Source organism: Narcine bancroftii, chromosome 10, assembly GCF_036971445.1.
Source record: "Narcine bancroftii isolate sNarBan1 chromosome 10, sNarBan1.hap1, whole genome shotgun sequence".
Classification (NCBI taxonomy): domain Eukaryota; kingdom Metazoa; phylum Chordata; class Chondrichthyes; order Torpediniformes; family Narcinidae; genus Narcine; species Narcine bancroftii.
Genome location: NC_091478.1, coordinates 26,046,741 through 26,290,533, shown reverse-complemented (window position 1 = coordinate 26,290,533; position 243,793 = coordinate 26,046,741). Strand labels below are relative to the sequence as shown.

The window sequence follows — 243,793 nt, the reverse complement described above, 5'->3', positions numbered from 1 at the left end:
CGGCGGTCCTCCTCGGACAGGTAAGGCCTTCACCTTCTTCTTCCGACATCCTTTCTTCTTCTCTTCTTCCCGTTGCTTTTGACTTTTCTTTTTTCGCTGCCATTTTCTCCACACCTTTATTTTCACTTTATTTTGATTTTTGTGTTTGTGCCTTCTTTTTTTCACTGTCTTTATTTTACTTTTCTGGAGAGGGCTGGAGTTCCCCGACCGGCCACTACTCCATCACGTGACTCCTCCCCGCAACAAAGTAGGTTAAGGAGAGATTTAATTGAGGCACTTGAAAATCAGAATCAGAATTTATTATCGTGAACATGTCACAAAATTCATTGCTTCATGGCAGCACCACAGTGGAAACATTGCTATAAAGTACATTTCAAAAATAACTGAATAGTGCAAGAAAATAAAAGAACGTGAGGTCTTGTCTGTAGTTCATTGTCCATTTGGGAATCTGATGGCAGAGGGGAAGAAGCTGTCTTTGTGCCACTGAATGTTCATCTTCAGGTTCCTGTACCCTTTTTCCCAATGGTAGCAGAGTGAAGAGGGCATGGTCCTTTTTTAAAAATTTTTTAATTTTTCACACTATGAACCATATTAACCAAAATACACACAAACATTTTCCTCTTGAATTTCCACAGTGTCATTTTCTCCCCTTTTTTCCCCCTCCCTTCCCTCCCTCCTTCCCACCCCTCTCCCTACCCACTAAACGTTCAACATATACAATACAATAAACCCATTAAACAATGTCATCACACAATGAAAATAAACAAGAAAATTGTGTCATCTACTTTTACACACTGGGTCAGTTCATTTCGTCTTCTTCTCATTCTATCATTTTAGGGGGTGGAGGTCCGCGATAGGCCCTCTCTGTTGTGTTACATATATGGTTCCCAAATTTGTTCAAATACTGTGACTTTATTTTTTAAATTATATATTATTTTTTCCAATGGAATACATTTATTCATTTCTATGTTACCATTGCTGTATTCTCAGTCTCTCTTCTGATTTCCAGGTTGACATTATACATTTTTTTGCTACAGCTAAGGCTATCATAATAAATCTTTTTTGTGCTTCATCCAATTTGAGGCCTAATTCTTTACTTCTTATATTACTTAGAAGAAAGATCTCTGGATTTTTTGGTATGTTACTTTTTGTGATTTTATTAAATACCTGATTTAGATCTTCCCAAAATTTTTCCACTTTCTCACATGCCCAAATTGCATGTACTGTTGTTCCCATTTCTTTCTTACAGCGAAAACATCTATCTGATACTGTTGGGACCCATTTATTTAACTTTTGGGGCATGGTGTATAGCCTGTGTAACCAATGATATTTTTATCATGCGTAACCTTGTGTTTATTGTATTTCTCATAGTTCCGGAGCATAGCTTTTCCCATTTTTCATTTTTTATCTTTACGTTTAGATCTTGTTCCCACTTTTATTTGGGTTTACAGCTTATTTCATCACTCTCTTTCTCTTGCAGTTTGATGTACATGTTTGTTATAAATCTTTTAATTATCATTGTGTCTGTAATTACATATTCAAAGCTGCTTCCTTCTGGTAACCTCAGCCTGCTTCCCAATTTGTCTTTCAAGTAGGTTTTCAGTTGGTGGTATGCAAACATTGTACCATGAGTTATACCACATTTGTACTTCATTTGTTCAAAAGATAATAAATTATTTCCCAAAAAACTATTTTCAATTCTTTTGATCCCTTTTCCATTCTCTAAAGAAAAGGTTATCTATTGTGAAAGGGATTAGTTGATTTTACGTCAATAATAATTTTGGTAGTTGGTAATTTGTTTTATTCCTTTCTACGTGAATCTTCTTCCAAATGTTGAGCAGATGGTGCAGTACTGGTGAACTTCTAAGTTGCACCAGTTTTTTATCCCACTTATAAAATATATGTTCTTGTACCTTCTCCCCTATTTTATCTAGCTCTAACCTGGTCCAATCTGGTTTTTCCCTTGTTTGATAAAAATCTGATAGATATCTTAATTGTGCTGCTCTATAATAATTCTTAAAGTTTGGTAGCTGTAAGCCCCCTTGTTTGTACCATTCTGTTAATTTATCTAGTGCTATCCTCGGTTTCCCCCCTTTCCATAAGAATTTCCTTATTATTTTCTTTAGCTCATTGAAGAATTTCTCTGTTAAGGGAATTGGTAACGATTGAAATAGGTATTGTATCCTTGGGAAGATATTCATTTTAATGCAATTTACCCTTCCTATCAGTGTTAGTGGTAAATCTTTCCAATGTTCTAAGTCATCTTGTAATTTCTTCATTAATGCTGATAATTTAATTTGTATAGATGGCTTAGATTATTATCTAGTCTAATACCTAGGTATTGGTTTGCTTGTGTTTGCCATTTAAATGGTGATTCTTTCTTAAACTTTGTGAAATCTGCATTATTAATTGGCATCATTTCACTTTTATTTGCGTTGATCTTGTACCCCGATACTTCTCCATATTCCTTCAATTTTTATGTAATTCTTTTATTGATAATTCTGGTTCTGTTAAGTATACTATGATGTCATCTGCAAATAGACTGATTTTATATTCCTTGTCTTTTATTTTTATCCCTTTTATTTTATTTTCTGTTCTTATCAGTTCTGCCAAAGGTTCTTTAGCTAAACCAAACAGTAAGGGAGATAGTGGAAATCCCTGCCTAGTTGACCTGCTTAATTTAAATTGGTTCGATATATATCCATTTATTGTCACCTTCGCCAATGGTCCCTTATATAATGCTTTAATCCAATTAATGTATTTCTCTGGTAGGTTGAACCTCTGTAGTTCTTTGAATAAATAATTCCATTCTACCCTGTCAAAGGCTTTCTCTGCATCTAAAGCAACCGCCACTGTTGGCGTCTTATTTCCTTGTACTAAGATTAAGTTAATGAACTTACAGATATTGTCAGTTGTTTGTCTTTTCTTAATAAATCCAGTTTGATCTAGTTTTACTATTTTTGGTACACAGTCGGCCAATCTGTTGCTAATAGTTTTGATATTATCTTATAATCTGAGTTAAGTAGAGATATTGGTCTATAAGATGCTGGTGTTAGTGGATCTTTCCCCGTCTTTGGTATTACTGTAATTATTGCTGTTTTACATGAATCTGGCTTGTTTTGTGTTTCTTCAATCTGGTTCATTACTTCCAGGAGAGGAGGAATTAATAAGTCTTTAAATGTTTTATAGAATTCTATTGGGTGTCTGTCCTCTCCAGGCATTTTATTGTTCGGTAGCTTTTTTAATATATCCTGTACTTCCTCTATTTCAAATGGTTTTATCAATTTGTTTTGCTCCTCTTGCAATTTCGGTAGTTCAATTTTAGCTAGAAACTCATCTATTTTGTCTTCTTTCCCTTCATTCTCAGTTCGGTATAATTGCTTGTAGAATTTCTTGAAGTTTTCATTGATCTCTGTTGGGTTATATGTAATTTGTTTGTCCTTTTTCCTTGATGCCAATACCGTTCTTTTAGCTTGTTCTGTTTTAAGCTGCCAAGCTAGTATTTTGTGCGTTTTTTCTCCTAGCTCATAATACTTCTGCTTTGTCTTCATTATGTTCTTCTCCACCTTATACCTTTGTAGTGTTTCATATTTTATTTTTTTGTCCGCCAAGAGGGCATGGTCCTGAGCATAGAGGCTGCATTCTTAAGACACCACCTCTTGTAGATGTCCTCGATGGAGTGAAATTGGTGCCCGTGATGTCAAAGGCTGAGTTAACTCTCTGGAGCCTTTTCCTGTCCTGTGCATACAGATAGTGATGCAACGAGACAGAATATTCTCCACAGCACACTAAAGATTCACCAGAGATTTTGGTGGACCAATGATAAGGGTAGGAGATAGACCTTTATACTGCAAGCTTTGAAAGCCTTCCTCGCTATTCATTATGCCTCCAATTTTTGTGTCATCTGCAAACTTGGTGATGCAATGTACCATATTTTATCACCCAGATTGTTGAGATAGATCAGCCATTCTCAACAGGGTGGGGGGGCACAGAGCCCCCCAGGGGCTGCAGCTCATTCAAGGGGGGGGGGGGGGCAGGGACTAAAATCATAAAAATACTTATTATTTTTTTATTATGTAGTCTGTAGAAGAGAAATATAGAGAAAACCAACAGCACTTGATTGCTTCACAGGGAAAGGGGCCCATAAACTTTGAGCAGAGTTCTAAGAGGACCATAGCCAAAAAAAAGGTTGAGAGTGCCTGGGGTAGGCAGTCAGAATTTTTTTCCCCCAGGCCTCACACACAAGAAGACATGTTTTTAAGGTGAGGGGGAGGAATTTTAAGGGAGATTTAAATTTAAAATTTAAACATAAAGCACAGTAACAGGCCATTTCGGCCCACGAGGATGTGGAGCCCAATTGACACTAGGGGGCGCCAATATAAACTTTCGTGATTTTTTGGTCAGTTACTTGAAGTTGCCAATTGCTTGAATTCTGGATAATGAGGATTTTATTGTATTAAGAAATAGAGTACAGAGAGTCATTTTTGCAGCCGTTAAATCATTCTCACTCCCCGCAGGATGAAGCTGTTCCTCAGCCTGATATTGCTGGCTCTGATACTCCTGCATCTCTTTCCCAATGAGGGCAGCTGAAAGATGTGTGCGGGGTGGAAGGGGTCCTCAATGATCTTGCGCCCCCTCTTCAGACATTGATGTGGGAGAGGGAGACTCCAGTGAGACCTTAGTTGGGCATGAGAACCACCAGGTGCTGGAATCTCGAGCAAACAACGAACTGCTGGAGAGACTCGACTGTTGAGCAGCACCCATGGGTTCAAAGGGTCAGTTAACATTTCGGGTGGGGATCTGAAGTGGGGCAGAGAGAGAGCAAGGATATAGAGGGTTGGAAGAGGGAGGGGCTTGGGAGGGGCAAAAAGGAGATAAATTTAGACATACAGCTCAGTTACAGACCCATTCAGCCCACGAGCTTGTGCTGCCCAGTTACACCCAAATGACCTACAACTACCAGTACGTTTCGAAAGGTGGGAAGAAACCGGACCACTGGAGGAAACCCACGCAGCCATGTGGAGAACATACAAACTCCTTATAGACAGCACCAGATTCAAACCCCGGTTCCAGTTGCAGGTGCTGTAACAGCGTTACACTTACTGATCGTGGATAGAACGAGAGGAAAATAATGGTGGTGCTACAACAGCAGCACTGTTGCTCGTGCAGATACAGTAAAGTGGGGAGCCGAGGCTAAGTGCCTCAGGGTCCAATCACCCGGTATTAATGTTAACAGCTTCATACAGGCTGGTAAAATGAGCTTATGGTTTTTTTAAATTAAAATCCTGTAACTGCAGGGTCTGTGCCCAAGATGACGGCTGCAAGGGGTTGCAGACTCCAGAGGAGCTCCCTATGGAAGGCAGAGAGGGAAGGAGAGAGGAAGATGTGTGTGGTTGTGGGATCCTGTTTTAAGTGCTGTAAATTTTGAAGGATAATATGTTGGATGGGGAGACTGGTGGGGTGATAGGTGAGGATAAGGGGGATTTTATGTTTGTTCTGTCTAGGGGCAGAGGGGGCCAGGGCAGACGAGTGGGAAATGGAGGAGATGCAGGTGAGGGCTGAGTTGATGGTGGTGGAGGGGAATCTGCATTTGTGGAAGAAGGCAGACATTTCAGAAGATCTCGACTGGAAGTCCTCATCTTGGAACAGATGCGGTGGAGACAGAGAAGTTGAGAGAAGAGGATAGAATCCTTGTAGGGGACAGGGTGTGAGGAAGTGTAGTCAAGGTAGTTGTGGAAGTTAGAGAGTATATGTTGGTGGAAAGCTTATCTCCCAAGATGGAGAGAGTGTTGTCAGAGATGGACCAGGTGAATTTGAGTTTGGGTGGAAGTTGGTCGTGAGTGAAAGAAGTTGACAAGCTCATCACAGGTGCAGCCCCAATGTAGTCATCAATATGCTGGAGGAAGAGTTGAGGGGTTTTGCCTGTGTAGGCTTGCAGTTCCACAAAGCCCACAAACAGACAGGCATAGCTGGGACCCATGTGGGTACCCATGGCCATTCCTTTGATTTGGAGGAAATGAGATGAGTTAAAGGAAAAGTTGTTTAGAATGAGGACAACTTCTGCCAGGCAGAGGAAGGTTGTGTTAGAGGGTGACAGGTTGGGTCTCTGGTCCAGAAAGAAGTGGAGTGCTTTAAGACCTTCTGTATGGGTGACAGAGGTATAAAGGGATTGGACATCTATCGTGAAGATGAGGCGGTCCGGTACAGGGAATCTGAAGTCATTGAAGAGATGGAGGGCATGTGAGGTATCGCAGATGTAGGTGGGGAGGGATTGGACCAGGAGAGAAATGATAGAGATCATTCTGCAACGAACTATTCGGTGGAAACATTATGAGTTTGGACTTATTTTGAAGCCTATTTTGAAGTTTATCATATTTGAATTTCAAATACCTACCCATACCTGTATGTTTAAATTTGCCAAGTTCTCCCATTCTCTCATCTCCTCAGATGGTTGGGTTTGTGTATCTTGGGTAAAAGGTAGAAGCAAGCAGTGTGGGCATGGGAGACAATGAGGTTGGTGACCAGAGGTGATATGGTTGAAGATAGTGTTGGAGACAGTGGGTTGTGCTGTGGTGGGATCCTGTGGGATGGGTAGGTAGGACGAGGTGTCTGAGAGTAGGAGGTGTCCTCTTACCTACCCCTCCCTTGAAGAAGGGCTCAAGCCTGAAGTGTCAGTTATGTATTTTCACCTTTGCTATCTAAAAGACACTGACCTGATGAGTTTCTCCAGCATTGCGTTTTTAAATCCACTCAGTGATTTCTATTGATACCAAACAGAAAAACATTATCTATATCACTGAGACTTCAGCACTGAATGACCATGACAAGTGGCTCTTTTGGATTAAATGGTGAAATAGCCAGATGGCAAGGGACTTGGGAGTCCTCACGCAGGATCACCTGAAGGTAAACTTACATATTAAGATGATGGTGAAGGCGGCAAATGCAATGCTGGCATTCATTTCAAAAGGAAGAGAATATAGGAGCAGGGATGTGATGGGAGGCTTTATAAGGCCTCATGGAGGATTGTGAGCAATTTTGAAGAGAAAATGTGCTGAAGTTGGAGAGGGTTCAGAGGAGATTCACAAGGATGATTCCGGTAATGATATGAGGAGTGTTTGACAGCTCTTCGCCTGTATTCATTGGAATTTGGAGAAATGAGGTGGGGGTGGGGGGAGGATCTCATTAAAACAATTCAAATGTTAAAAGTCATGGACAGAGTAGGTGTAGAAAGGTTGTTTCCCGTGGTGGGAGAGTCTAGGACAATAGGGCACAACTTCAGGATTGAAGCGCACTTAGAACAATGTTATGGAGAAATTTCTTCAGCCAGAGGGTGTTGAATCTGTGGAATTTGTTGCCACAGATGGTTGTGGAGACCAAGTCATTGGGTGCATTCAAGGCAGAGATTGATAGGTTCTTGATAAGCCAGGACATCAAAGGTTATGAGGAGAAGGCTGGGCAGTGGGGCTAAGTGGGAAAATGGATCAGCTCATGATTAAATAGCGGGGCAGATTCAAAACGCTAAATAACCTTCTTCTGCTCCTATGTCTTACGAAGCCATCTCTTTCCTTCTCAGCTGTATGAAGAAGATGCATTTGCATTATTTTAAAAAGCAAAAGAGACTATCGATACCTAGCCAATATTTAAGCCTCCTCAGCCAATGTCACGGAAACACATCAAGTAGTCGTTATCACGTTGATATTATAGGGGATTGCTGTGCACAATCGGATGTAAAATGCCTTGAAATATTCTGGGACTGTGAAAGGGGTACAGCAAAAACTGAAATCTTTGACCCTTTTTTATTTTGTAGGTACATTCTGCAACGAACTATTCGGTGGAAACATTATGAGTTTGGACTTATTTTGAAGCCTATTTTGAAGTTTATCATATTTGAATTTCAGGAATAGAGGTCTTTAAAAAATATATGTTATTAAAAAGTAGTACCTACCCATACCTGTATGTTTAAATTTGCCAAGTTCTCCCATTCTCTCAGTTCCTGGTCCAGGACACTGCTTAAAATCTCTGAATAAATAAGTCTTGGATTCATCAGCAGTCTGGCAGTGGTTTGGGTTGGAAAAATCTTTATAAATCTAACAAAACTTGTCAAGCCCCTTCCTTTCATTAAATTAAATTCGAAATAAATGCTAACAAGTGAAAACTGGCTTTGATGCCACGCACAAAGATGGCGTCGGAAGGGTATTTAAACCCCCCCCCCTTGTGAATTTTTATTTTAAAAATACGACTTTACAAAAACGAAACTGGCCACATTTCATCATTTATTTCCATATTTTCACGTTTTATTTTTAAATAGTTTAAAGCGTTGCCCCTCACAAGGATGGTGGGCTGCGGTAGCCCGCTCGGTATCCAAGGTGGTTGCCCCGGGTAACGGAGCCAGGGAGCGAGTGAGCCAATGAGGGTGTGACTTATTGGGGAGTGCTACCTGTGAAGAGGACATGTCTGACTCAGGCAGGGCCTGGGAGCGGAACAATCATCAATATAAAGGTGACTCCTTGCAATATCCACAGGCTGCTCAGGGCTTCAAGGTGAGTAGGCACCTTATAAACATTTCATGCATTTTATTGTCTAAATATGAAATGCCAGTGCGGATGGGGAGCTTTTGGGATGTATTCGCCTTGTCGGCTCCAACTGGAGAAACTCTTATTTATTTATCATGTATTTTTTTATATAAAGGAGTATTTTACTTGATCATTCTTTCAATGGGACGTTAAACCAGAGGGTTTGCCTGCCCTCTTGTGCCGACGGAAAAGATCCCAGCCACCATAACTCTAGGGCAGTATTCAGGAGAAGAGCAGGACACAGTTTAACTGCTTGATGAAAGCTTCGTTTATCTGTGACCTGCCCAGTTTAGGAGAGGGCTTCTCAATCTTTCTTTCCCCCTGAAGTAATCCCTTACTAACCACAGAGCACCTATGGTGGGGGTCCTTTGAGGATAGAGGCTGCTTTCTTAAGACATTGTCTTTTGTAGATGTTCTCGATGGAGTGAAGACTGGTGCCCGTGATGTTGCTGGCTGAGTTCACAACTCCCTGGAGCTTTTTTCCTGTCCTGTGCATTGGCACCTCCATACAAGGCAGTGATGCAAGCAGACAGAATGGTCTCCACAAAGACTTCCCCAACTGATTGGATTGCAGGGTGCACATCCAAATGACCCTCATTTTTCTGCAGTGAAATTATTGGCAGGTGCTGTAGAGACTGTTTCTGAGTGTCTCCTAAACAAGAGGCAGCACAGTTGGCGAGGCAGTTAGTGTGATACCTTTACAGCACCAGTGATTGGGTCTGGGCTGGGGTTCAAGTCTGTCTGTAAGGATATAGTCTCCCTGTGTCTGCATGGGTTTTCACCATTCAAAAAAAGGAATGGGGGTGTAGGTTAATGGGGTGTAAACTGAGTGGCACGGACTCATGGGCCAAAATGGCCTGTTAATGTCTAAATTAAAATTAAGAAAATAGGTGCATATAAATGATAATGATTTGCCTGGTGTCACAGTACCTTCCACAGTTTATCGTACATTACTGATAAACCTTCTCCCCGTTGTGAACACGGTGTCACAGTATCTGCCTCAGTTCTCCGTACATCACCATTAAACCTCTCCCCACTGTGAACATGGTGTCACTTTATCTGCCACAGTTTATTTTACATAACCCTTAAACCTTATTCCCATTGTGAACCTGGTGTCACAGTATGCCTCAGTCTACTGTATATCACCGTTAAACCTTCTCCCCACTGTGAACCTGGTCTAACAGTATCTGCCACATGTCTTCCATTGTTGATTTTTTGTATAAACTAGAAAATTAAGTTTCAAATCTGATAAATTGAGTAATCACTGGGCACAACAACAGATCATGATTAAGGGCGATTGACTTGAACTGTTAGGACTGCTTCTCCACAGATGTATCTCCAGCATTTTTAAAAATATATTAGATCATGAGGTTCATTGTGGAACATGATACATCCTGACTGAACAAAGAGATCCTAGAAGGACTCAACTGGTCCGCATCCATGAACAGAAATGGTTAGCCTCTTTGTTTCTCCCTATGGATGCTGTTTGACCTGCTGAGATCCACTGGATTTTTTTTTTGGCTCAAGATTCCAGAATCTGCAGTTCTTGTGCAAACAAAGAATTGCTAGAGGAACCCAGCCAGTCAGACAGCAGTCATGAGTAGAAATGGCCATTCAATGTTTTGCGTTAGGAGTGGACTCTCTATCAAGCAAAGGGAAGGAGGTTGATATCACGTATATAAAGTGGGGGGGGGGGGGGGGGGGGAGGGTTGGTTTGGTGGAAGAAGCAGAAGTCCAGAGGTGGAAGCGTGTAGGACTGAAAGTGTGAGTATCCTCAGCATTTTGTTGTTTCTACCTCAGGTAGTGGGAGAGACCACTGGGGCTGGAGGAGAGAAAAGTAAATGCAGGAGTGGGTAGAGGTGGAAATCATGGAACTAAATGGGGTGGGCATTACCTAAAATTAGAAAAGAAATTAAGACAGCTCGGACAAGAAAAAGCTTTGGAAGGTTGTTAACTTGGCCGGTGACATCACGGGCACCAGTCTTCACTCCATCAAGGAGATTTACAAGAAGTGGTATTTTAAGAAAGCAGCCTCTATCATCAAGGACCCCCACCACCCAGGCCATGCCCTCTTCACACTGCTACCATCTGGGAAAAAAGGTACAGGAGCCTGAAGACGAGCCCACAGTGGCTCAAAGACCGGTTCTTCCCCTCCGTCATCAGATTTCTGAATGGACGATGAACCATAGACGCGACCTTACGTTGTCTTTTTCTTCTACTATTTTTATTTTTTTTAGGTGGTTTATATAAATGTTTGCACTGTTGGTGCTGCTGCAAAGCAACGAATGTTCTGACAATAAATTCTGAAAAGCTTTAAGGCTGTCCTATCAAGTGTTGTTCCTCAAATTTACATTTAACCTCACCCTGACAGTGGAGACCAAGTTTTAGTGTTTTCTGGCTGCTCTTGTGCTTCCCTGATACATTCTGACTGTTTTCTTTGAAATTGCAACGCAAGAAATGTTCCCAGGATGCAGGGTGCTCATGAACAATTGGTTATGCCTTTTATTCAGTGTTGCGGATAAAAGCTCCCTCGAGTGACTGATGGATAGAACTGCAGTATTTAATTTCATTGTCTGAAGAATTGTGTAATGTCCAATAATCCCCAGTGAGTTTCTTAAAGAGACCTAAATTCTTCAGTTAAACCATGGACTATCACTCAACTGTTTCACTGCAGATCCTTCCCTTATCCCATTGCGAGATCTTTGCCTGACTTTGGCCTTTGAATTTCTCTATCTCCTTTTCTGTTTTGCACAGTTATTTGTATTGCTAATTTTCTAAATGCAACCAGTATTGGTCATGTTGCTGAATAAGTAACCCAGAGAACATCGTTCAAATCTAATAGTAATAGTTTGAGAATGTTGTGAAACCTGAAAGTCTGCAGATTCTGTGATTGTAGTAAAAACCCACAAATACTGAGGAACTCAGCAGGTCATGCAGTGTTGGGCTCAGGTCTGAAACCTTTGCCTCCTATGCTGTGGGACCTGCTGAGTTCCTTCAGCATTTCGATGTTTGAGAATTGTGGCTAGTTTAAAAAGAAACCTAGAACTTTACAAACCTAAGTAAAACACAAAAGTCTGCAGACACCGAGATTGAAGCGAAAACACAAAGCTGGAGAAACTGAGCAGGTCAAACATTTATCTTGATGAAGGGCTCAACATCAACGTTGGTTATGTATCTTTATCTTTGCTATATAAAGTACACTGTTTGACCTGCTGGTTTCTCCAACTTAAACCTGCTGTAGTGGCATTGATGGGTCATTGCAATAATCCACCTGCCTTCCAGCAACATTTAATCTGGCTGCAGCAAAGCATCGATAATCTGGTACCTGATTGATTGGAAATCCAGATGAACTGCAAGAGTGTACAATGTGGCCAGGACTAGTCTGGTTTGATACTGGAGCTGAGATTGTGGTCTGAGACACCAGGGGTCAGGAATGTGAGGAGGGTTTGTGGCTAGAGTGGGACGATTTGTATACTTCCACTCGCTTTAAATGTATTGGGAAATGTATTATACTGCTGTGTGACATGTAAAATTTATGTTTGGAGATGAGTAATGAATTTATTGTCATACATTGTACAATGTTCATATACACTGAAATTTACATTGACTACAAAAACTATAAAAGCATACAATAGTTTCCCCCCCCCCACCCCCCATCCATGGGGGATATGTTCCAAGACCCCCAGTGGATGCCTGAGACTGAGGATAGTACAGAACCTTATTTGTATACTTTGTTTTTCCTATATATATATACCTGTAGAACCATCGAATGCTACAGCACAGAAAACAGGCATTTCGGCCCTCTAGTCTGTGTGATAAAGTTTAATTTATCAATTGGGTACAATAATAGATTAATAACAATAACTAATAACAAAATAGAACAATTATAGCAATATTAAAAATGGAGGGTTTTTCTTATTTTCTTATTTCTAGAGAAAACCAGACTATAGTAGATAATGAATAATGGACACATTATAGAATAGGATGAAGATTTTTAGTCCTCGTTATTATTTATGTTTAACCTCAGAATCTGAGGTTTTGACCAAGATATGTTTCCTGATAATGATGGTTTACATTTTTATTACAATTTATATGTTATGTATATACAAGGAATTGAATTATGTAATCAGTTAGAAATTATATATAAAGGGTTCAATTAAAATCAACAAAAATATTTTAAAAAGAAAAAGAAAGGGGAAGAAAGGGTTAATTGAACACAAGCACTGCAATACTGCGACCAGTTGATCTGATAACCAAGACGGCTATTAAGTGACTATCGGGCAGGTACCGTATACAGCGTGGACCAAGGGATGATTCATGACCTGAGTGGGACAGCGCAAGATATCGACACGCTACTCAGAATGGTGCGCAATTTAAAACTTATGAATTGGTAATTTCTGGAATTTTCCATTTATTATTTTCATGTCGAGGTTGACCATGGGTAACTGAAACTGCAGAAAGCAAAACTGTGGTTAAGGGGGGACCACTATATTTTGAATTAAATGAAAAGTAATTAATTAAAAATAATAGGCAATATTCACAATTGTCACAAGGTGATCAAAAACAAGTGGCGATACAATGGTGCTTCTGGTGTCGGAGTATTTTGTGGTTAGTATAGTAAAGGGAGGTTCAAGAGCCTGATAGCCATTAGAAAGAAATTGTTCTTGAACCTAGAGTTACTGGACTTTAATAAGATCTAATGTATTAATCCAATAATAATGGAATGATGTCTAATGGTCAGGAAAATTTGTAAGTCTGGCTCCAAAGCTATGAGCATGCTGTATTATCAGAGTTTCATTGCAAAGCTTTTACTGGATAAAACCGCTGGACATCACGTGGGAAAGAAATTGGAGAACAGTTGATGTCTGGCCACAAATGGACACAATAGGACAGGTGTCCAAAATCCAGCTGTATCCTGGCCTCTTATGGGAGCACCAATAGTTCTGAACAGAAATCCCTCTAAAATTGACGTGGAATGCTGCCATTAGAGAGCAGCAGCAATCATCGAGGGCCACACCACCTGTTTCACTGCTGCCATCACATCACCAGCTTCAGGAACAGCTACTACCCCTCCACCATCAAACTCAATCAGGGGCTCATTTAAGGACTCTTACTTTTGCATTTTATTGTTTTGTTTCTCTCTGCATTGCACAGTCAATTGGCTTACATTTCTTTTTGTTTCCGTGTGTTCATTAAGTACAGTTTTTTTTTTGCACTATGTTAATTATGCCTCACCTGCAGGAAGAATCTCAGGGTGGTATGTGATGTCATGTATGTATTCTGACAATAAATCTGAACTTTGGACAAAGGATTAGAATTTCAATTGCAAGTTGAAGGAAAAAAATGGGCCATGTGACAAAATTGTAGTGGGGAGATGGCAAAGAATTGAATTTTGTGTCCAAGAAGTGGAAGGTAAAGGAAATCCAGGTTCTGCAAGATGCCAGTGCAGAGATCTGAGTTGTATGGCTAGAGGGTTTCCTCACATCCTACCTCTTTCCACTGGAATGATATGTGTACTATTAAGAGGCTGGAGGCGAATCCACAGACAGTTGGTGACTCTGAAGGGACTCTCTTTTGGTTCACTTTCTCCTGTTGTTGGGGATGCCGGGTTCTTGGCAACTCTTTCTGTGCCTTGCGGTGGATAAAAGTTAAACATGTATGTACATTTTTAATGTATTATGTGACAATCAAAGGAACCTTAAAGTGTTAATGATGGGCAATGAATGTTTGCCCAGCCAATGAAGGTATTAAAAAAAGGTGGTTTAGTGATCGGAATAGAGAGGTTTTATTTTAATAGTTCATACTAGCATCAAACAATGTCATCAGGTGTAGAAAAACTACTACTGACCCAGTTGATATGATGGGTTCCATGGTCTCTTCCTCAATCACGACTGTATCACGGCAGAGATACCCAGATGATGGACCTTGAGCTCAGTTACTCACTGGAACAATTGTTGTGTTTTTTTCCGTTAGATTCGAGCATGACACTGATCAAAGGAAGCTTCACCTATTCCAGTGGCGAAGAGTATCATGGCGAGTGGAAAGAAGGCAAGTTATTCTCTCTGCAGAGATTTACTTTCACTACATCTTGTGACAAACTTCAGGCTGTTGGTTTTCATTGAATAGCTCGTACTGTGCTCCCATCAACCCAAACACCTCTGTATTAATGCATTCTTTCAAACTAGTCGTGCATCCTGAGGCTGATGAGACTTTATTGTAAATAAAGTGCAATATATAGGTACACTTAAATTTTTGCTGCAGCTACACAGGTATGTAAAATACAGGTACTCCCTGACTTACGAACTTAATTGGGACCAAAGAATCAGTTGTATCTCAAAATGATGGGAAGTCAGAAATTTGCCACACATGTAGAGTACCGAAGTCTTAAAATAAACATTTTAATCAAATGTTGTACTTGACAAATTCTAACAGGGATACAGAGCATGTAAGAGCCAAACTGTGCATACTTACTTTGTTAGTTGGTGTCCTGGAGCCCATAGGCTGGATGCGGCCAAATTGATTCTTGTGCGCATGCGCGAGTCGTTGGTTGGTGCATGCATGGTGGATTTGCACATTGGAGTTCGGTTGGTGCATGGGCGAGAGTTAAGCCCAGTGGAATTTAGAAAATGTAAGTGATGAGATGAGAGATTATTGTCATATACACAAGTACAATGTACAGATACACCAAAATTCTTGTTTGCTGCTGCCAACCAGGTACATAAGATCCTCTATAAAATGAAGGGCCAAAGTGATAGGGACTTGAGGCTGTACTGATATCCACAGGCCAAAAGGCAATGAGATGGACTCCATCTTATGGAGGTAGGTAGAAGATGAAGGTAACTTTTATATATGCAATACCTTTCATGTTGTTCCAAAGGCTAGAAAAATGTTATTATAGTTGCAATGCAGGAAGCATGGTAGTCAACTTGCACAGAGGAAACACCTGTAAATTAGGCCCAAATTATCTGTTTATAATGTAGGATAAGGGTCAAATATTTGGGACAAATGTTTCTATTCTATTGCAATAACTCCATCATAATTTGTATCTATTTGATGTTTAGCATCTCTGCCTCATTGTGCTGGCGACTCGGGTCTAGTTCTGACCTCTGAGGCTATCTCTGTGCATGTTGTCCTTGTGATCGTGTGGCTTGTTGCCTACCACATAGCAGCTTGCCAAGTTGATTAGCCACTGTAGTGAGTACATGGGTGGAAAATAAAATAGAATTAATGTTGGGTTAGTGTCAATGGATAAATTTTTTGAATATTTTATTTAAAATTTTTCCATAGATGTAATTAACAAACCATTATACAAAACAATAAATGGTTAAATTTAAGAAATTTTCATTTATTACATAATAGTTATAATTCCTCCTCCTGCCCCCCCACCCCCAAAAAGAAAAAAAAACTAAAAGAAAGAGTATCATGGACTGCTCAGAGTATTGGTTTCCAACACACTGGACTCTAATAAAGTTTAGATAATCGATTTAGGAAAGAAGATTGACGCAGGTCTTAAGAGGCTGGAAGAATAGAACTACATATTTATATCTAAAATTTGCATATACAGGCTCCAAATGTGCAAAAATATACCATATTTATTTCTCAAATTATATGTAAGGATAGCTCCCATTCTTGCCAGACTAGGTTAATGTGTGAACTCAGTGGGCTCACCTACTCTCTTAGCTAAATTAGTAATAGGCCCCCTGCTACAGCAGTTCATACTGTTCTAGAGATCCAGGTTTCATCCTGACCTTGTGTACAGTTAGTTAAAAACAAAAATGGAATTAACAGTAAATTCACATAACACTCATTGGATGGGGGGGGGGGGGGGGATAGGTGGAATCTTATGGAGACATAACATTATGAAATGAGATGGAAGCAAGGAGGTTATTTCCACTGGCAGGTGAGAATAAAACTAGGGGATAGAGCCTCAAAATTTAGGAAAGTTAATTTAAGACATGACTTGGATTGCTTCTCCCAGAAAATAGTGAATCTGGAATTCTCTGTGCAAGGAAGCAGTAGAAGGTAAAAGCACAATGTGGAGAAACTCAGCAGGTCAAACAGTGTGCTTTATATAACATAACCAATGTTTCAGACTTCAGCTCTTCATATTGGAGAGGCATCAGTAGAGGGTACCTTATTGAATGTATTTAATGCAGATTTTTGGAGAACAGGGATTGAGGGCCATGGGTAACAGGTGAGTAAGTGGAGCTGAGTCTATGGCCAAATCAGCCACAATCTTAATGGATGATGGAGCAGGCTTAACAGGCCAGATGGCTGACTACTCCGATATCTTGTCCTCTTATAAGTGAGTGAGTGAGTGAGTGATGTTGATGAGGATTTGATGGACGAAAGGGTCTCTTTCCATGCTTTTGTCTCCATGAATTCAAGTGAGGGGTTCTTTGTGTGCCACTTGCCTTTTCTGCGGGTATAGTTCATCCTCATTCCTACAAGAATCTCTGGATAAGGGTGGTGGATGTTAAAAAGCACTCTGCAGCTGGCAATAAACCTTTGGCTCCCTTTTCACTCCTGACCTGTGCCTTGTAGTTGGATGGAGCAGGGCAGAAAGGTCTGGAATCTGATTATTTGACCTTGCGTGTTGTTCTGGCGCAGGACTGGGGCTTGAGGGTTGGAAATTCCTGGACTGCATGAGATCTCTCATCTGGCGATTCTCCAGTCTGGGGAACTTTTCTAAAGGAGTCATGCTCACTGATCTTTTGCCTCCCTCCCATCAGGTCGACGACAGGGGATCGGGCAGCTGAGGTTTGCAGATGGCAGCAGCTACGTTGGTCAGTTTGAAAATGGCCTGTTCAGTGGCCGTGGGACACTGACCTTCTCAGATGGTTCAAGGTAAACCAAGAGTCTGAGCTGCCTGTGTTTTTCCCCATCCTCTACCAATCCTATCCGCTTGCTCCTTGGGTAGAAGACTTCATCAAATCCTTCTGTTTGCTTCTGCCAAAAAAAAAGGAATATCTAGATTTTACATTTCCTTTTCAAGATGTCAAGATATACCAAAGCCAATGAAGTACTTTCTGAAGCTTGTGCATCAATTTAACAGGGAGATGAACACAAATACAGCAAGTTTCTTCAAATTACAGTGTGACAGTGCCTAGCTCTTTCCCTTTTCAGTGCTGCTTGAGTGAAGTGTATTTGCTGCGACTTTGAGGAGAAATTTTAATCTAAAATTTTTTAAATTTAGACATACCGAACGGTAACAGGCCCTTTTGGCCCATGAGCCCGTGCCACCCAATTGACCTACAATCCCTGGTACGTTTTGAACGGTGGGAGGAAACCAGAGCACCCGTTGGAAACCAATCAGACACAGGGAGAACGTACAAACTCTTTACAGACAGTGCTGGATTCGAACCCCAGTCCTGATAGCTGGTGCTGTAACAGCATTGGGCTGACCACTTTGCTAACTGTGCTGCTCCTCTTGCCCTCCAGAATAGTAGCCCTGAGATCATACATGGTCCTCACTTTAACATTGGGTTTAAGAACTAGTGCGCAGTTCAAGAGTACAACTGCTGAAGGGTCTCAGGCAGCATCCATGGAGGGAAATGAGCAGTCTACATTTTAGGTCAAAACTCTGCTTTAGACCTGAGAAAAGGGAAAGAAGATGAGCAGTATGAAAGAGTAAGTGCTAGAAGAGTTTATCATATACACAAGTACAGTTGCTCTGAAATTCTTACCCTCTGCATCCACGCTGGTACATGGGATACACCAACGACAATAGTATACATTAAACTGCTACAATATGCATGAGGCAAAAAATTAAAAGAATAGATGAATGTTCGCAGTTAAAGTTGGTGCAAAAAAAAAAAGGTGATGATTAAATCGTCCGGACATGTCTTATGATGGCCCTGGAGTTGTTTATGCTGGGGGAATACTACGGAGAGGTTCAAGACCCCCTTGGAGCTGTTTGAAATAAACTGCTGCACCTCAGGTTTCTTTACCTTCTGCTGAAGGTAGCAGCAAGAAGAGCTTGTTGCCTGGGAAGAGAGATCAGTAGATGAGTTGTGGATTGATGAGGAGTGAAGGATGATGGACAGATGGAATTTGATGGGGTGAAGTAGGGAGTTGAAGATACGTGGAAACTTCTATATACTCCACTTAATCAGTGGCTTCTTGCTCAGTTATAGATACAGATCTCTGCAATGTTTTTGAGGTAATTGTGGGTGACAGGGAAGGAGCAGGTAACCTGCAATTCTTCACAATCACCCTATAAACATTGCAGAGATCTAAAATGTTTATGGAGTAATAGAGGGGCTAAGTGGAGTTGACTCATCAACCATAATCTTATTGAATGGTGGGGTTAGCCTCGAAAGGCCAGGTGGCTGACTCCTGCTCCTGTTTCTTGTGTTCTTATGAACTGTGAGATGCATTCAGAGAGAGCTAGATGAGTGAATGGGAGAGAAAGGATTAGCTTCCAGTGCTCCCGCAAGTCTCTACAGCCATACAGACACCTGTTCGATTCAACAGCAAGCCAAGCTCCAGATCCAAACCTCTGATACGATTAGGAATAGATCTCCACCACCTTGCACACTCAACCTGTTGTTCCTCCATCTCTCCTCAGGTATGAAGGGGAGTTTGTCCAGGGGAAATTTCAAGGAGTTGGGATCTTCACTCGATGCGATGGGATGAAGTTTGAAGGAGAGTTCAAAAATGGACGTGTGGAAGGATATGGTAAGGAGTAATCTATTGGATGATCCTGGGTGTATTAAGAAAAGTTTTGACTGAGACTCGGTCTAGATTGGCTGAAATTGGCTAAAGACTGACTCTCTCAGTGCAGACTGGTTTCTGGTTGGTTCATTGGATTTTTTTTTTTGATACATTGATCCAATTCAGCTTATTGCCTTTGGGACTCATTTTTTGTAAGAGCTTGTGATATCCTGTGACTAACAATTAAATTTTCTGAGTGAATCGTAGTTCTGCCTGTTCAACTTTAATGGGTGTGCAGTGGGATCCTGGTCCGGGGTTGGGGGGGGGGGGGGGGTGGTTTGGTGGTGGTGGAATGGGAAGTGGCGGACTTGATTTGCAAAAGGAAATTGTTCAAATCTTCAAAACTATGGACTCTGGAGGAACCCTAGCAGAAAGGACCATAATGATAGAGCATGCTTGAGGGGCAGAGTGGTCTCAAGCAGAGGGTGAGCAGATGAAGTGAATAATATGGGGGGGGGGGGTGGGGGGAGGGGAAAGGACACCTTTAAGAACATCTAAGTCCAGCATCTCTAGGTTCAAGAACAATTTACAACAGCTATTGGGGTCTTGAACCTCCACTGGTGAAACTATTCATGGGCTGCTCTCACACCACATCAGGAATGGTCAGCACTATTGTAATGTGCCTTTTTTGTTCTTTTGCTATGGTAATTGTGAATATTTATTAACTATCTTGCATTTGTATTTATCTCTTTTTAATTTCGTTTAATATTCATTGTTGTAATTTTAATGAAGTACGTGTTTGGCTACTGCGTCAAAAATCTGGCTCATTTGTACATTGTACAATGTGTATGACAATAATTTCATATTTAAACAAGCCAGTCAGTCGTGAAGTTACAACATGCTTACTGTTTCAAGGCATGGCAGAATACTCACAAAACTCATGGTGAAGGAAATCCTGATGAAGATAGAGGGATGACTGGCTAACAGAAAACTATGTTGACAAGAATAGGGTGGGTTGACAAGATGTAATCAGCTATTGCCACAGGTTGGAAGTGTAGGAGGGAATGTGGTCAGTCAGCTTGGCAGTGAACTAATTGGATGGTGGAGCTGACTCATGGAGCTGAATTGGCCCCTGCTTCTTATTTGTACATTTGTAAGGAGCTGTAAATGCATGTTTGTACATTTTTAAACCTGAGGTCAAGTTTTTTATTAAGTGGATTGTTTTCTGATATCAATGCAGAATGCATATAATCATACAACTACAGAACACTCCAGCACAGGTACAAGCCTTTTGCCCTTCTAGTCCAAGCTGAACAATTATTCTACCTAGTCCCATTGACCTACATCTGGACCATAGCCCTCCATACCCCTCCCAACCATGTACCTGTCCAAATTTTTCTTAAATGTTAAAATTGAGCCCGCATTCACCACTTCAGCTGGCAGCTCACTCCACATTCTCGCTACTCGCTGAGTGAGGGAAGTTTCCCCAAATGTTCCCCTGAAACATTTAATCTTTCCCCCTTAACCTTTGTCCTCTGGTTCTTGTCTCACCCAACCTCGGTGGAAAAAGCCAGCTTGCATTTATCCTATCTTTACCCCTCAATTTTTAATAACTATCAAATCTCCCAGATTCCTCTGTTCTACTGCAGTTCCCTACTATTCTATTCCATCTGCCATTTTGCAGCCTGTTTTTTCAGCAGGTCCAGATCCCACTACATGCTTTGAATGCCTTTCTTGCTGTCCACTGCACAGCCAATCTTGGTGTCATCTGCACATTTGCTGATCCAATTTATCACATCATCCAGATTGTTGAAATAGATGACAGCCAACAATGGACCCAATACTGATCTTTGAGGCCTACCACTAGTCACAAGCCACTAGTCACAAGCCTCTAGTCTGAGAGAAAACCTTCTCTACCACTCTCTGGCTTCGACAAAGATGATGTCTAATCCAATTTGCATCACGTCCTGAATACCGAGCAACTGAATATTTTTGACCAACCTCCTATACAGGCACTTGTCAAAAGCCTTGCTAAAGTGCACGTGGACAACATCTGGGGTGACACAGTTAGTGTAGCGGCTAGCGCAACACAGTTACAGCGCCAGCAACTTGGGTTTGAATCCGGCGCTGACTGTAAGTATTTGTGTTTTCCCGGTGATCTGTGTTTGTGTTCCCCGGGTGCTATGGTTTCCTCCCACTCTTCAAAACATACAGGAGTTGTAGGTTAATTGGGTGGCACGGGTTTCATTGGCTGGAAGGGCCTACCATGCTGTATGTCTAAATTTAAAACCTCTATTCTTTCCCTCATCAACTTTCCAGGTAACTCCTCAAAAAAAAAACTCCACACTCGTCCTGTTCAGTGTCAGTCTATCCAAATGCTTATGCGTCTGTTCTCTTAGAATAACTATTCGGTATAGGTTTGAGGAGCTGAATGACCTAAAACTGCAGAATTTTAACCATTCTGCACTATTGCAAAATTGCTTTTTTTGCACTTGACTGAATATTTATTACCTATCTTTCTTTTGTATTTCTTGTCTCTTTTTTTAATTCAAGTAGGTCTACTATTGTAGTTTCCTTTTTTTAAACACAGTACCTGTTCAGTGAGAATTTTGGTGCATGTGTACATTGTACAATGTATATGACAATAAACTCATGATCATTATAATTTTGCACCTTTAACCTTGCACCTGGTCTTAAGTTGGGTGTTTTTTTTTTCTCCCAGGGCTGCTAATGTTCCCTGATGGGTCCCATGGTCACCCGAGGAATGAGGGCATCTTTGAGAACAACAGGTTGTTCAAACGGGAGAAGTGTCAAGCTGTGATTCAGAGAGCACAGGCAAGCGCGAAAAGTGCCCGGGGTCTCTCCCTTTAACTGATGCTCCACCTGTAACATTGGTGTTGTGCTTGCTGTGGCTGCCGGGGAGAAAGCAACAAGACTGGGTTCGAGTTGCGAGTTGTTGAATTCAAACTTGTGGTAATGCTGTGCTCTTTTTTAAATTTTTCTTGCCCCTCTTTCCCATTTTCTTGAACCCATTCACTAACAGTTCTACCACCTCTGGTTATAATTTCGTGGGCAGTCCTGTCACAATGAGCAGGGCAGTGTTTTGATTGGCTTCATAATTTGGAGCTACCGTTTTAGGAAGTTGTCCAATGAAAATCACACCTTCCATCCAGGAGATCGTGCTTTTGGTGGTTGAGGGCACAGAGGGGGTAGTTTTGTGCTCCACCTGCGTTGTCCTCTCGTGCATATGGCAAGAACTTCAGCCCAAAGACAGAAGTCTGGCGGGTGGGAGCCTTGGTGACAAATAGTGATTTGACAAAATGAGTACCTCACTTGAGGTTTCCCTCAAATTCATCAAACCTCTTCAGTGTTCATGCTGTATCTAGGACCTGATCCCATTCACACAAGCTTTTACGTGAATTAGTTGAGCACTTTGACTGCTAATGCTGAGGCCTTGATCTTGTGGGTTGATCAACTTCTCCCCCAGCCCCACCACCCTCCCTGCAAAATAAAATTTGAATAAGATGCGCAAGAATATTTTGATGGCTTCCACTGGTGACGCAATCAGTAAGCTGAGGGAAATAAGGATTAATTTATACAGCAAGTTGTAGTTTGGAATTCTCTGGCTGAAATGCTTGAAGCGGATTCCATGCTCCCTTTCAACTGGATAAATACTTGTAAATGTAAAGCATTTGCAAGGCTACAGAGAAAATGTGGTCCTGCAGTTTGTGGGGATACAGGGAATGATCTGGGCTGGGTGTAGCTCTATTATTCTGCAGAGAAGTAACACCGAATTGATGCCTCAGCCCTGATGCTCTTCATTGATTTTTATGATCAGTCTTTGAAAGATCTGGTGTTTAGGAGGTTGGGTAGAATAGGCATGTGATGTCATCATTGTTGGGGCAAGGACTTCACCCTGTTTAGTCTTGGACACAAGTGACTGCCGATGCTGGAATCTGGACCCAAACAATCGGGCAGAGCCGCTCAGCATGTCGAGCAGCACCTGTGGGAGAAAATGGTCAACAATTCTGGGCGGAATCCTTTTGTCGCAGTTCAACTTCACTCAGTGAAGGATTTTATGACTCAAAACATTGACCATCCTTTTTTCCCCCCACTGTTGTTGCTTTACCCACCGAGTGTCCCTGTCCCATGTTTAACCCATTTTTGAGTTCATTTGGTTCTGTCATTCCAGTACACCAACTCCTTATTGCTAATGTAGCAGCAGTGTCTGGATAGCTCTTCAATAATCTTTGAGGTTTTAGCTGGGTGCAGGTGAGTTGTTTCCCTTGGTTGTAATGCCTTGATTTTCCAAATTCCACCTCTTTATAACCTGATTGTTTTTATACACGCAGCCCAATACACCCAGTCTGTCCCACCTCTCTAAAATCATAGAATACAACAGCACAGGCCCTTCTACTATTATTCTGTCAAGTCGCACCAATATGCATGCAGACTACACCACTCCATCCATGTACCAATACAGCTGGCAGCTCGTTCCCACACTCCCACCACCCTTTGCGCAAAGAAGTTCTCCTAAGGCTCCTTTTAAACTCCCCCCTCCCCCCCTTTCATCCTTAACCCTTGACCTCTAGTTTTTAATCTCTCCTATCTAACCCATCATAATTTTGCCTACCTCTGTCAAATCTCCCCTTATTCTTCAACACTTCAGCGAAGTCCTAACCTGTTAAACCTTTCCCTTTAATTCAGATTTTCTAGTCCTGGCAAGATCCTTGTAAATTTTCTCTGCACTCTTTCAATCTTATTGATATTCTTCCTGTAGTTGGGTGACCAGTTGCAATTGGGCGAGGATTCTGAGCCCAGCACTTCTGGCATTGTGACTTTTCCTCTAGTCTGGTTCTCTGCACAGTATTGCACCCAGCAGCCCAGTAGAACCTGTCTCTCCCCTGCCCCTCTCCATTATAAATTCACTGTCAATTTTTGTTGCCCTTTGGGTCTTTTTTGTTGCTGGCATTCGCGTGTTGTCGCCATTGGAATAATTATCAGGAATCAAATGTCTATGTTTAGCATGACTCGCTGGAGCTAGCAAGGCTTTCAGCCAAATTGGTGTAAAATCAAAGGTTGTCTTGCTGTGAGCAAGTGTTATTGTGCAAGTATGCTTTTGATTTATTGCAGTATTTGAGCAATGCTGGGAAGCCATTGGATGTTGAACAAGGCTGAGTATTATATCCGATAAAACATGCAGTATTGATGATAAGAATCAACTGGCCCTTTCCCCAGAAGCCTCTCAGTGATTAACCAATTTTTTACTCCATTGAGTATCAAATCTACCCCCAACCTCCCCTAATGGAAAATATTGAAAATTGAGCTGGCAGTTTACCTCCCATGGATCATGTGAATTTGCCCACTTCAGGCCTCTGCAGCTTCCAGTATTATGAAGAGGACAAAATCAGTCAAGTGTAGCATTCTGACTACAGTTAAACTCAAGCTAAGATTTTGCATTTAGAGGCCAATGACTGTATTTCCTGTGTCTTATTCATTGTGTGTGTTTGTGATAATCAAACTTGTCAGCTTTACTAGTCTTTAAGAAAAATGCCTTGATTCCCAGTGAGCAGCCAACATTTGGGCTGCTGCTCTAGACCAGATGGTGTGGGAGAGGGCTGCCAGATCTATTGCTCACTTCATTTCTGTGAAGGAGAGGGCTTGAAGCCAGGTTTGTACCAGTCCCTGGGCTTGAATTCAAATTTTGATCTCATTGAGTAGCTAGTTGTTCGTTTTTACCCACCCCGCACACCAATCGCACTCCCATGTTTCAAGTGGAGACATCAGTTTCCAATTTATCTTTCTTTTTCTGTCTTGAGCAGAGGAAGCAAATTGAAGTCCAACTACATTTAGTAGGTGTAGATTGACATTCAGATAGAATGTAATGGGAGCAGGAGTCTGCCATCTAGCCTGTCAAGTCTATGCCATAATTCAATAAGATCATAGCTGGTCTGGCTGTGGACTCAGTTCCACATAACCCTCAATTCCCGTTCTTCAAAACTCTAAAATATTATCTACCTGTGTCTTAAGTGTACAAATGAAGCAGTCTCTACAACAACCGTGCTTTACCCTTTTTCAGCTATGGCTCTCTCTTAGCTCTCTCAAAGTTTTGGGCCCCCTTTATGAAGCAGTCTAGTTGGCTTCTCTCCTACCCCCTATACACCTTGCACCCTCGTACCATTAAGTTCTGTTTGTGCCTCACCCCCATAAATGTGCTATGAATGGCTGTTCTACAGCTTCATTTGCAGAGAATTACAGTCATTAAACTATAGGGCAGCACGGATAGCATAGCAGTTAGCACAAAGCTATTACAGTGATAGTGACCCAGGTTTGAATCTGATGCTGTCTGTAAGGAGTTTCCTCCAGGTGTTCCGGTTTCCTCCCACTCTCCAAAAACTTGCTGGGTGCTTGGATGGCATGGGCTTGTGGGCCAGAAGGGCCTGTAACTGTGCTCTATGTCTAAATTGTAAAAAAAAATTAAAAAACCCTACAGCCCAGAAACAGGACCTTCAGCCCTTCTAGTCTGTGCTGACCTATTATTCTGTCTAATCCCACTTTCTGGGAGAAGCATTTCCTTCTCATCTGTCTCAAGTCAACATCCCTGAATGTTGTTGTATCTCGTTCTAGTCTTGCCTGCCAGTGGAAACCTCCAATTTCATTTCCTGAAACCACCTGTAAAGCTGGTTGATTTTTCACAACAGGCCGGTGGTCGCTTGGCTGCCATTACAATGAGCAGCTTTTGTTTCTATATTTATTTAATTACTGTGATGAGATTTAAAACATTGCCTCCAGATCAATAGTTCAGATCTTACGATGTTGATCCACTGATAGCTCATCAAATGTGCCACAATTCTTTTTCTCATTCTGATGTAGAACAAACTTCGTGATCAGTCTGGGAATGGTGTGATTGGAGCATGGAAGAGTAACTGTGGCAATCTAATTTTATTGGCATTAGCGTAGCAGTTAGCACAGTGCTATTTCAATGCCAGTGACTGGAGTTCAAATTTCGCACTGTCTGTAAGGAGTCTGAACGTTCTCCCTGTGTCTGCATGGGTTTCCTCTGGTGTCTTCCCACCCTTGTATTTCAAAAACTTACCAGGGTTGTAGGTCATTTGGGTGTAATTGGGTGGCATGGGGTTGTGGGCCAAAAAGGCTGGTTACCATGCTGTATATGTAAATTTTTACAAATAATTTAAAAGGGAGTCTGATGCCTTAACTAGAGAAGTGCCCGTTGGCTCATTGTTTTGATGAGCGAGGAATATGTGCAAAAGAGAGAGGAAGTTCAAAAAGCACCATCTCTCGAATGTAAACCAGCCAGCGGCATTTTTTTTTTGAAGCGGGCTTCTTTTAAATGTGAATATTATAAGCTGAAATTGGTAAAGTATTTAATTTATGGTAAATTTGTTTTGCCTTCTGTTGTTTGTGCCTTTTTGTTTTGCCTTTTGATGCAGTGAAATGTAAAACCAGGGACTGAATGTGTTAGATTAACTTCTTCAGGAAAATGTATTTGGAGATGAAATGTGAGTGCTTGGTGGGCAGTGCAGTGCAGAGGGAGGGGCTTGGGTAGCTTGGACCTTGGGTTCTCAGTGCTCCACACTGGGTCTTGTTCATCTCATCTCAAGGCACGTTGTTTATTTATCAATAGCGATCGATTGATGTGCTTGATCAGAAGTTCCACTATAATTGTGTCATGGGTTCTCATGGTTTGTTCAAATAAGTAGTATGTACCATTGTGGTATCCCTGTGAAAGACCTTTTTGTGTCACAGAAAACCCAGTCAGTGGATGATGATAAGACCATCTCTTGTTCAAGTGACCATCCAAATCTTATTGGCTGATTGTGACTTGAACTCTTCTCCTTTTGCTGGTGTCATTATCGATATGTCAGCTATTTTTCTGTCGGCAGATCCTCTGGGTTTAATCTGTGTCTGCCATTACTTGGCTGACCCGATCTGCTGACAGTCTTGGTACCTGTTTGAATTGGGTAGTTATCCAGTATCCTTCCCATCAAATTCAACTGTGACTCTCACCCAATTCCAATAATTTTCTTTCTATTTTCATTTGCTCTCTAATACTTAATATTTCATGCCATCTCATCACTTAATATTTCACATTCCCTCCGCTTTTCGTTCTGTGCCCATAACTTCATTCTCACTCCTTGCATGTTAATTTAGGTATCTCATCACTTCCTCAACTTGTAGCTTTCTCAAGAGCTGAAGGAAGCTCAGTAGAATAATTATCATTGTGTTGCTGTAATTATCCACATGATATTTTTGGTAATTGTTCTAAAAGGGCTAGATTCCTTTGCGCGTTTCCAATTGCTGCTTTAACCCTGGTGTTCTAATGCAATGTAAAACAGGCAGGGAAATTCATTAACCATGACTGTCAAACTAAATCCAAAAATGTCGGTCAAGGTGAAACATGGTGCTTTCTCATTACTTGGCTATTTATTTTTCTGCCTTCAGTATCTGTGAAGAGTTGTGGATTTCTTGCACATGTAACTAATAAGGGGCAATTGTATCCCGGAAATGTATTAATGTCGCATTCTTACATGGGCTGCCTTTTTGATAAGTCTTATTTTTCAAGTGCGATTAAATATTTGTTGTAATTACAAATTGGTTTGTTCAAATAATGCAATAAATGTGGGCTCTATTACTAATTAGTTTCCTCCTCTTGCTGATGTTTTCTGCTTGTGAACGTTATCCTACAAGAGGTGAGATGCTGTTGAAATTTGTTGTTTTTGGAGCAGTTGGTTGAAGCCATCAAAGGTATGATGGAGAAATTTGCCTGCCTCTACACTTGGCCACAGACCAATCCTTGGGCATAAATAATGAGGGAGAGAGCACAGTAAAAATCTCTTCACACACCCTGGGAGATGATGCCCAACTCCTTCCTCTGGACTCTCTCCACAAGAACTACCAGGACTCTGTTACATGAAGAAACTGTTCACTTGATGCCAGGGTGCAGTGTAGCACAGGAACCACATGTCTGTGCCAAACATCATGCCCAAATTAAACTAAAACTCTGTAGTTTGCACTTGATAGATATCCTTCCATCCCCTTCATAATCATGTACCTTGAAGCCTCTTATTGTATTTGCTTCCACCACTACTCCTGGCATCCCTCCCAAGTTCATCAGTGGAAGGAGAGATGGAGATGGAGATGGGAGAATTTTTATAAATAATTTTTGCCTGAGAATAAAATGCTTTGCAAAAATTCATGAAATGTTTGGTAAGTATTTGACAATTTTATTTGGGCAACAGAATGAGAGAAAGTGGACCTCTGTGTGCGGAGGGGGGAAGACTATATAGGATAGATAAACTGAATCAAAAGCTTGACCGTGTCACTACAGTGGACCTCATGGAGTCATTACCTCACCATGCCAGAGCCCCAGATTCCTTCCTGACCTTGGATCCTGTCATTGTTTGCACATTCTCCCTGTGGCCACATGCATTTCCCTGGCTGCTCTGGTTTCCTCTCACATCCCAAGGTTAGCTACTGCAAATGGAACTTGATGTGCTTGTGAGTGATAGAATTGGAGGGGGGGGGGGGGGGGCATGAGTTGATGGGAAGGAAGGAAAATTGAAAAAATAAAATGGATTAATGTAGCATTGGTATAAATGGATTGATGATCAGGATAGACTCGATGGGCCAAAGAGCAGAGCAAATGGAATGCATTGTTTATGTAGCACTCGATAAGATCTTCTGGTTCAGTACCATTTTTTTTCCACTCACCCTATATATCCACTGATTCCCCAAAACATTTATATTTAAAAAAAAAAAAAAAAATTCCTGTCTCAAATATACTCAGCAACTGAACTTGATTCATGAGTTTTCTTCACCCTAGATGCCTGGTCTTTTGTTCTGGGACTGTTGCCTCTAGATACTCTAGCCAGCAGAAACTACACACCTACACCTACCCTACCAAGTCTCTAAACTTTTTTTTCTGTGTACAATATTCTCAGACCTTCCTTTTCGTCCCAGGAACCAATCTGGTGAACCTAAATTACTTTCCTACCCAAAGAGTGATTAAAATGGCTAATTCTCACACAATGGAAGCCTAGGCCACAAAATAGCTTAATTTCAGGGGAAGATGGGCGTGGTAGAAATCAAATGAGTAGATAGCTTAGTTCTTCGGAATAAATATCTCAAGTCCTGGGATAAACATGTTGATGTGATGGTCAAAAAAGCACACTAAAACCTCTACTTCCTCAGAAGACTGAAGTTTGGCATTTCTCCCCCCCCCCCCTCCCCCCCCCCCTCATTGAATTGACTTCCTTAGAGGCACCTTTGAAAGCACCTTAAAAGCAGACTTGCTGGGTGCATCACAGTGTGGGATGGGAGCTGCTCCCCTTGTGGTTGGAAGAAACTGCAAAATGGTGAATGCAATTCAGAACTTAACACCAACTTCCCTCCCCTCCACAGAATCCGTCTATACCTGCAGTCCAGGCAAGGTGGCCAGCATACCGAAGGATCCATCACACCCCAGGCACATTCTGTTCTCCCCTCAGGGAGAAGACCCAAGAGTGTAAAGGCTTAAATACAATTTCTTCCCCACAGCCATCAGGCTCCTGAATGAAGCCCACGACAGTGCTCTTGTGCTGCCCTTGCTTGGTGCTGATTGATCTTTTCATTGTAGTTATATACTCTGTACTCTTAACACATCTGTATGAATGTTAGAGACTGCCTTCTTGCAGAAGAACTCCCATTGTACTCGATGTTTTGTGACAAATGAACTGAAACCTATTTGAGGAGAAAAATGAACTTGTGGGGAGAATAACCTCTCAGATCAGCGTTGAATGATGTGTTTCAAAGCTGGAAAAAATAATTTCCCTTCAAACTATTCCTAGTTTGAATACAATTCTCTCTAAATCAGCTATTCTCAAGCTTTTTATTTCCAGCTATCCCCTCCACACAACCAGGACTCTGTAGAAAGTTTGTAGTTATCTTCTTCTCCCCCCCCCCCCCCTCCCCCACTTCCCTGTGAAGCAGCGAAATTTTGGTTTCTTCCAGCTACATTAAAAAAAACATAAATCTTTGCTAAGTGAAGCAAAACCAGGCTTTTATTTAAATGTTCTGTAGCCCCTACGGGGGACCTTAGTGCCCCCCCCCCTTGGAAAATGGCTACTCTAAATCACAAGAACCAAAGTTCTCGCCCGTCACTGTGGGGAAGGTTACAGCCACCCATTTGACGTGAAGTTTCTGCGTAATTCAGTTCTCTCCGCTTCCGTCAGGGGTAGAAGTGGAGCGCGACAGGATCCTCCGAAATATCCAAACCATTCCATTGCCTCCTTGAGTGCAGCAATCCCGAACTTGCGCGTAACCTGCAGGAAATGAGAATGTCTGCTGAGAGGCACCTTGGCAATGAACTCCCAGCTGAAGTTGTTGGACTGGTTTTTGGTCTCTTTTGCATTCTTTCTCAGGAGGCTAGAAATGATTGCACTCACCCTCTCCAATCACCACTCTGCATGGATGCAGTTTGGATGGTGAAGCACCCCAATGATGTTGGCGGGGAGCTCCAGGATTTAGACTCGGCAATGCTGAAGGATCAGCAATTGGTGTCGAGGTAGACTGACGACCAAATTGGAGAACTTTCAGGGGATGGGGGTAGAGTCCCAATCATTGGGACAGCAGTTAGTGCAATGCTGTGTGATCCTGCACTGTGTAAGGAATTTGTATGTTCTCCCCATGTCTGTCTGGGCTGCTTCTGGGTGTTCCAGATTCCTGTCGCTGTTCGAAATGTACCGTTTCAGGTTAATTGAGTGTCATTGGGCGGCATGGACTCGTGGGCCAAAAGGGCCTGCTACCGTGCTGTATGTCTAAAATGTTTTTAAAAATCTGCTGCCGTGAACTTTTTTGTTGCTAGGTGATCATGGGTGGGGAAGTGCCATCAAAAAAGCCTTGAAGCTTTCAGTAATGCGTGCTATAAAGGTTACACACAGCATGTGGGGGTGGATGAAGTGCCAAGCGTTGTGTTCTGGAGCTGCTTGTGCCTGTTGGAGATGCACCTATCCAGGTAAATGCACACTCTTGGAGATGGTGGCACGGGTCTGGGGAGGCAGGAAGCCATAGGTAACCTCTGGTGATAACAATTGAACGAATGCTTAATTTGTCACCCTTCAGAAGCTTCATTTTGCAAGCAGCACAGTGCAATAGCAACATAAATGGGCATTGATAAGAACAGTGTGGGGAGTAGGATCACATCAAATAATGTATAAAACCGTGTAGGGAATAATAGTTATCAAAGAAAGTGCATGCCTTTTTCTTGCGAGAGATAAATTCAACAGTCAAAGTTGGCTATGTGAGCTGATCCTTCCAGCCAGTCACCTATTTTCAAACAGCTGTCACTGTCAGAGAGCAGGACATGCTGAGAACACTGTTTTGCCTTGGCAAGTTCCTGCAGACCACAAAGATTGCGATCAGCAGTCATTTGCTCTACTGATACCAGTTGGGGGGGGGGGGGTAACTCATCAGTCAAGGGCAGCTCTGTTAGCACACCGGTTAGCAGTCCAGCAACACTGGTTCAAATCCAGCACTCTCTGCAAGGAGTTTGTACATTCTCCCCATGTCTGTGTGGGTTTCCTCCGGGTGCTCCAGTTTATTCCCACCCTTCAAAACATATGGGAGTTGAGGATTAATTGGTTGCCCTGTGGGCTGCAAGGCCTGTTACTGTGCTGAATGTCTAAATTTAAAATCTGGTGGAGGAACAGAGGGACCTTGGGGTTCAAATCCATACGTCTCTCAAGGCTGCCGTGCAGGTTGATAGGATAGTTAAAATGTATGGGATGTTGGGCTTCATTAATAGGGGGATTGAGTTCAAGAATTGAGAGGTCATGTTGAAATTCCACAAATATCTTGGAGTATTGTGTTCAGGTCTGGTTGCCTCACTCTAGGAAGGATGTGGAAGCTATCGAGAGAGCACAGAGGAGATTTCCCAGATATTACCTGGATTAGAAATTAGTCTTATGAGGCAAGGACTTTTCTCTTTGGAGCAAAGAAGGAGATGAGAGGAGACTTAAAGGTCTACAAGATTCTGTGAGGCATAGATAAGGTGGACAGCCAGCACCTTTTTCTCAGAGCAGGAATAGCCAACACCAGAGGACATCTCTACAAAGTGAAAGGAGAGAAGTTTAGGGAAGACATCAGGGATAAGTTAGTTTTTTTTAAACAGAGTTGCGGGTGCCTGGAATGCCTTGCCAGGGAGGCTGGAACATTAGGAGCATTTTAGAGACTCTTGGGCACATGGATGGAAGAAAATTAGAAGGTTTTAGTATATTTTTGGTAGGCATGTATAGGTCAGCACAACATTGAAGGCTGAAGGGTCCGTACTGTGCTGTAATGTTCTATGTAATCACTTGTTGTTAAACAAGGTCCTGTGTGAGAGTTTTAGCAATGAATGGCAGCACCAATGTCACTGCAGCATTCTCTCAGTGCTCAGCCATTGTGGCCAGGAGCGAGACAAGAGCCTGCAGTCTTTGAATTCAAAAGAGACCACTGCATTCTGAAACACTGGGATAGAAGATTGGAGCTGTACTAACTGCTGCGTTGGGCTCAATCAGCCGGCACTGCAGTTCACGAGCATCCGCCCACTGTCCTTCCAGGCACAGATTCTCCAGGTTACACAGGGGCTGTCCCAGCACGTTGGCCAATGCACACACACCACCCACAGCACCTGGACAGACAGAAGCAAGTTAGAGGTGAGAACAAAACTGCATTTGTACATTGCCACACATAACCAAAGGACATGTAGCTCAACAGTAAAATCCCTGGTATCCAGGACCTATGGGGATTGGTAAATGGCAGATAAGAGAGTTTTCTGGTTGCTTGAGGCTCACTATTACAATGCCTAACCTGCATTAAGAATAAACAGTTTAAAAGACAAAAATACTATACTGTACTTGCACTGAACAATCTTTACTTGCATGTTATCCAGAATTCAAGCAACCGGCAACCTCAAGCAACTGAGTAAAGTATATTAACTTTAAAGCATTTTACTTTATTTTCAGTTACATTCTTTGAAAACATTTAATCGTCGCTACATCTGCAGGTTCCTCCCCTCCACGGAGCTGCCTGAAAGATGAACAATAACATTATAGATAATTAACCCTCCCTCCCCCCAAGTTTACAGATAAATCCTCATTAATATATTAAATCCTCATTAATCCTCATTAATACTAATAAAGATAAAGACTTACTAAACAGGGATAGGGAGACACTTTGGGAGAGTCACCCTAAAAGCAAACGCATCAACCAGCTCTTCATCCTGGGTGCTGCAATTTTATTCAAACACAACTTTACCAACATCTGCTACAAGCAAAGTATGGCCAAGGCTTCCCTCTTCAAAGGTTTGTGTTACACCAGAGAACATTTACTTTTACAATTTTAAACTTTATTTATTCTTATTCATTTTAGATATTTATTTATTTACTTTACTCAGTTGCTTGAGGTTGCCGGTTGGTTGAATTCTGGATAACCGTGGTTTAACTGTATACTTTCAAGGGATGTAGTATCAGATGAAGCATTGAACATAGCCCAGTCTTTCCCTCAAGTGCATACCAAATAGAGCAGCGATTCCAGTTTTAAGTCTGATGCAGTTCCAATGTTTCTTATTTAAATCTTTCAAATCTTTAAACCGCCCCCCCCCCCCCACCAATCCCCAGTGGTCTCCATCCCCCATGTCTCTCCACCTCTCAGCCCACGATGTTATTTGTATATATAAAACTCTTATCTATAAAATCCCATCTCTATCTTCCGCAAACTTTACCCCACTCACCTTAAACAGATGTCCTCTTTATTGTCCATTGCCATTCTGGGGATAAACGTTTCAGTGTCCACGCCTCATAATTTTCTACACCTCTTAAGGATGCCATCACCTCTTGTCCCATTCCTTTTTGTACTTCATTTCCCCCATCCCTACTTTAGTCTCAATAAAGGATCTCAACTCAAACCACTGACTGGCTTTTTCTCTCCATGGATGCTGTTTGACTGGTTGAGATCCTCCAGCTTCTCTGTGCTAGATCACCCCAGTGTGCTGGCCAATGTTTGTTCATGGAGGGGGAGGGGAATGCATAGCCAAAAAAAAGGTAGAGAATGGATGACCTTGAGACATAAAATTCCAGAATACACTCACTTGTGCAAACTACTATATATATCTATATCGATATAGATATCTATAGATATAGATATCGATATCGCTATATATATATATATACACTCGTGCAATAGTTGAGTTTTGGAAACCAATTTTTGGGTCAAATTTAGGGGGTCGACTTTTACACGGGTCATACTTTTGATATGTAGTTTCTGTGTCATTCAAGGCATCAGGAGGTGGTACATCCATGGTTGGGGCATAGGGAGCTCAGATTGGTGGGCAGTCGAGGCAGTGGGAGCTCAGATGGTCGGTCGGCTGGGACGAGGATCTGTGGTCAGGGCATCAGGAGCTCAGATGGGCCGGCAGTTGAGGCAGTGGGAGATCAGTTGGGCAGATGGCTGGGATGAGGATCTGCAATCGAAGCAATGGGAGCTTGGATGGGATAGCAGCCGGGGTCTCGAGAGGTCAGGTGGGTGGACGGCTGGACAAGTGTCCATGATCGGAGTGTTGGGCTGTCGACTTTTACACAGGATGGACTATTAGACGCATACATATGGTAGTTGTAGGTGGACTGGTCATTTGGCTTTAGTGACTTGAGCCGTAAAAAGAACCAAACTGCAGCAGGTGCGGGAATCTTGAGCAAACAGAGATATTGGAGGGATAGCAAATGCATCCAAAAATGGTAGCTGTATTGGGGGATTTTAACCTGCATATTGATCAGTCAAATCATGTGGTGGAAGAATTCATGGAATGCATCACTTAGTTTTTAGTCAAGATAGATAAATGACATTTCAACCCTTTGTCAAGCTATGAGCAAAAAGCAAGCAGGCGCATAAATAATAAGGTTGGGGAGAACCACAGGCCAACAGCCAAGAGACCGTACCTGGAGTTGGATAGGAGGGAAAGGGAGAGAAAAGCTGAGAACTGATCGGCAGAATGGGTTAGCTCATTGTTGGCCTTCACCTGTGATCTCCCAGCCTCCATTCCCCACTTACCCATTGCGTAAGAGGCAAGGAGATATCCTGCTGATCCGGCCAACACCTGGAAATCCTGCTTCTTGGTTTTGTGAATAATCTGAGCGATTCTTGTGATCTGAAGAAAGGGCAGAGTTAACAATCCAGGGACAAGGGACCGCAGGTGTTGGAATTGAGAGCAAAACACAAACTGCTGGAGCAACTCCGCATCTGTGGGGGGAAGTGGGTAGTCGAAGTTCTGGGTTGAAGCTTTGCTTCAGGACTGAGAAAGGATGGAAGGATAGGCAATGTTGAAGAGAACTGAAGGGGTCAGTAGGTGATATGTAGACCAGGGACGGGTGAAGGATGACACAGATGGGGGGGTGAAAGAAAGTAGAAAGGGAGGGCAGATGGAGCTAGAGGTGGGGAGGGGAGAATGAAAGATGGGAAGGGGGTGGGGGAAACAGGTGTTTTAAAAAAAAAATATATAATGTTCGAACACAAAAGGGAGGGATGAAGGCAGGTGGGAACAAAGGGGGAAGGGATGCAGTGGGATGTTGGAAAGAAGGGTGTGTGTGAGACAGCCTAGGTGGACAAAGAAGGATCTAAAGAGATGCGTGTACGTGAAAGCAGCAAGTTCAGCATTCATGCCATTAGGATTATAGACTGCTCAGGTGGATTAAGGGCTGAGCTTGGTGCAAATGTGCTGCAGGATGGCACAATCCTATTGAGGTACCAGAGACCTGAGTTCGAATCGGACATTGTCTGCAAGGAGTTTGTACATTCTCCCAGTATCTGCACAAGTTCCTCTGGTTTCCTCCCACCATCCAAAATGTAAAGGGTTTGTAGGTTAATTGGGGTATTTGAGCAGCATGGGCTCGTGGGCTGGAAGGGCCTGTTTCTGAGCTGTAACTCTAAATTAAATCAAATTTTTAAAAAATAAGGAGAAGATGGCAGACAAGTGTGAGGTGTTGAACTCTGGGATGTCAAATGCAAAAGGTTTAGTTAATGGCAGGAACCCTGAGAGGAACATTACTGTAAGAAGGATCTTGGGATGCAAGTCCAGAGCTCCCTGATATTGACAACATAGTGGATAGGATAGTAAAGAAGCCATATGGCAAACTTGCCTTTATCATTTTGGGCATTGAGTACAAATGTTGGGAAGTAATTTAATTTTTAAAAATTTAGACATACATCATGGTAACAGGCCCTTCCAGCCCATGATCCTGTGCCACCCAATTAACTTACAATCCCTTTATGTTTCAAAAGGTGGGAGGAAACCCATGCAGACACAGGGAGACCGTACAAACTCCTCACTGACAGCGCCGAATGCGATCCCTAGATACTGGCGCTGTAACAGTGTTGCGCTGACCACTACTCGAACTATGCACCTTTATATTGCAGCTTTATGAAACTTTGGTCAGATGGCATTCAGAGTAGTACGAGCAATTCTGGACACTGCATTTTAGGAAGCATGTGGAGGCTTTGGAGTGGGTTCTGAAGAGGTTCAATAGGATGTTGCATGGACTGGAGAGCATTAGCTACAAGGAGAGGTTGGACAGAGATGGATTGTTTTGTCTGGAGAGCGGAAGCGGAGGGATGATCTGATGGTGGCTTATAACATCATAAGGGTAGATACTTTGTCTCCCAGGGTGGAAAAGGCCATCTAGAGGGCATAGACTCAAGGTGAATGTGATGGTGGGTGGGGGAGGAAACAGTTTAAAGAAAATTTTACAAGGTTTTTAATAAAACAACAGCAGTGGGTTCCTGGAATGCAATGCCAGGAGAGGAGGTGATGAAAGCAGATGTTGGGAGCATTGAGACACTGATGTGTGAGCAGGCAGGGAATGGAGGATTCCACACCAAGTGCAGGCAGATAGGATTAGATTGGTGCCACTGTAATCCTGCTTTTTATCCCAGAGCAGATGAACTGTGAGTTCAGGCTTCTGTATAGAAAATATAAAGCACTGAAAGCAAGGTTGGGCAACTTTTTAAAATATTTATTTACCACTTTTGCAATGACCATAGAACCTGACAGCACAGAATACGGCCATTCAGCCCTTCTAGTCTGTGCCAAACTATAATTCTACCTTGTCCCACTGATCTGCATCCAGACTATATCCCTCCTATCCATGAACATGTCCAAATTTTACTTAAATGTTAAAATTGAGCCCTCATTCACCACTTCAGCTGGCAACTCATTCCAAACTCCCACCACTCTCTGTATGAAGAAGTTCCCCCTAAAGTTTTCCCCTTTCACCCTTAACCCATGTCTTCTGGTTTGTATCTCAACTCCCCTCAGTGAGGGAGAAAAGCATGCTTGCATTTACTCTATCTATGCCCAAAACTGGATAAATTTATGTATAGGATGGGTTTGGAGCAGCCATTCTCAACCTTTTTTGGCTATGACCCCCCCCCCCCCTTAGAACTCTGCTTAAAGTTTATGGGCTCCCTTCCCTGTGAAGCAGTCAGGTTGGTTTCTTCCATACTTCCCTCTTACTGACTACATAAAACATTAAAGATATTTTATGATTTCAGTCTGTGCCCCCCCCCCCTTAAATGTCCTGTGGCCCCCAGGGGGGCTGTATGGCTGCCATTGAGAATGGTTGGTTTGGAGTGATATGGGCCAAATGCAAGCATGAGTGTAGGAGGAATATTTTGGTTGGCATAGGCAGGTTGGGCCAAAGGGCCTGTTTCTATTGCCATGTGACTCTATGTGGAGAAGATGTAGTGGGTCAGGCACAAGGAGGTGAAGGGTTAGGATCAGAGTTAACAGGAAGCAAGAGAGACAATGGCAACTTACATCACCACCACTATCCTTCAGGCCGATGATGTTGGGATGCTGGGAGAGAGTCATGATGGCGTCAACTGGCAGATCCAAAGCAGTGTTTCCTGGCACACTGTACAGCACCACTGGTACAGGGGAGGAATCCGCTACCTGAATTTCAAATGTTTCAAATCAGAGTCTACCAAGGTGCTTTGCGTGTCCCAGCTCCCACACCAGCAGGGTGATGTATGGATGTCAGACCTTGGCACTTCGATGTACTCAACCGGCCTCTCCCTACTCCCGCCCTTTTTTCATTACCAATTTCCCACCGGCCCAACTCGTCCCCTGGGCAACACCCCTCCCTCTGAGCCACCAATGTCGGTGAAAATGCCAGGTATTGGGTCAGGCAGTGAGGACGATGGGGGGGGGGGCATGAAACGAGAGTGGGGGATGGAACAGAAGAAGGTTGAGAGTGATCGACGAACCCAGAATTTGGATCAGTCATTAAAGTACCAGAAGGGGGTTGGGTGGGTGGGAGGGAGAAAGGAGCAGCATTAGCCTATCCTTTAGGTGGGAGTTGGTTTCACGTATGGGGGGAGGGCAGCCTGAGGGGGGGGTAGGGGTGGAGATGTGGGCGGAGGTCCCACAGAGGGCGGAGGTCCCGCGGAGGGTATGAGGGAAGGGTTGTATCATGGAGTAAGAAGAGGGGAATAGGGAAGGCGCAGAGGGGGTTCCTGGGGAGGGGATTCTCATCTCATTGCGAATAGTCGAGCAAGCCTGTACCGATGCTGAGGGGAATCCCCTAGTTGGTGCGTCGACCTCGGGCAGGGGCCGCCAAACTGATGTGTTGGCCTCAGGCAGGAGGCAGGGCTAGGGTCACGGGCCAGTGTGTTGGCCTCAGGCAGGGTCCGCCAAGCTGGTGTGTTGGTCCAGGGAAGAGTTACGGCTGCAGGCTGGTGTGTTGGTTTTGGGCAGGGGCCATTACCTGGGTGTAATGGTGGACAAAGGCCGCGCTGCTCATCTGTCCCCTGTAGTAGCATGGAGTGATGACCAGAGCCGCATTGGCCCCTACCTCCGCCATTCTGTGTGTCATCGCCACAGTGGCGTCCGTGGCTGTGGAGGGGGGAGGGAGGGTGGGAAGAGAGATGGTCACTTAGCTAGAATAACAGTTCACCATCCCTCCCAACCAAGGCCACAGTTCCCACATGGGCTGGTGGGTCATGAGAAGAACCCAGTGAACAACAGGAGCAAACCCCACTGGGCAGATCTAAGTGAAATGGTGGGACTGTTCCTGACCTGACTGTGTGACCAGTCCTCACTGTGCGCCGTCACAGATCAAGCTACCAATGAGGTCCCAACAGGACATCAGACAGGGAGGTGTGAGCACATGGAGTTGGGCATGGACTGAGTAGATGTAGAAAGGTTGTTTCCCGTGGTGGGAGAGTTTAGGACAAGAAGGAACAACTTCAGGGTTGAAGGGTGTCTGCTCAGAACAGAAAAGTGAAGGTATTTCTTTCAGCAGTGGATGATGAATCTGTGGAATTTGTTGCCATGGGTGGCTGTGGAGGCCAGGTCATTGGGTGTATTTAAGGCAGAGATTGATAGGTTCTTGATTAGCCAGGGTATCAAGGTTATGGGGAGAAGGGTTGCATGCAGGCTGCTAGGCAAGCACATGGATGAAAGAACAATTGAGGGAGGGAGGGTTTAGTCTTTGTTTAGGTAGGAATGTACAGTTTTGCACAACTTGGAGGACTGAAGGACCTGTGCTGTGCTGTAGTGTTCTATGTTCTCAGGCCAGGCAGTGGGCTGAGTAGGGAAAATAGATCACCTTATGATAAATGGCAGAGCAGACTTGAGGGGCTGAATGGCCTATTTCTACTCCTATGTCTTATGGTCTCATATTTTATATTTATTGCCTTTTTTCTTTCATTGTTTTAATTATACTTAAATTATTAAATTGTTTATGCGCTTGAGAAGTTGCAGCAAGTACAACTCTCTGCATTTGTACATTGTCCTGGTGTCCATCACAATAAACTCTTCATTCATTGGAAAGATTTTCGTTGCATCTTTCACACATGACAATAAATAAATTAAGAAAAGAAGCACGTGAGAGACTGCAGATGCTAGAATCAGGAGCCACGAACGTTTTGCTGGAGGAACTCAGTGGGCCAAGCAGCATTCGTGGGAGTAAAGGGATAAATGACGTTTTGGGTCGGAACCCTTCCTCAAGGCTGAGTCTGGGGAAGGGGTTGGACGGAGGTTGGGTGAGGCAGGGAAGGGAGAAGGGTGATGGACAGATAGAGAGGTGCAGGCCATTGATTGGCAGGGGGAAGAGGCTAGAGAACAAAAAAGGGGTCAGCTGGAGAAAGGCAAGTTGCACACTGTGGGCTTCAAGATGTCTGGAGGAAGAGGGGTGACAAGTGGTGGCTGCGTGTTGGAAGTTGACAAGCAGAGAGACAAATAAAACATGGGGCACATTGGAGTGGTTTTCCCTTGCTGTTCATCAGGAGCGTCTACTCACATTCGCATCCAGATCCAGCCACCAGCAGCATCTCCTGAGGGAGTGCCTGCCTCACCTTGCGGACAACCTCAACGCGCTCGTCGCCAGTAAGGTAGACAAACTCTCCATTGGAGCCCTGCACAACTAATCCTGCAACCAGAGAGAGCTCAGTCATTTGATGTCTTTTAGATTTTGGACAAACCTCAGAACCAGCCCTCATCAAGGGGTCAGCAGTGGAGCGGGTAAGGAACTTCAAATTCCTGGGTGTCAACATCTCTGGGGATTTGTCCTGGGGCCTCCATGTCGATGCAATCACAAAGAAGGCTCGGCAGTGGCTATACTTCATGAGGAGTTTTGGCACGTCACCAAAGACTTGCAAATTCTACAGGGGTACTGTGGAGAGCATTCTGACTGGTTCCATCACTGGTACGGAGGTGCCAAAACACAGGACAGGAACAGGCTACAGAGAGTTTTGAACTCGGCCAGTGCCATCACAGCCACCAGTCTTCACTCCATTAAGGACATCTATAAGAGGCGGTGTCTCAAGAAAGCAGCCTCTATCCTCAAGGACCCCCTTCATCCAGGCCATGCCCTCTTCACTCTGCTACCAACAGGAGCCTGAAGATGAACACTCAACAGTACAGAAACAGCTTCTTCCCCTCCGTCATCAGATTTCCTCACACTTCTACCTCACATTTTTCCTCTTCCTTAATTGTTAATTTTTTATTCATAATGTAATTTATAGCAATTTTACACCTGTAACTCACGATACTGCTGCCACAAAACAAAATGTTGTGATACGTTCATGAAAATAAACCTGATTCAGATTCTGACACTTTAGATGTGAAAGCACCATCGTACACAAGCTAATCAATTCTTGCACCGTGGAACGTTTCGGAAGAAAGAGCAAGAGACAGTTTTGGCCAAGTAATGCACAGTGACGTTGAAGAGCAAACATACCTGGGTGTATGTGTGCACACGCGCTTGAGTGACAGGACATGTTGAGAGACCAGTTCATGAATTATATATAGGACCCATGAATTCATAAAATAAAGACAAGAAAGTTACGTTGAACTTTTAAAAACACTGGTTACACCACAACTGGACTATTTCTAGTCCACCTTCATAAGAAAGAATGGGCCCTAAATCAGGCACAGAAAAGAAATGGCTGACCAATCAGCTCCACTTTTACCCACCTGTTTCCTGGAACAAGTGGAGGGCAAGAAAAATAGAGGGTTATGCGTGTGGTGGTGAAGGATTAAATTGTTGTGGAGTATGTTTATATAGGTGGGCACCACATCATGAGCTGAATGTCATGTACTGTGATGTCATCCTCTATAACTCTTAATTCACCAACTGAGGAAAATATTATCCATCTCGGTCTTAAATTCATGTAATGAGGCAGCCTCTACTGCTTCCACAGATTCACCACTCTCGGGGAGAAGCAGTTCCTCCTCATCCCTCCTAAACAACTCCCCTGAATCTTAAGGCAATGTCCCCTAGTTCTCGTCTCACCTGATTTCAGATTTATTGTCAGAGTATATACATAACATAACATACAACCCTGAGATTTTTTTTTCCAGGCATGGCAGAATTGCCACTAATTTGTAGTACCAAAAAAACTGAACACAACTCACACATGTAAACAAATAAAGAACTGTAAACAGATAACGAATGTAAAAAACTGACTGTGCAATACAGAGAGAACAAAAAAAAATCATTAAAGTGCACAAGTAAGAGTCCTTAACTGAGTGCCTGATTGAATTTGTTGTTGAGGAGTCTGATGGTGGAGGGGGAGCAGCTGTTCCTGAACCTGGTCGTGTGAGTCTTGTCAGGAACAAGTCATGAAATTTGGCGATTTTTGACAGCCTCACAGTTATACATTCATTTTATGTCCATCTTACTACATCACTATAAGAGAGAAAAAAATAATAGTGTAAGAGAGTATGGCAGTGCCTTTGGTTCTCGATTATTCAGGAATCTGATGGCAGCGGGGAAGAAGCTGTCCTTGTGCCGTTGAGTGCTCGTCTTTAGGCTCCTGTAGCTTTATCCCATGGTAGCAAATTGAAGAGGGCATGGCCTGGGTGGTGGGGGTCTTTGAGGAAGGAGGGTGCTTTTTTAAGACACCGCCTCATGTAGATGTCCTCGATGGAGTCAAGTCTGGTGCCTGTGATGTCGCAGGCCAAGTTAACAACCGTCTGGAGTTTATTCCTATCCTGAGAGTTGTCCAGTCGGAATACTCTCCACGTTACACCTGTAGAAGTTTACAAGAGTCTCTACACCACCTCCAAAGCCAGTCTATCCTTTCTGAAGTAAGGAGACCGGATTAAGTGAGTCCATTCAAAGGACAGGAGATTCCTGCAGCTGTTGCCATGGAAGAAAAGCCCAAGGTTGTTGGTAATAAATTAACCACAGGTAAGTCAAGGACAAAATTCAGCCAGTCCAAAGTTCAAAGGACATATGTGTAAACAGAAGGCATGATGCCAACGATCTATTAATGTGTAACGGGATGGAAGACACGGCAATTTACGGAACTGGTCTTATTTCCCTCTCTGGCTGAACACTGATTGTAACCCAGGCACCACAGTAGTTAATCTCAATATACCTTGGATCTGGAGCCATCCCCTGCCTTCCGACCTCAGGTGGACAGAATGAATGTGGATCATTGTCAAAGATACAGCAATGGGGGTTGTTCTGTGAACAGCCCAGCTAGACATCCCATACAGTTTTACCGGAGTGAGGCTCATTCAGGAGTTTGATAACAGGAGGAAATAAACTGTCCTTGAAACTGGTGGGGAGTGATTTCACACTTCAGTCTTCTTCCTGTCGGGAGGAGGGTGAAGAGAGTGCAGCCGGGGTGGGATAGGCCTTAATACATTGGCTGCTTTTCCAAGGCAGTGGGAGTTATAGACGGAGCCGATGGAAGGAAAGGGGTGTGTGGATGTGTGACGATCGATGGAGGGGACAGGTGTGTGTATGACAGAGTCGATGGAGGGAAGGGGGTTGTGTGATAGAATCAATGGAGGAGAGTGTGTGTGTGATGGGGTCTATGGAGGGGAGGGGTTTGTGTGTGTGTGTTTCCTGTGGTCTTGGGCAGAGCAGTTCCCATTTCATGCAGTGAAGCACCCTGACAGGGTGCTTTCAAAACACCATTGATTCAGGAAGGACAGACACCAAGGCAAGCCAGAGGTCAGAAATTTAATGAGAAATGTTTGTACATATTTTGGTTGACATGATTCACAGTGTGAAAAATAAAAAATGTAAAAAAAAGCCAGAGGTCAGAGTGGGCAAGTGGAGATCTCAGAAAGTTCCAGGACTTCAGAGCTGAAAAGGGAAGCCCACGGGGAGGAGGGGGTGGGGTCAGAAGCGAGCAGTAGGAGTTGGAACAGAGGCACGGATCTGATAGAAGAGGCAAAGTCAGGGTCAGGGCAGTTGCCACAAACTGAGGAAAGGGACAGGGTCATTGGTGCAAGTTTTAGGAAGACGAGAGAATCCAACCTCCTTCCCCTTTGTGGGCGCCCACCCACATCTCCTGCTGCCTGGGAAAGGTAGCCAACACACAAAGGACCCATCAGACCCTGGACAATCTCTCTTCACCACCTCGTGGAAAAAGATTCACAAGAATAAGATCATGCACCATCAGATTCCAGGACCATTTATTTCCTGCTGTTATCAGACTCCTGAATGAACCCCAAAAGAATGAGTATTGCTCACCCTCCATCCCAATCTCTCACCGTAATTACACCTCTTACTTGTGTATATCACCTGTGTACGAGATATTTAACTGCGCTGCTGCCAGAGTAGCCTATATGTCTACATCTTGCTACACAGTACGATAAATTTGAACTGCCAGGATGGGCCGAATGGCTTTCTGGCTCTACGGCTGGCAAAGCGTGTTGGGGGGGGGGGGGTTACTGTTTACTGTTAAAGAACAAAGACTGGTTAAAGACAATGTACCTCGGAAAGGGATATCGCCCAGCTTTCGAACGTTGTTTTCCAGATGCCTGTAATCCACGCCGCCTGTCTGGTTGAAAGGGGTGATTATAGGAGGGTAAATGCCAGCCAGGTCCAGTCTGCGGCTAGGGCTACTGCCCCTGCCCTCATTCAGGCTCCGAGCAAACAGCCACCGGCCCAAACGCCTGCAGAGAGAAGGATTCCTGCAAAACATAGCTGCAATTTCTGTTCTGCACAGGTTCGTCTCACTCTCACTGACCCGGAACCCCCCCCCTTTCTACCAATTATTCTGACGAGTTTCGGGGGTGGGGTGGGGGAAGCGACAAAATACGGTTTAAAATATCTTTCCCACAAAAGTTAAAGAACTTCTTTAAAAGTTGGAAAAGTTTGGCCGGTGAACAGGGGCGAACTTTGGGCGGCTCCGCTGCGCCGCCCGGTGGCCTGCGGGGGAAGCGCCGCTCCATGTCCGGGTCTTCATTGCATCGAACTGGTGTTCTACTGCGTTCCTGTGGCTTTGGACGTCGAGATGTGGCCAGAATTGAGGTCATGAGTTGCATGGTAGAGAACTAGCACGGATACCATGGACCGAATGGCCTCCCTTCTCTGCTCTTTGTGACCAACGCAGTCGTCAACTTTATTTATCGTTCATGCCTTGGTCGCACAGTAAAGACTAGATATCGTTTCTCCAGGACCACAGATCATATGTATATAAATATAAGTTAGAATAGAATATTAAAATTTTAAGGTCCACTGTACACTATCCACATGTATTCTGGGAATTCATGAGCCTGATGGCTTGGGGGAGAAGGTGTTGCCCATTCTGGATTTAAGGGCCCCTAGTGCTAGGTACCTCCTACCAGATGGCAGAAGGGAGAACATTTACATTGGGGTGTGTGGAGTTCTTCACAAAGCTTATTTCCTCCCCCACCTCTCTGGTACATTTATGAAGGGTGGGAGGAAACCTACACAGACACAGGGAGAATGTACAAATTCCTCGCAGACAGCGCAGGACTCAAAACTCTGGTTCAGCCCCGACCTCTGGTGCTGTTAAGGTGTTGCGCTAACCGCTACACCAACTGTGCTGCCCATTGATAAGAGAGTGTGATCATCTAATTTATGCTATTGTAGTTTGGGTGGCTGCAGCAAGTAAGAATTTCAGGTCATCTATACGTTGTAATTATGTGTATGAAAATAAACACATTATTTACTGGAGCCCCCTTAGGAAGCCTATTCAGGCTCTACGTTGCATGGACACTATGTATTTGAAATGTGTGTAGTCTGGAGCAGCCACTCTCAAGCTTTTACTGGCTATGTTCCCCCTTAGTTTATGGGCCCCCCCCCTCCTTCCCTGTGAAGCAGTCAGGTTTAGTTGGTTTCTTCCATACTTCTCTGACTGACCACATGCAAAACATAAAGATGTTACCAACGTTTTTGTTTTTTTTTTAACTAGACTTACAGCATCTTCCCTTCAGTCTTTGATCTTCAGTTATTTCAACCTTTGTCAGTGTGGCTCCATGAGGAACTCCAGTGTTTGACAGCCATTCTCTACCTTCCTTTTGGCTATCACCCCCTGAGGACTCTGCTCACCTTCCCCATGAAGCAGTCAAGTTTACATAGAACACTACAGCACAGTACAGGCCCTTTGGCCCTCGATGTTATGCTGACCCACATATCCCTTTCTGAGGTACATTGTCTTTAATCAAAAGGTACTAAACCCTCTCAACCTCGTAACCCTCTATTTTCTTTCATCCATGTGCCTGTCTAAGAGACTCTTAAATGTCCCTAATGTTTCAGCCTCCATCACAACCCCTGGCAAGGCATTCCAGACACCCACAACACTCTGTATAAAAAAAACCTTACCCCTGATGTCTTCCCTAAACTTCCCTCCCTTCACTTTGTACATAATGTCCTCAGGTATTTGCCCTGGGCAACAGGTGCTGGCTGTCCACCTGATCTAAGCCTCTCATAATCTTGTGGACTTTAGTTGGTTTCTTCTTTAAAAAAAATTTTAAAAATTTGTTACGTGAGGTGAAAAATAAAAAGGCTTTTACTTAAATGCACTGTGGTCCACTTGAGGGGGGGAGGAGTCTGGAGAACCCCCAATGAAAATGGCTGGATTCTAGAGAGTGGTCAGTAGTTGAAGAAAGTGCAAGAGCAGACAACGAAGAAGCAGTCACAGGTTTATTTTATAAAGCAGCAACATGCGTGTGTCGAATTCATAACCAAGATGGAGTTTATGCTCTGGAATTAGAACTTGTAGACTCAGGATCAGGTCAGACCTTGCGGGGTGAAAGGACAAGACATTTTGTCACTGAATTCTCCACCAGGACCCATAGATGAACTGTTGTTGAATGTATTCAGAGCTGAACTAGATCCATTTTGGTCACTAGGGGAAGGAGAGGTTCTGAGTCTCCATTGGGGTTGAGGATGAGTCATGATCTTAATGCATGTTAAGTAGATTCAAGGGATAACATGGCCATCTCCTTATGTGCTCAACCTCAGGAAAGTGGCTCACATTATGGAACTTATCTTTGTAATTTAATCTATTGATAGTATTTTGGGCAATTGGCTGCGTTCTAATATTAACTGTCAAAGCCTCACCTACTTTTGATGTTACAGCCATTTATTCACCACCACTGTATAATTATGGAGTTGTGCAGCCAAGAGACAGGCCCTTTGGCCCAAATCTGTGTTGTCTATCAACCACCTATTTACTCCCATCCCATTTTAATTCTCCCCTTTCCTCATTTTCTCCCCCCACCCACACATTGGGGGCATTTCACCCGTCAACCCGCATGTCTTTGGGATGAGGGAGGACACTGGAGCAACCTGGCTGGGGAGGGGTAGCCTATGTGGTCACGGGGTGGAATGTGCAAACCCCACACAGACGGTGTCAGGGCCACAGCCAGGTTCTTGAGGCGGCAGTTCTGCCAGTTATAACACTTTGCAGCTTTATGCCAGACTTTCAATTGTTCTTGAGAGCATTCATATTTTTTTCTGGGTCCCTTGAAATTGCCCACCCTAGAACCCTTGCAAATTTTACCAAATCCATCAGCATAGACTGAACATATGGACCAATAGGTTTCTGTCCAATGGCAGAGTCCAATGCAAGGGCAACATTATGTGTGAGGTGTTATCATTAGGGAAAAATAAGATTCAGTACACAGTCCAAGTTTTTCTTTGGCTAAATTATTCCAAAAACATTTTGCTAACAAATGCTAATTTGCAGAAGCAAGTGCGTCTTTTGTTTCAAGCTGCCACTGCTGTACCAGGTCCATCGGAGTCTTCCCCTCCTAAATAAAAGAAACCCAAATGTCAGTAATCCAGGAACAGGATGAGGCCATTCTGCCCCACAAAGAACAAGACCATTCTGCCCCACAAAGACACAGGTCAGCACGGTTAGTGTAGCAATTTGCGCAACGTTATTACAGCGCCAGCGATCGGGGTTCGAATCTGACGCTGTCTGTAAGGGTTTGTACATTTTCCCCGTGCCGGCACAGGGTTCCTCTGGGTGCCCTGGTTCCCTCTTACTTCTCAAAATACACGGAGGTGTTGAAAGTTAATTGAGTGTATTTGGGCGGCGCAGGCTTATGGGCTGGAATGGCCTGTTACCGTCCTGTGTGTCTATATTCTAAAACAATTAAAAAGAATGAGAGGGGATTTCATCGAGACATATAAAGAATTGACAGGTCCAGACAGGTTGATGCAGGAAGAAGGTTCCCAATGTTAGAGAAGTTCAGAACAAGGGGCTTACAGTCTATTGAGAAGGGGGAAGCCATTTAGAACTGAGGAGAAACTTCTTCATTCAGAGAGTGGTGAACATGTGGAACTCCCAACCACAAAAAGTTGTCGAGGCCAGTTCATTAGATAAATTCAAAAGGAAGTGGCTCTATTGACTAAAGGGGCGGCATGGTTGGCGTCATGGTTAATGCAATGCAGTTACAGCGCCAGCGATCGGGACCTGGGTTCGAATCCCACGCTGTCTGTAAGGATTTTGTACGTTCTCCCTGTGTCAGCATGGGTTTTCCCCGGGGGCTTTGGTTTCCTCCCACCATTTGAAACGTACCAGGGGTGTAGGTCAATGGGTGTAAATTGGACGTCATGGAAATGGCCTAATACCATGATGTATGTCTAAATTTAAAGGGGTCAAGACATACGGTCGTGAAGTCATGTGATCAGCAATGCTTGTATTGAATGTTGGTGCATCCTGAAAGGGATGAATGGCCTTTTCTTGCAGCTAATTTCTCAGATTCTATGAAACCTGTTTCACTAATCCAAACAGCAATGATTAATCAATGGCCGACCCTCATCGACACTCCTTTTGCCCATTTCCCCTAATACCTCTTGAATGGATCTCACACTGGTAAAAGGGGATGCCCTTGTTCTGTTTAACTCCAGTCTTCTCCATACCCTGCACGCTGTGACTACTGCACCCTGCACTCTGTGTGCATGAATCGCAAAAGGTTGGTTTGCAGGTGCAATGGGTATTCAAGAAGGCAAATGAAATGTAAAGGGATTGAATTTAAGAACAGGAGCAGCTGTACAAGGTACTGGTGAGGCTGCGCCTGGAGTACTGTGTGCAGTTCTGGTCTCCTTATTTGAGAAAGCATAGACTGGCTTTGGAGGGATTGCAGAAGAGGTTCACCAGGTTGGTTCCAGAGATGATGAGGAGACTAGGATTGAGTTGCTTGGAAATGATCCCATTGTAGTTCAGACAGATGAGTGTGGTGTCTTATAGAAGCATATAAAATCATGAAATTAATGGATCATGTTGAAATAGAGAGATTATTTTCACTGGCAGGTGAGACTAGAACCAGGGGACATAACCTTATGATTCAGGGAAGTGGATTTAATTCATTGATCATCTGACTACCAGACAAAATAATGTTTTTCCAGACCACGGGGCACACACACACACACACACACACACACACACACACACACACACACACACACACACACACACACACACACACACACACACACACACACACACACACACACACATCATGTCACCATGTACCATGTAATAATCGCATACATATTTAGGATACAGATAAGGAGGAACTGCTTCTCCCAGGGAGGGGTGAATCAGTAGAATTCTCTGCCCAAGAGAGCAGTCAAGGCTGCCACACTGAATGTATTTAAAACACAGATTTCTGAAGAATAGGGGAATTGAAAGTTATGGGAAACAGGCAGGTAAGTGGAGCTGAGCCCACAGCCAGATCAGCTGTGATCTTATTGAATGGCGGAGCAGGCTCAATAGGCCAGATGGCCAACTCCTGCTCCTAGTTCTCATGTTCTTAGGCTGTGATCCTTGGTCCTGAATTCCCTTGGCATCAGGAACATCCTTCAAACACCTAAACTATCCTGTAAGAATTGTGTAGATATCCATGAAATCCATTCTCAATCTCCTCAATTAGTGCAGCAGTTAGCTCATGGCCGTTACAGCGGCAGCGATCGGAACCGGAGATCTAATCATGTTGCTGCCTGTGAGGAGTTTGTATGTTCTCCCTGTGTCTGCGTGGGTTTTCTCCGGGGGCTCCGGTTTCCTCACACTGTTTGAAACATACTGGGGATTGTAGGTTAATGGGTGTATTTGGGCGGCACGGTCTTGTGGGCTGAAATGGCATGTTACCGTGTTGCATGTCTAAATTAAAATTAAATTATATACAAGCCACATTGACCCATTTTCGGCAGGCTTCAGACCTGCTGCCCAGGTGAAGGTCTCAGCATCATGGTTCTCCCACCCTCCTTTTCCCATTTCCATCGCTCGATGTCATCTAAACATGTCCCCTCCTGTCCAACCTCTCTAGCGGTTATCTCCCCCACAGGTTGTTCAAAACTTCTCAGAAACACTTGCCTCATTTTTGGTCCTCAAATCAGCCCCTTGTAAAATGAGCAGTCTGGTTATCTTGTAGCGGCTTAGGCGGACGGCATCATGGAGGGGTGTGTCGCCTTCCTGTGGAATGAAGCCCAAACGGCCATCAGAACCTTTCTTCCACCCCAGTCTGTTCCCCAGGCCTTTAGTGGGGCTTAGGGTTAGACCTGCTCCACACCCATCTCCCAGCAGCTTTCCCTATCCCAGAACAAGGAATTCAGTATGCCAGGCAGCATCCAGGTCAGGGTGGAAAGGATCAGGCAGTGTTTGGCTTCAGGACAACCCCCCCCCCCTTTCCCACTGACCCCAGTGAGGGAGATTTCAGACCCTAGCTATCCCGCTCAATGCAGGATAAAGATGGCAGTGTATAGTCGGGAGGCCCATCACTCTGTGTGTAAAGCTTTTCACTTGCACATCTCCTTCAGGGTGGTCATTCCCAACAGGGACCACAACACATTCAAGTAAAGCCTCACTTTCTTTTCATCTCCTGTAAAATAAATATTTTACAATATTTTTATGTCATCGGTAGGAGGGAAGTACAGAAAAAACCAACTGAATGACTGCTTCACAGGGAAGGGGGCTCATAAGCTTTGAGAAGAATCCTAAAGGGGGCCATAGCTGAAAAAAGAGTTGAGAATGGATGGTCTCGTGTGTGACGCTTTTACCCTAAGGAAACAATTCTGCCTGTCCACCCAAGCAAATGGCTCTCGTATTGTAAATTCTACCCCCAATCTCCAACAATCTGGAGAAAACAGTCACACAGGTACAATGATAACATAAGCAACAGATGAGTGGCGGAGGAACTCAGCGGGTCAGGCAGCATCTGTGGAAGGGAATTGACAGTCAACGTGTTTTGCCAGAAACCTTCATCAGGGCTGGGAAGGAAGAGGGCAGAAGCCCGAAAGATGGGGAGGCCAGGAGCATGAGCTGGCAATGAGAGGTGAATACAGGTGAAGAAGATGAGAGGGGGAAGACATGGGAATCACACAGGAGGCCAGGAAGTGATAGGAGGAAGAGGCAGAGGGCTGAGGAAGGAAAACAGTAGACCAGTGAGCTAGAGGAAGAAAGATGTGGGTGACAGGCAGGCTGGGGATGAGCAAAAGAAGGAGGCATGTGGACAGGGCGATCAGGGAAAGCAAGGCAGAGGTGGGGGAAGGAGTGAAGTTTGATTCTCCTGAATCTTGAGGCTATGTTCCAGTCCTACCCACCGGTGGAAAGCACCTCCCTGCTGCTCTCTTTAAAATCACTACCAAGAGGAGCAAAGACAGTTCCTTCCCCACAGCCATCAGGCTCCTGAATGAACCCCACAACAGTACCCTCACACTGCCCTTGGATCTTCCTTTTTATTGTAATCCGACTCTCTTTAAATTGTGCTCTTTATATGAATATTAAAGCTAACCTGCTGCAGACTGCTCATAGAAGAACCCTCCTTACGACCAGGTGACAATGAAACTTCGACATTTTAGCATAAGGCATGGCTAAGGGGAAAACAGAGTTTTCTTTTTGTGACTCTGCTCTTGTTCTTCTACTGTGTGAATGTTAGGGTCGACTGGTTAGACTGCTCGCAGAAGAACCCATCTCAGTGTAACTGGGAATAGACAGACAAATAAGCCTATGTGGAGCCTGGGGAAGATGGTGAAGCCATAGCAATTCTGATGCAGGGAGAGGACGTTGACCTTACCCGATCCTTGGCGTTGATCTCGATGCCACAGGTGATGAGATATTCTACGCACTCGACATGGCCGGTCCGTGTAGCCACATGTAATGGGGTACTCAGCAGCTGTAATCCAGAGGAATTCCCAGCTTAAACAGAGAGGTTAAGTGTTCCCACTATAATCATGCACAGCCCATTTGTGCCATTGTACCTATGCTAGCTCTTTGGAAACAGCATTCCCATTGGTATGTGAGTGGGAAGGAAAGATTGAGAATCACTGCTCTAGACCCAATTGTTATTGAAATATTTTGCTTGAGAAAAATTGTCATTGGCCCATTTCCTTTGGAGCTATGAAACTATGTACATAACGAGTCAATTAGGTACGATTAAAACAGTGATTTTCAAACTTTTTCTTCCCATCTACATACCACCTTAAGCACAAAGTACCTATGGCATAGGGAATACTTAAAGTGGTACGTGAGTGGAAAGAAAAAGGTTGAGAACCACTGGTTTAACCCTTGTCTGGGTTTGTGAATTCATCGTGGAAGAAAATAGCCACATTGTGAGTAAAGAGGCTTGAAGATATAATGTTTAAAAGCACTTTATAGTTATTTCTGAAATGAGAATTTAAGACCTTTAAGTAAGACTGGGTTAAACAAAGTGGATGTTTTCTTCCACAATGAATTCACAAACAAATGTGGTTTTCCTCTTCCACGATGAAGTCACAAACCAGACAAAGGTTAAATGAAGTGGCCACACAAAAATAGACCCAGTAGAAATCTGTCTTCTTTTCCAAAGAGACAGCAAAATGGTCTTCCTTATTTCAAATGCCACTGATTCTGTGTTCCCTTTTCCCAGGAGTAACACACAACAGCACCAATTCTAGTTACTGTAACTCAACCCTCTCTTTTACAAGGTTTCAACCCCTGTATGTCACAGAGTTTTGACTTCTGTACTATCCAAACTGAACCCTTCAAAAACTGAACTCAAAATATCTGAGTTTGGTAATATATTTCTCCAAATCATGTGACTGGTATATCATCACCGATGTGAGTCCCAATTCTTGGAAACCACATGACTATCAGTTTTATTTCTACCAAAATTCTACTCCTTTTTCAAAACCATTCCATATCCATAACAATCTCTGTCCTCATCTCTGTTCAAGAGGCTTAAGCGGCTTTGATTAAAAACAGATGCCTCCTTCATCATTTCTTGAATAATGAAGACTGACTTGAAATCCATTAGCTCTGTCTGTCCAAGACGCTGCGACTCCGAGAATGAACACTCTTCTCTGAGTATAATGATGTATCTATAAATGTGCTGTGACCTGTGTGTGACCCTGCAAACCCACAGCTAACTTACTAAGAATAAAGATACAATATTTTAACTCTATAATTTTCTTCACTAAGACATTTTATAAAAGAAATAGAGTTTAAAACCTTAAATTAAAGATTACCATAAAACCGTTACACCACGCAGTGTCTCCATAGATGTTGTGAAGACTTGCAAGGGGACTAGCAGACGGATGGATGTGTGGGTTTAGCATTCACACTGACCGTCGACAACCCAGGAGTTCAGCTTCAGTCCTCACTGGCCTCACACCTGTTACTGGGGACATCTGAAAAGATTCCCCAGGATGTCACCGGGTCAGGAGGCCTTGAATGATGAGGGACTGTGACTTTATTCTCTGGAGAGTTGGAGGTTGAGGGGTGATCTTATAGAGGTTTCTAAAATCAGGAGGGACACGGAGACAGTGAACAGTGACAGTCCTTTCCCAAGCGTAGGGGAGTCTAGAGGGCATAGATTTACTATGAGAGGGGTCAAACCTAAAGGGGACTGGAAGTGCACATAAAAGTTAGATCACAGCTCAGGTATGTGTGTATGTGCATGTATTTGTATGTGTATGTGCATGTATTTGTGTGTGTGTGAGAAAGAGGGATTGGGTGGTTGTGTGTTATATGTATGTGTGAGTGCGTGTGGATGTGTGATGTGTGTGTGCATGCATGTGCATGTACATGTGTGTGCTCATGTGTGTGTGTATGTGTGTGTGCACATATGCGCATGTGTCTGCACGTGTGTGTATGTGTGAGAAATTTGCATTTGCATGTGTGTTCTGTGTGTGTTACCTTTGACCTTCAGACCCACAGCACATACCATGTGGCCCTTTGACCTCTGGTGGTCAGCGGAGATCTCACCTTGTCATGGACATTCAGGGAGGCTCCCTTCTCCTGTAGGATCTTCAACACCTCCAGCCTTCCTCCTCGGCAAGCCCAGTGTACGGCTGTGCAGTCGAGCTGGAAGGAAAGGAGGGTTATCACTCACCAAGCTCAGCCCCTGGGTGGGTGGGAGCCTCGTCTGACAGAGTTGTCAAGGGGGTGGGGGTGGAAATAAAATCATGCAGATGCTGGAAATCTGAAATAAGAACCAAAATGGTAGAAATACTCAGCAGGTCAGGCAGCATCCAAGGAGAGAGAAGCAGTTAATGATTTCTAAATACTTACAAACGGTCTCAGACTTGAGTTCGAGTTTCTCTCTCCATGGACACTGCTTCCCCCGCTGAGTGATTCCACCATTTTCTCTTTTCATTGCAGCAGTCTGTTTGTGTGTGTGTGTGTGTGTGTTTTTGCATGTGTGTGTGTGCATGCGTGCATGTATGCGTGCGTGTGTGTGTGCATGCGTGTGCGTGCATGTGTGTTTGTGTGTTTGTGTGTATGTGCATGTGTGCATGTGCGTGTGTATGCATGTGTGCACATTTGTGTGTGTGTGTGTGTTTGTGAGAATGTGTCTGTATATGTCTGTGTATGATTGTGTGTGTGTTTGTGTGTGTGTATGTGTCTGTGTATGAGTGTGTGTGTCTGATAGTGAGTTTGCGTGTGTGTGTGTGAAAGAGAGAGAGGGTGTGTATGTGGAGCTGGGTTGCAATTGAGCCACAGTTTATTTTTGAACATTAACAACTGATAAAGGGTTTATTTCACACAAACATGATAAATTGTTACCTCATCCTTTATCATGCCCAATTAACACCTTCTGTAGGCCTGGATTCCTCCCCCAGCTGGCACTGTCTGAATTCTGAGACTTTCTGCTTCTGGTTTATTCTGCTTATTCCTTGAAGAAGGGCTCAGGCCTGAAACGTTGACAATATATCTTTGTCTCCTATGGATGCTAAAGGACCGGCTGAGTTCCTCCAGCTTTTCAGTGTGTTTTTACTACATCACAATATCTGCAGACTTTTGTGATTCATTAGGCTCATAAGGGCCACCCAGAAGGAGGTGAGTGGTCCAGTGAGTTTTCTAATTAACTACAAGCAGGATCTCTGAGTGCTGGAGTGGGTACAGAGTTCTCCTCGGGCCAGAGAAGATTCCGTTGAGTTCCTCAAATCATTACCACTCTGTATCTAACTGTATTGTATCAGGAGGGTTGAACTCAGATCAGTGAAAGGTCAAGATGGAATGGGGAAGGATTTCCTCTGCATTGAGTTTGTGATTTGGAATGATATGTCCAAATGAATGATGAAGAGGCATCAACGACTCAATGGGCAAAATAATCTCCTTCTAGTTCAGTAGATCTGTTCCTGCTCTGGGAGTCTGTGTGATGGGTCAGGGTAGAGGGAGCTTCACTCTGTATCTAACCTGTGCTATCCCTCCTCTGGGAATGTGTGATGGGACAGTGTAGGGAAGAGACACTCACCCTGTCTCTGAAGTCAACCGTTGCCCCTCCTTCCAGAAGCTTGATGACTATTTCAGTGTGACCTTCCAGCGAGGCTCTATGCAGAGCTGTCCGCTTAAACTGAAGGGAGAAATTAAACATTAACAAGGCACATATAGTTAGAGACATCACACAACACCAGAGTAAACTGTAACGGAGACAACCTCTGAGTGTGGAGCAGTATATTGTGGTTGCAGAATAACCCCAGGGCCCAAAGCAACACTGACGGGGACCAATCCCCAGCCTGACCTTGTCTTAGTAGCAATTGCCTCTGTAAAGATATAGCTATTTAATTAATCTTACATGGATGTAGATTTCAGTAACATTGAGGTTTATTTGTCGGTGAGGAAAAAAAATGGCTGGTTTCGGACCCAGTGAGAGCAGGGAATGGAGACACAGCGCTGCTTTTCAGGGTACGATTAAAACAGTGGCTGGGGGCTGGGGCTTCTCCCTGGAGTGTTAGAGGCTAACGTTTCCTTCAGTTTGAGGGAGGTTTATAAAATCATGAGGGCCACATTGAATGGTGAGTCTTTTCCCCAGGATAGGGGTGTCTAAAACTAAAGGGCACGGGTTTGAGATTAGGAAAGATTTTAATGGGGGTCGAGAGCAACAGGGTAATGGGGATATGGTATGAGGTGCCAGAGGAAGTGGTGGGAACAATTACTGTACATTAATTGTGGGATATTTGGTTAGGTAGGTAGATAGGAAAGGTTTGGAGGGATATATGCAGAATGCAGGCACATGGTAATATGGATAAGATGGACCACGGGGCTGATCCCCTCAAAAACTAAGCGTGGCACAGTTAGCGTAACATTATTACTGCGCCAGTGACTTGGCTTCGAATCCGGTCGGTAAGGGAGTTTGTACGTTCTCATTGAGTTCTGTGTGAGTTTCCTCCCAACCCCCATCCAAAAGCCGTATGGGGTCAGTAGGTTAATGAGTCACATGGTTGCGTTTGAGTGGTGCGGACTTGTGGGCTGGAAGAGGCTGTATCTCTAAATCAGTGGTTCTCAACCTTTTTTGATCCAAGGCCCACCTGACTTCCGGCCTCACACGCCCTGGCCCACTAGTGGCAATGACTGAGCAATACTTTCAAGTCAAAGGGAGTTCTGTAAGAAACACATCTTTTATCTTATTTAACGTATTTATTTAACATTTTTAAAGAACAAAAAGCTCTGTAAGCCTACACTGAACATAAAAACTTCGGTCAAAATCAAAGCTCGAGCCTCTTTAATGAGAGCCCTGTTCCTGAAGTTTCTTCACCAGTTTTCAAAGTATAATTGTTGTTCTTTCTCAGTGTTTTAATTTAATTAGTCACATTTTTAGTTGTTTTTCGTGGTTTGTCTGTGTTTTAACTATGAATCAGTGGCAAATTGCTCGCCACCCCACCCAAGAACCAAGACACGAGCTCAGATCCACCCTGACCTCAGTGGGTTGGGAAGTCTTCACGGACCACATGGAAACACGCCCTGGCACACCTGTAGTCCATGGCCCACTGGTTGGGAACCACTGCTCTAAATTACCAAGTTCCTTGGAATTCATTTAACCAGGGACCTATCGTGAACCCTCAACATCTCACTTGTCAGGAAGGTGCAACAAGCAACTGCACTTCCTGAGAAAACTGAAGTGAGTAAGGCTACCAACCACCATCATGTCAACCTCCTACAGGAGCTCTGTCAAGAGTGTCCTAGCTGGCAGCATCACAGTGTGGTATGGTTGCTGCAGAGAAATCTTTGGCTTGGCTTCGCGGACGAAAATTTATGGAGGGGGTAAAAGTCCACGTCAGCTGCAGGCTCGTTTGTGGCTGACAAGTCCGATGCGGGACAGGCAGACACGGTTGCAGCGGCTGCAGGGGAAAATTGGTTGGTTGGGGTTGGGTGTTGGGTTTTTCCTCCTTTGCCTTTTGTCAGTGAGGTGGGCTCTGCGGTCTTCTTCAAAGGAGGTTGCTGCCTGCCAAACTGTGAGGCGCCAAGATGCACGGTTTGAGGCGATATCAGCCCACTGGCGGTGGTCAAAGTGGCAGGCACCAAGAGATTTCTTTAGGCAGTCCTTGTACCTTTTCTTTGGTGCACCTCTGTCACGGTGGCCAGTGGAGAGCTCGCCATATAACACGATCTTGGGAAGGCGATGGTCCTCCATTCTAGAGACGTGACCCACCCAGCGCAGCTGGATCTTCAGCAGCGTGGACTCGATGCTGTCGACCTCTGCCATCTCGAGTACTTCGACATTAGGGATGAGAGCGCTCCAATGGATGTTGAGGATGGAGCGGAGACAATGCTGGTGGAAGCGTTCTAGGAGCCGTAGGTGATGCCGGTAGAGGACCCATGATTCGGAGCCGAACAGGAGTGTGGTTATGACAACGGCTCTGTATACGCTTATCTTTGTGAGGTTTTTCAGTTGGTTGTTTTTCCAGACTCTTTTGTGTAGTCTTCCAAAGGCGCTATTTGCCTTGGCGAGTCTGTTGTCTATCTCATTGTCGATCCTTGCATCTTATGAAATGGTGCAGCCGAGATAGGTAAACTGGTTGACCGTTTTGAGTTTTGTGTGCCCGATGGAGATGTGGGGGGGCTGGTAGTCATGGTGGGGAGCTGGCTGATGGAGTACCTCAGTTTTCTTCAGGCTGACTTCCAGGCCAAACATTTTGGCAGTTTCCGCAAAGCAGGACGTCAAGCGCTGAAGAGCTGGCTCTGAATGGGCAACTAAAGCGGCATCGTCTGCAATGAGTAGTTCACGGACAAGTTTCTCTTGTGTCTTGGTGTGAGCTTGCAGGCGCCTCAGATTGAAGAGACTGCCATCCGTGCGGTACCGGATGTAAACAGCGTCTTCATTGTTGGGGTCTTTCATGGCTTGGTTCAGCATCATGCTGAAGAAGATTGAAAAGAGGGTTGGTGCGAGAACACAGCCTTGCTTCACGCCATTGTTAATGGAGAAGGGTTCAGAGAGCTCATTGCTGTATCTGACCCGACCTTGTTGGTTTTCGTGCAGTTGGATAATCATGTTGAGGAACTTTGGGGGACAGATCAGAGGTTAATCCACAGGACCATAAAAGTGGCAGAGAAGACTAATGGAGTCTCCCTCCCCTCCCCACCTCCCCCCATCGATGTGATCATTTCAGCAAATCCTGTCAGAGAAGAGATACTGGAGGATCAGAGCCAGTACCACCAGGCTGAGGAACAGCTTCTTCCCACGGGCAGTGAGAAGGCTGAACAACCAAAGGAACTGCTCACACTAAGCACTCAAGATTTGCATATTCATGAAATGTATCTATTTATTTATTTGTATTGATGAAATTCTTGTCCTGCATATGTACTGTTTGTCTGTATGTGTTATGTACAGTTATGTGTCTGCATGTTTTGCACTGAGGACCAGAGAACACTGTTTCGTCGGGTTGTACTTGTGTAATCAGATGCCAATCAACTTGACTTGATCTGAAATTTTAAAAAAACAGTACGACATTTGCACTTTGCTCTTGTGTGGGACCTTGCTGTATCATGGGGGTGGGATATATCGAAACAGGAGGGACCAAGTCTGTGAGAGAGAGGGGGAGAGAGTGAGAGAGAGAGTAGCCATCACTCACCTCATCACAGGCATCTGACGTTCCACCATCCGCCAGAAACTTCTCAATGATCTTGATTTTACCCCGGACCGCAGCCAGCAGGAAATCCTGGACTTCAATTGGACCACTCTGAAGGCAGAGGATAATTCTCACCAGCGATACAAATCATTTACCATGGTAGTGCCACTGCCTCACAGCCTCAGAGATCTGGGTTTGATCCCAACCTCCAGCGCTGCATGTGTGGAGTTAGCACGTTCCTGCCGTGACCACGTAAGTTTCCCTCTGTGTGATCTAGTTTCCTCCCACACCCCATAGAGGAATTTTGAATGTTGAAAGGCCAGAACGGAGAAGGTGTGGCGAAGTAGTTTCTCGTGGTAGGAGAGTTGAGGTCAAGAGGGCACAATTTCAGGAATGAAGGTCCCAAACAAAAAATGGGGAGGGATTTCTTTAGCCAGAGAGTGGTGAACCTCTGGTTTTTGCTACCACGGGATGCTGTGGAGACCTGGTCATTTAAGGGAGGGATTGATAGGTACGTGAATAGCCATGGTATGGGGAGAAGGCAGGGGAGCGCGGCTGAGTGGGAGATGGGATCAGCTCATGATAGAATGGCAGAGTGGATCAGATGGGCTGAATGGCCTACTTCTGCTCCTATATCTTATGATCATAAACCATTGAACATTACAGCAAAAAAAACCAGACTTCAGCCATTCTCGTCTGTGCCGAACTATTATTCTCTCTAGCCCCACTGACCTGCGCCCGGACCATATCCCTCCATTCTCCTCCCATCCATGTACCTGTCCAAATTTTTCTTAAATGTTAAAATTGAGCCTGCATTCACTACTTCAGCTGGCAGCTCGTTCCACACTCCTACCACTCTCTGTGTGAAGAAGTACCCCCTAAACTTTTCCCCTTTCACCCTTATCCATGTCCTCTAGTTTGCATCTCATCTACATTTACTCTGTCTGTACCCCTCATAATTTTAAATACCTTTATCAAATCTTCCCTCATTCTTGTACCTTCCAGAGAATAAAGTCCTAACATGTTTAATCTTTCCCTATAACTCAGTTACTCAAGTTCCGGCAACATCCCAGTAAATCTCTGCACTCTTTCAATCTTTTTGACATCTTTCCTGTAGTTTCTTCCTGGAGCATAGAATACTGAGGAGGGACGTTATTGGGGTTTATAAAATCGTGAGGGGCATAGATAAGATAAAGAGACTTTTTCTCAGGGTCAGGGAATCTAAAACTAGAGGGATTGTTTCAAAGTGAGGGGAAGAAATTTAAAAGGGGAACTGAGAGGCACCTTCTTCAGACAGGGTGGTGGGTGTGTGGAACAAGCTTATGGAGGAAGAGTGGAGGTGGGGACAAATAGATGGGAAAAGTTTAGAGGATTTAAAAGTTTGGAAGGTTTTAGGTTTAGGTCCGAACACAAGCAAATAGAGCTTGCTTTGGTAGACAAGGTTGGCACAGTAAATTTGGGCAGATGGGCCTGTTTCTACGAAGCAGAAGCCTACAAGTCTATATGTTGACTTGTTTTGGAAGGACAAGTTGGGGTTGAGGTAGATTTTTATTCCGAAGTACCCTGTCTGACCTTGACATTGAAGAACAATCAACATCTTGCTCGCTATCAGGTTGCAAGTCGGATCCTTTCTCTTCTTCTTTGGCTTGGCTTCGCGGACGAAGATTTATGGAGGGGTAATGTCCACGTCAGCTGCAGGCTCGTTTGTGGCTGACAAGTCCGATGTGGGACAGGCAGACACGGTTGCAGCGGTTGCAAGGGAAAATTGGTTGGTTAGGGTTGGGTGGTGGGTTTTTCCTCCTTTGGATCCTTTCTCTACGCTGACTTAATTCACTGAAGTAGTTATACTGGGCCTTGGATATATTTCTTGCATGATGCACTTACAATTTCATCGTCCTCCTTCTCAGGTTCGGGAGGTGGAACCTTCTTCCTCTCCTTCCTTTTCTTTCGAAGTTCTATCAGATTTTGGATGCCCCCCAGACTGATGATTTCTTGGCGCAGGTCCCTTGAAGTCTTCCTCACTCTTTCTTCACCCTGAGGTTTTTAGACAACATCAAAAGGAAAGGTGAGAGTGCACGAGGCTATTGATTTGATATATGCCTGGGAATGGGGAAGGGTTTTTAATAAGGGGTGGGTGGGAGCTGTTTGAGGGAGCAGAGTGAGAGAAAGAGAGCGTGAAGATGGGATGGGGGAGTGATAGAGAGGGACAGTAAAAAGGTCAAGAAGGAGGAGAGGAATGGTAGGAGAGGGAGAGAATGAGAGAACCAGGGAAAGAGAGAGAGACAGACTCCTCTCCCTCACAGTCTGACTTCCACTTTCATTCAGACACCTTCTCTCTCTCTCTCTCCCCCCGCTCACATGCTAACACCTTTCCTCATACACACTCTATCCCGCTCCCTCAAATTTTCTTTCTCCCTCATTCTCTCTCACATTCTCTCCCTCACACATTAGTACTTTTTACACAACCACTTCATTCTGGGATTTTTTTATGCTAAGCTTGCTGTGTAAAAAGCACCGACTCAGAATGGGGTGGTCGTTCCAGTCCCAGCTTTTTTCCGCCAGCAGAGGGCAGTAACAGCAATCCTGCATTCTGGCAGCATGAGGGGAAAAAATGTGTTTGTGTACAGTACCATATTTTGTTTAGTGTATTTACGGGTAAGCATTTAAAGTTTGGACAAAACATGCAAGTAGGACAACAGGAAAAATCTTTTTAATACTAATACTGCTGTCCCACTCTCTTCCGGTGGCCTGTAATTATACAGCAAAGGTAAAAGGCAGAGTCGATCTGACTGACTGTGAGTAATTCACTAGGGAATAGCTGAATGGGAGAAAACTGGGTCTAACATGCCAACAAATACACTATGTTATTCGTGACATGAGAAGCCGACACCGATGCTGTTGCATTACATGTCCCACCTCTTTTGCACCCGGATTGCGGCTTGCTGTGTAAAATGACACATTGATCTGGCATTATGACAGATTTGTTTGGTTCACTGTAAATGACCAAAGCCGGGTTTCTTTATGGCAATATTGCGGAATTTCTGTGTAAAAATTCCTATTGATTTGCCTGCTGACATTTCCAAAGTCAATTTAATTGTTCCCTAATTTAATCTGTGTCTGCTGTGTCTGCTCCTGTAATTACTTCTGTAACTCAGGGCTGTGGTGGAGCCTTCAGAACAGAAGACTAGCTGGAATGGTGACCCAGTGTGCAGTGCAGCTCCTGTCAGGTTTGGGTTCGATCCTGATCTCCGGAACTGCCTGTGTGAGTTTCCCTGTGACCCGGAGGGGTCTCTGAAGACACCTCTGCAAATTATACTCAGTTTGTGGGTGAACCATCGAGAGAACGATGCCTCATTCACCAGGCTGTTGTTCGTTGGCTTCAGCTCGGCGTTCAACAAATTCATACCTCAGAGGCCAGTGGATAGACTGTCCTTGCTGGGACTTGGTGCCCCTCTCTGCATCTGGATCCTGGGCTTTTTAATGGAAAGATCACAGCCTGTCTGGGTTGGCAGCAAAACCTCAAGCACTGGCACACCTCAGTTCGCTATTGTTCATGCTGTTGACTCATGTCTGTACTGCCACTTTCAGGTCCAATAGAATCAAGTGTGTGGGTGACACCACGGTAGTTGGCCTCATCAGCAACAACCTGAGTCCCAATATGGACAAGACAAAGAAGATGATTGTGGACGTCAGGAGGACGAAGGACCACTCCCCACTATATATCAACGGCTCAGTTGTAGAGATAGTGGGGAGAACTAAGTTCTTATCCTGGAAACACAACATCACCTCATTAGTCAGGAAGGTGCAGCAGCAGGAGAGCAAGACTACCGGCCACCATCCTAACAATGTTCCACTGGAGCCATGATAGTATGTCCTGGCTGGCTGCATCACAGTGTGGTGGTGTAATAACTGCAAAGCATCAGATCAGAAATCAGTATGAAGGGTGATTAAAACTGCTGAGAAGATCCCTGGGGTTCCCTCTATCGACAATAACTGCAGGGAGCGGTGTTTAAAGAGGGCTTGGAGAATAGTTGAGGACCCTTATCATCCAACCCGCAGTATCTGCGGGACACTAGCTTCAAGGAAGAGGTACAGGAGTATAAAACCAGGACGGTCTGGCTGGGAAACAGCTTCTTCCCGCAGGTGGTGAAACTGTTGAACAATCCTAGAAACAATTATTTTTAGGTTTATTTGCTTTGGATCCCTACTTATACATATCGTTTGTGTGTAGGGAGTACTGTGTGCGCATTATGATCTGGAGATACATGGTTTCATCAGGTTGTATATGTATGCATACCATAAATGTTGGCTGCCTTATGGCAGGCAGAAGGCAATTTTGTGTAATATTCTCTACTATGACATAACAATGAATGAATCTTGAGGATCTGGAGAGGGTGGGGAATTGATGGGAAAATCTGAAGATTGGGTGCAGGGAAGTCAATGGGAGTGGGGGGTAGGAGGTTGGCATTGACTCCATGAATTCCCCTCAATGTCAGGGAATATGAGGCAGGGCTGCGAGGGGATGCTGTTCCCACCATGGGCAGGGGCAGGCTGACAGGTGTAGAGTGACTGAAAGTGAAGGTCAGTGAATAAATCTCTGTGTGACAGCAGCTGCGGAACAGAGTTTTCCCAGACAGCCAAGCGTTGTGGATGAGACGACACCAGCGTGATTTAATCGCAGTTGCCAAGGTTACCGGTTGATCCCTGTGACATTCACACTGTGAAGGTGAGGCTAATATTGACTGTGAAGCTGTTGTGGTCACGGAGTTACTGCTGGAGTTATCCACAGGTTGGATCAGGGCCTGATGGTGGGGTGACAATCTCTCCTAGGCATGTCCATCAGTGCACCCCTATATGGTGGTGAAGTAGAACACCCCTCGCTTCCTCCTCTTCATCCCCTCCCCTTCCCCTCATCCCTCTTTCTTCATCCCGTCCTTCTCATTCTCATTCCCTCATTCCTTCCATCCCTCCTCCTCCTCATCCCTTCCCCCTTCCTCCTCAACCCTCCTTCCTCATCCCCATCCTCCTCATCCCCTCCTCCTCCAACATCCCCTCCTTCCTACCCACTCCCTCAATTACTCCTCATTCCCTCTTCCTCCTCCCCTCTTCCTCCTCCTCCTCCTCCTCCTCCTCCCTCTTCTTCCTCTCCACAGTAGTCCCTCAGGATTGAGGATAACTTGCTTCCATCCCATCCTGTGGATGGATGAGGATAAGTGGGGATGGGAGGGACTGGTGGGGGTGGGTGGGGGGGTGAGGATGGATGGGGATGTGAGGGGGTGGGTGGGGGATGGGTTGGGGTGAGTGGAGGCAGGTGGGGACGGGAAGAGGTGGGTGGGATGAGAGGGAATGGGTGGGGACAGGTGGGGAGGTGGGGATGGGTGGGGAAGGGTGCGGATGGGTGGGGATGTGAGGGGGTAGGTGGGGACAGGTGGGGAGGTGGGGATGGGTGAAGTGTGGACAATGAGGGGACGGGTGTGGATGGATGGGGAAGATGGGGACGGGTGGGGGGTGAGGATGGGTGGAGACAGGTGGGGATGGGAGGGAATGAGTGGGGATGGGTTGGGACAGGAGGTGGTGAATGGACAGTTGGTTACACAGCCCGCTTCTCCTGGTGCTTATACCACCCCTCCTTTGCTCTCATTTCGGGGTTCTCTATCCTCCCCCAAATGCTCTTCCCCTGTCCATCAGCTATGTTTCCACATGGCAGAGTTGGCAACAAGAGACTAGGGAGTGACCTGGCCTGTCCCACAGAACGAGTGGAATGTAATTGAGACCTCAGTACCCTCTGGGCCATAAGCTGTTGTTGTGTGTGGTTTGGGCCGAGAGCTGGCTGTTGTGTGTGGTCTAGGCCATGACAGTCACCCCCGAACCCATCCTGGAGCCAGATCAGGAGGGGAAAGCAGTCCCGTGACTCAGCCTGTAGTAACAGTGCCACATAACTAACTGTAGAGACATGAGACACAGTGATTTACAGTTTTGGAACAGTGTTTACCACTCACTACAGTGATTCCTTATTATGACACAATCGTGGTTCACTCTGTTGTGAAGTGGTACCAATTTAGAAGGAGTCTGAAGGATCCCCTCCTGCCCCAGTGAAACCCCTGGAGTCCTGGTGAAAGAACTCCCACAGTGCGGTTGGGGAAGAGGTCATGGGGGACATGTGTTCCCAAACAGGATGATGTACAACCTGGGGTGGTCTGCGTCCTTTTCAGTGAGGTCATGGGTGTGAGAGGTGCTGACAGAATGACATGGGTGAGGACAGCTGTAGACAGCTCACACTGTGGGGATGTTGCAGAGGAAGGGAGGAGAGAGGAAGTGAAAAGAGGGAGGGAGAAGGGTGGGAGGGAGGGAGGGAGAAAGGAAGATGGGTGGGAGGGACAGAGGGAGTGAAGGGAGGGAGAAAGGGAGGGATGGGGATGGAGGGAGGGAGGGAGGGAGGGAAGGAGGGAAGGATAAGAGGGTCAGAGGGAGGGAGAAAGGATAAGAAGAAAGGAAGGAAGGAGGGAGAGGGAGGGATCAAGGGATGGTGGGAGGCAGGAGGGGGAGGAGGGAAAGCAGAAGGTGAGGGACAGAGGGGAAGGGAGGGAAGGTTGCAATAGAGAAAGGAAGAGATGTTGAGTGTCCACAGCGATCAGGCTGATTTGAGGGGAATACTGTCACGTAGCTGAGCAGTGGATGGTGGACAATCTCTGGACTGCAGGGCTAAGGGAGACACTGACACCAGCACTGATTACATGAGTCATGGTTTTGATTTGCTTTCTGATCCTTGTTCCCCAGAGAGGGCTCAGGGTGCATCCGAGCCTGCCTGACCAACTGTTACCTTCACTGCCAGAACTCTGCTGCCTTTAGCAGCCTCTCGGTACTTCTCCTTCTTCAGATCATCTGTGTCCATTTCAGTGCTGACCGTCTTACAGCCCTGGGGCTTCTGCTGAGAGTGTGGAGAGAACCAAAGATTGGTTAGGATGCCTCAGTTTCAGTCCCAGTCATGGAATCATGGGATTCACAGAGCACAGAACAGGCCCTTCAGCCCATCTCATCTGTGCCCATCATTGGTATTCTGGGCTAATCCCATTGACCTTGAGGTTAAGAGCCTCCAAAACCCTTTCTCTCCATACATCTGTCCTCATGCCTTTAGAAAAGTGTTTTTCAAAATGCTCCCCTAAACTCATATTCCACCTTAAGTAATCCTTATGGCATCGGTGCTCTGTGATTAGTTAGGGATTGCTTAAGGTGGTACATGAGTGGGAAGGGAAGGTTGAGAACCATTGCTCTAGACCCAATTGTTACTGAAATATTTTGCAAGAGAAAAATTGTCATTGGCCCATTTCCTTTGGAGCTGTGAAACCGTGCACATAACGAGTCAATTAGGTACGATTAAAACAGTGGTTTTGAGGTTTTCTAACTTTTTCTTTCCACTCACATATCACCTTAAGTAATCACAGAGCACCGATAGCATAGGGATTACTTAAGGTGGAATGTGGGTTTAGGGGGACAGTTTGAAAACCGCTGATTTAGAACATTCCTTCGTTTCTTCTGACACGTCATTCCAGATTTGTAATGTTAGAATCGTAGAACAGAGAGAGATAGAGAGACCACACAGCCCATCATGATTCATGCCAATCAAACGGATGAGCGGATCATCCAACACAAAGAGGCCTGGGTATTTGGGAGTAAAAACGTGAAGCTGGAGAAACTCAGCAGGTCAAACAGTGCACATTATAGAGCAAAGATAAAGATACAGAACCAATGTTTCGGGCTTGAGCCCTTCATCAGGTGTGGGCAAAATGTGGGGGGAGGGGCAGGGGGTAGGAGCACAGTCCCACAGGCTGCAGGTAATAGGTGGATAAGAGAGGGAGGGCACAGCAGCAAATGGGGTGGGGATATGGCTCCGTGAATAGAGAGGGAAGGGGGTGGAGAGCTGGAGGAAAGAGGGAAAGGGAAGAGAGGGAGAACGGGGAGTGGGCTAGCTGAAACCAGATAAGTCGATGTTAATGTCATCCAGTTGGAGAGTGCTCAGATGGAAAATTAAATATCACTCCTCCAATTTATGGGTGGTCTACGAATGACAGCGCACGAGGCCATGGACAGACATGTCAGCATGGGAGTGGGGTGCAAAATTGAAATGGTTGGCCACTGGGAGATCTTTTTCACTGATGCAGACAGAGTGAAAGTGCTCAGCGAAGCGATCTCCCAGCCTGCACCCAGTCTCTCCGATGTAGAACGATGTGGGTGGTCTGGGAGTCCCTGTGCACGGTTGACTACAGGTACAGCAAGTCATTACAAAAGCTAACGACATTGTTTACTTCAAGGGGACTAGATACAGAAGTGGGGAGATTATGCTTCAGTTACATGGGGCTTTTGTGAGTCCACATCTGGAGTCTCTTCATTTTCAGAAAGGATGTCCAGTGTATTGGGAGCAGGCAAGGAAGGTTCACCAGAGGGGTGGGAATGCCTTACATTCGTACGGACCATACTTGGAGGCACAGGAAAGACTCCTGAGTGCTGGAACCTGCAACTATGCAAGGAAATAAAATCACAGTAAGGTAAATAGTTGCAGTCTTTATCCCAGGCTAGAGCTATCGAAAGCTTAGAGGGAATTTACCGTGAGAGAGGAATTATTTAAAAAAGACGAGGAGCAGGTTTTTTCGCACAGAGGGTGGTTGGGTATGGCAACAAGCTGCCAGTGGAAGTGGAAGAGGCCGGTACCATGGTGAACTTTAAGAGACATTTGGTCAGCTCCATGATTGATAGGTTTAGAAGGAGACAGGCGGAGGGGACTATCTCAATCAACATATTTGGGCTGAAGGGACAGTTTCCATGCAGTAGAACTCTACGGTATATATGAAAGAAAGTAAAGCACAAAAATCTGCAGACACCGTGATTGAAGTAAAAACCAACGCTGGAGAAACTCAGCAGGTCTACAGTGTCCTTTATATAGCAAAGATAAAGGTACATAACCAATGTTTCAGGCTTGAGCCCTTCATCAAAGATACATAACCAATTTGAATTTGGGCGCCTGCCTACGTTTTGCTCATATCTTGATGAAGGGCCAAAGCCCAAAGCTTTGATTATGTATCTTTATCTTTGTTTATATAAAGACAAAGATCTTTATTTTTGCTATATTTAGCAACTCATGAGAATTCTTATTCTCATGGAAGAATGAGAGGACTCTTAATTAAAGCAGACAAGATCTGGAGCAGTGGTTCACACACTGACCACCTTCGGAACTTTACTTACCCCCATACAAGCCCAAGGTTCACTAATGAGGGGGAACTTCAGCCTGCCCCCAGACCCCCAACCAGATTTTTGTTTTCTTTTAGAGGGAACATTGCTGGAGGAGGCTTTTTTGTCAACTTGGTTAGTGTATCAGTTTGCACAACTCTGTTGCAGCGCCAGAGACCGTGGCTAGAATACATCGCTGTCTGTAATGAGTTTGTACATTCTCCCTGTGTCTACATGGGTTTCCTCTGTGTGCTTCGATTTCCTCCCATCCTCCAAAAATGTCTGGGATGTGCAGGTTGGGGTATTTGGGCGGCGCGGGCTCGTGGACCAGGAGGGCCTGTTACCGCGCTGTATGACTAAATTTAAAACATTTAAAATTTAAAACTTACAACCTTGTTTTGTATATTACTTGTTTATCCCATCAGTGTACTGACTGGTTACACCACAGCCTGGTTTGGGAATTTGACCACTCGAGAACGCAGAAGGTTCCAGAAGGTAGCTAACACACCCAGATCCTTCATGAGCTCTGACCTCCCATCCATTGCATCATCTATGTGAGGCGCTGCCTCAAGAAGGCAGCCAATGAACTTGGCCCAGATGAAGAAATGGCCCTGGGGATGAATCTCGGCCCGGATAGAGTGGCCAGGGATGGCCCTGATGGGCCAGCAGTTGGGTTGGAGGAACAGTCCTCTGCCTTGTTTGCCATAGGGACGTTAGGACCTCGAGTAGTCCCGTGCCTGAGAAAGCCTAAGCCAGCACTCATAGTCCAAAAACCCTAGGGTCCGACGATGGAGTGCTCAGCTCTCACTTCAAAAATACAGAGGTGTTGTTCTATACTTTCACAATTTCAAATGAGTAAAGGGAAAAATGACCCTCACTCTTAATATTACATCATTCTATATAAAAATAATTAGTTTCCCCACCAAAAAAAAAAGGCAGCCAACATCATAAAGTTCTCCCATCACCCTGGTTGCAACCTCTTCTCACTGCTGCCTTTGAACAGAAGACAATGAAACCTGAAGACTAGCACCTCTAGGTTCAAGAACAGTTTTTATCCAACAGCTCTCAGGCTCTTGAACCCCCTCTTGTTACACTAAACAAGGACTGATCTCACACCACAAAAGGATTCTCTGCATTATTTCTAAGTCACTTTGTTTGCACTGGGATTATTGTGAAGTACCTGTTTGGATGCAGCAGTAAGAATTTCAGTTACATTGTACATTGTGTATGACAATAAACATTTGTCTTTGCCATGAGACTGTGGACCTCCTATAATAAACTCATGGACTGCCATGGGACCGCAGACCATTGCTGTAGAAATAGTGGTTGAGAGAGTTCTTTACAGGGAGGTGAAGAGAATGTAACAAAGAAGATACATGAAGGTAGAGCGGTGGATGTATTGTGTATGGATTTCAGTGAGGCACATGACAAGGTTCTCCATGAAAGGCTCATTCGGAAAGAAAGGAGGCATGGAATTCAAGGAGACCTTGCTTTGTGAATATAGAACTGGCTTTCCCACAGGGGGCAGAGGGTGGTTGTAGATGGTTTGTGCTCAGCATAGAGGTCAGTGACCAATGGTGTTCCACAGGCATCTGTTCTGGAACCCCTCCTCTGTGATTTTTATAAATTACCCAAATGAATAAGTGGAAGGGTGGGATAGTAAGTTTGTGGGTGACATGGAAGTTGGTGGTGTTGTGGATATTCTGGAGGGTTGGCAAAGCTTATAGAGGGACATTGACGAGACGAAGAGCTGGGCTGAGAAGTGACAGATGGAGTTTAACCCAGAAAAGTGTGAATTTCGGTAAGTCAAATTTGAAGGCAGAATACGATATTAATGGGAAGTCTCTGAGAAGTGTGGAAGAACTGAGAGATCTTGGGGTCCATGTCCACAGGACACTCAAAGCTGCTGCACTGGTGGCTAGTGTTGTTAAGAAGGCGAATGGTGCATTGGGGTTCATTAACTGTAGGGTCGAATTCAAGAGCTGTGAGATAATGTTTCAGCTAAACAACACCTGGCTTAGATCCCACTGGAATATTGTGTTCAGTTCTGGTCACCTCACTCCAGGAAAGATGTGGATACTATAGAGAGGGTGCAAAGGAAATTTACAAGGAAGTTGCATGGATTAGAGTGTGCCTTATGAGGTTAGATTGAGTGAACGATCTTTTCTCTTTTGAATGATGGAGGTTGAGAGGGTGACCTGATAGAGGTGTACAAGACGATGAGAGGCATTGATCATGTGGACAGTCAGAAGCTTTGCGCCAGGGACTGAAATGGTAAACACGAGGGGGTGTAGTTTTAAAATGTTTGGGAATAATCACAGGGGGGATGTAAGAGGCAAATTCTTCACACAGCGAGTGGTGGGGGCATGGAATGTGCTGCCAGCAATGGTGGTGGAGGCAGGGACAATATGATCTTTTAAGAGACTATAAGATGGGAGATGGAACTGAGAAAAGTGGAGTGTCATGTAGTAGAGAAATTCTAGGCAGTTGTTAGAGTACATTATGTTGTCACAACACTGTGGGCTGAAGGGCCTGTACTGTGCTGGAGATTTCTGTTTTATGTTCTTCCTCTTGTGAGGGAGTCCAGAATGATAACTTGTTTATTGTAATACACATTGTACATATCCACAGAAATTCTTACTTGCTGCAGCCAAACAGGTTCTTCATGAAAAAAACAATGAAATTAAATAATATATACAAAAAATAAATAAGTAATAAATATTCACAGTTTCCATAATGCAGGGAAAAAAGTGGTATTACAACAGTGCAACGTTTTTGTGGGGTCAGATATTTTGTGATTGTACAGAGGGTAACAGACCCTACAAGACAGTGACCACGGCAGTGGACTAGCGAGGTGCTCAGACCACAGCGGTGGACCAACAAGGGGCTCAGAGGATAACGGACCGTACAGGATGGTGACCACGGCAGTGGATCAGCGAGGGGCTCAGACCACAGTGGTGGGCCAATGAGGGGCTCAGAGGGTAATGGGCCCTACAGGACGATTACCACGGCAGTGGACCAGCGAGGGGCTCAGACCACAGCGGTAGACCAATGAGGGGCTCAGAGGGTAACAGACCCTACAGGACAGTGACCATGGCAGTAGACCAGCAAGGGGTTCAGACCACAGCGGTGGACCAGCAAGGGGCTCAGACCACGGCAGTGGACCAGCGAGGGGCTCAGGGGTAATGGACCCTACAGGACGGTGACCATGGTGGTGGATCAGCGAGGGGCTCAGACCATGGCAGTGGACCAGCATTGGACTCAGACTGTACCAGCGAGGGGCTCAGACCACGGCAGTGGACCAGCGAAGGGTTCAGAGGGTGACAGACCCTACAGGATGGTAACCACGGCAGTGGACCAGCGAGGGGCTCAGACCACAACAGTGGACCAGCGAGAGGCTCAGAGGGTGACAGACCCTACAGGACGGTGACCACGGCAGTGGACTAGCGAGGGGCTCAGTGGCTGAGAGACCAACACAGGTCGCTGGTGACTTCCTGTTGAGGGACCTGCATGGGTTGTGGGCTGCTGGAGACTAGCTCCTGGGAACCAGGTATCGGAGCTGGGATTTGAGAGGGAGGGGAAGAAGGCTTCCTGATTGCATTGTATGTTTGGATCTGGAGCTTGAGTTGCTGATGGATCAAACCAGAGTCTGGTGCACCGGAGGCAAATCCACGGACACTCAGTGACTCTGAAGGGACTCTCCTTTGCTTCACTTTCTCTCGGACTGTAAATGGTGCCAGGTGACACTAATGGTGACTTTCTGTCTGCCTTACGCTGGCAGAAAGTAATTTCATGTAATATTACGTTCTGTACTATTACATAACAATATTACATGTTCTGTACTGTTACATGACAATAAAAGAATCTTGATTCGAGTGCGGGGAGTTTCAAGAGCCTAAATGCTGTTGAAAAAATACACTGAGTGTCCAAGGATTCGCCTCCAGCCCCTCCCACAACCTCAGCACTGCACTGACTCCTGTTCAATCCATCGGCGACTCAAGCTCCAGATCCAAACCTCTGACATGATCAGGAAGCCTTCAGCGCCCGAGGCCCTTTGGCAGCCCTTCTTGCCCTCAGCACCCCCTCAAATCCTGACTTCAATACCTGGTTCCCATGAGGCAGTCTCCAACAGGCCACAGCCCGTGTGGATTCTTACTTTTGTATCTGCTTCCATCACTATCCTTGCCATCCCATTCCAGGCACCTACTGCCCTCTGTATAAAATACTTATTCTACACATAAACTTCCTCTCAAAGGCATGTCCTCTAACAGGTGATATTTTTACCCTGGGGCAAAGACTGACTGTGCGCCCTAACAGCACTTCTCATGATTTTATAAATCTCTCTCAGGTCTCCCCTCAGTCTCCGATGCCCTAGAGATGGCAACCCAAGTTTATCTGGCCTCTCCCCATAGTTCATACCCTCTTATCCAGGCGACATCGTGGGACACCACTTCCAAATACCCAACACCCTTTCTATAATGAGATAACAATGGAATTGCACTCAGTATTCCACAATACTTTAATGCACAGTTAGAAAGATTAAAGTTGGGGAAGGGATGAGAGGAGTGTGAAATGTTACTGAGGGTAGACAGGGAATGCAGAGCTGATGTTATAACCTAATTAGCCTCGATGCTGGAACTGGCTAGAGGGTCTGAATGGCCTGACCCCTGTTCCTAAAACCTACCTTCCTCGCTGTGTCAGCCGATCAAGTCCAACAAGAAAGTCTGCAGACACTGGGGTCAATGCAACACACAAACGTTCTGGAGAAACTCAGCAGGTCACACAGCATCCATATGGAGTAAAGCATCACCAACATTTCGGGCCTGGGCCTTTTGGTCAGGTATAAGAAAAAAAAACAAATAAGAAAAAGAAACATTTTTCTTATACCCGACGAAGGGCTCAGTCCCAAAACGTTGGTTCTGCTTTACTTCCCATAGATGCTGTGTGACCTACTGAGTTTCTCCAGCATGTTTGTGTGTTGCAGCCTATTGAATCTGTTCTGTATTTGCTCAAACCTTGAAGAAGGGCTCAGGCCCGAAACATCGGTTATCTATCTTTACCTCCTACGGACGCTGCGAGACCTGCTGAGTTCCTCCAGCATTTCTGTGTGTTTTTACTACAATCACAGCGTCTGCAGTCTTCCATGTTTCACTCTGTGGAGAAGGATATCCAATTAGTCTTAGTACCCCTCCCCATTACAGACCAGACATTTCCTTGCTCACAGAATGTTCTGGATATTCCGGCTGCATGTTCAACATTACCTGTTCAGCTTTCTCCAAGCTTTCCTTTCGTTCCAGCTGATTGATCAGTGAACTGATTTCCATGTCTCCTTCCATGCTTGTCCCTTTCTCAGTCTGTGCTGCAACCGCCTGGCTCCGTTGGCCTGCTTTATAGCCGTGGACTGTTGGCGCTGGGGAGGAGAGGAGAAGGGGTTGGGGGTGGCACGGCTGGGAGCGTGCAAGAGGGGACGCGGGCAGGAGGCTTTGCCTGACCGTCACGCTGCCCGACAGGTGGGCCCTGACAAAGCGTGGGACAGGGTTTGGCACCGTCACTGCTGGTCAGAATGGGGAGGAGAGGGCCAACTTTAGTAACCGGCGCTGATGTGCTGGGAATGCAATGGCTTAGAGGTCATTCAGCCATGGCGAGGTGTATGTGATTTTGCATCAAAAGGACACACACAATGAGCCCTTGTAAATCATGGAATTAGCCCAGACAGGCAGATGACACAAAGGTCCAGGCATGTGGAATATGAGTGACTGATGTTAAGCGATCGGAATGGGAGGAGGAATGTGGAGATTACAGTTTAATTTGTCGAGCTTGTGCCCTGACAGAGAGTCGACTCTAAACTCTCCACAGCTGCTTGCCCACCCTCGCTTTAATTGAATCAGAATTCATTGACATGAACATGTCATGAAATTCGTTGCTTTTGTAGCAACGTAAAAATGAACAAATTGCTGGAAATTACCATATATACTTGTGTCATCGTCGGATTTATGGTCCACTTTTTTGGGCCAAATTTGGGGGGGGGGGGGGGGGATGGTTGACTTTTACATGGGCCACACTTTTGACCGTGGTAAGTACCTCCGTTGTTCAAGGCGTCTGGAGCACAGATGGCTGGGACCGGGTGTTAAGTCCATGCCGGGATGTCGGGAGCATAGAGGGACGGGAGGACAGTGTGAGAGTTTGAGAGTAGGAGAGAGCTTGTGGCCGTGACCAGGGTCTGCAGTCAGGGCATTAGGAGTTCAACGGGCGGGTGGCCAAGGCAAGGATCCACAATAGGGGCATCAGGAGCTCAGAAGGGTGGGTGGTCAGGGCATCGGGAGTTTGGATGGTGGGTGGTCAGAGTGTCGGGATTTCTGATGGGCGGGCGGTCGGGGGGTTGGGATTTCAGAATGGAGGGTGGCCAGGGCAAGGATCTGTGGCTGGGGCATTGGGAGCTCTGTTGGGCGGGTGGTTGGATCCAAAAATAGGGGGAAGGGGTGGTTGACTTTTACGTTGGAAAACACCCAATGTTTGCGCCAAAAACGTGTGTGGGGGGGGGTGGTGTCAGCTATTACATGAGTATATATGGTACATTTCAAAAATAAATCAACAGTGCAAGGAAATAGGAGAAAGTAAGGTAGTGGTTGGTTCATTGTCCATTCAGAAATCTGATGGCGGAGGGGACAAGCTGTCCTTGGGTTCGCCTTCAGGCTCCTGTACCCGGTGGTGCAGTGTGAAGAGGGCATGGCCTGGGTGGTGGGGGTCCTTGAGGATAGAAAATAATCTTTAATCTTGGGCCCAAAGGAAAGGAAAGGAAACTGCCAGGTCACGGAGGCGGATATGACAGAGGGCATCAGGGACGGGGAGTGAGGGCCTTCTGCAGAATTGCTTGTCATCCTGATCATGGAGCTCGCTCCCACAGTGAGGGGTGAGGGTGGACAGTCTCGATGTGTTTTGGGGAAGTTTTCTGTGGGGTTCCCATCTGTGCACTTGTCTAAAGGTCTTGTAAATGTTACAATTGTTCTCTACGTCTACCCTTCCTTGGCCAGCTCGTTTCACACACCCACCGCTCTCTGTGTGAAGTAGGTGCCCCTCAGGTTCCTTCTAAATGTATGGGGGTTGTCAGTTGATTGGGATATTTGGGTAGCACAGTCTCATGAAGTACCTGTTACCATGTTCAAAATTTAAAGTTAAAATAAATATTCTAAAATCTTTCCCCTCTCCACTTTAAATCTAAGTCCTCTATTTTTAAATTCCCCTCATCTGGGAAAAAGGCTGCCACCATTCTCTTTATCCACACCCCTCACAATTTTATAATTTTATAATATTATAATTTTATAAGGTCCCTCCTAAGCGTCCTACACTCCAGGAAGAAAAGACCTGGCCCCTCCAGCTTCCACTTGAAGAAATGACCTGGCCCCTCAAGCTTCCACTTATAACTCAAGTCCTCCAAATCTGGCAACATTCTAGTGAACCTTTTCAAGTTCAAGTTCATTATCATTTTACTCGATTATACAACCAGACAAAACAACATTGTGCGCACGCGCGGGCACACACACACACACACACACACACACACACACACACACTCATAATACACAGTGCATAATAATGATTCATATACATAAAGGTGTAATATTAAATAAACATATATAAATATTTTGGAATAATTTACTTGTTTCATTTATGAGACCCAAGGTGACAGGATACTGCTCATCAATCTCACAGGAAGAAACTATTTCCCAGCCTGGTGGTCCTGATTTTGATGATCCTGTATGGTAGTGGGTCAGAAATACCGTGTGATGGATAGTAGGCGTCCTCAATTATGCGCCCTTTCCAGGTTCATAGGTCAAAAGTTTTTTTTGTCTGGTGATAATACATTAAAAATGTAATATACATGATATACAGTAAGTCCTTGAATAAAATTGTTTCACTTAGCATCATTTCATTATAATGCAGATGAGAAAAATAAATAAATAAAATACCATAGTATTTTACCGCAATATAAAATTGGTTTTGTTTAATGTCATTTCACTTAAAGTAGCACTTTCCAAGAATGTATCAATAACTTTACATGAGGATCTGCTATGCTTTAACTCACATCTGCTATAAGGCAGACAAAGAACTACCATGATAATCACCCAGCCCCCTAAGCAATAGGGGAAAGAGAAGCAAAAGAGACTCCCTTCAGAGTCACTGAGTGTCCATGGATTCACCTCCAAGGCTCCCGCAGCCTCTGCAGCCTCACAGACTCCTGCTTGATCCATTGGCAGCCCGAGCTCCAGATCCAAACCCCCAACATGATCAGGAAGCCCGAGGCCCCTCGGGAACCCTTCTTGCCCTCAGCACCCTCTCTAACCCCTGCTCCGATATCTGGTTCCCATGAGCCAGTCTCCAGCAGCCCGCAGCCCATGTGGGTCCCCTTGATCACAAATTGCCTCAGGGAACTATGTAATTCTTTTGTGTATTTTAATATCCAAGGGTGAAAGGGGAAATGTTAAGAGAGAACATGAGGGGGAACTTCTTCACACAGAGAGAGGTGGGGATGTGGAACAAGCTGCCAGCTGAAGTGGTGAATGCAGGCTGAGTTTTAACATTTAAGAAAAATTTGGTCAGGTACATGGATGGGAGGGGTATAAAGGAATAGGGACTGGGTGCAGGTCAATGGGACTGGGCATAAAAATGTTTGGCACAGAATAGAAGGGCTGAAGGGCCGGTTTCTGTGCTGTAGTGCTTTCTTCTTCTTTGGCTTGGCTTCGCGGACGAAGATTTATGGAGGGGGTAAAAGTCCACGTCAGCTGCAGGCTCGTTTGTGGCTGACAAGTCCGATGCGGGACAGGCAGACACGGTTGCAGCGGCTGCAGGGGAAAATTGGTTGGTTGGGGTTGGGTGTTGGGTTTTTCCTCCTTTGCCTTTTGTCAGTGAGGTGGGCTCTGCGGTCTTCTTCAAAGGAGGTTGCTGCCCGCCAAACTGTGAGGCGCCAAGATGCACGGTTTGAGGCGATATCAGCCCACTGGCGGTGGTCAATGTGGCAGGCACCAAGAGATTTCTTTAGGCAGTCCTTGTACCTCTTCTTTGGTGCACCTCTGTCACGGTGGCTAGTGGAGAGCTCGCCATATCACACGATCTTGGGAAGGCGATGGTCCTCCATTCTGGAGACGTGACCCAAGTTTTAACATTTAAGAAAAATTTGGTCAGGTACATGGATGGGAGGGGTATAAAGGAATAGGGACTGGGTGCAGGTCAATGGGACTGGGCATAAAAATGTTTGGCACAGAATAGAAGGGCTGAAGGGCCGGTTTCTGTGCTGTAGTGCTTTATGGTTCTTTGAAAATACATGATTAAAAAAAATATTTAACACAAGGTCATTGAGGTTCTGGCCTGGGATTCAAGTTCCGGCTTATTGTCTGGTGTACAGCGTGTTTGCTGAGGGATCAATCAATGAAGGCTGAGCCTCACAGGACAATGCCTTTATAGGGAATTAAGTGACCTTAGTTCCAATAGCCAGCTGAACTGGGTCGTCCCGACCAGCAGGAGGCGCAGGAGGCGCCGCCGCCACCAAGCGCCGATCTTGCCGTTCTCTTGTTGGTGTGTGGCCTCCACGATGGCGGCGCCTTGTGCTTCGCGGATGCAGCTTGTATTCTTCGCGGAATCAAGGTGGGAAATGGGCAACTTTAAAATCAACTACGGAGAGATTAAAGGAGGGAGGGTGGAGATGAGAGGGGGTAGGGGAGAGGGGTGGAGAGTAGAGGGGTGTGGGGAGAGGAGGGGATGGACGGGGTGGAGAGGAGTAGGGGAGTCGAGAGGGGGAGGGGATGGAGAGGGGTAGGGGAGAGGCGGGGCTGGAGAGGGGTAGGGGAGAGGAGGGGCTGGAGAGGGGGAGGGGAGAGGAGGGGCTGGAGAGGGGGAGGGGAGAGGAGGGGCTGGAGAGGGGGAGGGGAGAGGAGGGGCTGGAGAGGGGGAGGGAGAGGAGGGGCTGGAGAGGGGGAGGGGAGAGGAGGGGCTGGAGAGGGGGAGGGGAGAGGAGGGGCTGGAGAGGGGGAGGGGCTGGAGAGGGGGAGGGGAGAGGGGGAGGGGCTGGAGAGGGGGAGGGGGTGGGGAGGGGGAGGGGGTGGGGAGGGGGAGGGGGTGGGGAGGGGGAGGGGGTGGGGAGGGGGAGGGGGTGGGGAGGGGGTGGGGGTGGGGAGGGGGTGGGGGTGGGGAGGGGGTGGGGGTGGGGAGGGGGTGGGGGTGGGGAGGGGGTGGGGAGGGGGTGGGGAGGGGGAGGGGGTGGGGAGGGGGAGGGAAGGGATAGGGGAGAGAAGGGGTTGGAGAGGGGTAGGGGTGAGAAGTGGAGGTGAGTGGAGAGGAGTGAGTGGAAGGGAGGATTTGGGGGTGAGGGAATCAGGATGGGAAAGAGTGAGGGGACCAGAGTGGAGATGCATGGGATTGTGAAGGGTGGGGCACTAGGTGTTCAGGGTGGAGGATGGTGGGACATGAAGGTTCGGGAGGTATGAGGGGTGGGTAAGTGAGGGGTTGAAGGTGGAGGAGGGGTAGGGGATTAGGGGTTCTGGATGCAGGGTGGAGGAGGGTTGAGGGATGTGGGTTCAAGGTGGAGGAGGGATGGGGATTAGGGGTTCAGGATGGGGGTGTTTGGGGTGGGGAATCAGGGTTGGGGGAAGGGTTGAGTGCAAGAATGCATGTTTACACCTTTAATGCAGCGTTTCCCAAGTGCAAACTGTTGTTTCTGTATTTGAGTTTCCTTTTATTTTATCCATTTACATGCCATCATTTTTTAATTTCAAAGTTGATGTATTTTGCTACTTGCAAAGGTTCTTCATGGTTCTTCACGGAGAAACTGTTAGGCTAAGAAACTGGGAATGATACTCCTTGGAGTTGAGAAGGATGAGGGGAGATCTTGTGGAGACATAAAATTATGAAAGGAATTGAATGATAGATAGAAGCAGGGAGGTTGCTTCCACTGGCTGCAGGTGAGACTTCAAGTCAAAATTCAGGGGAGTAGATTTAAACAAATAAGGAAAGTTGTCAATTTGTGGAATTTTCTGTCGAAGGATTGTACACAAGGGCACAAGTGTTCCTTCAAGCTATTCAGACCATCACAATGCAAAGACCCAAAATCTGCACAAATTCTCCAGGATAACGAATGATGCGAGAATGACAGGATGATTCTGATTCAAGGTTATTTCAGGCAAACTTCCCATCCCCTTATTCACACTGGTTTGGGTCAGCATCACCATCTCATTTCCTTAACAACTACGGAGAGAAGTGCTAATGTGCCTACGACACTCCTCAAGGCGGATATTTCTCCCAGAGTGGAATCAGAATTTATTGTCATGCAATTGTTTTGCAGCAGGATTACACGTGCAGAAATGCTATAGATTTCATGGGCAAATTTTTTTAAAAATTGCGCAGAAGAAGAGAAAGTGAGGTCGTGTCTGTGGCTCATCGTTCATTCAGAAATCTGATGGCGGAGGGGAAGAAGCTGTTTCTGTACCGCAGGCTCCTGTACCTCCTTCCTGATGGTAGCAGTGAAGAGGGCATAGACTGGGTGGTGGGGGTCCTTGAGGATAGAGGCTGCTTTCTAGAGACACCACCTCTTGTAGATATCCTCAGTGGAGTGGCAGTGACCATGATGGCATTGGCTGAGTTTGCAACCCTCTGTAGCCTTTTCCTGTCCTGTGCAATGGCACCTCTATACCAGACAGTGATGCATCCAGTCTGAATACTCTCCACGTATAACTATAGAAATTTGGGGTGGAGTCTGATGACATACCAAATCTTCTCAAACTCCTAACAAAGTACAGCCACTGGTGAGCCTTCTTCATGATGCATTGGCGTGAAGACCCCAGGATAGATCATCAGAGATGTTGACACGCAGGAATTTGAAGTGATGACCCCTTGACGAGGAATGGTTTTTCTCCTGGTTTCCCCTTCCTGAAAGTCCACAATTACTTGCTTAGATTTGCTGATGCTGTGGTACCACTCAACAAACTGATCTATCTCACTCCTGTACGCTTCCTCATTGCTGTGATTCTGCATACTTCCCTGAATCTTGAAGCCATACCCCCCACTTCTAGTCTCATCTGTCAGCTCTGCAAATGTTTCCTTTTCAAACCTTTTTATCTAGTTGTAGGAAGTTACTGTTGAAACTGCTCACACTGTTTGTTCAGTCTGTGTTACAATCACATCTCTACATGAAATCCCCCACTTCCCTACTGAATTTTTGTATTTGATTCCTATCTATTATGCCCTGAAAGAACATCTGTAAATTTGTGAAATGTGACCTTGCCTTTCCTGAATGCATGCTGCATTTGCCTAATGGAACAATCTACATCCACATATCCTGACTACAGACATTAGGCTAACTTTCAAATGTTGAAAGGCCTGGACAGAATAAATATGGCAAAGTTGTTTCCCATGGTTGGTCAAAAGGGCACAACTTCAGGGTTGAAGGGTGTCCATTTAAAACAGATGTGGAGGAATTTCTTTAGCCAGAGAGCTGTGAACCTCTGGAATTTGCTACCATGAGCGGTAGAGGAGGCCAGGTTGTTGGGTGTATTTAAGGCAGAGATTGATACGTATCCGAATAGTCAGGGTATCAAAAGTTATGGGGAGAAGGCAGGGAGTGGATCGCTCATGGTGGAATCGATGGGGTGAATGGCCTACCTCTGCTCCTATATCTTGGACTTTTGGCTACAACTTTTTTTTTAAACGGTGGCACAACATTTGCAGTCTTCTAATCAGGTAGGGCCTGCCCAGAGTACTTGGGAAAATTATCACCAACACATCTATTTTACCTTCTGCCATTTCTTTCGGTCCCCTAGGACCCACTTCTTTAAGACCAGTGGACTTGCCTGCCTTTAAACCCATTAATTCGCTCAGCACCACCTTTTTGGTGATGGTGATTGTAAGCAGTCTCTATCCTCAAGGACCCCCCCCACCACCCAGGCCAGGCCCTCTTCACTCTGCTACCATAGGGAAAAAGGTAGAAGTTGAGTACTCAGTGGCACAAGGACGGGTTCTTCCCCTCTGCCATCAGATTCCTGAATGAACAATGAACCACAGACACTGCCTCACTTTGACTTTTACTTACACTATTTTTATTTATTTTGTACGGTGGTTTATAGAAATGTTCGCACTGTGACGCTGCCGCAAAACAATGAATTTCATGACATGTTCACGACAGTAAATTCTGATTCTGAGGTCCTCACCTCTTGTTGCATCCTTAACAGCACTTTGGCATGTTAGATATGTGAAGACTAAAGTTGTGTGGATTCCTTGTTCACTGACCTGCAAGATTATTTTTCCACAGATGCTGCCTGACCTGCTGAGTATCCCCACTGTTGGTCTTTGTGTTGGACATCGAGCATCTGCAGTGGATTGCTTTTGTCTGAGAGAAGGTAAATGAGATCAGGCTCCTTGCTTTGCCCTGGCCAGCCTTGGCTGAACTGGATCTCTTCCAGCCACTGACCCAGATGGAGGCCTCTGAGCAATCTTCGGCCACAGCACCCAAGCAGAGCACCGCCGGGAAGACAAGCCTGCACGATGCTGGCAACTTCACCTCTGTCCCGGCAACGACACAAGCTAAGAATGGAGTCGCTGCAGCGGGCAGCCCGACGCACACCCACTCTTTGCCTCCAAGCATCCAGGCTCCAGACATGGAACCAACCGTTGACTGCTCCTCCCTGCCAGGTGTACAGGAGGGAGTGGCTTCTAGGAATGATCGGGTTCCTGAAGTGCCGGTGGCTGCCACTGCTCAAAGTCTGGAGCTGGCAAAAGGTAAGGATACAGCATGTGGTCATAGCGGCAAGTGAAATGTAGCCTGTTCCAAGAAACTCAGGGTTTTGTAAATGGGAGAAATGTTTGTGACCGGGACCTGCATTGAAGGCTGGTGCTTTACCCTGTCTCCCAGAGATGAAAACCTACACAGAAAACTTTCCATTCCTTTCAGCATGAAAGCAGCCCTTTGGTCCAACCTGCCCATGCTGACCAAGGTGACTACCTGGGCTGATCCCATTTGCCTGCATTTTAGGATGTAGGTGGTTTGGAGAGGGCAGAGATTTACCAGGAAGTTGCCTGGATTGGAGAACTTGTTTTATGAACCACGGTTAGTTGAGCTATGGTTTTTCTCTTTGGGGTGACGAAGGATGAGAAGTAACTTAATAGAGGTCTACAAGATCATGCAGGGTCAGCACCTTTTTTCTGGGCAACAGTAGCAAACACCAGAAGAGGTAGATATACAAGATGAAGGGAGGAAAGTTTAGGTGAGACGTCAGGGGTATGTTTTTTCACAGAGAGTGGTGGTATCTGGAATGCATTGTTAGGGGTGGTGGTGTTACTGTGCAGTATGGCTAAATTTTAAAAAATCTAATGGGGGTATTCAAAAGACTCTTTGATGAGCATATGGATGTAAGAAACATTTAACGTTCCAGGTGTGAAGTAGTAAAAAATTAGATTGTTGTAGAGTCGTTGTGACCATCCCTCAAGGAGAAGGATGATGGCCTTCATTCCGTTGATCCACAGAGCGAAGTCGCCTGTGCGTGTGTTGTTTAGCGTGTACTTGATGTTGCACCCCAAGAAATCACAAATCAGCCAACTAATTCCAATGGCATGAAAACCACGACGATTGGAGCTGATGGATTTGCTGCAGCCATCGTCCGCCTTCACAGCCGCTGAGTTCGGAGTAACTTTATCCACCTGTTCCACTGATGGATTGTTCTTTGTCAGGGACCTCACCCTCAACCTTGCCGCCATGGGTGACCCTCCCAGGAGCACAGCTCCAGATGGCATCGCTCTCAGGATCACAGGACCCTACAAGCTTCTCCACCACGATAAGATGGCAATCCAGAGAGAAGTGGATTGTTTACAAAGATTAGCACATAGTGGGTGAAGGGCCTGCACTGTGCTCTGTTGGTCCCTCTAAACCTATTCATCAGTTGACAGTCTATATTTTTCCCCATAACCTTGTATCCTTCCCCATTTAACCAGCCTCACTGTGGTCACTGCATGCCTTCACCAGAGTTGGTGTATGGATTGTGTATTGTGTTAATAGATTCATTGGCATCTTGCTGGGATTTTGTTCCCAATCCTGAGCTAAATGAGGGAAGTGAGAGTTTCCTCAGCAGGGAGTCCAGAACCAGGGCACTGCCCCAGGTGATGGGGCCAGGGCATTTGGGCTCCGAAACACAACAATAATATTCTATTGGGTTGTAAACCAGAAAGGAATTGTAAAAGGAATGATTTTTTTTTTTAAAAAGGGATGAGGTATATGATAAATTAAGGCAGCAAATATGTAATTTATAGCCATCTTCACTGCCCACCTCACTGACAAAAGGCAAAGGAGGAAACACCCAACCCCAACCAACCAATTCTCCCCTGCAGCCGCTGCAACCGCGTCTGCCTGTCCCGCATCGGACTTGTCAGCCACAAACGAGCCTGCAGCTGATGTGGACTTTTACCCCCTCCATAAATCTTCGTCCGCGAAGCCAAGTCAAAGAAGAAGAAGAAAGCCATCTTCACCTTGAAAGAAGGTGCTGCCAGAGGATCAGTGAAAGCAGATATGGATTGGCTGGACATTTTAAGTCCAGTTAGAGTAATTACAAGACATCACATACAAATCTGAGATTATTTTTCCTGTGGGCCAGGCAGAATTTATACTTATTAGTAGGATAAATTATACTCAAGAAAAGATATTTGTAGAGGAGTCACGTGATGGAGTAGTGGCCGGACGGTGAACTCCAGCCCTCTCCAGAAAAGTCGGGAAAAACAAAGGAAAACACAAAGGCACAGAAATAAAAGTTACAGTAAAGTGAGTATAAAGGTGGAAAGAAGATGGCGACAAAAAAAGAAAAATCGAAAGCAACGGTAAGAAGAGAGGAAGAGAAGACAAAAGAGGAAAAAGGTGAAGGCCTTACCTGTCCGAAGAGGCCCGCTGCGGAGAGAGAAACCCGCTCCCTCAGGTCGGTAAATAATGGACTACAAAAATGGCTCGCAGAGCCGAGTAAAAGTGCGCAACCGCGTTCGCGCATGCGCGATGTTAATGAAAAAAAACACACCGACGGGAGGGGGGACCAGCTGGGGAGTCGATCTTCACAGCCGGCAACGACAGCTGCAGAACACCTGCAGCAAGAAGAGACCACAGAAGACAATAGAAACAAGAAAGAAGAGGAGGAAAGGGCACCAAAGAAACAACAAATGGTCAACCCAGAGGAAGAAGAAGAGGAAGAGGAAGAGTATGGTGAAATAGAAGAAGAAAAGAAAGGCAAGATAAAGGATATACTTGCTCTTATTAAAGGATACATGGAGTCATTTAAAGAATGGCAAACACAGGAATTTAAGGATTTAAGAAAAAGAATAAACAACACAGAAGAGAAAATAAATAAAATGGAGATGACCTTAACAGAAATGGGAAAGAAAATGGACAAGATGGAAGAGCGGGCAGTAGCAGCAGAAATGGAGGTAGAAGACTTAAAAAAGAAATTGGAGGAATCTAATAAAAAAACTAAAGAGACACAAGAACTACTAGCTCAAAAAATAGATACAATGGAAAATTATAACAGAAGAAATAACATAAAGATAGTGGGCCTTAAGGAAGATGAAGAAGGCAAGAATATGAGGGAGTTTATAAAAGAGTGGATCCCTAAGACCCTAGGATGTCCAGAACTACAGCAAGAAATGGAAATAGAAAGGGCACATAGAGTATTGGCCTCTAAACCACAACCACAACAAAAACCAAGATCTATTGTAGTAAAATTCCTAAGATATACTACAAGAGAAAAGGTACTGGAGAAGACAATGGAAAAAGTAAGAGAGGGCAACAAACCACTGGAGTATAAAGGGCAAAAAATCTTCATTTATCCAGATATAAGTTTTGAACTCCTAAAGAAGAGAAAAGAGTTCAATACAGCAAAGGTGATTTTATGGAAGAAAGGGTATAAATTTATACTAAAGCATCCAGCGGCATTGAAAATATTTATTCCAGGACAACAAAACAGACTATTCTCGGATCCAGAAGAAGCACGAAAATTTGCAGAACAATTACAAAAATAGACTGAGGGAGGAAGACGGGTAATGAGAGTAAAAATGATCACGATTGATATGTATGTGGGTAAAGACAAAAATAGACTGAGGGATGAAGACGGGTAATGAGAGTAAAAATGATCACGATTGATATGTATGCGGGTAAAGAGGTATAAGAGTGAATAGAGACAATGTGCATACGTGAATGTATCTGTACTTAGAGGAAAATATAGATAGTATAGACAAGAATTAATAAGGGAAGGTAAGGGAATAGAGAGAATAAGGAGGGAATTAAAAGAGTGACCTTTGTGACATATGAAAAGTGAAATCTTTTCTGGTGGGGGCGGGGTGGGGGGAAATAGCGGTCACTGCAAAATCAGTTGACGCTTGCGAGTGGATTCGCAAATCCAAATGGAGAGGGGAGATGTGGTTGTCCGACAAGGGATAAAGGACAACTCAGGAGGTGAAGGGGAGATTGGGGATAAATAAGATAGAAATAGGAGAATAAGGAAAATGTTGGATGTTGTAGGAATGTTGTCTTATAAAGAGTTGAAAATAAGAAAACAGAAATGGAAAAGGAGGAAAGGTAATGATGGAAAAACGGAAAGAGAAGATAAACAAAATATAAAAGGGCTACGCTGAACTAGATGACTTTAAATATTAATGGAATACATAACCAAATTAAAAGGAAGAAACTACTAAATTTAAATGAATAAATGTATTCCATTAGAAAAAATAACATATAGGTTAAGAAATAATATTGAAATATTCGAACAAGTATAGGAGCCTTACATTAAATACAATAGCGAAAACCTACCGGGGACAAACATTACCTAAGTTGATGGAAGGAGAAGGAAAGAAAAGAATGGACTCAGTAGAATTTCTGGTGTAATTTTGTTGAATGACAACATTGTCTGACTGGCTTAATGCAACCTAGATTGTATACCTAAAATGGATGAGAGGGGGGGGTGGGGGAGTGGCTTGGGAGGAAGGGGGGGGGGAGAAAAAGTCACTGTATATGTGTGAAAAAGAAATAGTGTATATCATGGATAATGTGATTTATGGTGTGAAAAATAAAAAATTAAAAAAAAAAGATATTTGTACAAAAGAGAGAAATGTAAACAAACTGCAAATATAGAAAAAATATTCAATAATAAATAATAATGCAAAGTAACATCCTTAAATGAGTCCCTGATTGAGTTTGTAGTTGAGGAGTCTGTTGGTGGAGGGGTAGCAGCTGTTCCTGAACCTGGTGGTGCGAGTCTTGTGGCCCCATACCTCTTTCCTGATGGCAGGAGTGAGAACAGAGCGTGTGCTGGGTGGTGTGGATCCTTGATAATTGCCACTGCTCTCCGATGACAGCGTTTCATTTAGATTTTCTTGATGGTGGGGAGGGTTTTGCCTGTGAGGTCCTGGGCTGTGTCCACTTCCTTTTTGTGCAGAGGTATTGGTGCCCCTGTGATGCAGCCAGTCAGCACACTTTCCACCACACTTCTGCAGAAGTTTGTCAAGGCTTCCCATGTCAGAGGGAGAAGTAGAAAAGCTCATTGCACTAAAGGTGGATGTTGCCTCATCCAGAGGTGATGCTTTTTGGTTGCTTAAGCTTTCAAAATGTCTGTAGGTTTACGGTTGTGCACGAGGAACATTGAAAATGTTTCATTCATGTTCAAAAGAGTGATAACTCTTCAAAAGCCCAGTAACTATAGACCAGGGGTCTCAAACTCAATTTATCCGGGGGCTGCTGGAGGTAGAGTCTGGGTGAGGCTGGGCCGCATCAGGTTTTACACAAGAAAAGCTCTTACAAAAACATTCCAATGTTATCAAATATCTTTATTATTTTTTAACACAAAATAAGATGAAAAAATAAATAAATTAACAATTCATAAGAAAAAAAATAAAATCAATCAGTAATAAATAAATAAAATGAAAATAATAATACAGCAGATATAGAAGACTGAAGAAACCACATATAGTTGCTGACTGGAGAAATGTAATTATTATTATTCAGATTCAAATGTCTGTATTAACAGTTCTTTAACCTTTAACTTTCTGAACATGAATGGAACATTGAACATAAACTGTTATGAACATGTCTTCTTCTGCCTACTTCTTACTGCTAGAGATCTGGCAGCACTTCCTCTCGCATAGCTGAGCCACATTTGGCTTAAGGGAGGAGGCAGTTGAGACCCTCAGTAGGGCTTGAAGATGCTCATCAGTAAATCTGGACCTGTCCTTGGACTTATTGAAGTTCAAGGTAGAGAAGAGCTTTTCGCACAAGTATGTGCTCCCAAAAAGACACAGGGTCCGCTTGAACATTCGAGAAAGCTCAGGGAAGCTGGGGGGCAATTCTCTCAAAAATTGCCCAAGCTTGTCTGCTTTTCCACTCACCTCCCTGAACTTGGTTTTGAGTTCAGAGTTGCACTGTTTCAGTGTTTAGCCGATGCGTCTTTTCCGCTTCTTTTTCTGTCCCGCTGAGCAACAACTTCCGGGTTCAGACTGGATGCCGAAGCGCGTGAAGTGGGAGCGGCCACGGAAATTGCGCATGTGCCGCGTTCCTATAATGACAAATAGAAAATGCTGTCCCGCCCCCGAGAGCAATATACCCCACCGTGATTGGTAGGTTCGTTCAGCTCCGCACACAACACTGAAAAGTGCCAGTCATATCAAACTCGCGGGCCGCACTAACATTAAACTTTTGTATTAAGGCGGGGCCACAAACTATCGTCCCGAGGGCCGCAGTTGGCCCGCGGGCCGTGAGCTTGAGACCCCTGCTATAGACCGATCAATGTAACTCTGCTGTTGGCCAGTAACTCGAATCAATAACCCTGGACAAATTTTTTTTTTTCAAAAGGTTTGCTTCCTGAAAAAAACAAGCTGAACACAAAGATAATTTCAGATTTGCTGCATCACATGGGAAGTTGGAGGAACATTAAATTAACTTTTATTGAATTTAGCATGTGTTAGCTCAACTGACCTAAACATATTTTGCCACTGATTTTCATTTGTACTCAGCATCTGATGCCTCTTGTGTCAGTGTCCAACAATAGTTGTCCAGCATTGATGGATTCCAGTTGCCCTGATACCACTTTTCCGTGGTCACAACGTTCTGGTTGAAACCTTTCATCATGTTCATCACTCCCTGCACCAAGATCAGCAGGGAGGAAGTCCAAGTGCCAATGCAGAAAATGAATTTTCAATTACATTTTGCACTTCATGCTTGAAGTAGACTTAAAATACGACAGGAAATCACAGAAATAATTTATCTGTAAGAAACAGTATGTGATAGGAAATTTTAAGGTGATTTTCGTGATCAGCAGCCCAAAATCCATAAAATACACCCAAAAGTGTTCAGGAAGCAGAATCTTCATTGTTCAATATAATCAGGGACAGAATGTATGGATTAGTTTAGAGTTAGAGAAGGCCAGTATGAATTTGTTAAAGGCCAGTTATGTTGAACTTATAGATGAAAGACTAGAGTGAATTAAGGGGGGATTTATGGGCGATGTGGTAAATGTAGAGTTCCACAAGGCATTTGATAAGGTGCTTCTTCATAAGAAACAGTTAAAAGGCATGGAATAAAAGGGGGAGTCGCAACTTGCATAGAAAATTGGCTAAATACTAGGAAAAGGTACTTGATCAGACTGAAGGGAACTATATTCTGATCCTTCCCCACTACCCACAGAGAGCTGGGACCTCCTGGAGACAGCGCAAGTGCTAAGCAAGATTGCTATGCCTCTCTTGCCTGGGAGCAACACGTTACAAGGTGAGGGGCAGGCCGAACCTTGCTCCGAGATGCCCAACACGCACGTCCTGGTCTTGTCGACGGTGCAGCAAGAAAGCACAGAAATTCAGGTGCCCGAGGAGGTGATACTGGAACTCCCCAATGGCATCAAGATGTACGGAAAGGACCTTGCGGGGATGACCGAGCTCCTGCATCCCACCCAGGTACCGTAGAGGGTGGGCTGGGTACCATATCCCATCTCGCCAAGCACACCTTTCCCAGTATTGACTGATAGAGCATTACAGCACAGTACAGGCCCTTCGGCCCACACCCTAAATAAACCTACTCAACAATCTAAAACTTCCCTACCTCACATCCATAACCCTCTGTGTTTCTTACATCAATCTGCCTGTCTTTTAAATGTCCCTACTGTACCACCAGCCTCCACTACCATCCCTGGGCAATGCATTCCAGACACCTACCACTCTCTGTGTAAATAAATAGATAAATCTTGCTGATGTCTCCCCTAAACTTCCCTCACCTTGTACAGATAACCTCTGGTGTTTGCTGCTATTGCCCTGAGGTAAAGGTGCTGGCTGTTCACCCTGTCTATGCCCCTCATAATCTTGTAACTATCTTGTAGATCTCTATTAAGTCCTCTCTCGTCCTTTTTTGCTCCAAAGAGAAAAGTCCTAGCTCTGTTAACTTTGCCTCAAAAGACACGTTCTCCAATCCAGGCAACATCCTGGTAAATCTTCTCTTCGACCTCTCCATACCTTCCACATCCTGTCAAATTCTTCCCTTCTTATCCCTCTTACAATAAGGAGGTACCAATCAGTACTTGGGAAGTTGAAGTCTCCTATTACAACAATACTGTTATTTCTGCACCGTTCGTGGGCAGTGTTCTGAGGGCTATTTGGGGGCCTATAGATGACTCTATAGTTTCTGACTTCCACACTAACTAGATTGTTCTCTCTTTCTGAAGTGGATATTCTCTGAAAGGTCTAAAAGCTGTTTCACACTCGGTGAACGAATATAGTCGGAAGGAACAATAGATGCGTTGTTTTAAACAGGAGGCAGTAATTAGTGAGAGGGAGGCATCCAAAGTTTTGTGCTGGTATGAGAATTTGTTGTCATATCTCTTCTTCTTTGGCTTGGCTTCGCGGACGAAGATTTATGGAGGGGGTAAATGTCCACGTCAGCTGCAGGCTCGTTTGTGGCTGACGAGTCCGATGCGGGACAGGCAGACACGGTTGCAGGGGAAAATTGGTTGGTTGGGGTTGGGTGTTGGGTTTTTCCTCCTTTGCCTTTTGTCAGTGAGGTGGTCATATACACAAGTACAATACACACATGTATTGGAATTCTTACTTGCAACCAGACACACATACATGATACTAACTACATTAGTATAGATGGTAGACAAAATTATGAGGGTTATAGCCTTTTGCACTGAGAATGGGTGGGACAAGGATATGGGTTAAGGGTGAAGGAGGAAATGTTGAAGGGGAACATGAAGGGGAAGTTCAGAGAGCAGTGAGAATGTGGAATGAACTGCCAACAGAGGAGGTGGATACAGGCTTGATTACCCCATTTAAGAGAACTTTAGATAGGTATATAGGCGGGAGGGGTATGGAGGAATATGGAAGGTCAATGGGACTGGGCAGAATAATAGTTCTGTGCTCTATATCAAAACTGTGCTGTCCCTTTCCTGGGAGTGTGTGATGGGGCAGTGTAGAGGGAGCTTCACTCTATATCTAACCTGTGCTGTCCCTGCCCTGGGAGTGTGTGATGGGGCAGTGTTGAGGGAGCTTCACTCTGCATCTAACCTGCGCTGTCTCTACCCTGGAATGTGTGATGGCACAATATAGAGAGCTTTATAATATGAATGGTTGTGAGTGTAGGGGAGGAGCTGCACACTTTGGGACAGTAACATAGCTCATCTTGATGGGGGGGAGAGAGTCAGGTTGCAGTGCTGAGCATTGGGTTTATGTTGGGAATGTGACTCCTGCCCTCCAGGTCTTGCTGCAGACTGGTCCTCGGAAGTTCACCTTGGCCACAGCTGATGCCCTGCTCTCAGCAGGGTCCCTGCTCTTTACCGTCTCCCAGGAAACTAGCCCAGTGGAGCCTCCACTGAAGCATCCCGGTGAGTCTGCCTGGTCGCCATAACTATCCTCCTCCCTCCCCCCCCCCCAAGCTGAGCAAACCATGAGCTGGCGGAGGGACTCAGTGGGTCAGGCTGCATTGTGGATAGAAATGGTTCATCAGCGTTTTGGGTCGAGACCCTTGATTGAGAATAAGGCGGGAAGGGGTGATGTTCGGTATATCAGGGAGGGGGATAATGGAGTAGAAGATGGGTAGGGGCCAAGAGGTGATGGACAGAACGTGGGAGAAGTGGAGAGGCAGGGAGGGATCACTGAGAGGGTGGGGGGGGGGGAAGGTTGGAGAGAAAAGTAAGTAGTAGTTATGAAAAGATGGAAACAGTGTAACCAGAGAGAGGTGGGAGATTTGTGGGGGGGTATAATGTGCATGCTGTTGGGTGTAGGGGGTGGTACAGTGTGTATGATGTCAGGTGAAAGGCTGTCCAGGAGGAATATGATGTTGATCCTAAAGTTTACTTTTGGCTTCACGCTCAGAGGAGGAGGTTGAGGTCAGTGTGGGAATTGAACTGGGAGTTCTAGCTGAGACCCATAGATCGCAGGTGGCCAGAAAAGCAGTCAAGTTTCCTCTGTTCCTGAACCTGGAATGTGTTTCTTTCAACAGATCCAAAAGTGGAAGGGAAGTTGTACAGATGCTACCTCTGCAGTTTAACCTTCAATCGTCGCGGCAACTATGTCCGACATAAGAAGATTCACATGGTCAACACGGAGGTTGGTGGACTTGTCGTGACTTCCCATCACCATACCTGTCTGTAGTTGTCCTTTGTGATCACATGTGTCCCTATGATGGTGGGATTTGATCTCGTGACTCCAGATCTATAGATCAGGTCCTTGGTGGCAGGTTCACTAATTCCACTCTCATTTCCCCCCCATCTCCTGAGCAGTGATCATAAATGTTTCCCTGCCTGTAATAATATAGGACAGCACAAGTACTACGATGTTGTGCTGACCTATGTAAACCTACTCCACAACAATCTAACTCTTTCCTACCTCACACCTATAAGTCTCTGTTTTTCTTAAAACCATGTATCTGTCTAAAAGTATTTTGAATGTCCCTATTGTACCATCCTCCACTACCACACCCAACAATGCATTCCAGGCATCCACTACACTCTGTGTAAAACACACATGTCAAACTCAGGCCCGTGGGCCAAATTTGGCCTGTGATATAATTATATTTGGCCCGCAAGATCATATCAAATATGTATTAGAGCTGGCCCGCTGGCCGCCGCGCCAGTATAGCGCATGCACAGCTAATACTACAAATCCCAGAATGCTTTGCAAATGCGTTGGCGCTGGCCCGTCAGCCCGCTAATCGCCCCCACCTCCTCTCTTTACTTTCATTAGCACCTGCGACCTGTTGCCCAACTCACATGTAATAAACCCCTTACGAAAAATGGCCAAACGAAAGACAGAAAACAGGACCTTTCAAGACAGGTGGGAGGCGAACTATATGTTCATCATTTTAAAAGACAAACCTGTTTGTCTTGTGTGGAGCCAGCGTGTCTGTAGTTAAAGAATATAACATACGACGACACTATGAAATGAAACACCAGGACAGGTATAAGGATCTGAACGAGAAGCAAAAGCTCCAGAAGGTGGAGGAGATGAAAAGAAGCCTGGTTTTACAGCAAACTTTATTTTATATTTTATTTCTCATTTGTTAATGCTTCTTCTGGAAAGAGTTTAACCAAAACTATTATTAAACATTTATTTTAATAAGAAAAAGTTTAACATGACATATGTTGAAAGAAGAGAAAACATGCAGATGTTGTTGAAAATTTTCAATAAATATTTAGTTTGGCCCACGACTTAGTCCAAGTTTTTAATTTTGGCCCTCTGTGAATTTGAGTTTGACACCCCTGGTGTAAAATAAAAAAACTTACCTCTGGCGTCTCCCCTAAACTTTCCTCCACTCACCTTAAACAAATGTCATCTGTTATTAGCTACTGTCATCCCAGGAAAAAGGTGATGGCTGTCCACCCTATCTACACCTCTTGTAATTTTGTACACCTTTACTAAGTCGTCCTTCATTTTCCGTCACTCCAAAGATATAAACCTTATTTTACACAGCCTTTCTTCATAAGACATGTTTTCCACTCCAGGTAAATCTCCACACCCCCTCACATTCTTTCGTTAGAACTGAAAGCAATACTCCATGTGTGGTCTAACCAGTCTTACAGAGCTGCATCATTACCTCATGGTTCTTGAACTCAATCGCCCCCAACTAATGGGGCCAGCATATTGTACACCTTCTTAACCACCCCATTGATGTGAGTGGCAACCTCGAGGGATCTATGGACCTTTGTTCCTCCACACTATTAAGAATCCTGCCATTAACCACATATTCTGCCTTCATGTTCAACCTTCCAAAGTGCATCAGTATCTGCCATTTTCTCTGCTCAACCCCGCTGCACTGTGAGATTTGGGCCTGTGGTCTGGAAGAACCTGCTGCTAATCTGTCTCCTCCTCTCATTCCCCACACCCACTGCACAGGATGATACCAGGTACAAGTGCCCCCAGTGTGACCGTCAGTTCATTCAGCACTGTGACCTGCGGAGGCATGCTCACATTCACACCGGGACGCAGCCCCACAAATGTGACCTGTGTGGAAAGGCTTTCCTCAGGGCAAGGTAAGGGGACAGTTCACCATCAAATGGGAATGATTCCACTGAGTCCTTTCCCCAAAGTTTGTCCGAGACACCCATTGGCTGCTGAAGTTGTGTTCTACTTTATATTCTCAGTGATCTGGTGGTTCACAAGCGGTTTCATACCAAGGATCGTCCATTTCAATGCAGCCAGTGTCAGAAATCCTTCTTTCAGTCTGGTGAGTATCGCCATGGTCCTTCCTCTCATAAACCCTCCACTAGATTCCAGCCCTTAACTCACTCTCAGGGAGCTGTTATTCCATATATGGGTGACATGGAAGCGTAGCGGTTAGCGCAATGCTGTTACGACGCCAGCAACACGGGTTCGATCCATCTATAAGGAATTTGTACGTTTTCCCCGTGTCTGTGTGGGTTCCCTCCAACCCTTCAAAATGTAGAGGATTATAGGTCAATAGGGTGCAATTTGGATGGCATGGGCTCATGGGCAGGAAGGGGCTGTTACCACGCTGTATGTTTAAAGTTAAATTTTAAGTTTGATGTTTAGAATTGTAGAAATTCATTTCCAGGGATCTGTTGTTCCATACACAAACCCCCTGAGACTCACTCTTATTCTATATTTATAGATTCCAGCCTGTAACTCACTCTCAGCGCATTGTGTTTTTACTTCAACCACGGTGTCTACAGATTTTCATGTTTTACTACTCACTCCCAGGGAATTATTATCCCGCATATAAGCTCTGTAACTCATTCCTAACCATCTGTCATGTTTGTTTGGAACTATTGATATTCAAGAGTCAAGAAACTTTATCATGTTTTTTTTAAAACCTTTAAAGTCACATAATAATACATGATATATTTTACCTTGTGTCTGCCATAAGGCAAACCAAGATTAGCTATTAACGATACCCTGGTAGATAAGAGAGTCCCTTTCGATACACTCTGTGGATTCACCTCCAGTGTTCCCACAGCCACTGCAGCTGCCCAGACTCCAGTTCAAACCATTGGCAACCCTAGCTCCAGATCCCAAATACCTGGTTGACGTGAATCTGCAGCCTGCGTGTCACTGACAGCCCGAAGCCTGCGTGGGTACTTCAGCTGCTGAGCCTCTCGCTAGACCTTCCTGCAGTCCCAACTGAAGAATTCAAATATGCAAAAACCAGCTCCAGACCTCAGTACCTCACCGATTTATCCACTTTGAATCAAGTTTGCATGGTAAATTCAGTACTTTAGTTAGACTCAGAAAAGAATGTTTAATCAAGGTGACGATCGTATGTTACTTTAAAGAATCAAGTAACTAACTTCAGTGTTGTCTTTAGCCATATGTCACAGGTTCTGCTTGTAAATATCACTGCTCTGTGTGAAATACTTTGACACCACTTGGAAGTTTTGAGCTTGCGTACTCCATTTGATGAGTTTGCAGATTCTGCAGGTTTGATGTGACACCTTTTTTTAGTTGAACAGCCTGGCAATTATTGGAATGGGCTGATTGGTGCCAATGTTGGCCTTTGTGCCTGGTTTCCTGCTCTGAAGTAGGTCAACACAGTTTCTTGGCTGGAGGGAAGTCAGTCACTGTTTTGGGGTTGAGACCCTTTATTGAGACATAAAAAGTTGACTGACCATTTCTACCCAGGGATGCTGTTCTGTTGGCTCTCGATCCCAGAATCTGCAGCTTTTGTGTTTCTTTGGTCATCATTCTTTCTTGTGCTTGAGGAGATTTGAGAGGATGTTGCCAAGACGAGAAGGATTTCAGTTAGGAGGAAAGGTTGGAGATGCTTCTGTTCTTTCCTTTGGATTAAAGGATTCTGTGCAGAGATTAAATCAAGGCGCGTAGAATTACGAGGACTAGATAGCAAATGGAAATTACTCCAGGTCAAAATTCCTTTATAGTCATGTAATAGTACAGAAGTTGTAATACTACACAAAATGACTCTGCCTGCCGTAGGCAGACAAAGAGCCGCCATTAGTGATCCCCGGTGTCCCTTACAGTACAAGAAGGAGAAGAGTCCCTTCAGAGACACTGAGTGTCCGTAGATTCGCCTCCAGCATTTCTGCAGCCTTACAGACTCCTGTTCGATTCTTTGGCAACCCAAGTTCCAGATCCAAACCTCCGACAAGATCAGGAAGCCTTCAGTGCCTGAGGCCCCTCGGGAGCCATTCTTTCCCTCAGCATCCTCTCGAATTCTGGTTCCCATGAGCCAATCTACAGCAGCCCGCAACCTGTGCGGATCCCCCAACCACAAGTTGCAGCCTTTGTGGGTCCCTTAGCCATGATCACCATTCTGTAGGGTCATCTCTGCTTCTGCTTCTCAGTGGGGGCTCTCCCCATTTATGATGCCCTGTGCTGGTCCGCTGCCAAGCATAGGTGCTGCCATCTTTTGCACAGACCCCACAGGTGCAGGATTTTAAAACAAAACACAATTTGGCTCCTGTACGGAGCTGTCAGCATTTAGGGGGCAGATGAACCCTTTAGAGCTGCACTGTATCTCCGCTCTCCCGGGTTGGCACAGTGGTAGCAGTGCCGTTTTTACTATTAGAAGGATTCAAAGGGGTATTCAGTAGTTTCCCCCAGAGGGTGGTGGGTCTAGAAGTCACTGTGAAAGGGTGGGAGAAGCAGAGACCCTCCACATGGTTAAACAGTACTAGGATGCTGGCTTGAGGAGCTGTCGCCAACCCAATGTTATCGAGGGTTAGGGAGTGGAAAGTGAACTAATTGTGCCTCAGATGTGTTTGTGTGCATGTGGGCAGTGTATGTTATTGTCTCAGGTTTTAAAATTTCAGCTCATTCTACCTGGGCTTTTTAGTTGCCATTACCCATTGGATTGCACATCTAGATACTGTTGATTCATTTGGAGGTGGTTGAGTTATGTATGTGTGGAACCAGAATTTGCAGATCATTTTACTGAGCAGTGATTTACTCTGCAGGTGATCTCCGGCGACATGTGAGAAACATTCACATGACCAACGCCCGGATGTTGAGCTGTGGCCATTGTAAGAAGAAGTACACCACAGAGGCAACACTACTCCATCACACCCAGACCGTGCACCAGGATATCTTGCTGCAGACCTTGAAGGAACAGGGGCAAATCAGCAGGTATGCTCTTTAAATGGAGGCAAACTGGGAACCAATCATTGCTTTAGTGACGAGTTTATCCAGATCGAGGTGTGTGGAGTCTCTGCAAGGTTATCTGTTTCAACCTTACAAGATAGTGGTGAGTCCACATTGCATTCTACACAGTGGTAGGAAAGAAATCATTGAGCTGTAAGTAGTACAGAAAAGATTAATAGGAATTTTACCAGGACTAGCGGGCTTCAGAGATAAGGAAAGGCTGGATAGGTGGAGCTTTTATCCCTGGAGTGTAGGAGGCTGATGGATGGAGCTTAGAGGTTTATAAAATCATGAGGTGTATAAATATTTGAAAAGGACTTGAGGGGCTTCTTTTTCCACAGAGAGGGTGGTGGGTGTGTGGAATGAAGTGCTGTCGTGTAAGAGAGGTATGTGGATGGGAAAAGTTTTGAGGGATATGGGCTGAATGTAGGCAAATGGAACAAGCTTGGGTAGATCACTTGATCAACACAGAGCTTACACAAGGGTGCTGGAGAAACACAGCATCCATGGGAAACTGAATGTTATATCGATGTTTCAGGCCTGAGCCCGTCTTCAAGTCCATTGCCAGCATGGATGAATTGTTTCTGTGCTGTCAAACTCCAGACATCCAAATTTAACTTTAAAATGTTTAAATTTACAATATGGTAGAAGCTGATTCTGGCCTTTTAAACTTGTACCACCCAATTACATCCAAATCAACTCAAAACCCCATACGTTTTCATGGGTGGGAGGAAACCCCACATAGACACAGGGAGAACGTACAAACTCCTTACTGACAGCGCCGGATTCAAACCAGATTGATGGTGCAGTAATAGTGTCACACAAACCATGCCGGCTGTAGATTGGATACAGAGATGCTCCCCTGTTCTATGGAATTAGTTTGACCAAGTCATTTGCATCCTCCTGGGAGAGTTGGAATGTCTGCACTTCTGACAAAGCAGTGGGAACACCAGCCTCCATTTTATTGCTAAAGAAGGAACTGAACCCAGTCTGGTTCCCGAAGTCGTGGGTGCTGGCATCAAATGTAGACCATGTAATAATTGTTTCGGACCACTGTTTATTGTACTTTCTGCTGCCCTTGTTTTGACATGTGCATCTGCCACTTTGTTTGCAGTGAGGTCATGGTGTCAAAGGCAGGAAGTTCAGCTGAGGATGAAAGGTCTTTGAACACCTTCAGGTTGGAGACGATGGATCCAGGTTCTTTAACTCCAGGTATGGATGAAAAAGACAAGTGTTGTGGATTGGGCATTGGACAGTAGCAACGTGTGCAAATGAGGATGATCCCAGTAAGCAGGTTAGATTGGCACTGAACATTGACAAGATTCTAGTTGAGCACACTTCTGAAACACTGTCACATTTTCAAGAGCCTCCAGCCATTGCCTGGGTTGGTTCTGTCAGTTGTTGTGAGATTTTAGAACCTGCATTCAGTGAGGAGCAGGGATGCTATTACCAAGAGGGCCATGCATTGAAGCGGATTTTCTTTCCTCACACCCTTCTGGCGAGGGAGAACACGTTTGAACCGCTATTGTCTCACATTTCCAATCTCAACTTCTGCTACTCTTTGCAGAGTTTGTACATTCTCCCTACGGGTTTTTCCACAAGAGTACAGAGAGGTCGGTTACTAGGCTGTTGTTAATTGTGCAAATGATCAGTCGGACCTGGAGTGAGGAGATGAAAGCACTGAATTATTACAAGCTGCCTTGTCCCACCGACCTGCACCCAGTACGTACCCCCTCACGTCCACGTACCTGTCCAAATTTTTCTTAAATGTTAAAAATTAAGCCCACACTCACCACTTCAACTGGCAGCTCGTTCCACACTCACTATGTGAAGAAGTTCCCCTTAACCAGAGGATATTTGGTGGAGGAGGAAACATTTTTCATCCCGCCTAACCGCAGTGGAGAAAGCTTACTTGCAACCTCCTCAATTTTACATACCTCTATCAGCTCCCAACCCTTTGGTAAAGGCAGAAACATTTTTCATCCCGCCTAACCGCAGTGGAGAAAGCTTACTTGCAACCTCCTCAATTTTGTATACCTCTATCAGCTCCCAACCCTTTGGTAAAGGCAGAAACATTTTTCATCCCGCCTAACCGCAGTGGAGAAAGCTTACTTGCAACCTCCTCAATTTTACATACCTCTATCAGCTCCCAACCCTTTGGTAAAGGCAGAAACATTTTTCATCCCGCCTAACCGCAGTGAAGAAAGCTTACTTGCAACCTCCTCAATTTTACATACCTCTATCAGCTCCCAACCCTTTGGTAAAGGCAGAAACATTTTTCATCCCGCCTAACCGCAGTGGAGAAAGCTTACTTGCAACCTCCTCAATTTTACATACCTCTATCAGCTCCCAACCCTTTGGTAAAGGCAGAAACATTTTTCATCCCGCCTAACCGCAGTGGAGAAAGCTTACTTGCAACCTCCTCAATTTTGTATACCTCTATCAGCTCCCAACCCTTTGGTAAAGGCAAAAACATTTTTCATCCCGCCTAACCGCAGTGGAGAAAGCTTACTTGCAACCTCCTCAATTTTGCATACCTCTATCAGCTCCCAACCCTTTGGTAAAGGAAGAAACATTTTTTATCCCGCCTAACCGCAGTGGAGAAAGCTTACTTGCAACCTCCTCAATTTTGTATACCTCTATCAGCTCCCAACCCTTTGGTTAAGGAAGAAACATTTTTCATCCCGCCTAACCGCAGTGGAGAAAGCTTACTTGCAACCTCCTCAATTTTGTATACCTCTATCAGCTCTCCCCTCATTCTACACTATTATCTGTACTGAGATACAGTATCAAGCTGTTTTGCATGCAAGTCAACCCTTTTAAATGCAATAATAACTTGCAGGAGCACCCTCTTTTATCAACAAGGTCCATTCGAGAGCAATGATCCTCGAACATGAAGGCTCACATTTTGAACCTTGTGCTTCTTATGCCTTGTATAAATCTACAACCAAGACACAAACATTCCTAATATGACCTCCTGTTATTAAGGGACAGGAATAATAATTGTCACTTCAGAAATCATGAAGATGTTTACAGCCAAATGAAATATTTGCATTGCTGTGAAGACTGTATAGTATTCAGAGAGAGTATTTGTATCGTAGTGAATTGGATATTGCTTCTTTTCCACAGCACCTCAAACCAAGCAAGGTGTAGGGGACAGTGTACTGGAGGAGGCACAAAGCACAGGGGACAGTGCAGAGACCATTCCTTCCATCACAGGCAGCATAAGGGAACAAACGCAAGCTCTCCTTAGCTGCAGTGAGTCCATGCCTACCCTTGTGTTGATCGATGTGCATCCTACAGGGACCACTGAGGAGACACCGCACTACCTGGAGAGGGAAAAGGACGACCCAGCTGTGAAATGAGCCATCTGGGCAGTTTACCATGGTTGCAAAACAAGGGTCTGTTCAAGATTCCTTTGTCATGCAATGAAACAGGTGTAATATTACACAAAATTTGCTTTAGTCTGATGTAAGGCAGACAGATGCATCATCAACAGAAATTGCTGGGTACCTCTTAGAGAAAGAGATGCAAAAGAAAGTCTACCACAGTCATTGGATGTTCATGGATTTGCCTCCAGCGCTCCCCCACAGACTCCGGTCCAAGCCATCAGCAACTCAAGCCCCAGATCTGAATCTCTGACACAATCAGGAAGCCTTCCACACCCTAGGTACCCTCTTGCAAGAAAAGCTAGTCTTTAAATTAACCAAATGCTGCCACAGGTTGAGTGTGGCATTGTGTAATCCTCAAGGAAGTGCTCCAGTGATATAATGCAAAATGTTCTGCCTCTTGCTCAATAACAGCTATTGTTGATGTTGTATATTATTATGCCCTTTAATGCTCAGGTCACAGTGGAAAAGGGTTGAATATTAAATTCCTCTTTTAAAAAACTGAACATCCACCATCTTCTTGTATATAGATTAGGAGGTGAGGTAGCTTTAAGGAATGTCTTTGTTTCTCCTCCCCTCCCACTGACTGAAGATGCTTTGTTTTTAAAAATCTGAGATGTCAGGATGGAATATGTACACCATTCCCTTGCTCAGGAGGATGTGTTAGGCAGTGCTTTATTTAGCCATTGACTCGATCCAGAATAATGCAGTGACTCAAGAAATATCTGTTAGTGCACAGTGGGAGGGAGGGACACTGTAGCACAGATGACATCACATGTTGAGAAGACACTTTGCTCCTGGACGGGTGGGCAAAAACATGAATATGGAGGTGATAACCAGTGCATTCACTGACACTGCAGCTTGTGTTACCAAGCAGCGTTGGAGTGAAGGCAGCTTTCATCATCCATCTCGAGGCAAGGGGAGAAAGGCCCCTGCAATCTTCTAAAGACAGTCACACAGCTGTGTTTACATCTTAAGCAAAAGGCCAAAAGATGGCTGTCAAACAACATGCCCAATACAGTAAAGTGTTACTTTGATTTCAGTAAAGATCAGAACACTAACTTTTTCTATTAGTATAGCAATCCAATCCTCACACAGTGCGATTGTTCTTTTAGTAACATTGGTTACACTGATGTAACCATGAATCATTACCAGTAACCAGTGGTAACTGATCTACAGGTTAATCCAATGTTAGTGTAGTGGTTAGTGCAACACTATTGCGACCAGGATTCAAATCCGATGCTGTAAGGAGTTTGTATTTTTTCCCCTGTCTACATGGGTTTCCTCCCACCCTTCAAAACATACTGAGATGTCGGTTATTTGGGTGGAACAGTCTTGTGGGCCAAAGGGGTCTGTTACCGTACTGTATGCATGTTGAACATTCATTTCTCAAACCACCAGAGACAATAGCCCCACTGGTTCCTTGTAACCAAGCTAATTGCAGGAGCACTCAACGAATCACCATCGTAGGAAGAATTTTAGTTCAGGAAAATAAACATGGGACAGTTTTAAGGAAGGATGGATCGGTCCATTTGATATTATTTACCATGTAGGGTATGCTCACTTTCACCAGCAGGGGTCACTGTGGAACACTCGGGACAGAAGCTACCAAATCTGACCACTGAACCTTTGTCAAAAGTGAAGGTCACTGCCATCTGTCGATGATTCAGTCTTCAGAATAAATATTAAAAAAACACTTATAAATCACTGTAACCATTTTATAAATGTACATATTATAAAGAGCTTGTACAGATATAGAATTACTTTGAATAGGAGGAAAGAAAATAAACGTGTTCTGAAAACAATTCTGCTCCAAGAAGCTAAATATACACAAACATCATTCCAATATTTACAGACATCACATAATCAGATGAGAAGACCTGACTGCAGAATTCTATATTGTGTAAACAGCACAAATCACTGGGAGATGCTTCTCCTGTCTTCAACAGAATTAAATGCAGTTTTTTTTTGGGGGGGGGGGGTGGCCACAGACAGTATTTCACTGCTCTAGAATTCAACATTTGACCTTTAGGCTGCCCAAGCCTCACCTCAGTATCTCCAAGTGACCTTGAATTGCAGGATCCCATTTTAAATCAAGGTAAAATAGTTTTTTCTGTGAAATAAGTTATGAAAAAGACCGATGTGCTCAATTGTCTTAGAATGGATGCCAGTGAACATTAACCCCACCCACTCAGTCACAGTGGCTGGAAAGTTATATCAGTACTGTCTGGCATTAAAGACATTTCCTCAAACTATACTAGAGTTTGCAAGATAACTGCTGCCCCCAGTTATGGGGTCAATTGCTAAAACCTTTGCGTTAATATTACAATTGATGTGCGGGTAGAACCTGCAAACATGTAAAAGGATGGGAATAGAGGCTGCAAAACAAATGCCTCGTGTCAATTCTCAAAATGAAGGAATGCAGTGCTTCTCAGTCAGTGGTCCATAGATCATGGGTGGTCCATGGATTTGTTTAGAGGTCCACAGCAAAAATAAATATTACTGATAGAATACAAGAAGCTGTAAGTATGATGACAAAAAAAAAATTACAACCATAACAAAAGAATCTCACATGAGTCTGATCAGTTGGTTTGTTATAAAGGAATACTCAAGGTGATCTGGGGGGGGGGGGGGGGGGGGAATAAAAGGTTGAGAACCATAGCCTGAGAACATTCTTCACACATGAAAAGATAGGATGTGACCCAGGAGTGTTTGCCAATACACATTTCTGATGTACACAAAATCTTAAAGTATAAAATTTAAGCAGTGCAAATTCCTATTGTTTGGGCATTCGTGACAAGGGGAGAGACTACTGATTTTTGAGTGGCGTAAGGCTGTTTTAGGGCTGCAGAAGTTTGATTTATTTCAATAATTGACCTGCTGGAAAGATCCAGCAGACCGGGGTGTGGGGGGGAGGGGGGGGGTGGAGAGAATAGTCGACGCTTTGGGTAAGGACTTGAAGGGTTCCAACCAAAAATTTTGATAATTTTTCTCCCACTGAATTCATCCAGCAGTTGGATTTCGATCCAGATCCCTGCATCTGCAGGCCCTTGTGTCTCCATTGATTTCTACATTTTGAAAGGTGCAAGTAAAACATTTCCTTCAGTCACAACCTGCCCTGCTGTCATCTTGTTCTTATTTTATACTCACAGTATCTGTAGTGCTGTTTAAGTTGCACAAGCAGGTATGATTTACCAGTGGTCTGCTCAGCTCTACAAACCAATAGGACAGCAAAGAGAGCAGCAAGCTGGTCTGCAAAGCAATTAGAGGTCAAAGATGTGAAGTGGAAGAAACCTGGGACTTCTTCACCTATCAAATAAAACACAAAAATGTGTAGAACCTGTTGTTGAAGTAAAAACACATAAAACTGGAGAAACTCAGGTCAAACAGTGTCCTTTATCCTTCTTTCTTTGGCGTGGCTTCGCGGACGAAGATTTATGGAGGGGGTAAAAAGTCCACGTCAGCTGCAGGCTCGTTTGTGGCTGACAAGTCCGATGCGGGACAGGCAGACACGATTGCAGCGGTTGCAGGGGAAAATTGGTTGGTTGGGGTTGGGTGTTGGGTTTTTCCTCCTTTGCCTTTTGTCAGTGAGGTAGGCTCTGCGGTCTTCTTCAAAGGAGGTTGCTGCTCGCCAAACTGTGAGGCGCCAAGATGCACGGTTTGAGGCGTTATCAGCCCACTGGCGGTGGTCAATGTGGCAGGCACCAAGAGATTTCTTTAGGCAGTCCTTGTACCTTTTCTTTGGTGCACCTCTGTCACGGTGGCCAGTGGAGAGCTCGCCATATAACACGATCTTGGGAAGGCGATGGTCCTCCATTCTGGAGACGTGACCCATCCAGCGCAGCTGGATCTTCAGCAGCGTGGACTCGATGCTGTCGACCTCTGCCATCTCGAGTACTTCGACGTTAGGGATGTAAGCGCTCCAATGGATGTTGAGGATGGAGCGGAGACAACGCTGGTGGAAGCGTTCTAGGAGCCGTAGGTGGTGCCGGTAGAGGACCCATGATTCGGAACCGAACAGGAGTGTGGGTATGACAACGGCTCTGTATACGCTTATCTTTGTGAGGTTTTTCAGTTGGTTGTTTTTCCAGACTCTTTTGTGTCCTTTATATAGCAAAGGTAAAGATACATAATGGACATTTCTGACTTGAGCCCCTCATCAAGGAAAAATGTCAGCAGGCATCCGAGCAAAGGTGGTGGGGGGGGGGTGGGCGCAGTGACAGAGACCTCCCAATAGCCAACCATTTCAGTTCTGTGTCACACTCCCACTCTCATGAGTCCGTCCATGGCCTGGTTATATCTCACTAAGTCCACCCAAAAATTGGAGGAACACTCTCCAACCAGATGGCATTAACAGACTTTTTCTGGTTCTGATAACCTGTTCTCTTCCTCCTTCCTTCCTTCCTTCCTTTTCCAGAGGCTGGTTTTGCAGCACATTAAAGCCAGTCTCCCACCCACCTTCAATCCACGCTACTTTGTTTACAGGGCTACCATGGATGCTATTGCCATCGTTCTTCACTTAGCATTGATCCACTTAGAACAACAGGGATGCTATGTGAAGTTGCTTTTTATAGACTTTAGTTCTGCTTTTAATACTGTTATTCCAGGAAGATTGGTTGGTAAACTCACTGACTTAGGATTTTCCAGATCTATTTGTCTATGGATCAAGGACTTTTTAACAAACTATTCCCAGACTGTAAAAATAGGCACTCAGTATTCCCCTACTCTCACACTTAGCACTGGTTCCCTGCAGGACTGTATGTTGAGCCCAATGTTGTATTCTCTTTATACCTACAACTGTGTCTGAGTATTCCACTAATATCATTAAATTTGCAGATGATACGAGTGTTTGGGCTCATTTCAAGGGGCGAGGAGTCACCCTATAGGGACGAAGTCCACAGACTGTCAGTGTGATGCTCGGAAAACAATCTGGTATTGAATTCCTTGAAGACAAAAGAGCTCATAATATTTCAGGAGGTACTGTTATGACCCCAGCTCCACTGTATATTAATGGAGATTGTGTGGAAAGGGACATGACTCAAGGTTCTGGGAACATATTTGATTTATCTTTCTTGGACTATTAACACCACTGCTATAGTGAACATCTCCATTTCCTGAGAATCCTTAGAAAAATTAATCTACAGAGGTTATTGGTGTCCTATCCCTGCTCTATTGAAAGCGTGCTAGCTTACTCCATTCCCGTGTGGTTTTCCAGCTGTACAGTAGCAGATAAGAGGGATCTTCAGAGGGTTCTCAATATGGCCCAGAAGGTTATTGGGAGCTTTTTTTTGGAGGATTTATTTTGATCTCTGTATCGGGAAGGCAGCTAATTTGCTAACTCAGGCCATCATTTGTTTGACCTGTTGCCCTCGAGTAGACGATAATGATAGACAAACAGACTCAAGAACAGTTTGTAGCCCAGAGCCATTGAAGAATTAAACTCTGCCAATAAGTGTTTTTTTTTAATTGTTTTAATGATCTTGTATTTGTGAGGACTGAAGGTTGCATTTTAAAATTTTGTTCGAGTTTTCTTTCACATCGACAATAAAGTACTTACTTTCCAGTTCTCCTCCCTTCACCTAGCCATTCCTCTCCCTTGATTGCTGCTGGCCCCTCCTCTTCTCTACCCATTACCTCCTGCCTTTGCAATCACACCTCCCCTTACTCCTTTGCTCGAATCCTGCTGACATTTTTCCATACCTTGAAGGCCTCAAGCGCAAAACGTCCATTATGTATTTTTACTTTTGCTAAATAAAAGGACCCTGTTTGACCTACTCGGTTTCTCCAGCATTGTGTTTTTACTTCACCAATATCAATCCTGGGCTAAAGCTGCTTGGTGCCAGTCAGAGGCAGACTTGTGGCTAGGTAAAAGTTTAAAACGAGATGAAATTAATCAAGATTAAAACCAGATGAAAACATGACGTAGTGAAAGCTTACAAACATGCAAGCATCTCGGTGAATTAGAACATAATAGCACAGGCCCTTTGGCCTACAATGCTGTGCCAACCTACATAATCTAAACCTTCCTTATCCTTAACCTCTTTCTTTTTCATCCTGTGCTTAAGTCTTTTAAATGTCCCTATTGTATCCACCACCTCCCTAGCAATGCATTCCTGACACCTACTATTCTGTACATTTTAAAAAAAACTTTCCTCTGACATGTCCCCTAAACTTTTGCCACACATTTTGTGCACATGTCCTCTGGTGTTTGCTACTCTTGCCCCAGGAAAAAAAAGTGCTGTCTGTCCACCCCATCTATGCCTCTCACTCTTGTAAACCTATTACGTCATTCTCTCATCCTTCACTCCACAAGAAAAGCCCCATCTCTGTTAACTGCCTCATAAGACACATTCTCCAATCCAGGCAATATTGTAGTAAATCTCCTCTGCACCCTCTCCAAAGCTTCCACATCTTTTCTGTAATGAGGCAACCAGAATGGAACACAATACTCTTACCAGAGTTTTAGAGCTGCAACATTACCTCAACTTCTGAACTCAATCCCCTAACTAATGAAGGCCAACATAACATAAGCCTTCTTAACTATTCTATCAACCTGCACAGAAACCTTGAGAGATCTATGGATTTGAACCCTAAGGTCCCTCTGTTCTTCCACATTTAGGAATCCTGCTATTAACCAGGTACTCTGCCTTCAGGTTTAACCCTCCAAAATGCATAATTTTAAATTTATCCAGATTGAATTCTGTCTGCCACTTTTCTGCCCAACTCTGCATTCTACCTATATCCTTTTACAGGAAGAGTGGAGCAATGAAGGAAAGTGATTTGGGAATTTAAGAGGTAGTTAATGAGGTGAACAAAGGAAGTTGCAAATTAAGGTGTATAATGGTCGTCCTCAATGGGTTAACATTCTTTCTGAAAGGCCAGATGTACTATAACAGACCACCACTCAAACCCAGATGCAACAAAGCCATCCTGGGAGAACTGGAGCCTTCAGAAGATGGTGAGAATAGACAACTAACCAGTCAGCATGTGAAAAGCAAACTTATAACTCAATGGATCATCAGGATTGAAAAATAAAGACTGGGCAAACTGAAGGAAGGAGGAACCAAAAGGAAAATAGTCATCAATTCTTTAAGTGATTTTCATTACATTGAGTGGCACGGTTAGCATAAGTTAGTGCAATGGTATTACAGTGCCAGTGACCTAGGTTTAGATCTGGCGCTGACTGCAAGGAGTTCATATGTTCTCCCCATGACCTACGTCAGTTTCCTTCCACCTTTCAAAATGTACGGGATTGTAAGACAACTGGGTGTCACGGGCTTGTGGGCAGAAAGGGCCTTGAACCACGCTTCATGTCTAAATTTAAGTGAAAAAAATAAATTAAATTTTAAAAATGTAGTATTATCACACCCATCATTCAGTCCCACACATGGAGGGGAGATACAATATGCAGCCCAAGGGGTCACTTGTGGCAGTCCCATTCACAAAATGCCAGCAATTCCACAATGCTTTCTTACTCAATTCACTGGCTTCTCAAATGTGAACCTTACAGATGTAAGGGTCTAGAAATGACAAGGATCTGACTGGCAATTTGGATCCAATGAGGCAACAGTCCCTTTAACATTTGCAGACGAACACTATGTGGATTAAAAAGGGAACCCTTGGTAAAGGTTGGTATGTGGTTCACTCACACACAGAGCAACTGGAGATGGGAAGCATGGATGTTCATATTCAGCAGGTTTTTGCATACCACATTGTAATCAGCCTGTCCTGGTTTGGTTGCATTACAATCTTGAACAAAAAAAATAAACTTCAATCTTCTGTAATTTGCACCAGTATGGGACTTTTTTAAAAATGGAAGCACAGTTCTATTTGAAACTTTGATTGGTGTAATTAATGCATAATACAAGGGCATTTTTTGGTGCTTAGTTAGGCCCTTGCTGCAGCATAAAGAAACGTGATTAACCACTGAACATTTAAAGCCAATATAAAACAGAGTACGCTTTCTCTACAAAGCCGCAATATGCTACTAGAGAGCAGCTATAGAACATTACAGCACAGAAATAGGCCCTTTAGCCCTTCAAGTCTGTGCCGAACTATTATTCTGCCTTGAAAAGATATTCACTGCAAGAACCCTGATCAAAAGGACCACAGTGAAATGGATGGCAATTCAGCCAGAATTATTGCCCTATTTTTTGGAAGAGTGGAGCAAAGGTCAAGGTGGGAGGATAAGGGGCAGGTGGTGAGGGGGGGGGGTGGTGGGAGTGACTGAGTGATGGGCTTGGAGAAAAAGAGGGAGGGGAAAGGACGCAAGATGACAGAGGAAAATGGGATAGGAGAGCCAGAGAAATCATCTTCATTTACAGCTGAAGTATTCATCAGCCAGCCTGAGTAAAAGCTAAATTAAATATGGCTCCTATTTTTGGCCTCCATGGCAGATGACAAACAGCGACCAAAGGAAGCCATTGTATGTACTCCAATGCACTCCCACTCCACCTTCCTCCACACGTCAACCACGTCCAGAGCCCTTCAGTTCTTGTACAAGGCAAGATAGCTCATGTGTCTTGCATATGGATTCATTTTTAAAAACCTAAGAATTAAATAGCAGCTACCTCATTGACTATAACCTGCACCACAAAGTCTTTCTGGATTTTTGTCTCCTGCAGTCGCATCTTGTCAGTCAGCAGTCTTCCCGAAAAGAACCAGCGCTGCTGCGATGGCTCGATGCCTTCCTCGGCGTGCAGTTGTCGCTTCAGCTGGCCAATTGTGTCCGCCATGCTGGCGTTCAGCTTGACGTCCTTGCCTGTGGACAGGCGCACCTTCAGCTGGAACTCGCGCTTAGTGTGAGCCGGCGGGTCTGGCACGTCGGTGGCCTCCTCATCGCACTTCTCAGTGATTAGGTTGAGGGGCGGCGCCAGGCAGTAAACGGGAAGCCGGTATCGGTTGCCAAGCTCGTCATAACATTCAGTCAAAGAACCTGGAAATGGGAGACAGGAAATATTTTCAGTGAAGACACTTCTCATTGGCCTGCTGAATAAACCCCAGTGATCTTGTGCTGCCCTTACTTGGTAGTATTTGGCCATTCCTTTCATTGCAATTCCACACCCCGTAAATTGTGCTCTTTATATGGCTATATGAAGTTAGAGATAAACTGATAGATTGCTTGAGGAAAAACCTCTTACCAGACTTATTATAATGTGATAAACTTGAACATTCAATTCCAACTTTCCACTCAGGACACATCCAGCTTGAAGCAAATTCTTACTCCATCCCATCAATTCATCCTGAATACCTCTCACCACACTGATGCATTATTAGTAGTACTACTCATCAGGGATCAGAAACCCAAGTTCTGAATGAGAAAAATAGGTAATGAGATATCTTTTAAAATGGCAATGGTTCCTGTAAAGATTTGAGTATCAGCTTTCGGACATTGGATAGAAAGCCCCCAGAGCACCCCTGCCTAAGAAATCAAATTATGACCAGTCCATGAATGGACTGAATATCCATAAATATCTTGTCAAATTCAACCTCAATTTCTTTAAGTTTATATCTAATTTTCTCCAAACTCAAGCAGGACATAACATCCTGTAACCATTGCATACGAGTTAGTTCTATGTGGTCTTTCCATCTAATCATAATTGCTCGTCTGGCCATTAATGAAGTAAAAGCTACTATTTTTTTTTAGTTGAATTCAAGGAAATTCTCTTTTCTAGAGAAGAACCAAAAAAAGCAATAAAAGGATACAGTTCTAATTTAATCCTAAGAATCTGTGATAGAGCTTTTAAGAATTGTTCCCAATATTCTTGTAGTTCTTGACATTTCCAAAACATATGAATCAGAGAGGCTTCAAATATTTTTACATTTGTCACATAGTGGATCAACATTAGGATAAAAATGAGATAATCTAACTTTGGACATATGTATTCTATGTACAACTTTAAATTGTATTGAACAATGTTGTGCACGGAATAAAGTACTATTAATCAGATCAAGTGTGTTATCCAAATTTTCATCTGAATTTGATGTATTCAAATCTCATTCCCATTCACTCTTGATTCCCTTCCCTGAACATATTCTTAGGTCCATCAAATTGCTATAAATAATTGCTAACGATCCATCATGGGAAAACTTTAAATGAAGATCATTGGTATTGGGAATTCAAGGAAAATTAAGAGAATTTAGACTGAACAAAAAGCCTAAGTTGTAGCTATCTTTAAAAAAATGCCTAATAGGAATGTTGAATTTAACTGTTAATTGTTCAAATGAAGCAAAATTACTTCAAATATATAGATCCTTCAAACTTTATTCCCAATCCAACCCATTCCCCAAAACCTACAGCCGATAGAAGGTCAAAAAAGATGATTATTTATAATAAGACAAGCAAGAGAATCATTAAGGAAGCCAAAAAATTTCCTAAATTGTGCCCATATTCTCAGCCTATGTCTCATTATTGAATTGTCTGCACATTTCAAAAAGGAAAAGGGTAAAGGAAGAGTCTAAAACTGCCAACATTGCTAAATGTTTTGAAAAATTCAGTTCCATTTTCACCCAAAGAGGCTGATCATATGAAATAGCAATAATAATTTTGTAATAAAATCTAAAGTTTGGGAGAGATAAGCCCTCCGTCTCCCCCCATTCCTTTTGGTCTTTTGAAGATAAGGCTTGTTTGTACGAGGTGGTTTATCTTGCCATATATACAAAGAAATAATCAAATCCAATGAATTGAAATAAGTTTTAGGAATGAAAATTGGTAAAGATTGTAGCATATGCAACAATTTAGGTAAAATGTTCAAATCTTCGTCTGCGAAGCCAAGCCAAAGAAAGAATATGACCAATCTTTGTCATGCATGAGGGTGACCACCCCAATAACAACTCTTTAGTCTAGTTAGGCAAAACTGAAAAATTACCTTTCATTGTTATTACAACTTTTAGTCATTGTAATTCCCAGATATTTGAATTGGTCTTTAACCATTTTAAAGGGGAAATTAGCATAGATTGCTAAAGATCCCTTTATAGGTAATCAGTCACTCTTATGAAGATTCATTTTATACCCTGAAAACAAACTCAATTGGGCAAACAAAGTTAGCATACTTGGTAAGGAAATCTCAGGATTGGAAATAAAAAGCAAAACATCAGCTATAGGGAAACTTTATCTTCAATTCCTTTTTTAAATATACCACTACCATCACACAGAGCAACTGCTAAAGGTTCCAAACTAATGGCAAGATATTCTCCAATCTATGAGCAAGAACTTTAGATAAAATCTTCATATCTACATTAAGTAATGAAATAGATCTATGAGAAGCACTTAGTTGGTTCTTTTAACTGAGATGAATTCATTCTCTTTCACATCTGTATTATGCATGAGCTGTCACCTGTGTCGGTTATCTCCAGGCTCGATTATTTTATTACTCCCTTGCCAGCTATCTATTCATCAAAAACTCTGCTGCCCGAATCCCAATGTACATCTAGGTTTGCTCTTACACCACCTAGATTTGATAAACAACAGTCCCGGATCCAACAATGACTCAGCTGGAAGTAAATTCCTACTCCATCCCGTTAATTCATCCAATTACTCCAGTTCAAAACATGACTCAACATTGTACACTGATCATGGTCTGCTCCGACAGTATAGAAGGTGGTGAGTATATGGAATGGGCTGCCAGAGGAGGTTGTTGAGGTAGGAACTATTGTAGTGTTTGAGAAAATATTGGACAGATACAGAGATAGAATGGGTTTAGAGGGATAGAGTCAAATGCTGGCAGATGGGACATGAGTGGAACATTTAGTTTGGTGTAGACATATTAGACTCCAAGCATGAAATGATAAGTTTTGGGAAGTTAAACCAGGACGATAAATGACGTTTGGGAAAGTTGGAGAACAGAGATATTCTGGGATGCAATCTTATAGTATAGTCATCCGGCAAGCGTTTCTAAAGAGTTATGCTCCAGTGGAAATTGAAATGTACAGGTGATGTGCGAAATTGGAATAGCCAATTCGAGGCAATTCTTCAGGAATGGGCAGACAGATATCCAAATAAGATGCAAGGGCAGGTTAACAGGTGGATACAGATGGGAGGGGAGAGAGGAAGAGGGCAGAGAGAAAAATAGCTCTCTAATAGAAAGGGAAAGGGATGGAGGAATGGAGACAGGGGGATGAGGTAGAGAGAGACTAGGAGAAGGGGGTTAATAGAAAATGGAGTTGACATTGATGCCATCTGGTTGGAGAGTGCCAAGACAGAAGACAAGGTGTCGTTCCTCCAATTTATTTGTTGTCTCAACTTTGCCATACAAGGCCATGACTGTCATGTCTATCATGTCAATTCTATCAGTAGAATTAAAATGGTTGGCCACTAGGAAGTCTTTGGTGTTTTAGCAGAGAGTCCAAGCAATCTCCCAGTTGAAGTCCAGTCTCCTCAAAGTAGAGGTGGCCACGTCCGGACTGCCAGATACTCTGTAGATTCACAGGTGAAGTTTCGCTCAACTTGTAAGGACAGTTTGTGGCCCCAAATAGAAGTGAGAAAGTGCCAGTGCAGCGTCTTAAAGTCACAGCTGGACTTTTTGATAGGAATTTGATGGCTAGAACACAAGAAACAAAACTGAAATAGCATGAAAGAAGTGAACCCAATTATATTTTCACTTTGACAGTTCCTCAAAGTCAGGTGCCTTGTTTTCACACCAGTTCTTGGGTTTGGAGATGGCTGTTGAGCCCACTACAGGTCCGCCACGGGTCACGCTTGATGGGATGAAGTGATAGGCAGCTTGGGATCTGGTCTATTTTAAAAAAAAATGTTAAACTTTTCCCACAGTGAGCTTCACTCTTGACAAAACTCCTCTCCATTTGTAGCCACACAATTCTTTCAAGTGAAGCAACACTTCATTTGTGAATCTGCAGGAGCCATCCAGTGATCCCATTGTGGCCTTCTCAACATGGAGAAACTGGACACAGACTGGGAGATGACTTCACTGAGCACCTATGCTCTGTTCGCATCAATGACAGGTATCTCCCAGTGGCCAACCATTTTAATTCTGCGTCACACTCCCATGCCAACATGTCTCTCCATGGCCTCATGCACTGCCAAACCAGGGCCATCCGTAAATTGAAGCAGTTCCTAATATTCCACGTGGGCACTCTCCAACCAGATGGCATTAACATAAACTTTTCCAGTTTCTGCTGAAACACTCCCCATTCTCCCTCTCTTCCCTATCCTGGTCTTTCCTCTAGCTCTCCACCACCTTCCCTCTCCATTCACAGATCTCCCTCCACCCCATTTTCTCGTGTCCTCCCTCCCATATCCACCTATTTATTTCCTGTGGTCCTCTGCTCCTCCCCCTGCCCCCCCCCATCATTTTATTCAGGCACCTGCCACATTTTGTTCATACCTTGATGGTCTCAAGCTCGAAACATTGGTTATGCATTTTTATCTTTGCTATATAAAGTACGCTTTTTGACCTGGTGAGTTTCTCCTGCATTGTGTTTTTAATTCAATCATTGCGTCTGCAGCCTTTCACGTTTCTTTCTCTTCTTTGGCTTGGCTACGCGGACGAAGATTTACGGAGGGGTATGTCCACGTCTGCTGCAGGCTCGTTGGTGACTGACAAGTCCGATGCAGGACAGGCAGGGACGGTTGCAACGGTTGCAAGGGAAAATTGGTTGGTTGGGGTTGGGTGTTGGGTTTTTCCTCCTTTGTCTTTTGTCAGTGAGGTGGGCTCTGCGGTCTTCTTCAAAGGAGGTTGCTGCCCGCCGAACTGTGAGGCGCCAAGATGCACAGTTGGAGGCGATATCAGCCCACTGGCGGTGGTCAATGTGGCAGGCACCAAGAGATTTCTTTAAGCAGTCCTTGTATCTCTTCTTTGGTGCACCTCTGTCTCGGTGGCCAGTGGAGAGCTCGCCATATAACACGATCTTGGGAAGGCGACGGTCCTCCATTCTGGAGACGTGACCCACCCAGCGCAGTTGGGTCTTCACGTTTCACCCTCTTGACAAATGGACAAGGATATTGATGTCATGCTAAGTGCTTCTCCATTTTTTGAGTAGCCATAAACAAAGCATTCACACAACTCAGTAGGAACATCACCATGTTCTCCCACCCCTCCCCACCCTGAAGAGGCTTTGCAAATATTCCTGAACCTCTTCCTCTATCCACTGTCAAATCTCTTACCATTAAGCCCAATATGCAAACATGGCTGTGCAACTGTGGCTCATCAAGTAGAAGACTGGTGCTAAAAATAAAATGCAAGGCATTTCCATTCAGAGTGCTTGAAAACATTTGACGTTTGCTTGGGAAGTAAGGTCCATCTTAGGCATTCAACGTCAATACTGCATGAGTCAGTGAATCTTTTCAACCTTCTCTGCTTCAGAGCATATAGTCTCCCTGCAGAATCAGTTGTACAGGAAAAAAAAAACCAAGGACAAAGGGTCCCACAAGACTGCTCCACTATTCAATAATGATCACACTGACCTCAATTCCTCTCTCTCCAAGTGATGCTAGGTCTTGTTGACTGACAGAAGTTATTAACAAATAGTTTTTTTCTTGATGTCATCAAGCAATCGTAGTTTGAAAGTGTTACACTGGAAGCCAATCTCATTCATTGATGTGAAGCAGAGACAGAGCCTTTTTTTTTGATTAATGACCTCAGAATTAATTGTGTAGAATTGAGACTCTTACTCCTTAATGTTACTATTGCTCAGCTCCTACACAGTAACATTTTTGTATAATATCTTTCAACTAAATATACTAATAAAAAATAGAAAAAGCAGCATTTGTTATTCAGTGATCCTATTATTTTTGTCTCCTGGCCTGAAAACTCAAAGGAAGTCCTGAAGGGAGAACATTCTTAGTCTCAACTGATAAGCTTGAGCCGAGAACAAAGAAAGCAGGTAAAACAGAAATTAAAGGTAACAATTCCATTATTGTCATTTAGAATGCAACATACATGAAATTCTTTAACTTTTGTCTACTGTAAGGCAGACTTGGTGCAGCGCCCCTCGCAGACACCTACAGCTCCTGGTGTTCCTCGGTGGACTCCCCTCCAAGTACTGACCAGTCCTGTGCCGGCTAAGCTTCCGAGATCAGACAATTACAGGCATATTCAGGCTATTCAGTGCTGTAAATTAAAATGCCAAAATAACTAAACTTTGAATTCTTCAGTCACTTTGGTAGAAGTATGTGCAAAGCATCTGCTAAGAATTTCACCTGGCTTGATAAAGCTTGCAAGTTAGAAAAAAAAAGGTGATTTCACTGCAAGGAATGAATAACAAAAGTCTGCAGATGCTGCACCTCAAGCCACATGGCTTCCAGCACAGTTTCCAGCCCTCCCTGTTTGGCCTCTACAGGGATCTGAAGTATCTGAAGGCCGATATATCTTTGCCTTCAATGGACGCTGCAAGGCCTGCTGATTTCCTCCAGCATTTTGTGCTTTTACTGATTTCAATGCGATTTTACTTGTGGCTCGATCTGTACTACCACAGCAGGAATGCACATTTGACTGAGAAATGCCTCACCTGAGGAGAACATTACACCAGGGATTGATAACAACCAGCTTTAGGTTAAAGCACATGTTCCACAATAACTTGTATAAACAATGGCAACAAAAAGCAGCCACCAGAAATCACCTGTTTTTCAGGAGACTCAAATTTTCAGAAGCAGATGTCATACAAAACAACTGGATGAGCTTCTCATGAAACATTAAGTTCTTGCAGCATCTGTTTATCATCACCTTTACCGCTCTGCCAATCCAGAAACTTAGCTGTTTTCACATTCCACAGAGTGTGCAAAGCAGTACTTTTAGATTGCTGTAAAGTTCTGGTTTGGCACTGACAATGTTGAAACTTAAAGTACTCTTTTTTAAAAAAAATCAATATTTGGGAGTGTACTGATTTGGAGAAAGTACAAAAGTACAAGGTGGTAAACAGCAAGAAAGTGCACGTCTCCCAACGAGAGTCAAAAGGTTAGCCCTTGAGATCAATGGGAAAGACCTGTCGATTATCACAACTATGGCACACCTGCCATCGATAGACACCAAAGTTAGAAATTCATTCCCTGAGACACATGAAGTGTAGCCTGGTAAGTATGAATTTGATAGCCAGGTGGGACTAGATCTACGTCATGGAATTTGGAATGGGCATGATACATAGCACAGCGGAGATGTACACGTTGTCAAATCCAAAGCTCTGGAAATAACTCCAAGGCCCAAGACATCAAAAACCTACATTATCTTAGCAGTTGAAATGGAAAGCTTCTATTTGGTGTTCACAAGAAAAGGGTCTTGATTGAAAAGGAAATTTCTGAGAGATCTTGGTAAGTGAATGTGGAGAGAAGATTTCTAGAATCAGTTGGCAGGGGGTGGGTGCAGAGAGGAAAAAAATAATCACTGATTAAACAATGACTCTCCATCTAAGAGTTGATATGCAGTCTCTCTCTCCATCTAAGAGTTGATATCCAGTCTCTCTCTCTCCATCTAAGAGTTGATATTTAGTCTCTCTCTCTCCATCTAAGAGTTGATATGCAGTCTCTCTCTCCATCTAAGAGTTGATATGCAGTCTCTCTCTCTCCATCTAAGAGTTGATATGCAGTCTCTCTCTCTCTCCATCTAAGAGTTGATATGCAGTCTCTCTCTCCATCTAAGAGTTGATATGCAGTCTCTCTCTCCATCTAAGAGTTGATATGCAGTCTCTCTCTCCATCTAAGAGTTGATATGCAGTCTCTCTCTCCATCTAAGAGTTGATATGCAGTCTCTCTCTCCATCTAAGAGTTGATATGCAGTCTCTCTCTCCATCTAAGAGTTGATATGCAGTCTCTCTCTCCATCTAAGAGTTGATATGCAGTCTCTCTCTCTCTCTCTCTCCAAGAGTTGATATTTAGTCTCTCTCTCTCCATCCAAGAGTTGATATTTAGTCTCTCTCTCTCTCTCCAAGAGTTGATATTTAGTCTCTCTCTCTCTCTCCATCTAAGAGTTGATATGCAGTCTCTCTCTCTCTCTCCATCTAAGAGTTGATATGCAGTCTCTCTCTCCATCTAAGAGTTGATATGCAGTCTCTCTCTCTCTCTCTCTCTCCAAGAGTTGATATTTAGTCTCTCTCTCTCCACCTAAGAGTTGATATTTAGTCTCTCTCTCTCCATCCAAGAGTTGATATGCAGTCTCTCTCTCTCTCTCTCCAAGAGTTGATATTTAGTCTCTCTCTCTCTCTCCATCTAAGAGTTGATATGCAGTCTCTCTCTCTCTCCATCTAAGAGTTGATATTTAGTCTCTCTCTCTCCACCTAAGAGTTGATATTTAGTCTCTCTCTCTCCATCCAAGAGTTGATATACAGTCTCTCTCTCTCTCTCCAAGAGTTGATATTTAGTCTCTCTCTCTCTCCATCTAAGAGTTGATGTGCAGTCTCTCTCTCTCTCCACCTAAGAGTTGATATTTAGTCTAAGAGTTGATATGCAGTCTCTCTCTCTCTCTCCATCTAAGAGTTGATATGCAGTCTCTCTCTCTCTCCAAGAGTTGATATTTAGTCTCTCTCTCTCTCTCCATCTAAGAGTTGATATGCAGTCTCTCTCTCTCTCTCTCCACCTAAGAGTTGATATTTAGTCTCTCTCTCTCCATCCAAGAGTTGATATGCAGTCTCTCTCTCTCTCCATCTAAGAGTTGATATTTAGTCTCTCTCTCTCTCCATCCAAGAGTTGATATGCAGTCTCTCTCTCTCTCTCTCTCTCTACACACCCCCCCCACCCCGAAGGGTCACGTCTCTGCATCTCCTCAGAAGAAGGTGGAAAGAGTCTTTGAATTTTTTTTTAAGACTGAGGAGCTAAATATTTCATAAGTAAAATGAAAGGTTGCTGCATGTAACAGGAATGCAGAGTTGAGATTACATACTGATGAGTTGTGATTTTCTTAAATGCAGGATTAAGGGGAAAGAAAGAGTCCTAATTCTCATGCAACTTCATACTGTGTTTATGGTCCATGCAAGTCACCTGCTATTGCACCGACATTTTTAACACAGCCTTCCAATACCATATCACCTCAACATTTTTCAAGGTAAGTCTTCAATGAATGGAGACATATGACTAAAATTGGGAACTACTTCGATTAAAAAATTCTACTCAGATGGTTTGCACATTAGAATTTAGACTGAGGAAGCAGTTAAAATAGCAGACAAAAATAATTCAGTGCTGGCAAGGACTTGAGAAGTTTCTCCACAATTCTGGGGGTTTCACTGGATGTGATGCAGTGAATGGATCAGAAATCATACCACCCAATCCACTTACCATGTGGCAAGATGATGCTGGCACCGTCCACAATAGCCTGGGCCAGTTCAAGATCATTGCATTCAATTGCATAGGCAGCTGCCTTAAGGGCATCCCATATTTCTTTGCGACCCTCAAAAGCAGGTGCTGTATCCCAGAATTCGTCCCTTTTACTCCTGAGCTGCCCATCGGTCATAGGATAATCACTCTTCCACTTTGGCCTTTCCTTTTTCAGAGGTTCATTACGACCTGGAAAAGAAGAAAAATTTTAAACCAGTAATAAAACAGAATCTGTCATGAAAGACTTGAATCAGGTCACTCTCATTATTGTATCTTGGCAACCAAATAAAACTAGTCTTCCATCTGGGAACAATGTGTGTATTCAATATGACTACTAACCAGACTACTAACCAGGAGAGACTTGTATGTGTAGCATTGTTTATCCGTTGGGTGAATTAGCCTCCAGAGCATTGGGCAGAAAGCAAACTACATGAGCAAGTCACTTGTCAACTCTGCCATTCAATAATAATCATGGTCAATTCAATTGCAACTTCAACTCTGCATTTTCATCCAGCTTCTACACATTTTCACTCCTTTGCCCATAAGAATCCTCTCTGCCTTTAAAATATTCAGCGTCTCCTCTTCAAAAAGTATGAAAGCAGAGTTCTAAAAGCAGTCTTAAATGAGCAATGTATTTTTTTTTAAAAAAAGCAACACCTATTTGCATCTGCTCTCCATATCCACCCTGTCAAGAACCTTCAGAATGATTTGCATTTCAACCATCCCCTCAACTTTTCCACACTCCAAAATGAAAAAACCTAGTCTATCAATTTAAAAATTTCTTCAAAAGAAAATCCACTCATTAGTCAAGCGAACCTTGCCTGAACTTAATCCCCCGGATTAATATCCTTCCTTAATAAGGAAACCAATATTGTACTCCAAACTCCAGATGCAAAGGCTCTATGTAACTGAAGCACAATCTCTATTTTTGGGTTAACTCCCTTTGCAATAAATGGAACATTTCCCAATTACTTGCTTTACCGACACATGAGCTTATGAAATCACGCTCAAGGACCCTCAGATCCCCACATTTCAGAGTTCTGCAATCTCTTATCATTTAGATGCAGCTTTTTATTTTACCTTCCAACTGAACAGTTTATTTTACATCATTATACTTTTGACAGATCTTCGTCCTCTTGTTGAACCTTTACTACAGGCTTTACTATAGGCTTTTTGTTTATGGACATGACAATTGGAGGATCTAGCACCTGAACCAATGGCCTGCTGCTTGCTACCAGATACCAGTTTTCTGCGAGCCAGCCAAACTTGTTTTCCTGCCATCATCAACTTCTAACATGGTTTTTATCTTCTGCAACGATTTTAGCAAATTCCATTAGAAAATCCAAACATGGAATAAAATACTGAAAAAAAAATTCAAGTAGGGAGGAGGATTTGGCAAAGTGTCCAGTTCGGATTCAGTACGAGCTGGTACACATTGAGGTCAGGAACTTTGCAAAAATTTCTGATCATTGAAAGATAAAGGTTCCATTATTGTCATGTTACATTTAGAATGTAACAAATATGAAATTCTTTAACTTTAGTCAACCATTAACTAAGGCTTGAGACTGCTTTGCTTCTGAGATCAGACAATCTCAGGCATACATGGATACACTCATTGGAGAGCAATGTGTAAAAACTGTAAAATCAGTTTTACAGCACAGGAACTGGTCCTTTGGCCCCAACTTATCAGGATATGCTGCCACTGGTGCAGCCATAGCAGTTCTGACACTGGTGTTGATCCAGGAGTGGAAACGAGATTTTCACCGCTCCGTCACAGAGTTTTATTGCCTGGCAGAACCCCCGATAGCTTTGTGCAGGTTGAAACTCCCTGCAAACGGAGCCAGTGGGATTATTTTCCCCAGAAAATAGAGACAGAGGTCAGTGCCCAAGAGGACAGTGACACACTTGGCAGCGCAGAACTGAAAGTTGCCACCTCCAGTCGAGGTGCAGATATCAGCAGAAAAACGCGGATATCACCTCGCCAAAGAGATGCTGGGAGAGGAACCCACAGGGTAGGTGACCATGGAAGCAGAGAAACATGGGCTCCACGGCCTAAGGGCTCCCAACAGGCTGCAGCAACCAACTTTCGGGAACCATAATTCAAGAGGGTAATGTGCTCCCGCAGGACCTCAAACACTGACAGCATCTTAATCACATTGGGCTTTTGAAACCAGAGACCAAAGAGGGCAACTTGGATGCCTGGACTTCTGATTCGCTGCTGGAATGCAGGAGGCAGCAGGATAAAAATTGATGGTGGGATCCATGGACACTCAACATCTTAGAGAGGACTCTTGCTTATCGTCTTGATGGGGCATTAGATTATTGGTGCCTCTGTGTGCCTTTACAAACCATTTATTCTGTGTGCATGACAATGAACGAATCTGTAACTTTTCCCTGCCAACCTTCCCTTGAAAGTTTTCCTATCGATGTAGCTGTCTCAATGTCTTTTAGACATTGTAAATGCACCTGCTTAAATGATGCAGAGCTGAGAGCAATATTCTTGCAACTAAAGAGCAGCTACAATGTCATGACTGCTCAGAGATGATTTCCTTTTTTAAGCCACTGGCCTATTTTTATAACCATCAGGTATTTCTGAAATGTTGGGAAACATGCCAGGGAACTCCCTGGTTCAAAAGGAAGGACTGTTAATTGAAGAGAACATCTTGCAGAAGTGGGTTGTGAGATAAAACATGGTTTGGAACAAGATGACTTGTATTTATAACCTTTTTGTTTCTCATCAACCAGCTGGGAGGTAGAGTACATGGTTAACAGCAGGATTCTTAGCTGTGTAGAGGAACAGAAGGATTTTGGAGTCCAAGTTCATATATTTCTCAAGGCTGGTTAAGAAGGTGTGCTGGGTTTCATTAGTCAGGGGATTATTCAAGAGTCATGAGGTCATATTGGAAATCTATAAAAACGCTGGTTAGCCCACATAGAATATTGTTATCAGTTCTGCTCGTCTCAATACCAGAAGGATGTGGAAATTTTGAGAGCATGCAAAGGATGTTGCCTGGATTTGAGAAGGGATATCAATGGGGAAAGGATGACTCCAAGCTAGGTCTGTGCTCTTCCAAACAATGGAGGATGAGAGGCAACTTAGAGGGTACACAAGGTTATGAGAGGACAACCCACACATCTTTCCTCAGGGTGGCAATGGCCAATAAACAGGATATCTTTTTAAGGTGAGTGGAGGAAAGATTAGGGGAGACGTCAGAGGTAGGTTTTTTTTTTACTCAGAGTGATAGGTGTCTGGAATGCATTTCCAGGGTGGTGGTGGACGCTAGTTCAATAAACACATTTTAAAAATTCTGGGATAAGCACATGGATGCAAAAGATGTGCTACATGGTTGGGAAGGGTTAGATTGATGGAGGAGGTTTATATAGGTTGGCACAACATTATGATGTATGGTTCTATGCTCTGAATTAACGGCATATTCCATTGTTCAGGATTTAACAGAGTTCAAAAATGTCAGATTATCAGCCTTTCTATTGTGGAGCAGATGTGCCCATTTCTGGTTGAAGGCCATGCTAAAGCTGAGACTATACTCAAGATAGATTTTGCCTAACCTGCAGAGCTTTTGGTTTCACTTCTAAAGACTGCTGGAGCACGGTGGAAAAATAAAGGTATGACAGGGAGCAGGAGAAATGGGATGGGAAAGTAGACAAGACAACAGACTGACCATGCAAAATGACTGGCACTACCTGGCCCATCGAACTTCAGCCCAACAGTTGGGATACAGCTAACCTGCTTTCTTTCTTGCTCAAAATCAAATCATCTCCACAAACAGAAAAATCTGTAGCCTTGATAACTGATGGAGAGAAGGTATAAATCTGAGAAATTCAACTAGAGGGCAAGCATCAAGCAGATTTAAAAATAGCCTTGTCACAACAGATACGAAATGCTCTTGTTCACAGCTTTTGAGCATTGATGAAATTCAACCCTCCCAAAGCCTTTTCCTCTCCGACAATTGCACCTTGGAACCTGACATGCAAATAGATCTGTGTTTATGGACGTCTTCATTAATGTTATGAATTTTCCAAGAGAAATGCTCATTATTTATGACCTCTGGCTTAAGACCGCCCTACAAATAGAAATATCTTTAAATGTATTAAACCCTCTAATCTTGATAATCTTAGTATTTGGTTTTCTGGAGAAAACTTCACTGTCCTAGGTATTTTGTATCAAATAAACAAAAACTTGCAGACTATTCAGTCAATGCTGATGGTTATAAACTTTCATTTTAAAATGCATCTTCTCACACACCATTATATCTTTTGGAAGTAAAACACAAAAGTCTGCAGACGCCATGGATGAAGTAAAAAACAATGCTGAAGAAACTCAGCACAGCACAGAATGCTATAGCACAGAAAATAGGCCATTCAGCCCTTCTAGTCTGTGCCAACCATTGTTCAGCTCGTCCCAATAACCTGTTCCCATTCCGTAACCCTCCAGACCTCTCCCATTCACGTACCTATCCAATTTATTCTTAAAACTCAAAGTTGTCTGCACTCACATCAGATGGCAGCTCATCCCACACTCCCACCGCTCACTGAGTGAAGAAGTTCCCCCTAAACCTTTCCCCTTTCATTCTAAAGCCATATCTTCTCATATTTATCTCTCTTAATCTCAGTGGAAAGAGCCTACTCGCATTTACTCTGTCTATATCCTTCAATTTTGTAAACCTCTATCAAATCTCCCCTTATTCTTCTTTGTTCCAAGGAATAATGTCTTAACCTGTTTAATCTTTCTCTGTAACTCAACTCCTTAAGAACCTGCAACATCCTAGTAAATCTCTCTGCACTCTCTCAATCTTATTGATATTCTTCCTGTAGCTAGGCAACCAGAACTGTACACAATATTCCAAATTTGGCCTCACCAATGTCTTCTATAACTTCAAAATAACTCCAATATTCAATACTTCGATTTATAAAGGCTAAGATGCCAAAAGCTTTCTTTACAATCCTGTCCACCTGCAATGCCACCTTCAGGGAACAATCTACCTGTATCCCCAGGTCTCTTTGCTCCTCCACACTCCTCAGTGCCCTACCATTTACAGTGTACGTCCTTCCTTGATTTGCTCTACCAAAATGCAATATCTCTCACTTGTCGACATTAAACTCCATTATCCATTTACTGTCCCATTCTCCCATTTGGATCAGATCCCTTGGCAAGCTTTGAAAATCTTCCTCATTGTCCACTAAGCCTCCCATTTTTGTGTCATCAGCAAATTTGCTGATCTAATTCACCATGTTATCATCCAGATTACTGATATAGACAAACAACATTTGTCCCAACACAGATCCCTGAGGCACACCACTAGTCACAGGCCTCCAGTCTGAGAAGTAACCATCTATTACCACTCTATTTTCTCCACAAAGCGAATTTTGAATCCAGTTTACAACTGCTCTATGTAAATCTAGTGTGTTAACCTTCTGAACTAACCTCGCATGTGCTAAAATCCATGTAGACAACATCCACAGTCTTTCCTCCATTTACTTTCTTGGTAACTTCCTCAAAAAACTCTACAAGACCTGTTAAGCACGACCTACCATGCATAAAGCTACGCTGATTGTCCTTCATCAGCCCATGGCTCTCCAAATACCTATATGTCCCAACTTTAGAAGTCCTTCCAATAATCTACCTGCTACTGATGTCATGCTCACTGGCCAAGAGTCACCTGGTTTACTCTTGGAGCCTTTCTTAAACAGTGGGACAGCAGGAGCTACTCTCCAATCCTCCAGCACCTCTCCTGTGGCTAAGGACATTTTGAATAGATCTGTCAGGGCCTCTGCAATTTCAACACTCGTCGCCCTCAAGGTCCAAGGCCCAGGGGATTTGTCTGCCTTTATTTGCTGTCAGGCAGCAATCACCTTCTCCTCAATCTCCATCTGTTTCATGACACTTCTATTTGTTTCCCTTCCGCCCGTATGCCAGTTTCCTGAATAAATACTGATATAAAAAAAAAATCTCCCCCATATCGTGAGGCTCCACCCATTGTTGACTACTCCGATCCTTCAGGGGACCAATTTTGTCCCTTGTGATCTTAATATACTTGTATAAATCCTTCAGATTTACTTTCATATTATCTACTAAAGCAACCTCCTGCCTTCTTTTTTGCCTTCCTAATTTCATTCTTTAGTATTCTCTGACATTTTCTACACTCTGCAAGTACCTCATTTGCTGCTCGTTGCCTATACCAGTTATACACCTATCTCTTAATCGTATCAACAGTATTCCTTGAAAACCAAGGTTCCCTGTGCCTGTTAATTTTGCCTTTAATCCTGATTGCAACATGCAAACTCTCCACTCTCAAAATCGCATCCTTGAATGCTTCCACTTGGGAGACAAATCCTTGCCAGAAAATAACTTATTCCAATAGATTCCTCCAAGATCTTTACTCATTTCCACAAAATTGGCTTTTTTCCAATTTTGAACCTCAATTGAAGACCAGACATATCCTTATTCATGTTCTTCTTCTTTCTTTGGCTTGGCTTCGCGGACGAAGATTTATGGAGGGGGTAAAAGTCCACGTCAGCTGCAGGCTCGTTTGTGGCTGACAAGTCCGTTGCGGGACAGGCAGATACGGTTGCAGCGGCTGCAGGGGAAAATTGATTGGTTGGGGTTGGGTGTTGGGTTTTTCCTCCTTTGCCTTTTGTCAGTGAGGTGGGCTCTGCGGTCTTCTTCAAAGGAGGTTGCTGCCCGCCAAACTGTGAGGCGCCAAGATGCACGGTTTGAGGCGAGATCAGCCCACTGGCGGTGGTCAATGTGGCAGGCACCAAGAGATTTCTTTAGGCAGTCCTTGTACCTTTTCTTTGGTGCACCTCTGTCACGGTGGCCAGTGGAGAGCTCGCCATATAACACGATCTTGGGAAGGCGATGGTCCTCCATTCTGGAGACGTGACCCACCCAGTGCAGCTGGATCTTCAGCAGCGTGGACTCGATGCTGTCGGTAACTTGAACCTAATGACATTCTGGTCATTGGATCCAAAATGCCCACCTATACAGACTTCTGCCACCTGACCTACCTGGTTCCCTAATATGAAATCAAATATTGCATCCTCTCTCATTGGCACCTTTACATATTAATTTAGAAAACTTTTCCTGTACACATTTAACAAACTCCAAGCCATCCAGTTCTTTTATAGTATGAGAGTCCCATTCAATATGCAAAAAGTTAAAATCTATGACTACCACAACTTTGTTTCTGACAATGGTATGCCATCTCCCAACAGATTTGTGCCTCCAATTCTCTATTACTATTATTACTTTATTTTATAAAGATATATAACCAACATTTTGGGCTTGAGTCCTTCAAGGTGTGAGAAAAATGTAGACAAGTTACTGAATTCATTGGTATGTATCTATCTTTACTATATAAAGTACACTGTTTGACCTGCTGAGTTTCTCCAGTATTGTGATTTGACTTCATTACCTCTTCTTAAATGTTTGTCAAAGATATCCACAATAGCAACTGTCCAGTGCCACCAAGATTTTACAAAACTTTAACTACTTGGCTCAATCCATTTTGAAATTATATCAGTGGCTATTTATTTGAAGATGACCTTGTCTGGGTGCTTTAATGCATTTTTGCATTGCCAGATCTCTTTGTAACTGGTCCAGATTATTACCCAAATCTGCCATCTCATTCTTTCAATCAAGATTTTAAAAAAAACACTACATACTCAGCCACATGGAAATTAATTCCCCAGTTAAATAGCTACTATTTTTAAAATTTAGACAAACAGGCCCTTCTGGCCTACGTCACTCAAATACTCCAATTAGCCTACAACCCGTGTAGATTCTGAAGGGTGGGAGGAAATAGATCACCTGAAGGAAACCGACACAGAGAGAACGTACAAACTCCTTACAGACAGTGCCAGATTCGAACTGAAGTTGCTGGTGCTCCAACAGCATTACACTAACTGCTCATTAAGATCCAAGATGGCAGCAGGGGGCTTGTAGAGTGATCCAAGAGCTCCCCAAGGAAAAGAGGATACAAGAAGATCCCCCAAAATAAAAAAAAACCCAAAAAGGAAGACAACCAAGAATACAAATAGAAGAGTGGGAAGAAGAAAAAAGATGAGAAAAGGAACAAAGACAGGATGGAGGAAGAAACTCACCACATGGTAGAAGAAAGGCCAACCCAGAGAATAAAACAACGTCGGCAGCAGTGACTACAGAGCCCCGAAACTTCCAGAGGAAACAAGACTCGCCTGGGAAGGAGAAACAGGGTGGCCCCGATAAGGCTGGATCTTGAGGGGGCCGGGGGAGGGAGGACGCAACCAAAGCACTGTTGAGCACAGGAGAGGCGGAGACCCTGTCGAGCACTGGAAATTTGGGGACCTGAGCTAAGGAACTGACGGTGAGGCTGGTGGCAACAAAATTGCTGTTGGAAAAATCGGGGACTTGAGGTCGGGGTGGAGGTTCAAGCCAAGGAGGAGCTGACGTTGATGCGGGAGTCGACGAGAGTGCTGTCAGGCGTGGACGGTTTGGGGGCCTGAGGATGGGGGAGCTGAGGAGTAGAGAGCAACGTTGGCAGCAGTGGAGAGAAGGACCCCACAGACTGGGAGAAAATAAAGACTTACCTGATAAGGCAGGTAACTTAACAGAAAGGGCATCTGAAATGGAAGAGAGAATTGAGAGAGTGGAAGAAAGAATGAAATGGATAAAGAGAATGAAATGGATACATGGGAAAGGAATAGGGTAAGGATATGGGAGAAGATAGATACCTTAGGAAACCACCTTGATGAAGGGCTCAACCCCAAAATGTTGATGTTTGCTTCATAAAGGCACTATTTGACCTGCTGAGTTTCTCCAGCATTTATGATTTTTCACTTAATCGTGGTGTCAACAGAATCCTGTGCTTTACCTCAACAAAAGGGATATGGTTAAAATTGTGAGGGTGAAGGAGGGGAAAGACATGGTGGAGTTCCTGAAAAAGTGGATCCCAGATATACTAGGGAGGAAACAAATTGGAAATAACCTGGAAATAAAATGGCCCCAGCAGTCTCTTGCACGTCCCCTCCCCCCCTACCCGGGGCCAAACCAACAGCCATGCTCTCTCTTAGTAAGGCTTATAAACTTAGCACAATTGAAACACAGGAGGGAATTTGACCCAGTTAAAAGAGCCTTAAAGAAAGAAGAGTTTACTCTCCTTCACTCAGCAATGCTGAAGACAGTAGGGCCAGAGAGGAAAGAAAATGTTTTTAAGGATCCAAGGGAGGCAATAGACTTTGTAAGAACCCTACAACTGCTTCGGGATTAAATGTAAATAAAGTGGAAAGAGGGAATCGGGGAAAGATGGACTATAAATATTGTTAATTGTGAGTAATATTAGGGGGATTTTTTTTTACATAATGTTAATATTTAAAGATGAATGCATATTAGAAGAATGAATACAGGGAGTTTAAAGAAAGGGAGGGCGGTACAAGTGGTAGATGGGTGCATTGGGCATGTCTCAAAATGGCAGGGGGATAGGCACCAATAGCTTGGTTATTGGTGCGGGGGAGGGGTAAAGAAACTGGGAGGGGAAGAGGAGGGAGGTTTATGGGGTGTTTTTAATTTTGTTATCAATGCAATTTAATTGACTACTTTCAGTTGTATGAGGATGGGGGATAAATACAGACTATGTTACACGAATGTTAAAAGATTATGTTTGTTTGACGAGTTGATGAAAATTAAAAAATATTCAAAAAACAGTGCTGCTCACGAGTTTCATGTACTTTTCTATTTTTTCAGTATGAACCTTTGATTTGACTGAACCTTAACTCTGTGTAATTTGGAACTTGGAAATTAATTCCAAATTGTTCATTGTTGAAAAGCAAAATACATTCGACTGCACTTTATGATCTTGATCTATTCTTCAATATTCCAAGAAGTCATGAAGTCAAAAGTCATCTCTCCTTTGATACAATTTTGCTTTCAAGAGCAAATAGCTTACTCTTGAGCAGAACATTGAACATATCTGGACAGAACAGGACCGGGTCCTTAAGAGACAAAGCCAACAAAGTCTTTTATAGATGGAAGCTTTTGCTATCTTTATAGCAGAAAGGACTACGTATGTAATTCTGATCTCCAAAGCCACCTGTTACTACCACCTAGTGCTCAAGAATCTTGCAGAGTTGCACTATCATTCTCCTATATCAGAATTAGGATGGTCATGAACAAGTCACAAAATTTGGTGTTTTGCAGAACCATGATTAGTGCAAACATTTATATTATAATATAAAAAATAAAAATAATAGGGCACAAAAATAAGTAGTGTCTTTGGTTCATTAATTATTCAGGAATCTGATGGCAGTGAGGAAGAGTTATCTACTCAAATATTTGGACATTACTGAGTTGTTGCACTCAGGAGCAGACAAGGCAAATTTATACCTGAGTCCAGTTTAAAAGCAAAAACAATGCTGGAGAAACTCAGCAGGTCAAGCAGTGTCCTTTATATATCAAAGAAAAAAACATAACTGAAGTTTCGGGCTCGAGCCCGTAGGGTGGGTTACGTTACCTTCGCGATGGGCTCAAGCCCATAGGGTCATTATGTATTTTTACCATTGCTATATAAAGGGCACTGCCTGACCTGCTGAGCTTTTCCAGTTTTGTGTTTTTACTTCAACCACTGTGTATAGATTTGTGAGTTTTATGACCTGTTTAAAAGTGCTCCTTGCTATTGTCAGAAGAAAGCATAGCCATAATGGTTCCAAGTCCAAAGCCTAGACTCCCATTTTATAACATACCTCAAGGTCTTTATCATGTTATTATGGCAAAGTAATAGTGTAGGAACATTAGAGTTAAACTAAGGGCCATCATCTCTATCAGACCAAATGCTCTGTGTGACAGAATATAGATATGTTTTTGGGAGATAAATTGGGGCAGGGTTTGTTCGTGTAGGTCACATACAAACACTTTAAAACAGATTTTATTTTAAATACTGGAGCTCTGCTAATGCTAGACATGTTGGAGCCTCAGAGCCTTTGCAAAAGCTTTGGAGAGTGCCCAAGAGACTAATGGATTGTTGTTTACAAAAAGGCAACAGATGAAAGAGCTTGTTCGAGTCACATTCTGTCTGCAGAGGAACTTGCTGTTCTCAGAGGCTCATGCAGTTTTGTAAGCAGAGAGAGTCAGACAGGCTTTCTCTCAGACAGAGAGAGACACAGAGATTAGTTATAGAGTGTTACAGTCAGTAACAGCAGCTGGGACTGGAACAGGACAAGCTGGCAAGCTTGTGGAAAACCCCATTTGGAAGATGGGTTGTGAGTGCTTACTTCAGCCTGGTCAAAGCCTTTGTGGTTCATGCAAGAGGAGAGGACTGGCTGTCTAATGTTTCACTTGGAATAAGAGAAACAAAAAAGCACTCTGTGTTGACCTGAAAGAAAGAGGTTATCATCTGGAAATCCCTGAGGGGGCAAGTTTCTTCGGAAAGACTCTGAGGTGGCCAGTGTACAACAAATCTCTCTGAAAACCGACAAGAACCTTCCTGAGCACCAAAGTCTGGTGAACTTTATAAATGTTAAATTCTGTGCACAGTATAAGCATTGTCTGCAACCAGTAAACTTGGAGGAATGAGAAGTGAGATTGGAGTGTGAATCAAAGAACTTTTCTGAACTTACACACACATTACATACACGTGAGCTTAGAATTAGAAGGGGGTTAAGTAGGTTAGTTAAGTCAATAGTGATAAGTTAAAGCGGGATTCTGTTTTCATGTTTAAAGATAATTAAAAGCAATTTTTGTTTAAGTAACCATTTTACTTGGTGAATATTTATTGCTGCTGGGTTTATGGGTCCTCTGGGATCGTAACAAGACAGTCATGTTTCTGGGTGAACCCAAGGGAGTCAAGAGGAAAAACTCCCAGCTGAAAGTGAATACACACAGGAAAAATTAAACAGCAAAGTACAAATACCATTTTTAAAAATAACCAAAATTAAACTGGTGAAAACAAACTTTCAATAAAGATTATATTGATATATAAATAAAAAGCAGAAAAATTCACCACCATTTTATAGCTAGCTTCCATGGAAGATATGACAAATGTCTTTGGCATTCAATATATACCGGCAGTAAACATACTATTTTGGGTGCGTCAGGTTTATATATACACACACAAGAATTGACATGCAGTGCTACTAGAAGTATTCTGGCATGAGAAACAAAAGCTTCTGATGTCATTGAACCTCAATGCATTTAGTCACTAAGTAGCTTTCCAACAATGGATCCTATTTTATACAAATCTGTGCTGCCTTGCATACTAAAACTTCCCAAGTTTCCTATTATTTTGAATCACTCGCTAAAGGTTCTGTACCTTTTAATAGTTGGTTACATTCCTATCTTTCTCCAGGTGATGCCATTCTTCCTGGCCCTCAAGAGAACCAACCTTCACATTTATGCCACTTCAACCAGGTTAAGATCATGTTCTCAAAGACAAGAACCAATAATCACCATGTGGTGTTCATGTTAGAAATCAGAACCATAAACACCTACCTCATTTAATACAAAGTTGCTACAAGATCAAACCTCTACACTGTTTGTTAAAAGCATCAAACAATTGAGTGGATTTCATTAGTAAAATCCAACATGATATCACAATGGACAACATTACTGAAGAGAGTAATTGAGAATATTGTAAACTGTTGATGATCTGTTATCTGACTCTTTGCAAGTCAGAATGGTTTTGCATCTGGCTCGCTTATTGATTCATATAATTGGTGCTTCCTTTCCACTCAGACCATAGCAGCCTCAGGGACATTAAAGTGGACAAATCCACAGGGCCTGATGAATTGCATCCTCACCTTGTGGGAAGCTAAGGAAGAACAAGAGACTCTTGTTGAGATGTTTTTGGCCTCAGGTGAAGTGTTGGAAGACGGGAGGGTGGCTCATGGGCCATTATTTGAAAAGGTCAGAAAGCCAAGCCAGTGAGCTTGATGTCAGATGGAAAATTGGTGGAGTGGATTCTGAGGGATGGGAACCACTGGCCTGTGATGTGGTCCAAAGGCCAATACTGGGTCCACTGCTGTTTAGCATCTATAGTAATTTTTGGATGGCAAAATTGACACGATTAGTAAATCTGTAGATGACACCAAAATTGATGCTGTAGTGGACAGTGAACAGCATCCAACCTTACAACAGGATCTAGGTCAGATGGATTAGTAGGCCACGGAGTGGGAAATGGAACTTCACATTAAGTGTGAGGTGTTGCACTTTAGTAAGTCAAACCAGAGCAGGGCTGACATGGTGAATGGTTGGACTTTTCAAAGGTTTAATGCACACAAAATGAAAAAGCACCTTTTTAAATCAATGCAAAACCAATGGAAAGTTAACAATCTTGGTGTAAGCAAATGAGAAGCCTCTCAGAATGCAGCCTTAAATAATTATGGATAATTTTACGCATGTTGCCAAAATAATACCAGAATCTGTTTAAATCCTGATAGATGCAATACTCATCCGTTCAAATAAGTAAATGAAGGATTATTTACTTTACTTTACAATCGGACAGAAATAATTGTCAGAATATTCAACTATGATACACTTTGGTTTGAAAACAATCCTAAAGTAGGTGCAAGAATGGAGAGACTAGGATCAAATGTGAAATCTTTGAAGCTAACAAGTTACGAAAGTGATTAGACACACAGGACACACCCAGACCTTCATAGAAGGTTTCTTCATAGAAACAGGTGGAGTACAAAATTGAGGAAGGGTTGAAGAATGAGTACAAACCACATGTTGAGCCACTTTTGTAGTACTGAATCAGATTGTGGTTACATCATTTTGATGATGTGAAGGTCTTGGAAAGTGTGCAGAGTCAAAGAATATTTATGACATTTGACCCAATGTTTATGGACCAGAACAGCTCTCCTTCACCACCACCTCATCACTCAACCCTACTCCATGCCCTTGCAATTGTTTTCCATTTCCATTTGAAAGTCAAAGAGGAATCTCTCTCCACTATACTACAAGCAATGCTTTCTCGATGACATGTCGCTTACAATGTCATTATTAAATCTCTTCACTTTTATTTTATACCCAAGACCTCATTCTTAATCAAGTCGAAAGAGCATCAAATAGAAAAATCTTCCCACTGTTCAATGCCAACACCAGCCATTCTCAACCTTTTTTGGCTAGGCTCCCCAACCCAGAACTTTCCTTAATGTTTATGAGGCCCTTTCCCTGTGAAGCAGTCAAGCTTTGGTTTCCTCTGTACCTCTCCAACCAACTACATAAATTTAAAAAAAAATTATGTTAGACGAGGCAAAAAGAAACAAGCTTTTACTTAAATGTGCTATGGCCCCCTGGTGGACCCTCTCCACATCATCACCATGAGGTATTCAAAACTGAAGAATACTCCAGCAACACCCAAGGTGATTTCTAGGTTCAGTGTGGTATCCATGCCCCAAGCTCCCTGCTACTGAACCTACTTTAGATATGTTCAAGGATACCCTCTGTATACTTCCACCTAAATATATCTCATGTTTCTCAGAATTAAATCTTATCTGTCATGTCTACCCATTTTATCAGCACATTTCTCCTGCTGCAATTTATAACCATCTTTTTTGCAGTTCACAATATTGCCAAGTTCTCCATCCTTCTCAAATTTAGAAATTTTGGCTTGTCTCTCCAAGACCAAGTCATTAATATAGATTTTAAAAATTAAGCAATGGCCTTAACACTGATCCCTGGAGACTATCACTACTTTTCACCTTCCTCTAGTTTAAGAAACCATTCACCATGGACCTGTTGACTGTTCTGTATCCAACTTTGTATACACACTTTTGAAGTGTGTCACATGCTTCAAGATTGTTAAACAGCATCTTATCAAAGCTCTGTGTAAGTCAGTGTACACCAGATCAACTGTATTACCCTCATATCTCTTATCTCAAGAGTTCTATTAAATTGTTTAAACAAATTTGCCCTGAACAAATCCACACTGCCTTAATTAAGTCATTCTCTGTCTTGCAGAGGTAAGATAATTGCTAAGATACTTCTTCAGTTGTCCTTCGACCATGACTTTACTAATAAAATTTTGTGTATTACATGACAATTAAAAAAAAACTTGAATCTTTAAGCACAAGGCCATGGCCTCCCATTCCAGCAACAACTCAATCCTTGGATCAGAAGTTATCCCCTCCAGAATCCCAATCCAAACTGTCAGTGTTTATCTCCTTTCCAAAATCCACAAAGAGGACTGACTGGGTAGACCCAACATTTATGCTTGTTCTTTCCCCTTCTCACACATCAATTTCATCCTATTTCCCCCCCCCCCCACCCCCATTGTTGTTCCTTTTCATCTCCAGAAAATTGACATGCACTCCATCATTTTGACAACCTGGTTTCTTCACTCCCATTGCCACCTCCAGCATGACCACCTAGCCCCTCTACATCTCAATTCCCTATCAAAAGGCCTTAGGGCCCTCAGTTTCCTTCAGTAACAGATCAAACAAGCTCCTTCCACCAACACTATTTGCCTGGCGGAACCTCTTACACTGAACAAATGCTCTCAGTTCTTCTCACTTTCTCCAAATGGAAGGTGAACACATGGGCACCTATATGGGCTGAACTACACCTGCCTTTTTGTTAGCTGCATGAAATAGTCCATGTTCCAAATTTACTCTGGCATTACTGCCTAATTTTTTTCTTCACTATATCACCAACTGCATTTGTGCAACCCCCTGCACACATGCAGAATTTTTTGTTAAATTAACTTCATCACCAATTTCTACCCCTCCCTCAAATTCATTTCTGACATCTTGTTTTCTGGATCTCTCACTCTCTATGGTGAGTAACTATCTATTGACATTTAAAAACCCATCAACTCACATCTACCTGGTCTACATCATCTCACCCCCTCTCCAATTTCAGTAATTCACAACTCCTCTATTCTTTTCTTCCAGGTCCTGATCCACCCAGATCCTCACGAGGCTATGGACAGACATGTCAGGGTGGCAATGGTATGTGGTCCATTTATCCCTTCCCACTAATTGCCTCCATGGTACCTACTCCAATATTCGGAAGAATTGCTACCCTTGCACCTTCTCCCTCACCACCATTTGGGGCCTCAAACAGTCCAAGTGAAGCAAAACTCCAACTGTGAATCTGTATGGGCCATCTTCTGCATCCAGTGCTTCTGATGTGGCTCCCTCGACATCAGGGATATGACGCAGACGAGATTGCTTTATTCAGCACTTTCACTCTATCTGCTGCAACAGCAAGTCCCAAAGCCAATCACTTAAATTCCATACCTTGTTGCCACACTGCCACAACTGCCTATGGACTGCCAAGTTGAGGCTACAAGCAAATTGGAGAAACCTATTATTCCATTTCAGCAATCACTAACCAAACGACATCATCCAACCGTACCCTCCTTCCAGGAAAATCATTGAACATGACCACGTAGAAGCAGGTCCTTCTAGTCTGTTTTCAACTATTTTTCTGCCTAGTCATACTGACCTGTCCAAATTCTTGTTAAATGTTAATTAGTATAATTTCTTTTATTACTATACAAGATTTGTTAATATTTTATTTTCTTACCTCTAACATTTATTTGATGAAACCAATAAAAATATTGAAAAAGTTAAAATTCAGCCCACATTCACAACTTCAGCTGCTGGCATGTTCCATAATCCCACCACTCAGTATGAAGAAGTTCTTCCTCATGTTCTTAAACTTTTCCCCTTTCACCCTTAACCCATGTCCTCTGGTTTTATCTCATCTAACCTCAGTGGAAAAAGCCTACCTACATTTAGACCCCATAATTTTAAAACCTATCAAATCTAATTTTTCTACATTCCAGGGAAGAAAGTCCTAACCTCTTTAACCTTTCTCTTTAACTCAGTTCATGAAGTCCAGGCAACATCCTAGTAAATCTCTGCACTCTTTCTATCTTTCCTTTAGTTAGGTGATCAAAACTGCACACACTTCAGAGCCATTTTTCTTAGCCCTCAGCCCTCTCAGCTTCTTTCTCTTCTACCCTCCCACCTGTTCCCTCTTAACTCTGCACTCTTCTCCTCCCCCCATCTTTTTAATTCAGATGCCTAATTTTCAGCACAAGTAAGAGCTCAGACCCAAAGCGTTGGCTGCATTTTACTTTCTATGATCTGAGTTTATCCAGCAATTTTGTATACTGCATTAAAACTTTGCTAAGCATTTCTATTTCATCAGAAGTTCCTTAAGATGAGCCACCTTTGCAGAGAAGATTCCTGATCAACATCAGTAGGGGTGTTGGCTGCCAGGAGGGATAATGTGTTGGAAGGGTGGGGTGTGGAATACTGGATGTATACTCACACAAATTGCTTTCTCTGGTTTGGCAACATTTGCTGTCTGAACTCAAAACATACAACTAGTAGAACAAGGTGACCAAAAATGCTGACTGCTTGCGCTTATTGTAACACAATCCACTCTGAGAGTCAATACACAGAATCAATGATTTAGTGCTCGCAAATTTATAACCCCCAGAGAACAAGAACCATGTATGGCATCCAAAAGAAAACTTTTTATTGCATCTCTGTACATACGACAAATAACAATTCAATTCCTTCCCATAATGGCCTTAAACTGGCATTCCTGAAACTATACTCAACTAAAAGGGGGCATGTTAGTGCAGCAGTTAGTGCAATGCTGTTACAGCGCCAGTGACTGGGGTTCCAATCTAGCGCTGCCTGTAAGGAGTTGTATATTCTCCCCATGACTGCAAGGATTTGCTCTGGGTGCTCTGGTTTCCTCCCACCATTTGAAACATACCAGGATTTTAGGCAATTGGGTGTAATTGAGCGGCAAAGGCTCGTGGGCCAGAAGGACCTGTTACTGTACTGTATGTGTCACTCTCTCACTCTCTCATAGACACACACATATACATACAGTGTATATATCCCCTGGAGGGTATTTGTAAATACCACCTTGGAATTTTGCATTTCAACAAGATCATGTATCATTCTTCTAAACTCCATTTAGTAAAGGGCATATGTTCTAAGTGACGAAACACATCGGGTAGGTCAAAGGTAAGAATTCTAGACATACACCTTTGGTATTTTCAGAGGGCAACCATGGGAAATGTTAACAGATGCAGCACACACAGTTTACAGCAGCCATGAGAAGATAGTAGCAGCAATTAAACACAGGTACAATTAATAACAAATTTGGGAAAATAGCATGAGAACAAAGTACCACCCCCCACCGAACTGGGAACATACAATGATCAAGGAAAAAAAAAATCACTAAGATGCCCCATCACCCCTTGACCCAGTCCAGCCACGGGTCTATGCTATAAGGGACACTAAATGCTCCCTACCCTCAAAAACAGTGCACATTTTACCAACATTTTCTCCAGTGCCCTTTCATGTTTCTACACCTGGAGTGAAGCAAGGTGGTCCCAAGCTGGCAAAGAGGGAGAACAAAGAACACATGGCACCTTTATAGTGCTGGTGGGTCCAGTCCAGGTTGTTAGCAGGAACAAAATTCGGCTTGGTGCCAGGAGGTACATCCAATTACAACAGTCAATGGCCGAAGGCCAAGTACAGGCAGGCTGAAGAATCCAGTCCAGGTAATTTACATGGATCAACAGCGAGATGTGCACTAATTGGTGGGGTGGGCCAAATCTTTATTGGCAACTGGTGTCCTCCAACTAGGTAGGAGGCAGTGCTGTCACGTGACAGCCACAACCCTTCCCAATGCAGCATACCTGCTCAACCACTTCCCATGAAGCAACTTCATCCCCAGAAAACAATTTAGTGAATCTTTAACTTGTTCCAATACAAAGTTCAGATTTAATGTCAGTGTACATACATAACATCACATACATCCCCAAGATTCTTATTCTTGTGGGCCATGCAGAATTTCTATTTATCAGGAGGTCAATACAGGATTTCCATGCTTAAGACTAAAATTATTCACAGAAATAATCTCACCAATTCATACAGTTACAGCAAAACTCCCCAATTTATAGTATTCTGTTTGCAATAAGCTTATAAATCTAGGAAGCCAATTGTCACTGTTGAATATCCAGGAGAGACTTCAAAGATATACTATGGCAATGATATGCTAACTCCAACATTCTCCACAGATCCTGAAGATATAGCAAAAAGAATGGGGACATTTGTACAGAGGACAGGTCAAAGATTGAGAATTGGGCAACAATACTTCACAAACCATTAATTTAAAAAATCCCAAGTGCACCCAAAAAACAAAAGGTGGCGAAATCTTCAACTGACTCAGTAGCATTGAACCAGGAGGTGAGGATAATTTGAGAATTGTTCATTATAATCACCCTGTACAGCAAGCAGCGCTGGAGGATTGACTTCAATCTTGAATTTTCCTGAATTATTTCATTTTAAGATTTATATGACTGTGGTCTAGGACTCTAGGAGAACAACTCAATTGATAAAGAACACTAAAATCTTTTTTTTAGAATTGTGAACGATTTGGGGCAATTCAAGCTAGTTTGAAAGCAAAATATTATTATCTTGGAACTGGATGGCTGATGATCAACTAAAGTTGCTACAAATCAGTTATTGTGGCACTTCTCTTTCCAATAGTTTACAATTTTATGTTTTATTGTTGTTAATATTGTAATGGTACACATTTAAAATTCACAGTTGATAGTTTAAAGATCGCAACACCATTCCAAAAAGCAGAGTTCCAAAGCGTGTTCTTCCAAAATCAAAGGGGTCAATATTTACACTTAAAACAGTAGATTGTCACACCACATTCAGCTTTGCTGATTACCGTACTATGTGTTTCAGTGCTTCCATTAGAAGATTACACAGTAAGAGAATTACACATTGATGTGCTTAAGGAAATTCTGAAAGGAAGGTGGAAAAAATTGCCCTTTTGTTCTTTGAAAAGAAAATATTTGACATTCCCACTTAAACAGTAGTTAATATGGCCATGGGACTATTTCTAGACAAATCAAATATGAAATTCAATCTCAATGTACAGGTATGTCAGATGTTTCAAAGTACACTGCTCAGAGCCAAAATGTTTTACACCTACTCCTGCCAAATTCTCCTTTTAAATGTTGACACTGAAATCACACAAGAACAAAGGCAGGGTTGCAAAATATAAAAGGTCACTTTCATACAAGCATTTTTTTTAAAGTACCATGAATGCAGTTACACTAAAATTGAGAGACTAGGGATCATTACTTTTGACCAAGTTCATGAAAGGCTATTAAATTTTTGTGTCAAATATTTCAGAATGTTTGAGAAATCCAAAGACAAGCTGAATTCTTGTCATTTTCAAAGTTACCACTTTACATGTCAATGCAATCATGAAGAAGGCTGGCCAGCAGATACATTTCATTAGGAGCTTGAGAAGATTTGGTACGTCACCAAAGACTCTTGCAAATTTCTACAGGTGTACTGCAGAGAGTATTCTGACTGGTTGAATCACTAAATGGAGGTGCCAATGCACAGGAAGATTGTGAACTCAGCCAGCACTCACATGGGCATTAATCTTCCCTCCATGCAGAAAATCTACAAGAGGCAGTGCCTTAAGAAAGCAGTCTCCATCATCAAGGATCCCCACCACCCAGGCCATATCCTCTTCTCACTGCTGCCATCAGGAGCCTGAAGACAAACACCCAACATTACAAGAACAGCTTCTTCCCTTCTGCCATCAGATTTCTGAGACATTATTTAAAAATAAATGGTAAAAAAATTAGGTAGAGTACTGACAGAAATGTAATTTTAGCAATTTTGCTGCCGCAAAACAACAAATTTCGTGAAAGACGTTCATTGCAATAAACCTGATTCTTAAGAGCTGTTGTCAGGTTTTCATTATTGAAACAAATCAGCTCAGGGACATCACTTATAATACCAGCATTAATTGTCCATCCCTTGTCTTAGAATGGAGGAAAGAAGGGTACAGCTGAGAGTCAATTACAGCATAGTAACATTTAGATCAGCTTGGAGGAGGGCAGGTGGGTTTATCTCGTGAAGATGGGTCCAGTAATTCTGTTTCTTGGACAAGCTGAAAAGGGTGCAGAAATCAGAAAACTATTTGTGTATAGTAAAGCCCTTTACACTTCTGAGAAATGTTCCTTTCCCCTGGTTGTCCCCAAACTATTTATCAATTAAGCTTCACATTGTACAGGTTAATGCAGTATCTCATTCACTTGACTTCTTTATTTTAAAGTGATGGATGTACATTTTATTGATGAAGTCTGAAGTCTTGGAACAGATAGTTTTCTTGTCTTCTTTCTTTGGCTTGGCTTCGCGGACGAAGATTTATGGAGGGGTTAAAAAGTCCACGTCAGCTGCAGGCTCGTTTGTGGCTGACCAGTCCGATGCAGGACAGGCAGACACGATTGCAGCGGTTGCAGGGGAAAATTGGTTGGTTGGGGTTGGGTGTTGGGTTTTTCCTCCTTTGCCTTTTGTCAGTGAGGTGGGCTCTGCGATCTTCTTCAAAGGAGGTTGCTGCCCGCCAAACTGTGAGGTGCCAAGATGCACGGTTTGAGGCGTTATCAGCCCACTGGCGGTGGTCAATGTGGCAGGCACCAAGAGATTTCTTTAGGCAGTCCTTGTACCTTTTCTTTGGTGCACCTCTGTCACGGTGGCCAGTGGAGAGCTCGCCATATAACACGATCTTGGGAAGGCGATGGTCCTCCATTCTGGAGACGTGACCCATCCAGTTTTCTTGTACAGACATGGCATACCAACTTGGAAAACTTGTTTGCTACAAATGCTCAGGTCAACTTTAATTCAGCAGTCTAGTAAAGCTGAAGTTTAGACAATATTAAAATGAATAATTTCCCAGCAATTTAAAATCATTAGTCCCCCTTTCCACTGGCTCCCTGTCCCAGGATACAACTCGGAATTGACTGGGACTGAGTCCAGTGGAAAAGGAACATTGTCTGAACGCCGGTGTCAAATGACATCATTTCATGCAGGGATTTACTGCCTCTACCTCAACTCAGAAAGCCACTCACCCATTTCCAGTTGAACGTAGAACACTCCGATCCCCAGAGACGAGTCGTGTTCAGTGGAAAAGCAATTAGTGTCCCAGTTAAGGGTGGCCCAGTGGAAATGGCACAAAGGGCTTCCCAGGATACTGCATAGCCAATGAAGTGGGATGCCCTTAGAAAAGGGGTTAGAGTTGGAGGTCCTCAAACAACACATCTCCCTCTGAAAACCATCAAGAACCTTCCTGAGCAATAATCATTAACTTTTGAAGCACCAAAGCCTGGTGAACTTTATACATGTTAAATTCATGTTTAAAGATAATTAAAAACAACTTTTGTTCAGGTAAAAAAAAAAAAAGAAAAGGGGTTAGAGTTCATGTACGCAGAAGTTATTCAGCCACTGACAAAGCTAACTCACACCTCATCAACTACTCTACAACAGTACAGGGCTCTTCAACTGCATGGCCAATGCTCATGTGGTGAGATTTTGTATCTCCATTGCTTTTTCTGGTAATGAGTTCCAGGCTCCTACCATGTTCTTGGTAGATACAAGAAACTGACAATTCTGTTGAAATGATTCTGAACAAAATTATGGACAGTTCTTATCATTGTCTGAAAATGGCAAAGATCCCATGCACATATTGTTCCAAAGCCAAGCAATGTCAATTTGAAAGTACAGTACAACTTCACCAGTTGGCAGAATCAGCACACATTACATGACTATTGATCTTTTGATTTAATTAACTGTGGAGACTGAAAGCTGATGCATGTTATCTCAAGTGTAATGACATACCAATCACCAATCTAAAGCACATCAGAACTCAAAAAACTCAAACTCGACTCTTGCATTGTAACTGGCATTTTTGTTAATTTCCCAAACCAGAAACCGACTCCCCTTCATTGACTAAATTAATTTTCTTTCCAACTTAATCTCCATAACTATCAAGAATTGAGTGAACACCTTCATAAACAACCTCGTGGAATTAAAACAAGAGTTGCAGATGCTCACCAGGCCAAACACCATCGATGGAGAGGAAAACTCAACTTTTCAGTACATGACATACAATCTTCCATGGCTAAAAACATTTCTTCATATTATTTTTACTTGTATTTGTGAAAATAAATTCCCTTCATTATCAAACTTTTCATTCAGGATAAGCCAAAGAAATTCACACAGAAAAAGAAACTGAAGCATATTTAGTCATCTGCCATAGTCGCACTAAGCACGTAGCGAGTGAAAGAACTATGCAGAGTCGAAAGTGAGTTGAACCAACTGATTTTAATAGAACTCTCAATGACACTTGTGACTCCCAGGACCTTTATGAAGTCAGCCGCCAGGCTCTGGGCTTGCCCCACTCCCGGAACTCTCTGTCAGCTCTGCTGGATACTTGACCGCAACTCCATGAGCCGGTTCACCTGTTGCATAGGCAAGCTGCCACACTGCTCAAAGTTGGCAGACAAGTCAGGAGTCAAATGTCATGAATAATTAATGACAAAATATCAAGGAGAGGAACCGAAAAAAAAGCCAAATGACAATGTTGGCCTTTGTACTCTGCTTCTCCGAATATCAAGTACAAGTTTGCTATTGTTTTGTAAATACATGGTTTGATTACATTTGGAATATTGCAAGCAGTTTCTTGGGAATTGCAAGCAATTCTAAAATAAGATTTGTGCATCGAGAATTTTAAAAATCACATTTAATGGCATAGGAATCCATTTGACTTGCACAGCCAAGAGTAGCTCAATTGGAAAAAACCATCAACTAGGCTAAATCAACCCTATCTCTCCACACACCCTGCAAATTATTAATTTTCAGATCCTTATGTTACAGAGTTTTGAATCGAATCTGCCTCTACTATGAAGATATACTCCAGACCCTAACCACACAGGCATTTCTGCCTCCTATCCAGAGGATCACTCCAAGGCGGCTGCAGGGGTTGGGGGAGGGGGGAACGGCACCTAAAGAGTGCATCCAGGGGACCACATTGTGCGCACTGTTCGGGAGGTGGCAGTAGTTGTGAAGAGCAAGAGAGAGTAGCTGCTTTGGAAGTTGAGGCTTATGAAAATGTGGCGAGCTAGATGACAGAGAGAGAGGGAATCAGACTGGAACTAGGTCAGTTCCTGGACTGCGACTGAAGTGAAGATCATGCTGGCTTCCCTTGCGAAGCCGCTGTTATTTCATTTAAATTTGATTTGACTGTTTAAAAAGTTAAATACAGCCATTGTTGTGATGAATCTCATTAGCTTTCTGTGAACATTTAAAAAAAAAATCAATCCAAAGTGAGCTACCTGCATGGCAGAAGCTGACTTTTCATTGCATCTTTGTATACAGGACAATAAAGGGCAGTATGGCTAGCGCAACACTGTTATAACGTCAGTGATCGGGGCCAGGTTCCAAACCCTGCGCTGTCTGCAAGGATATTGTACATTCTCCCCATGGGCTTTCCCTAGTGGCCTCAATTTCCTCCTGGGCAGCGTAGCAGTATCTTTTTGCCATTCACCTTCAATTCATGTCCCATTATTCCTGAGCCCTCATGTGATGCAGATTCTCTATTGACACATTCAGACTCATGATTTCCACCCCCCCCCTCCATATCTCAAATTTTATTAACCTCTGCTAATCTAAAGAGGTCAACTCCAGATTTACCATAATAAAAAAAAAACAAAGTGCTGAAATGCAATTTTCACTCATTGTTGGGAGCCTGAACCAAAAGAGAATGACAATCACGCAGGGTATATGGAGAGAGAAGAAAATGTGTTCATAAGGTGGATGATCTTGCATTAGAATGAACCAGTGCCGATAGAACAAGAAGGTTGGTTATCTGAAATCACGTCAGCATCAAGTCCAGAGAACAAGTCTAGTCAGATGTGCTCCTTAGGCTTTTATGTTCCATTTCACTGAAATAGGGAAGACAAAAAGGGCAGGGTGGGAATGAGATGAAGAATTGAAGTGACAGGAGCACTAGAGTCACCCTTGCGGAGGAACAGAAAACTTGGGAAATATTTAGGTTAGGCAGCATCTGTGGAGAGAGACCAGATTACATATCAAGAAATTGACCATTCATTAGAAATGGAAAATTGAAAAATACAAGGTCAGTTAAACTCATTATCTGGAATTCAAGCAACCAGCAGCCTCATGCAACTGGCAAAAGAGAAAAAAAAAATCACAGAAAATAAATGTAAAAAATATAAGAAAATTTAAAACTGGCATACCTTGCCGTTAGTTCGCCAATCACACAACACAATCTTAAGCATTCAAAAGATTCACTTATTTGGCATCTACCAACCCCCATAGGTGCTAAATATCAGGAGTTTTACTGTATACCTTAAGCTTCAAACATCAGGTTGTCGAACCTATCCATGAAGTTCCTCATTCCTATAATCATTTTAAAAGTCATTTTTGCACCTTTTCTAAATCTTTTACATTTTTCCCCTAGATATGGCATTCAATACTTCTTTTGTGGCAAGGCCAGTATAAAATGAAAGTTCATTGCCTCTTCTTGCTTTTCCATCAATGTTTAATTTTTTTTTTAAAACAGCCCCAAATCTTGTCTCATAATAAGAGGTAGACATTTAGGACTGAGAGGAGCATAATTTCACTCAGACTGTGATAAATGTTTTGTCTTCTCTACTCCAGAGACTAGACACTCACTGAGTTCATTCAAAAGACTGATAGATTTCTGGAATATTAAGGGACAGGATTAAAATAGCAGAGTTAAAAGATCAGCTATGATCTTGATAAATATTAAAGCTGATGGAATAAAAAGGTCAAATGCTTACTTGCATTCCATTTCCTGTATTCTTAATAACCTGATCCAAACAACTGCAGTATAAGCTTTAATACTGGGAAATTACTCCTGATTGAAGGCATGGGATTTCCCCTAAACAAACAGAATCTTAGTCTCATGAAAAGGGAATACCTCCAATTTAGTACAGATCAATCTCTACTGGAATATCCATCAAAGCTTGAGCGTGGCATAAACTTATGAACTCCTGTCCCAGATGAGTTGGCTGCCACTGAGCTAAATACAATAACATCCATCATCTGTGTGGCCAAATGGATTTCACTAATTATCATCCTGAGAATACAAAGTAGAAAATTTTGCTTTCAAAGCAAACATACTGAAACAAAGAACACGTGAATGTTTTTAAATAGTACCTATAAATCCTCCAACTTAAAAAAAAAACAATTTTTCCCCAAGAAAGAAAAATGAAATTCTTGCAGGGTACAAGATTGAAAAAGTCTAACTCTTCAACACTCAAACATCTTCAAGTTTATTGTCACATGTACAGAGGCGCATGTCACATGTACAGAGGCACATGCTCAGCATGCGTTCCAGCTTGTCAACCACAATACAGCAATAAAAACCACAATACAGTTACAGAGAGAGATCAGCTAGAACCTAAAAAAAAGGCAGTATTTTACTCCTGCAATGTTCATTCAGGTGTCTGAAGGCAACAGAAAAACTCTTATTGAAAATGGGTTGTGTGATCTCACAACTTGTGAATCTTCTTCCCAACTGAAAGAGATATTTAGTCCAAGGAACTAACTGAAAGGGGTGGGACGTATTTTAATACATTGGCGGATTTTACAAGGCAGCAGGATGTGTAGATAGAATCAATTATGTGGGTTTTTTTTGGGGGGGGAAGAGAGGCAGTGGTGAAGGGAAGGTTGAGATAATCTGAGTGGCATTCACAATTCTCTGCAGTTTCTTGTGGTCTTGGACAAAGTAGTTTCCTTATCACATGTTGATGTATCCTGACAGGACACTTTTTATGGTGCACCTACACAAGTTGACATGCTCCGAGTGGTCATGAGCTTTGATAGCCATTGCACCGATGTGGTTAGATAAGACTGGTTGTTAGAGATATTTAGTCCAAGGAACTAAAATCTGCCTTCTATCTCTATCCAAGCATCATAGATGCTGACCAAGGAGTGAGCTCCAGCCTTCCTGAAGTCCTTTGTCTTGCGGACATTGAAAGGGAAGTTATCCTGGCACCAAGCCACTGGGCCTTCATTCGCCCTTCTATATTCCAACATCACTGGGAGCCAGCCATCGACAGCAGTATCTTGCACATATTTACAGATGGAGTTGGAGTGGTTCCATAAGTGTGTAGGAGTGCAGAAGAAATCTGAGTACAGCCATGCAGGGAACCAATCCTCAGAGACTTCAATCTGCAGCACAGAAGTCAAGTTGCTGAGGGAGGTGATGAGGCCAAAGATTTGGAGTTGAGGATGAGTTTATTTTGGACCACAAAGTGAATTTACAAAGTCATTTTTGTACCTTTTCTAAATCTTTTACATTTTTCCCCTAGATATGGCATTCAATACTTTCAAACAACCAATAGATCACATGGTATCCCACAGACCCATGCAATCTGGTCAGGGAGTCCAGGCTACCTTTTGTAATTTTCTTCCTTCAACTTTGAGAGGGTGGGGGAGATATCCTGCCTATTTTTTCTTTCATTCAATCATGCTGACAGACAACTTTTCTTTATTAACTTACTGTAAATATCAATATAGATTGTGCCAGAAGCATTTATAAACTAAAAGTTGTTATCACATTCTGCAGAGAAATAGAAGGGAGTGAATCCATAGGAACACAAGAGTGGCAGAGGGGATCACTGGAGTCTCCCTTCCCCCATCAACATGATCTATTGAAATTGTTATCTGAAGAGAGTACACCAAATCACTGAGGACCCCTTCCACCTTGCACACAGCATCTTTCAGCTGCTCTCGTCAGGTAAGAGATACAGGAGGATCAGAGCCAGCACCACCAGGCTGAGGAACAGCTTCTCCTCATGGGCAGTGAGAACGCTGAACAACCAAAGGAACTGCTCACACTCACCATCCGAGGCTCTCATATTCATGAAACAACAATTATTTATTCGTATAAATGAAAACTTGTCCTGCATATGCATTGTTTGTCTGTGTGTTGTTATGATGGTTTTATGTCTGCCTGTTTTGCACCATGGACCAGAGAATGCTGTTTCATCAGGCTGTGGGTTTTGTGCAGCAAAACGTGCTACAAGCCTACACAGGCAAGACCCCTCACCCCCCAACTCTTCCTCCGGTATATCAATGACTACATCGAGGCGGCCTCATACACTCGCGATGAGCTCATCAATTTCGCGGCCAATTTCCACCCTGACCTCAAATTCACCTGGTTCATCTCTGATCACTCTCTCCCTTTTCTGGATCTCTCCGTCTCCATCTCCATCTCAGGAGATGGACTCTCCACTGACATTTGTTACAAACCCTCCAACTCCCACAACTACCTGGTCTACAGATCCTCGCACCCTGTCCCCTGCAAGGATTTCTCTGTCTCCACCACATCTGCTCCCAAGATGAGGTCTTCCAGTCTAGAGCCTCTGAAATATCTGCCTTCTTCCACAAACGTGGCTTCCCCTCCACTATTATTAACTAGGGCCTCATCTGCACCTCCTCCATTCCCTGCTCATCTGGCCTAGCCCCCCTGCCCCTCGAAACAATAAACACAGAATCACCCTCGTTCTCACCTACCACCCCACAACCTCCGCATCCAACACATTATCCGCTGGAATTTCTGGTGATTACTACAGGACCCCACCTCCAGGCACATTTTTCCTTCTCCCTCTGTCTTCCATAGGGACCACTCCCTTCATGACTCCCTTGTGCACTCTTCTCTTCCCCCCCTCCCCCCCAAACATTGCTCCCCGGTACATTCCACTGTGGTCGTAGGAGGTGTAATACCTGCACCCACACCTCCTTCACCACGGTCCGAGGTCCCAAACAGACCTTTCAAGTGACGGAACACTTCACTTGTACCTCCAAAGAACTCATTTACAGCATCTGGTGCACCCTCTGTGGCCTTCTCTACATCAGAGACACCAATTATGTCACAGATTAGGAGGTCACTTCACCCAGCATCACCTCTCTGTCCGCAACAAAAGTGACCTCCCCGTGGCCAACCAATTCAATTCTAAGTCACACTCTCAAGTTCAAGTCTGTTCATGACCTTTCACACTACCCCACCTTGACCAACCTCAGATTGGAGGAACAATACCTCATTTTTTTTGTCTGGGCACTCTCCAACCCCAGGGCATGAACGCTGAGTTCGCTGCATTCCACTAATCAGCTTGCCTTTCCCCCCCTCCCTCCCCCCTTAATTAGTTATTCTAGTTCCTACTTCCTTTGTCTTTCCACCTAGCCTAGACTCAATCAGACATCTCTTATGTTCCCCCAAACCTTGATGAAGGGCTCAAGCCTGAAACATTGGTGATGGATCTTCACCTTTGCTACATAAAGATTCTCCAGCATTTGTGTTTTTTTCAATGCTTGATTACAGACTGGTGAAATTTAATTTCCTGCACCAGCTATACTTCAAACTACAAGAATTGCATAAGGTGAAGTCAGAGATTTCAGATTTGTGCTTTAGATTTGGCTGGAGACCAAAACCTTTATACATTCAACCTGGCTATGCACCAAAGGTGAGACCCTTTTGGGTAGAACTAGGAGACATTCTGGAAAAAAAAATTACAGGGGTGGAATATCCACAGGACCCAGTGCTGTTCCTGTTAGGGGATATGATGGACGCAAGTCTGAGACTGTCCAAATACCAAATTCAATTTTTAAAAATTGCCTTGGCGGTGGCCATGAAATGTATAGCAGTTACCTGGAAATCTGACTCCCGGTTGTGCATCGCATAATGGAACATGAAAAAAAACAGAACTGTATTCCCTGGAGGAAATTCACCAATAATTTGAGGACGAAGTATGACACGTTCATTGAGATGTAGAAACAATAACAGTGGTAGATTGGAACACAGTGTGATTAAAGTTCCCAATGTTTTTCTTTAAAAGAAACAATAGATAGAAGGCTCACACCAGTCTTAGAATGCCAAGATTGAGGAAATAACTTTGAGGCTCAGTTGGAACCCCTGCTCCTAAATAGTTTTTTTGAATATTTTATTTAAATTTTATATGCCAAACATGGTATCAACAAAAACAGCAAAATTTGAATAGAGAGAAAATAATATTCTTTGACAGATGACGGCTAAAATCTGCACCTCTTCCATTCTCCCATGAATAGTGAATTAAAAAAATAGACCCCTAAGAAAGAAATGCAGAAAAGAATAAAAAGAAAGAAAACCGACATTGTTAGGAGTCCTTTCTCTACCCCACAAATTTCACATTTTCAAAATTTACTTAAATCTCAAGAAGACATTAGCGTGGGTCTTGTGGGTGAGATGGAATGCAATTAAAGATTTGCACCTGTATTTTGCAAATATGGCTGCCATATTTGTAAGAACCGGTCATACTTCTTTTTTAGTTTATAGGTAATCTTCTCAAGGAGGACACACTATGCATTTCCACATTCCAGTGTGTTATACCTAGATGTATGGTAATGACTTGGAAGTCTGATTCACATTTCCTGGCCACTACAATTTTAACAAATATTGTTTGATGTTGGATCAGTCTCAGTTTAGGTCTTATCGCAGCAATATTCCCCAATAAGAATAATTCTGGGTTCTGTGGAAATAGGATTCCTGTAATTTGCTTTAAAAATTTCCCCATATCTATCCAAAAGGATCTTACCTTGGAACATGCCCAAGAAGAGTGATGAAAAGTTTTTATGTCCTCACTGCAACTAAAGCATTGATCCAAAATGTCTGATTTTAATTTATTTAATTTTTGCAGTGTGAGATATAACTGGTACAAAAAAAATTATATTGCCCCATTCTATATCTTACATTTATATGTATTCTTTTCTTTTGTTGTTCTAATGTATTTATATTATTCTCAGAAGTTGATATGCTTTTGTTAATTTGTGATGGGAGGGAGGGTGGGGAGGGGGAGGGAAGAGGGGGAAAAGACTTGATATAAAGTGTTCAGCAAAAGGGGATGACTAATCTATATTGTTCATAATGCACAAGTCTGTAAAATTAAAAATACAATTTTCATATTTTATTTTAATATTTTATTTCAATATTTTAATTTTTTTCACACTATGAACCATATTGACCAAAATACACAAACATTTCCCTCTTGAATATGCACAGTGTCATTTTCTCCCCTTTATCCCCCCTCCCTTCCCTCCCTCCTTCCCACCCCCCTCCCCACCCCCCTCCCCACCCACAAAACGTTCAACATATACGATACATTAAACCCATTAAACAACGTCATCACACAATGAAAATAAACAAGAAAATTGTGTCATCTACTTTTACACACTGGGTCAGTTCATTTAGTCTTCTTCTCATTCTGTCATTTTAGGTGGTGGAGGTCCGCGGTAGGACTTCTCGGTTGTGTTCCATGTACGGTTCTCAAATTTATTTGAATACTATGATGTTATTTCTTAAATTATATGTTATTTTTTCCAATGGAATACATTTATTCATTTCTATATACCATTGCTGTATTCTCAGGCTATCTTCTGATTTCCAGGTTGACATTATACATTTTTTTGCTACAGCTAAGGCTATCATAATAAATCTTTTTTGTGCTCCATCCAAATCGAGTCCAAGTTCTTTACTTCTTATATTACTTAGAAGAAAGATCTCTGGATTTTTTGGTATGTTATTTTTTGTGATTTTATTTAATACCTGATTTGGATCTTCCCAAAACTTTTTCACTTTCTCACATGCCCAAATTGCATGTACTGTTGTTCCCGTTTCCTTCCTACAGCGAAAACATCTGTCTGATACTGTTGGGACCCATTTATTTAACTTTTTGGGCGTGGTGTATAGCCTGTGTAACCAATTATATTGTATCATGCGTAACCTCGTGTTTATTGTATTTCTCATAGTTCCGGAGCATAGCTTTTCCCATGTTTCATTCTTTATGTTTAGATCTTGTTCCCACTTTTGTTTGGGTTTACAGCTTATTTCATCGTTCTCTTTCTCTTGCAGTTTGATGTACATGTTTGTTATAAATCTTTTAATTATCATTGTGTCTGTAATTACATATTCAAAACTGCTTCCTTCTGGTAACCTCAGTCTGCTTCCCAATTTGTCCTTCAAGTAGGTTTTCAGTTGGTGGTATGCAAACATTGTACCGTGAGTTATACCATATTTGTACTTCATTTGTTCAAAAGATAATAATTTATTTCTCGAAAAACAATTTTCTATTCTTTTCATCCCTTTTCTCACCCATTCTCTAAAGGAAAGGTTATCTATTGTGAAAGAGATTAGTTGATTTTGCGTCAATATTAATTTTGGTAGTTGATAATTTTTTTTTTTTCTTTTCTAAATGAATCTTCTTCCAAATGTTGAGCAGATGGTGCAGTACTGGTGAATTCCTATGTTGCACCAGCTTTTCATCCCACTTATATAGTACATGTTCAGGTACCTTCTCTCCTATTTTATCTAGGTTTAATCTGGTTTTTCCCTTGTTAATGTTGGGCACATATTGAAGATGTATTCATCAGTTTAAGAATCTTGTCCCATAGATCCTCCAAGAAGGGTCTTGCAAGTTCCAGTTTCCATGTCTTTTTAATCTTATAGAACTGTTCCTAAAATCTAAAATTTAGCGTCTTGGAGTCAGCAGTTTATTAATCCACCAACTCAAATATCTTGCAAAAAAAAAAATCAGCTGAGGAGGGAACAAACACTGGAACTGATAATGGGTTAAAAGAGAGCGGAAACCAAATCACCTATTTTTCCTTAAAATGCTTAAAGAACTATTAAAACAATGTCTAATGTACAGTCAGGTGTGTGCACAAAACACTCAATCTCTACTTCAAATCTATTTATGATGGCAACATTTGCACCTGGAAATTTATACAAGTCACAGTCATTTATTCCATTAAAACTTTATTGGAAAAACATTCATCTGTTTACATAGACAGAAATCTCTAATTACACTCTGAACATAATTCAAATCTCATATTACCGAGTATCTGCAGAATTTCAGAAACCACCCCAACTGCTTTTGGGAGTCTAGCATCTCTGCTGAATATAGAATCTACTGGAGCAGAAAACTAATTTACAGAGGCCAAACTAGGAAGATGCTTTAAATCATGTGGGATTGAAACATTTTCAACATTCATGCTTTTCCAGTTAGATATTATTTGTGAAATGTGATCATCACTGGTAATAAATGTGGGAGGTCAAATTCAGCCAGGTGCACCCTTCAACAGTTAAAAGACAACACAGGTCCGTATGGGAGCACAATGGGGTGTTACATCACATTGCAAGCATGCATGGGAGCGTAATATTAGCACTTCATACAACTTGAACCACATTATGTATTTGAAAGCCCTAGTGGAACAACATCCCGTAATATTTCATCAAGTTACAAACAAACAAATCGTGCCAAACTTTAAAAAATGTTGGGAAAAGTGACAAGGTGCAAGGTTTGAGAGGATATAGAATGAAATTGACAAGTGGAGAAATTTAGAAAAGCAATTTCAAAGCATGGTTCCTAGACAACTTAAGGAATAGTCATTATTGCCCAAAGTCAGAGCAAGGACCAAGATGTAATCAATAGTAAAATTAAGTCTTTATTAACGTGCTTCCATACAGACCAATATCACAATCTCCACCTGTTTATCGTTATCTGATTGACTGGTATTCATTGTTGAATCTATCAGGAAGGGTGGTGGGGAAATGAGGAGTGAATAGTCAACACTGTGGAATGAATCACAGAACGAGCAATGGAGAGAGAAAAAAAAACAAAAATGACTTTTTTTGAGAATTTGTTTAAATGCAAAAGCTTGAACTGTGAATTTATGAAGTACCTGATGGGTGCCAAGTTGGAGAGGCATGCTCAGAAAACAATGTAGGCCAGCAAAAATAGTTCAGATAGATTACAGACCAGGTAAAGTTTACAGAATATAAGGATGGGAAGCCAAGCAGGAAAGCATTCAAGGAATCACTAACGTGATCAGGTTTTCAATTGCCATTGGGCCAATGCAAGGGTTGGTAGAGCTGCCATAATGGTAGTGATGCCATTAGTACAGATCCAGGAGAGCAGGGAGTGGAGACAGTGCTGCTCTGCAGGATCCACCTGTCCAGTCCAAATGTTGATGGCTCCATACAGCTTTAAATGGTCCGTTAAAGAAGTAAACGGCATTTTTAATTAAAATTCTGCAACTGAGGTGCCTACATCCAAGATGGCGGCGCCTGCATTGGGCAGTGGGCTACAGGTAGGCAATGGACTGGCACCAGAAACATGGAGAATAACCCTATTAAGGAGGATAAGCATGGGAGTCGACTCTACAGGAGAATAACCACAGGAGCAGGCAAGCAAAGGGCTCAGTGGCTGAAGGACCACACAGGCTGCAGGCACTTGCAGACAAAGGACCTACACAGACTACTGGAGACTGACTCATGGGAACCAGGATTCAAGGGGGGGAAATTGAGGGCAAAAAGGGCTCCTTGAGGGCCGCGGGTGCTGAAGACTTCCTGATTGTATCAGAGGTTTGGATCATGAGCTCAGATTGCCAACAGATTGAATGGGGGGTCTATGTGGCTGCAGTAGCAAATCCATGGACACAGCCTCTGAAGGGACTCTCTTTTGCTTCCCTTTCTCTTACTGTAAGGGGCACCAGGCAAAACTAATACTGACTCTTTGCCTTGCAGCAGGCAAAAGAAAATGTCGGGTAATATTATATTTTCTGTATTATTACATAATAAAAAAAATCTTGAATCGTTGAATTGTCACAGTACACAATAAAGCAATTTGACCATTTAAGCCTAACTAAGAGTGCTGTATTACTTAAAGTTGATACACAAAATTGCTGGGGGGAAAAGGTCAGCAGCCCTGTAGGATCCATAGGAGGTGAAAATAAAGAACCAGCGTTTCAGGCTGGAGCCCATTGACAAGGTCATGTGCATTTACTACCATCACAGCATCTGCAAACTTACTTGCTTTATTATTTTAAGCTTCATTTAGAAAATGAAAGATTAAATCACAGTTATAGCTCACTAATCAGATCAAAGTTTAAAAAATCCTATGACAACATTGGAATGAATAAAACTCTGCTAATGTTGTGGTTTAACGTGCCTCATGACCAAGGCCACAGAGAAACATAACTGATCACCTCCTTGTTGCTTGTGTCTTCTTAATACAGAAGTACCAGCATGTTCCCCTGCATCATATTGAGAACAAGTCAATAAATTCCTGCATATATGAAAGAGACATTAATAATACAAAGGGCTTCAAGAATACAGGATTTTCTTGAAATTTCCTGATGCAGTACAAAAGACTGGAACTATCAAGTTTCAATTTGGCATTTTGAATGCTACCTTCCGAGAGGCAGACTTATTAAACTGGCACTCTACTTGCACAGCACTCAAACAAATGTTTGCAATGAAAAGTGAATTCAGTAGCAGTTAGTGCAACGCTGTTACAGCACCAGCGATCAGGGTTTGAATCCAGCACTGTCTGCTAGGTCCTCCCTGTTTCTGTGTGGGTTTCCTCAAGGTGCTCCGCTTACCTCTCACCATTCAAAACAGACTGGGGTTGAAGGTCAATTGCGCAGAACAGGATTGAGGGTCTAAAGGGCCAGTTACCATGCTGCATATCTAAATTAAAAAATTTAATTTCTTGCAAAACAAGGAAAAAATTAACAGCCAGCTCCTCACCCAGACAGACGACTGATCCCAGAGAGATTTTGACTGTCCTGACAAGCATGTAATAGTGAATCAATTTCACCTCCAAACTTTTGGAATCCTTAACATTCTCACTAGCGTGGATGTGATAAATAACAAAAGTCATATGTATCTGTTAACATCTTGGAATTCTGTCCTTCTCTCATTGTACCATTTATAGGACATTCCAAAACCTTTCACTCAGGCCAGTTAATATTCAAAAAAATGCAACTTCTCGTTCTCAATTACAGAGCCATCTCACCCCCTTTTAAATTTGATTCATCTTTTCATCTTAACTGATATTATATCAACCTTGCATCCAAGGTATGATCATTTATTTAGACCTTAATATCATAAGTACATTACAGAAGGATCATTTAACCATCTCATTGACCTTCTTGCCATCACAAGGTCAAGAAGGGGGCTGTTCAATAGGTCGTTGAACTGCTACCTCCCAGCAACAGAACTGCAGGTTCAATCCTGCCTTTGGGTGCAGTCTGTGGCATGTACACATTCTCCTCATGACCATGTGGGTGCTCCACCTTGCTCCAAAGCTGCACTGGTTGGTAATTTAATTAGCCACTGTAAATTGCCTGTGTATGTGAGTGGTAGAATTTGAGGGGAGTTGATGGAGACCAGGGGATTCGTGTATCAAGATTTATGGTATTTGGTGTGAACTCTGGGCCAAAGAAATTGCTCATACTGTTGAACTCTCCAGCTCTTAAAAAAGCAGCCCATATTTACAAGGGGAGCACAGTCAGAACAACTTTATTAAGGCACCAGCAACCAGGGTTTGAATCCGGCGCTATGAGAAGTTTGTACGTTCTCGTCGTGTCTGCACGAGTTTCCTCCGGCTGCTATGGCTTTCTCATTAACACAAAAATTGTATGATGTTTGCAGGTTAATTAGTGTACTGTATTTGGATGGCACAAGCTCATAGGCCAGAAGGGTCTGCTGCTGTGCTGAATCTCTGAATTTAAAAAAACTAACATTCAGAGCCGGATAACATCTGGACTTGGATAAATAAGGGCAAATGACATGTATTGCACACAAATCAACAGTTAATATCTAGCTCTGACAATGGCCAGCCACAACCTTTCCACTTCAATTATGTCAACAATGTATTCTCCACCAATATTTTGGGGGACATGCAGAGAACAACCCACTGACAGGACAACAAATGTAGAGTTGCAGTTTCTCTGGCTTAGAAGCTGTTTATGTTATCTACATCATGAGACCCAGAGTTTATGGCTAGCTAACTCAATTAGAAAAATTAAATTTAGACATTATTAAGATAACGTTCTAAATTGTAGAAGATTATTATCTATACCAATGCACATCTTGTTAATGTTGAATACCAACACTGGTCAAAAATACCAAGTTTGAGAAATTTGGAATTGCTAACACAGGCAATTAGTTAGGGCTGTACCATTAGAACAAAGCTGTTACAGCACCAGTGATCGGGACCAGGGGTTCAAATCCCATGCTGTCTGTAATGAGTTTGTGTGTTCTCCCCATATCTGCGTGAGTTTTCCCTGGGTGCTCTGATTTCCTCCCACTGTTCAAAAGTACCAGGTAGTTGTAGGTCAATTGAGTAACTGGGCAGCACAAGCTCGTGGACTGAAAGGGCCTGTTACTGTGCCGTTATGTATAAATTTAAGTTAAGAAACAAAAACCTCCTGTATTATTTCCCATTATCCCCAATCTACTCAATAATTTTCCTACAAGTGCTCTTGATCCATAAGTGTCATCTGCAAAGAAGAATCATTCAACACAAACCAGAGGGACTACTGAAAAAAAAAATCTAGAGAGCTTCAACAATCCAGCCTAATTTTGTCTTTCACACGCGTCCTTGATGGTTCAATCATGAAAAAACATTTATATGTATGAAATAAAAACAACAGCAAGCAGTACTCAGGTCAAGCGTTATTGGTGGAAGGAGAAATAATATTTTGGGTCCAGGACCCTTCATCACCGTTTGTGGCCCTCCAGCCTCAAAGTTGTTGAGATGCATTCAAAAGGGAGTTGGATGCTGCCCTCGTGGTGATATAAATCAAGGGATGAGAAGAGAGAGCTGAAATCACAAGATCATATAGTAATATAACCATTTACAGAGCGGAAACAGGCCATGTTGGCCTTTCGAGTCTGCACCGGTTCACTGATTTGTAAAACGTTCACCAGGCTTTGGTGCTTGAAAGATAAATGTTTACCACTCAGGAAGGTTCTTGTAAAGTTTGCAGAGAGAGATTTGTTGTTCCAGGATTTCCACAAACTGAGGTACCACCACTAGTCACCTCAATGTCTCGCTGATGAAACTTGCCCCATCAGGGTTTTGTTTCAGATGGTAACCTCTTTCTTTCAGGTTACAACAGAGCACCTTCTGTTTCTCTTACTCCAAGAGAAACATCAGACAGAGAGCACTTCCAGCCATCCACTACTTTTTGAACTTTTCATCAGTTCTCAGCCATATGATTTCACATTGAAGAACATGATCGAAGAGCTGAAGGACCTTCTCTGGCTCCTATTTTCAGATTTATTGTCAGAGTACATACATCACATACAACTTTGAGATTCCTTTTTCCTGCAGGCGAGCCAGAATTACCACTAATTGGTCATGCAAAACTAAACTGTACACAGCATTAAACATGTAAACACAACACAGGTCAACAAGAGAACAAAAAGAAAATCAATAAAGTGCACAAGAGGCCTTAAATGAGACCCTGATTTTTTTATTTTTTTTAAATTTTTTATTTTTCACACCATAAATCACAATAGCCATGATATACACTTTTTCTTTTTCACACATTTACAGTGACTTTTTCTCCCCCCCCCTCCCTCCTCCCAAGCCACCCCCCCACCCCCCCACCCCCCCCCCCCTCATCCATTTTAGGTATACAATCTAGGTTGCATTAATTCAGTCAGACAATGTTGTCATTCAACAAAAATACACCAGAAATTCTACAGAGTCCATTCTTTTCTTTCCTTCTCCTTCCATCAACTTAGGTAATGTTTGTCCCCGGTAGGTTTTCGCTGACAAAAGGCAAAGGAGGAAAAACCCAACACCCAACCCCAACCAACAAATTTTCCCTTGCAACCGCTGCAATCGTGTCTGCCTGTCCCGCATCGGACTTGTCAGCCACAAACGAGCCTGCAGCTGACGTGGACTTTTTACCCCCTCCATAAATCTTCGTCCGCGAAGCCAAGTCAAAGAGATTTAATGTAAGGCTCCCATACTTGTTCGAATATTTCAATATTATTTCTTAAATTATATGTTATTTTTTCTAATGGAATACATTTATTCATTTCTATATACCATTGTTGTATTTTCAAATTACCTTCCAATTTCCAGGTTGACATAATACATTTTTTTGCTATGGCTAGGGCTATCTTAACAAATCTTTTTTGTGCATCTTCCAAGTCAATTCCAAATTCTTTATTTTTTATGTTACTTAGGAGAAAGATCTCTGGATTCTTTGGTATATTGTTTTCTGTTATTTTATTTAATATCTGATTGAGATCATCCCAAAATTTTTCTACTCTCTCACATGTCCAGATTGCATGAATTGTTGTTCCCCTTTCTTTTTTACATCGAAAACATCTATCAGATACTGTTGGGTCCCATTTATTTAACTTTTGCGGTGTAATGTATAGTCTGTGTAACCAATTATATTGTATCATACGCAGCCTCGTATTTATTGTATTTCTCATCGTTCCAGAACATAATTTCTCCCATGTTTCCTTTTTTATCTTTATATTTAAATCTTGTTCCAATTTTTGTTTAGTTTTACCATTTGTTTCCTCATTCAAATGAGACCCTGATTGAGTTTGTTGTTGAGGAGTCTGATGGTGGAGGGGTAGCAGCTGTTCCTGAACCTGGTGGTCCATGTTTCTGTAACACAAAGTCATCTGACCTCACCCTATCTGAAATGCTTTTGTTCTATCAATTCCCTGTCCTAACCTTCTCTGCTAACATTAACTCATTTTCTCTCTCCCCAGATCTGAAAGATATCAGACCTGAAACATTCCTTGCTCTCTTTTCACGTATGCTACCCAACTTGCTGAGTTTCTAGCATATTCCCCTTTTATTTTAGACTTTCAGCATCTTAGCATTTTAATAAATGTATATTTAATTTCTTGTAACTATAAAGATCAAAGACATTTGAGGACAATGGTAGACAATTGAGGAGTGCAGAGCAACAAAGGGATTTAGGAGTGATGGTAAATAGTACCCTCAAAGTTGATACTTAGGTAGATGGTGTGGTGAAGAAGGCATTTGGAATGTTGGCCTTCATAAATCGGAGTATTGAATTGGGATGTTATCATGAAATTGTACAAAGCATTGGTGAGGCCAAATTTGGAATACCGTGTGCAGTTTTGGTCACCAAATTATAGGAAGGATATAAACAAAAGAGAGAGTGCAGAGAAGGTTCACGAGAATGTTGACAGGATGTCAGGGTTTGAGTTACAGAGAAAGGTTGAGCAGCCTGGGGATTTTTTTCTCTGGAGATTGAGGGGGGATTTGATGGAGGTGTTCAAGATTTTAAAAGGGACAGAGTCAACGTGGATAGGCTTTTTCAATTAAGAGTGGGGGATATTCAAACCAGAGGTCATGGTTTGAGATTGAAAGGGGAAAATTATAAGGGGAACATGAGGGGAAATTTCTTCACGCAAAGGGTGGTTGGGATGTGGAATAAGCTTCCGGCGGAGGTGGTTGAAGCAGGAACGTTATTTACATTTAAGGAAAGACTGGATAATTACATGGAGGGGAGAGGATTGGAGGGGTATGGCCCAGGTGCTGGTCAGTGGGACTAGGAGGGTGGGGATTTGTTCTGGCATGGACTAGTAGGGCCAAACTGGCCTGTTCTGTGCTGTATATGGTTATATTTGCCATTTCCTCCTGCACCTTCAGGAACTTGAGGAAATTTTATTTAACTTTGAGTTAGTATGGCTTATAATTAGCGGTTAGGCCCATATGCATAGCTGCTACTTAATTTAGCAACATGAACTATCATCGCGAAATTAAATACTCAGTCTAAGTTGATCTCTTACTCTACCAACTGGTTAAATGACAAGGCTTCTGTGGAAAAATGGATGAAAAAATAATTCTACTGTTCTACTTAACAGGAATTACACTCAAGTTATTACTAAAATTTTTAAATTGAAAACTTGCAGTTGAATTATTCATATGCCTGTCAAATAAGCTTTACGTGTATTGTTAGAATGCATTCAATTTTCATAATTCTATCTGTATTGTTTTCAAAGGTTCAATTCCACACGAGTAGACTTATTTATAGAATATTATGGCCTGCACTCAACCAGGTTACATATCTAGCTTACACAGGAATGCTTGAAAAATTCAGCAAGGCTACCTGCAAATTGGAGGAGCAACACCTCATATTCTGTCTGGGCACTCTCCAACCAGATGCTTTTAATATCGACTTCTATGGTTTCGGTTAGGCTACTCCAATCTTCCTCTCTTCCCCATCCTTCTGTCTCCTTTCCTCCAGTTCCCCACCCCCTTCCCTCTACATTCAGAGAGCGATACCCTTCCCTTTTCACTTCCCACCCGTATCCACTGATGACCTCTTGCATGTGCTCCTCCTCCTGCCCCTACTTTTTGCTCATACTTTGATGAAGAGCTCCAGCCTGGAATGTTGGTTATATACAGTATTTTTTTCTTAGCTACATAAAAAGAACTGCATGATTTGCTGTATTTCTTCAGCATTTTGTGTAAATTACTATTACAATGTCTGCAGATTTTATTATATATATGACTATTAAATACAATTCTTGGACTGTAAATTTTTGTCCTTCACTGCCAAATAAATTTCCAGTTATATTTTTCAAAACCTTCCACAATACAAGAACTATTTGCACATTGTATTTGGATGACAAACATTGCATAACAGCAGTAATTTTTTAAAAATTCCTTTGCAACTAGTTCAAATATATTGCTAATAAAATTGCATCACCAGATTACTCTCCAAATCACTGGAGCAACATTCGTAACATTTGACTTGTTCAGTACAAGACTAGGCCTACAATTCTCATCTTTCCTCTCCTGTCCTCCTATCCAATTAATATTTTGTCTGATTATCTGTGCTCCTCCTCCTGCCCTCTCCCAAGTCTATGAATATCTACCTCCTGTGGAGGCTGTGAGACCGGCTGAGTTCCGTGTTTTTCCTACATACATACACCCAACAGAGATTAGGAAAAAATTCACAGGGAAAAATGCAAACTATTTAACACCAAATTACAGTACTCGCACTTAGTTTATTTTGTGATCACTCCAGAAGAAAAATACCTGCACACAATTGATAACCTGAATTCCTCCCTTGTACCATATTCGCAAATTCCCCCATTTTTGTCCAATAAGGGAGCTGGGGAGACTTTAGATCAGCCATTCTCATCTTTTTTTGGGCTATGGTCCCCCAAGGACACTGCTCAAAGTTTATGGGCCCCCCCTTCTCTACACGAGGTGAAAACAAGGGTTTTACTCTTTTAATAATTTAATATAAAACCACTAACAAACATATCACAATATTTCAAACTTAATCCAAATACATATGATATTTTATATCCAAAAAAAGCAAGCAAAAAAAAAATCCTCTAAATCCCCCCCACCCCCCCTACAAACTGAAGAAAGGAAAAAAAGAGGGACAAGAAAACCACAACAGGAGCACTTCACTTTCTGATCCTTTTAAACGTATATTCATAGAGAATGATAGGAGAAAGGGAATGTTTGAGATTAATTTAAATTTTAATACCAACAGTTGCAAATATGGGCTCCATATTTCAGAAAAAGTATGATATTTATCTCTTATATTGTAAGTAATTTTCTCGTAGAATACAACTCTGAACTTCTGCATGCCATCTATCCATTCCCAAATCATATCAAACTTCCAAGTTGTAGCAATATATTTTTAGCTATTGCCAAAGCAATTTGAACAAATTTTACTTGATACATATTAAATTTTAATTTAGTTTTAATTCCTCTAACATCCACCAGTAAAAATAACATTGGATCCTGTAGGGTTTTTAGTTAAAATGTCCTGTTCCTCCCCCCCCCAATTGAGAATAGCTTCTTTTGATTATCAAAAATTGAAGAGCAAAAAACTGTAAAGTAAGCCCAATGAAGACATTAAAACTGTGTTCATCCAACCCTAGCTCATTTCCCTCATTCTCCTAGTTTTCACTTCACTGTAATCCTACACAATCATCCCACCCTTCATTAATCTGACATACACACCAATACAACCAAGTCATTTAACTGAAAAAAGTGTTTGTTTCATTCATTAAGTTTTTTTGAAGGCAAAGGTCAAAGACCACAAAACTTTGTAGTACATCAATAAAATCAGATGAATCAGCAAGAGATCTACCCAGAAAGGGGTGTACAGAGTTATAGATCCAATAAATACATTTAAAAAATTACAACTGATTTTACATTCAACATATTTAACTACATCTATATCACCATAGAATATTTTCATATCTCATAGTTTCACAGACAACTTAAATCAACAATTCGGAGATACAAGAACCCAAAGTGAAATTAATGAAATTAATCTGGGTCTTATTATTCAACCAGTGAAACACTGATACCCCAATGAAACAAACTGGATGCTGCTCATTTTCAAAGCTAATATCCATTACAGTTCATTATTTAATCAACCAAATCTAACCATGTAGTTTCGTCATCCAAAACCATTATAATACCTCAATTTTTAAACTAGAACCAGGGGCTTTTCATGATACTATAACAAAAGGATGGCAACACCTGCTCTGGCATTTAAATTCTCTGTGTTTAAGGTAATTCTAGATTCTTGATGCACTCTGTTTTGTGTTTCCGAAATTACGACATGGACTGTTTTCTAGGAATGCAAGGGTCACCTGTAAGTGACAAATTAGTATTAGGATGAAGTATTTGGTTCAACAGAAATCAGAACATTTGCAAATGAGGAACTGCCCATTTAGTACATTGTGCTAAAGAGCTTCTAGGTGATATAATTCATTCCAAAGGTACAAAATCTTAATTGTTGCTGTCATGGAAACTCTGGGTGCATAATCCAAACCAGACTAAAGGAGTAATTTCTTTTGCATAAAAGCACCAAGACATAATTAGTGTTCATCTTCATTGCCATGAATCCTTTCAAAATGATTCAGCGTTATTGCATGCAATCATAACCAGGGAGCAGCTGGAGGGCTACTTATAGTTTACAGAGGAAAGGATTGTAATAAAAAATTAGTACCAAGGGGCAGTATTATAGCACCGTTGTAGACTAATTAAAGATCCTGATGGGTGCAGCAAAGAAACCATATTTTAGCTTTTTAGTTGAAAAAAAATGCTGGAGAAACTCAGGAGGACAAACTGTGTGCTTTATATAGCAAAGATAAAGATACACAACCAATGTTTTGGCCTTGAGTCCTTCATCAAGGAATGATTTTAAAGTACATTGCTGAAGTTCTCCAGCATTCAATTACAGAGTCTGCAGACTTTCATGTTTTACTCCTTTAAGCTTTTTGGTGCACATTTTCACACTCTTAAGCCTGCTCCCCAATGGGAGAAGAGAGTTTGCACAGAGCGAGGGATTATTCCTGGCTTTCCTCAATCTCTTGGTCTGACCTTTGCTCGCTTTCTCTCGATTCCCCTTTCCCTCACATCAACCACATCAGTCTAGCTATTGCAAACAGTCTATCTGCTGGACCCCTGTCCTGTTCACTGGTACCAGTCACCTACTTTCAGCTTTGCTCCCCAACAGCCCATCATCTTCATCTGCTATCATTCCTTTTGGAAAGTAGCTTGCTTAATTCTGGCCTGCAGTGGATATTTTTTCTCTGACACAATCAGTTCAAAGTCTTTGCTATTTGTTCAATTGATTCATGGTTCTGAACTTTTTATGGTTATAGTTTGTCAATTAGTTGGTTGCAAATTAGAATGTCACTTTCTTCACCTGATTTTGTAACTGGTTCAGTGGAGATCCTTAGTGCCTGCTGCTTTATCTTCTGTCATTCAGCCAAGTCAATAACTTAAATTCAATGAGTAAAACACAAAAGTCTGTAGACACCGTGGTTGACGTGAAAACAAACATGGAGAAACTCATCAGATCAAACAGTGTACTTGATATAGCAAAGATCAGATACAGAACTAATATTTCAGGCTTGAGCCCGAAATGTTGGTTATAATATTTTTTTTAAAAAACACATAGTACAGTATCAGACCATTTCAGCCCACAAGCCCTTGACGCTCAATTACACCCAATTAACTTAAACCCCCGATAAATTTTAAACAGTGGGAGGAAACTGGAGTCCCCAGAGAAAAGCTACACAGACATGGGGAGAACATACAAACTCCTTTCAAACTGCGCGGGATTTGAACCCTGATCCCGATCACTGTAAAGGCATTGCGCTAACTACTACGCCAACCATGCTGCCCTTCTTTATGCACAGAAGTATTAAACATTTTTAAACATTACTCATCTATCATGTTCTGGCCTACTTGCTTAATGGTTCATTATCCCGCTGTAAATGCAGTACAATTCCAATTATCCAAAATGCTCAGTCCAGTAGCAACAGCAAATCACTTCTAACAGTGTTTAAAACAACAAGGGAAGGCTATTTAAGCATTAAAATGATGTTTAATTCTCATTTAAAAAAATGCTGGCTGCTGTCGATCACCGACACCTCCCCACAGAGATCCCCACAGCCGTTGGCAGCCCAAGGTCCCTGATCAGTTCGGCACGAAAAAAAATTTTGATAAATGAGGATTTCTGATTTGTTTCAGATGTCCTCATTTATGCCAAATTTAAATTTTTTTTCAGATAAATGAGAATTTTGGAGAATCTGATTTCAGATAATCGGAATTGTACTGTACGTGATTGCCTTTCCTACCTAACTTTAATCAGCAAACCTGCATTAGGTTCCCTGCTAGCATTTATTACTCATCCTGAATTGCCCTTGGAGGTGATGGTGAAACCTGTGTTGCATGTTACTGGCAAGGACTTCTTCCATTTTGTAATGACAATACCACTTAAAATAAATCACTTATCTTTAAGCCTAATATCTTTCACCTCTAAAGTCATGAAGGGATACTGGATGGAAACAGACCCCTTGGCCCACCAAGTCTACACCAACCATCTATTTTTACACAACTATTTTAATCCATTTTATTCTTCAACATGTTGCTATCAATTTCCTTCCCCCACCCCCTTGGATTTGGCCACTCCCCTACACACCAGAGGCAGTTTCAATCAGCCAATTAATCTACCCACCCACACATCTTGAAATGTGGGAGAAAACCAGAGCATCCACATGACCACAAAGGAATCGACAAACTCCACCCAGCACAGGAGGATAGGACTGAACCATGAGGTGACAGGTCTACTCACTGTGTTGCCCACTGCTTTCCAGGCAGGGATCTGGGCTTGGCACTGTGGATGCTAGATTGAGTGGTGGATGGAGGCTTTTAGGCCATTGGGGAACAGTGTTGAAAGCATGTGAGTGGTACCAGCTGATGTGAGTGGTACCAGCTGATGTGAGTGGTACCAGCTGATGTGAGTGGTACCAGCTGATGTGAGTGGTACCAGCTGATGTGAGTGGTACCAGCTGATGTGAGTGGTACCAGCTGATGTGAGTGGTACCAGCTGATGTGAGTGGTACCAGCTGATGTGAGTGGTACCAGCTGATGTGAGTGGTACCAGCTGATGTGAGTGGTACCAGCTGATGTGAGTGGTACCAGCTGATGTGAGTGGTACCAGCTGATGTGAGTGGTACCAGCTGATGTGAGTGGTACCAGCTGATGTGAGTGGTACCAGCTGATGTGAGTGGTACCAGCTGATGTGAGTGGTACCAGCTGATGTGAGTGGTACCAGCTGATGTGAGTGGTACCAGCTGATGTGAGTGGTACCAGCTGATGTGAGTGGTACCAGCTGATGTGAGTGGTACCAGCTGATGTGAGTGGTACCAGCTGATGTGAGTGGTACCAGCTGATGTGAGTGGTACCAGCTGATGTGAGTGGTACCAGCTGATGTGAGTGGTACCAGCTGATGTGAGTGGTACCAGCTGATGTGAGTGGTACCAGCTGATGTGAGTGGTACCAGCTGATGTGAGTGGTACCAGCTGATGTGAGTGGTACCAGCTGATGTGAGTGGTACCAGCTGATGTGAGTGGTACCAGCTGATGTGAGTGGTACCAGCTGATGTGAGTGGTACCAGCTGATGTGAGTGGTACCAGCTGATGTGAGTGGTACCAGACAGACAGTTTGCAATAGCCAGAGCGGTGTAGCTCTAAGGACAAGGGGCCTCGAGAGAACGCAAGGTCAGACCAAGAAATTGAGAGACTGAGCAGGGGGAAAACAGATATGAGTTATCATGATAGGGAGATGCAAAACAGGAGGGTCAAAGAAAAGGAGATATGCCTGTGCATCCTCCTTGCCATTGGACCAAGACCTGTCATTCTCAGAAGGAGAAAGTGAATGCAGCTCAGAGCATTGCACAAATCTCCTTCCCCTTAATATCCTGCTGCCTGGGAAAGACAGAACCTATTGAATAATTCTTCACCTGCACACAATTGAAATGCTCTAAATAGGAGCAGAAATTAAAAGTGATTATGGATTGATGATCTTTTAAGCATCTCATTTGTGACAAACAAGGGAAGCGGAAGAGAAAAACTGAAAAGAGAATACTGTAGTGGAAAAAAGCCCTGAAGATGAGGTAGCAATTGTGGAGAAAGAAAAACAGAGCAAAGATGGAAGTCCTTGCATCAAAATTGATCTGTTCAAACACAACCAGGCTCATTCCACAGATGCTGTCCAAGATGCAGAGCATCTCCAGTATTCTCTTTATTAGACTTTATTAGACTACTTCTCTCAAGTTCCACACTTTCTTTTACCCTCATTCCTTTCTGAATTACTGTAATAAATGTCACTTGGTCCACCTGTCACCAATCCTGTGGTATGTATTCCTTATGTTTTTTCCACCTGCTCCTCTTCTACCAACAATTTAAACATTTGTTTACTCACTTCTCTAGTTTTGATTTCTGATGAGATGACTTTTCATGTTAACTGCTTCCCTAACCACAAACTTTCTGATGAGTACTTCAGACCATTGCTTTTTATTTCAAGCACCTCTTTCTGATTTTTAAAAGATAGCTTTACAGGTGTTCGACATCCCCAATACCTTGTATGTGTGGCCATTCTTTACGCATTAAGAGACATCAAGCTTTCCAGCTGTGGGGACATCATAGAACAGTTACCTCCACATTGAATAGCAAATAGTGCTAGAAAACATAATCTTCAGTGATGGGCTTCTTGCCTCAGCTTACACCAACTATAGAGCATCGAGCATTACTTCAGACAAGATCAACTTTATTATGGTGGGCCAAATATTAAACTGGGAACATTCTTGATGTTCACTTAAAAGCATACTGTGTCCAACAAATCCTGCTGCATGAGATGTAAGAGCACCTCACTGTACCCAACAAGAATTCTAATGTGCCAGGTTTTGTGATCAGTTTCAATAGAGCAGGCTGACCTCAAATGTTATGTGGATGTCATCACTCCTGACTGGTTACTGTCAGATGATCATTTCCAGGAGAATTCTGGAGTCCTGCAATGATGCAATGAAACATGCCAAGCAGCTAACCAAACTTGTCCTACACAGTACACTTCCTGTTTTAAGCAAAACTGTGGTTTTATTTGTAGCTTGAGCCAGTTGCTGTCAGATTTCATCCAGAAAAATATTTAGCAAGCATAGCCTCAATATTATTTTCACTGCTATAACTCTTTCAATAACTCTTGAGACAAATAGAATGCCTGTAATTTCAACAGTTTTACATCTAGAGGCATTGGAAACTTGTTAAAGTTAACATAATCTTTTTTTTCTTTGGCTTGGCTTCACGGACGAAGATTTATAGAGGGGGTAAATGTCCACGTCAGCTGCAGGCTCGTTTGTGGCTGACAAGTCCGATGCGGGACAGGCAGACACGGTTGCAGCGGTTGCAGGGGAAAATTGGTTGGTTGGGGTTGGGTGTTGGGTTTTTCCTCCTTTGTCTTTTGTCAGTGAGGTGGGCTCTGCGGTCTTCTTCAAAGGAGGTTGCTGCCCGCTGAACTGTGAGGCGCCAAGATGCACGGTTTGAGGCGATATCAGCTCACTGGCGGTGGTCAATGTGGCAGGCACCAAGAGATTTCTTTAGGCAGTCCTTGTACCTCTTCTTTGGTGCACCTCTGTCATGGTGGCCAGTGGAGAGCTCGCCATATAACACGATCTTGGGAAGGCGATGGTCCTCCATTCTGGAGACATGACCCACCCAACGCAACTGGATCTTCAGCAGCGTGGACTCGATGCTGTCGGCCTCTGCCATCTCGAGTACTTCGATGTTGGTGATGAAGTCGCTCCAATGAATGTTGAGGATGGAGCGGAGACAACGCTGGTGGAAACGTTCTAGGAGCCGTAGGTGATGCCGTTAGAAGACCCATTGCATAATTGAACAGAGAATAAACATTTAATAAATGGAGGCTTTCCCAATGCACACTGTTGCATTCAGTTTAAAAATTGCTAAAAGAGTCTGGAAAAACAACCAACTGAAAAACCTCACAAAGATAAGCGTATACAGAGCCGTTGTCATACCCACACTCCTGTTCGGCTCCGAAAGTTAACATTAATAGTTATAGCATTACTGATAAGGAGCCAGAGGCTTTCAAGACCAAAAAAAAATCAATTCAGCTCTTATATGGATCTCACTGAAAAGTTCTCAAGAGACAGTCCCTTTCCTCCACAGAAAATATTTACTGGGAGTATTGTCTAAATAGGGCTCAAGAAATTATAGAAAATCCTTTCCTTCCAGTGCATAGTATCTTTAATATACTAGTATCAGGAAGTAGGTACAAGAGCATCAAAATTAGGACTGTCAGGCTGGGAAAATAGCTTCTTCCAGAGGCTATGAGATTGATAAATAGTATCCTATAATTGTGTAAAACTCCCAGTATCCTGTACCTGTAGGGATTTGCAGATGCCAGATAAGTAAATTTTCTGGTTGCTTCAGATCACATGTCACATGATTGGTGAACTAACTGCTAGGGGACACCAATTTTGAACTTTCATTCTTTTGTTGGTTGCTTGAATTCCAGATAACAGGAATTTTACTGTATTTATTGTGGTTCTGTGCTGTCCTATGTATAAGTGGCTGACCTGCCCACTGATACTTGATCCCCTTTAACTCCTCCCCCTGTGATCTGGCCATAAAGGTTGACCTCCCTACCCCCTCCCATTCATTTGAGAACATGGAATTGGGCCAGCTGAAATCTAGTGTATATTAAAGCCTATCATTCCTCAGTCTTTGGAGTAATTGTTAGTGCAGATCATTTATTTTGATTATTTATATGATTATTATGTACTGTGTTTTTTGGGTGTGCACCATGGTGTGGATAGATGCTGTTTTGTTAGGTTGTACACGTATAATCAGAGGATAATAAACTTGAACATAGTCCTAAGCAGCTAATCAAGAGATTAATACTCCTTCCAAGAAATAGCATAGCAAAGTACATTTAATATAATTCCCTTTGCAGGTCACCATTCTGACAAAACCATTTTTGCTACTGTGCAGCTATTGAAATATTCGCATGAAAACAAATTTGAAAAAGTTTAAAAATTTGAGGCGAGGAAAAGTGGCAATATGCAGAGTTTTTAGGAGATCATTTGAAACAGTAGAGAGCAACAGCCAGTAAAATATAGTGTTTTTAACAAGGGCCTTATAAAGGATCTATTGCATAATTGAACAGAGAATAAACATTTAATAAATGGAGGCTTTCCCAATGCACACTGTTGCATTCAGTTTAAAAATTGCTAAAATGAACTGATTTACTATCAAATGAAGTCTGACTGTGCACCCACAAGTATAGCCCAGTTTATTCCAAAATAACCTTTGCCTGTATTTATTTCAAGGCTCAGCTATACAATTACAGCATCTCAACTATAATTAATGAGGCTCTATGACTTGCATATTTAGAATTGTATGCAATGAAATATATTAAGTATGAAACTGTGCTCATGGATTCATTTCTTAGAAAAATCTCTGATGTTCATCCAATCTGTACACTGTGATACAGCTGCTGCATTCAGTGATAATCATGAAGAAACAGAATCAAAACACACCTCAGTTAATTGATAAACTAGGATGGAACAACATTTTGGTGCCAACTACAAAGTAAACTTGGCGCATAAATGGGGTAGAGCCTAGATTGGTTTAATAGTCCATACCCAAGGATTCAAGTGATACAACTTCAAATTTATGAAAGCTGGAAATCTACAAGTACCTGTAACTATGAAACTACCTTTATAAAAATCTCAGTTGTTTTAGCATAGAAATGAAAATGTTATCCCCATCTACCCTATGACTCCAAAGTAACAACAATAAAGAAACATATCCATGAAACGGCACAAAAAGGAACTGATACAAGGGAGTGGCAATCATCTCATAACTAGTGTGGTTCAAGAGGCAGTCACCAGTGTCCTTACTAAGGGAATGAGGGAGGGGAAATATTAACACCTCAACAGTCACTCATGTTCAATTGTACAAGAGATGCATCTTTACAGAATGTTCTTTGCACTGGTAGTGATGTTTTTAAACTTAACTCATGTTTCAACATGAGCATATAGGCAGCATTTTAAACACTTTGAGCAAACTTTACAAATAATGTTATTAAAATAAGAAAGTTGGCCTGTTTACAATCCCATAATAAATCATGCACAAGTGAACATATTAAACCATTAAATATCAACTTTGAAATACTAAACCAAATGTAGTTATGATCCATATTAAATTAAAACAGTTGGTAGGTTATTGAAAGAGGGTGAAAAATATTAGATTTCTGATATTGACTTTGATTGTATTATTTCAAATACATGTGGTGAAAAGGCTTAAATTAACTTATTACAAACATCACACTGCAGCTACATTTTTTTTTACAGCAGCAGTCACTCATACTTGAAGCCTTTTAAAGTCTACCCAGAAACAGTTCTAAGAATTTCCTGTTTTTGGTTCTCGGCCAATGTGACAGAGATGTGACAATGCATATAACAGATAAACCACCCTGATAATAGATTTCCTAGTGTGATAACAACTTTCTATGCCCACTTGAAAACTAATCTAGCCTCAGCAAAGAAAATTCACATCTTGTGATACATGTTCTATTCACACATGGAAGAACTTTAAGGAAAATATCTCAAGTACAATTATGCAATTAATTAATTCCACAAGTTCACCTGTCACATTTGAATAACTGCAATAAAATCTCATAAAGAAATTACAATCTCACAATATCTGCACACACGAACACCAGTGTCCAAACTGACATTTTAAGAAACACTAGTAATGACAGCTCAACAGCCACAAGGTAAATAGCTTTATATTTGAACATAGTTATTGATTTAATAAGTCAATACACAGATCAAGTAGATACAATTAGAACTTGTAGCTAACTAAACACAGGGACAGGACAAGGAAACAACATAACTCAAGCAACAAGGAGTAGTGAGGAATAATGACATCACATACAACCCTGAGATTCTTTTTTCTGTATGAAAGGCAGAATGACCACTTATTGGTCATGAAAAAAAAACTCCTCAAACATGTAAATAACAAAATGTAAACAGTTAAAGTGTAAACAAACTGCAAATCAGAAATATTTTAAATAAAAGTCAATAAAGCACAAAAGCAAGAGTCCTTAAATAAATTCCTGATTGTTGTTGAGGAGTCTGATGGAGGAGGGGAAGCACCACCAATAATGAGATGGGGGTAGATATTGAAGAGATATGACGTGCCATTTTTAGAGCTATAATTTTACAACATACCTGCTTTTCTCCCATTTCCACTTCGTCTCCCTGACCGATGTTGTTCCTGTTGCTGCCGGCGTTGGGTCCCCACACAGCCTCCCATCAAGGACGCCCAGGTGCGTCCTCACCACTCACACCACCCAGCCTAAACTCTGGTGGAAACTAACTGCAAGTCCCCCCCCCCCCTTCATTGATTGGATCTGAACCCACCTACCCTCCCTCTCCGAAACCAACTCCCAAGCGGATACCCCACTCCTCCTGCTTCAGTCCAGGTGAATAGGGGCGACCCCTTCCACGACCAGCCGTCACCAGGGGCGACCCCCCCGACCAGCCGTAACCAAGGGCGACCAGCCGTAACCAAGGGCAACCACTCCCCCCCCCCAGCTGCCTACAAGCAACTAAGGGCGAACGCCGTCGCCTCCCATGTTTTCGACTGTCACTTCTGGCCGGTGACTCAGACAGGAAAATTCCCTGACAACATTGCTCTCGTTACTCCAACATACTCCAACAACCTTCTCACACCTGAGTGACGCCGCGATCACTCACTGCCCACCAAACTGCGCTTGCGCCACCTCGCCCCGCACGGGGCATTCTGGGAAGCCCGCCTTCCCTCCTTCAAACGTCATCGCACCTGAGGCACGGATGGCGTGTCATCTCGGTGGGCGGGCTCTCCTCGTTTCCCTAGCAACCGGATGCTTCTTGTTGCCCAGAAGGGATTTTTTTTCAAAGTGCAAGGCACAAAACTGCAGGTCACGCAGCATCTTTTGGGGAACCATCGTTTTAAGACTTGCTGGTGTGCATTAAAGCAAAACCAAGGAGATGAGTTTGAATTTCAGGAGGGAGTCAGGGGAACACGACCCAGTCCACATCGAGGGCTCAACAGTGGAGAAGGTTAAGAACTTCAAATTCCTGGGTGTCAACATATCTGAGGATCTGACCTGGAGCCTTCATATTGATGCAATCACAAAAAAAGGCTTGCCAGCAGCTATACTTTGTGAGGAGATTTGGTATGTCACCAAAGACTCTTGAAAACTTCCACAGGTGTACCGTGGAGAGCATTCTGGCTGGTGGCACCACTGCCAGACATGGAGGTGCAAATCCTTAGGACAAGAAAAAAACTCCAGTGGGTTGTTAACTTGCCCTGCGACATCACAGGCACTAGTCTTCACTTCATCAAGGACATCTACAAGAAGAGGTGTCTTAAAAAAAAGCACCCTCTATCCTCAAAGACCCCCCCCCCCCCCACCACCCAGGCCATGTCCTCTTCACTCTGCTACCATAAGGTGCAGGACCCTGAAGGTGAGGACTTGGCAGTGCAAAGACAGCTTCTTCCCCGCTGCCATCAGATTCCTGAATATTCAATGAAGCAAAGCCTTACTTTGACTTTTGTGTACTATCTTTATTTTTATTTACTTCTGGAAAGTGGTTTATATGAATGTTTGCACTGTGATGCTGCCACAAAACAACGAATTTTGTGACTTGTTCATGACAATAAATTCTGATTCTGAATTGATTATAATAAGAGATTTTTTTGTTGCTCTCCCAATAAGTGGTAATTCTGCCTGACCTGCAGGAAAAAGAATCTCAGGGTTGTATGTGATGTCATGTATGTACTCTGACAAAAAAAAATCTGAAATTTATTGTCTTATACAGAAGTACAAGGCACCAAAATTCTTTCTTTACGTTACATGATAGACACTAACTACAATATTTAGTTTGAGGAGATTCGATATGTCACTGAAGACTCAGAAACTTCTACAGGTGTACCATGGAGAGCCTTCTGGCTGGTTGAATCACTGTCTGGTATGGAGGTGCCAACGCCTAGGACAAGAAAACACTCCAAAGGGTTAACTCAGCCTGTGACATCACAGGAACCACTCTTGCTCCATCGAGGACATCTACAAGAGGTGGTGTCTAAGGTGCACAGCCTCTATTCTCAAGGACTCCCACCAACCAGGCCATGCACTCTTCACTGCAACTATTGGGAAAAAGGTACAGGAGTTGAAGACAAGCTTCTTCTCCTCTACTATCAGATTCCTGAACGAATGGTGAACCAAAGACACTACTTCACTTTGACTTTGAAACACATCATTGGAGAAACTCAGCAGGTCAAACAATATACTTAATGTTGCAAAGATAAAGATATATGACCAATGTTTCGGGCTTGAACAGTTCATCAATGAATCTTTATCTTTTCTATATGAAGTACACTGTTTGACCAGCTGAGTTTCTCCAGCATTGTGTTTTTACTTCAACCATGGTGTCTGCAGACTTTCATGTTTTACTTCTCACTTTGAATTTTCCTTGCACTATTTTGTTATTTACATTGTAAGGCAGTTCATATAAATGTTTGGACTGCGTTGCTGCCGGAAAACAACGAATTTCGTGACCTATTCATGACAATAAATTCTGAGCATTAATGAGCTTCACACCAACAGCCTTCTCGCCACATCCTCATCACGTGACTCGCGCTACCACCGCTGCGCCTGCGCGCCGAGAAGGCGGAGGGATATTTGAAGATGGCGGCCGATCTGAGCGTGGTGGGTTTGGTGGAAGAGTTTATGGTTGGGCAGCACGATGAGTCGGCGAAGGACTTGGCAACAGGTAAGAGTGGACGCTCTAGTGGCCATGTGTTGTTTTCCTGAACAAGATGGAGGTGGGCTGGGTGAATGGGTGCTATATCCACTAGGCCCAGTCTCCCTGGTAACGGCAACAGGGACCCCGCCTGGACAAGGCTGTGCTGTACACCACTGATACTTCTATCCACCTCCCCCCCCCCCAACCCCATCAACTTTATCGCCGTCTGTTAATGCATTGTGCAGTCTACGAAATCTAAACCACTTCAATAGGGGTTTCGTTTATACTTCGATTCATTCGAGGGGACCACGCTGATGAGGTTCTCAGGTCTGTGGTCGAATATAGGATGGACTTGGACGGCAGATTTCTTTCTCAGCTGGACATTAGTCAGCTCGATGAGCTTTAAAAGCAATAATCTGTTCAGTTAACGGTCATTTTACAATTCTAGATGTTACTGTTCTGTTTTGGAGAAGGTTTTTTCCCCTCTCGCAGTTTGCTTACATTTCTTGTTTTGATTTCCGGTTTAGATCTGAGGATGTACATGACATCACATACAACACTGAGATTCTTTTTTCCTGTAGGTGAGGCAGAATTACCACTTGTTGGAAATGCAAAAAAAAACTGTACATGTAAACAAATAAAGAAATGTAAACTAACTGCAATACAGAGAGAATTTTTTTTTAAATCAATAAAGTGCAAAAGTAAGTCCTTAAGAGTCCCTGATTGAATCTGTTGTGAGTCTGATGGTGGAGAGGTGGCTGCTATTCCTGAACCTTGTGATATGTGAGTCTTAACAGTGTGTGCTGGGTGGTGTGGATCCTTGATGATTGTTGCTGCTTTCTGATGTTCTTGATGTTGGGGAGAGTTTTGCCTGTGATGACCTGGGCTGTGTTCACTACCTTTTGGAGGGCTTTGCGTGCACTGTGATGCAGTCAGTCAGAACTCTTTCCACCACACATCAGTAGAAATTTGCCAGGGTTTCTGCCAGTCATGCCAAACCTCTGCAAACTCATGAGAAGGTAGAGATGCTGATGAGCTTTCTTCACTATGCCATTAGTGTGTTGGATCCAGGAAAGATCCTCTGAGATAGCAACTCCCAAGAACTTAAATTTATTTGCTTACCCTGATCTCCCAATGATCCTATACATTTACATGTGTATGATGAATTTTTGTTTTGCACTGCCAATAAGTGGTAATTCTGTCTGACCTGCAGGAAAAAGAATGTCAGGGTTGTATGTGATGTCATGTATGTACTCTGACAATAAATCTGAAAAAATGGAATTTGAACTTGCATTTGCTTAATAGTTATCCAGGAACATTTTTGCTGGTTCTGTGTGATTAAATATAATGTGAACTTTTTTAGCTGGGTGATCTATTTTCTATGCAATAACTTTAACTGAGAGAGTTTGTCATATATTCCAACTCTGCATACTGTCTATATCAGTGATTCTCAACCTTTTCCCCATTCACATATCACCTTTAAGTAATACTTACTAACCACAGAGCACCTATGGTGGTCTGTGGTTAGTAAGGGATTACTTAAGGTGGTATGTAAGTGGGGGATAAAAGTTTGAAAACCCCTGGTCCATAGCCTGCTGTAACCTACTACAACCTTCAACACTATCCACAACACCTCCAACCTTCGTGTCATCTGCAAACTTACTGATACACCCCTGTACTTTTCGGCTTGGACTGCAGAGGAGCTTATTTTGTTTGAAGTGGTGTTACTAAAATGTACATTTATGGATGCTCAGTGTAGCAGTTAATGACATGACTGACCAATCCACAACTCTCTACTGCCTCTGAGGGAAGATTGCTGTGATCAACTAATGACAGGAGGTGTTTAATTGGTTTAAATATTAAGAACAGGAAGTGGTGGTATAGCAAATAAACAGAAATGCATCCTCTGCAGCTTCATGCTCTTGAACATCAAGATCTCAATCAATGGCCAATTCAATTGAGGTCGCCTCTCTTCTGATTGTAAAATAAGATTTAAAATTGTCTTATTTTCCCCCCCCCCCTCCGGTCTGCAACTTGTCCATTCTCCTCCACCATGCCCCACTCCAAATTCCCAATGTACATGTTAGTTGCCATTCTGTAGAAGAATAACTCGTTCAAAGAAAGCTACATGAACCCTGGCCCAAATTTGTCAATGAACTAGAAAATTTTACTTGTCCTACCATGGGCACAGTTCAATATATTTAAATTGATTTGTAGAAGAATTGCCCCATCCCATATGCTATGTTTTCAGAATTGTGTGGATTACATGCTGTCTATAAAGAGAGCAAGCAGATATAGGTGTTAACTATGTGAGAAACACAAAAAATCAATGAAGGAACTCAGCAGGTCAGACAGCATCCATGAGTAGAAATGATCAGTCAATATTTTGAGTAGAAATCCTTTGTAAATGATAGTGTCTTGATAATGTATTCTGACTTTAAATATTGACCTGTTGAGTTCCTATAGAAATTCTTTCTGCTCATTCAATAGTGACCTTTCATTATCTATGATGAAAGATGAATCCTGACTGATGATGGAAATGGATAATCTAGAGTCCCCTTAGTTTGTCAAAATGAGTGATTAGCTTCAGATAAGGTATCCTGAGTGGGGTAGTTAATTTAACAGTATGTGCTAATGTGGAATATGATATTATCCAATGAACCTTTTGGCTTTTTTCTTTTTGCAAGTTGTACTCACATTTAGAATGAAAATTGGCCATGCTAATGCAGTAGGCTTTAATTGCACCAACACATTCCCCAACCTCACAGAAAGGCTGAAGTGCTACTAATGGCAGTAGCACTGTGGAATGGCAATCAAAAATGGGCATAAAATATAAGCATTTTGTTTGGCCTAATTCAAAGGTTTCAGTTTTACTGTATATCTCTTGGAAAATTGTACATAGTTTTGTTGTCTCTTTGTGGAATTGCACCAGATCATTGATCAATACATTGCAGTATTGTGAATAACATCCACAAGCCTAAACAATTGTAAAATTTAAAAAGCGTGACCAATTGTGGCCTCCCATTTCAAAGTGAAATGTTATGTTATCATCTATAATAAGAACCTGCTATGTAAACAGTTTCCTGTATCGCTGTTGACCCTGGTTGCTCCTTCACAGTATAACACCACTGTTGTGTTCAACAATGTACAATGCTATGAGCTTTAAGAGTGTCTGATCCTTAACTCCATGAAGCTTTAAGCCCAGATTGCCCATGAATGTCAATCAATAGATGTATTGTTAGAGGATTGTCTTAATGCAAACTATAATGAATTTACACAATGTACACATACACCAAAATTCTTAGGCTGCAGCTAATCAGGTACTTTTAAAAAAAACAGTAATATACATAATTAAATTAAAAAGTAACAAATATGAGATAATATTCATGCTTATCTGAGTGCTTTTCGAGGTGTCTGAGCACTCCATCAGTGTTACAAGGGGCAATTCAAGAAAAGCTCACTGTTTAAAAAGAAGTGTTTTTGAATCTTCAGGTTTCTATACTTTCTGCCCAAAGGGAGTAGTGAGAAGAGGCTGTGACCAGGGTGATAGGGGTCCTTTATGATGTTGGCTGCCGCCTTGAGGCAGTACCTCAAATAGATGGGAGGTCAGAGCCTGTGATGGATGTGATTGTGTTTGTGATCTTCTCGAGACTTCTGTGTTCCTGTGCATTCAAATTACCAAACTAGATTGCGACGCAACCTGTCAGTAAATGTTCCATGGTACACCTGCTCAAGTTTTCTTTTTTAAATATTCAATGATGTGCCAAATCTCTTCAGACTCCTTAGAAAATTTAGGCATTGAAGTGCCATCTTTCTGATTGCCTCGATAGCTCCAGGAGAGGTCTTTTCAAATATAAACTCCCAGAAATTTCAAGGTTCGAACTCTCACCTCTGTCCCATCAATGCATACAGGTGGATGATCCTTTCTTTCCTAAAATCAACAATATGCTCCTTGGTCTTGGTGATGTTGAGATTAAGATTGTTCTTCTGGTACCACCCAACCAGATTCTGACTCCTCATTTCCAGTTATTCACCCAAGAACTGTGGTGTCATCAGTGAATTCATAGATTAACTTTAAGTCAAACTTGACTCTAGCTGTGTGTATAGGAATAGAGCAGGGGGCTAAGCATGGAGCCTTGGGGTAGCCCTGTATTTATGGTCAACATGGGCGGGGGGGGGGGGTGAGGAGGAGGTGGGGAATCTGCAGATGAGGAAGTAGAGAATCCAGTTGCAGAGGGTTGAATAGTCCCAGATTCTTTAATTTGGCCACCAGTTTTGTTGGTGTGATGATGTTGAATGCTGAGCTGTGGTCAACAGCAGCCTGACATTTACTTCTCTGGTCATGGTGATTGAACACCGAGTGGAGGGCTAGCAAGGTGACATCTGTCATTAAACTGTTTTGATGATGGGTCTAACTTTGTTGCCACTTCCATTGATTTGTTGACTTGCACCTCAAGTTCCCTCTGTATCTCAATGCTTCTGAGGTCCTTGCCATTTACTTTAATGGTCCAGCCAGTATTAGATGTCCCAAAATTCATTGTTGACTGGATTAAATTCCATCTATGACTGGTCTGCCTCACTTTTCAGCTGATCAGTATACTCTGGGTTTTCTTCAGATCGTATAAATCTTTCGCCTTTTACTTTTCAGCTGATCTATTTTATCTTGGGGAACTATCCTCACTATCTTCAATTACACTAATCTTGGACATCGGCAAACTTGCTAATCAGACAACAGACAAATGACAAATCAACATTGATCCCTGTGGTATACCAATAGTTGCTGACTTCTATAGAAGAGCGACCCTCCACTACTGCCCTCTCTTCATCAAGCTGATTTGGATTCAATTTGCCAAAAAATCTTGGCCCTCACATCTCTAACTTTCTAGATCTGCCTATTCTAATGGAGCTTTGTCAGAAGCCTTTCAAAAGTCCAAGTATGCTATGTCTACTTTCATCAATTTTCTGAGTAAACATTTAAAAAAAAAAAAAATCTATGGATAAATCCAATTTGTGAAGTCTGCAAGAGGGCAAAATAAATTGTTCAAGAATTGAGACCCCTGGTATGTGCTGTAAAATATAAACTGTGTTCTGTTTTCCCCTAGGTGTGATTAATGGGAAGTACACAGCGCTGGAAATTGTAGAAGCATTAGGGTAATGCAAACATCATTTGTTTTTCATTATTAGTTTTTCTTTTTCTGTAAATAGTAGAGAAGTGTTAAGATCACGGTCCCCAATTAAATTGATATAAAAACAGAACACGTCGGTGAAGGTCAGCAGATCAGGCAACATCTTGTGTGAGAAGGCAGAATTAACATTTAAGACCAATGATATTTCATAGGAACTTGGGCAAAGGTTATGTGTTTCACATTGAGGAAAGAAAACATTGCCAGATGGAGAGCTGTATTGGTTAGTTTTGTCTATTGTTGAATCAAGTGTTGATGTGAGTATTGCTTTAAATTTCTGCTGGAAGCATGCAAAGGATCAATTCATTTGCTGTTTTTCAAGAGATGTACAATTGTGGATAAATGTGCACAGAAGAACAAAAGTAGGCCTTTTATCCTTGTTATTCTTCAGTTTGTCCTGTGACTCCACTTGGTATGATCATGGCTAATCAATACTCAATATATTTGTCTTTGTCCTCCAATCCCTATATTCAGCAAAAAAGTTATGACTTTCCATCTTGAAATTTTCAATTGCCCAGTGTCCACAAACTTTTGGAAGGCAAATTTCTTATCAAATTATTTCACATCTAAGTAACCTTGTCCTAATCATTTGGATATATTGTGTTGTTTGAGTTCTTCCAGAAGAAATTGTCTACTAGGTCAAATCTTTTTCTTAAACATTTTAAATATTTTGATCAGCAAACCTTTCCAATTACATGCTTTCTGGTAGGCCATTTGGAAATGAAATTAGGAGAAATTTTTTCACTCAGTCATAGAAGTTCAGTGATTGAGTGAACAAAGAGAAGCAGAAGGGACTCAGCTGTTCAGGCAGCCACCTTGAAGAGAAATGGTTAGTCATTGATTTGGATCAGTACCCTTTATCAAGACTGGGAAGGAAGACTCAAGAAACGGGTTGCAAAATCCAAAGTGTTGACAGATCATTTCTCTCTCTGGATGCTTCCGAGTCCTTCCAGCTTCTCTTGGTTCATTTGAGATTCCAGCCTCTGCAGTTCTGATTCTCTAAGGTTCAGTCAATGATTGACTTCAAAACATAAATTATTACATTTCTGGGATTGAAGGATGAGGGAAAGGGCACATGAATGGTATTGAGAGAGAAGATCAGTAGTATCTTATTGAATAGAGAAGCTTTCTCAGTGGGGTAATTTGGCTTGCTTCTATTCCTATGTTTTGTGTTGTGTTCTGGTGCTTGCTGTTGGCAAGTGCAATGTTTAGAATTGGAGTGGGTTTACCTGAAGTACTTTTTCTGTCATTACTATGAACATTCATGTTTCTAAATTTAGGTGAAGTAAGATTGCTGTGTGTAGCACTGCATTTTGCAATAGTACATTCCTTTGAGAAAAACAGCATAAACTCTGGGGGTTTTTTGTGTAGAGTTGCATTTATTGCTTGTTATGTCATTGGTGATGGAACATCGTCCAATATATTAACTGACTGGATGCATTCTAATCACATTGTGTATGTTTTAATTGGTAGCGGAAGTTTAATAAATTCTGAGCCACGAACAAGAGGTCGAGGAGTGCATCTCCTGTCTCAGGTTCTGCTGCTATCTTATTCTTCACTCAACCAAAAAGAAGGTAAGAGGCTGTTTTCCCTCGGGTTAGGACGATGCCATGAAAAATATTTTTATGGCGGCATGGTTAGTGTAAGGGCTAGCACAATGTTACTCTAGCAACAGTGACCGGGCTCAAACCTGATGATGTCTATAAAGTTTGTACATTCTCCCTATGTCTGCATGGGTTTTCTCCAGGTATTCCAGCTTCCTCCCATCGTACTGGGGATTGTAGGCCAATTGGGTGTAATTGGGCAGCAAGGGCCCCTGGGCCGGAAAGGCCTGTTACCATGCTGTATGTCGAAATTTAAAATTTAAACTTGAGAAGATGTGATATTTTCAACTAGGCAGTATTGGCTTCAAATGGACATTGTGATGTAGGCTATTTACAAGAGAAAAAGAAGTCCATCGATGTTGGGAATGGAAGAAGTAAAAGGACAGTTGTTGCATTTTCCACTGTAAGAATGAAGATGGATGGTAGAGATGGAATAGGGAGTCATGGAGGTTTGGGCTGAGGACTTCTGGCCAAAGAAATAAGTATGGAGAGAGCAGCTTTCATCTCATGTGATGTCTGGCATATAATTTATTAAGATTGGGGCACTGAGAATGAAGATGCTGTCTCTGTTAGGACTAGTTGTCCCCAATCTGAGCAGGAGATCAAGAGTTGGATTAAAAGAGATGGTTTAGATGGATCAGAGGAAAATTAAGTGGAAAAAGGGTCTGGAGGGATATTTTCAGAATTTAACAAGTGTTGTAGTTTGTGATCTTTTGCTCTGAAAGAAAAACATTGGAATGGCAATGGTTAGAATTGTACTGCTCTATACACCAGGTTAGATACCATTGGCATTGTGGTATTGGGATGTAAATGAAGTAATTGGATGCATTTGGTGGATCAGGGAATTGCTGCATACTTTCTAGGTAGGGGTGATAGGAAATACTTGAAGTTGCTATATACATTTGTGCTTTTCTCAAAACATTTAATTTCTTTTTCATAGTTTCCTTAGGCTTGTGATCCTGGCCTGTTTCTGGTCACCTCATGCAATGCTGTACCTTTGCCAAAACCTGATTTAGATTATTCAGTAAAATAATGAGAATGAATCAGCTGTTTTTGCTAAACAAGTCTATTGTGCAGAGCACATTTCTTTACTATAGTGTAAGGGCATCAGTCATCATGATTTTGCAGAACAGAATGAGTTAAACTTAAAGTGGGAGAAAGTACAGAAGGAAAAATGTACAAAACCAAATCTCCCTGTGGTGTTGCTCACATTATGGGAGAAGTTTTGCTGCTTTCCAGTCATAAATAAAGGTATGCTAACCTTGTATGACAAAAAATAAATATTATAATGCCATAAAGTGTTTGCTATGTCCATTATCATTTTTCCAGATCATATCATTGGTGAATTGCTTTCATAATGGTTTTTTTTTTGTTTTAACTGGGTTTGCATCTTGAGGTCAACTGGATCCAGAGTTGCAACAAAATCATTGACGTCATTCTTCAACATTACTGTTTCCTTGTTGTTGAAATATGAATTAACCTTTTTTAAAAAACTTTCAGTTAAAACACTGTGCGAGAAACGAGAAACTCATCAAGGTTTACCTTCATTACTTTGAAGGGCTCAAGCCTGAAACATTGGTTATGTATCTTTATCTTTCCTATATAAAGTACAATGGTGAGTTTCTCCAGCATTGAGTTTTTACTTCAACCACAGTGTCTGCAGGCTTTCATGTTTTACTCTTTTAAAAATTCAGATGCATTACAATGTGGGGGAGTGTTGCAGATGGGAGAAAAGCAGTGGACAGCAGAAATACCTATTTTCCATCCCTCAGTACTGACTGACAATGTGAAGACAGCATTTCCAGGTTGCTTGTGTTCCTCTGGGGATTTTGTCTGCACTTCTGGGCATAATTAGCACCTATGATTTGGATGTGGTGATGTGTTGTGTTGGTACAAATAATACCATTCTTCTTTTGGCACCTTGCAGGGGAAAATGTCCCAGGTTGTCTTGGCACAGTGTGTGCAAGATGAGTGGATTTTTATTGCATTTATCCATCGCACAGTGCCATCTACCATCACGGGATCTGTCCTATTGACCCACTGATTTCTTTCTTACCCAAAAATCCCTTTCCCTCCCCACCCTTTTTTAAAAAAAAATGTGTGTGTGTGTGATATAATAATAATAAATAGAAATACAAATTCTATTTTTAATCCTTCTCTTTCACCAAAGTCTGCAGCACAACATCAAACTAGGCTTCCTTGCTTCTTGGTTGCTCTCATTGATGCTGTAGAGAAGGTGCACCCTGAAAGTTTTGCAACTGAAGTGTTGCCATTTGTATCACGTGAAGGATTGGACCACCCAATCGTCCATTGTTGCATTAGCACTGAGCTGATTAATCAGGTTACATTGAGGTTGTAATAGTAACAGGATGTCAAACTCTTTACAAAGATATTCACAGGACTTGAGCATAATAGTTATGTAGAAAGATTGGAGCGAGTAGAGTTATTTGGATTGTATTTAATTGACATGTCGAGATGAATTGAGCTAGGAGAGAGGTAGATCATTGGAGGTATAGGTTGAAATGATTGGGCGACGTGGTTTGGGTAGCGGTGAGCGCAATGCTGTTCCAGTGCCAGCGACTGGGGTTCGAATCCCACGCTGTTAGGAGTTTGTACGTTCTCCCCATGTCTGTGTGGGTTACCTCTGGGTGCTCTGGTGTCCTCCCACCCTTCAAAACATACAGGTGTAATTGGGCGGCACGGGCTCATGGGCCAAAAGGGCCTGTTACTGTGCTGTATGTTTAAATTATTGTAAAATTAAATTATAAACAGTTTCGAGGATATTTGAGGAAACTTTATTTTACCCAAAGTTGGTGCTGATCTGAAACTTCCTCAAAAGATGGTAGAGACAGGAAGCCTCATTTGATTTGGAGTACTAAAATAAGCAATTAAGGAGTCATGATCTACACGTATGAGAGCTGAGAAGGGAAATTAATTTCAGTAACGCAACATTTGGCTGGTATGGGAAAACGGGCTGATTTATTAGAACACTACAGCACAGAAACATGCCCTTTGGCCCTTCTAGTCTGTGCTTAGTCCCACTGACCTGCACCCAATCCATAGCTTCCATATCTCTCCATCCAGGTACCTGTCCAAATTCTTCTTAAATGTAAAAATTGAGCCTGCGTTCACCACCTAAGCTGGCAGCTCATTCTGCACTCCCACCACTCTCTGTGTGTGACGAAGCTTGCCCTCCATTTTCCCCCTAAACCTTTCACTCTTAACCCATGTCCTCTGGTTTGTATCTGACCTACCATCAGTGGAAAAAGCCGATTTCTATTTACTCTGTCTATCCCCCTCATAATTTTAAATACCTTTATCAAATCTCCCCTCATTCTACACTCTGGGGAATATAGACCTAACCTGTTTAACCTTTTCCTGTAACTCAGTTCCTGAAGTTCGGGCAACATCCTATTAAATCTTTTCTGTACACGTTCTATCTTATTGATATCTTTCCTGTAGTTAGGTGACTAAAATTGCACGTAATACACCAAATTTAGCTTCATCAATGACTTTACTATTTGACCATAACATCCCAACTCCTATACTCATTACTTTGATTTATGAAGGCAAATATGCCAAAAGCTCTCTTTACAACACTATGCACTTGTGACGCCACTTTCAGGGAATTGATTATCTGTATTCCCAGGTTCCTCTATTGTACCATACTCCTCAGTGGCCTTTCTTGGTTTGTCCTTTCAAAATGCAACACCTCATATTTGTCTGCATTAAATTCCATCTGCCATTTTCCAGCTGGTCCAGATCCCTCTACAAGCTCTGAAAATCTTCTTCGCTGTCCACAAAGCCTCCAATCTTATTGTCATCTGCAAACTTGCTGATCTAATTGACAACATTATCATCCAGATCATTGATCTAGATGGCAAACAATAATGATCCCAGCACTGATTCCTTTGAATGATTGCATTCTCTTTTCTGTGCCTTAAGTTATTTGATTCTATGATATTTTCAAGTACTAGAATAAAATTGCATGTTTGGCTTTCGTATACAAGACTCCTAGTTCTTAACATTTCTTTGCTCTACTGACAGTAGACATTCTAACTGACCAACAGGAAAAAGAATCTCCAGGTTTTGTGATGTCCTGTATGTGCTTCGACAACATATCTGAACTTTGAATTGTTTATTATGGTTACAGAAACTGGCAAGTTAGAAATTGAAATCTACATTCCCACCAGGTGAAATTGAATTTGCATAATATGTATCTGAGAGACTGAACACTAAAGCTGTCAAGCATCAGTAACTCAAATTAGTTTGATCATGTCCTGTAGTTTCTGTCCAGATTGTATGCAATATTGTTACCATAAGATGGTTGACTCATCGTGCCCATGGAAAATGAATGCTACTTGGATGCATCTTTTTGGCAGCTAAAAATATGATATTACACCTATATCAGTTTCATCCATTATTATTTACATCTTACTTTTCTTTCAGTGGAGGTATTGGTAATCTTCTATATTGATCGATTGAAGGATCATCACCTCCTAACACCTTATGTACTGCAAGGACTGAAAGCCCTGGTAAGGATTTTTTTTTAAAATTTGCTCTTTAATTGTTTTGTATTCAGTAGGAAGAAGATATTTCTGCCTTGAATTCTTCTCTTTTTTTCCCCCTTCGAATGATTACAAATGGACTTCCGAGATTATATCCAGCTCAGTCTGGAAGGAGATTAGTTTCTTCTCTTGTTTCAAGGAGATGTAGTGAACAGCAAAGAAGGCTCCAAAGCTTGCAGGTAGATTTAATAAAGACCCAAGTATGAAAACCAAGGCAGGACATGCTCAGTAAATGGGTTTCAGGTAGGGTGCTGAGGAGTCTGGTAGAACAGAGGGATCTGGGAATACAAATACATAATTCCCTGGAAATGGCAGCACAGGTAGATAGATTTATAAAGAGAGATTTTGACACATTGAACTACATTTTAAAGAAAGTGTTGAGTATAGGAGTTGGGATGTTAAGGTAAAGTTGCACAAGACATTGGTGAGGCCAAAGTTGGAGTATTGTGTGGAGTTTTGGTCACCTAACTGCAGGAAATATACGAGAGTGCAGAGAAGATTTACTCAGGTGTTGCCTAACTTCCGGAACTGAGTTACAGGGAAAGGTTAAACAGGTTAGGACTTTATTCCCTGGAATGCAGAAGAATGAGGGGGGATTTTACAGAGGTATACAAAATTATGATGGATAGAGTAATTGCAAGTTGGCTTTTCCACTGAGGTTAGGTGAAATACAAATCAGAGGACATGGGTTAAGGGTGAAAGGGGAGAAATTTAGGGGAGACACGAGTGGAAATTTCTTCACACAGAGTGATGAGAGTATGGAATGAGCTGTCAGCTGAACGTGGGCTTAATTTTAACATTAAGGAAAAATTAGACATGGATTGGGGGAGGTATGGAGGGATATAGACTGGGTTTCAGGTAGTGGAACTAGACCGAATAATAGTTCAGCACAGACTAGGAGGGCAGAAGGTTTTCTCTGCTGTAATGTTCTATGATTTAACTTTTTTGGAATCTGGTGGTAGGTGATCTTTGCAACATGTGGACCAGGATCCTTGTCTTTCTGAGGCTCTGGTCATGGGGTTTCAAAGGAATAATTGCTTTTACTAACTTGCCACACTCTAGATATGGAAATGTCTGATTCCTTCCTGTAGAGCAAGTGCCAATTTTATTTTTTTTAACAAAAAATCAAAGAAAGAAATTGTCACATAGAGCTTTTGCATCATTGGTACTTCCTTCCATTGATATATTTTCATTTGCATGCACAACAAAGCTGAATTGCGATTCTAGTCTGGAACGATTTATTTGCTCTTGGTGCGTCGCCATCAACGTTTGGAAGTTGAAACAGGTCACTCAAGTTTTCCCAAGATGGCCGTGTGAATGCTCTCCTTTGATGCCTTTCTGTTGTCCTTGTCACTTTGAGATACAAGCTACAGCTCTCAAGAAGTCACTCGATGACTTGGTGTTTAAAATTTGCGTTTGCAAATTCCCCACTGATTTCATTTTTGTTTTGTATGTAGCAGCAGTTATCTGGATTTGCCTATTTATGTGAACAACCTTGTATCTCAAAGGCCTGATTAACTGCAGAATATTGAGAGAAAAAACATTCTTCTCACACTACAGCAGTGACTTCTGTGCTTTGGCTATAAAGTATGACAGACAGTTGGAGGCCACAAAGACCGATATAATGCATATTCTTTCCATCTGGCTATGTACACACTGACGACAGGCAACTTTTTTTATTCAGAGGAGAATTTCTGACTGAGCTTATTTTTATTTTCCTTCTAACATGGTCATTAGAAATCAACTGATCTTATTCTTCCATATCATAATCCTTTGGCACTGCTGAGATTGCTCAGCATCATGACCACCTTATAACCCCACCTTCTGTTTAATGATTACAAGCATCGTAGACAGGACCATTATTGCCCTTTGCGACATTGTTTGAGTCAATCACCTGGCAATGGTTCTGAAGCCACAGGAACACTATATCTAATTGGGACAGTAGATTTTCTATCCTAAAGGCAGAAGTGAACCTGACATTCATTTGATGAGCATTGTTATTTTTTAATTCCGTATTTATTTGGTATACTAAATATAAATTTCCAAACTGCTGTGGTGGGCTTGGAATTGCTCTCCAAATTGATTGTCTGGTCCTCTGGATCATTCATCCAATACTACAAAAATTGCTTCATTTCCTAGTGTATTTTTGATTGGTCTTTGATGCAAGCCAATGCATTTTTTTTGTAGTTTCAGCCCAAGGCATCATAATGTTGTGAAAAGCAACCACAGTAGAATTTCCCCCTTATCCGACACCCATGAGGATCGTGGATATTCAAATTTTCTGGTTGACTGAGCCTCACTCTTCTAATGCCTAGTACCTCTGCATTAAGAATACACAATTTAAAAGACAAAAGAAGATGGAAAATGTAAAGTAATTTGAAAAATAAGAATCAGTATTGTAGTCTTTAATTATATAATGATCACCTTAATAAAGTAATTCCCCTAACTTATAATTTAATTTGAACCCTGGTCACTGGCAGTGTAACAATGTAGCGGTGACCACTAACTGTCATAATTAACCCCGACCCCTAAGTTTACAGATAAAGTCTTACTAATGAAGATGAAGACTCTTACTAGGCAGAGATAGGGAGGCACTTTGGCAGAGTTGCCTCAGCAGCGCATGACTCTGTCTGGGTCTTCCTACTGGGTGCTGCCATTTCATTCCAATGCAACTTTATCGAAACTTGATTTAAAAACAGCAGTTGTGGCCGGAGCATGACCGGGGTGTTCTACTTAAATGAAAGTTTGCTCCCATCCTCACCAAGGGGTTGTGTGTTGCTTCGGAGAGCATTTACTTTCAGACCTTCCTCGCGCGGACAACTCGACTCGCCTCCATACAAGTGGTGACAACGTAAAGAATGCACGCAGGTTCATTGCTAGTTCAGTGGGGCAAACCTGCGTGTGTCCAACAGAGCCTCAGTGCTCGCCTGCAAGGTCGAGCTACCAAATCTTATTTATTTGAAATCTATTATTTTACCCCCACCCCACCAGTTAACTGAATTCCAGATAATGGGGATTCTACTGTTCATCATTGAGATTGATGGAAGCCTATGTACATTTGACTGTCTTGAATAACTTTACTTTTTACTTCACTTTTAGAGCACGAGTTCTGTTCTGCCAGAAGGGTTGGCTGTGGCAGTTTTGAAGGCATTGTTTCAGGAGCTACATGTTCAGGTGAGTGTCAGAAACTCCCACAGAACCCAAAAGAAAGCTCTCCCCAGGTTGTGGACACTTTTGCATATGAACAAGCTCCCATAAAATTATTCCAGATTCTTTTATTGGTACATAATAAAACTGATATAATATTACACGAAACAGCCTTTAGTCTGTTGTAAGGCAGGCAAAGATTTGCCTTCAGTAGAAATCGCACAGTATCGGTTGCAGTCAGAGAAAGAGAAGCAAAAGAGAGTCCCTTGAGTGTCCGTGGATTCGCCTCCAGTGCTTCCCGCAGCCTCTGCAGCTGCACAGACTCCTGTTCAATCCATCGGCAACGGTCTTCAGATCCAAACCTCCACACGATCAGGACATTTTCAGTGCCTGAAGCACCTTGGGAGCTTGTCCCACCCTGGGCACCCTCTCACATTGCGGTCCTGATAACTGGGTACCCTTTCAGCCCGTCTTGAGCCAGTCACCAGAGTCCTTTGATTGCAAGTCGCCTGCAACCTACGTGGGTTCCTCTCCTCGAGTTACCAACAGCCTGACACTTGCGTGTTCTTCAGCTGCAGAGTTCCTTGCTGGTTTCTTCCGTGGTCACTGTCCAGTAGGGTTGTCTCCTCTGCTTCTCCTTTTCAAATGGTGGTCAGGGAGGAGTGTTCTCCCTGTTTTCTGGTGCTTGGTACCTATCCTCTGTTTCCCCTTTGGGCTGCTACCAAACACAGATGCTGACATCTTGTGCCCAGACCCCAAAGTCGCAGGATTTTTAAATAAAACATCATCAGCTCCTTTAACAGGCCTTTTAAAGTCTGTATGAAGCCCTTGATTGAATCCTCAAGGTAACACTGTCTCTCCCTGGGTATGCATTAGTGGCAATGCTGCCGTTACCGCAGCTCGAGCAGCAGCTGGCTTTTTTTTAAAAATCGTAACTTTGTGCAGTATTGAAACGGGCCCTTTGACCTGACTTGTTCATGCTGTCTCAGATGCAGCCCAAGACTCGTCCCATTTACCTGTGTTTGGCACATATCCCTCTTAAACCTTTCCTGTGTACCTGTTCATATGTCTTTTAAACTTTATCTCAAAAAGCTTCTTTACACATTACACTTGTTCACATTTGAGCTTGTTACAAAAGTTTAGTCCATGCAAGTTAAAGTCGCCCTTGATTGTTGAATTACCTCAGTCACACCCACCTTTCATTTCTTGATATATGCCTGTTGACATATACATGACTGCATCTGCTAGAAACTGAAACAACAATCTGCTGGAGGAACTCTGCAACGGTTCTGGCCTGAAATGTTGACTTTGAAATGGTTCACTCTACACCAGGAGTGGTGAAACTCTGACCACCAAGCCAAATGTGGTCCATTAGGAAAAAAACAGCTGCTGTAACGACTGCATTGCTGCTGGTGTGGACCCACAGAGAGTATGGAGCAAAGTCTCAGTGCTCCCCTGTGGGGTTCAACAGCCCAGTCTGACTACCGTTGGCTCTGCACAGGCTTTAAACAGCCTGTGAAAAGAGCCAACAGTGATTGAAGACTGCTGGGATTAATATTGTTTGGCCTGTGACTCCTTTTTCTGTATCTGGCCCACAAACAAAAAAGGTTTGGCCACCTCTCCTCTACACAGTCTGCCTAATTGACCCACTATGGTTTATCTTTCTTTCAATTATTTCTATCTTCCTTTTGAATTATTAAATTCAAAAGTCCATTAAATTCAAATGTGAATTTGTTCATTTCTACAAACATTGGAACAAGTTTCCCTTTCAGCCGTTTTAGTCTTTCTTCTCAATTTTGTGCTTTTTGATACCATTCCTTTCTGATTTGTGGGTGAAATCAACCTGTGGGTGTGTATGTGTGCAAAGGCACCAGATGGTTTTCTGGGGATGGCCTGCACTACTGTTGAGAGAAAACCCAGATTAATATTCTAGGAGAAGGCATTCTTCAGAATCCCTGCTAGGTTGAAGAACCTTTTTTTCCTCCATAGAGACTTGGATGTTTTTAATTTCTCAAAACATTGATTCATTGGACCATTTAATGTCTTTAATGCAATGTGGTGATTTGTTTGATATATTGTAGGCATTTGTAATGGAAATGAATGAATGATTGGGCAGAATGGTTAGTGTAGCAGTTTACGCAATGCTATTGCAGCGACAGTAACCTGGGTTCGAATTGGGAGTAGGTTAATTGAGTATTTGGGTTGCACTGGGTCATGGGCTGAAAGGCCTGTTATGGTGCTTTGTCTTAAGTTTTTTTTAAAATTTAAATGTTCTTAGCCACATGGGGTACAGGATAGATTCATTGGAGACAAATGTGGACTTTTAAAAATGTTCTTTTCTTTCCTCCAGTCTCTATTGCAATCTGACCGACACTCTGTATACAACATAATCAGCAATTTTATGGACACCAGAGAGCAAGGTAATTTTTAAATTTAAATTACCATTTTTCATCTGACATTTTTAAAAGGAACAAGAGCTTTAATGGAGAGCAGTCAGAAAAGTAGAGCTGAGGCCAATATCAGATCTATGATCTTGAGTGTCTGCCAGTTTAAGGAGCTATTTGGCATCTTATGTGTTCCACAATAGAAAATATTGTTTCACGATAGATGAGAAAGGTAATCCAAGTCAAATCCACTGTGTCCCTTATTCTTCTCCATTCCCAGTTAGAGCAACCACCCTTTTTTCGGAGGATTTCAAGTTTTGTAATTATAAGTTCACTCATTTGGGCCACAAATTATCTTGCTCTATTTTCCTTGATAATCTCCTCAATTGGAAATATTCTGGTCTCCATTTATGAACTATTAGTTGCCCTTTCTCATCCAAAGCTTTAGGAAGCAAGTTTTTTTTAAAAAATGGTTTCATTCCTAAAAGATCTGGATACGATTCAAGTAAAAACACAAAATGCTGGAGAGGCTCAGCAGGTCAAGCAGTGTCCATGTAAAAGAACATGGGCACCAGCCTGAAATGTCAGTTCTGTATCTTTGCCTTTGCTACATAAGGGACACTGTTTGACCTGCTGAACTTACCCAGCATTTTGTGTGGCTTTTTTTAAAACTTCAACCACAGTGTCTACAGAATTTTATGATTTACTTTGTGGTATGATTTAAGAAACTTCTTCCTCTCTGCTAGATTTTTTTTCCCATTCCAGGAAATATTTTCTCTTCATTTCCTTCAGTATTTGGAGTTTGACTAGATTACCTTTGTGGTTTGACAAGTAAAAATCTTCCTTTTTACCTGTTTGGTTCCTGGTTTCTAAAATAACTGGTATGGTTTGTCTTGGCCAGATCCAATGCTTCATGATGTTAAATTCCATTTGTCTTTATTTTCCCTGATTGGCTTTAAATTAGCTTTGCCAATTTTGTGACCACCTCTTCCCAGCTGCAGAACTTTGTTCTCTATAGCAGGTGTATGGAGATGGATTCCACTCAGCCAGATGATGAATAGAGGCAATTTCTGAATGGATGGCAAATGATTGGAATTTTACTGTATGCTTTATTTTGAAAATCTGAGATCTGTAACTGGGTCTGTTTAGGAGTGCCTTCAACTGATTTGTGAATGATTTGAGGGAAGGACTGTTCTGGGTTGTTGACTCCGGTCTCCATTGCATGTTCCTAACATTTTTTAACTGATACAAAGATTAAATTTGTTTGTCTTTTCCACACTGAGCAAGTGAGATGTATTTTTATGTACTTTTTTTTGCCTCTCTGGAGTTCAAAAGAAGCTGTATTGTGGATATTTGCACAATATGACACAATTCTTTGTTCTTAGAGCTGAAAGGTTTGGGAGCTGACTTCACCTATGGTTTTATTCAAGCGATGGATGGAGAAAAGGACCCAAGGAATTTACTATTAGCCTTTCAGATCTCCAAGGACCTCATCGTGAATGATTATGACCTTGGTATGTATTTCTATTTATTTATTTTGTATGATTCTGCACCATACGCAAATATGGTTATTGTATTTTCCCCTCCCCAGGATAAATCACAATTTTATTTGCACAGTTCAATATAATTTGTGTGCAAACTCAAAATTATGACAATATGGACTTGTACAATTACTAACACCTCCTCCTCCCACCAGAATACCTTGGCAGATATCTTCCTCAGTCATTGGCTCTGGTTTAAAATAGTTGCAGTGTCTTTTCTGTTTGACTAGATGTACTGCTGATTAAAGTTGTATGTTGGGGTGATGGATCCATTTTGCAACTTCTAGCCAGGCTGTATTTTAGAAAGGGTGTATTTAAGGCAGAGATTGATAGGTTCTTCATTAACCAGGGTATTAAAGGTTATAGGGAGAAGGCTGGGCAGTGGAGCTGAGTGGGGGAAATGAATTAGCTCATGATTAAGTGACTCATTGGGTGGAATGGCCTATTTCTTCTCCAATGTCTTATAGCTCTAGGGTTAGACTTGTCACTTAAATGATGGCTTAGAAAAATAAATGAGAATGTAAAGTTTTTTTTTGCAACTTAATGAGTTGAAGTTGATGTGTTGGCCATGACTTCACTGGAAACGTGCCACTTGTAACTGGGTTAGTTAAGTGTCAAGCAAGCTTCAGTTCTCTCTGAGACAGATGGAGCTTCTGTTTTAACTTCCTGTTTTTTTTTCCTCTCTGCCACTTCCTCCACCCCTCAATGTTTTAAACTCTGGCTTCATATCTGAATTAGTAAGCATGCGTCTTGAATGCTGGTATCAGATAAAGATCAATTAATGTTTTTGCTGGAGGTTAACATGACCCATTTCAGGCATTTTATTAAACTAAATGAAAATGCATCTCGTGCTTCTCTGTGATTAACTAGCCTGACACTAAATAAACTCAAGCAGGTAAAGTAACCACTTGAGCTTATTGTTTGTTTCTTTATCTCTCTCTCTCTCTCTCTCTCTCTCTCTCTCTCTCGTGTACATTTGTATGCTTCAGTGTTTCCTGCATTAGCAGACACCGCCCACAATGAATAACACAATGTTTATCAAATAATCTATTGTTGTGATGTTTTGTGAATTAATTATTGGCCAAGGCACCAGGAGGAAAATTTTCTAAATGGTGGCACGTTTTGTGTTTCAGTTAATCTCAGAACGGTAGATTTGAGATGATTCAACTTGTCGGCAAGTCTCTATGAGGGGACATTGTGCACGTGACAATAAGCAATATTTTGTCTGAGGTACATTGAAAAAACCCATCCTTAAATGCAGCAGATAATGCACAAATAAAAACAAAAGTTCAGGGCCAATTTTTCAGAAGTGCAGATAAAACTGACCAAGCCCAGTGATGAGGTAGGGTTTGTGAATCTCATCTTTTAACGATGAGAGTTCTGTTCAAAAATCTGATAACAATGGGAAAGAAACTGTCCTTGAATCGGATGGGTGTGTTTGTGATCTTGGACAGAACAGTTCCCACCCCAAGCTGTAATGGAATCAGACAGGATACTTTATGGTTCAGCTATAAAAAAATTGGTGAAAATTAATTCATAGGCAGTAATTTAAAACTGAGGTGCTAAAGGTTTTTTTTTTTGGTTTTTTTTGCAGTTGTTGTTGAACCCTCTGGAATTCTCCATCCTGGAGTTTTTAAATTTTGAATTAATTTTAGACATACAACACAGTAAAAGCTCTTATGGCGTACGAGTCCAAATGCACCAATTGACGTACAACCCTGGACATTTTCAGAAGGTGGAAGGAAAGCCAAGCAGACATAGGGAGAACATACAAACTCCTTACAGACAGTGCCAGATTTGAACCTGATTCACAGGCGCTGTAATAGCATTATGCTAACCACACTGCCCTAAAGCAAGTTTGTGGAGATTAGATTGTTGTGCTTGTCTGGAGGAAGTAGATACACTTTTGAAAGATCGGGAAAGAAGAGATGAGCCATTATTATTCTGAGTGGCAGGAGAGGCTTGATGGGCTTACTCCTCCTATTTTCCTACAATTTGTAGAGGGACAGATTAACATCTTATCCAGAAGTTGGTTCTTTAATGTCCTGGTCCATCTGATAAGATTTTGGTGCTTGAGTTTCTTTTGTTACTTTTGTAATGACAGCAACTAACTTGGTGGTGAAGAGTGCTATGATCTGAGCTCTGCCTAGAGACCAGAATGCAGATGGGAATACACCCCAATAAATATTGCCCTTCTCAACAATGGGAGCAAGTGTAGGAATGCATGTTTTAAATTCTTGGATAATCTGTGAAAATCAAATAAAGCTGGCAGCCTAAAACAAAAATGTCATGCTGAATTTGTGAGAAGAGAAATTGAATCAACATTTCAGATTGGAGCCCTTTTGTTTTATATTACATAATCAGGTGCACATTGACTAGAATTATGTTATGAATTGTACTATATGTTTTTGCACAGTCACATGATTGCAGGCTGCACTCCATATAGAATGCACTGCAATTTCTTGCCTCAGCTAATCTGATGTTGCCTCTCAAGCCTGCATCATCTGCCACCAAGGAAGGAAGGACAAAGGCAGCATTGCTCATTACCGCTTTTGCAAGGTGACATGGGCAAGCACCATCTGAAAATAAAATAAAAATTTTTTCTATCTTCCTATTTTCAGGGCCCTTTGTAGAGGAGCTCTTTGAAGTCACTTCATGCTACTTTCCAGTTGATTTTACACCAGTAAGTGGATGATTTTTTAAAAAAAAAAATACATTTTTGGGGATCCGCAACTTTTTACATTTAAAAAAAAAAACAAACACTTGAATGTAAGGACAATGGATCTCTGGTAGAACTTCCCATTTGATGAATATTGGGTTGCGTACAATGCTTGTTCAGGAGTTACGATAATGAGAAAATGTTTTCATGTCAGTGGTCAAGTTGAGATGGGAAAATGGATGATTACGTGGAATGAGTTTCTTATTTTTGCACCTCCATTCCATTTTTGAATACATATTTATGGACAAGGTTAAGACTTAAATCTAGAACAATCTAATAGAAATTTCTTCTGGAAGTTCTGTGAGATGCTCCTTCATTGGTTCCCAGCTCAACACCTTTAATTTCAGATGGTTGCTAATAAATCTATTTTGGAGCTTTTAAAGAAATTTCGATAATTAGATTATTCAAGATTTAAGGCCTGGGAGAAGGGAGGACAAAAATGGGCAGTTTAAGACTCGCAATGCACAAATTGGAGGCCTGGAGAACTCCATATTTCAGTGCTGTGATTCATAGGGAAGGCAAAAGTGAAATTTAAAGGGAGCAAGAGGTGATTTTTGAGCAAAATCATAGTTTTGGGGAGAGATGGACAAAAGTGAAGTGATATGGACCCTGTTGCATGAATTTGTAGATTCTGGTTGAAACAGTTGGAAGAAAACAGTATTTCACTCTGATGGGGTGTAGAGCAAATTATGAGATTAAATGGGTTGCATTGCACATTACTATATTAAAAACTGACTTCATTCTTCTTTGCAGCCTCCAAATGACCCCCACGGAATATCTCAAGATGACCTAGTACTGAGCCTGAGATCTGTTTTGACTGCCACTCCTCGGTTTGCAGAGGTATCTCCAGAAACTTGGTGTCTTGACTTGCATCACTTCTACTGAGATGCGAACATTAGTGACCAGCAGGCAAACTCTTCACTATCTTATTTTGCTTATGAGAATTGAAAAGGATTGAGGGTCTTCCTGTTTATTGTGCCTGCACTGGCCTCCTGAAAGAGTTGCGCCAATAGTCCTGTACCTGAGGTCTTTCCCAGGTCACTTTTTTTCCTTTTCGTTATCTATCTAAATCCTCTCTGAAGTTGCAATTAAATTGCCTTATTTTGTCCTATCATGTTTCCATATAATGTATAAACAAGTCCCTTTTGGCCAATTCAGCTCCCAGAACAATCCTAGTTCCCAACAAATTTTCCCTATGTCTTCCCACATTCCCATCCCAGTGGTTCGCAACCTTTTATTTCCTCTCACATACCACTTTTAAGTAATCCCTATGCCATAAGTGCTATGTGATTAGTAAGGGATTGCTTAAGGTGTTATGTGAGTGGGAAGGGAAGAGTGAGAATCACTGCTCGAGACCCCATTGTTATTGAAATATTTTGCTTGAGAAAAATTGTCATTGGCCCATTTCCTTTGGAATTATAAAACTGAGCACATAACAAGTCAATTAGGTACGATTAAAACAGTGGTTTTCAAACTTTTTCTTTCCACCCACATACCACCTTAAGCAATCCCTTACTAATCACAGAGCACCTATGGTATAGGGAATACTTAAAGTGGTATGTGAGTGGAAAGAAAAAGGTTGAGAACCACTGGCCTACATATTGGTGGGAATTTAGTGGCCAATTGACCTACTAACCAATAGGTCTTTGAATTGTGGGAGGAAACTGGAGCACTAAGGGGAAACTTGCTAATTCTCCAAGAATGTGAACCATAAATCTATGCAGCAGGATGGTGACATTTCTAGGAGAGAGAATGAGGTGAAGAAACGAGTTCATCAAGTGCTCCTTTCTCTAAACATCCTAATTGAGAGGAGGTATGGTGTTAAGAAATATTTACAGCAACCATGCTTCACACAGGGCTCATCTCACCCTTCCTCATTTCAGCACATCCCTTAATTCCTTTCTCTTGTATATTTTATTGAGGTGGTTTGTGATGGTTTGCATTATTAGCCTTGTTATCCAGTTAATTGATAGGAGGAATCTGTCAATTCAGTGTGATGGGTGTCTGGAAAGTATTGTTGGGGATGGTGGTGGAGGTTGGTACAATAAGGCATTCAGAAGACTCTGAGATGGGCAGATGGATGAAAGAAAAATAGAGGGTTGCGAGTGTGAGAAGGAAAGGATTAGATTGTCATGGATTAGGTTTACATTGGTTGGCATAACATCATGGGCTGAAAGATGTGTACTGTGCTACAATGTTTTATATTTTAAAACCTGTCTGGGGTAGTCTGAAGTTTACAACAGGATATGGATCAACAGGGAAAGTGAGCAAGGGAAAGTCTGATTGAATTTGAATTGAATGAACAAAGTGATGCATTTTTGGAAGTTGAACCAGGTCAGGACATGCATGGTGAATGGCAAGGCCCTGGATAGGGTTGTTGAACAAAGAGATCTTTGGGTACAAGAACACAATTCTTGCCTGGCTTGCATGTAATTCCAAAAACTTACTTAATTTAGTGATAATTAGAGGTGGACAATAATTGCAGCCAGTCCCAATAATGTCCAAGGGAGGTGTGTGAATAGATTTTAAAATAGGTCCCCATTAGTAAAAACACTGCTGATATGATCTTGGCCTTTTAGTTCCACTATAGTCCCTAAAAAAAACATTTCAGCTTTTAATTTATTCAGTGATATCACACCCTCTGGAATAGGGAAGGTACTAGGCCTCCTTTATTTTAATTCAGTTGTATACCCTTTTACGTGTGCATTTTCTGTGCTTGTTTCTTGCACGCAGTTCCTATTGCCACTTCTTGTGGAGAAATTGGATTCTGATGTTCAGAGCTCGAAGGTGGACTCCCTTCAAACTCTGGTAAGTAAGGAGATCTGTTGGTGACATTTTCCATGGGAATCTCCGTAGCATTTCACATCCAGTATTCTGGGCTGTGTGGTATTCAATAACTATTTAGTTTTATCCCTTTCAAATCACTGTTCTAAATGGGTAAATCCAACCTTCATGGGATGGTTACAAATAAGGGAGGTGAGTAGTTCTATTTAAAAGCTCTGGACTGGCATTTTGACCTTTTTGTGTTGCTTTAAAGATGCTAACTTGTCTATTTGTTCCAAATGGGAAACCAGCAAAGGAGGGTACAATAATGTTGCCATAAAAGTCTCATCATGTGTTCTTTATCTCTCAGACAGCATGCTGCAAAGATTATAGGAAGAAGGATCTAAAAGAATTCTTACCAGCCCTTTGGCATTCCATACGCAGAGAGGTAAGGAAAAGAAAAAACCTTGCAGAATCCGCTTATGGCCTTGAGGTGCCTGCTTCAGCATAGTTAGCCGTGCTTTTGGATCTTGATCAGAAATGAAGATACAAGCCTCTCTCAAGACTAAAGCATCATGGCCAAAAGGCTGAAGCATTATGAAATGCTGAGGGTTAAGGAGATGCACATGTCTTCAAACAAGCTTTTTCCTTGAGACCATATTTCTAATTGTGGGCAGTACCAAAACTAGGTGCCATTAATCTCTTTGAGGAATGTCTTCCCTGAAGAAGTTCTCCTTTGCTCTCCGAAAGGAGGTCTATGAGATTCTCTCTCATTGCTCCCCGGCTCAATGCCATTAATTTCGGATAGTTGCTATTTGGGAGCTTGAAAGAGATTTTGATAATTAGATTGTTCAACTCACTACTACAGTACCATAAATGTGGACCTTCTGAAGGGAAATATAATGATGGGATGAATAATTGGAGTCCTGTGTCCAATTCTGGGCTCCTTACTTGAGAAAGGATGTACTGGCTTTGGAGATGATGTAGAGAAGATTCTAGAATTGAAGATGTTCTGAGGCGATTGAACTTAAACTGTTCTTTTTTAAATTATGAATGGTTGGGAGGGGGTGAGATCTTGGAGGCATGCAAAATTATTAATAAATAGTCAAGGTAGAAGCAGTGAGGTTGTTTCTACTAGGAGATGGTCCAGAACTAGGGGATATAGACTCAAGATTCAGGGGAAGTAAATTTAAGATGGATTAGGAGGAATTGTTTCTCCCAGAGAGTAGTGAATCTGGAATTCTTTGAGTGAACAGTAGAGCTGCTTCATTAACTACTTAAGACAATTTTTTGCATATTAGGGAATTGAGGGTGATGGAGAACAGGAAAATAAATGGAGATGAGTCCACAGCCAGATTGGTCATGATCTTGAGCACAATAGCCAAGCCTACTCCTGCTTCTTCTGTTCTCAAACGGCAAAGAAAATAGTACTGATGATGACTTCAGAAGGTTCTTGGGGATTTGTGAGGAGCAAAAGCATGGACAGGATCTTGATGGGACAATGCTTGTGCAGGAGTTGCAGTAATGAGGAAAAAATGTTTTCCTAATGGGTGAAAATCTACAGCATGCTGTTGTGCAGAGGGACTTGGGAGTGCTTGTGCATGAATCGCAAAAAGTTAGGTTGCAGGTGCAGCAGGTTATTAAGAAGGCAAATGGAATGTTGACCTTCATCGTTAGAAGAATTGAATTTAGGAGTAGGGAGGTAATGTTGCAACTGTACAAGGTACTGGTGAGACCACACCTGGAGTACTATGTCCAGTTCTGGTCTCCTTATTTGAGGAAGGATATACTGGCTTTGGAGATGGTCCAGAGGAGGTTTACCAGGTTGATCCCTGGGATGAAAGGATTGACTCATGATGAAAGATTAAATCATCTAGGATTGTATTCACTCGAGTTCAGAAGAATGAGAGGAGATCTTATAGAAACATATAGGATTATGAAGGGTATGGATAGGATAGATGTAGGAAGGTTTTTTGAGCTGCCCGGGGAAACTAAAATGAGAGGACACAGTCTCAAGATTCAGGGGAGTAGATTTAGGACAGAGATGAGGAAAAATAGTTTTTCCCAGAGAGTAGTGAATGTTTGGAATTCTCTAACCAGGGAAGTGGTTGAGGCTGCCTCATTAAACATATTTAAAATTTGGTTAGATAAATTTTTACATGTTAGAGGAATTGGGGGATATGGGGAGAAGGCAGGTAGGTGGAGTTAGGTCATAAATTAGATCAGCCATAATCGTATTGAATGGCGGAGGAGGCTCAATGGGCCATTTTTGGCCTACTCCTGTTCCTACTTCCTATGTTCTGTCAATAGTCAAGTTGTAGTGAAGAGACACGCAAATGTGGTAACTGAATTATCCAGTCAGCAATGACTTGATTATTGTTTTATGAGAAATTATCCCATACAGGGATTTGTAAATAAGTTGGAACAGTACCCATTTGATGTCCTAAATAAACTTTCAAGGTAACTGTTTGGGTGAGCAGTTTTATGGGAAACTTTCAAATTGCCATTTTTCTCACTGCGTCCTCTGCAACAAGCTGTCAATGCCATGGGGGTGGTTTATATGGTTTATTTCATGTGTTTCTTTTTCAGTGGACTTGTGAACGCTGAGCATCACGTTGAAACTTTTTTTTTTGTAGGTCTTTCAGACGGCAGTTGAAAAAATAGAGATTGAGGGTCTTGCTGCTCTCCAAGCAATTGCAACAGCCCTCTCCAAATCAGTCATTGATTCCGACGCAGAGGATAGCCTGGATACTTTCCTTAGCAACGTCCTACAAGGTCTGCCCAAGGCCCTGGGTTATGTCCAGAGCAATCTTTCTTATTTGTTCATTGATCTGTTATCTTTGTGTGTTTTGAAATTGTCTCCTTGCCATCTTTCCTCAGACTGCGAACACCACTTGTGTGAACCGGACATGAAGCTTGTTTGGCCAAGTGCCAAACTTCTTCAAGCAGCTGCAAGTGCATCCTACAGAGCATGGTACAAGATCACCAACTCCATCTACCCGCTGTTACTGGAGCAATTCAACAAACATAAACAGGTAATGGGAGAAGAGTAGTGTTGGCAAGATGACTTTGTGCATGGATGGTTGTGTTTAACCAATCTTAGAGGTTTTTAAAGGAAATTTGACAAAGGAAATGCTATGGATGTTGTCTACATGGACGTTAGTAAAGCTTTTAACGAGGTCCACACAGGAGGTTAGTCAGGAAGGTTCAGATGCTAGGTATTCATGGTGAAATAGTGAACTGGATTTGACAATGGCTGGATGGGAGAAACCAGAGAATAGTGGTGGATGATTGCTTCTCAGACTGGAGACCTGTGACTAGTGGTGTGCTGCAGGGATCAGTGCTGGGACCATTGTTGTTGTATTTATCAATGACCTGGATAATAATGTGATAAATTGGACCAGCAAGTTTGCAGATGACGCGAAGATTGGAAACTTTATGGACTGTGGAAAAAGATTTTAAAAGCTTGCAGAGTGATCTGGACCAGCTGGGAAAAATGGGCTGGAAAATGGCAGATGGAATTTAATGCAGACAAGTATGAGGTGTTAGATTTTGGAAGGACAAACCAAGAAAAGGACGTACAGGGTGAATGGTAGGGCACTGAGGAGTGCGGTAGAACAGAAGGATCTGGGAATACAGATATATAATTCTGTAAAAGTGATGTCACAGATGGATAGGGCTGAAAAAAGAGCATTTGGCACATTGGCCTTCATAAATCAAAGTATTGAGTATAGGAGCTGAGATGTTTTTTTTTTTTTTTTTTTTTTTTTTTTTTTTTTTTTTTTGGAGCTGAGATGTTATGGTAAAGTTGTATAAGACACTGGTGAGGCCAAATTTGGAGTATTGTGTGCAGTTTTGATCACCCAACTACAGGAAAGATATCAATGCGGTAGAAGGAGTGCAGGGAAGATTTACTTGGATATGCCTGGACTTCAGGAACTGAGTTATGGGGAAAGGTTAACCAGGTTAGGACTTTATTCCCTTTAAAGAAGAATGAGGGGAGATTTGATAGAGGTTTTTAAAATTGAGGGGAATAGATAGATTTTTCCACTGAGGGTAGGTGAGATACAAATGAGAGGACATGGGTTAAGAGTGAAAGGGAAAAAGTTTAGGGGAATGTGAGGGGGGGGGGGGGGGAACATTTCTTCGCACAGAGATTGGTAGGAGTGTAGAACGAGCTGCCAGGTGAGATGGTGAATGTGGGCTCAATTTTAACACAAGAAGAATTTGGACATACATGGATGGGAGATATAGAGGGCTGTGGACTGGGTACAAGTCAGTGAGACTAAGCAAAAAAAAAATGGTTTGGTACAGACTAGAAGGGGCCAGTTTCTGTGCTTTAGTGTTCTAAGATCCTCAAGTTTGTAGTCAAGGAATAAATAGGTTGATCTCGTGAAGCTTCTCTAAATAACATCAGTGTGATATTTATGAAACTCGAAAGTCTGCAGATGCTATGATCGTAGTAAAAGCACTGAAATGCTGGAGGAACTCAGCTGGTCTCACAGCATCTACACGAGGTAAAGAAATATAACTAACGTTTCAGGCTTGAGCCCTTCTGCAAGGTGTGATTTATTTAAAAATTTTTTAAAAATTAAAATTTTTGGCAGGTGTTTGAATTAAAAGGGCGGGGGAGGAGTACAGTCCAGAAGACAAAAGATGTTAATTCGATTTGTGGATAGGAGCCAGAAGAGGAAAGGTGAGAAGTAATTAGGGAGGGGGTTTTGTCTCTGGGGGAAAGGAGACAAAGGGAAGAGCAAGACACAACTGGAGAAAAGGAGACATGGGGATAGCTGGGGGGATGGGGGCTAACGGAAAGCAGAGAAGTTGATATTAATGCCGTCTCATTGGAAGGTGCCCAGACGGAATAGGAGTTGTTGTTCCCCCAATTTATGGGTGGTCACACTCAGGCAGTACTCTGGACGATGGATGGATGTGTCAACAAGGGAATGGGGCAGGGAATTTACCCTCCTCCCTTCCCAATCTTTCCTGATCTCCTTTCCTCTAGCTCTGTCTCTCTTTTCCCTCTCTCCTCCAGGTCTGCATTGACAGAGCCAACTCCCTCCCCTTCCACCAATCAATTAATCTGGCCTCCTCTCCATATCCCAGTAACACCTTTTGTCTGTTGGTCTGCACTCCTGCCCCTCCTTTTGATTTTGAAGCCTGCCTGCTTTTTTGCTCAGACCTAAAACTCTGTTAGAAATCTTTATCTCCTATGAATGCTGTGAGACCTGCTGAATTTCCCCAGCATTTCAGCATGATCTTGTGACAGGTTAAACCTAAGGAACCTGCACATTTAATGCATTTGGATTTTCATTAAATGCCATACAAAAGGCTGGGGCACAAGAGTTCTTGGTAATTGGGGAGTTGTGTTAACATGGATTGGAAATCAATTATCACTAAGATAGAGTTAAACTGGTATTGTTTTTCTGGTTGGAAAGATGCAACTCCTTCTTGGACCTCAATTATTTATAATTTAGTAATCGTGACCTGGAGAATGAGGTAGAGTGCAAAGTGTCTGAATTTGCCATTGGCTTAAACAAAGTAGGAGGGCAAGTTGTAATGAGGATATTATTGTAGAGGAGCTGGATGTGGATAGGTTGAGTGAGTGGAAGATAAATGGACTTGAATGTGGGAAACAAATGTGATTGTTTTTTCAAAAAAAAACACAATGTTGAAGAAGCTCAACAAGACCTTGTCCTTGTGTTTTTTTTTAAACTTCAACCACTGTGTTTACAGATTTTTGTTATTTACTATGTGATTATGTACTTTGAGGAATCTAAAGGCACCGGATGAGTGAAGTGTAGAGGGATTGTGATATTCTTGTGCACCAATTGCAGAAGTTAGGTGGGTGCAGAACGTGGTTAGGAAGGCAAATTGCATATCGTTCATTTGTCGGAGAGTTGGGGTGGGGGGGGGGAGAAAAGGAAGTATTGTTACAATTTTACAATGAACTGGTGAGGCCTCACCTGGAGTACTGTGTTTGATTTTGATTTCCTTATTTATGAAAGGCATTGGCAGTGGTCCAAAGAGATTCACCAGGCTATTTCCTGAACTGAGAGACTGTACTATCACGACCTGCTAAATGAGTTTAGAGTTAGAGTTGAGGAGTGATGATCCTGAAATATGTGCAGTCCTGAATGGGGGAATTAGAGGTAGGTTTCAAGGAGTTTCCTTTTGGGAAAAATCACAAATGAGGGGACCTTATTGCAAGATTAGGGGGCAGTCATTTTAAAATGAGGCGCTTAGGAACTTCCTGCAGAACCATGCTGTACGGAATTCTGTTCCTGAATAGTTGTCGAGGTGAGATCTTTGAGGGTATTTGAAGAAGGAATGAATTAATGTTTGTGCTCTGGTAATTGGGACTCTGAGCACTGGCACAAACAAAAAGGGATTTGCTGCCCTTTTTTTTGCATGAATGGGAAGAATCCTGCAGCATTGTGCAAAGAGATGCAGGTGAATAACTTGTGGCCCAGGGACCTTTTCTCGGCTCCTGTCCTATGATCCTTCAAAGAGTAACACCTTTAAGAGTTTCTTGTTTAATTAACAGTGATTCAAGTGTAATGTTTATATATTTTAAAAAAACTACAATTCTTGGGGGCATTTGAAGCATTGCAAGGTCAGGAGTTAATGAAACCAATGGTGCAACATTTTTATATTTGCAGAGTAGCCAACGTTGGACCATCTTAGGAATACTAAAGGTTTTCATTAAACTTGCCGACAATTGGAGCAAAGATGAGGAAGGTGAGTTGGTGTTTACTCAGTTTTATAGATGAGTGGGTGCATACAGAATGCCTGTGTCACTGCTGTGCGTGGAAGTGCAGGGATATGTTCTTCATCAATATCTTTCCGATGCACAATGCTTTCCAGCAATGTGAGGGTTAATGGAAGCAGTGGGGAGAGAGGTCATGAACTATTGGGAAATGTATTTGCGACTGCACTTGTGATGGCAACCAGCTCTAAGTATTTACCATATACAAATCTAAGGGCTGTGCCTCCAGGTTGAGGAAGGGCATGCCTTCCAGTAGAAGGTGATGAGAGAGGTTGTAGGATCTGGACAGTTTCACTGGCTGGCCAAGAGAATGCAGCCAATTCATGCTAATCTCTGCATTGTTTGCCAACAAGTGAGCAGCCCTGAGCTCTGTGTCTTTGTGCTGAGTGTCTGCACTTGCTTGCCCTGGTTACCCAATCCCATCGCTCAAAATTTTAAATTTAGACATACAACATGGTAACGGGCCTTTCCGGCCCGTGAACTTGGGCCGCCCACTTACACCCAATTGACTTACTACCCCTGTATGTTTTGAACTATGGGAGGAAACTGGAGCACCTGGAGGAAACCCATGCAGACATGGGGAGAATATGTAACCTCCTTACAGACAGCACCAGTTTTGAATCCCAGAATTTCAGCTGGGTTCTGTATGGAACAGGTAGGAGGGAAGGGGTTCAGGCCAAATTTCTTGCACAGCAACTGAAAGTGCAAGCAGGTATTTAAGAGAAGTGAGCATGTTCTTGTGAGTGTTCAGACAGGAGGGTCAACAGCATAATTTAATTCCAACTTGCCTTTGACCTGTTTACTCTTGATCTCCTCAAACTTCTCTCTGCTGAAAACTAATTTGATTTTTTTTTTTCTTTTCCTCTTTAAGGATCTGAAACATTAATGCTTCTTTGCTTTCTGCCTGATCTGCTTATTGTTTCCAAAGATTTATTTTTATTTCAGATTTCCATTATCTGCAGTTTTGACTTTAACACAGCTAGTGGTTGCTGTGTACAAGTAGGCGAAATGTGGGTGGACTCGGTGCTAACTAGAGAGGAAGAGCAGAACCATCTGGAGAATAAAGCTACAGCGAGTGAAGTTGAGGGGATATCAAGCTGTGTTATAGGAGCTTGAGTCGTGTGGCTCGTACAGTACATTGCTTGTTTGAACAGCTCCCAGCCAGCAACACTAGACGCAATTCCACCTGGAGCCCAAAGGTCAGGGGGTTGTGAAAGGCAGAAATTGATAAAGTTCTTGATTAGCCAGGGCATCCAAGGTTATGGCAAGAAGGTAGGGCTGAGGGAAAAGGGATCAGGTCATGATTAAATGATGGGGCAGACTGGATGGGCTGAATGGGCTATTTGTACTCCTTTGCCTTGTGAAATAAACCAAACAGTGAACTTGATATTAATATCTCTCCTGTAAACCAAAGAATGTTAATATTTGTTTTTCCATTGAAATCTTTTAATAGAGTACTCTACAGTAGATATTCTATAGTGGAGGTAGTTTTGGTAACATCTCTATATAATTGTCACAGAACAAACTATGTTCCTTTTTGCATCTCAGAATCTCAGTCTGAATTGGATTCTCACTGAGCTTATCCTGTGGGAGGTAGAGTTATAGAAAAACATTATTACCTTGTCGATTGTTCTGTGCATCTATACTGTCACGCTTTCAAAAATATTTTAAAAGTGTGAAGTGCAACTGTTTTGGGAATTTAAAAAAAAAAAAAAAAAAAAAATTATTAATCATTATTTATAAATCACTCTGCCCTGGCTGAGATGTCAGTTGTCTTGTACTCCTTTTCATCTCTGCTCTCCTTTGACTCTAATTAAACCTCCAGCTTTGTCAAACAAAGGTTTTGCTCTTTTCCTAATACTTCATTTTGCAATTCAGTGTCATAGACTTGTACAGCATAGAACTGGCCCTTCAGCCCAGCTCATCTCTGCTGGCCTTGTTGACATATGGATTAGTCTCATTTGCCTGCATTTGGCTCATACCTTTAAGCCCTTCCTAGACATTCCTGTCCAAATGTCTCTTGAATATAGTTTTTGTGTGGGCCACTCTGAGTGAATTTTATTTGTTTGCTTGTTCCAGGAAAGTGCCTTAATGGGTTTTCAGAAGCTGGTGGCATTGCATGAATGAAAGATAATGTTGCAGAAAAAGCGACGGTACTGGATAAGTGTGGCTTCAAATTAAAATTTTAATCTTTGCTTTTCTTTGTTATTTTTTTTCCATCTTGAAGTTGAAAATCCCCTCTGTGCTTTTAAGGATCAGCTCTGCGTCCTGGTATTCTCTGCACTGACGGACTCCAGTGCCCAGTTACAAATCGTGGGGACCAGCACTTTGGCAGTTCTGGGATCACAGCAAGGTTCAGATTTTCACATTTAGTTAATTGTATTTTTTTCCCCATATTTGATGAAGCTAATTCAGAAAATAATACCGTTCTGTCACCTTTGAATATCTATTTGACATCTCACACTTGATATGACCACAGATTTCTCTCTACCTCAGGTTTGCTGTTACCCTCTGACATCAAATTAAGTGTTGATCACTTGAACAGATTGATCCTTCAGGAAGACGATCCTCAAGTTTGGTGAGTACATTTAATTGCTTATAACTTTTTAAATTTAAATTTGGACATCTATCATGGTAGCAGGCCCTTTCAGCCCACAAGTCTGTGCTGCTCAATTACAACCGATTGACCTACAACCCTGGTATGTTTTGAAGGGTAGGAGGAAACTCGAGCCCCCAGGGAAAACCCTTGCAGACACAGGAGAAGGTACAAACTCCTTATAGACAGTGTGGGATTAGAACCCAAATCCTGAAAGCTAGCACTTAACAGGGTTGTGCTAACCACTACATTATCCGAGGCACCCACAATGTTTCAAGGAAAGCTCTGCACTCTCTGTTCACTCGTGAAATCTTTTGACAGACTTGTTATGGGCCAATGGAAATATTTGGAATGAAAGGGAGGAAACGTTTCACAGATCAACCTGTACCCGTGGAGAGAAAACAGTTTTTACTTTAGGTCAATAACTTCTCATTAGGAAAAGTTACTGACTTGCATTATTAACTCTTTCCCCCCTCATGGATGCTACCCGACCCATTGAGTATTTCCAGTGTCTGTGTTGTCACATTTCTAGCATTAGCAATTGTTTTGCTAACTTGGAATTTGGAATGCTCTTGAGTAGTGTTCTTGTTCTGTTGTACGTGGTCAGATGTCACAGAAATTAATCCAAGGCGGAGATTTTGAGGTTCAGTCCAAGAGTTTATTTATATGACATCATGGATTCAAGATTCAATTTATTGTCACATAATAAAGACAGTGCAATATCACATGGAATTGGTTTTTTTCTGCCATTGGCGGAAAGTGCCTGAAGCACCTCTTGTAGTCAGAGAAAGAGAAGAAAAACACCACTAGAACACTAAATTTCAGCAGTTACAAGTTTACGTGTGTACAGTGGAAAACCGTCAAGCTGGCCTGATTGTTTTTTTACCTCCCTGATCAGTTTTTCAATGGTGAGCTCAATTGGTCATTTTTAACAGTGATTTAACAAGATTAACTCCAATTTTATCAGGATTCAGGATCAATCGGTTGTTTATTATGTTTAACAGTCTGTAGACACTTCCTTCTTGAATACTTCATGTTTTGTTTATTGGAAACCCTTGGCACCTTGCTTATTGTGAAGTTTACTCTCAGCAGGCATCAGTAGTTTTCAGCTTGCTTGTAAAACTCAAGTATCCCAGAGTTCTGGCTGATCGAAAGTCGGCTGCTGGCATTATAGTTGGAGAAGACGACCCAAAGCTTGAGAACTGTCCTTGCTTTGATCTCACTGTTTGGATCTCTTGCTATTAGTCTCAGGAGTTGAGTGTTTAAGAAAGAAGAATCAATTCCTTGACCTCGATTCTGACCTGTAGCTGCTGTAGTAGATTGACGCTAATACTCACTAAAGACTGGATCAAGCTGTGTACTTCACTGCACTTGCTCCCTTGCCTTTTCTGGCCAATGAATGGAACCTTGATGGCATCTTGACAACTTATGGCTAAATAATTGCTGTTTGCTATTTGTTCCAAATCAAAATCAATTTATTGTCATGAATGTGTGTCACAAAATTTGTTGTTTTGCAGCAGCGATATTGTGCAGAACAAGATGCAAAGTTGTCAGTTCTAGTACCATCTTGTGCTGGTAAAATATCTGATCACAATCTGGATGTTTTCCAGGAACACACTTTGCTTAAGAAACTGCATTCTGTCATGATGCTCTATAATGTTAGCTTTGCTGAGTACGACTCGATCTCTCTCTCAAGCTGTACGAAATTTTTAATTTGCTGTGTGATGTAGGGGTATGACATGTGGGTTGACCAATTGAACTGCATTCTCCCTGTAGGTCAGTACATGTGAAAATACACTTGAACAATAAAAAAGTTGATTTTTGTTTCGCCTTTCTTTTCCTCAGTGCTGCAGCGTTGGAAGCCTCCACTGCCATTTCTGCGATTCACCCCTCTGCCTTCATCAACAGAATGGTTCCACCATTGACGAGAGAGTTAAGCACTGGTATATTTCACCACTGTTTTGAGTTTCATGATGCAGATCAGGCATAAATTATATGAAGGTACAGTAAGCTATGGGATGACAAAAGACCACCTGCAGAACAAGCAAGATCCACAAAGCCCTTCATAATTGTTTCATCTCGCACTGCAACATGGTCCATTTTGCCCACATGTCTATTTGAAAATATATCTTCCACTCCACTCTCGCAATTTTTCATAAATAGAGAAAAAGGTGTGAGAATCTTATCATGATCAAAATGAAGCTTATATGGACGCAAGAAATAGGAGCAAGCCATCTGACCTGTCAATCCTGCTTTGCCTTTCAATATCACGGCTGATCTGGCTATAGCCTCAGCTCCCAAATTCCCCTACCATACAAAACTTTAATGCTGCCTTAAATATATTTCATGAAGTTGCCTCTACTGCTTCATTGGATAGAGAATTCAACAGATTCCTTACCCTTTCTGGGAAAAACAGTTCCTCATTTCCATCCTAAATCTATGTGGTGTTACATTCTAAAAGTGTTGGCTGAATTTGTTTCTTCCATTTTCTCAAAGCTCAATTTGGTTTATTTTTCAAAATTTAAATCATCTGGTTACTTAAGCCTCTTAGTTCTGGGAATGCTCTCTTGCTTGACTGTGTTGATCCCCATTCTCCACCCATCATCATGAAATGCTACCTCAATTTTTTTAAGGAACACAAACCCAATTTATCTTCAAACCAGCTCATCTGGAATAGAAATTATCCTAATTAAAAATCGTTCCACTTTTTTTCTTTGCTCCCAAAAGCATGTTGAAAAATGCTCCAGAATATTTTTGTGTTCATGTTTTGTTAGCTGTCAACTTCATTGACTGGCGTCAAAGAAATGTGCTAAGGTAAGAGCATCACTTGTTCAATATTTGATGTTCTGCCCAACATTGTGTTTGACAAGCAGATTGGAGTAGTTCACAGTTCCTTTCAAACAAAATGACAATTTCACAAGCCATTTGCACCCTATGGTAGCTTGCTTTGTTCATTTGTGGTTTAGGAAATGAATCTGCAGGCATAGTTTCTAGTGTAGATATGTCCTTATCACCAAATTAATAATATTGGGGAAACTTCTTATCTAAATTAAGTAACAATACATAGATTAAAGTCAAAACTAAAGTACCTTTGGGGAAAAATTCCCTGTCCAAGTTCTGGGTAAAGCTCCTCCATTTTCACCTATCAACCATTCAGAGGTTGGGCACAGCACATAATGGATATAAAACTGAGTTCATCAATATTGTGGCATTGTTTATTTCAAAATTAAATGCAAAGTAAAACTCTGTTGTGCTTCCTTTCCACATCGATTAAACTCTACAGTGTATAAACCAGTGCTAGGTCTCTCATTGAACAGGCTGTTTGGCTCAATTCATCCATGCAGACCAAGTTGATGCATTATGATCGAGTCCCATTTGCCTGCATCTAAACAATTCCTATCCACATATCTGCAAGTTCATATGACAACATTGGTACATTGATGCAAGGCATCTGGCACTCCAAACCAGCCATTCTCAACCTTTTTTTGAGTATGGCCCCATTGGGACTGTTTAAAATTTATGGGCCTGCCTTTCTTTGTGAAGCAGTCCAGTTGAATTGGTTTCTTTTGTGCTTCTCTCCTACTGACTAAGTTTTTAAAAAAAAAAATATATATATATTTGTTACGTGAGGTGAAAAGAAAACAAGGTTTTTACTCCGAGTGTAACAATTAGCTTGTGATTTCTGAACAGACAAATAAGAAATCATTCTTGTAATGAACAGTACATACCTTCTTCAATAAAAGCTAGCAGAAGCAGGCATGTATTCACTACCCCTTCATGAAAACTTGAAACAAAATGAGGGTGCTTGCGGACGTGAGAAATGTGGAGCAAAACTTTTTGAGCTGCGTGCTTATTTCCTGGAATTGAAGGCAATAGATCAGAAAAAGAAAGCTACATGGAAAGCAATTAATAGCCAAAGCTGGTTCAATGTCAGTGAAACATAATTGTGTGGAAGCAAGGAACATTCTGAAAACATGGTTGATTTTCCACACTTATCCAGTCATTCTAGGCTGTCTCCAAATACTCCCAACCTTGGGGAAAAGAAATGTTGTTGCTTGGCAATTATACAGCAAAGCCTAGCAGTGAAGTCTTTTACTTTTTTGCCAAAAAAATATTTAATTTCTTCAGTTTTCCAGGCCCCCCCCATATACCCTGCCCCCCCCCCCCCCATTAAGGATTTCAGACTGTGGCCTCCAGGAGGGTTGTTTGGCCTCCATTGAGAATGACTGCAATAAACTGCTTCAGTCTAACCTCTAAAACATGCTTAATGTCTATTAATCTCTAACCTACTTGTTATATCAACTGCCCACTGGTTCCTCAAGGGAATGAGACTGCCATTGTAGATTATGCTTAAAAAGCCTCCATAAATCTCTCACATTTTTGGAGACAATTGAAGGAATTTTTGACCTTGAATATTCCATGATCAATGCATTGATATTACAGAGCTTGAAGAAGTGAGGGATTGCACAGAACCCCCTGCACGTTCTGAGAACTTCCTGCATCGGCGTTGCATCCAGGCTTTGGCTGCTATCTCCACTCGTCCCAGTATCGTGCAGGAAACTGTCCCAGTGCTGCTGAAGTATCTGACTGATTTACAGAAAGGTGAGACCTGAGGAGTGACCTTGTCTGAGTGTGTGATGGAGTAAGTTTCAAGTGCTTGGAGGAGCAGGTGGAAGTCCAAGGACTTTGTTTAAATGAAAATCCAGCTGTTCTCCCCCTGAACCTTAACAGAGCTGTTACTAAAGCTGGCAGAATTCTCTTGGCTGTGGGCAGGTTAGCAACTGATTACGAATAATGTTTGCTTAAAAACAAAGAATCTACTTCATACTGTTAAATAATGTTAAAAAAAAATTGTGTTGTACTAATATATTTATCATGTTAGTCATACTATCCCAACATAATTCAGACCAGGTTTGTTCGTCGATTCTCGCATTTAAGTCTGATTCCTGTCTGTCTGGACTTATGAACCCCCTTTTTGGCGGATCCCCATTTGAAGTAAAAGATGCATTACTGAAGTAAATTTCTTTGTACTTCCCTTTCGAATCAGTGATTTTTTTTTTTGCATCAATTATATATCGCATCCCAGAAATTAAACAAATTAAATACAGACCGATGCTTTAAATGTGATGAGGAAGTAGGAACTTTTTTTTTTACATTCAACTTGGTTATGTCCTAAAATAAGGCCTCTTTCGGTTGATCTAGGAAATTTTCTAGAGCAGATTACAGGAATCAAATGTCCACAAAACCCAGAAATATTTTTAGTGCGTAATGTTACAAGGATAAGACCTAAACTGAAACTATCCAAACATCAAATAGAATTTGTTAAAATTGCATTGGCAGGAGCTAGAAAATGTGTAGCAGTTGCATGGAAGTCTGATTCACATCTAGATATGGCAAGTTGGAAAGCAAAAATACATAGTTGTATTCCCCTCAAGAAAACTACCTATAACTTAAAAAAATTTGTCGCAATTATTTCTTACAAGTTTGGAATCCATATTTATATATCTCAGGTGTAAATCTTTAATTATTTTCATCCAAATCCTTGAAACCTGTGTTGATCTTCTCCAGAAAAAAATAATTGAATATGAATTTATGATCTGTGGAGTATGTGGCACTTTTGAGAAATCCATTCTTTTTTTTCCTTCTTTCCTATCTTTTTTCTTGCTTTTCTTTCCATATATCCTTTCTTTGGGGTCTTGGGTGGGCAGGGGTTGGGGTATAACCACCATGGAGTAAATACTTGATTTACTTTTGTACTTGCATTTTTAAAAAATTTTTTAATTGATTGCATATATGGTCAAAAATTTTTAAATTTATTTATATAAAAAAAAACTTCTGTACTTTGGAGTACTGGGAGGGAGACGTGGTACATTGAATTCTTCATCTTAAGGTGGTGTTATGCAGAGGACTATCCAACAGGTTGGACAGGAAACCATTCCCAACGCTGGATAATCAGTGTGCTTGATCTTAGAGGGTCATCTGACCAGGCAGGTCGAAAGTCATTTCCCCATGTCACTCAAATTTAGCCCACCCTCAGGTGTTGGCACACGTTACTTTTGGCTCTCTTCCCTCAATTGGGCATACCTGAGCCGGCCTCCCCCAGCCGGCTGAATTATAAAGCCCACCATATGGACCAGGTCTCTCCCTTTTCCCCCGGGAATGAACCCTAGTTCCATTCCAGGTTGAGTCGTGGGTGACGATGGAGGGTCAATTATATGGTGTGTGCCAGGACAGGTGGGGGGTGGGGCTATTGTGCCTTTGTTATCAGTGTGATTAGATTCTGTAGTTAAGTGGGATTCCGTGCCTGTTGGTGGTGGGTACTGTTTGTTTCTCCCTCGTTTTGCAATTGGAATGTGCAATTGTCAGTGATAAACCAGTGTCTGATGTGCACGAAGTGTGTTTTTTTTTTTGTGTACAAGTGTGATCCCTGTTGTGACTTCCCCTGTGTACAAATAAAGATCCTTGTTTGTTATTGAACTATGTTCAGACTCGCCACTTCTTGTACCCTCCAAATTTGCTCTCCACGTCATTGGCATACTCTCACTGTAAGTGCGGGAGGCAAAGCAGATCAAACTTCATGGTTAGAAGATTTTGGGGGAAGAAGATAATCTTGTGGCCCACTGGGGCAAGGATTGCAAATTGCAGCTCCAAGGGTCGCCCGTCTAATTCATGGGATACCTAAGACTTGCCTCTTCTCGTTGCAGATAGTGCAGACTCCAAGAGCGAACTAGCCATCCTGACCTGTAATAGCCTAAAGCTGGTGGCAGAACAGTGCAAGGATGCTGGAGAGAGCAGCAAATATTTTCACCAAAAAGTTATCCCATGCCTACTAGGGTTGGCAGTCCAAGCATCGATCCAAGGTAAGCACTACCTTCAGCCACACACAAATGTGCAGTTTGAAGCCTCTCGCTCAAGACTCATCCAGACAACTGCTTACTTTCCTGATGTAAGCATTCCACTCATCTGTTATTGTACCAAATATTAAAGCTCCAGTTAAATACACAGAACATTTCTGGAGCAAAAGAAAGTAAACCGGAAGGACTTAGCAGGTCAAGAAGCATCTGTTGGACCCTAGCTCAATATGGCTGATCTGCCCCACACCTCTCCTCACCCAACTCTGGGTTGATATCGCCTCAAACCGTCCATCTTGGCACCTCACAGTTCGGCGGGCAGCAACCTCCTTGACAAAAGACAAAGGAGGAAAAACCCAACACCCAACCCCAACCCCCCAATTTTCCGCTGCAACCGTGTCTGCCTGTCCCACATCAGACTTGTCAGCCACAAACGAGCCTGCAGCTGACGTGGACATTTACCCCTCCATAAATCTTCGTCCGCGAAGCCAAGAAGAAACAGACATATTTACTTTTTTTTTAAATTAGAAAATTCAACATCCTCAATGCTCCAGGGTGGAGAATTCCAAATATTAATTCTGGGATAAGAGGTTTCTATGTACCTTGGTTTAAAATATCTGCCTTGTAATCATGCATTTACATCTCCCTCCAAGGTTCTGGAGGAAACAAATCTTCGTTGTCATACCAGTTGGCATCTTTCATTGTTGCTGTTTCTCCCATCTTGGAATAATTGACATGCATAGCACAAACAGCAATGTGATCACTCCTCTTTTAGAGTTCAGAAGATTGCAAACTAATTTCTTCAGCCACTCACAATAGGACAGCTGTCTTGGCCCAGGCATGAGACTGATGAATCTCTTCTGAATTGCTTTCACTGCCTGTGTCTGCTTTCTTAAATAAGGGGATCATAACTCTGATGTGGCCTCCAGTCCTCTGTCCCAATATCAATACTCTAAACTCTGACCCTCTTACAATGAAGTCCTTCCTAAATACTTGCTGCACTTGCCCGCTAACTTGTGATTGTGTGCACAGGTCACTGAACTGCACTCAACTGCCATCTTTCATCAGTTAGATAATGGTTTGCCTTTAGATTTACCCAGGTGCTGCAGTTTAAAAGCACCTACTGTGATGTGAGTGTCAGAAATGGATCACTCAACCTCCGTAAGGTACTTTAATTACAGTACATGGAGAAGACAAATGAACCAAAGTGAAAACTGAAAACCTCACTGAGCCAGATATTCCCCCCCCCCCCCACTCTTTCCACTGTATATGAAAGATTTCTCAGCTGGTGGAGTGGGCTGAAGGAAATGCAATTAACAAAAGAAGGAAATAAAAAGTTATTGATGGAGATATGTGGGCAAGACACACGTTCTGGAGGGCTCAGGCCTGAAATGTCGATTGCTTTTCACTTCCCACAGATGTGTGACATTCTGAGTTTCTCCAGCATATTTGTGCATTGTATTAGACCCTAGTTTCTGCTGACTTCCTTGTTTAACATTTGACACTTTTACACAGCCTCTAAGAAGCAGAAAATTTGTGAAATTTTCTGCTCCGCTGGCAGTGTTTTTTTTAAAAAAAAAACCATTGAATTTATTGCATAAATTCTATCCTGTAATTTTTCCACCAGGATCCCTACACATTTTGATGGAGCGGCTGCAGTCTCAATTGACCGCAGGCACTCTGCAAAAATGGGCTCCTAGCCCTGGCCCCCCCCCACCCTGCTTTGCCCCCATCTAACTCGAGATGAGGCAGCAGGGGTGCCACGATGCTGAACACAGAGTTCACCTGAGTGGAGCACCTGCTCACAGCAAGAAATGGGCAACGACAGCTCAATGAGGGAGCAATGGCTGTTTTCCTTATCCAAAATCCCCCATGCAACTGGAACCGCTCTGCCAGAGCCAGATGCTGCGTGACCTGAGAATTTCAAACGTGTTGTGTTCTTGTTTCAGAATTGCAGGATCTGCAGTCATTTGCTTTTCAACAGCAGTTTACCAGTGTTGCTCTGGTAACTTGTACATGTGGTCACATCTTCAGAATAAAGAGGAAGAAGGCTAAAGGATCATGTTCACTCTGAAGCACAGACCGATCGATAACTTGACTCCCACTCAATTGAATTAATATCTCATTGATGGGTCAGAATCTGGCCTTTATCCCAGAGTACACTTCCTCAGTATTTATTATTCTGGAATAACAAATTAGTCCTGGAGCTGTTAACACTGAGCAGATACAAGTCTGTCAGGTTCTGCCATGCAGTTGTTTTAATTTTGTTAATGTGATGCACTGCAATTTATAGATTTCAGATTTATTGTCAGAGTATAAACATGACATCACATACAACCCTGAGATTCTTTTTCCTGTGGGTGAGGCAGAATTGGTAGTACAAAAAGACTTTACACAGTGTATGCACGTAAATAAATAAAGAACTGTAAACCTAATGAATGTAAGCAAATTATGAAATACAGAGAGAATTAAAAACATGAATAAAGTGCACAAGAGTCCTTAAATGAGTTTCTGAGTTTGTTGTTAAGAAGTCTAATGGTAGAGGGGTAGCAGCCTGGTGGTCTTGAACCTGGGGGTTTGAGTCTTGTGGCACCTGTACCTCTTTCCTGATGGGTGGTGTGGATCCTTTAGATTTTTATCTTTCAAAATAATTGGGTTTAATTCTGAGTTGTTGTCATGTTGGGGAATTGTTAACAAGAAGACTGAAGAAATGTGAATTTTATTTATTGGTTTTTTTCCCCTGAAGCCTCTGCTGTCGAATGTGGCTCTGAAGCCCCACTTGGGATTCTGTGTGAAGAAAAGGTAATCACGGCTCTGGGGACTGTGATCAGCATTGTCTACAGTCAAAGACAAACAGAGTAAGATGTCACTGTTTCTACATTTAAATGACCTTCCCAACCTACAATGGCTCATGATTGAAACTTTCTCAGTTCTTCTCTCTGTTCCATCACCTTGCAGTCTGTAATTACCTGGGAGATTGCCTTGGCAAAGGAAAATGATCTGAAGTATCTGGTGTTTGCCCCAAACACTGTTTACTTTTTGTGAAGCCACTAAAAAAAAAAAATATGCAGCTGAAAGAAGTGGGCAGTCTAGTCTAAAGTATTGAGCATATGTTGGATACTGTCAGTCCCATGTCTCGCTATTCTACCAGCTGGCTTTCTGTTTGTTTTGCACCCAGCAATGGTGAAGGAAACATTCTAAGTTGGGATAGTGATCAACTTGGAGTGAATCCTGCAGATGATAATGTTTCTGGGTGCCTGCTGATTTTGCTGTCTTGGAGTTTGGGAAGAATTGTCGAAGAAGACTTGGTGCATTTTGTTAATGCTGCATATTGCAGCCACTGGGTGCTGGTGGTGGAAGAAGTGAATGTTCATGATTTGTGTGCACTGTTTTGTGCTGGATGCTTTTGGGTTTTGTGGGGTTAGTTGACGAACTACATGACATCTCCTAGATTAGTTCTGGTCTTTTAGAGAATAAATGTTGTATTTGAGGTACCAACTTTGCTATGATATCCCACCGGATCTGCTGAATCCAGGAAGTTCTAACCAATCTGTAACCGAAGCAGACGACCTGCTTATTAAGCTTGCTGCTTTCTGCAGCATTTCCTACATTGTTACAATAACTGCACCTTTTAAATTGACTTCATTGGTTATAAATGGTTTACGATATCCTGTGATTGTGAAATCTGCATTTTTTCTTTCCACATCATGAGCAATTTCCTCTGGGTTCAGAAAATGTAAATATAAACCATTTTTGGTCTCAACATTTCCTTCAGTCCCTCTCCTTTACAACAACATTTTACACTACCTCTTAATCCCAGTGTTTCTAGCTTCAGTGGAGGCTTGTTCCACAAGAATGTTAACGTTTCAAAGCACGTCAACCTTTGGAATTTCTCATTTTAAAAATGAAAGTCTACATATAGCTCCTGTTAGTCTTAAGTTTTAAAAGTTCTCCTGTTCAATTTCCTCCATATTCCTACCTCTCTTTGTAAATACCTGCCTTTTCTCTTCCTATCATAAGATGTAGGAGCAAAATTAGATGATTTGTCTGATGTATTTTTCCTCTCAACTCCATTGTCCTGCCTTCTCTAAGTTCAACATTAATATCTTCTCCACCCCCACCTTTTATTGACAATACTTTTAAATGAAAAGCTCCTTCCTACCCTACAGATCTCAGTCACAACTTTGTTGTCTGACTCTTGATTGGCTTGGCGTCCATTTTGCCTGTTTTGTTCTTATTTCAAGCACCTTGGGCCTTTGTTATCTTAACAGATATGTACAAATGCACTCAGTTCCTGACCCAGTTCATCCTGTGTGTCATGCTTCACAAAAAATGCACATGTCCAAATGTCAGAACAGAACCAGATCAAGTGCTGTGCAGTACTGTCCACCAATTCCACTTCTCTCCTACCACCTTCCATTTACTGCAATCAAATGTTCCTGTCAACACGTTGACTGTGTCATTTATCCCAGCAATAGACACTTGTATTTTCTTTCCAGGCTAAGTGTACTTCAATCAGTGATAAATGTTGAGTTCCCTGTAAACAATAAGAGGAAGGTACCAGAGTTGTTTAATTTCCTGGTAAAAAAGCATTTCCTTTTTTTGTCTGTAACATAAAGGACAATGGATTTGTGTTGAAATCAGTCTTTGAGATAGCCTGTTCCTCTTCTCTAGAAGAATCTATTGTTCTCTGGTTCCTGACCCTCAGTTTTGTAGAAGATGGCTATCTCATCACCAGCTGGGTATAGTCTCATCTGCAGCATGTTCCTCAAATTCCTTAACCCACAGACCTGATCTTGTGTCAGATTATATCTGATTTGTACAGTTCAGGAGAACATTATGTGGCCCATTGTGCATTGACTATGAAAACCGATCACTTTCATTGTAGATCACCTCTGTCCCCTATTGTCCTACAAATTAATACTGTTCCAAGTATTTATCCAGATCCTTTTTAAAAAAAAAAAAAAAAAGTTGATAGTGGATATGCTTCCATCACTTTTGCACCCACAGTGTTCTAGATTACAATCTACTGCTTTTAAAAAAAAAAAAAAAAAATCCTCTTCCCATCTGCCTCGTTTATTTATTCCCCCAGTTATCCTAAAATTGAAAGTGGTGTTGATCTCCTTTCACTTGCAAGTTCAAAGTAGAATTTTTGTGTTGGGCTGTGGCGGAATCTGAATTTAGTTTTGTAAAATGGCTTTCAGCAGATCCAAATATACCAGCTTGTCATTAAAATCCCCGTTTGTTCCCTCTTGGGTGCTGACAACTCCACTATGTCATTGCTGACATTTAACTGCCTGGTATGTGATTCCTCTGTATTAAACTACTAATGTCACTGCAAGATGATGAATCAACAACCACCACCTCTGGGTGACCAGAGTTGGGCAACAAATCCAGTCCTCTTATGTTCATTATCTCAGCGGTGAATATTTTTAAATTGTGATCTTGAACTTTGAAAAATGCAGTGTTGCACTTTCAGTCAATCTAAGGTAGGATTTGTACAGTAAATGGCAGGGCACTGGACAGTTCTGTAGAACTGATACGCCAAGGCGTACAGGTACATAATTCCACAAAAATGGAAACTCGAGTGGACAGAGTGGTATAGAGGATGTTTTGGCATGCTTGCCTTCTTTGGGTGGGATATTGAATACAAAGATTGGGACAGGAGTATTGTGTGTCATTATGGTCACCCAGCTATAGGAAGGATGCCATTAAATTGGAAGAGATGCAGAGGAGGTTCATCAGGATGTTAACATCATCAGAACTAGAAGGGCAAGGTTGGATGGGATGGGTCTTTAAACCCTGAAGGGTAGAAGGAAGAGGGCTCATCTTAAGAGGTTTATAAAACCATGTGGGATATTGATGAAGTGAATCCTTGGTTAGATGATTCTAGAGCTGGAGGCCATAGGTTTAAGGTGAGAGAGAGAGAGATTCAAGAAGAACCTGAGGGGAAACTTTTTCACTTGAGGGGTGGTCCATATCTGGAACAAGCTGTCAGAGGAAACCAAAGAAATGGGTACAATTACAAGGTTCAAAAGGCATTTGGATAGATAGATGGTTAGGAAGCATTGAAAAGGATGTGGGCCAGCTGCAGGAAAATGTCATGCCCAGAGTTGGTGTGGTCGAGTTGATTTAGACCCTGTTTGGTACTGCATGTCTCTTCTATCATTTAGTGGTTCCATGCCATTTTTATTGGCTTAACCCGAACTTTGCATGAAATGTTAACATTTTCTTTTTTGTCCAATCGCCTCTTCCTCCCCCACCCCCTCTACCAAAAAAAATCTTAGGCTTGTTTCCAGAACAATCTCACAGGTTGTGGCCTTGTTTCTTGATGGGAATGACTCCTTCTTGCCTGAAGATAACTTTCCTGGAAAGTTCCACCCTTTTCATGTGAGTACCTCTGACTTCTTGTTAATTACACAGAATTATTCAATAGTTGGCCCTTGAAAAGAATTGAATACAAAAATCAAGAGCTTGTACTTCATTTGGTGAACTGTGTACAGTATTGTTTGAGGAATGAAAATCAGGATTATGAACATGTATCATTTATGCACATTACAGGTGCATAAATTGCTATAAATTACATTTCTGTAAATACAGGTGCTCCCGACATGTGTCTGTGTTCCTTTCTGATGAATAGTCGTATCTCCAAATAAACGTGTGTTGGAATTGCCCAGCCTTTGATACTGAAGAGTGCAACGATCGATTTCCTTCCATTCTCTCTGTTGCTGTGGACCCTGAGCACTTAGCAGACTCTACTAGCCTCTAAAAATCAGTCTGACCCCCGTCAGAATATTGAGTAACAGCATCAGAATAAACAGGACACAAGTTAAAATGTGGAGAAATATCTCTGCATAGTGGCCAGCTCTCATGAGAGGTTGGACACCAGCCAACATGGGGGCCACCATAGATGGGCCCTATTTTCACCATTATTGTGTGTTTTATATATTTTTTAAATTTTGGTCATACTTGGAGATGGACAAGTCGCATAGGTCGCAAGTAGGGGAGTACCTGTATACTGTTTATTAATAAATTTAAATTGCTACAAAAGAAAAGTGAGGAAATGTCTGTAGTTCATTGTGGGGATGAAGCTGTTTTTGTACCGTTGGTTGTTTGTCTTCAGACTCCTGTACCTCCTCCGTGATGGGAGATTGCTGTGCTCAGCACATCCACTCCATTCGCAATCACAGCAACCTCCCAGTGGCCAACCACTTCATTCCGAGTTACACTCCCGTACTCTCATGTCTGTCCATGGCCTTGTGTACTATTCCCCCCCATCACCCCCAGATTGGAGGTGCATCACCTTTTTTTCCGTCTGGGCGCCCTCCATCGAGATGGCATTAACAATGACTTTACTGCTTTCCACTAACCTGCTTGCCTTTTCTTTCCCTTCTCCCCCTTCCTGTTTTTCCAGTTCCTCCATCCACTCAGTCATCCTTCCTCCTCCTCATTCCTACTGTTCCTGTCCCTCCTTTCTCCACCTATCATCTGCCTTTGCCAACCACTGCCCACCCTCCCTCACTCTTTTGCTCAAACACCTGTTGGCATTTTCTCACACCTTGATGAAGGGCTCAAGCCCGAAACGTTGGTTCTGTATCTTTACCTTTTGTTATATAAAGGACACTGTTTGACCTGTTGAGCTTTTCCAGCTTTTTTGTTTTAAATAACTGACTTCATCAGAAATGTTTCTCATGAATTTACATCCTTCCTAAAGAACTTGGTGTTAACATCTCTGAAGATCTGTCCTTGGACCATCATGTTGATGCCATCGCTCTACATTTTAAACCTGTCTTTGTATTCCAGCCCCTCAGAATAAAGGCCACGCTTCACTGTGCATTAAAATAGGGGTTTATTTCCAGTGTTTGAAGATCCCTTTTGGCAGAAATTGCATGAACTCCCTGGGGTAAAAACTGTCCTGATAAAACTGTATAAAATAGGGAAATTAGGCAGACTAGATGGTCTTTTTCTCAATGTGGAATTATCAAATATTGGAGGGCTTGGATTTCCGGTGAGAAGGGAAAAGAAAGTTTGAAGGAGATTTTAGGTGCCTGGAAAAAACTGCAAAGGGAAGCAGATACGATCATAACATGTAGGACCCATTCAGACAGGCACATGAACAGGTAGATGATAGAAGGATATGGACCATGTGCAAGCAGATAGCATTAATGCTCTCATTCAGCACATGCATTGTACTGTTCCATGTTCTGTTCTGTGGACTCTCAAGGTCAGCCGATTTTTCTTGTTCACCATTATTATCTGGTTTTCAGGACCACTCTTGGGTGTTTCTGGGTAGAGCAGATGGTGATGCAGAATTCAGATTTGTACCTTCTAACTTAAAGTTGTTCTCCACCAGTCCTCTGGTGTAGGGTCCAAGTGAGTGTTCAGGAGACAACGGTGTTGTGACTGAGACAAAAGGGTAATTTAACTGAAGAGCTGTGAATGGTTGAATTTTATAAATTTTTTTTTTTTTTTTAAAGTAAAATTTTTGTTGATAAATTTTTTATAAAACCTATCAATTAGGTTTTTAAGCATTAATCGTGATAGGTCAAGAAAAGTAAAGTACAGGGTCAGCTGTCATGGTGCTGAAAGGCAATGATGCTTGCATGATTGACTCTTGATCCTGTAACAATTATTACTAACTAGAATGCTGTGTATTTGAGTTTTATTCTATGCAGAGTCAACTTCTCTAGGTTGTTAATATTGGTGAAGGTTGGATTAAGGAAGGGAAAAGATTGATCCAGGATCACTTCTTCAGGTCATCCTTCCAGCAGCAAGAATATTTGGTCTTTCCTCAGTCTTCCCCTTTTCCTTTGTAAACAGCACAAGAGATCTCCTGTCTCCTTTACAACACTGGTTGTGTAACTTTACAGAAAGAACAGATATGGTCCTTGGTGACCAAGTACATTCCTGGAAGGATTTTTTTCTTTTATATATATATATATATATATCTTTTTTTTCTTTGGCTTGGCTTCGCGGATGAAGATTTATGGAGGGGGTAAAAAGTCCACGTCAGCTGCAGGCTCGTTTGTGGCTGACCAGTCCGATGCGGGACAGGCAGACACGATTGCAGCGGTTGCAAGGGAAAATTGGTTGGTTGGGGTTGGGTGTTGGGTTTTTCCTCCTTTGCCTTTTGTCAGTGAGGTGGGCTCTGCGGTCTTCTTCAAAGGAGGCTGCTGCCCGCCAAACTGTGAGGCGCCAAGATGCACGGTTTGAGGCGTTATCAGCCCACTGGCGGTGGTCAATGTGGCAGGCACCAAGAGATTTCTTTAGGCAGTCCTTGTACCTTTTCTTTGGTGCACCTCTGTCACGGTGGCCAGTGGAGAGCTCGCCATATAATACGATCTTGGGAAGGCGATGGTCCTCCATTCTGGAGACGTGACCCATCCAGCGCAGCTGGATCTTCAGCAGCGTGGACTCGATGCTGTCGACCTCTGCCATCTCGAGTACCTCGACGTTAGGGGTGTGAGCGCTCCAATGGATGTTGAGGATGGAGCGGAGACAACGCTGGTGGAAGCGTTCTAGGAGCCGTAGGTGGTGCCAGTATATAATATATATATATATATATATTATAACACTGATTCTTTAAAGGATAGTGGAGTCAGAGATGCTGATGTATTGCTGCCCTTGTTCTGCCCTTCCCCTTTGCTGTTTTTCATTGGTTGAAAAATCGGATTTCCATTTCCAAATTTGCATAATATTTATTTTATTTACCGAAAGTAGTCTTTTTTTCACAGGAAAACCATTCAAAATCTCTTCCCACCCTTCGTTATGAAACATTTCCGTCACTCTACTTTGTTACATTCATTTCTATTTAAACCATTACCACTGTAGCACCTTGCCATTACTCCTGCAGCACCTTGCCATTACTCCTGCCTCTTTTGTTTGAGGGTCTTCCCCTTGGTCTTAGCCCCTCAATGCCCAGTAACGGGAGGACTCGAAACTGTGGTCCTTCCCCACAGTGGCCCCGAGTTGGTTGCAGCAAGCCTCAGTGTGTCCCTCAACGTGTACTCCTGCAGTCTGGACTGTGCCAGTTGGCAGCACTCCTGTGCCTTGGTCTTCAATGTGACCTCTGAATCACGAATGAATTTGTCACTCTGTTCTGGATGCACCTTTGTTAAAAGCCCTGACAGGTTACTGTTGTACTGACCTTATCAAGCTATATTCTGGGACAGCTTAGTCCACTTAATTTGGCTGTCAGCCCACACCTCTTGAATGTTTAACCAATCTCAAAGTTACTGAGTGGTTAGGTGAGCTTATGTCCTCAGCCCATTGCAACCTTGTTGAGGATGTGGCAGGGGAGTCTTCCCTTCCTTTGATCATGGGATCGTTTGATATTGACGTATCTTTCCCAGATTGGACAATTTTAATGTCCATTGCATTGTCCTCTAATATGGGGAAGAAGTCCAGAGCCTAGCAATACAATTGAGACCATCTAAATCTCTCCTTGTTATTCCCCAACTCGACTGAGTACTTGGAATTCATTTTGTCATCATAAAGAATTGTGAAGTTCCAAATGCTTCCACAAAATCTGAAAGGTATAATAATTTCTTTCCTTACAGACTCCTAATCTTCCATGGCCACAAACTCAGTTAATTGCCCTTCTGCAGGCAGCTGTTTGCTCTTTGCCAAAGGATGTGAGTATTGTTTTGACTTTACCATATAGCTTAATTCCAGTCAATAATTATCCCTCCTTGGAGCTGGCTGGTGTGATTGCTTAGAAATATAGTTCAAATTAAGGAGAGTAATGTTGAAAATGGCTCTATCACAAACTGTGCGTTGGGTGGCAGTAATTAGGTTCTACTTTTATTCCAAAAGTGTTTATCATTGTGGGAAATAAAATTATTACTTTGGTGCCACACATCTGAGGTTTGTTTTAAAAATAGAGGGAGTTCTACCCTGAATCTAATCTGTGCTGCCCTCCCCTGATGGGACAGTGTAGAGGGAGATTCACTCAGTATCTAACCAGTGCTGTCCCTGCCCTGGGAGTTTATGATGGGACAGTGTAGGGGGAGCTTCAATCTGCATCTAACCAGTGCTGTCTCAGGCTTGGGAGTGTGTGATGGGACAGCTTTCAATCTTTCTGAAGGGTCTGATGATTAAATTCGTTGAGAAGTTTGGGGGTGTGAGGAGGAATAAGGAACTATTGATATTTCTGCTCCAAATCCTTGACCCTCTGACTTCCATCAGCCTATTTCTGCTCCAGATCCCAGAATATGCAGTCTCTTATTAAATTTAGATATGCAGCACGATAACGGGTCCTTCCCATCCATAAGCCCATGCTGCCCAAATATGCCAATCAACCCTGTATGCTTTTGGAGGATGGGAGGAAACTGGAGGAAACCCACAAAGGTCACAAGGAGAGCATACAAAATCCTCACACAGTGCTGGATTTGAACCTGGGTCACTGGCGCTGTAATAGCGTCATGCTAACCATTTTGTTCTTCCGTCTCTGATACTAGGATGAAGGGTCTATGATCTGATACATTGACAGGATGCTGTTTGGCCAGCTGAATTGTTCTTGCATTAATCTTTCTTTACACAGCATCTACCCTCTCCAGCCTCTCCTTGGAGAATATTTGTTGAGATGATGTGGGGGAATTTGATTTTATAAACAGCTCAAGTCGTGCTTGGGAGGATGTGCGGACATCGAGCACATTGGCTCAGTGAGTCTATGCTGACCATTTCCATAGTCCACCCACACATTAAAAGCAATTTGCACCATCCCACTAACCTACTGACCTGCATGTCTTTGGGATGAGGGAGGAAACTGGAGCACCCAGGGGAAACCCATGGGGTCACGGAGAACATGCAAATTCCACTCAGGCAGCTCTAGATTGGATATGGGTCACTGGAGCAGTGAGGTAGCGGCTCTACTAGCTGTGCCACGGTGTACCTTGGGTAGTGCAGATCAAATTTAATGCCCATTTACTCAGATGCTCAGACTGCTATGGGATTATTCTGGATGCAACTGTGGTAAGATTACAAATCTCATTACAGATTCTCTTCCCTTTAATGTAATGTCATGAAAAGATTTGAGTAAAATTTGATAATTCACTCAAAAATGCATGACCACAACTCTGGCACATCTTGTATATTGCAGGTTGTGGTGCCTCAGCAAGGGAAATTGTTGGCACACCTGATGGAGTTGTGTTGCACCAGCAACCACCGATTCACATATACTTCTGCTGCCAAATGTGTTGCTGGCCTTCTCAACAAATATCCAGCAGGTGAGGATGGGATGGGATTCTATGTTTCAGATGGCCAGAGACTCTGATCCGAACCAATCCAGTCTTAGATGAAGAATGCAATGTTTAGAAAGTATGCTTGGTTACAAAGAGTCACATTGAGTTCCCCATTGGCAATATCTAACTGCTTCTTTGTTGTAGCCTGCCTTTTGGATAGGGCAGTGACCTGAATACAAAGCTAGGGCTTTGTAGGGGTTTTTTGATGCACACATATACATTGTAATTGCCGTTGTTCTGCAAGTCCCCAGATTTGGGTTAGCAGTGGAGATTGGCTGCTCAAACTGGCTTGTTTCATGATCCCATTTCTGGGGAACATCTTCAGCACAGTCACATTGATAAATGGAAGAACCGCAGTAAGCTGTAGCTGGGTGGTTGGTGAAGGTGGGATTTATTTTTTAGACAAACAGCACAGGAACAGGCTCTTAATCTACTTTAATTAACTTACAACCCCTGTACATTTTTGAAAGTGAACAAGAATATTTTCAGTGTAAAAAGAGATTCTCAACTTAAACGGCTGTGGATTGGAATAAAATATATATTTATTGAGCTATACCCTTTAAGAAAATTGAAGATTTAAAAAAAAATGGATGGAATTACCAGTGACATTATTGGGAAGAGTTTATTGTATAAAAATAAATACATTTTCAAGAGTGCAGCTTCTTTCAAACATTACCAATATCTCTTCTGCAAAAAATTTTTCAGGAACTAAATAAATATGTAAGGAAATTTCTTTGGTAGGGCAAGATGTCAAGAGTTTCATTAGAAAAATTAACATGGAACTACGAATTGGGAGGTCTGCAACTTCCAAATTTCAAAAATGATTATAAAGTCACACAAATGAGGTTTCTGTCTCCTTTTTATGAAGGAGAGAAAGCAGCATGGATTAAAATAGAGATGGAGAGATAGGAGAGAAGATGCTAGAATATTTTATAAATGGAAACCAAGATTAATATCTGGAGACAGGGATACACCACTGTTGAAGCACTTGATTAATATATGGAATAAATTAAATGGAAATAAGGAACTTTGGATTAATTAAAATGCCTTTGATTCAAAATAGACCATTGAGTAATAGATTTTTTAATAATTGATCCTCTAAAGGAATTAGAAATATAGAAAATTGTTATGAAGGATGAAATTTAATATCATTTTCAAATTTAAAAAATGTAATACAAAATAATATTTTGTCATTACAAATTAAAAGCATACTTATGAGATATTGGGTCCAATAGCGTTATTGCCTCAAAAAAGTGAAATAAAAACTTTGATTTGTAATAGATTTATTAAGACATTTATACCTGCTATGAAGGAAGCAGGGAATTCATAGATCCAGACAGGGATGGGAAATGGATTTAAATAAAAGTATTATGGAGAAAAATTGGCAGGAATTATGTTATGATAGCATTGCAAGCACAATAAATGTTAGATGGAAATTGGTTCAATAAATTTTTCTTACATCAATTGTATCTTGCTCCACAAAAATTAAATAGATTGAAATCCGATAAATGTTTTTGGTGCAGTCAAGAGATAGACACCTTTTTGCATTGAAATAAGGTCATATTTAAAATTGAGACCATTTCGGATAGAATTAGGAAAATCTCTAGAACAAGTTACGGGAGTTAAACAAGTTACGGGAGTTAAACAAGTTACGGGAGTTAAACAAGTTACGGGAGTTAAACAAGTTACGGGAGTTAAACAAGTTACGGGAGTTAAACAAGTTACGGGAGTTAAACAAGTTACGGGAGTTAAACAAGTTACGGGAGTTAAACAAGTTACGGGAGTTAAACAAGTTACGGGAGTTAAACAAGTTACGGGAGTTAAACAAGTTACGGGAGTTAAACAAGTTACGGGAGTTAAACAAGTTACGGGAGTTAAACAAGTTACGGGAGTTAAACAAGTTACGGGAGTTAAACAAGTTACGGGAGTTAAACAAGTTACGGGAGTTAAACAAGTTACGGGAGTTAAACAAGTTACGGGAGTTAAACAAGTTACGGGAGTTAAACAAGTTACGGGAGTTAAACAAGTTACGGGAGTTAAACAAGTTACGGGAGTTAAACAAGTTACGGGAGTTAAACAAGTTACGGGAGTTAAACAAGTTACGGGAGTTAAACAAGTTACGGGAGTTAAACAAGTTACGGGAGTTAAACAAGTTACGGGAGTTAAACAAGTTACGGGAGTTAAACAAGTTACGGGAGTTAAACAAGTTACGGGAGTTAAACATTTTAGTTGGGTTTTTTTGAGAGGGGAAAATCTATAAATGAAATATTCAATCACCAACAATCTTTAATATCATTATCAACATTATTTACATTTCATACTTGTTAAACTCTGAGAAGATTGTATGGAATTGAGTTCTTTTTATCCCCTCTTCTGTCCCCCAACCCGTTTTCCCCCAACATGGAACATACCAGCAGACTAATTACACTTGCACACAATAACCAAAACACTCTCAACAAAAGTATGAAATTTGTATTTGGGGGATTACGGGTTTGTCTCGTGGTGGTCAGTGAGTAGGCTACCTTTTTTCTGTGGCTTTTCCTGGTTAGAATGAGATGGATTCCCTCTGCTCCCCTGCCACTTGAGGGGTGGATTAGGAGGGTAGGGCAGGGTCACGAGGCACGGTGGTCCCCACTACAATTGTGCCCCTATGTAGTTTAAGTTAGGCTGTCAAACCTTTTGAAGGGCTGTATTGTTTCCTTCGGTTGGAAGTAATTTTCTCCAGGGGAACACAGTTCTGCATTTCTGTGTTCCAGTGCTCAGCGGTCAGGTAGGAATTGACTTCCAGGCAACAGCTATGCACTTCCTGGCCACTGCCAATACGATCATGACAAATTGGATTTGAAATTTGGACAGATTAATTGTAAGTCTTGTGTCCATCATATTTCCCAGCAGGAACAACTCTGGATCCTGTGGGAATTCTTTACCTATGATTTTTTTGTCCCAAGGCTTTTTATTGGGTGATTTTTCGGCGATAAGACCAAAATTATATTTTTTCCGAAAGGAATTTATGAAAATTGCATTAGCAGTTGCAAGAAAAGTTATAGCAGTGTCATGTAAATTAGGAATGACATGCAGAAATACATAGTTGTATACCTCTTGAGAAAATTATATATAATTTAAGGAATAAATATGATAACTTTTTGAAAATTTGGTGCCTATACTTGTATACAGTAGGTATGAATTTATAAAGAGCTTTCCCTGAACCTCATGAAACCCTGCTAACTCCTTGGAATAAATGATGATACTGAGAAGGTAAAATTGTGTGAATGGTAATGATATTTTGGTAACCAGGTTTGTTTTTTTCCTTTTTCTAACTACTCTATACTTGTGTTTCTATCTTTTTTCTTTGTCTTTCTCTTTTGGGGATTATTATTTTGGGGGAGGAGGTTGGAGGGGTTTATTGAGATATAATATGTATCATGTATAACTGATTTGAATATATGATTGTCACTTATATTTGGATGTTAATACATGTACAAAATTTAAATAAAATATTTTTTTAAAAAAAGAATATTTTGTCAAGGGGACTCAACTTCTCAGCTGCCCAATGTCATCTGCACAAGATGGTGAAGCTGAGTGTTAACATGTGCTGTGGTTGGGATTATTGCAGGTGAACAGTTGGATTCCGTTTTGCAATGTATGCTCAAGAAGGTGGACTGCGAGCTGCAGAGGAATGGTGGGGATTATTCACACCCTGCGAGCAGAACACGGATTTTCACCTTGTTGCTATGGGTAAGGGAATTATCCAGAGAGGCCTTTGGAATGGGCATGTCTTCTACAAGTCTTTTGCAATCTCAGGATGAACCAAATTTCTTTACAATCAGCAAAGTGCCTTCTGAAGAGTCCAGGCAAATATATACAAAGCAAAATCCCACTTAAAGACATCAAATAATGCCCAATTGTTTGACTGTTCTTGGGTCTTCAATGGTCATAGGATCTTTTAAATTTTAGAATTTATTTAAATATAGACAGCACGGTAACAGGTCCTTCCAGCCCATGAGCCCGTGCTGCCTAGATGCGCCAATTGTCCTGTGATCCCCGAATGTTTTTAAAAGGTGGGAGGAAACCCACACAGACATGAGAACAACAGCAGATTCAAACTGGTCACTGGCGCTGTAATATCATTGCACTAACTATGCTGTCTGTGTTCATCTGAGAGAGAGAGAGAGAAGAATGGATCTTCATTCAGTGTCTCAGCTGAAGATTTTTTTCCCCCCTCTTGATGTATTGTAGGGAGCATTTGCCTCAATGCTGCAGATTCAGTGCATCTTAAACCTGTGGTAGCAGTGCTACTCAGACAACCAGAACTTGTGTTTGGATCAAGAGTGCAGTTACTGAGGATTACTCTCTGAATTAAGTTACTAGGGGATAGGAAATTGATGCTTCATCTTGCCCATTCCAAGCTTGAGTGATTTTGAAGAATAAATCTATAGTTAATGCTGACATTATGTCTGAGTTGCCTACCAATGTATAACTAGTGTTCTTTTTTCATTTCCGTAGTTAACAAAATCCCTTGTACTGCGATATCACCCTCTAGCTGCCACACTGACTGACAAGGTAAGGGGGGGGGGGGTGGCGGGAGGAGAGGTGTGCAAGAGTGTCTGAAGCCTAGACTAGACTAATGTTCTGCTTAACAATAAACTTTTGCTCTCCTGTGGAAAAAATATGATTTCTCTCCCTCTTTTTCCTGCCCCTCAATCCAGCTGATGTCTCTGCTGACTGACCCTGACCTGGGAACAGAGGCTGCAGATGGGTTCTCCCTGCTGGTGAGCGACTCCACAGATGTCTTGAACAGAGCCACACATGCTGATGTGCGCATCATGTACCGACAGCGGTTCTTCACTGAGAATGTCCCCAAATTGGTCCAAGGTTTCCATGCGGCTGGTAAAGGTGAGTGTGGCTCCGGTCACACACGGGAAGGGCGTGCTCTCGAGTGTAAGGGAAGGATGGTGCAATGGGTTAACAAGGCTCTCGAGCATGTGCAGGTCAGATCCAGCACACACTATCCTGCAAGTTGAAAGATAGGACTGTTCCTTACCCCAGCAAAACACATCTAATTATCTGCTGGAAGAACACAGTAGGTCAGTAAAGTGGAAGCAATTGTCGACACCATCTTGTTGAAGAGTTTCCACATTGACAACTCCTTTCACCACCACAGATGCTGCTTGACTTTCTGAATTCCTTGAGCAGTTTTTTTTTGGCACCAGATTTCAGCATCCATCTCCAGAGTCTTGTCTCTGTATCCCAGAATGCTGACAGCATGAGGTGCATGCATGCACAATAGCCAAAGGAAATTTGAATCATACAAAATTAATGTGGGTATGCAGAGAAAATTATGATGGGTACATAAATGTAAGCAGGCTTTTTCTACTGGGGTTAGATGAGGTGCAAACTAGAGGAGATGAATGAGATTTCAAATTTATTGTCAAAGTACATGTATGATATCACATACAACCCTGAGGTTTTTCCTGCAGGCATAGCAGAATTACTGCTGGGTGTTTGATGATTGCTGCTGCTCTCCGACGGCAGCTTTTCCTGTAGATGCTCTCAATCGAGGGGAGGGTTTTGCCTGTGATGTCTTGGGCTGTGTCCGCTATCTTTTGGAGGGCTTTATGATCAAGGGTGTTGGTGTCCCCATACTGGACTGTGATGTAGCCAGTCAGCACACTTTCCCACCACACCTCTAGAAATTTGCCGGGGTTTATGGTCTCCTACCAAACCTCTGCAAAGTAATGAGGAAGTAGAGGCGCTGACATGCTTTCTTCACGAAACCATTGGTTTGTTGATTCAGGAAAGATCCTCTGAAATAGTGACTGCCAAGAATATAAATTGCTCTCCCTTCTGATCCCCCAATGATCACTGGAATGTATACCTTTGGCTTTTCTTTCCTGAAATCGGCTCCTTGGTTTTGATTAAAGGGGAAAAGTTGAGAGGGAACATTTTATGGGGAACCAACTTCATACAGAGTGTAGTGTGAGTGAGCTGCCCACTGAATTGGTAAATGCAGGCTCATTTTTGGCATTTAAGGAAAATTTGAACAGCAGCATGGATGGGAAGGGTGTGGAGGGCTATGGTCAGGGTGCAGGTCAGTGGGATTAGGTAAGTTTCAGAAATTAATGGAAGGGCCTGCTTCTCAGTGCAGAATAGAAGGGCCAAAGGGCCTGTTTCTGTGCTACACAGTTTGCACACTATTCTTCAGTGTTTTTGACAAAGCTGGAACTTGTTTCTATTCAGTTTTTCAGGGCAAGATTTATTGCCATGGTGTCTAGAGCATTGGTTTTCAAACTTTCCCCTAAACTCACATTCCACCTTAAGCAATTCCTATGCCATAAGTTGCCCTGTGATTAGTAAAGGATTGCTTAAGGTGGAATGTGAGTTTGAAAATCATTGGACTTGAGTGAGATGTTTGAACTGAAATGTATTCCTGATGAAGGGTTATTACCCAAAACATTGACTGTCTGTTGCATTCCACTGGTACTGCCTGACCCGCCAAGTTCCTCTTGCATTTTGTGCGCTGTTCCAGCATACTCAGCCTTCTTTTGTTTGATGACATGAAATGTTGCAGGTTTGGGGTCTCGATGTCTGGGTCGGAGGAACCTTGTCCCTGTCCGCTACTATTCCCTCATGACCACTCCTTGCTGCTCGGAACATATCTGGGTACTGGTGAGCTCCAGAATCTAATGCTCTCAAACAACCTTTGTTCTGTTGCAGATAACAAGTCGAACTACCTGAAGGCACTCTCTCATGTTCTGAACAGTCTACCGAAGCAAGTTCTGCTGACAGAACTCCCCTCGGTCAGTAGAGATGGGACACTGTTCTTGGGCATGGATGTCATTGTTACGATCAGTGGTCTGGTTTTTTTTCCCCCTGCTCTTCGAACTTTCTCCCACTTCCGCCAAACCAAGGCAGCAGGTTGACTGCATTTGACGGATGCTGAATGCACATTCGCTGAGGATATTCAAACCCTAATCTGGTCATGGGGTTCCTGAGTTTTCACTGATCTCACACACTTCTTAGTTGTCTTTCCCATAAGTTTAGAAAAGACAGTTCCTGGTAGATAAAACCAGAACCCTTGGCATTGACAACATACGAGCAGTGGGATCTTACAAGATAATGGAGGCAATCTTTAAATAAGGCCTTTGAGTTGTATCCCAAAGCCAGAAGAACAAGGTATTAATGTTGAAGTTTTAATTTATATAAAATATATTAAACCTGTCCCCCTCTTCTCAAAGAACAATTACTGAACACTTTAATTAAAAGAAAATTAAACATGCAGCACGGTAACAGGCCCTTTCGGCCCATGAGCCCTTGCTGCCCAATTGACCTACAACCCCTACTATGTTTTGAAGGGTGGGAGGAAACCGGAGCCCCTGGGGAAGAACACAGACATACAAACTCTTTACAGACAGCGTGGGATTCAAAACCCAGTCCCAATCGCTTACACTATAACAGTGATGCTACAAAACCTATAGCAACTGTGCCACCTTTGTTATGAACAAGATTTCCTGTCCTCTCTCCCCTATGCTGGTCTCTCTGCTCCTTGTGTAGAGTTGTTTAGGTCAGTCAAACACATGTGATTGGATGTAATTGGTTCTGGTCTGAATTGGGTGTGCAAGTGTGGTCGGTGTCTCCCTGACTGGCTTTGGTCAAAGACCTGGCGGGCTTATGAGGTTGGAGCTGGCTGAAGTCTGATAAGTGTGATTCAGTGATTGGACTGGAGCCTGTGATTGGCATGCGCTTATTTTAATCATTGATCCTTTTCCTTCCTAAGCTGTTGACATTATTATTGGAGGCCTTGTCCTGCTCAGACCAGGTGGTCCAGTTGTCCACACTTGGTTGCTTGCATCCTCTGTTGCTGGAAGCCCCACAGATCATGAGCTTGCACATCGAGACCTTGGTGAACAAGCTGCTCAATCTAACAACCAGTCCTGCCATGGTACGTACACAGAACTGATCTTGATCAAATACTTTTCAAGGACTTGAACACTTTCCAGTCTTGTCCTTTGCATCTCCCAGCTTTATCCAGCCACAAATGCTTGGATTCTACATAGCTAAGGTCAACTTCCTTTGCAAGTTTTCCTTCAGATTCTTGAAAACCTTGTACTTGCAGATGATTCCAGGCCACATTTTGACTGTCCAGTTCGGTGGTTCTCAACCTTTTTTGGTCTAAGGCCCACCTGACTTCCAGCCTAACATGCCCACTAGTGGCAATGATTGAGCAAAGGCAGCTCTGTAAGAAACACATCTTTATCTCATTTAAAGTGTTTTTATTTAACATTTAAAGACCCATGTGGAAACACTCCATGGCCCACTGGTTGAGAACCACTGGCTAATTTTTTTTTTGTTGCCTTGACTACAGCACCCTGGGTTCCCCACATGTGGGAGGCAATGCTGATCTGGAAGAAATTGTGATGATTTAGTTTCTGGGCCAAGACGATGGGAAATGGATCAAGACCCTGAGTGGCAGGAATAGGGTGGGTCAACTGGCACCTGTGCTGGGATACTGTGCATCTCTTCCAACCTATTGGTTCTTTGAAAGATCTCTCAATTCTGCTTTAGCTTTGTCACTTGTGGTTTCCTGTGGAAGGATTCCTCTGCCCTGTCGGTCAGCCACTTGAGATGAAACAGTCTCTCCTAATGGTCTCAGAAATGTACAGCATGGATAAAGGCCCTTTGTCCCAACTTATCAATGACCGCCATGTTGCCTGCCTAAGCTCGTCCTATTTGCCTGTATTTGCCCCATATCCCTCTAGCCCTTTCCTATCCATGTACCTATCTAAATCTCTTTTAAGTGTTGTAATTGTTCCTTCCTTTGGCAGTTCATTCCATATTTCCCCACACCCTCTGTAATTTACAAAGAAAAGTGTTTCCCCTTGATTTTTTTTTTTTAAACCCTTTCCCACCTCACTTTAAACCTATGTCCTCCAGCTTTAGACTCTCCTACTGTGGTGGGGGGTGGGGGAAATGAATGGGTTATGGGACCACTGTGACCAGTCCCCTCATCTTGCCTATTTTTCAGATACCTGGAAACTGTGCAGAAAGATTCTATTATGTTTTTCACATTAAGCTGAGCTTTTACTTTTCCCCTGTTTTTGCTTCATTCTTGGTAATATCAGAATAGAGAACCCTATTAGTGAGTTGTCACTGAATGGTCGCTGGGTGACACTAATGCCGACTCTTTGTCTGCCTTACTGCAGGCAGATGGCAATTTTGTGTGATATTACATGTTCTGTACTATTACATGACAATAAAGAACTGGAATTTTAATGAAAAGGCTCATTGACCCTGGTTTGTCTCTGTTTTAATTGCAGAAAGTTCGAATTGCCTCTTTGCAGTGTATGCATGCTCTCACTAAACTACCCTCGCATGTGGTAAGACCTGTACAATTCATCATGTTACTTTACCCATTTAATTTACAATTACTGGGATCGGGCGTTATATATTCTGGGAAAGAGACCTTTTTTAAAAAAAACCCAAAAAAAACACATCCATCTGAAGCAAACCATCTTCTCTCACAGAATCTCAACCCTTTTGATCTTGATCCATGATCAAATTAGTCCCTGAAGGTATTATCACACTATAATTTGATTCATTAATGTGTCTGTTCTTGAAGAATTGTAATGTATTCTCTTAAAGTATGAATGAGCACAATTGCCATGGCTTTTAACTACCGTTAGAACAGTGTTTCCTTGGTTTATACGTGAAGAATTTATTGTCATACACACAATAATAATGAATTGAATTTCTTACTTGCTACACCCACACAGATCTATAAGATGCATGAAATACAGTCAAGTTTATTATCATCCAATTGTACAAGTATACCTAACAAATCAGCGTTCTCCAGACCTTTGTGCAAAAATCTGCAAACACTCAGACAGACATAACACATACTTCTGGCTATCTATCCCACAGGATGATGATGGTTCCTTTCAGTCAGTTTGTGGGGTTTGATAGGATATCCCACTCCTCAGAAAGGAACAGTGCGGGCGTGAATGGATTTAGGTGAGTAGGGGTGGCACAGGTCCAGACCCCCCACCATCCCCTCCTGGATCCAGCGGCATGCCAAGGTATCAATCAGCTGGGGGAGGTTCTGCTACAGTGAATGGCCGGACCGAGCTTCAATGCAAGGGATGCCCTTTCCCTGCATCACAGCACATGTTTGCTAAATGGCTGTTGACCCTACCTGTTTCATAGGTCTTGTTTTTCATCCTGCAGGGTGTCTAGTCACCAATCACCTGAAACATACAAATGATATATGTGTACTATGTATATACATGTATAAAAATAAATATTGTTTAATAAATAGTAGTGTTGGATGGCTCATTTGAGCAGTTCATTTCAGTCGTTCATCGTTCTCACTGCCTGTGGGAAGAAGCCTGGTGGTTCTGGCTCTGATACTCCTGTATCTCTTTCCCGACAGGAGCAGTTGAAAGATGCTGTATGTGGGTGGAAGTGATCCTCAATGATTTTGCGTACCCTCTTCAGACAATGATTCTTTTTGATCATGGGTGGTGGGGGGGGGGGGGAGGTGGTGGAGAAGAGACTCCAGTGATCCTCCAATCCATTTCCCTGCAGCAACTACCACACTCTGATGCAGCTGGCCAGGACGCTCTTGAAAGCTCCTGCAGAAGGTTGATACAATGGTGCTGGTAGCCTTGCCCACTTTAGTCTTGTACAATGATATAAATTAAATTGCCTCACTATGCTAAAACAGAAAAAATAATTATCAAGGGTAGATGAATCTTCACTGTTGCATTTATAAGATGATGTTTCAGTAGTGCAGACAGATCTTTCGGTTGTCCTGGAGTAGTTTGTGGTTAGGGTTAGATTTGCACAGGGAGATTCAAGAGCCTGATGGCTATTGGATAAAAACAATTCTTGAGTCGAGAGGTACCGGACCTCAGGCTTCTGTACCTTCTGCCTGAAGCTAGGGAAGGGATTGTAACAAAGGAGAAGCAGGCCTTTCATGAATTTCTGAAACTTGCCTTGTCTCTGCAGATTCTTCCACACAAAGCCCGGGTGATCCAAGCCCTGGCCAAACCCTTGGATGACAAGAAGCGGCTGGTGAGGAGGGAGGCGGTCACAGCTCGGGGAGAGTGGTACGTCTGGGGAGAATGTACAACGGGAGGGCAAAGTTGGTTAGAGAAGATGATCATTTTCCTTGTTATTCTGTAAGTCTTAGGTCATGGTTAGGAACCTTTTTGATGCAAAGGATAAAATTTTCCAGCTTCTATCTAAAATAGATAGACATCTGCTAACTAAAGGTTAAAGTTAGGTATGTGGTGTTAATACCATGGATGAGCCAGGATGCCATGAAGTGGAGGAACACAAGCAGTTGGAATGCTGCACTGTGACACTAGATTAGGAAAGTTGCATTCTCCCAATCTAGTGTTGCAGGGCAGCATTGCATTGGGCCACAAAGGAGTTCCACCCCCAGAAACTATCTTTACAGGGTTCGCCCATATGAAAGTGTGCCAGTGGGTGATACCAGCCTCCTGAGAGAATAGGATTGACTGGTAGGGAAAATCAAGCCTGTTCCAGATACTGTAGGAACTGCAGCATAACATCCTGCTTGCCATCCTTCCTACAACCATCTGATGGAAAGGCAAAACAGCAGAGCTGGCAGGGCAACCTGCAAGTTGCCTTGCTCTTGCTGGACAAGATAGCTGACCCAAGGATAAAGTGAGCCTCAGATTTTAAGTACAGTGAAAAGATATGTTTTGCAAGCAGTCAGGCTAGTTAATCCATCAATAGAAACAGAGTTGCAGAAAGCTGTTAGGACAGTATTAGTAATCTTGCAAAAGGTCTGGAGAACAGAGTAGTCTGTGAGAGGTTCTGCTGGGAGCAGCTCACCCAATGTTGTATGCCCCAATGCCATCTTTGGTTGTTAGGGGAGGGGTGATTGTGATAAAGATGGAAGCTTCTGACTAGCACCACCTCTTCGGTTTCCAGAGAAAACATGTCTAAGCAACATGCAATGAAGCATGTTTTGAATTGCACCCATGAGGTCTCGAGGAAACAACAAAGTTTTAAACAGCTCATTTGAGTACCCAAAAGAATTGGGGAAATTCCTATTGGAAACTGATTTGTCTTAATTGTCATAAAGCCCTACAGAAATGCTGGAGGAACTCGGCTAGTGTCACAGTGTCCATAGGAGGTAAAGATCTATTTCTGACATTTCCGCCTGAGCCCTTTTCAAGGTATAAGCAAAAAAGACTAGAGCTTCAATGTTTTCTCTCTTCCTTCCCTTTTCCCTCTGTCTCCTTTTACTAAGCCAAAATCAATTCTCACCTTTCCTCATATCCAATTACTTAATACCTGTTGACTGTTGGTCTGGACTTTTTCCCCCTCCCGTTTTTCCACCTTTCTCTCTGTCTTTAATTAAGATGCCTTGAAGGGCTCAGGCCCGAAATGTCAGTTTATATACCTTTCCCTACCATGGACACTGTGAGACCTGCTGAGTTCCTCCAGCATTTTTGTGTATTATTACTACAATCTTGGTGCCTGCAGACTTTCACTCATAATTGTTAATTCTCCACACATTTTCCTTTATCACCCAGAGCTGGCCAAATAATTGTGGCTGTGTTTCAGGTTTCTTCTTGGGAGCCCTGGCAGTTGATGTTTGCCCAGACCGGCTGACCGGAGAGACAGCAGACAATCAGTTGGAACCCAGCCGTTTCCGTACCTCAGCGATCTGCTCCATGCCACAGAAAGCCTGAAAACCAAACCATCTCTTGTAACTGAGGTGGAGACTGAAAGGACGAGGAAACCGCACCTTGCCGTTTAACCAGTTAAAAATAAACCTGTAAAGAAGCACATTTTTTTTTTTTTGCATCCTACACTGGGGTTTCGATGTTCATCATTACAAGTGTGAGAGCCCACCCCTGTAAGGTCTAACAAGGCAGCCTCACGGACTCTGAGCAAATCACTTTAGTTGTCTGATCGAGTCAGAACAGTGTGGGAGAGAAGCCAGCAAATACAATGGGTGGCGGCACCACACACCCGCTGGCCATCTTCTGTCCGAGCTGATGGATAACTCCACTCCTGACCTGCGCCAGGAAGGACTGCCTAATAGCAGGAACCCCAGGAATATAACCTGGATCAAAAGGTTTGAATAATTTGTAATTAAATGACAAGATACTAGGGAACAAATTACAGGCTGTAATCCACGCCATGGGTTTGGTTGTTTTTATAATTAAAGAGTGGATTTCTGGGAGTGAGAGATTGTGAAAATTGTAGCTTTTGACATTGTAATGCTTTGCTGTAACTACACCTCCTGTGATAACGATGAAAATTCAAGTGGTGAGTGATGATGTTGCTTCTTGTTTCAAGCTGAGTTGGCAAGTACCCTTTAAGAGCACAAGATTTATTTGCTTCATCAAGCATGTGCTGAGGTCTGAGCAAGCGATTTGTGCCGGAGAGAGGGCTCACATGTGGTTGATGTCGAACTGCGTATTCACAAGAAGCCTTTAGCTTGCCAGTCGATAACATTCTGAAAAGTACAAGACTTGCAATCAAAACTTGCTTAAGGTATGTGCAAACCCGAGGCTCACGCATATGACAAGGCAGACCAGTGTGTGCCATGTGACGAGCCCTGAAAGATTGTCCTGCTGCCTTTCTCCCAAACCCTGTGCTCGAGAGTCGGGAGCCCCTACTTTTGATGCTGTTTCTTCAAGGTCAGAAATCCTTGCATGCCAGTCATGAATGACTATGGCAATAATTGAGATTAAAAGCACAGATTTCTAAAAATACTCAGGGTCAGCAACTACAGAGAGAAAAGTTTGATGTTTCAGGTAAATACTTTTCCTGTTTAGATCTGATGAGAGGTAATAAATCTGAAACATTAGCGGTTTCTTTCTATGTGTTTCCTGACCTGTGTGTCTGTAGCATGTTCAATTTTTATTTTGTTTTGACAGCTTTCCTGTCATCAGGACATTTGTTTTTTTTCCGCTTTTTCGCTGTTGCCTGAGTATAACCTTCATGCCTGATGAAGGGGACAGGCCCAAAATTTTAGTTACCCTTCTTCCTCTGGGGATGCTGTGTGACCTGCTGAGTTTCTCCAGCATGGTGTTGCACTCGACCTGTGTCTGCAGACTTTAACTGTAAACTTCATTTATCAGCCCATCTGATTGTCGGGGTGTTGCGTGCAGACAAGGGCTGACTTAGTTGTGAATGGAATTGACGTTTGCCATGTAGTCAAGAAAGTTGCTCTGCGTGTGTGTGAGGTGAAATTCTCCATAAAAGTGGCCTGAGACATTGACCCTTGCTAACAGGCCATTTTGACCACAAGTCCATGCAGTCCAATTAACCTGCAATCCCATCCGTTTTGAACTGTGGGAGGAAACTGAAGCTCACGCAAACATGGGGAGAACTCCTTACAAGACAGCATGGGATTCAAACTCCAGCCCCGATCACTGGCGCTGTAAAAGCGATGCGCTAGCTGTTATGCCAACTGTGCCATTTTCAATACCTTGGTGGTTCTTGACTGGATTTTAAAACCTAATAACAAGTGGTGTGACAGAGGGCATTGCTGGAAAACTGAAATAGAAAAATGGTCCTGGCACACTCACAGATTAGGCTGCATGTGTGGAAGAAGCACGGAGAATGTTTCAGCTGCATTATTAGTTCACAAGACCTGGGAAATTTCTGCAAGGGTTTGAGTGAGCACAGGCATGCTGGAAGGCAGAGGCAATTAAAACACAAAAGTATTGATGGTGGAAATCTGAAGTGGGTGATCAAATGTGATTGGGGTGAGGGGAGGGGATTTAGAGAAAGTATACTGGTAAAAATAAATGTCATCTGCAGTTTGAAGCCATAAGCCGAGGGCTGAAAGTGAGGATCCTGTTGTAAGAGCAGACATAAGAGGGTCTAAATCGGAGCAACGGATAACTCGAAGCAAACTTGGCTGCTCTAGAAGGCCGTCACCCAGCCTGTGTCCTCTCTCTCCTGGTTGTCAAGGAGACTACATCATAAGTATTGAAAAGCAAAAGAAATTGATCATGGTAGTATCCGGAAATCTGAAACTTGAATTCACTGAGCAAGTTGTCAATGGAGGGATACTGTGTCAGTCCCGAGGTCAATAACCTTTATCCGAATCTATCTGCAGAAAACTTCCTGATCTGCTGAGTATTTCCACCTCGTATTACTGAGCAGACCTGTAAATCATCTCAAATAGGAAGAGGCCCTTTGGTTCATGGTGTTTGTCCTGAACATGACACCAGTTGAAACTTTATCTCCACTGCCTGCATCCATTCCCTATGTAATCGCGTGTCTAGCGAGAAACCTCTTGCATGCTACTATCATGTCTGCTTTCACCACTACTCTTGTCAGTTTGTAAACTAAACACTTGCCCCATCTCCTTTTCAAACTTTCCCCTAATCTTAAACGTTGCCTCTAATATTTTACGTTTTTATTGAGGGGGGGGGATTGATGGTGGGGGGGGGGGAGAGAAAGCTCAGACTGCTGACCCTATTCTTGAAGTTCACAAACTTATTGGGTCTCTTCAGCCTCTGCTCCAGAGAAAACACTCCAAGTTTGTTCAACCTCTCCCCAGAGCTCATGCCCTCTAATGCAGGCTACACCCTTTCTAAAGCCTCCATCATAACTACAGTTGCATACAGAATTCTACAAATGGCTTAACCAAAAGTATATTGAAGGACTATGCAAGCAACATCTGCCCAGAAAGGTGCTGTAGAGTGAGTCATGGTGTTGGGAGGACTTTGATATGGATTAGTGAACTTGTAAAGTGCAGCTATGCAGTGTCCTTCATGTACATGCGAGGGACAGGCGTTGGCTTTTTGGGTCAGGTTTTAAATTTGCGGCTATATGCCTTTACACTATTCCCAGAATCTATCCGTGCTTCTCTCTCTCTCTCTCTCTCTCTCTCTCTCTCTCTCTCTCTCTCTCTCTCTCTCTCTCTCTCTCTCTCTCTCTCTCTCTCACACACATTTGATATCTCACTCCAAAATTTTCTTTCCCTGCCTCTAAAGTGCACATTAAGTGGTCTGCTGGCTTGCAGCAGGCAAAGTTGTGGCCAAGGAAATTCCTTTCAGTCTCCTCTTGCAGAGAGTCCTCGCAACACTGGTTCCTACTCCTTGGTTCAACCGGTACAATTATAACGCACAAAAAGCTGCTAGTCCACGAGACAAAAAGTGGTGAGAGTGACAAGAACAACTTGATGGGGATCCAGCGAACTAGTTTACAAAGTGTGTGTGTTTTGCAGTTGTCTGCACAATTAATGTAAATTTGACTTCCAAAAGGAGGAATAATTAACATTCTGAAAATTTTAGAAGTTCCCCATTCAAAGGATATACATTAATAAAGACTCTGAAGTGTTTCCTGGCAGTTGTCTTCTGTCTTGACTATTGTACAGGATGTTGAACATGGGTTGTAAGGGATGGGCACGTGTGCTGCTCAGTGCTAATGGTGTTCAAAAGTTTTTTTTGTTTTTAATCTGAACTGTTCCGACGACTTGACCACCAATGAAGTTCATTTAGCACACTGCAGACTCTCAAGCACCAGTGATATCGATAAGAATTGTTTCCAGCAGTGTTGGTTTGAAATGATCTTTCAGTGAAAACTGTCCATATTGGTAGTGTACCCCAGAAGTGGGTGGTGCCATCGTAAGGTTTAGCAATGGGGCATCATCCACCACTTTATCAGCAGATGTTCTACCCACTGAACTGGGTTAGGAAAATTCTGTACCTCCTGAAAAAAGGCTCTTTCATTCCATCCTCGAGTAACATTGTTCAAGTTAGATGTAATAGACAATTGGAGGATCAAATCTGTAAAAAGATAGCAGTCTGATGTAAGAAACAAAGTTGTGATAGAGGGAGATTTTAATTTTACATGTTGACTGGAACTCCCATGCTGTAAAAGGGCTGGATGGCTTGGAGTTTGTCAAATGTGTTCAGGAAAGTTTTCTTAATCAATATTATAGAGGAACCTTCTAGAGAGGATGCAATACTTGATCCCCCTATTAGGGAACCAGACAGGTCAGGTGACAGAAGTATGTCTGGGTGAACATTTTGGGTCCAGTGATATTAAAATTAATTATGGATAGGGATGGGTCTGGTCTTGAATTGAGATTCTAAATTGGAGAAAGGCCAATTTTGTGGAAATGAGAAAGGATCCAGGAGGACTGGAATGGCACAAGTTGTTTTCTGGCAAGGATGTGTTCAGTAAGTGGAAGGCCTTCAAAGGTGAAATTTTGAGAGGGCAGAGTTTGCATGTTCTTGTCAGATTAAAGACAAAGTTACCAGGAATAGGGAACCTTGGTTTTCATGGGATATTGGCGATCTAGTTAAGAAGAAAAATGTATAACAGGTAAAGGCAACAAGGAGCAAATGAGGTTACTTTGGCAGATAATGTGAAGGTAAACCCAAGGAATTGGTCCCTTAGTAAATACTGATACAAAAAAACTCCCCCGTGTCGTGAAGCTCCATTCTGATTTTCTAAGGAAACTGGTCTTGTATATAAAGAAAGAAGGGAGCTAAGCAGTAGTGGCATAGAACATGTAGAAATTAAAGAAGAGGAAGTGCCTTAAAGTAAATAAAGGTCGATAAATTCCCTGGGCCTGACATGATATTCCCATGGACCTTGAGGGAGATGAGCGTGGAAATTGCAGGGGCCCTGGCAGAAATGTTTAAAACGTCCTTGGCTATGGGTGAGGTGCCAGAGGATTGGAAGGTAGCTCATGTTGTTCCATTGTTTAAAAAAAGGTTCCAAAAGAGAACCAGGAAATACAGGCCAGTGAGCCTGGCATCAGTAGTAGGTAAATAATTGGAGGGTACTC

General features: G+C 42.5%; 5 protein-coding genes across 17 annotated transcripts; 3 read left to right on the top strand and 2 right to left on the bottom strand.

Annotated features, from left to right (window-relative positions):
- The first annotated feature begins 8,407 nt into the window (after positions 1–8,407).
- Positions 8,408–27,889, top strand: morn4 (MORN repeat containing 4). The gene is made up of 5 exons (XM_069900313.1): positions 8,408–8,540; positions 14,547–14,621; positions 17,306–17,420; positions 19,144–19,253; positions 21,952–27,889. The coding sequence occupies exons 2-5, from the start codon at positions 14,555–14,557 to the stop codon at positions 22,098–22,100; spliced, it is 441 nt and encodes a 146-aa protein (XP_069756414.1). The 5' UTR covers positions 8,408–8,540; positions 14,547–14,554; the 3' UTR covers positions 22,101–27,889.
- Positions 27,890–30,271: 2,382 nt separating this feature from the next.
- Positions 30,272–44,904, bottom strand: hoga1 (4-hydroxy-2-oxoglutarate aldolase 1). The gene is made up of 7 exons (XM_069900299.1): positions 44,495–44,904; positions 40,559–40,687; positions 39,023–39,150; positions 38,074–38,208; positions 35,313–35,409; positions 32,765–32,898; positions 30,272–30,550 (listed from the first exon to the last, which is right to left on the bottom strand). Exons 1-7 carry the CDS (start codon positions 44,703–44,705, stop codon positions 30,401–30,403), a joined length of 984 nt encoding a protein of 327 aa, XP_069756400.1. The 5' UTR covers positions 44,706–44,904; the 3' UTR covers positions 30,272–30,400.
- Positions 44,905–46,659: 1,755 nt separating this feature from the next.
- Positions 46,660–171,623, bottom strand: ubtd1b (ubiquitin domain containing 1b). Of its 10 annotated transcripts, none has more exons than XM_069900300.1 (12): positions 171,068–171,623; positions 118,727–118,954; positions 109,080–109,444; positions 103,660–103,761; positions 66,126–66,233; positions 61,190–61,339; positions 59,309–59,416; positions 55,714–55,812; positions 54,222–54,320; positions 52,054–52,152; positions 50,355–50,453; positions 46,660–47,784 (listed from the first exon to the last, which is right to left on the bottom strand). In XM_069900300.1, the coding sequence occupies exons 1-12, from the start codon at positions 171,150–171,152 to the stop codon at positions 47,710–47,712; spliced, it is 1,617 nt and encodes a 538-aa protein (XP_069756401.1). In that variant the 5' UTR covers positions 171,153–171,623; the 3' UTR covers positions 46,660–47,709. The 10 variants fall into 10 exon arrangements, with proteins under 10 accessions (XP_069756401.1, XP_069756402.1, XP_069756404.1 ...); XM_069900301.1 differs by having other exon boundaries at positions 66,126–66,230; XM_069900303.1 differs by lacking the exon at positions 61,190–61,339.
- On the top strand, positions 78,071–115,620 carry LOC138744336 (uncharacterized). 2 transcript variants are annotated; one of them, XM_069900312.1, is made up of 11 exons: positions 78,071–78,166; positions 81,822–82,288; positions 89,211–89,473; positions 91,266–91,392; positions 92,010–92,116; positions 93,902–94,038; positions 94,150–94,232; positions 96,937–97,105; positions 98,235–98,332; positions 115,285–115,350; positions 115,442–115,620. In XM_069900312.1, the coding sequence occupies exons 2-11, from the start codon at positions 81,985–81,987 to the stop codon at positions 115,603–115,605; spliced, it is 1,518 nt and encodes a 505-aa protein (XP_069756413.1). In that variant the 5' UTR covers positions 78,071–78,166; positions 81,822–81,984; the 3' UTR covers positions 115,606–115,620. The 2 variants fall into 2 exon arrangements, with proteins under 2 accessions (XP_069756413.1, XP_069756411.1); XM_069900310.1 differs by lacking the exons at positions 115,285–115,350; positions 115,442–115,620 and adding an exon at positions 100,250–102,415.
- Positions 171,624–173,541: 1,918 nt separating the features above from the next.
- On the top strand, positions 173,542–239,215 carry mms19 (MMS19 homolog, cytosolic iron-sulfur assembly component). 3 transcript variants are annotated; one of them, XM_069900295.1, is made up of 31 exons: positions 173,542–173,653; positions 178,729–178,777; positions 180,283–180,383; positions 184,863–184,948; positions 188,081–188,155; positions 190,479–190,548; positions 191,898–192,026; positions 194,675–194,736; positions 195,526–195,612; positions 197,506–197,580; positions 197,906–197,983; positions 200,172–200,310; positions 200,416–200,570; positions 204,198–204,276; positions 206,532–206,657; positions 206,801–206,882; positions 208,746–208,843; positions 211,344–211,502; positions 213,605–213,760; positions 216,498–216,609; positions 220,039–220,141; positions 224,311–224,385; positions 225,852–225,978; positions 229,607–229,728; positions 230,497–230,553; positions 230,700–230,886; positions 232,708–232,790; positions 233,768–233,932; positions 235,308–235,367; positions 236,998–237,098; positions 238,591–239,215. In XM_069900295.1, exons 1-31 carry the CDS (start codon positions 173,569–173,571, stop codon positions 238,616–238,618), a joined length of 3,111 nt encoding a protein of 1,036 aa, XP_069756396.1. In that variant the 5' UTR covers positions 173,542–173,568; the 3' UTR covers positions 238,619–239,215. The 3 variants fall into 3 exon arrangements, with proteins under 3 accessions (XP_069756396.1, XP_069756397.1, XP_069756399.1); XM_069900296.1 differs by lacking the exons at positions 235,308–235,367; positions 236,998–237,098; positions 238,591–239,215 and adding an exon at positions 234,356–234,441; XM_069900298.1 differs by lacking the exons at positions 173,542–173,653; positions 178,729–178,777; positions 180,283–180,383; positions 184,863–184,948 and adding an exon at positions 187,616–187,915.
- The last annotated feature ends 4,578 nt before the right edge of the window (positions 239,216–243,793 follow it).

Coding starts and splice junctions, on each gene's coding strand:
- hoga1 (XM_069900299.1), bottom strand. CDS start 44,705: ATGTTTTGCAGGAATCCTTCTCTCTGCAGGCGTTTGGGCCGGTGGCTG. Junction 39,151..40,558: donor GGCTGGATCTGGATGCGAAT/GTGAGTAGACGC, acceptor CCCCCTCCACAG/CCACGGACGCCACTGTGGCG. Junction 30,551..32,764: donor TGATTGAGCCCAACGCAGCA/GTTAGTACAGCT, acceptor CATTTCCTGCAG/GTTACGCGCAAGTTCGGGAT.
- LOC138744336 (XM_069900310.1), top strand. CDS start 81,985: ATGGAGGCCTCTGAGCAATCTTCGGCCACAGCACCCAAGCAGAGCACC. Junction 89,474..91,265: donor AGCTCCTGCATCCCACCCAG/GTACCGTAGAGG, acceptor CCTGCCCTCCAG/GTCTTGCTGCAGACTGGTCC. Junction 97,106..98,234: donor GAACAGGGGCAAATCAGCAG/GTATGCTCTTTA, acceptor CTTTGTTTGCAG/TGAGGTCATGGTGTCAAAGG.
- ubtd1b (XM_069900300.1), bottom strand. CDS start 171,152: ATGGGAGGCTGTGTGGGGACCCAACGCCGGCAGCAACAGGAACAACAT. Junction 66,234..103,659: donor TAAACAGCACTACAGATACT/GTGAGTATAAAA, acceptor CCACACTCTCAG/CAGAAGCCCCAGGGCTGTAA. Junction 47,785..50,354: donor ATTTGAGGACCAAAAATGAG/GCAAGTGTTTCT, acceptor TCTTTTATTTAG/GAGGGGAAGACTCCGATGGA.
- morn4 (XM_069900313.1), top strand. CDS start 14,555: ATGACACTGATCAAAGGAAGCTTCACCTATTCCAGTGGCGAAGAGTAT. Junction 14,622..17,305: donor TCATGGCGAGTGGAAAGAAG/GCAAGTTATTCT, acceptor CCCTCCCATCAG/GTCGACGACAGGGGATCGGG. Junction 17,421..19,143: donor ACCTTCTCAGATGGTTCAAG/GTAAACCAAGAG, acceptor ATCTCTCCTCAG/GTATGAAGGGGAGTTTGTCC.
- mms19 (XM_069900295.1), top strand. CDS start 173,569: ATGGCGGCCGATCTGAGCGTGGTGGGTTTGGTGGAAGAGTTTATGGTT. Junction 173,654..178,728: donor GGCGAAGGACTTGGCAACAG/GTAAGAGTGGAC, acceptor GTTTTCCCCTAG/GTGTGATTAATGGGAAGTAC. Junction 194,737..195,525: donor TTCCAGTTGATTTTACACCA/GTAAGTGGATGA, acceptor TCTTCTTTGCAG/CCTCCAAATGACCCCCACGG.